The sequence below is a fragment of the Pelecanus crispus genome, chromosome W (assembly GCF_030463565.1).
Source record: "Pelecanus crispus isolate bPelCri1 chromosome W, bPelCri1.pri, whole genome shotgun sequence".
Lineage (NCBI taxonomy): Eukaryota > Metazoa > Chordata > Aves > Pelecaniformes > Pelecanidae > Pelecanus > Pelecanus crispus.
In genome coordinates this window covers 19,006,615-19,294,972 of record NC_134675.1, presented here as the reverse complement: position 1 = coordinate 19,294,972, position 288,358 = coordinate 19,006,615, and the positions used below count along the sequence as shown (strand labels likewise).

Sequence of the window (288,358 nt, the reverse complement as noted above, 5' to 3'; positions counted from 1 at the left end):
CTTTGTATAACGCCCGAGTCAAATGGAAGAGTTGCATGTCTTGCTCCTCTCTCTGAGGTGTGAGTCTATAGGTTTTATGTACTTTCCATTCCTTGCAGATCGATGTATGGTGCCTTCATTTAACAAGATTTTGGGGTGGGTTTGAGTCTCTTTTGAGCTCTGGCAGAGGAAGCTTGCTGATAGTGTTTGTCTCTCTGAGGGAAAAATATCAGCAATATTACAGAACTCATAAAATCTTGGTCGTGTTACTCAATTTTTCCTGTTACACTCAGGGCTTGTATTGTGTATAATTTCTCTTTGAAGAAGCCATGGATATTTCTATAGTAAGAAAACTGTAGTGGAACTTCAGTGGTGCCAGCCAGGAGCAGGTATCTAATATTCTTCTGGTGGCAAAGAGTGCAGCTAGCCAAAGTGACAGTTTTTGGGAGAAGGGACACAAGGCAACTGCGTGAAGAAAGAGGAACAGAAAGTGTCAGGAGGAACACGAATGAGAAAGAGAAAAATGGAGGAAGAGGAGAATTATGGAGTCAGGACCAGACAAATGTGGAAAACACATGGAAACCACATTAGGGCACACTGAAAAAAGTGCAAGGGCTCAGACATAGGATTCATGTCCCCATATTTTAGCCATTTTCAAGTTGGCTGTTTTCAATGATCTGTTTTTGGAGGTCTCTATCTGCTACAGAGGACACCTAAGCAGTTACAACAGATCAGATATCTAACCTCCAAATGGCTCATTTCATCTCAGAGGAGGGGAATGGCACTTGGGAGGAAATTTCAAAGCTGCTCAGCCAGTTGCTCAGCTTCTTCCATGTGAAACAGCTTTGCTTTATGGGCCTTGAGAAATTGAAATCACTGCCAGTCAGACTGGCAAATTGTGATGTGTAATTGCTACTGGCCTCTGAAAAATGCTCTGTTCTTAGGTACAGCAATAGAGGGTGCTAGGAACCCATTTGCAGTTGTCATAGCTCAGTCTCCATCAGGTAGGGAAGATAATCATGTCAGGCAAAGCACTATTTCTTCCTTGCTTCACTGGAAGACAGAGCAGGAATTCTTTTTACCTGGGATAGTTTCATCATTATGCATTACTTATTAATATTTATTATATATAATCTATCTATATATATTTGTATACTATGTTTTATGTTATATACATATATAATTTATATATAAATAATATATATATTTATATATATTATATATGACAAAGCTTAAGCTTTTAAGTTCACTGTGAATTCTGCTTACCCTTCTGTTAGTAGGGAACATGACATTGATGAAAACGGAAAGTAAAAATATGTGAAAGGTAACAACATGTTAAAACATTGGCCTTTTCAGCTCCTGGGGGTCCAAGAGATAACAGATCCTGTGCAACTGCAAAAACCTCTCCGAGGGGCCCTGAGCAATGTTGACAGCAGATGAGGTTTGCTTAAGAGAATATAAAATGAGGATGAGCATAGAAGGAAATTAGAATCATGGAATCATAGAATCATTTAGGTTGGAAAAGACCCTTAAGATCATTGCACCCAACCATTAACCTAACACTACCAAGTCCACCGCTAAATCATGTCCCTAAGCACCACATCTACACGTCTTTTAAATACCTCTTCCTTGGGCAGCCTGTTCCAATGCTTGACTACCCTTTCCGTGAAGAAATTTTTCCTAATATCTAATCTAAACCTCCCCTGGCGCAGCCAGAGGCTGTTTCCTCTCGTCCTATCGCTAGCTACTTCGGAGAAGAGACCAACACCCACCTCACTACAACCTCCTTTCAGGTAGTTGTAGAGGGCGATAAGGTCTCCCCTCAGCCTCCTCTTCTCCAGACTAAACCACCCCAGTTCTCTCAGCCGCTCCTCATAAGACTTGTTCTCAAGACCCTTCACCAGCTTCGTTGCCCTTCTCTGGACATGCTCCAGCACCTCAATGTCTTTCTTGTATTGAGGGGCCCAAAACTGGACACAGTATTCCAGGTGCGGCCTCACCAGTGCCGAGTACAAAGGGACAACCACTTCCCTGCTCCTGCTGGCCACACTATTCCTGATACAAGCCAGGATGCTGTTGGCCTTCTTGGCCACCTGGGCACACTGCTGGCTCATGTTCAGCCGGCTGTCCACCAACACCCCCAGGTCCTTTTCCGCCAGGCAGCTTTCCAGCCGCTCTTCCCCAAGCCTGTTGCCATGCCCGGCAACAAGATCCTTTCTGTGGATACATGAGACACCTTGGCTATGAGGTTTGGGTTTTATGCTGCTGTTTGGGGTAGATATACATCTATAATTACTTTCACACTAGCTAACATAAACTTAGGAGTAAAGAAGATTGGAATAAACAAGGATAAGAAGTCCAAAAACTAAGAGGCAAATCTGTTTGATATAAACCTCTTAGTATCATGCAGGTCCCTCAGAGTCATATTTTCTTCCTTAACCGTTTGTGGATCCCTAATTTAGAATACAATATACTTGTTGTGTTGAGCATGCTGGAAAACAAGTTCTGGTCTTTTCCTGTGGAAATATTCTCCTTCCAAATTGCTGCACTTCTATGCAAAAGCAACCCGTTCACACCTACTAACTGAAGTCAGCATCTGACCACAATTAATCCAGCTGTTTCACACACACACAGAAACCCCAGTTTATCTTGTTTTTCTTACTAAGTTTGATAGCAAAACATGCATGGATTAATAATACATTAATACATTCTCTTTTCACTGAAGTAAGGGACAAAACAGCAAATCTCTGACCTTAACATTTAACTCTGAATGCAGAAAGTGTGCTAAAAGCTTATTTAAATGATACAACTGCTGAAGAAGTGTAACAGGACTTGTTATTTTCAAAACTAAATCTTATTGATATTTTCACAACTAAGTCTTTGTAAAGCATTTTTGAGCATGGATCACTGAAAATTGTAGAGCTGCTTCTTGTTTCCTAAAGAAACCATCCAGACTTGCCACAAATGTAAACAAGTGCCAGGAATTCATATAGAAGCTGGAAGGACCCATCATCTAGTTTTGTTTCCTGAATACACAGGCTGTGTGAGAATCAGAATACAGTTTTAGGCATGGCAGCCATTCTCCGCTCCATGGGCCTGACAACACATTTTAATGAGAAAATGCAGTTCACTGGAACTGATTAATTACATGCATTTTCTTGTTTCCTGCTTGTCATGTTCACCTTCGAGGGTTCCCACCCAGCCTTCAGCTGGGAATGGAGAAGCAGCCTGGGCTCTTGTGGCATCCAAAGACTCACATTGGGCCACCACATTGGGTATCACAGCACCCAGCTGCCCCTCGAGGACCGCAGAGTCCAGCAGGCACGAGTTGTTCATCAGCTCCAGAGCTGCGCGGTGATGTCCCCTGCCCATTCCTGGCAGATACAGACATTTTGAAGACTGCCTGCTTTCCTCCTGCATCCCTTGATATGCTGTTCCAATAGGCAGATACTTCTGATTTTACAAACATCCGCTAGTTTCTAGTTTCTCGAGATTCACCTTTGAATCATTAGGTTCAATTTGCCTCTTTACTTAATTACAGATCCTGCTGGAATTAAATATTTTCTCCCACCACAGTCAATTATAGACCAGGATCAAGTTCCTTCTCTTTTTTCTCTCCAATATACAAAAGCTGTATAAGACTTTATAGGGTTAAATAGCTGGATCTCAGTCTGAGTGTGAAAAACATGCATTTAAATAACATTACTCTTGGGTACATGTCCTGGTTTTGGCTGGGATAGAGTTAATTTTCTTCCTAGTAGCTGGCATAGTGCTGTGTTTTGGATTTAGCATGAGAAGAATGCTGATAACACACTGATGTTTTAGTTGTAGCTAAGTCAAGGACTTTTCAGCTTCCCATGCTCTGCCAGGTGCACAAGAAACTGGGAGGGGGCACAGCCAGAATAGTTGATCCAAACTGACCAAAGGGCTATTCCATACCATATAACGTCATGCTCAGTATATAAACTGGGGGGAGTTGGCCAGGGGGCAGTGACTGCTGCTCGGGAACTGTCTGGGTATCGGTTGGCGGGTGGTGAGCAATTGCATTGTGCATCACTTGCTTTGTATATTATTATTATTATTATCATTATTATATTGTTATTATTATCATTACTATTTTACTGTATTTCAATTATTAAACTGTTCTTATCTCAACCCAGGAGTGTTTCTCACTCTTACTCCTCCGATTCTCTCCCCCATCCCATCGGGGTAGGGGGAGTGAGCGAGCGGCTGCGTGGTGCTTAGTTGCTGGCTGGGGTTAAACCACGACAGTTCATTAGGGATTTAAAATATGAAAAATGCAGAAAAATTAAGACACTACTTCTTCAGTGTATTCTATATCTATAGAATACCTAGGAAGAGGACACAGCTATTATAGGGTGCAATTTATATAATTTGAATATCTTTTTTTTATGATCTATTTTATGAATACATGTAAATGAGTACTTAGTAAAATAGCAACAGGGAAGGAAAATATTTTATTATTTGCCTAAGAATCAACACCAAAAAATGAGGAACAAACTTCTAACACTGAAAAAGCTATTTATATTAGATTGGCTAATTTAGACTTTAAAGCACAAAACTGGTCTAAAGTTAGAACAGAAATAGTTTAGCAATAACTTGAAATTTAACAGATTTTGGTATTGGAAGGAGTATCTTATAACATTAGGTGATTCAGTGCAAAGGTGTTCCTTTCATGTTGAAAACGGCTTCCTAGAATATTGTTGTAGTTGTATTTCTTTCAAATGAATATAACATTCATTGACTTTGGAATGATTGTGTCCTTCTGTTCTGTGCACTGCGTAACTCAATGAAGTGAAAAACTTTCCAACAAACAGCTCGCCAGTGTAAGGAAGGCAGCAACAAGAGAATATTCCTGAACTGTTGTTAGAGGATGGTGGGAAGGAGGAAGAGAGCAATAGGACTGGATTTTTGACAAATTTAAGTTTGAAGTAGAGGCTTCTCTACTTAAAATTAGTGAAGATTCTCAGTACCATCAGCCAAATTTAGCATTATTGGAGGATTAACCCTTAAGTTTTCCAATTCCCTCAGAAACACAAAGGAATAGGGTGATTTCCCGAAGGTGCTGTCAGAAGACGTGACATTCTTCTACTAACCTACTGGATGACACCAAGAAAGTAATTTCATCTTCCTCTTTCCCTTTTCCAGCAAGAGTTTTGGAGGCTCACCATGGCAGAGGTTGCCACTATTTGTATGAGCTCAGCTGAGGCCTGCAGGGACCCTTTGACACAAAATACAGCAATAATCCCTTCTCAGTCCCCATGAAGGACAGAACAGTTTCTGAGCAGGCTGTAGCCACATCCCCTCGTGCTGTGCTTTGACAGATTAAGTAGCTTTGGCTCTGAAATCCCCATCTTTCACCTGGGTGCTGCAGGAGGGTGGCTCCAAAGCCTCCCTCCAGCCAAGGTGCCAGGGCAGCTCCTGCACCATCTGGGAGCTCAGGAGGGAGGCTATGCTTGGAGGCTCCGACCTCTTGTGGTCAATAAAGATTTCATACCACTTTTCCAGGGGAAACAAAGGAGGAAAAGGGAAAGGGTGAATTAACCCTGGTGCAGTTCTGGCTAAATTCTGGCTGCCTGCCTAATTTCTTCCTCCTTTCCCAGGGGAATATCGTGTTGGGCATTAAAACAGCTGTGTGTGCTTCCATGGGCCTCCAGCAGCTTGTGTGGTTGCTTTTACATGGATGGTGTGGACCAGAGAATGTATTTGGTAAATTTTTATGAGACTGAAATATTCCAGGGTCAGAATTACTTCAGACATGTGAATTGGCAGAAGTCATCCTGTAACAGGTATCCCTTTTCTGTTGCAGAGAGTTCTGCCAAACTTTAAATGTTGGGTTGAAATTTTCCATGCTACTGACCTACCTCACCCTGGACCATTTTTAATCCTAGAAGTCTCACTCTGAGGAAAACTAATATTTTGAGCATATTTAAAAATAATTATGCTGTGACTGAAATGTTCTCTGGAGAGGTTTAACCTCCGGAAACTCTGGAAACTCTGGAAAGGTAAGAAGAGCAGGACTTGAAATTTTGCTGACATAAGGCACAGTGCTTTGCATGAAGGGTGTGACTTTTTGGCAAAGCTATAGACCTTTCAAATCTATGATTTGCACATGCTTTGTAGCTCCTCAAATGTCTCAGCACCTTTTCTACTGAAGATTTTTTGCCCACTACCATGCATGGTCTAGCCTGAAACTCTGCAGGCTTTTCCTTGTGGTCTTAACCCTGGCTTCCCTGGGTAATATCAGGTCTCTGTCTAAGTCCCATCTTGGATGCTGGGTCATAAAATTGAGGGCTGGAAATAGGAATTGGCTGGATGAGGGAAGAAGGTTGAAGACAAGTGAAGAGTGACAACACAAAGGGTCACACTGGGAAGGGAACGGTGTGTGCTCATGTCCCTTCCCCTCCAAGGCTGGAGGTGGAATCATGCCTACAATCCCACAGCTCATGGTCAGCAAACGTCTGTGACAGCCCTGGACAAGGCATCACTGGTCAATGCCCAGAGCCTGATCTATACCAATCAGCCAAGGATGAAAAATTGGCCCTGGAGATTTGGGCTGGCTTAGCTACAGTGAACTAAAATGCTCTATATGCCAAAAAAAGTTTTTGAGGCAGGGAGTGATAACCAGTACTGCTGCAGCTCATGTGGCAGAGACCTGGGCCACGAGTCTAATATCTAGACTACCTACCCTGGTAGTATGTGATAGTAATGCTATGCTGAGTGATGGCATTTCTACTTTTTTTTTTTTATTATTATTTTCAGTTTGTTTTCTGAGAACCCTAGGAAGTTTTATACACAAAGTTGCATTAGAAGAGCAGAAGGTTAAGTACCCAAAAACTGAGATCTCCAAACACCCTATGAGACCTTAACTCCTTTTCTTCCCAAATGCCACCTCAACATAGGATAGAGCCTTCAGTTACTGACCATGTACAGTTTCCCCACAGGACACTTGCCCAGTTGGGCTCAGTTCTGGGGTTACTCTGGAGAAATGGATTTTTCCTTGTCTCTACCATAGAGTCAAATCACTTTAGCTTAACATCTTCCAGATGGTCTGATTTTCAGAGTCTGGCTTGAGACTTTGGAATAACGGAGCTGTATTGACATCACTGCTGCTTTGAGCACTGTATAAAGCTGAGCATGACAAAAAAGCACATCCTTAGTGCCTTAAAACTGGGACTCCACAGTAGTGGTCAATCTTCATTCCAGCTTGTGAGTGCTACACCTGCAATCTTCTTCTTCTTTTGACATTCGGAAAAGATACTTAATTTCTGCAAGTTGAGAAGGGTTATGGAGCTGGAAAATGACAGTATCTTTGTACTTTATTTAAGAATGGAGATCCAGCAAATATATCAGCTTGGCTTTTAGTTCTGTTGCAATATATTACAGATTTGAGATTAATGAAAAATAATCCGTAGATTTCAGTTGAGATAAACAAAGGAAAGCACAGTTTGTCCTGACCTCTTTTGGCATAAAAGATTCCATATCTAGCTGAGCAGTCCTTTTTATGTGGTAGACGAAGTGAATAGCCCAAAATATACATGAGATATATGTACTGAGTTCATATTTAAGAAAAGTGTAGTGTAATGAGAACTGCCCATACATAGAGATCAAAGTTAATATATTGGACAAAAGGATAAAGGAAATGATCCTTATCTTTTGTTCAGCCAAGCCACTAGATTCAAGTGTGCTATTGTGTCAGCAGTGTTTGATTTGAAAGACTTCCTTATTAAGAAGTTAATGCTCAACAGCAGTAGATACTGGTACAATGAATCGTGCTACTTTCCAAAGTCTACATCCTACAAAGCTTCTGTAAGTTACTTGTATTCCTAAATTATCCTTTAGGGACTTAAACAAAGTCAATGAAACAAAACCAAACCGTAACCAAGCTCATAACAAGAAATTATTTTTAGCTTAAAATAAACACCTTCCTGTACAGTAGTGGTGTGTGATGTGCATGCATCAGTATGCATTGCAGTGTGCAATGCATGCTCAAGTAGTACCTCAAGAAAGACATATACTAAAACATTATAAAGGATTGACTGACCATATACACCCAAACTGACAATCTGGCTGAATTTTCTTTTTGGAAAGGCTCCTAGACTTAGAAAGGTGGATATGTTTTCATTGTGTAAAAGACATAAACCAACATCATGAGTAATATGTGCTTGCCTTGTGTTGATTACGGAACAGAAGAGCTAATTGTTCTATAAGGCCTATATGAAACTATGTAGTCAAGAACTTCTCTACTTGTGGAAGCCCAATTACCATATTTTCATATACAAATATGAAAATACAAATATGCACACTGTTTACCAAACACCTGCACGTCTCCCAAATTTAATTAGCAAATGTTCACACAAAGTCATAACCAATTCAAAGTTGTCATTGAGTAAGTTTGATATGTCCTGCATGAATCTCTGCCTTTCATGTTAAAAATGTAGCCAATAGTGTCCTTCAAATATGGTACATAAAATGCTAAATAAGGAAGCAGAATTAAGTCCTTGACATTATTTAGAACATAAGAGGGGTTGAACATAGGGAGAATTCTTTATAATATTTTACTGCATATGGATAACTATTAGACTCAGTTGAGGGCTATGTGTGACATGATTCCCAGCAATGAAATACCCCTGAGAGAAGGTTACAATTACTCATAACCTTTTGTGTTACCACCCAGCAAGATTTTTATTTTTTCATGCTGAGAGACTTAAGGGAGAGAAAACAGAGCTTGAAAAGACTATGTCCAGACATACTTGCTTAATTTGACTTTGAATTTGCTCATGCTTCAGAAATTATTTTGAACATCTGGTTTCTTTGTTAATCAGAGAGAGCATGTTTTATTCCCTTGACTTTTTGGTAATAAAAAATGAATGCATTGTAGTCCGCCATATGATGAGAATCCACTGCAACAGTAATAGTTTGCAGGAACTGAACATGACATCATGCTACTCATGATATTCATGAGTATGATATTCATGAGACTTCAACAAGGGCAAGTCCTGCCTGACCAACCTAGTGGCTTTCTATGAAGGAGTGACTGCATCAGTGGACAAGGGAAAAGCAATGGATGTCATCTATCTGGACTTCTGTAAAGCCTTCGACACAGTCCCCCACAACATCCTTCTCTCTAAATTGGGGAGATACGGATTTGATGGGAGGACTGTTCAGTGGATAAGGAATTGGCTGGATGGTCACATCCAGAGGGTCGTGGTCAATGGCTCGATATCCACATGGAGACCGGTGACAAGTGGTGTCCCTCAGGGGTCCGTACTGGGACCAGTGCTGTTTAACATCTTCATCAATGACATAGTGGGATTGAGTACACCCTCAGCAAGTTTGCAGATGACACCAAGCTGAGTGGTGTGGTTGACACGCCAGAAGGACGAGATGTCATCCAAAGGGACCTGGACAAGCTGGAGAGGTGGGCCTGTGTGAACCTCATGAGGTTCAACAAGGCCAAGTGCAAGGTCCTGCACCTGGGTTGGGGCAGCCCCCGATATCAATACAGGCTGGGGGATGAAGGGATTGAGAGCAGCCCTGCGGAGAAGGACTTGGGAGTACTGGTGGATGAAAGGCCAGACATGAGCCAACAATGTGCACTTGCAGCCCAGAAGGCCAACCGTATCCTGGGCTGCATTAAAAGAAGCGTGGCCAGCAGGTCGAGGGAGGTGATTCTGCCCCTCTACTCTGCTCTGGTGAGACCTCATCTGGAGTACTGCGTCCAGCTCTGGAGACCTCAGCACAAGAAGGACATGGACCTGCTGGAGCGGGTCCAGAGGAGGGCCACAAAAATGATCCGAGGGCTGGAGCACTTCTCCTATGAGAGAGTCGGGGTTGTTCAGCCTGGAGAAGAGAAGGCTGCGGGGAGACCTTATTGTGGCCTTTCAGTACTTAAAGGGGGCCTACAGGAAAGATGGGGACAATCTTTTTAGCAAGGCCTGTTGTGACAGAACAAGGAGCAATGGTTTTAAACTGAAGGAGGGTAGTTTTAGACTGGATATAAGGAAGAAATTTTTTACAGTGAGTGTGGTCAAGCACTGGAACAGGTTGCCCAGAGAGGTAGTGCAGGCCCCATCCCTAGAAACATTCAAGGTCAGGTTGGATGGGGCTCTGAGCAACCTGATCTAGTTAAAGATGTCCCTGCTCACTGCAGGGGGCGTTGGGCTAGATGATCTCTAAAGGTCCCTTCCAAACCAAAGCATTCTATGATTCTACGATATATCTGTGTGTATGTGATGCTCACAATAGCAATTATTTTCCCAAAGGTTTTGAAACCACACACAGGAACCCCACCGCCATGGGCAGCCAGGAGTGCAGCACCTGCTTAGCACCATGATGGCCAACTCAGTCCAGCCAGGGACTTACAGGTAGGCAGAGTGATTTACCCAGATGAGAAATAGGCCCACACACAATGCTAGTTCTTCTCTTTAGTGATGTTCAAAAGAGCTTAAAGATCAGAAGTGATCAACACTTTACTTCCTGAGACGTCAACCTCTGCTCCATTCCTATCCAAACAGTCATTCTCAGGTTTGGCTCCCTTGATTTCCTCCCCATGGTATATATAGCTATTTGTTACAGCGCAGGGACAAATTCAAAGCCCCATGGGGCCTTTAAGCCAGTTGTGGTGGTTTGACCCTGGCTGGATGCCAAGTGCCCACCAAAGCTGCTCCATCACTCCCCTTCTCAGCTGGAGAGGGGAGAGAACATATAATGAAAAAGCTCATGGGTCGAGATAAGGACAGGGAGATCATTCACCAATTACTGTCACGGGCAAAACAGACTCAACTTGGGGAAAATCAGTTTAATTTATTATCAGTCAAAACTGAGTAGGAGAGAGGAGTGAGAACATGTGTAGGGTAATGAGAAATAAAACCAAATCTTAAAACACCTTCCCCCCACCACTCCCTTCTTCCCGGGCTCAACTTCACTCACGATTTTCTCTACCTCCTTCCCCCAAGCAGCGCAGGGTGACAGGGAATGGGGGTTGCGGTCAGTTCATCACGTGTTGACTCTGCCGCTCCTTCCTCCTCAAGGGGAGGACTCCTCACACTCTTCCCCTGCTCCAGCGTGGGGTCCCTCCCACGGGAGACAGTCCTCCATGAACTTCTCCAACATGGATCCTTCCCATGGGCTGCAGTTCTTCAGGAACTGCTCCAGCGTGGGTCCCCCACAGGGTCACAAGTCCTGCCAGCAAACCTGCTCCAGCATGGGCTCCTCTCTCTTCACGGGTCCACAGGTCCTGCTAGGAGCCTGCTCCAGCGTGGGCTTCCCATGGGGTCACAGCCTCCTTTGGACACATCCACCTGCTCTGGCATGGGGTCCTCCACGGGCTGCAGGTGGATATCTGCTCCACCATGGACCTCCATGGGCTGCAGGGGAATCTCTGCTCTGGCCCCTGGAGCACCTCCTCCCCCTCCTTCTTCACTGACCTTGGTGTCTGCAGGGTCATTCCTCTCACATATTCTCACTCCTCACTCCAGCTGCAGTTTGACTCCCGGTGGTTTTTTCCCCCCCCTTCTTAAATATGTTATCAGAGAGGTGCTACCACCGTTGTTGATTGGCTTGGCCTTGGCCAGCAGCAGGCCCGTCTTGGAGCTGGCTGGCATTGGCTCTATCGGACATAGGGGAAGCTTACTCTTCAGAGATGTCTCCATCACCACCTCTTCAATCATGACCACAGGCAGGAAGAAGGAGAGCAAATGTAGCTGCATCTTGTGACATCCAGCTGGAGCAGTGGCTCCTGGTAAGTGATGGCAGACAACAAGAAATAGGCCAAAGTCAGGCCTTTTTGCTTCATATTACCAGCTCCAGTGTCAGAGCAGGGAGCTGCTACTTCTCCCTTTCAGATTAGGGTGGAGAACAGCTCCAGCAGACCACAGAGTCTAAATCATCAGCATCACTGCAGTGAGGAAAGCAAATCATGATAAAAGGACCCTCTGTGCATCAGACAGTCAATCTGCAGATAAGGGTTTGGGGCTTGTTTTTTAAGGAGTTTTATTAAATTCATATTAAAATGCAATAACGGGACATTAAACATTTGTTGTTTAATCAAAATGGTAGGAACTAGATTTCATTAAGAAACCCTCTCATTATTTTCTCACAGAATCTAAGTAAATTATAATAGTAGGTAAAGTAGCTAGTCTAAAATAGAGCATAAAATGGTTTGTGGAACATCACTTCAGAAATGTATCTATTTTATGATCAGTAAAACCTCCCAGCTCTATAGGAAAAGACTTTAAATAGGGATGTTTTGATTTTATGTTATATGCATAAAAGCAGTATTCCAGCAGACTCGCAGAATAACGAGAAACAGCCCTTGAGGAATAGGAGATGCTGGGGCCGCCATTCCTCACTTGTTAATGATGAATAAGAGATCTTTAATGATTACCCACATCAGATAGAATCTTTTACTGCAGAGGAGAACAAAAATACCAGACTCCTGTCAAAACACTGCTGGTTTCTTTTGATTTCCTCTATCATTTGAGATAAAAAATCAAGGTAGAAGTTTAAAGAGCTCTATTGTATTACAGGTCTAAATGTGTACATATGTGATCGGATGTATGGGCTTAGTGCAGGAAATGGCTGCGGTGTCTCAGCTACCACTAAACAACGCGGTACTCCTGTGAGCTGGCTTGGTAGTGCAGCCTGTTATTAGAGCTGCCTGACATTCCCCATTATAAAACGCTGTTTTCAGTTGCATCGCCATGTTTAACCATTTGGGCTGCGGCTGCCTATGCCAAATGCCTTCTGCTTTGTCCACGTCTAATAGACACGCCTTATAGACGTTCCCTAATTCCTCCAGCTCTTTAAAGCCGTGACTTGAAATTTGGCAGTGGTGGTCTCCAGGTTTGTCCCGGAAATGCCTTTAAACACTTTGTCCAGTTAGGTTCCTCCAAACAGCGGTGGCACGCATGTATGCAGCGAACAGGCGCTGGGGCTTCGTCCCTCAGCTCTTGGTTTCCATGAGCTGGAGCTGTCCTTGCTTGCAGGCAGCACTGATGGGACCCTGTGCAAACCGTGCAGCTGAGCGTAGCTCAGGGCCATGGGGACTGGGGAGGCATTTTCTGACAGTCACTCTTCCCTGCTGCTGAGGAAGTTGTGGCACCAGGCCTCAAAGCTGGACTCAGAGCATCTGCCCTGCTGGCACAGGAAGCATTACACCTGGGATAGCGAGAGGACAAGGAGAGAGAGTGGAGGGAGAAACCATAGAGCAGGGCTGGCACCATCTGCAAAAGGCTGCGAGATCATGCAACAAGCTCCCTGTCAGGCTGTCGTTGCAACACTCTCAGCTCTTCCACGCTGCTCCTTCTTGGTTTCGATTTTTTTTTTTACCTTTTAAATGCCTGATTTCACAGACTTTATGGTCTTTTCTGTGCAATTAGGGTTTCATATACACACACGGGCACACACAAACACATATGACCTGCCTCTCTGCTTCTCCTTAGATCATTCATGAGCAATGCTCAGGCAGTCTAAGATATCGCTTACCCAACACAAGGATCGTGAAGCCTGAAAATGACTGTGGGGAGGAAGGAATGTCTTCCACTGGGATACCTGAGTTTCCCTAACCAAAGTGACTCTCTTTCTGAAGCAAGTTGACTTTCCTAATGCACACTAACTAAAAAAGCCACTGATAAAAACAGAGGCTACACTGTCACTGTGTGCCAAATTTGTTAGTAAGGCTAGGGGACAAGTTGCATGAGATTATATCAGTTGAGGTTCAGTACTAAATTTTACTCTTCTGGGTTTTTCCAAATAATAAAATTAGATGAAGTCTTGAATACTGATAAGAATGACTGTGAGATCGGACAAGAAAGGACACCATCGGTTTTGTAGCCTTGTGAAAACTCTGAGTTGTCAGATTTTAGTCAAACAATGAGTTTTGAGTTATTCACAATGGCAACTCAGAGGCTGAATTTATTTTAAATGGTTGTATTTGAAACTTCACTCTGCTTTTAAATCAAAGAGGAGACCTAACCTATTTCCAGACATTTCTCTGATTAGTTTCTCAGCAACAACATCTAACTGTATTAACACAGCTCTCAGAAAGGGGCTTGCTTAATAAGACGTAGCCTTTGTCAAGGGGGGAGAAAAGAAAATTTTATTAGTTTGTTGACCAGGGCATTTCTACAGATTGAGTCTACTTCTCTGCTTTATATGGTTGCGCAGATCAGAGTCTTGTAACTCATATTTGTCTAGTTTAATTTCTCTAATATGAGTATCTGAAGTGATTATGGAGAGATATTAAACTGGAAGCATATATAAAAGATCTTATTAAACTGCCTTCCTGCATTATCTAAAACAGATGTAGTACTGTAAAACAAAAAAAGGCTTTATTAAGCCTCCAAAGCTGTCTTCGTCCATCTGTGTAAATTGGCAGGTTGCATGAAGACCTTTTCGTTATTTATAGAGTCGTGCCCTGTCCTGGTTTCGGTTGGGATAGAGTGAATTTTCCTCCTAGTAGCTGGCATAGTGCACTGTTTTGGATTTAGGATGAGAATAATGCTGATAACACAGTGATGTTTTAGTTGTTGCCATCAAGGAAGAGATGCAACATATAGATGGGCTCGTGATCGAGGGGTGGACTTGCCCATGGACGCTATTGCACAGGTTATCCATGAATGTGAAACGTGCTGCAATCAAGCAAGCCAAGGGGTTAAAGCCTGTGTGGTATGGAGGGCAATGGCTGAAATGCAAATATGGGGAGGCCTGGCAGATTGATTATATCACACTCCCGGAAACCCACCAAGGCAAGCGACATGTGCTTACAATGGTGGAAGCAACCACCGGATGGCTGGAAACACATTCCGTGCCCCCATGCCACCGCCTGGAACGCTATCCTGGGCCTTGAAAAGCAAGTCTTATGGAGACATGGCACCCCAGAAAGAATCGAGTCAGACAATGGGACTCATTTCCGAAACAACCTCATAGACACCTGGGCCAAAGAGCATGGCATTGAATGGGTATATCACATCCCCTCTCATGCACCAGCCTCCAGGAAAATCGAACAATACAATGGACTGTTAAAGAATACCCTGAGAACAATGGGTGGTGGGACATTCAAACATTGGGATATGCATTTAGCAAAAGCCACCTGGTTAGTCAACACTAGGGGATCTGCCAATCGAGCTGGCCCTGCCCAATCAAAACTCTTACGTACTGTAGAAGGAGATAAAGTCCCTGTAGTGCACATAAAAAATATGCTGGGGAAGACAGCCTGGGTTATTCCTGCCTCGGGCAAAGGCAAACCCATTTGTGGGATTGCTTTCGCTCGAGGACCTGGGTGCACTTGGTGGGTGATGCGGAAGGATGGGTAAGTCCGATGTGTACCTCAAGGGGATTTGATTTTGGGTGAAAATAGCCAATGAACTGAATGGTATGATGTTAATTGCTATGTAATACTGTATGTCATCTCTTTTATGGTTACTATATGCTACATCAATGGTATTACAGTAAGAACTGCCCAGCTTAATGATGAATGAACTTTGATGAAACCGTGTTGAAATGAGAACTGGCTTCAGCATGCAACAATCCAACACTGCACACCACCTCTCCTGCCCTGAAAGACTGTGATGACAGATGGAGCCCAAAGTCATGGACTAAATGAACCCAATGGACATTTTAGAGGGGTGGCCCATAGACTAAGGGAATGATATCTGTGTGTATATATCAAAAGACAGGAAAAGTGGTGGTGATTAATTGGAATGTGTTGGAAAGGGTAGGACCTGTGCATGATGTAGATGGTATAGAATAAGGGGTGGATACTGTCCTGGTTTTGGCTGGGATAGAGTTATTTTTCTTCCTAGTAGCTGGCATAGTGTGGTGTTTTGGATTTAGGATGAGAATAATGCTGATAACACACTGATGTTTTAGTTGTTGCCAAGTACTGCTTATGCTAGTCAAGGACTTTTGCAGCTTCTCATGCCCTGTCAGCGAGATGCTGGGAGGGGGCACAGACAGGATAGTTGACCCAAACTGGCCAAAGGGCTATTCCATACCATATGACGTCATGCTCGGTATATAAGCTGCGGGGAGTTGGCCCGGGGGGCAGCGATTGCTGCTCGGGGACTGGCTTGGCATCGTTCAGCGGGTGGTGAGCAATTGCATTGTGCATCACTTGCTTTGTATATTATTATTACTATTATTATTATATTGTTGTTATTATTACTACTACAACTATTTTACTTTATTTCAAATATTAAACTGTTCTTATCTCAGCCCAGGAGTTTTTCCTCACTCTTACTCTTCCGCTTCTCTCCCCCATCCCACTGGGGCAGGGGGAGTGAGCGAGCGGCTGCATGGTACTTAGTTGCTGGCTAGGGTTAAAATCTTATTAAACTGCCTTCCTGCATTATCTGAAACAGATGTAGTATTGTAAAACAAAAAAAAGCTTTATTAAGCCTCCAAAGCTCTCTTTGTCCATCTGCATGCAGGTTAAAATCCTAGGTCTTGATATCTATCTTGCAGCTAAAGCCTGTCATTATTATTAGAGGTTTTACTACTTGCTTCCTCTGATTCTTGTTGGGTTTTTTTTACGAAGCAGCCTCCAGTTAACCCTGAGTCTTTCATTCATGTCATCAGCATCTTGCACAGTTATTTCAGATAAATGTAGACATCCTCATCAGTCTATGAAATACATATGCTCAAATGCCTCTAAGGATATTCCATTAACCTTTATCTCCTCAGCACAAGATTGGCCCTACATTGTTTTTTGCTTATTAAATACAATGTACTGGTCATTATACCTTATTGGCTTCAGCAATTACCTTGTAAATCCAGAGCAAGAAGAAATCAAATGACCCTATGCTGTCTCCTGCTTGGGTGTCCAGTACCTCCAGAATACCACAAAGGTCCTCCCGGAAATCACTATTTGTGAGACAAAATCCCTCTGGGTAAATCCTCCACCTAGGTATTTTTGAATCAGGTGGATGCTCTGACCGTGGGTCTGTTACCTCTAGTAAGTCCAAAAGCAGCAGCTCTACACAGAAGGCGGCCACACAAAAGCATAAGCAAAACCACATCCAAAACCTGTGGGGTTCAGCAGGTCTGCAAGTGCTTGTCTGAGTTGAATGTCATTTGCATTGTACAGCACAGGCACTACAAGTCTGCACTCAGGTAACCACGCCGATGTGCTTCCAGCCTGCGAGGTTCCAGGCACCCACTGCACCAGCTCCGCTCACACCACTGCTCCAGGCCCCCAACACCAGAGAAAGTCGTGCCATTTTTATGCAGATGTCTCAAAACAGGGACTTAAGAGCCCAGTGTAGGGCCAAAGGTAAGAATTTTTTACAAGTTTTCAGAAGCTATAAAGTTACAAGGGATGTAGCCCAGTTCAGTCAAGATTTCCTATAGCTGCAGCTAAAACTTTTCTTGCAGGAGAATGAGAGCATGCACATGCACTGTCCCTGTTGAGAAGTGAAGAATCACAATCCTGTGGTAATTTCTTTGTGTGTTGAAGCCTGAAAGAATTTTTCTTTAAAAAGTACTTTCAGTTTGTAAAATATTGTGTGAGCCAGACACTATCCTGATTTTATTATGTGGAGTGTGACAGCATGTAGATCTGTAGGGAAAAAAATGTGAAAAAATAAAATTGTGGTGCTTCCAATTCCTGGTGCACTAGCATGGACATCCCTGGCTCCCTTAAGCTAGATAGCCTTGAAAGGAAGGTAAACAGTATCGTTCTCTTTCTGACCTGATTTCAGGGCATTATCATGATTTGGAGATTTAGTCTCCATTAATTTCTTAATTACTTAGGCATCTTTTAATTATAGAGCAGAGGCTCTACAGTTGTCACTGTATTCATCAAAAAAGCAGAGGAGATGGGTGCCTGCATGCAGCCCAGGGATGAATACTGCGTGGGAAGGGAAAGGCTTGAATAACAAAATGCCATGCTTATCAAAACCCCCTGATTTTCATCTTTAGATCTCCAGCTAAAGTCACTTGAGTTTCACCAGTCACAGAGCAGAGCATGTCATTTAAATACTGTTTACCTCTTTCCCATAGAAAAAAGGCTGCGGTGAAGTTTCTTCAACAACTGGCATTTAACAGCTGGCAGTGGGCAGGCAACATGACTGACGGTGGTGCCTGGAGATGCCTCTGCTTAACACAAAACAGCACAGGCAGTCCTTACCTCGAGGAATCACTGCTGTTAATGACCCAATTGATTAAACTGGTAAAGCTGTTCATACACATAAACAGTCCCTGCTGGTGGGAAGGGGATTGGCTCTGCCATTTTTTCTCAGAATGGATATAACACAGCCATCTCCAGGAAAGCAGGGCTCCATCATGCGTAATGGTTACTTGGGAAGACAAATGCCATCACTCCGAACGTCCCCCCATTCCTCCTTCTTCCCCCAGTTTTATATGCTGAGCATGATGTCATATGGTATGGAATATCCCTTTGGTCAGTTGGGGTCAACTGTCCCAGCTGTGTCTCCTCCCAACTTCTTGTGCACCCCCAGCCTACTTGCTGGTTGGGCGGTGTGAGAAGCAGAAAAGGCCTTGACTCTGTGTAAGCACTGCTCAGCAATAACTAAAACATCCCTGAATTATCAACACTGTTTCCAGCACAAATCCAAAACATAGCCTCATACTAGCTACTATGAAGAAAATTAGGAAGGATGTTACCATGAGTGCCCTCTCTTCCTCCCTAGTCTTCTCTTTGTTTTGAACTAAGCAAACACAACTCTACTCCTAGCAAGTTATGTTTTCCAAACCTGCTGTCATTTTGTTCTTTTTTCTCTGGTCTCCTGCAAATGTGTTTACATCTGAAAACACAAGGCATAAAAATCAAACTTCTTAAGAGTCTTCTCAGGACTGAGCAGAGTCATATTATTATCTAGCCTTATATATGGCTCTCCTGGTTTTGTTTCTCTTAGCTCCATTTTGTGCTACTAACCGTGCTACTACTATATCTCATCATCCTGGCACAAGTCATTTACTGACAAATCCAAAGCTACAAGAAAGATGAGATGGCTTCTTATTCTTATCTTTGTTGAGAAGATGAAAAAAATATCCCTAAAGGAAGTAACACGAGTCTTTCCACAAGCCATGGCTGCTGTGTGTTGTTAGGAACAGGTTGCTACCACATACCTGGTGTACTCCCTTGCTGCTCTGCTATCACAAGGTCAGGGAGGGAGATAATGACTGGAGAAAAATGTGACAAATAGTTTGTATCTGTTCCTCTCCCCATCCCTCTCTGAAGTTGGAGCTGCTGCATGCCAGAGTGGGAAGCCCAGAGTGATTCTTATTAACTTGCTGGTTTACCCTGGACTAAAAATAATACAACATAGTACACATCCTGACAAAGCCTTATGAATAACACAGCTGATCTAAAATTAACCCAGCTAAGCAGTTACCTATAAATAAAAATATATAAAAAAGCACTTATATAAATAGATCCTTTAATGCTTGCTATTTTTTTCAGTTATTTGATTTATGTGAATTCTTCACTTCTGTATTTCTAAAGGAATTTCAATGCACCAAAAAAAGCTAGAAGCTTTTCCCTCACGTTTTGCATATCTAAGAACAGTTTAGTTTGTTCCCTACAAGTCCATAAACAGCAAAGTTTGCATAATTTCTCCCTTTTCAAAAGGAATAGTTGAAATCCTAGCGCTCAGATCGCTATTAATGACTTATACTAAAAGACTAGCTCAGGGAACATGCAACAGCCAAGGCTGACCCTGTGTGTCCTGTTGTTCTCTACTGGCTGTTGTGTTTGATCTTCCTGTGTCATCTTTGGTAGCTTCAGATCTAGTTGAAGATGTCTTTTCTCATTGCAGGGGGGTTGGATTAGATGACCTTTAAAGGTCCCTTCCAACCCAAACTATTCTATGATTCAGCCTTGTGGTGGTACATCCCCCCCCTCTGTTTTTCTGTTCTGTTTTTCCCCTTCACTTCGGCCACTTTACAGTCTCAGGAATTCCAGGCCACAGCTTTTGTGTAGCGAGTTGGTCAGTTAAGCGCCCCTTAATTGTACCAGAAACTCCTACATGGCTGGAGCAGAGAGCGGCCCTGTTCTTATCAACATTCATATTATGGCTAATGAGGGGAATGAGAACAAACAGCTACCCCTGACAGCCTTGAAACAGGGTGGTATCATCGCTGCTGGAATTCCAGCAACAAGCCAACCCGAATTGTGGCTCGGATGGAAATTTACTGGTGATTAAAGTCAATCATCTCACAATCCTATAAACGGCAGTCCTAAGTGAGGCCCTTTGAGCTCTCCTGGACCGCCGCGGGCCGCACCAGCATCTCCCTCTGATCGAAATGTCTCTCAGAGTCAGCGAAAACTAGCAGACTCCGAAAGTCTGCTGCTACCAGAACTCCATTGCCGGAGATCGACAACGGAGCCTGGGCTGCGGATATTCTTCACTCCTCGAGACTCTACTCTCGCCCGTTGAGAAATGCCAAGGCATTAGACGTGAGTATTTCACTAAACTCGAGGGGAATTTTTAACAGGTATACTATTTTCATATATGCATTTATAGTTGTAAGTGTGCATGCATGAATCAATTCAAGTAGTTTGTAGATGTATGATTTAATTTTAAAAGGAGTTTTATATTGCTGTACTATTCTTATAGCATTACTCTCCTAAACCGTTGACCAAGTCTGAGACTGAGTGGGCCCAGCCGCACCTAGGCTCCTCTCTGAGAAGGAGTTTAGAAAGCAAGGGGGTCCATTCTGAACCTCGTGACTCAACGGGAGGGTTTCCGTATCCCCTACATACGATTTCTCTCTCTCTCATATAATCCAATTTCCTTTATATACTTTTCCTATGTACTAGATATACATATATGCATATATATACATTATCCTTATCCATATAAACTGTTGACCAAGTCTGAGACTAAGAGTGGGCCCAGCCGCACCTAGGCTCCTCTCTGAGAAGGAGTTTAGAAAGCAAGGGGGTCTAGTCTAAACCTCGTGACTCAACGGGAGGCCCCCCCCCCCTCCTTGCCTTTATTCCATATATACGCAATCCTTTTATGAATCGTTTTAACTCATTGTGATTTAATTCTCTTTTATGTGCTTCTATGTAGTAATAGTGAGCCTTGCCATCTTCGAATCTGTAACTAAGTCACTGTTTTGATCAATTTTGTCTAATCACTTTATTAATCATTGATGATTGAGTGCTATTGAAAATATTATAATCAAATTCTGCAATTCGCTACAAGTAAATTCTAACTGCTACTAAATCAAACTGTGTAAAGTCACTCATTCATAGTGAATTGACATAATCAGCAGGATTCACAGACCTGCATTCGTGACAATTTGGCGTAGTTGGCAGGATGGCAAGCAGTGTCACTGATTACTTAAAGGTGCATGGAATAAATCCAAGTCCTAAATTCTCAGACGAATGGGCTCTTGATAACTGGGATAATTGGGAAGCAGTGGAAAAACAGCTAAAGGTGGCCAGAGGGAATATTAAAAATGGTAAAGGAAAAGGAATCATCTGTAAAATGCTAGGCACTTGCCTAGAAGCTGCCTGCAAAGACAAAAAAAGATCTAAGAGAAGGGAGCAGGATCTAAAGGATGAAATAGAAGGCAGGAAGGCAGCTGAATTAATACTGTCCCAATGAATTGAAGAACTACAGAAACAGTTGCAGAAAGAAAAGGAGGAAAACCAAAAATTGGCAGAAAAGGTTGAGATGATGCTCAGGCAAGCTCCCAATTCCCTTGACATTGCACAAATTAGAAAACTAATTGTATCCCCTGAAGAATGGGATGGAAACATCTGGGGTGACCCTAATGATAACGAAACGGGGAAAGATGATTCCTTACCTCCTCCAAATCCCCCTACATATGTAGCTAGGCCCATTATAAAATCAGAAGAAACTACTGGGCCTCGGGGTGGAGTAGGAAATCGTACCCAAAAAATAACCCCATTTGATCCAATCCAAATGCCTGACCTACAAGAACGCTATGGCTTTAAGCCAGGCGAAACTGAAACTGAATATTTATGGAGAGTATGTTTAACTGGACAAGACAGAATTTTACTAAATGGCGATGAAGCCAGTGTATATTGGGGCCCTGGTGTCTTCTTAAATGCTGGCCCCATGCCTCCGAATGATCCTCATTCGATAACCAGCAGAGTGGCATACTGGGCCAGTGGAATTGATGCACGGGAAAGAGGAGAGCCTCTGGTAATACCCATTAAGTCCCATAACGAACTCTCCACAGCGATTACAAAAGCCGCCTGTATTCAGGCCATGTATGATCGTGGCGTTCTTGACAGTCCTACATCAGCAGTTGTGAATCATGAGATACTAAAGCCCCTAATAAAGGGACCCCTGCTATGCTCAAATCCTACCTTATCGCAAAGCGAGATGAAATAAGGGGGAATGCAGAGTTCAATGCCTTATTGGACATGAGGGAGGTTGCTGACGGACAAGAAGGGGCCTTAATGCGCAGAGATCTCCCCACCTGGGCAATATTAATGCATGACATTGTAAAACATGGGCGAGAGGTAGGATGGATAAATCAACCTATTGAAAAGGAAAATGCTGATCATAACATCAGACGAATTGAACATACACCCCCAAATAGTTTCTCAGGGTTGAAACCCATCAATTATTGGCCTAAAACTCAGAGATGGAGAGAACTATATAACCAAGCATTGACATTAGGCATCCCAAGAACTGTGATTCAGAGACAACCTGCCAGCATTATCCAAGATCTAATTCATGTTGTCCAAAGACATAGCAAGGGGGAGATTGCGTCCAACACTCAGTTACCACCACCCATTACGGGGGAGGACGATAACCCTTTCCTCTCCCAAAATCCAGAAGCAAAAAACGAGTAGCGCCCAGGCGACAATTGGGTCGGTCGGTCTGGCAAGTAAATTCCTATCAGTGGATAGATAATAATGGCCCATATATCCTAATCCCAGTTGGTCCTCGACAACAGTTAATAAAATTCTTAATAGACACAGGAGCACAAATTTCAATATTGACTCAACATGATGCCGAGAAGCTGGGTATACGACCCGGATGGCAAAGGGTTAAGATAACAGGAGTAACCGGAGCAAGTGCTATTTGTCAAACTGCAAAGGTTAATTTATGGCTCCCAGTCGAGAAACGCATGTTATCTACACACTTTGCAGTAAAAGATCACAATGAAAATATTTTAGGCTTTGATATTTTTAACGGCCGAATCTGGCGCCTTCCGGACGGCAGTACATGGTCTTTTGGTTCAAATATTAATCGTAACCCTGATAAAAATTGGGAAGTTACAGTGCACTTACTCCGCGCAGCCCCTATCCTCCCTGATTCAAAAATTACTAATGTAACACAATATCCGATCTCTGCTACAGCACGAGACGGAATTTCTAAAGTCATAGCTGACTTAGAAAACCGACAAATTATCTCCAGAACCCACTCCCCATATAATTCACCAGTCTGGCCAGTATGAAAATCAGACAGGAGATGGCGTCTGACAATTGATTATAGGCGTTTGAATGCCAATACGGCTCCACTAATGTCTGCAGTCCCTAATATTGCCACCTTAACAGCTGCATTACAAGCAGCTGCACACCCATGGATGGCAGCACTAGATGTAAAAGATATGTTCTTCATGGTTCCCTTACAGGAGGAAGATAAAGAGAAATTTGCCTTTACCTGGGAAGGCATACAATATACCTTTAACAGACTCCCTCAGGGGTACAAACACTCACCTACAATTGCTCATGCTGCACTTGCTGAACTGTTACAAACAGTCACACTTCCTCAGAATGTGAAACTATACCAATATATAGATGATATTCTAATTGGGGGGAATTCCCCTGAGGAGGTATGACAAGCAGCAGCTGCAGTATGGCAAGCACTACGTAAAGCAGAAGTTGAGATCCCACCTGAGAAATGTCAGAAACCAAGCAGAGAGGTAAAGTTTTTAGGTACTTGGTGGATTGCAGGTAGTGCCACAATCCCACCAGACACTCTAAATAAAATAGAGCAATCACAGATGCCCCAATCTAGGAAAGAATTGCAGCAACTTATGGGTACTTTAGGATACTGGAGGAAACATGTACCTGGATTTTCTATCATTGCTCGCCCACTCTATTCACTCTTACGAAAGGGAAAACCATGGAACTAGAATCCAGAACATGAAGAGGCAGTTAAAACTCTAATACAGGAATTAAAAACATACAAATCACTGGGACCTGTACATCCCCATGACCCTATTATAGCAGAATAGGGCTTTGCTGAGCATGGTACCTACTGTAATCTATTCCAAACTGGCCCAGACGGACCAAAAAGACCTTTATTATTCAGCTCAACTGCATTTAAAGAAACAGAACAGAGATATTCTGAGTGGGAGAAAGGACTTTTATCCTTAGTCCGAGCAGTAAAACAAGCTGAAAAAATACACCAAAACCAATCTATACAAACAAGAGGCCCATTTAATTTATTAGGAGCAATTCTAAAGGGAACTGCCCCCCCCGAAGGAGTAGCACAAAAACCTACAGTCAGGAAGTGGTATGCCTACTTGACGGGAATTGCAGAGGAAATGGAATTAACTGAAGGACATACTAAGATCTCCAAATTACAAATGCCAATAAATGCAGACCCATTGGCATTAAAACAACCTTTTAAGCCCTCACCAATTTCAGATGCACCTCCGCTCATCGAGGGAACACCAACAGAAAACATTTGGTTTATTGATGCCTCAGCAAAAAGAATAAATGATAAATGGCAGTATAGGGCTGTTGCATTAGAAATCGCCACCGGCAAACAAGTAATAGAAGAGGGTGAAGGTAGTGCACAAGTAGGGGAATTAAGGGCAGTTGTATTAGCAGCACAAAATGGAGCAAAGGTGATATATGTAGATTCTTATGCTGTGTGGGCTGGTGCCACCCAGTGGCTCTGTCAATGGGAATCCCTAAACTGGGAAGTAAACAGATCCCCGGTTTGGAGAACCCAAGACTGGCAATTATTATTAGATATAGCCAGAAAATCTCCATTTAAGATGGGTTTGGTAAAGGCCCACGCTAAAAATAAAAACCCAGCTACAAATTGGAACAAAAGAGTAGATGAATTGGCAAAGATTAGAGAGATAGAAATAGAAAGCTCCTCAAATTCTGAGTGGTACCGTCTAGGAGAGTGGCTACATCAAAAACTAGGCCACACAGATGCGGAGGCACTTTGCTGCACAAAGCAAAGGCTGGCCTCTAGACAGGAAAACCTGCAAAGCCATTCTCACGGAATGCCCCCAATGCAAATTAAAACTACGAGCAGATCACCCTGCCAAAGCACCCCCCTTACATATCAAACAAGGAAAACCTTTATGGTCTACCTGGCAGATTGATTATATTGGACCACTTAAACTTTCTGCAGGATATCGTTATATTCTCACAGGGGTAGAAGTAGTCTCTGGCTTGCTCATGGCAACTAAGTGTCGAACAGCTGATGGACGGAACACAGTACAAGGATTATCATCTCGGTTCTCAAGTCTACCTACTCCTGACACTATCCAAAGTGATAACGGTTCACACTTTTCATGCAAGGAAGTACAGGAATGGGCAAAACAGGAAGGAATTCAATGGGTATTTCACGCCCCATATTACCCCCAATCAAATGGTATAGTAGAAAGAATTAATGGCTTATTAAAAAGAAGCCTTGAACCTCCCAAGGCACGGTGGGATACTCGACTCTATAAAATAATTCACCAATTAAATAACCGATATGGACCCACCGGAAGCCCAGTGAGTGGAGCATTCTTTGCTGAGACTAAGCCTAATATTCCCTCTGCTGATGGAAGAAAATACTCAATAACATTTCAACCTGGTCAACCAGTTATGGCCAATTTACCACAAACTGGAAATGCGCCTATGACTCTGACTAAACCTCGTGGCACACTTGCTTGGAAAGCTATTGATAACAGTGGTACAAAACACAGAATTACTACTAGGTAGATTTATCCCGTATCATAAAAGGGGTAACCTGTTCGGACTCTCCCCGCCGAAACAGTTTTTCTTTCTCTTTTCTCTCTCTTTTGCAGCACCCTGCAGGATGGCGTATGGAAATGCCGTGTTCATCTTACTATTCCAAATCCTAACAACATTGCTCCTCTTAGCCTGTGATCAAAGATCTGTCACCTACCCCCACTGCAATTGTTGAAGGCTAACTCTGAAACTTAGCTAACGTTGTAGCAGGAGCTGGCAAGTAAAAGACACTGAATCATCCTTAATCAGAAGAACAAACATTCAGCATCCTTTAACCAAAGACATCCCAGAGCAACTAGACCTTGAAGAATTGCTGAGAAACTGATAAAAGGGAACATCCTACCCCAGCAGGTGCTGGAAAAACTGGATGATTGCTGAAGAACAGTAACGGGGAAAGGTAATTCCGGCCGGGGGGATCACGACCACCGACTCAATTTAGGACCAAAAAGATTTGTGTCCCCCCCCATAAGGATCATGCATGCTAATTTACGTAGCAAGCAAGGCTAATTAGAATATAGTTGACCAATAGCAGATAGCATGGTAATTACTAACCCTGCAAGTTTTGTGTATAAATAAGGCACAGAGAGAAAAAAATTTGATATCTCGACTGAGTGTGCGGATTGGATTGTTGCACACGGGGTAACGAACTCCTTTGTGAAACAGCAGAATGAATCTCACATTGGTGAGAAAACTGTTGCAACATAGTGACCTGAATCAACTGCTGAAAAGAATTCAGATCAACGGACAAAAACCCATCACTGGGAACATCTCTGGTGGGATACCTTATACGGATGGTCACCAACTGCAAAAGGAATTCTGAATCAACTATTGCATCCTATTGTAATCTTATTCATTTTTACTGTATTGTGTTTGCTATTGAATGTACTCTTATACGTTAAAGTGTGGAAAATAGATAGACAACTGACATTGTTACCAACACCTCCTCGCATATATGAAACTGTTTAATCAAATTTAATAATTTAGTAGACCAACCAAAAATTTCCCTCAAAAATCATAATTGGAACATGGCATTGATCTGTTTATAGGCACAGAGGCAAGAGCCGCACCTAGGCTCCTCTCTGAGAAGGAGTTTAGAAAGCAAGGGGGTCCATTCTGAACCTCGTGACTCAACGGGAGGGTTTCCGTATCCCCTACATACGATTTCTCTCTCTCTCATATAATCCAATTTCCTTTATATACTTTTCCTATGTACTAGATATACATATATGCATATATATACATTATCCTTATCCATATAAACTGTTGACCAAGTCTGAGACTAAGAGTGGGCCCAGCCGCACCTAGGCTCCTCTCTGAGAAGGAGTTTAGAAAGCAAGGGGGTCTAGTCTAAACCTCGTGACTCAACGGGAGGCCCCCCCTCCTTGCCTTTATTCCATATATACGCAATCCTTTTATGAATCGTTTTAACTCATTGTGATTTAATTCTCTTTTATGTGCTTCTATGTAGTAATAGAGTGAGCCTTGCCATCTTCGAATCTGTAACTAAGTCACTGTTTTGATCAATTTTGTCTAATCACTTTATTAATCATTGATGATTGAGTGCTATTGAAAATATTATAATCAAATTCTGCAATTCGCTACAAGTAAATTCTAACTGCTACTAAATCAAACTGTGTAAAGTCACTCATTCATAGTGAATTGACATAATCAGCAGGATTCACAGACCTGCATTCGTGACAAGCCCAGGAAAGGTCTTTTAGCTCAGCTAGGAAGGAAATGCCTTTTACCTTTCAACTTTCTGTTTTTTTTCCCCAGAACCGAAGCCTGAATGGCAAGGTGCTGGGATAGCTAGTTTGTTTTCAGAGCCAACCTGCTCTCCTTTTTGACAGCATCGATTGCTTTTATATGTTTAAATTATACAGCATCACCAAGTGGCAAGTCAGACTTCTCCATGTATGCAGTGAAGGCATAAAGGCATAAAGTCGGACGTTAAGCATGGGTTCACTCTGGCTCTGCACTGTACCTGACTACTTCCAAAGTACCTCCTCTTTATCCCTGAAGAGATGAGCCAATATAAAGCCAACAAAAAGATCAAGGTGGATAGTAGTATGACACATGTTCATAAATATATACATGGCTTTTATGTGAGTGCAAGTGCTTTTTTAACAGGCTCAGGGGAGGAAACCCAGTGGGTAGGGAGGATTTTCCAGGGCAGTCCCTCCTCCCCCCCCCCAGCATTTCCCAGTCTCCACTCTCCTTGTGAGGATCTAACCGTCTCCCTCCTCACATCTCAATTTCCTTTTACTAATGTCACCAAGCCAATTGCTCTCCTCAGACAGATTTTTTTTCCCCTCCAGGTCTTGCTTGATTGCTTAAAGTTTTGGCTTCACCACCACTCTAAGATATTAACTGTGCAAGGGCTGGATCAACTTCAGTGTTGTTGGCAGACCATCTAGGACTCCCTCTTTCTCCATTTCTTCCCAGCCTCTCAACATACTCACTTCCTTTGACAGTTTCCTATCCTAGGAAATATCTCCTTGATGAAAAATCAACCAACACAGAGAAAGGTGTTTTCCCATTAGCAGCTTCCTGTCTCCCATCAGGGAAGTCAGCTGCCAGCAGCTGTGACAAATTTATAATAGAAAAATCAAAGAGAAATTGGAAACTAAGTTGGAAAGCCAAAGACTGAGAGAGCATTACAAAGAGCTGTCGTTTGCCACTGTCTTTATGTGAAGTCTGTCTGTCCTTGGGCCACTGTAAGGAGGAAAGTACTTGAAATAAACTTGCATAGATGTTACTAGTTAATGAGATTGGATCCTTACCTGCCATCTCCCAGACTCTCCTATTGCAAGAGCCGGTCACAGATAGCTGTTAGTCCTAGAGTTCAACTTTTGCAGGTGATTAACAGGCATCTGTTTCCAAGCACTGGGCTTCCCTCTTCCAGTGTCATACCAAAAGGAATGAAAGCAGATAGACACACCAATCCCGTTCAGATTATAATGGCCGTTTCACTCATCCAGTTGTGAATTTATTTAAACCTAGACTTACTTCAAATCACCTCAGCCCTGTTCCTTTCAAAATATTAGGGGAAATGTGGATTTTATATGTGCCTAGATGATACCACAGTCTGTCTCATTATAAACCAAATCCCATGGGGAGGAGTTCCCAGCCAAAGGAAAACAAACGTATCCTTAAAAACCAGGTCTGGCTAGGTTAAGCACCTAGATTGTGGGTCACAAAATACATAGCATTCTAGCCCCCACACCTGAGGGCTAGAGAGAAAAATGTGCAGAAGAGCAGACAGCTAGGAACAAATGTCCCAGTCCAAATGGTCCCTTAGGAACATGGACAAAGGCAAAGCACTGATGTTTATAATAAGGAATCTGAAATCTTAATCTATTACTTCAGAAATGGCAAATATACCCTGAACTAAGATAAATCATATAGAACAACAGTGCTCTGGGAAGATCTTGAAAACCTTCATGAAGGACCCCATAATGTATGGTCGTGACATGCAGGACATCAATGTGTCAGATCCCTATGATTCATCAGAGCACTGTCCTGTTATGCAACTCAAAATACAGCAAGCAAGACATCTGTGATGATGTAGTTTGATTTTAGTATTTCAGAAAACAGACACTTTGCTTATATTTCTGAAACTATACCACTGAAGAGAGCTGATTTATGCATACTTTCATATTCACAAGTGATGGTGGAGTGCTGGCCAAAAGGAAATCAAGAGTCTGAAATAAGTAGAGATCTGGTATTTAGTATTACAGACAAACCAAATGTTGGACCACTGCAGACTGGGCAAGGGCTTGCCTTTGCAAGCAGAGTTGAGACAAGAAGATGAAGCAACAAACTGAACTGAGTTGCCTAGAGCATTTTTATCAGATGCATATTGAAGGGCAGCTAAAGAGATAGAAAACTCCACAGTCATGGGATTCCAAATAGCCATTGGACCCCCATTGTTTTTAATGTGTAGGAAATAGGGATTAAAATTAGAAGATGAGCTTCTTGAAGCAATATGGAGTCCTAGGAGGCTCTTAAATTTATTCTCTTTTTATTTAGGAACATGAGGATGGATTATAACTTTAATCTTAGGCACACATGTTCGAACATTGTGGCTATTAAGTAATTCATTTCACAGTTTAACTGCTGCTTACTTGTGTTTATAGCCTCAGTAACGTATCAGCTGCAATGCAGTTACACAGATCAACACATCCGAAAGCCCAGTCTCATCTTGACCCTTAAAAGCCTCTTAAAACTTTGTATGTAAGATACATAATAAACTAATATTATTGCCTAATGCCTAAATTGGTAGACTAGATTGGTAAAGTTTCTGAAGAAGAGACTATGCCTGTGTATCTGTTTGCACTGCATCCAAGGCAAAGAAAGCAACATCCTGAAGGGTTTGGCAGTGTGAATCCAAACACTGGTTCTCTCTAAAAAATAGCTTTCTATTAGCCTGGTGACAGGATGCCTCTGATCACAAATATTACGGAGACGCTGTTTTCAGTACTATTTCTACTCAGACTTTCTCACACAGAGTAAGTAAAGCAGGGAAACAACTTTCAATGAAAAGCAAGCAAACAACAAAACAAACCCCTCTGAGTAAGGGTAGATTAAGAGTCTGGGAATCTTTTGATCCCTTGGACTCAGCCATCTTCCAGCAGAACAGAGAAGAGCTGACTGAGGAAAAATAATGCCAAATAACTATTTCTGGAGGAGAAAAGCTAAAATGAGGCTAGGAGTGAATGGGAAAATGTGTTTGTCAGTGAAGTTGGCCAGGTGAAATCCTAGCATTGCTACAATCAAATAGGAACTTTGCTTTTGACTGCGGGGGAAACAGGCTTTAGCCACTGAGTTCAGTGAGGACATACACCTTTATAAACAGTTTTCACTCAGGAAGTTTAAAAATTTATCATGAAAGCATTTTGAAAATTCATCATTTGGATTAAAGTACTATAAAGAAATTAAGAAACTTTTTTTCCGAGGTAAGCAACTATAATGGGCATTACTGAGAGATATATTAAGATCATTACTGCTACAGTTCAGATACAGTTCAACTCTGTTACACAGCTGTTAAATTGTCAGTAAGGTACCCTTCAACTTTGAAAAAAATGCCCATGTGGGCTTCAAAAATAATAAAGTTTTGTATTTATCAATATCATAGTATCATATCATAGAATCATAGAATCATAGAATGCTTTGGGTTGGAAGGGACCTTGAGAGATCATCGAGCCCAACCCCCCCTGCAGTAAGCAGGGATTGAACCTGTGAACTTGGCGTTATTAGCACCGTGTTCTATGTATACAGACACAGCAAAACTAATTGAGTGAGATTATTTTTGTCTAGGGATCAAAATATCTGTGTTTGAAACATTGTGCTGGTTTACCAACCCCTGGATTATAAACACTGTATTACTAGCCTGTACCTAACTCAGCTCTCAAATCAAGATAGGTGGAAAATTTCTGACAAGGATTTTTTTTTATTTGAAACCACCAACTTGTACAAATGCAAAAGTTCCAACAACATGGCTTGATTTTTGTAGATGTTTCTCCTGATTTCTCCTCACCTGTCCACCTGGGCCAAAGAGTGACCAAGGACCCAGGAGTCCTGACTTCCCAGCTTCCGAGCTCTTAGCAGTTCCCAAGCTTTTTGAAGTCCTCAGGTCTTATATCAGCTGCCTTCAACTTAAGACAATGAGGCCTCTGTGACCTACAGCTCAGAAACAATATGCTATAAACTAGGATCTTCCCTCTTTTCACAGAGTATTTTTTAACTCTTTGTTTTGTCAGAAATCATAACATGGTTCATTTTTTAAATATTGATGTCCTCCACAAATTGGGGGTGCTTTTTCCACCCAGTTCTGATTGCTTTCTCAAGCATGAAATGTCTGTTTTTACAGCAGGGAGATGAAAATTATGGGGGCCTAATTTTTATCATCTCAGCTGGCACTATTCCTTAACATTAACCATGGACCAGTCTGTGCATTGCAAACTGGCAAGCGGGTTTCATTCAAACTCTAGACCTACTTCCCAGTGTTCAATATGAACATTTGTATCTTGGAAAAAACATTTGAAGAAGGGTCTTCTGAAATATCTTAACTGGGAATCAGCTAACACAAGGACATAAACATCTGTGAGATGTACAAGCACGTAGAAACTATAAGCACATAGAAAATCTCATTCCCCCCGGGGTCTATGATTGCCTGAAGGCTAAATGTTGACTGTGAAAGAGGCACTCGGGCATGGACAGAAACTGTGGGTACTCCCCTTTCCTGGAACCTGTTGAGTTCTACCTAAACACTGCTCCAGAAGAAATATATTGTCTTCCAAGGACAGCAGCTGTCCTTCAAATCACAGGAACCTTTCAAAGTCATTGCAATCCATTTATATATATATACATATACACATCCTGTGTATACACATACTGTCCTGGTTTGGGCCGGGATAGAGTTAATTTTCTTCCTAATAGCAGGCATAGTGCTGTGTTTTGGATTTAGTAGGAGAAGAATGTTGATAACACACTGATGTTTTAGTTGTTGCTAAGGACTGCTTATGCTGGTCAAGGACTTTTCAGCTTCCCATGCTCTGCCAGGTACACAAGAAACTGGGAGGGGGCATAGCCAGAATAGTTGATCCAAACTGACCAAAGGGCTATTCCATACCATATGACGTCATGCTCAGTATATAAACTGGGGGGGGTTGGCCGGGGAGCAGCGATGGGTATCGGTCGGTGGGTGGTGAGCAATTGCATTGTGCATCACTTGCTTTGTATATTATTATTATTATTATCATTATTATATTGTTATTATTATCATTACTATTTTACTTTATTTCAATTATTAAACTGTTCTTATCTCAACCCAGGAATGTTTCTCACTCTTACTCCTCCAATTCTCTCCCCCATCCCATCGGGGTAGGGGGAGTGAGTGAGCGGCTGCGTGGTGCTTAGTTGCTGGCTGGGGCTAAACCATGACAAGGATGCATCAGTAAACCACATGATTTTCAGGTGAGGTTCGAACGGAGGAGAGGATTTAATAAGGGAAGGGGGAGGTTCCTGATCTGGGTGATCAGAGGGCGGATCCTGTATTTGTCCCTTCCTCTATCTGGCGTGCATGTCAGTAGTGGTCTAACTGTGCATACCACTTTCTCACTGTCTCTCGCGCAACTCCCACGGGGGGGTGGGCCCTGCCAGTACTGGTTTCAGGACCTTAAAGGGCCCTCGTAAAATGATTGGTTGCTGAGGTATAATTTTCTCAGCCTCCTGCAAAGCCAAACTAATCACAAAGAGGTTTTTTCCCAAACTGAATACCATTTTTCTGCATCTTTAAAACTGCGTAAATAAAAACCAATAGGACGTGTCGGGCCTTCAGGTCCACGTTGCCACATGTGTATTGACAGCCCATGAACTGCAAAAGTCCATTCAATGTGGAGTGGATCAGTTGGGTGTATTGGCCCTAAAGCCTGATATACCCCAGCCTCAAAAATCAATAGCTTTAAGGCTTCCTCGTGGATGTGGGTCCAATCCCAAGAGGCCCTTTTGCGTGTCAGGTCGTAATGGGGTTGGGCTATGATGGAAAAGTCTGGAATGTGTTTTCTCCAGAATACCAACAGGCCTAAGGCATGTTGGAGTTCCCTCTTGTTTCTAGGCATTTTCACTTGTTCGAGGGTAGTCAAGGTTTCAGGGGGAATACACCCCTCCACCAGATACCCAGGAACCTTACCTCCGAGGATGGGAGCTTTATCTTCTCTGTCAGAATCCAGAGTTCTAGACTCTCCAGATGAGCAATTATTTTTGTTTGGGTCTGTCCCACTACATTGGTATCAGGGCCGCCAATCAATACATCATCAATACATTGATATACCTTAACTCCCTTCTCAGTGGTAACACGGGCAAGCTCCTGAACCAGGGTGTAGTGGGCGATGGTCGGTGAATGGCAGTATCCCTGAGTAAGGCGTGTAAAAGTAAATTGCACCCCTTCCCAGGTGAAAGCAAAATGATCTCTGTCTGCTTCCTGCAAGGGAACCATAAAAACCCCATGTCTTTTACATCAATAGTTGCTAAAATCGGGTGGGCTTGTTCCTGTATAGTAGCAATCAGCTCAGCCATGTTAGGCATGGCAGCGGTCAAGGGGCCTCTGTTAGCACTTAGGCACCGATAGTCAATTGTCATTCGCCACATTCCAGTGGGTTTACTGCCTGGCCACACTGGAGAGTTATAAGGTGAGTGAGTTGGGATAATTATCCCCTTTTCCCATAACTCGATTATTACAGGGGTGATTCCCTCTCTTGCCCCTAACGGCAAGGCATAGGGTTTCACATTAACTATTTTAGAAGGAGGAAGGGCAGGCGCCGACTGTAAAAGTCTTACCTAAGCCACAGGGAGTCCGAGTTTCCATTCCCTTCCCTTTGAGTCTACCCACGCTTTCCCCTTCAATACATCCAGTCCTAAAATCTTAGTGGGCAATGAGCCTAACATCATTGTGACTTCAACCGGGGATGTATCTCCCGGCAGCCAGCACTTAACTTGGGCGGTTGGCTATGACTTAGAATTCCCAAAAGCATCGGTAACCCAGATTTGTTTCTTGTCAGCAATGATTCCATTGTGGTTAGCAACATCCGTCTGAAGAGCTGACACCTGGGCTCCTGTGTCCACCAAAAATATGACTGGAATCTTAAAGGAGCCTAGGGGAAAGGTAATCAACAAGTCTCCTTTGTCACTTTCTGTGAGCCTTCTCAAGTAGGTCCACTGGCCATCCCCCTGCTCACTTATTGGGGATGGTGGAGGGGGTTTCCCGACTCAGGGATGCTTAAATCGATCAACCCAGTTTCCAGGGGAGCGGATGGGGTTACCGTTCCATATTCCCAGGACTGGAGGAAAAGGTCCTTGGAGTTTGGGGGGGACAGGTTTCCCTTTATCTTGTCCCATCCTCTCTTCAAATGTTCCAAGTTGGGAGTGGGTAACCCATCCATCACTTCCCGAGGAATTCCTTTTGAGATGCCCTCTGCCCATAATGTAGATCTTCTATTATCGGGGGGTCACGTCGGCCTCATCGGGGGGGTGTCAAAGCTTGCATGAGGGAGCTTTTGTTTCCCCATTCCCTTCCACCCTCCTAAGATCCATCTTGAATTTGGTCTCCCCCTGGCTGGTAAATCCCATTCGCCTCCCATAATTAATTAACTCCTGCACTACTTCCCCCCATGTCATCTCCGGAGGACCTCCCCTGTGCCGGGGTCAGGGTGTTCTCAACCGATCTTGTAGTTGTACTGTGTGCAATTTCAAGGCATCGGGTAGTCCCCTTATAAGGGGATGAAACCTTTCGGGGTCTGCTGCATATTGCATGGGGGAGGGCTGCTGCGGAACCAGTAATTGATCATGCATCAACTGGAGATACGCAGTATTGACAGTAAACACCAACCTAAACTTGGAAAGCACCACGATATGCAGGGGATAAGGGGGACCCTCCCGTTGAGTCACAAGGTTCACAATAGACCCCCTTTGCTTTCTAAACTCCTTTCCAGAGAGGAGTCTAGCTGCGGCTAGGTCCAATCTTAGTCTCAGACTTGGTCAACCGTTTATGTGAATAAGGAGGCAACCCGAACCAGGGAAGCACCATGATAAGCAACATGGGTTCTAATCCAAATACTTATAAAAGGAAAGGAAAAGGAAGAAAGAGGAGAGAGACAGATATCACCACCCTTGGATCCTGCGATGTTGACGGTAAACGCGGCAGTCCTCTGGTGGTGAGCATGCTGCTCTCGGAGCGCAGGGCCTCAAGCCGCACCGGCAGCGGATGGGGAAGGCCAGTCCGGAGCAGGGGCAGCAGCAGCGTGGGGTCCTCTGGTGGGGGTGCGCCACGTGGCTCCTTGAAGTTGTGTCTTTTATAGGCCAGTCCCCACCACTAGTCTCACCCCACCCTTGAGGCTTGTTCCAGAATGTTCTCCATCTTCTGTGCAGGCGCCACTGTGGGGGGGGTGGTCGCGAGGGGTCTTTCGGGGGTCTTTCGGGTGGTTGTGAGCCCCTTCCTCAAATGAACTCTGCATAACCTTTGGCTATCAGAGGGTGGAACTGTGAATGCTCCCACACTCTCCTGGCTCCGGAGCCAATCGGCTTCTCACCTGTGGTGCTATGCAGACCCCAATTTATTACTATGGAGACCTTAACTTGTCTCTTTGCAGACCTTAACTTGCCTCACCACAATGTTTGAGACATTAACTCTTTCAGTCCCTGACAAGTAGGACATATCTTCTTTGAATTGGGACAGTTTCTCTACAGCCGAGACAAGAGAAGAAGAGATACTTTCTTTGTATTCCCGGAGTCAGCCAGCCACTTCATCCACAGCTGGTGCCTCTTCATCTTTCCAGGTCAGTACTGCCAACGAGCTGGCATATGATGCTGGTGCGTTCTGTACCACCTTCCGCCACATGGGTTGTGTGCACCTGACTTCATCTGGATCGTTGGGTAACTGCTCATTGTTCAGGTCACTATAAGTCACCTCCAGCACACCTAATTCCCTCAGGTACAGGATACCTCTCTCTGCAGTGGTCCGTTTGCCTGGGTGATATATAACATCTTCCTTGAAGGGATACCTTTCCTTCATACCTGACAGTAGTCGCCTCCAGAGGCTGAGGGCTTGTGCCCCTTTTCCAATTGCTTTGTCAATGCCCCCTTCCCTAGAAAGGGATCCCAGCTTCTTGGCTTCCTTACCCTCTAAATCCAGGCTACTGGCCCCGTTATCCCAGCATTGGAGCAGCCAGGTGATGATGTGCTTGCCTGGACGATGACTGAAGTCTTTTCGCATATCTCACAGTTCACTCAGGGATAGGGATCGGGTGGTTACCATCTCATTTATGGGTTCTGCCTCTTCTTCCTCCTGTTCTCGTGATGGCCCTGGTTCGTCTTCTTGCCTTTCTAAATGAGCTGATCTTCTTGTGTATTTTTTCTTCTGTATAGGGGCAACTGATACCAGCACAGGTTGGTTCTCTGGTTCAGCCACAGTGCCTGTCACTGGGGTTGGAGTGGCTGCAGTGCCTGTGGTGGGGGTTGGAGTGGCCACAGTGCCTGTCGTTTTATCATCAGATCCAGAGACCTTCTCTTTCTTTTTAAGGTACTGTTGAACAGGTCTCGATAGGCATGGGCCATTCCCCAGCATGTTGCAATGATTTGTGTCTCTCTGGAGTTACCAGGGTGACAACATACTTTTTCCAAATACTTTACTAGTTCTTCAGGATTCTGCATATGTTCAGGAGTGAAGTTCCAAAACACGGGAGGTGCCCACTGTCCTAGGTACTTGCCCATACTATCCCACACACCCTGCCACTCATAACTCTCCAGCCTTGGGGCAGTTCTCTGGATGATATTCTTAAAGTGCTTACTAACCTTAGTAAAAAACAAAACAATATTCCCAAGAAACACCAATAAATGTATCTTAACTGTCCAAGGATGATCAAGATACTGAAAAGATATTGTAATGAAGGAGGAAACATCATAGAAGATGCCATTCTGTATTTCCTCCATAAAAAGCCTCTCAGAGGAAGATGTATAATTGCTACTTGTCTCCATGAGGTGGTACCCGAAGTACAGTAATGACTTGTGTATGAAACCCAAATACAAAAGAATGATCAAGGTCAGTGTTTTAATAACAAATCTCCCAGGCAAAACATCAGTAATCACTGCAGAGCACAGCAAACTGCAAAAAACACCACCAATCTTTAACATGTACAGCAAAAAAAGGAGCATGGTGCAGATCAGATGAACTAATATCGAGAACAGATGAATCAATGTTATGTCCCACCACTGCTAACACAGTCCTCGATAAGCTCTGGTTAATCTGTTATTATTGCAAACCCTTCGTGCCCCACATTGGGCGCCAAAAAGGACTGTCGTGGTTTAACCCTGGCCAGCAACTAAGCACCATGCAGCCGCTCGCTCACTCCCCCTGCCCCGGTGGGATGGGGGAGAGAATTGGAGGAGTAAGAGTGAGAAACACTCCTGGGTTGAGATAAGAACAGTGTAATATTTGAAATAAAGTAAAATAGTAGTAGTAGTAATAATAACAATAATATATAAAGCAAGTGATGGACGATGCAACTGCTCACTACCCGCCGACCAATACCCAGACAGTCCCCGAGCAGCGATTGCTGCCCCCCAGCCAACTCCCCCCAGTTTATATACTGAGCATGACGTCATATGGTATGGAATATCCCTTTCGTCAGTTTGGATCAACTATTCTGGCTGTGCCCCCTCCCAGTTTCTTGTGCACCTGGCAGAGCATGGGAAGCTGAAAAGTCCTTGACTAGCATAAGCAGTCCTTAGCAGCAACTAAAAACATCAGTGTGTTATCAGCATTATTCTCCTACTAAATCCAAAACACAGCACTATGCCTGCTATTAGGAAGAAAATTTACTCTATCCCAGCCGAAACCAGGACATATATTGAACAGAACTGGCCCTAGAATTGAGCCCTGAGGAACACCACTGGTGACCAGTTGCCAGCCATATGAAGCCCCATTCACTACAACTTTTGAGCCCCACCCTTCAGCCAGTTCTTCACCCAGCGCACTGTGCACCTGCTCATCCTACAGTTGGACAACTTGTCCAGAAGGATGCTGTGAGGGACAGTATCAAAAGCCTTACTAAAATGCAGAAAAACCACATCCGCTGCCTTCCCTTCATCCACTAGGCAGGTGACCTATAGAAGGATATCAAATCAGTTAAACAGGTGTTTCCCTTTGTGAACCCATGTGGACTGTGCCTGATGATTGCATTGTTCTTTAAATGCCTTTCAGTAGTACCCAGTATGATCTTCTCCATAATTTGTCCAGGGACTGAGGTTAGACTAACAGGTCTGTAGTTTCCTGGGTCTTCCCTCATGCCTGTCTTGTAAATTGGAATATTGGCTAGCTTCCAGTCAGCAGGGACCTCCCCAGACTCCCAAGACCTTTGGCAGATGATCTAGAGGGGTCCTGCCATAGCATCCCCTAGCTCCTTCAGTACTTTGGGATGAATCCCATCAGGCCCCATGGACTTGTGAACATTCAGCTGATACAGCAGGTCCCTTACAATTTCTGTGTCCACAAATGGAAAGTCACTGTTCCCACACTCGTGGTCCTCCAACTCAGGGGACCAGGCAGCCCAAGGTCTGTCAGTATTATTAAAGACTGAGGCAAAAAAAGCTTTGAATGCCTCTGCTTTTTCTTCATCCCTGTTAGTCAGGTGACCATCTTCAACAAATATCAGTCCAATGTATTCTTTAGACCTCCTCTTGCTATTAACATACTTAAAAAAGCCTTTCTTGTTGTCTGATACAACACTGACCAGTTTCAACTCTAATTGAGCTCTGGCCTTTCGTGTCTTCTCCCTGCATATACGAACCACATCTCTGTAATCTTCCTGCGAAGCCTGACCTCGCTTTCAGAGATCATGCAATTTCTTTTTCCTCTTGAGCTCCATCAAGGAGTTCCCTGTTCAGCCAAGCTGATCTTCTGCCCCACTTGCTTGACTTGCGACACCATGGGATTCCCTGCTCCTCTGCTTCTAAAAGGTGGTTCTTAAAAACTGACCAGCACTCGTGGACTCCTATGCCCTCAAAAGCAGATTCCCAGAGGTCACTGCTAACTAGCTCCCTGAATAGCTTAAGGTTTTCTTTCTTGAAGTCCAGGGTAGCAACTCTGCTGTCCTTTTTTCTCATTACACCAACAATTTTAAACTCAACCATTTCATGATCACTGTGGCGAAGACAGCCACCTCCCATCACATCTCCCACAAGTCCTCCTCTATTCACAAATAGCAAGTCTAGGAGGGCATCTTTCCTAGTTGGCTCACTGAGTGCTTGTGACAAGAAGTTATCTCCCACAAACTTCCAGAATTTCCAAGACCTGCTCGTCACAGCAGTGTGATATTCCCAATTCATGTCTAGGAAGTTGAAATCTCCCATAAGGACATGGGCTACTGATCCAGAGATTTCTCCTAATTGCCTATAGAATAACTCATCAGTGCTAACATCCTGGCTGGGTGATCGGTAGTAAACACCCATTACAACATCTCCTTTGTTTTCCATCCCCTTAATCCTCACCCAAAGGCTCTCTACCACATCACCACTAACTGTAAGGGCTGTACAAACCTCTCCCTTACATACAGTGCAACACCTCCACCTCCCCTGCCCTGCCTATCCCTCCTGAACAGCCTGTAGCCCTCCATCCCAGCATTCCAATCATGGTACTCATTCCACCAAGTCTCACTAATACCAATAATATCATAGTTCTGTGTGGTGGGTTGACCCGGGCTGGATGCCAGGTGCCCACCTAGCCACTCTGTCACTCCCCCTCCTCAACTGGACAGGGGAGAGAAAATATAATGAAAAGCTCATGGGTTGAGATAAGGACAGGGATATCACTCACCAATTACCATCACAGGAAAAATGGACTCGACTCGGGGAAATAAATTTAATTTGTTACCAATCAAAACTGAGTAGGGTATGAGAAATAAAACCAAATCTTAAAACACCTTCCCCCCACCCTTCTTCCCGGGCTCAACTTCACTCCTGATTTCTCTACCTCCTCCCCCCGAGTGGTGCAGAGGGATGGGGAATGGGAGTTGCAGTCAGTTCATCACACATTGTCTCTGCCACTCCTTCCTCCTCACACTCTTCCCCTGCTCCAGTGTGGGGTCCCTCCCACGGGAGACAGTCCTCCATGAACTTCTCCAACGTGAGTCCTTCCCATGGGCTGCAGTCCTTCTGGAGCTGACTGCTCCAGCATGGGTCCCCTATGGGATCACAAGTCCTACCAGCAAACCTGCTCCAGCATGGGCTCCTCTCTCCTCAGGTCCACAGGTCCTGCCAGGAGCCTGCTCCAGCCTGGGCTTCCTACAGGGTCACAGCCTCCTTTGGGCACATCCACCTACTCCGGTGTGGGGTCCTCCACAGGCTGCAGGTGGATATCTGCTCCACCGTTAACCTCCATGGGCTGCAGGGGGACAGCCTGCTTCACCATGGTCTTCATCACAGGCTGCAGGGGAATCTCTGCTCTGGCCCCTGGAGCACCTCCTCCCCCTCCTTCTTCACTGATCTTGGTGTCTGCATAGTTGTTCCTCTCACATATTCTCACTCCTCACTCCAGTTGCTGTTGCACAGCAGGGCTTTTCCCCCCTTCTTAAATATGTTATCACAGAGGCACTACCACCATCGCTGATTGGCTCAGCCTTGGCCAGGGGCTGGCATTGAATACATATGTATTATGAATACATATGTATGTGGCTGGCTATGCTGTGACACATTGACTAGGAAAACCACCTGTAAATCCCATTAATATATGAATGCATTTGATTCTGGAGCTACCCTTTTACTGGAAAAGTTAGAACAAATCAACAAATAATTTTTAAGGTATCTCACGTGTTCAAACTGAAATATAGTGAAGATGTAAAATCAGACTTTAAATAACTGGGAGGTGATGAGGCTCACCCTTTTCAGAGTTATTTTTAGCAATGTTGTGTAGTTTCTATTATTTAAATAAATGTGTGCAGACAGTGAAATGCTAACTAACCACTTTGCACTTGTAGCTCACAACATTTATAATAAAGTATTATCACCCCAAATGAAATACCCAGATAAAGATGAGAATGGTGAGCCTGTTTCAGAAAGTAACTTGTGACTCATGCCATTGAGTCATATGGCAGAGGATTTATCCAGAACAGATGATGGGTGCCATGACCCCCAGTGAATGCCATGCCTGGCAACAGTGCTGGTCATTCATACTGTTTCCTCAGGGGTCCAGAGCTGATATTTCAGAAAGAAAGAAAGATAAGCATTACCTGTGTGCTATGAGTGAGACTTTAAAAAACATACTGTATAACTGCCTCTTAAATAAATGTACAACTCATATCAAGTGGGAGAAGAGAGCTCCAAATTCAAATGGACAAAATTGCATCTAAGTTTCCCAGCTTTCTCTTTCATGTTGGGTATGTGTTTCTAAAGAGCTGAAGGCTACAAATAGGAAGCAAGGACTTGGGGAGACTTCGGGCTTACCCAGCTGGCTGAATCTGGGGTGAATGCTTTGGAAGACTCCACCCTGCCAGTGTATCATCTCCTTCTACTGTAAATACATAGCTTGGAAGTTTTCATTTCTTTGACTGTCTGAGATTATGTTTAATCACCAGTTCTTCTTTGTGCTCCCTCAAATAGATTTTACAGAATCAATTAGTTTTAGGTAAGACAAATGTACTTTAATTATGTTCTCCTTATACATGCTAGGTTTTATTTAATAAAAGAAAAAAATCAATGTAAAGAGTGTAAGAAAATTTTGTGTATAGTTTCCTGCAATACATATTACCCTTGATATTTGTAATTTCCATATTTGCAATGCTGAGAGGGAAATATTGCTGTAATATTATGAGCACAAAAGCTACAAGGCTATTATATATTCTCATTCTCATGTGTGGTGTTGTCCTGGTTTTGGCTGGGATAGAGTTAATTTTCTTCCTAGTAGCTGGCATAGTGCTGTGTTTTGGATTTAGTAGGAGAAGAATGTTGATAACACACTGATGTTTTAGTTGTTGCTGAGTACTGCTTATGCTAGTCAAGGACTTTTCAGCTTCCCATGCTCTGCCAGGTGCACAAGAAACTGTGAGGGGGCACAGCCAGAATAGTTGATCCAAACTGACCAAAGGGCTATTCCATACCATATGACGTCATGTGCACTATATAAACTGGGGGGAGTTGGCTGGGGGGTAGCGATCGCTGCTTGGGGACTGGCTGGGCATTGGTTGGCAGGCAGTGAGCAGTTGCATCACTTTTTTTTTCCCCTGGGTTTTGTTTCTCTGTCTCTCGTTGTTCTCTTTTTCATTACAATTTTTATTACTATTATCTTTATTATTATTATTTTATTTCAAATATTAAACTGTTCTTATCTCAACCCATGAGTTTTCTCACTTTTACCCTTCCGATTCTCTCCCCCATCCCACCAGGGGGGGAGGGTGAGCGAGTGGCTGTGTGGTGCTTGGTTGCTGACTGGGGCTATTGTATATTCTGGCCAGCAGCTAACAGTACAATTACATTGATCATGTGGTAGCCAGAGGCCATATCTTTCCTTGGCAGCTCTTGGTGTTAATTCTTAATGACACTAGAAAAAAAGGTGGATGTGCTGTCTTGTAACTGTGGAAAGGATAAAACTCCAGTGCTACAAAACTTTTTTTATATATATTCTGAAACCATACTGTCCACATGCAGATTTGATTGGAGGTTTTGGATTTAGTTATCAGTATCACAAAACCAATACCCTGTTATTTCTAATAATTATGATTTTTGTTATGATAATACATAGGAGCCAACTGCAAATGGAGCACTGTAAGACTAACTTCTATACAGACGTGGATTCCTGGGCAGCCCCTGCTTTTTTAAGCACGGTCTGTCTATTCAACACAGTAACTTCTCAGCTCCTCTTGCATCATGTCTTAGAGTTTTGGAAAGGTTCCCTGTGACTGATTACATATACTTCTTTAAACTAGATTCAAATGTCAGTGCCTAGGCTTATAAATATTGGCCCCTCTCCATAAAAGTATGTTTTATCACAGATTATAGACATTAGAAAATAAACGATGGAAAAGAGCTATGATATCATCTTGTCTCTTGTCTCTCCCCATGAGTGTAAGGTTGTTTTCTACAGTATATGTCAGGCAGCTTTGTTCTTTCTAGTTTAAATGACTCTCAGGCTTTCATCAGACTCTTTTACGGTCTTATTTATCTTACTACCATGACAACTATCCAGATATACAGCCTACATTTTACTATGCTGTGTTTCATCCCACTATTTTGAATTGTTGTCCTTCCTTCTAAGTAAAGAATCAGGATCTCTTTGTGTTCTTGGGAAGTGCAAAAAATTCTGGACTTAAGGTGATGAAAAATCCTAAGTAGACAGAAAATGTAAGTGGGTCTCAAGTGCATCCAATTGAAACTCTCTCAAACAACTATGGTGCCCAGCAGAATGCAAACGTGTCCAACTCAAAACAGAGCAAGAAAATAGTTAGATATTTTCCAATAGTTTCTTTAAAATGATCTTTCTCATTGTCATTTTCTATTTCTTTTTACTGCATTCTGTGCACATCATCTCTTCAGATTCAATAGATAAAATTGAATATCATTTGAATAGCAATTGAATGATTACTCTTATAAAAGTATGTCTGTTGTGGTTTTTTTTCTATTAGTGCCTTTTTAATCAACTGGTTTAAAAAACACTTCCATGTTAACACTCATGCTTGCACTCTCAGCATTCTACCTCTGACCTTGGTCTAACACAGTTACTTGTCCTCCAAAGCATTCTGCTTCATGCACCAACATGCCCTTCAGAAAAAGTCTAGTGGACAGGCCACTCTAATTAACAAGAAGTGTTATCTAACTAAGCTCATTAGACACCATAATCCTGACTAAAATATCCAGGCGACCAACATTTAATGGGATGAGTAAAAACATGGATCCAAAGAAAATCTGCATTTTTAATTGTTCTCAAATAATAAAATATTGCTTTTTACATCTGAAGACTTTTCACAAATAGCATTACCTACAAAGAAACAGGAGACTTCACAATAGATTTTTAGGCAACTGTACCATCTTATATGCCCTCAATAGCATTTCAAATAAGCGTATTATGTATTAGACAGATATCAATTGTACGTATATATTAGGTTGGCTGCTATATATGTGTGTGTAAATGTGTATGGGGAGGGTGATGTATACATACATATATATATGTAGGCTGTCTGTTGTGTTTATGGGATGCTTAGCATCCAGGAGAAAGAAATATTGACTAGAACACCAAATTAGTTGCAACACTGCCAACTTTTGTGGAACTAAAAGAATCAAAGCTTGAGGAGTGCTGTATCCCATAAAAAAAATGGTATACCCTGTCCTTTTCACCTCTTGCCACTTTGGCTCTACTTGTTCTGGCACTGTGAACATATACTTTCAACCACACAGTGTATGGCCCAGTGACTCCTGGGGGTATATTTGATCCACCTCTGATAACAGCTCTGTAAAAGCAAAACATGCCCAAAGCAAAACGTGACAGCAGATTGCACAGAAATGGCCTTACTGTAAGCTAGAGTTTGCCAGTGTTTGCTAAGCAATTTTAAGTATGCTAAGCTTTCTAGCCTCTTTAGAGTCTAAGAAAGAACTCTATCCATCTTCTCTCCTCTCTTGACTACCCTCCTACTAGAAGAAAAGCAAACCTGCTCTAAGATACTTCAGAAGCCTTTCTGGCATCATGACAGATACTAATGGCAGGTATTTCATACTATAACCTGTGGCTGCTCTTCTTCATTTCTTTTAGTAATTACTGGTCTAAATTAATCACTGCCAGAACTCCATTGATTCAGTAGCAGACGCTCCAAGATAAATCTATCCCCCATGTTTAAGCAGCTGCTGTACCTGCTCTGGCTCAGCTCTACATTGACAATGTGGTCCTGAGAAAATGCTCATAGAAATATCTGCATCCCATTCCCTCTGTTACAGAAGTATGTATTTCAGGAAGGTATTTTCAAAACATCCCTCAGTCTGTCTCATTTCATGGCCCTCAGCTGTAAAAATTTGACAGAGAAAATCCATTTGTTTCTACTGCAAACAATCACCATTTTCATAGAATCATAGAATCATTCAGGTTGGAAAAGACCTTTAAGATCATCAAGTCCAACCATTAACCTAACATTACCAAGTCCACCACAAAACCAATTAAGGGTAGAGTAATAATTAATTTCATGTTTCCTGGCTTGGTGGCTGGATTGTTTTTTAATGAAAGTAAAACTAGAATAGAATCATTAAGGTTGGAAAGGACCTCTAAGATCATCAGTAAAACCGTCAACCCAACACCGCCATGCCCACTAAACCATGTCCCAAATTGCCACGTCTACACGTTTTTTGAACACCTCCAGGGATGGTGACTCCACCACCTCTCTGGGCAGCCTGTTCCAATGCTTGACTACCCTTTTCATGAAGAAATTTTTCCTAATATCCAATCTAAACCTCCCCTGGCGCAGCCAGAGGCTGTTTCCTCTCGTCCTATCGCTAGCTACTTGGGAGAAGAGACCAACACCCACCTCACCACAACCTCCTTTCAGGTAGTTGTAGAGAGTGATAAGGTCTCCCCTCAGCCTCCTCTTCTCCAGACTAAACAGCCCCAGTTCCCTCAGCTGCTCCTCATAAGATTGGTTCTCTTGACCCTTCACCAGCTTTGTGGCCCTTCTCTGGACACACTCCAGCACCTCAATGTCCTTCTTGTATTGAGGGGCCCAAAACTGGACACAGTATTCCAAGTGCAGCCTCACCAGTGCCAAGTACAGGGGGATGATCACCTCCCTGCTCCTGCTGGCCACACTATTCCTGACACAATCCAGAATGCTGTTGGCCTTCTTGGCCACCTGGGCACACTGCTGGCTCATGTTCAGCTGGCTGTCCACCAACACCCCCAGGTCCTATTCCGCCAGGCAGCTTTCCAGCCACTCTTCCCCAAGCCTATAGCATTGCATGGGATTGCTGTGACCAAAGTGCAGGACCCGGCACTTGGCCTTGTTAAACCTCATACAGTTGGCCTCGGCCCATCGGTCCAGCCTGTCCAGGTCCCTCTGCAGGGCCATCCTACCCTCCAGCAGATCGACACTCCCACCCAGTTTGGTGTCATCTACAGACTTACTGAGGGCCCACTCAATCCCTTCATCCAGATCATTGATAAAGATATTGAACAAGACTGGCCCCAAAACAGAGCCCTGGGGAACACCGCTTGTGACCGGCCGCCAACTGGACTTAACTCCATTCTCCACTGCTCTCTGGGCTCTGCCACCCAGCCAGTTTATTACCCAGCGAAGGGTACGCCCATCCAAGCCATGAGCTGCCAGCTTCCCAAGGAGAATGCTATGGGAGACTGTGTCAAAGGCTTTGCTGAAGTCCAGGTAGATGACAGCCACAGCCTTTCCTTCATCCACCAGGTGGGTCACCAGGTCATAGAAGGAGATCAGGTTGGTCAAGCAGGACCTGCCTTTCATGAACCCATGCTGGCTGGGCCCAATCCCCCGGTTGACTTGCACATGCCTGTTGAGTTCACTTAATATGAACCGCTGCATAATCTTCCCCGGCACCAAGGTCAGGCTGACAGGCCTGTAGTTCCCCAGATCCTCCTTCCAGCCCTTCTTGTAGATGGGCGTCACATTGGCAAGCCTCCAGTCATCAGGGACCTCCCCTGTTAACCAGGACTGCTGATAGATGATGGAAAGTCGCTTGGTGGATCCCATCTGGCCCCATAGACTTGTGATTGTCCAGGTGGCATAGCAGGTCGTTAACTGCTTCCTCCTGGATTATGGGGGTTCCATTCTGCTCTCTGTCCCTGTCTTCCAGCTCAGGGGGCTGAAAACCCTGGAGATGACTGGTCTGGCTATTAAAGAGAGAGGCAAAGAAGGCGTTAAGTACCTCAGCCTTTTCCTCATCCTTGGTGGCAATGTTCCCCTCTGCATCCAACAAAGGATGGAGATTCTCCTTGGCTCTCTTTTTGTTGTTAATGTGTTTGTAGAAAGATTTTTTATTATCTCTTACAACAGTGGCCAGATTGAGTTCTAGCTGGGCTTTTGCCTTTCTAATTCTCTCTCTGCATGACTTGTTTTGCTGTTCTGCACTATGGCAGACCCACCAAACTGAAAACATCTACACTGGCTGCTGGCTTAAGCAATATCTGTGTAAAAGCTACCGGACCAGAACCTCAGAGGAATGTAGGTCCCTGAGCATCACTGACAGAGATTTATAAAATAAGGAATACTGCAGAGAATAACAATCACTGTTTCTGATAGTACAAGATTACTGGGCACAACAATTTTAACCATGTAATTTAGGATGATGTAGAAGCCAAAATCATATGCAAGTCCAATAACACAACAGACAAACTGATGAGGAATAGATCCACTGACTACAGTTATCTGTGATCTGGACACAACCTCTAGCACAGGCAGTCTCTAAAACACTGATTGCTGGAAACTAGGAGGGCATACCAGAGAAAGTTTTTTCTTTATCTGCTCAGTTCCTACACTTCTAAGCACCTGCTGCCCACTGTTGCTGGAGAAAGCACACTAGAGGAGATGGCTTACTGGTCTCACAAATACCATAGTTCATGTAGTCTCAATATCTTTGAAGATAAAGGCCCCCAGTGCCTTTGTCATCATGTAGTATGGATCAGACCTCATTAAGCCCCTGCTCAGACAAGTCATCCTTCCAGACAGGTACACAGTCTTAATTGACCCAAGGATGCATATCTGTGTTCTTGGTCTTAATTTTAGACAATTGTTCCTGGCTGTAGAGTTTTGATGGAGTGATTTCACATGGCCCCACCTGGACTGAGTTATAAATCTGCCATGGATTAAGCAGAGCTCACTGCAGCCATGGGATGGATTGGAGAGGCTGCACAGCTGCTCCCCTTGCATGTGACATGAAGCATGTGCCACATACGAGGAGCAGGGACTCCTGCCCTCTCCCCACCATCCACCAGCAAATCTCCTCCTGGATTAAGCAAGTTCAGTAAAAAGTTGTCTGTTATCTGGCTTTATTTCATACAGATCTCCTTCTTTCTGCATCTGAGCCCACTGCAATATCTTTTTTGGTGAACTTCTATAATCTGTCTTAGCTTCCAGTTAAAGATTGGTAAAGGCCCTACTGTGTGCCTGTGTGCAAATACAATGTGTGTTTGTGTGTGTGTATGTATGTATGATTTTTGCAAATCTCAGTAGGCAAATGACTGTAAACTGTTGTTCATCTTGTTTGAGTGGTCATCTAAGGGCATTATGTCTAACAAAATTTACTTGCTAAAATGCTTCCTGGGAATTGTTAAAGCTCCATCCCTGCTTGCATAAATTTAAATTCCTGCAGGGTCAGAGTTGTCCTAGAAGATTTATGTGTACTTGTCAATTTAGAAAAAAACATAGAAAACTCAGAAAAGTAGATGATGACTGATATTTTAGAAAGCAGATTAATAAAGGCCAGCCAAAATTTCTCATTTGTCCATAGAGACTCATGACATTTTCATGATTTGCAGACATGATAATTTCATATGCAGCTGTCAAGACAGTTGTGGATTACAACCATCCTCGCAAGTCACAGGAAACCAATTCTGAAATACAAAAAAATATTTGCAAAGGACTTTCTTTACTATTCAGCCAACTTTAATGTTAACACATACAAATCAAGCATGCCTTTTCCTATACTTAAAACTATCTTGGCCTATTCCATAGGACTCTCCTTTTCTAATAATGAAGGTAGTTGTTATATTTACTTCTACACAGCCCTATCCACTCCTGATAATGTTATAAATAATAGCTTAGGACTTACAGACTGCCAAAGTGACTCTAGTTAGGAAAGAAGAAGCTATACAACATGTAAAAGTGCTATAATTTCAAAATAATTCGAGAACAGAAACATGCTCAAAGAACTTTAAAACACTTCTGCCTTTAGTCAGTCACATAGCAAATCACAAAAACACTTTTACAGTCTTGCATGGTTTTTTCAAGGTTGTTAAAAAATTTCAAGTTGTTTTGCAAAGTCTTTGTGAGGGATGAAGGGATAGGTCTGTAGGGTGTTTATTTTTAGTGCCTGAGTTAAGTGAGAAAACAGCCATCACTGCCTTTGCACACTTCCCTCTAGCCATTGCCTTTCTGCTGCTGGATACCACAGCGCTGCCCCAAAACTGGATGAGTGAGACCGGGCTGCAAGAGTTTGGCATAACCCAGGGGTTGCAGGATGCATCTCTGTACTGTTTGGTGGAGACAAAGCCTCAGACAGAGCTGCATGCATGCCTGCTGGACACAACATAGGACCGTCACCCCACTAACACTAATTCTGCCAAAACACACATCCCACAAGCTGCAGAAAGCTGCGGTGCCTCCAGGGCTGCTCCCCAGCTGCCCTTTGGTACCTTGTTTCCAAAGGCATTAAACAATGGGTGTTATGTGTGCCTGCCATTTTGTTCTGCTTGGGAAACAGTACAGTTTGCACCCAGCAGGTGCTTTGAGGCAGTGAGGGCAGGGCGTGGCAGTGGAGCCTGTGGGCAGGCTGGAGATGTGCTCTTGCCCTCATATCCTACCCACCAGCCAGTGGTGAGCACAGCAGTCGATTGGAGGAGCATCCCAAACAAGAGGCACACAGTCTGTCAGGAAAAACAGAATTACTGGGGGTGTGGGGAATGCTCGCTTTTGTCTATATACTCCCCTGCTGTCCTGAACACGCTGTAGACACCTCAGCTAGGTAAAGGGTTTGTGCAAGCATACAAACATGTGTGATTCGATAGCCCAGGCTGATGCCCAGGATGGGGGCGAGCCCAGAGGGGAGGGAGCTTGCTGGGAGCCTGAACCAGGTGAGGGGTTGCTTTGCCTAGGAGCGGCTGCACAGCCACGCTGCTGCCTGCAGGCATAGACCATCCCTGACACCAGCTGGCTGCCGTTGCATCTGCAGCCACCAGCTTGCCCAGGCCAGGCTGGGCCAGCAAACATGGCATTGCCATTACTTACAGTTTCTGCCATGAAAGCTGTCTTCTCAGCCAGATACCTGTAGCAAAGACATTTCCCTACCAGCTATGTCTCCAAAGAAGCTGTGCACGTTTGCCTTTTACTTAGCTAATAGTTGTGTTCATTCTTTTCCAGGATTTTTTTTTTACTTTAAGTCTGCCTAACCACACTGAAAAACATTTCCCTCTCTCTGAAAAAAATCTGAAGCACATCAGTTTTGGCAGGAAGGTCTGTGCTTGTTTAACCTTTGGGGAGGCATGCCTAGAGTGCAAGATGGGAAGGAAGCCGTGGGGTTTCGTATGTCACCTGTTGTGCCACGGAAAACCCAACACAATGCACAGCGCTGGGCTGCATGCTGGGCTAAGCGGCATGGCCCACTGTGCAGGTGCTGCTGCATCCCCCACAGATGCCAAGCTAATTGCTGCCTGGGGTCAAACCGTACTACTGCAAAGTCTGGTTTCATGCCTTGGTCATGCCCTGGAGGCACGCTCCTATATTTGGAGCTGTACAAAACTGCGCTGGTTATGCAGTGGTAGCTTTCCATTGGTGTATTTTTACTGTCCCCCCAAAGACAAAAGGGGAAAGGCACAGTCCTGCATCTGACCTCCTTGTCTGCGGTGCCAGGTATCCCTGAGCAAGCCACAAAGGAGCAGCCCACACTGTTTTCTGAACAGTGGGACTGCAGTTCTTCCAGCTTTTAGTTAAAGTTGCAGCTGTTTGAGGTACCCTTGGCACCTCCTCTCATCTGCTCTCCTGTTCCCATTCCTGCACATCTATGTGGAGTCAAGAAGAAACTGGGCTTTTTCAGGATAAGAGGCCTAAAATTTCAGTGCTATACACAGAGATCACAGGACACTTCTTCAGTTCATATCATGCTGAACTCAGCCCACAACATAGGACTATTTAGGAAAAATATTTACAGTGCTTAATCTGAGAATTATCTTCTGACCAACATATCTGGAGGTTTCAATTACATTTGTAGAGGAAAATTTCCTCTTAGAACCATAGGATCATAGAATCATTTAGGTTGGAAAAGACCTTTAAGATCATCCAGTCCAACCATTAACCTAACATTACCAAGTCCACCACTAAACCAATTAAGGGCAGAGTAGCAATTTCATGTTTCCTGGCTTGGTGGCTGGATTATTTTTAATGAAAGTAAAAACTAGGAATCATTAAGGTTGGAAAGGACCTCTAAGATCATCAGTAAAATCGTCAACCCAACACCACCATGCCCACTAAACCATGTCCCCAAGTGCCACGTCTACACATTTTTTGAACACCTCCAGGGATGGTGACTCCACCAGCCTCACCAGCGCTGAGTACGGGGCACAATCACCTCCGTGCTCCTGCTGGCCACACTATTTCTGATACAAGCTAGGATGCTGTTGGCCTTCTTGGCCACCTGGGCACACTGCTGGCTCATGTTCAGCCAGTTGTCAACCAGCACCCCCAGGTCCTTTTCAGCCAGGGTGCTTTCCAGCCACTCTTCCCTAAGCCTGTAGCATTGCATGGGGTTGTTGTGACCCAAGTGCAGGACCTGGCACTTGGCCTTGTTGAACCTCATACAGTTGGCCTCGGCCCATCAGTCCAGCCTGTCCAGGTCCCGCTGCAGGGCCATCCTACCCTTAAGCTTCTTTTGCTACCCTTGTGCTTATTTTGCCCATGTATATATGTAGGATATAGTGGACAGACGCTCCAAGCTGAAAAATGTGTGACTGCATTAGTACAATGCTGGGCTTGAGCTAACAAATCAGGCTTGTCTTTGTGTCAGAGCACAAATCAAGCAAGTTTGTGCCTGTCCATCATATGCAGAATAAACACACACAGTTTTCAATTAGTCCCAATGAGCTTCCAGTTTCTCTTGCCAGTTAAAGAATTCACATAGTTTAAGGCCACACTTTGACCCATTTGGAATGGTTTTTAAACTCAGGAAAGGTCCTCTGAAGTTCAAAAATTACTTCATATAAATCCACTTGTCCGTAGCAAAATATGGTTTCTACATTTCTGTTGCACACTGATTCTAGCGATCACAGTAAGAAATGAGCAAACTTTACAACAGCCCTCCTGCAAACATCCACTCAATCATTTAAAACCACATCAGTTCCGTGTGCAAATCTTTTGCTTTCTATGAATAACTGATGAATATTATTAGAATATTATTGTTTCCAGTAAACTGGAACAGCAGAGCCTATGAGAGCAGACTGCGGCATAACACAGAAATCTCCCAATTTAGTATTTAACCTATAAGGCCACCCTTGCTCCCCTAGCCAGGATATCGAGTGACCCAGCACTGGCTTGCCATGGCCATTTGGAAGCCCTTTGCTAGTCCCAGGACTGCTAGCCGGGTATGTGACCCCACTCTGGCCTTCCAAGTGACCTCTACAATGCACTTCACCTCGGTGACTTTTCCTGACCTTTCTATGTCTTGTCTAGGTAGACTGGAAAATCTTGGGATCACAAAAGGGTTTCAGGATGGTTTTCAGCCCTGCATGACACCATGGGAGCCCAGCACTTGCTTGGCCCTCCCAGTACCACCATAATTTCACAATTACAGTATCTATTGTACAGGTAGAGAGGGGCTTCCATAAATAGGTCTTATAAGTCTGGGAACTATCCTGGCTACATCAAAGCAATAATAAATGCTACTGCAATCTGGAGTCCTGCTGGGTTGCAGATTTGATGTGCCTTCAGTACCGGTAATAGTGTAAGTCTTCAAAAGGATGATGTTGTTTTGTCCAGTGTGCTTGGCTTTCTTCTGAACTTACTTCTGATGCTGTGGCCTACTCAGCTGCTTAACTTCAAATTCTGACAGCGAGTACATACGTATATTGAGATACCATTTAAAAGTTTGCATTTTTGTTTGAGTTTCATTGGCACACAGTAAAATTGCCACTTCCATGTAATTATAATACCAAACCACAGACCTGTGTGCTCCATTGCTACTAATGCACTTGTCACCTTGCAAACCTGAAGTAAAGCTCATAATCTGGGATGAGATATCAACAGGAGTCCTAGGTATGAAAAGAATACAGGACTAAGCCCTTTGTGCCACAATTTGCAGTTTGTATGTTACAGACACCTATTTTTTTTCTCACATCTGGGGCTTTGACAAACCCTGGCAATAAATGTAAAATATTTCTAATCAAAGACTTTAATGGACACATACCTTCAATTATCCCAAACACATAAAAGACAGAGGTCATCAGCTCATTTACTCCACATTACACACCTCACTGTAATCACGCTGAAGAGAGTCAGAGGAACAGCTTCTGATGCAACATTGTGCAGCTGCGTTATTTACCTGTTTACATCTGGACTACCCCGGTCATTGCTAAAGCTGCACAAGTAATTATCTGGCATGTGTCATTGCATTGCACTTACTTTTGCTTGTACATGCTGGAGTTAATGTACAGTAGGAAAATGATCAGCAACTGAAAAGATAAACTGGTTCCAGGTTGTAGTTGTAAATAGAAAAATTGCATAGGACAATAAGAAGACATGAATGGAGGAAGCAAAAAGTTTTTCTCCTGGCATGGTGTAAAATCTGATGCTCAGCTTTTTAATGACATCTGTCATTGCAATGTGGCCCAGTCCAGACACTTTTCTTCATGTTACTATTTTGTCCAGCAACCACTTTACTTTTCCTATGTATAAATCTGATTTGTCACTGATTGTGGCCGTGCCTTGACAACTTCCCCACTATGCCAGCCAGCTTCCCTGAAGCATGCTACATCCCCAGCCAGGTGGTGAGATGTCTGGGTAAGGGCTGTAAGCAATTTCTGGGTTTTCACAGGTCAGACAGGAGGGGCCAGCATCCCAAAGACATGCACTTACTCTGGCACAGAAACACCCACCATTATATGAAACTGAAATCATTAGAAATAGCACTATGTGAAGATATGGGTGTGGGATTTAAACTTGTTATTGTCCTCTGATTTCTGCATTAAGAATCAGAGAAGCAGATTCAAAGAAACAGTACTAGAAAGAAGGTTTGTGCTTCTGTGGCTTGCTGCAGAAAAAAGAGGAAGCCTGGCTGGCTGGTATCAGTATATTGTAAGCATTAATGAGGAACAGAGGAGATTTGTATGATATAATAATCCTATGACACAATAAATAGATTCCTGTTGTTTCTACAAACAAAGCTAATTGGACTGGATGCTTTATATTTGCCTTTCACATAATAAAAAAGTGCCCAGAAGCAGGAGATGAACTAGTTTCCTTATTAACCAGTTCCTCTAAGAATTGAATCCTCACTCAAATTTCCTGTTTTCTGTTTAGTTGTGCCTGTTTGGACTTGTTACACTGCCAAGTAGTGTCATCCAAGCATCCCATTGCACAGTCTGGATACAACTGCTGTTATGGCAGGTAGTGCTCCCAGAGAGGCTGACACTCTCCTCACTGGCCCAGCTTTCTGTGTTTCATAGGAAAATTGGTACAGCAAACACACAAAAGCAGAATGGTGCAAATATCCTTGAAAAGACGTTCAAGCATCCATCAGGTACTATTACTCCAAATCCAGTACAAAGACGAGTTGACCTAACTGTCCCAGCAAGTCAGTGGCAAAGCAAGACTGGGATTCCTAATGTGTACATCCCCAACCACTGGGGAAGAGGCAGATGCCTTCTCCTGATTCAGTGCTGCAAGTGGTGACTTTCTCCCTTTTCCTTTTAACTATACTGAAATACACTAGTCAGTCTATTTTGTGGTTTTGATTCGCTCTTCCTGATACTGTTTTCAGCCCACCTGTAATTTGCTATCTACCTTTAAATGACTAACTTTTCTGGTTTAAGATAGAGCATTTTGGAGCCATAGATGTAAAAACATGTGTTAAGCTTTTCATGTATTTTACCAAGGAAAATTTACTATCACAAAGGTTTACAGCAAGGCTCTCAAAGCTTACCATTCATAGATGATGAGTCATGCTCTGTACTATCATTTGATATCTGGAATGGGACTTATTAATTTGCAGGCATTCTTAATGCACTGCATAATGTCAGAGATTACCAGCTTCCCACAGATGAATTTTTCTTCCTCCATTTAAAATGAAAACAATTTTCTTCTTTCTGCTTAAGAGCTGTTTCTGCTGGTTCAAAGAGGCAAGTGCTGATCCCACCCCACCATCTACTGGAACTCTGCAGAATCACAGGACTGCCTTAAAGACTCTTCCGTACTGAGTCAGCCACTATCTGAAAATTGCCGGAGACTGGGGGAGTGCTCAGAGGAAATGTCACTACACACTTGTCCTGCAGTTCACCAGACAGCTGCTGGCAAGTGCTATTTAGACACTGAGGTTACCGGGCTAGATGAACTTTTGATCTGACCTGGAATGGACATCTTTTTTTCCTTATGTTATCTTGTAGAGCAAACAATAACAGAATACAAAAACATTAAAATTTAAAAAAATAAAAAGCAAGGGTTTGAACATCAATTTCCCTCTACCCATGTAATACCACAAATGTGACACCCCAGCTCCAGCTCCCTGGTGTCATAGACATGGGTGTGTACCCAGGACAGACACACCTGTACCTTGACTCTCCTGCTTGGGTGGGTTTCTGCACCCACCCCTTCTGCTCCTCGACATGCACATCTGGCTGGCCCACACCACCAGGTTCTTCAAATTGGCCTTACACCATGCCAGAGGTACTGAATGCAGTTTTAGACCTGAAAATATTATGAGGAAGTCTTTGGAGGGTGAGAGAAAGCTACAGCACAGTAAGGGTAAGGTAAACTCAGTGGGAGACTCCTCACTCCTCCTGAAGTGGGCACAACAATCAGTCTGAGAAAAATTAAAAATTTGGTTTAGTTAATTACAGATTATCATTTGGGGAAACAATACACACAAAACCAGTTACTGTTTAACAGCCCTACTCTAATTACAGAGTGGACTCTCAGGTGTGTTTGGCTTGTTACTAAATTTGTCTCACGGGATGCTAGTGATATCCCAAACAATTGTACTGTGGGAGATGCCCTGATCCTATTGAAGTCAAGGGCAAAAATTCAATTTGACTTAGTAGAGGGTGCATTTGGCCTTATAAAGCAGGGAGCAGAGTAGAATGGATCCTCACTCTGCCTTACATTTTATGTGGGAACCTCTAAGATGTAGCTCTGTCTTTATTCTCCTTTCTCTAGTCACTGCTTATCTGCTGACATTTTAATGGAGATTGTCCTCATTTGGGCAGACCCCACCAGAGAGCACAGCTGAATCCTTCTGCCTGTGTAGGGGTCCCACTTCTCCACACACATCTGAGCTCAGTGCTAACACTCCCAACATTGAGGATGCAGCTCCAAATCCAATCAGGAGTTAGTTTATATATAGCATGGTACTTGAAATACTTTATGATTAAATTATTACTGGATTTTATTAGGAACTGAACGTGAAGGTATCCCTTTGTTCATTTTGACTTCCATTCACTAGATTACATGCTTACCAAGCAATACTGAGGGTGTAAACATTCAGGCTTGCGATACACCCGTGAAGAAAGCAGGGAAACACTTTACCCCTGGCACTGCTGTCTCTGAGGTGCTGGCTCCTGGCAGTGCTCCTTACAGAGGAGGGCGCTGCTGCTCCAAGAGCTTTGCAAAAGCAGATCATCCTTTCTCCAAAGCACTGACTGTGTTGGGGTGAAAAATGGATGCAGAGCCCTTGCCCACTTGCCAATGTCCTCTGCAGCAGCAGCAGAAGAGCAGATATGTAAGCTGAATCTATGCTCATGATGGCAATGTGGCACAGAGCAGGTGCTGTCAGCTGTTGGCACTGATGATCTCTCAGTCTCTGCAATGCCAGTCTTTAGCCCTGCTCTGTACCCCAGTAAATAACATTTACATAGCATTTGAATATATGTTTTGACCGTTCTCTGTGGTCTCACCACAAGGCTTGCACTCACCTAATGAACTGTTATTAGAAGGAGAGTTAACTACCCTACATACAGCCAAATGCTGATGCACAGGCGAACAAGCATGCAAAAAAAAACCTCTGTGCTATACCCTTTTCATCACTTTTCTGTACTCGGGCTTTCTTCCACTACAAAAAAACCCCAACCAACCAACCAAAAAACCCACCCAAACCCAACAATCTACCACTGACAGCATAAACGTCAGGAACACTTTGCTTAAATTAAAGAATAATGTAAATTAACAATATTAAATCTATGATCTTTATCTGCTGCCTAGACCAGGCTCAGTCTCTTTTGTGTCTTTGTTGTCCTTAGCCAGGGCTGCTTTCACAGCCACTGAGAACAGGAGGCCCTAAGGAATTTGGAGACATTTCCTTCAAGTCTTCTAAAGAAGCAATAAAAAGATACTTATAGAGAAGTCAGTGAGTCAAGCCTAACTCCTAAATCTCAGCTTTTCTGGCAGCCTCTGAGCTGTGAGATGTCTACCACAGCTGAGACACAGAATTGTGTTTACCTGGTGCTCGTGTCTACATGGGGAAAGGTGTTTTGCTAAAGCATAGGCCTTGCGTCTCTTCTGATGAATGTAGAGGGTGGGAGTTGCCAGCTCTCAAACACGCTCTGTCCCTGTGGGCTGTGGACACCTATCATCTCAGAGGAGGTGCCTGGCTTTCCCATAGCTGAAGGCAAGTTGAGCCCCTGGCAAATGTATACAGTGCCATAGGGAATATTATGCCTGTCCTGGTTTTGGCTGGAATAGAGTTAATTTTCTTCCTAGTAGCAGGCATAGTGCTGTGTTTTGGATTTAGTAGGAGAAGAATGTTGATAACATGCTGATGTTTTAGTTGTTGCTAAGGACTGCTTATGTTAGTCAAGGACTTTTCAGCTTCCCATGCTCTGCCAGGTACACAAGAAACTGGGAGGGGGAACAGCCAGAATAGTTGATCCAAACTGACCAAAGGGCTATTCCATACCATATGATGTCATACTCAGTATATAAACTGGGGGGGGTTGGCCGGGGAGCAGCGATTGCTGCTCGGGAACTGTCTGGGTATCAGTCGGTGGGTGGTGAGCAATTGCATTGTGCATCACTTGCTTTGTATATTATTGTTATTATTATCATTATTGTATTGTTATTATTATCATTATTATTTTACTTTATTTCAGTTATTAAACTGTTCTTATCTCAACCCAGGAGTGTTTCTCACTCTTACTCCTCCGATTCTCTCCCCCATCCCGTCGGGGTAGGGGGAGTGAGTGAGCGGCTGCATGGTGCTTAGTTGCTGGCTGGGGCTAAACCACAACAGTGCCCCATGTGGGACCCACAAGGAGTCAGCTGTCAGGTCTTTCTCTCCCAAATTCCCTGGCTGTGTACCTGCAATGAGCCTTGTTCCCAGGCTAATGAACGTCAAGAGTGAGACTGGCGCGGTAATCTCCGAAGCCCATTGCCTCCATCACAGGAGCAGAATGGAAGGACAGAGACCCAGTAATGGTAAACGGGCAGGTAAAACTGTGAGTTTTTAATTGATCAGATTAGGTAGAGGATGGTAGAGCGGCCAGCTAACTGTGTAACCTGCACTTGCAGGAGTGCCCAGGGTCAGAAACCCTGTGCACACAGAGGACAAAGGGCCTCTTGTCACACACAGGAAGCAAAGGCTGCTTTTAGAGTCTTTTGAAGATCACCAGGGGTGATAATTTGCAGTTCAAAATGCCTGACCACAGACTCCCTGAGAGACATGTCTCTAGCTCCAGTCCCTCCTCCACAAAGGCAGCAGCCATGGCAGCTGGACGTACTGTCCGTGAGGCAGGTGAAAGCTGGTGCCACCCCCTGAGCCACCCTCATGGTGAGGAGGTGCCAGTTAGGAGCTGACCGTCTGCATAATACTCTGTTCCCAGATCTGTGCATAGACAGCACTTGCCACATGGTGGATCCCTCCTCAATATAAAAAAGGCCTGAGATGACCCAAAGCACAAACAAGTCATCAGTAGAGAAAAGAAACAGAGCCAATCTCTGGCTCCACAGTCCCACCACATACCTCTCCAGAGTTAAGGACCCTTGAGCAGATCACACTGTTACACTTTGGAGAATTTCGGTTCTGGTCTTTGGTTTCAAGCTGTCAAGGATGTATTGCTTGCTGGACAATACTATCTTTTTCCAAACACATAGTTTGGATTTAGGTTCAGAAGCAGATACTTGGGATGCGAATCAGCTCCAGATACAACTCCTGCAGTGTCTACATTTAAGTTACATCTCTAGCATCTGTTGTAGTCACAGCAATCAGTCAATACAGCAGAATATCATCAATACAGTGAATAAAGTCTAGGGGCTTCTTAGGCTGACCAAACTTAGACATAGCTTTAGTGTAGGTCCTCTCTGCACTCTTGGGTCAAAAGTGCCTTGCCTTTCTTAATTTTCATATATTAGTTTGTCTTATTCAGCTGTAGTGATGTGTCTCTTCTTTGACTCCATGGTAACATGCTCTCAGTTACTATCCCTTCATTAAACCTTGTACTTTAACTAACTGTAATTAGGTATAAATACACTAAGATAGTAATGGCTTGCTTATTTATGTTCTCCATGCAGGAGTTAAATCAGGAAATAGGTAAGATATGCTCAAGTACATGGAGGACAGGGAGGTGATTCGAGACAGCCAGCATGGCTTCACCAAGGGCAAGTCCTGCCTGACCAACCTAGTGGCTTTTTATGAACGAGTGACTGCATCAGTGGACAAGGGAAAAGCAATGGATGTCATCTACTTGGATTTCTGTAAAGCGTTCGACACAGTCCCCCACAACATCCTTCTCTCTAAATTGGGGAGATATGGGTTTGATGGGTGGACTGTTCAGTGGATAAGGAATTGGCTGGATGGTCACATCCAGAGGGTCGTGGTCAATGGCTCGATGTCCACATGGAGACCGGTGACAAGTGGGGTCCCTCAGGGGTCTGTACTGGGACCAGTGCTGTTTAACATCTTCATCAATGACATAGTGGGATCGAGTACACCCTCAGCAAGTTTGCAGACGACACCAAGCCGAGTGGTGTGGTTGACACGCCAGAAGGACGAGATGTCATCCAAAGGGACCTGGACAAGCTGGAGAGGTGGGCCTGTGTGAACCTCATGAGGTTCAACAAGGCCAAGTGCAAGGTCCTGCACCTGGGTTGGGGCAGCCCCCAATATCAATACAGGCTGGGGGATGAAGGGATTGAGAGCAGCCCTGCGGAGAAGGACTTAGGGGTACTGGTGGATGAAAAGCTGGATATGAGCCGGCAATGTGCGCTTGCAGCCCAGAAGGCCAACCGTATCCTGGGCTGCATCAAAAGAAGCGTGGCCAGCAGGTCGAGGGAGGTGATTCTGCCTCTCTACTCTGCTCTGGTGAGACCTCATCTGGAGTACTGCGTCCAGCTCTGGGGCCCTCAGCACAAGAAGGACATGGACCTGTTGGAATGGGTCCAGAGGAGGGCCACAAAAATGATCCGAGGGCTGGAGCACCTCTCCTACGAGAACAGGCTGAGAGAGTTGGGGTTGTTCAGCCTGGAGAAGAGAAGGCTCTGGGGAGACCTTATTGCAGCCTTTCAGTACTTAAAGGGGGCCTACAGGAAAGATGGGGAGAATCTTTTTAGCAAGGCCTGTTGTGACAGAACAAGGAATAATGGATTTAAACTAAAGAAGAATAGATTTAGACTAGACATAAGAAAGAAATTTTTTACAATGAGGGTGGGTCAAGCACTGGAACAGGTTTCCCAGAGAGGTGGTGGAGGCCCCATCCCTAGAAACATTCAAGGTCAGGTTGGACGGGGCTCTGAGCAAGCTGATCTAGCTAAAGCAGTCCCTGCTCACTGCAGGGGGGTTGGTCTGGATGACCTCTAAAGGTCCCTTCCAACCCAAAGCATTCTATGATTCTATGATTCCATAACAGTTTATATAGAGTTAATAAATTATGAATAGATCTTTCAATAAATCTTTAATCAGTTGTTAAAAATCCTGGCAGGCTGTTAGGTCGCTTATCACTCTAGTTTATAACCTTGAAGTGGTGGGCTTATAGCTGCCTACAGCAAGTATTGTTCATGCCTGTAACTATTAATTACTAATTAACCCTTCGTTATGACCGTGCAGTTGTTACAAAGTGCTACTTGATTTTTTCCACACCATTCTCCATCTATTGAGTTCCTGGACTAATGAAGTGGGTCGAGTAGCAGAGGTTGCCTCCTGGCCCCAAGGAACACATATTTTTGCTATCGCCTGCAGCAGCCTTAGGATTTTTGCCACAAAGTTTTTCCTGTGAGTGCAAGTTTTGTGTATGATGATTGGGACATAGAAGGGCTCAGAGAAGGGGCAGGGAATGAAAGTAGTTCACAGCTTTGGTTTCTAGGGCTTTACTGACAGCCTATTGACATTTCTAAAATATTCCCCCAGTGTAACTTCTATGATTCTATGATTCTAATCTCTGAAAACATCATTTGACAAACCATCCTCAGGCATATGCTGACAGCACAGTGGTACAGGCAACCAGCCCGCAGGGCTGTCTGTGAGTGCAGCATGCATGCCACTTGGCCAGCACAGCAAGAATGTCTGCACCCGACCTGCGCTGGCAGCTCTGCACATGCTCCATCTGCCAGTGAATTGCCATTTGCCCTCTGAGGCTTGTTTGTCTACAGGCAGCGCTTGGCTGCTGAGGTTGGATGAGCTGCAGCATCTCTCAGAGCTACTCGTAGGTGATTTCACTCGCTGGAGCTAAGATGCTTTTCAAAAGCTCAGATAAGCTTCCAGGGATGTCATTTTAAGAGGGTCCATAACAAACAGAATATATCGTTCCCATCAGGATAGTGATAGTGTCCTTGCCTTGACAACAACCTGCAGCTGTAAAGTGAGTTTAATTATCTGACAAGAAGATTAGCAACAGCTATCATTGCATTGTTTACTGTAATATATGGGATTCTTCCCTGAAAACCCTGGAGATGGCATTTGTCTGGTCTGGATGTAAATAATGAGATAGACCACAATGGATTTCAGTTCCTCATCAGTGTTTGATCAGCACAAAGGTAAGTCACCTGCTACTAATTTCAAAATCCTCTGGTCCTCCCATGCCTCCCATACAAATGTACTAAGATTACTTGGCAGAAAGAATAACAAGAATTTTTGGAAAAGATCAGGTCTCATGGAGATTTATTTTGGTTAGCCATGAAGGAATTTCTTCCATCAATTTTAGACATTTCAGCCTATTTCTACAGTTATTTTTAAAAATAAAATATTTCAGCAGAATAGCAACAGCATTTGATTGCTCTTATGCTTAGCATTGAGAGATGTATGTATATATTTATTATTTATATTTTATGTTGGTGCTCTTATGGAGATATATATAAAAAATAATTGCAACATTAGCAAACAGCAGTTTAAAATGCAGTAAAAATTTAAGAAAAGCTGATTTTCATAAGTCTACTAGTTTGTCTACATTGAAAGGACTAGATGCTGACAAGTGATCAACTTTGCTTCAGCAAATCTTAGCTGCATAGGTAAGTATTGCAATACTGTGAATTTAAGATATCTTTAAAAGCCCCAATGTGAAGATTTTCTACATGGTAAGGTTGCTATGGAAATAGAAATGACTCTTTGTTGTCTCTTTTTAAGTTAAATGGTTGGATTTCATGTCTTTATTTGCCTATACAAGCTTTTATCTCTATGGCTTAAACCACTGTAAGGAATGTAGTGGCATCCCTTTCATGTTCCCAAAGCAGGGAACATATCCAAGCTGACATAGTTGTGCTGTCCCCACAATGAAGGTGCTAATTATAGAAAAAAGGTGAAGGGGAGGAGTTTTTAAAGAGCAAGACAGATGCTGCAGTGCCTTTTGGGCACCCGGGACACACAGGTTGTATGCTTGTCTATGTTTGTTTGGTGAACCCACAATAGGAATCATAGGATAGGATCATAGGATCATTTAGGTTGGAAAAGACCTTTAAGATCATCCAGTCCAACCATTAACCTAACATTACCAAGTCCATCACTAAACCAATTAAACCAATTAAGGGCAGAGTAGCAATTTCATGTTTCCTGGCTTGGTGGCTGGATTATTTTTAATGAAAGCAAAAACTAGGAATCATTAAGATTGGAAAGGACCTCTAAGATCGTCATGCCAACCATCAACCCAACACCACCATGCCCACTAAACCATGTCCCAAAGTGCCACGTCTACATATTTTTTGAACACTTCCAGGGATGGTGACTCCACCACCTCTCTGGGCAGCCTGTTCCAATGCTTGACTACCCTTTCCGTGAAGAAATTTTTCCTAATATCCAATCTAAACCTCCCCTGGCGCAGCTTGAAGGCCATTTCCTCTCATCCTATTGTTATCTACTTGGGAGAAGAGACCAACACCCACCTCACTACAACCTCCTTTCAGGTAGTTGTAGAGGGCGATAAGGTCTCCCCTCAGCCTCCTGATCTCCACACTAAACAACCCCAGTTCCCTCAGCCGTTCCTCATAAGGCCTGTGCTCCAGACCCTTCCCCAGCTTTGTTGCCCTTCTCTGGACACGCTCCAGCACCTCAATGTCTTTTTTGTATTGAGGGGCCCAAAACTGGACACAGTATTCCAGGTGCGGCCTCACCAGTGCTGAGTACAGGGGGATGATCACCTCCCTGCTCCTGCTGGCCACACTATTCCTGATACAATCCAGGATGCTGTTGGCCTTCTTGGCCACCTGGGCACACTGCTGGCTCATGTTCAGCCAGCTGTCGACCAGCACCCCCAGGTCCTTTTCCGCCAGGCAGCTTTCCAGCCACTCTTCCCCAAGCGTGTAGCGTTGCATGGGGTTGTTGTGACCAAAGTGCAGGACCCGGCACTTGGCCTTGTTAAACCTCATACAGTTGGCCTCGGCCCATCGGTCCAGCCTGTCCAGGTCCCTCTGCAGGGCCATCCTACCCTCCAGCAGATCGACACTCCCACCCAGTTTGGTGTCATCTACAGACTTACTGAGGGCACACTCAATCCCCTCATCCAGATCGTTGATAAAGATATTAAACAAGACTGGCCCCAAAACAGAGCCCTGGGGAACACCGCTTGTGACCGGCCGCCAACTGGACTTAACTCCATTCTCCACTGCTCTCTGGGCTCGGCTACCCAACCAGTTTTTTACCCAGCGAAGACTACACCCGTCCAAGCCATGAGCTGCCAGCTTCCCAAGGAGAATGCTATGGGAGACTGTGTCAAAGGCTTTGCTGAAGTCCAGGTAGATGACAGCCACAGCCTTTCCTTCATCCACCAGGTGGGTCACCAGGTCATAGAAGGAGATCAGGTTGGTCAAGCAGGACCTGCCTTTCATGAACCCATGCTGGCTGGGCCCAATCCCCCGGTTGACTTGCACATGCCTGTTGAGTTCACTTAATATGAACCGCTGCATAATCTTCCCCGGCACCAAGGTCAGGCTGACAGGCCTGTAGTTCCCCAGATCCTCCTTCCAGCCCTTCTTGTAGATGGGCGTCACATTGGCAAGCCTCCAGTCATCAGGGACCTCCCCTGTTAACCAGGACTGCTGATAGATGATGGAAAGTGGCTTGGCGAGCTCCTCTGCCAGCTCCCTCAATACTCTCGGGTGGATCCCATCTGGCCCCATAGACTTGTGATTGTCCAGGTGGCATAGCAGGTCATTAACTGCTTCCTCCTGGATTATGGGGGCTCCATTCTGCTCTCTGTCCCTGTCTTCCAGCTCAGGGGGCTGAATACCCTGGGGATGACTGGTCTGGCTATTAAAGAGAGAGGCAAAGAAGGCATTAAGTACCTCAGCCTTTTCCTTGTCCTTAGTGACAATGTTCCCGCCCACATCTAGCAAAGGATGGAGATTCTCCTTGGCTCTCCTTTTATTGCTGATGTACTTATAAAAACATTTTTTATTATCTTTTACAACAGTGGCCAGATTGAGTTCTAGCTGGGCTTTTGCTTTTCTAATTTCCTCTCTACATGACTTAACAAGATCCCTGTACTCCTCCTGAGTTGCCCGCCCCTTCTTCCAAAGGTGGTAGACTCTCCTTTTTTCCCTGAGTCCCAGCAAAAGCTCTCTGTTCAGCCAGGCCGGTTGTCTTCCCCGCCAGTTCGTCTTACGGCACATGGGGACAGCCCGCTCCTGCGCCCTTAAGACTTCCTTCTTGAAGAAGGCCCAGCCTTCCTGGACCCCTTTGCCTTTCAGGACTGCCTGCCATGGGACTTTCCCAACTAGCGTCCTGAACAGGCCAAAGTCTGCCCTCCGGAAGTCCATGGTAACAGTTTTGCTGCCCCTCCTCTTTACATCGCCCAGAATAGAGAACTCTATCATATAGTGGTTGCTAAGCCCAAGACGGCCTCTGACCATGACATCTCCCACGAGTCCTTCTCTGTTTGTAAACAGCAGGTCAAGCGAGGCACCACCCCTGGTAGGCTCACTTGTCAGCTGTTTCAGGAAGTTATCTTCCACACACTCTAGGAACTTTTGAGACTGTTGCCTCTCTGCTGTGTTGTATTTCCAGCAGATGTCCGTGAAGTTGAAGTCCCCCACGAGAACAAGGTCTAGCGATTGCGAGACTTCTGCCAGCCACTTCATCTATCTCTACATCCTGGTTGGGTGGTCTATAGCAGACTCCCAACAGGACATCTGCCTTGTTGGCCAGTAAATACACTCCATGTAAATCAGTGGACTTATGGCTGCCTTTCAGCCACAGTAGTGCTCAAAGCCTGAAGCAAGTCCTGAGAGTACTGGTCTGCACCAGCCTAGACGGGACCACACCCTGAGCAATTGGGGAAGAGTGAGTAGCCATCAAGCAAAACTGAGTGACAAGAGGCAAAAAATGCTACCAGAAAGGATAAAAGAGGAAGGGAAGTGCAAAGGGAGAAGGGGGAAGTGTACTGCAGAAATAGAGACAGATCCTCCTAGGTCATGTGCAAATTACGTAAGGAGCATTTTCCCCAACGGGACAGAGGTGTGGGGCTGACTGAGCTTCTGCAGCTCCAAACAACCTTTCTCAAGCTCTCCTTCTGCAGGCACTACGAGTATGCTCTGTGCCACATGCCAACCCAGCAGTGCTCAGACTGGGGAGGGAGAGGGGACACAGACTCAGTGCTGTGGGGATGGCTGCCAGGGAGCTGGTGAAAGTGTTGCCGAGAATGAGCAGTGAACTCTCCAGACAGATAAGGGGGCAGACAGTAATGCAGGAGACCACTGACCCAAGCCACCTTATCTGGATAGAAGTGAGAGAGTTGGGAGGCAACATCTGCCAGTACCTCCCCTTGCTGCACCCCCTGACCTGCCAGGACACTCTCCAAACTGACCCATTCTTATTCCTGTCCAGCATTGACTCCCTGCCCCAAGTCACACTCCACTCACAGCACCTCGCTGGCAAGAGGGTCCCCTCTGGATAAATAAATCATCCTCCCCTCCACCACCTGTGGTGGGTTTGACCTTGGCTGGATGCCAGGTGCCACCAAGCTGCTCTATCACTCCCCTCCTCAGCAGGACAGGCAGAGAGAAAATGAGATGGAAGAAAAACCTCAAAAACCTCGTGGGTTAAGATAAGGGCAGTTTAATTAAAAAAAAAAAAAAGCAAAGGCCGCATGTGGAAGCAAAAAAAGAAAAAAAAGATTTTATTCTCTATTTCCCATCAGCAGGCAATGTCCAGCCACTTCCTGGGAAGCAGGGCTTCGGTATGTGCAGCGGTTGCTCCAGAAGAGAAATGTAAATAACGAATGTCCCCCTTCCTCCTCCTTTCTCTTAGCTTTTATTGCTGAGACAACAACATATGGTATGGAATATCCCTTTGGTCAGTTTGGGTCAGCTGTCCTGGCCATGTCCCCTCCCAAGATCTTGCCCACCCCCAGCCTACTCGTGAGGGGGGGAAATGTTGGAGAGACAGCTTTGATGCTGTGGGAGCACTGCTCAGCAGTAGCCAAAACACTGGTGTGTTATCCACACCTTTCTAGCTACCAATACAAAGCACAGCACTATGAGGGCTGCTATGGGGAAGATTAACTCCATCTCAGCCAGACCCAATTGTGGTGGTGCATCCCCCGCCCTTATTCCTCTTTCTCTTCAACCACTTTACGACCTCAGGAATTCCAGGCCACGGCCTTTGTGTAGCGAGTTAGCAGCGAGTTAGTCAGTTAAGCACCCCTTAATTGTACCAGAAACTCCTACATGGCTGAAGCAGAGAGCGGTCCTGTCCTTATCAAAATCTTCGTATTATGGCTAACAAGGGGAGCGAGAACAAACAGCTACCCCTGACAGCCTTGAAACAGAGCGGTATCATTGTTACTAGAATTCCAGCAACTACCTACCCAAACTGTGGCTCAGATGGAAATTTACTGGTGATTGAAGTCAACCATCTCACAATCCTATAAACAGCAGTGCTAAGTGAGACCCTTTGAGCTCTCCTGTACTGCAGCAGGCTGCACCAGCATCTCCCTCTGAGCGAGACGCCTCTCAGAGCCAGTGAAGCTAGCAGACCCTGAAAGTTTGCTGCAACCAGAAATCCATTGCCGAAGACTGACAGTGGAGCCTGGGCTGAAACCCTTCACTCCTCGAGGCTCAACCCTTGCCCATTGAGAAATGCCAAGACATTCGACATGAGTATTTCACTGAACTCGAGGGGAATTTTTAACAGGTATACCATTTTTATATATGCATTCATGTTTGTGTGTATGCATGTGTGAATCAATTTAAGTAGTCTGTAGATGTACGATTTAATTTCAAAGTGAGTCTTATACTGCTGCCTTATCCTTATTCCTATTAAACCGTTGACCAAGTCTGAGACTAAGAGTAGGCCTAGCCGCACCTAGACTCCTCTCTGAGAAGGAGTTTAGAAAGCAAGGGGGTCCTTTCTGAACCTCGTGACTCAACAGGAGGGTCCTCCTTATCCCCTACATACGCAATCCCTTTGTGAATCATTCCAACTCAGTGTAACTTAATTTTCTTTATGCACTTCTTCCATGTAGTAATAGAGTGAACCTTGCCATCTTCGAATCTGTAACTAAGTCACTGTTTTGATCAATTTTGTCTAATCAATTTGTTAATCACTGATGATTGAGTGCTATTAAAAATATCACAATCAAATTCTGCGATTTGCTACAAGTAAATTCTAACTGCTACTAAATCAAACTGTGTAAAGTCACTCATTCATAGTAAATACATAATCAGCAGGATTCACAAACCTGCATTCATGACAGCATGGCAAAGTTTCAGTAGCAGGGGGGCTACACAAGTGGCTTATGTGAGAAGATACTAGAAGCTTCCCCTATGTCCGATAGAGCCAATGCCAGCCACCTCCAAGATGGCTGGCCAAGGCCAAGCCAATCAACAATGGTGGTAGCACCTCTGGGATAACATATTTAAGGGGGAAAAAAACCCCCAAAACGGGACACAAACGACTATGCAGACACCAAGGTCAGTGAAGAAGGAGGGGGAGGAGGTGCTCCAGGCGCCGGAGTAAAGATTCCTCTGCAGCCCGTGGTGAAGACCATGGTGAGGCAGGCTGTCTCCCTGCAGCCCATGGAGGTCCATGGTGGAGCAGATATCCACCTGCAGCCTGGGGAGGAACCCATCGCCAGAGCAGGTGGATGTGCCCGAAGGAGGCTATGACCCTATGGGAAGCTCACGCTGGAGCAGGCTCCTGGCAGGACCTGTGGACCCGTGGAGAGAGAGGAGCCCATGCTGGAGCAGATTTGCTGGCAGGACTTGTGACCCCGTGGGAGACCCATGCTGGAGCAGTTCCTGAGGGACTGCACCCCATGGAAAGGACCCACGCTGGAGCAGTTCCTGAAGAACTGTAGCCCGTGGGAGGGACCCCATGCTGGAGCAGGGGAAGACTGTGAGGATTCCTCCCATCAGGAGGAAGGAGTGGCAGAGAGGACACGTGATGAACTGACTGCAACCCCCATTCCCCATCCCCCTGCGCCGCTTGGGGGGAGGAGGAAGAGAAACTGGGAGTGAAGTTAAGCCTGGGAAGGAGGGAGTGGTGGGGGGGGAAGGTGTTTTAAGGTTTGGTTTTATTTCTCATTACCCTACTCAGTTTTAACTGACAATATATTAAACTGATTTTCCCCAAGTCGACTCTGTTTTGCCTGTGACAGTAATTGCTGAGTGATGTCCCTGTCCTTACCGCGACCCATGAGCTTTTTTTTATATTTTATCTCCCCTGTCCAGTTTGAGAAGGGGAGTGATAGAGCGGCTTTGGTGGGCACTTGGCATCCAGCCAGGCTCAACCCACCACACCAACGCTGAGTGCTGCTGTGCCAGACATGCTAAAACTTCAATACGAACAGGAGTCAAAGGCAGCCAAGTGGTATGCCACAACTGATATCACAAATGCATTCTTCTCAATCCCTTTGGCAGCAGAGTGCGGGCCACAGTTTCCTTTTGATAAAGGGAAGAAAATAGTCCAAATCCTTCTGAAGGCTGGTTTTGCCATAAAAAAAAGTAAGGTCAAGGGACCTGAACAGGAGATCCAGTTTTTAGGAATAAAATGGCAAGATGGACGCCGTCAGATCCCAATGGATGTGATCAACAAAATAACAGCCATGTCCCCACCAACTAGCAAAAAGGAAACACAAGCTTCCTTAGGCGTTGTGGGTTTTTGGAGAATGCATATTCCAAATTACAGTCAGATCATAAGTCCTCTCTATCAAGTGACCCGGAAGAAGAATGATTTCAATTGGGGCCCTGAGCAACAACAAGCCTTTGAACAAATTAAACGTGAGATAGTTCATGCAGTAGCCCTTGGGCCAGTCCGGGCAGGGCAGGATATTAAAAATGTGCTCTACACTGCAGCCGGGGAGAATGGCCCTACCTGGAGCCTCTGGCAGAAAGCACCAGGGGAGACTCGAGGTCGACCCCTAGGGTTTTGGAGTCGGGGATACAGAGGATCCGAAGCCCGCTATACTCCAACTGAGAAAGAGATATTGGCAGCATATGAAGGGGTTCGAGCTGCTTTGGAAGAGGTTGGTACTGAAGCACAGCTCCTGCTGGCACCCCGACTGCCGGTGCTGGGCTGGATGTTCAAAGGGAGGGTCCCCCCTACATATCATGCATCTCACACTATGTGGAGGAAGTGGGTCGAACTGATCACACAACAGGCTCGAATAGGAAACCCCAGTCGCCCAGGAATCTTGGAAGTGATCATGGACTTGCCCGAAGGCAAAAATTTCAGAACATCACCAGAGGAGGGGGTGACGTGCTGAGGAGACCCCACTGTATAATACATTGCCAGAAAATGAGAAGCAATATGCCCTGTTCACTGATGGGTCCTGTTGTCTTGTGGGAAAGCATCAGAGGTGGAAAGCTGCTGTATGGAGTCCTATATGACAAGTCGCAGAAACTGCTGAAGGAGAAGGGGAGTGGAGTCAGTTTGCAGAGGTGAAAGCCATCCAGCTGCCTTTAGACATTGCTGAACAAGAAAAATCTTGATACTGACTCATGGATGGTGGCAAATGCCCTGTGGGGGTGGTTACAGCAATGGAAGCAGAACAACTGGCAGCGCAGAGGCAAACCCATCTGGGCTGCTGCATTTTGGCAAGATATTGCTGCCCGGGTAGAGAACCTGGTTGTAAAAGTTCGTCATGTAGATGCTCACGTACCCAGGAGTAGGGCCACTGAAGAACATCAAAACAACCAGCAGGTGGATCAGGCTGCTAAGACTGAAGTGGCTCAGGTGGATCTGGAGTGGCAACATAAGGGTGGACTATTTATAGCTTGGTGGGCCCATGACACCTCAGGCCATCAAGGAAGAGGTGCAAGATATAGATGGGCTCGTGATCGAGGGGTGGACTTATCTATGGACAGTATGGCACAGGTTATTCATGAAATATGCGCTGAGATCAAACAGGCCAAGCAGTTCAAGCCTCTCTGGTCTGGAGGACAATGGCTGAAATATAAATATGGGGAGGCCTGGCTGATTGATTATATCACACTCCCACAAACCCGCCAAGGCAAGTGCTATGTGCTCACCATGGTGGGAGCAACCACCGGATGGCTGGAAAAATATCCCGTGCTCCATGCCACTGCCAAGAACACCATCCTGGGCCTTGAAAGTAAGTGCTATGGCAACATGGCACCCCAGAAAAATCATGTCAGACAACGGGACCCATTTCCGAAACAACGTCATGGAAACCTGGGCCAAAGAACATGGCATTGAGTGGGTATATCACATCCCCTATCATGCACCAGCCTCCGGGAAAACTGAGTGATACAATGGACTGTTAAAGACTACCCTGAGAGCAATGGGTGGTGGGACATTCAAACATTGGGATACACATTTAGCAAAAGCCACCTGATTAGTTAACACCAGGGGATCTGCCAGTCGAGCTGGCCCTGCCCAATCAGAAATTTACGTACTGTGGAGGAGGATAAATTCCCTGTAGTGCACATAAAAAATATGCTGGGGAAGACAGTCTGGGTTACTCCCCGCTCGGGCAAAGGCAAACCCATTCATGGGATTGTTTTTGCTCAAGGACCTGGGTGCACTTGGTGGGTGATGCGAAAGGATGGGGAAGTCCATTGTGTACCTCAAGGGGATTTGATTTTGGGTGAAAATAGCCAATGAACTGAACTGTATGATGTTAATTGCTATATAATACTGTATGTCATCTCTTTTATGGTTGCTACATGCCGTATCAGCAGTATTACAGTAAGTAGCACCCATAGTAATGAAGAATTAACTTTAACAAAACCATGCAAAGTGCAGCAGTGATGGAACCAGAACTGGCTTCAACATGCAACAGTCCAACAGCACACACCATCTCTCCTGCCCTGAAAGACTGTGATGACAGATGGAACCCAAAGTCATGGACTAAATGAACTCAATGGACATTTTAGAGGGATGGCCCATAGACTAAGCGAATGATATCTGTGTGTATATACCAAAACATGGAAAGTGGTGTTGATTAATTAGAATGCATTGGAAAGGGTAGGACCTGTGCATGACGTAGATGGTATAGAATAAGGGGTGGATACTGTCCTGGTTTCGGCTGGGATAGAGTTAATTTTCTTCCTCGCAGCAGGCATAGTGCTGGGTTTTGGATTTAGTAGGAGAAGAATGTTGATAACACACTGATGTTTTAGTTGTTGCTAAGTATTGCTTATGCTAGTCAAGGACTTTTCAACTTCCCATGCTCTGCCAGGCGCACAAGAAACTGGGAGGGGGCACAGCCAAGACAGTTGATCCAAACTGGCCAAAGGGGCCTTCTACACCACATGACATCATGGTCAGTATATAAACTGGGGGGAGTTGGCTGGGAGGCTGCGATCGCTGCTTGGGAACTGGCTTGGTATTGGTCAGCAGGTGGTGAGCGATTGCATTGTGCATCAGTTATTTTGGATATTTTTATTATTATTATTTTCCTTTTCTGTCCTATTAAACTGTCTTTATCTCAACCCGCAAATTTTACGGGTTTTTTTGATTGTCTCCCCCATCCCACTGGGGAGGGGGAGAGTGAGCGAACGGCTGTGTGGTGTTTACCTGCCTGCCAGGTTAAACCACAACAACAGGGTAAGCTGGAGGAAGATGAAGTGGGAGATGTTGTGTCACCTGGAGCCAATGCATCCAGTGTAAATGACATAGAATCATAGAATCATAGAATCATAGAATAGTTTGGGCTGGAAGGGACCTTTAAAGGCCATCTATCCAACCGCCCTGCAATGAGCAGGGACATCTTCCACTAGATCAGGTTGCTCAGAGCCCTGTCCAACCTGACCTTGAATGTTTCCAGGGATGGGGCATCCATCACTTCGCTGGGCAACCTGTTCCAGTGTTTCACCACCCTCATTGTAAAAGATTTCTTCCTTATATCTAGTCTAAATCTACCCTCTTTTAGTTTAAAACCATTAACCCTTGTCCTATTGCTACAGGCCCTGCTAAAAAGTTTGTCCCCATCTTTCTTATAAAGCCCCCTTTAAGTACTGAAAGGCTGCAATAAGGTCTCCCCAGAGCCTTCTCATCTCCAGGCTGAATAACTCCAACTCTCTCAGTCTTTCTTCATAGGAGAGATGTTCCATCCCTCTGAGCATTTTTGTGGCCCTCCTCTAGACCTGCTCCAACAGGTACGAGTCTTTCCTGTGCTGAGGGCTGAGAGAGACTGAAAGAGTTAATGTCTCAAACATTGTGGTGAGGCAAGTTAAGGTCTGCAAAGAGACAAGTTAACATCTCCATAGCAATAAACTGGGGTCTGCATAGCACCACAGGTGAGAAGCCAATTGGCAGGGAGCCGGGAGGCATGTCAGAGGATGCTCAGTTCTGCCTTCTGATGGCCGAAGGTCATGTGGAGTTCATTTGAGGAAGGGGCTCATGACCACCTGAAAGACCACTCGTGACCACCCCACCCCCCCCAGTGGCGCCTGCACAGAAGATGGAGAACATTCTGGAACAAGCCTCAAGGAGGGCGAGACTAGAGGCAGGGACTAGCCTAAAAAAGAAAAAAAAAAAAAAGGTATAAAGCTGAATCAGGGGAAGTTCAGATTGGACATTAGGAAAAGGTTCTTCACTGAGAGGGTGGTCGGTCACTGGAACAGACTCCCCAGGGAAGTGGTCATGGCACCAAGCCTGTCAGAGTTCAAGGAGCATCTGGACAATGATCTTAGTCATAAGGTTTAGTTTTAGGTAGTCCTGTGAGGAGCAGGGAGTTGGACTCGATGATCCTTATGGGTCGGTCCCTTCCAACTCGAGATATTCTATGATTCTATGAAATTAAATTTGCTTCAGTTGAGTAGTGATGGAGTGGGAATCTGTGCACTGGTGAAGGCAGATTTAACATCAGCTTTCTAGTTTTCCCAAGCCCATAACCAGAGCTCCAGATTTGACAGACTAACCTTTCCCAGGGCAAGAACCTGTTGTATTTCCATGGCAGCCAAGTTTTGAAGCAGAGAGTGATGATTGTGTCCTGGGGAGAGAAGGTCATGTGTATGGAATTACGCTGGGTTGTAAACCCCAGTGTGGAGCTAATGTGGGTTCAGCTGTGACAACATCTGATCAGAAACGTGAATAGTGTGGCTAATACTTTAAAATTATCTTTAAAGATCTTTTATCACTCAAAAATATATATGACAATGTTTAATATAATTTATATCAATGTGCTAAAAATAACATATTGTTTGTTTATGAAAAAGACTTTTTACTAACTCTCTTCAAATTCTCTTTAAACCATCTCCTCCTTTTCTGCACAGCTTACATAGTTATGCTATCTCCAGAAGACATGGCAAGAAGGAAAAGTCACCAGTCACTTAATCTGTCGTTCCTTTGATCAACTCTCTAGTGTTATTTAGGCATCAGTTTTACTTTCTCCTGCTAACAAGGTAGAGCAGTGGCTGGACAAATGTTATGCTCTGTAGCTCTGACCCTCAGCCACAGTGAACAGTACAGCGCACTGCAGCTGTACTTCTTTCTGAGTTAACAGAGATCAGAAACTCCTCTTTTTAAAATTAAAGATGAGACTGTGGCTGACCAACAATATATATCTAGAGCATTTTACCATTACATCAGATTTGACCCTGCACAAAAAAAATCAAATCTTTTGACTCCTGGAGTTAAGAGGTTAATAGTCCACTTGAAGCCAAAGGAGGTGTAGGCATGTGGAGCATGGGATGAGCAGTCTGGAAGGAAGTTACAAGCAAAGAAGCAAATCTGCGAACAAAGAAAATAATCTAATTAATTTCTCTAGAGACAAAAATCTGAGGAGTGTTCAGGAGCAGGTCCTGCAAGGCAAGCTCATGAAGATTTTCCTTCCATTGCAATGGCCTCAGATACTAACTTGTGTTTAAAATTCACTAGATAGAAAGTCATAAAAATAGTGCAGCTTCAATTGCAATGCACTGTATGATAAATGGTAATAAAGGAAGCATCCCGCTCCACATTGGTCATACCTCTGTGACTCACAGAGCAGAAAAAAGATTGAAAAGTACATTCAGAATCCAAATCCCAACCAAGAAAGTATTAACAAAAGTTGCAAGTTAATAATTTTGAATTCTAAGAAATGTTTCTAAATTATAAAATGTCAAATAAAAGCAAGAAATAGACATATAAACATAGTTTCTAACCAAAGAGCATAATGAGCAAAATTAGCACATGGAAATTGTCATTGATTGTTGAGTGCCCAGTAAAGCTTCTGAAACACCCAGAAATATCATTTCTCTATAAATTAATAATTTCAGTGAAAGATGTGTTTAGTTTTCAGTGCCCCTGAAACTGACTGTTTGGCTTAGATCAAGCTGTTGGGCCTGTTTGGCTAGATCAAGCTCCAGACCATTCCTCTTTGTCTGCCTCACAGCCAGGTTAGGGGCCTCCTTTGTCTTCCCTGTGAATCTGGCCCACAATAGCCATGTATGTGTTTGTGAATATTAGATTTTAATATATGATTTAAATACATATTAGTACCTGGCCCATGCCTATTTCTGAAGATGGAACTAATTTTTTAGAGATCAATTCATAATCTCACCTAATGTCAACGACAGATTTTCATGCACATGCACATATTTCTACACACAGCCATGCCTTTCTGTCATTTTATTCCTCCCTTGTGCAGATAGCTGTGCTTTTAACTAAGTCTAAGGGACCAAAGACAATACCACATAGGCACAGACTTACAGACTTGCCAGCAGTGTGCCCAAGTGGCCAAGGCGGCCAACAACATCCTGGATTGTATCAGGAATAGTGTGGCCAGCAGGAGCAGGGAAGTGATTGTCACCCTCTACTCAGCGCTGGTGAGGCCGCACCTGGAATACTGTGTCCAGTTTTGGGCCCCTCAGTACAAAAAAGACATTGAGGTGCTGGAGCGTGTCCAGAGAAGGGCAACGAAGCTGGTGAAGGGTCTGGAGCACAGGCCTTATGAGGAGCGGCTGAGGGAACTGGGGTTGTTTAGTCTGGAGAAGAGGAGGCTGAGGGGAGACCTTATCGCTCTCTACAACTACCTGAAAGGAGGTTGTAGTGAGGTGGGTGTTGGTCTCTTCTCCCAAGTAGTTAGCGATAGGATGAGAGGAAATGGGCTCAAGCTGCGCCAGGGGAGGCTTAGGTTGGATATTAGGAAAAATTTCTTCACGGAAAGGGTAGTCAAGCATTGGAACAGGCTGCCCAGAGAGGTGGTGGAGTCACCATCCCTGGAAGTGTTCAAAAAATGGGTAGACGTGGCACTCTGGGACATGGTTTAGTCTAGTCTACCCTTGATTGGTTTAGTGGTGGACTTGGTAGTGTTAGGTTAATGGTTGGACTGGATGATCTTAAAGGTCTTTTCCAACCTAAACGATTCTATGATTCTAAGGTGTTAGGGGATGGCATGTGGCTTTGCATGCCTCCCCATTTTAGACTGGGCCTGTGTCTCCCCTTGGTACAGATCTCATAATTTCAAACTGCTCTGCTTTTTGCTTCAGATTTTCCCTGAAATCTTCTCAGGAACTGAGGAATGAGGCAGTTTTATAATAGTGTTTGGGTCTAAGACATATTAAAAATGCTATTTTTTTTTTTTATTAGCCTTAGCTAATAAAATGTTATAGGTGTTATTTAGTTCTTAGGTTTATTTGGCCATAGGTTTTGCTCAGACATCACTACTATAAAATGTACAGAAGTGTGCCCTCCCAACCTACTGATGACAGTCCTGTTGATGATTACCGATGCTTTACTCGAAAACCATATTTGAAGAAAGTACGCCCTTTCTTTACCCAGCCCTTGGCTGGTTTTGTGACAGGAGTGTGGCTCACTTCTTAGGGCACAGAATTCAGGGGAAAGAACTTAAGGCTGAACTGAAATCCAGAGAAGGACTGAGAAACCCCTCCCAGCAGCCTGACTATCCAGGCCTGCAAAATCAGAGTCTAATATCGGCATTGTGGAAACAGAAGGAAAACATTCCAAACCAAAACTGAAATAGCATATTTTTGTGTTTGAAGCTCCTTACTGGTTACTATAATGGCCCAAATAAATTCTCTGGTTAGAGTAAAATAATTAATACAAAGTTAACAGGGATGAACTTCTAATACTGTTTTATATTATTATATTTTATTTTTATTTATATTTATATTATTAATTATACTCTTTACTATAAAATCACACAAGAAATATGCTTTAGTGCATATTTTTTCCTTCCATTTTAAGTTGATGTTAAATAGTGCAAAACGTTGCAATGCAGAGAAATAACACTTTGCCTTTGGGTAGCGCCTCCTAACCTGAAAGTGGATCAATACATATTTCAGTTGGCCAACCATCTTCACTGGACATAGGCTACTTCTGCTTTAAATAATACCTCATACTGTAATTGCCAAACAAAATAAACCTCTCCTGGGTTCCAAGCAATAGTCCACCTTTCCTTTTTACAGGAATTATTAACACAAACCATAGCTGCCAGAAGTTCACTCTCCTGAGAAGAGAGTTCCTCTGGACACTGCAGGGAAAGGAAGTGAAAACCTCAGGTTTTTGACTGGTGCAAGGATAACACTGAAACTCAAAACACCTCTGTCCTGATTTCATCCTATCTCATAAAAGTGTAGCCAGCAATATTATGAGCTAGTGCAGTTATTACTTCATTGTTTCTCAATTCATGTTACATTAATGTTAGCATGATTTCTTATAAGAGGTGGAAATTTTCCAGAAGTTTTCTTATGTCCTTTCAGTGTTTATGTCTAACAGTTTTTGGAAGAAGTTATGATGAAAAACAAGATTCAGATGACAAACAAAAACCAAAGTGCTGTTTGGATACACTTTGTTCCACCTCGAGTTATATAGTCAAACTCAGTAAAATAAGTGTCATTATTTTCACTGTTATTTGTACTTGCTCTCCACTTACAGACATACTCCTCCCTGTAGGTGACACAGCAGAAGAGATTGACTTGACTGTGGTTTACCAAGCAGCAGCTAATGGTGATGTGAACACACTAACTGCAGTGATTAGAGAAGATCCTTCCATCCTGGAGTGCTGTGACAGCGAGGGTAAATGAGGGCTGAGCTTGTTCTCAGGGGATTAGTTGCTTCAGATTGCAATTAAATTTTCCATTTTTTATCCTGATTTTTGTGTTCAGCAAATTATATTTAGTAGCAGAATAGGGAAATTTGAGTTATTCTTTGGAACATCCACTGGAAATGCACACTTTAGATACCTCTTTCCCCCTGTAACTGTAAGATCTTTTATATGAATACAAATAAGTTGTTTTGCTATAATCAGACAGTATTTTATCATTAATCTATTTTATCTTCTTTAGGGAGATGCTGATAAATTGCTGTCATTTCAGGGAAGGAAAAAGAATATTTTTTATCAAAGCCAAATTCTACACATTCCGCACATCTCTAGAGTAGAGTGTTCCAGTCATTTGCACTTTAAAAGTATGCACACAGACACAATTTGAAAGATATTGTCATGTAATTGTTTGCCAAAGGGTTGGTTGGTTGTACAATGTGCAATGATCTAAATAATCTGTTTTATTTGTGAGACTGCTCTCCTTTTCCTTTTGTGTTCAGGTTACTATATAATGCTATTACAAAGTGCTGTCCATTAGCTGGGTTTTATATGCATCTATTTCCCAAGTGGATTAGATCTCTGGAAGCTTGTCTCAAGGAAGACTTTGTTTATTCAAAAGTATTTTTTATTGCAGTTTCTTTTAAAGGATCCATATGAACACTGTCTATTCTAATCTTTACCAACTTTTACCAAGTTACCAATTTTTCCTACACTTTAAATCAGACATCCTAACTGTTATACTGTTATCTTTAAAACATGTATTGGTCAGTAAGGAAAATGCTTAATCAAGCTTTAAGCTCAAGCACTTAATCAAGCTAAAATGCTCTCAGTGCAGATCTTTAATGGGAGAGGGACTGTGTATGAAGGGCAGTGGGTGGAGATAGACTGATCAGCAAACAGAAGTATTTCAGCTGCAGAATAAGCTTGTTTACTAGCTTGTACATACAAATGTAACTAAAGATCAATCTTGCAAGACAAAACATATGGTTCATATCCTGCACATATGGCAGAGTCTGCATAACCTTAGCTTGAGTAGCATGCATTTGCTCAGCAGTCTCATTGAATCCAGTAAGAACAATTATTCTTCAGTTGTGTCTGAAGTTTCTTATAGTCTTATAGCTTATAATATTCAGGTTTATTCCCAGCTTAGTCATTTTAAATTGCTTTGTCAGAGTCTGCAGGAAAATCTCTTGCTGTTATTCAGCAGTTAACAGAATGGAAGGAAGAGGAAGCAATTAAAAGATATCATAATACTTCATGATGAAATTTGAGTATTAGGTTCGAATGTAGATTTCACTCTTTTTCCAGCACAGAAATTGTTTGCAGAATATAAAATAAGTTGTCAGAACAACAGAAAAGAAAATATTCTACAGCAAATCCAGTCTTTAAAATAAGTTGTTGTCTACATAAAGCATCATCTCACACTGTCCTGGTTTCGGCTGGGATAGAGTTAATTTTCTTCCTAGCAGCAGGCATAGTGCTGTGTTTTGGATTTAGCAGGAGAAGAATGTTGATAACATGCTGATGTTTTTAGTTGTTGCTGAGTACTGCTTATGCTAGTCAAGGACTTTTTCAGCTTCCCATGCTCTGCCAGGCGCACAAGAAACTGGGAGGGGGCACAGCCAGAATAGTTGATCCAAACTGGCCAAAGGGCTATTCCATACCATATGATGTCATGCTCAGTATATAAACTGGGGGGGGGTGGCCGGGGAGCAGCGATCGCTGCTCGGGAACTGTCTGGGTATCGGTCGGTGGGTGGTGAGCAATTGCATTGTGCATCACTTGCTTTGTGTATCATTATTATTATTATTATCATTATTATACTGTTACTATTAGCATTACTATTTTACTTTATTTCAATTATTAAACTGTTCTTATCTCACCCCAGGAGTGTTTCTCACTCTTACTCCTCCGATTCTCTCCCCCATCCCATCGGGGTAGGGGGAGTGAGCGAGCGGCTGCGTGGTACTGAGTTGCTGGCTGGGGCTAAACCACGACAGTCCTTTTTGGCGCCCAACGTGGGGCACAAAGGGTTTGAGATAACAACAGATTAACTAGAGTGTATTAAGGAGTCTGTTAACAGTTGCCGGTCACGATATTAGTTCTTCTGATCTGTACCATGTTCTTTTTTTTGCAGCACGCGTTAAAGCTTGCTGTCAGTTTGTGTAGTGTGCTATGCTCTGCAGTGATTCATGATCTTTTGCTTGGGAGGCTCCTTATCAAAACCCTGACCTTGAGCATTCTTTGGTATTTGGGTTTCATACAGAAGTCACTACTGTACTTCGGGTACTACCTCATAGAGAGAGTTAGCAATTATACTTCTTACTCTGAGAGGCTTGTTGTGGAGGAAATACAGAATGGCACCTTTGCTGCTTTCTTCTATGATGTTTCCTCCTTCATTACAACAACTTTCCTGTATCTTGAACACCCCTGGGCAGTTAAGATACTTCTATTGATAATTCTTGGGAATGTTGTTTCCGTTTTGATAAAGGTCAGTAAGCAGTTTAAAAATACCATCCAGAGATCTACCCCAAGGCTGGATAGTTATGAGTGGCAGGGTGTGTGGGAACGTATGCGCAAGTACCTAGGGCAGTGGGGACCTCCAGTGTTTTGGAACTTCACCCCTGAACAAGTGCAGAATCCTGAAGAATTAGTAAAGTATTTGGAAGAAGTATGTTGTCACCCTGGTAGCTCCAGAGAGACACAAATCATTGCAACATGCTGGGGACTGGCCCATGCCTATCGAGCCGTGGTCAACGCTAATCAGCACCCTCAAAAGAAAGAGAAGGTCTCTGGATCTGATGACAAAACAACAAGCACTGTGGCTACTCAAACCCCCACTACAGGCCCTGCGGCTACTCCAACCCCCACTACAGGCCTTGCAGCTACTCAAACCCCTGCCCCAGGCACTGTGGCTACTCCAGCCACAGCCATGAGCACTGCGGCTACTCAAACCCCAGTGACAGACACTGTGGCTAAACCAGAGAACCAACCTGCGCCGGTATCAGTTGCCCCTATACAGAAGAAAAAATACACGAGGAAATCAGTTCGTTTAGTAAGGGATGAAGATGAACCAGGGCCATCACGAGAACCAGAGGAGGAAGAACCCATAAATGAGATGGTGACCACTCGATCCCTATCCCTGAGTGAGCTGCGAGATATGCAAAAAGATTTCGGTCGTCATCCAGGCGAGCACATCATCACCTGGCTGCTCCGATGCTGGGATAACGGGGCCAGTAGCCTGGATTTAGAGGGTAGGGAAGCCAAGCAGCTGGGATCCCTTTCCAGGGAAGGGGGCATTGACAAAGCAATTGGAAAAGGGGCAAAACCGCTCAGCCTCTGGAGGCGACTTCTGTCAAGCGTGAAGGAAAGGTATCCCTTCAAGGAGGATGTTTTATACCGCCCAAGCAAATGGACCACCGTAGAGAAAGGTATCCAGTACCTGAGGGAATTAGGCGTGCTGGAGGTGATTTACAGTGACCTGAATGATGAGCGGTTAACCAAAGACCCAGATGAAGTCAGGTGCACACAATCCATGTGGCGGAAGGTGGTACGGAGCGCACCAGCATCGTATTCCAACTCGTTGGCAATACTAGCCTGGAAAGACGACGAGGCACCAACGGTGGATGAAGTGGCTAGACAACTCCGGGACTACGAAGAAAAGCTCTCTTCCTCCCTACAGGCCTGTGTCTCAGCTGTGGAAAAACTGTGCCAAGAGTTCCAACAACTCAGAGAGGATCTGTCCTACTCCCCACCTGCACGGACCAGTGTCTCAGCCATTAGGAGTCAACGTCCCTATGCTCAAGAGAGAGGATATAGAGGATACACACCACGGGGCACCCTGTGGTTTTACCTGCGTGATTATGGAGAGGACATGAGAAAGTGGGATGGAAAACCCACCTCAACCTTAGAGGCACGGGTGCGTGAGTTGCAAGGAAAAACTATTAGAAAAGGTGGTTCTCCCAGGAAAATTGCAGCTCCAGTTTCCAGTGAGCAGTTCCCGAGACAGAGTAAGAGGGCTAATTTTACTTCCGACCTTGATCAGGGGACTTTTGATTCACATTTACAGGAAGTGAACAGCGAATACTGTGACCAGTGTTAGAGGGGCCCTGCCTCCAGCCAGGTGGAGGAAAGGGACAACCGGGTTTACTGGCCTGTGTGGATTCGATGGCCTGGAACGTCAGACCCACAGGAGTATAAGGCTCTAGTGGACACTGGTGCACAGTGCACGCTAATGCCATCAAACTATAGAGGGGCAGAACCCATTTGTATTTCTGGAGTGACAGGGGGATCCCAACAGCTAACTGTACTGGAAGCTGAAGTGAGCCTAACTGGGAATGAGTGGCAAAAGCACCCCATTGTGACTGGCCCAGACGCTCCGTGCATCCTTGGCATAGACTACCTCAGGAGAGGGTATTTCAAGGACCCAAAAGGGTACCGGTGGGCTTTTGGTATAGCTGCTTTGGAGACAGAGGAAATTAAACAGTTGTCCACCTTGCCCGGTCTCTCAGAGGACCCTTCGATTGTAGGGTTGCTGAAGGTTGAGGAACAACAGGTGCCGATCGCTACCACAACTGTGCACAGGCGGCAATATCGCACCAACCGAGACTCCCTGATTCCCATCCATAACCTGATTCGTCGACTGGAGAGCCAGGGAGTGATCAGCAAGACTCGCTCACCCTTTAACAGTCCCATATGGCCAGTGCGAAAGTCTAATGGGGAGTGGAGACTAACAGTGGACTATCGTGGCCTGAACGAAGTTACACCGCCGCTGAGTGCTGCCGTGCCAGACATGCTAGAACTTCAATATGAACTGGAGTCAAAGGCAGCTAAGTGGTATGCCACAATTGATATTGCTAATGCATTTTTCTCCATCCCTTTGGCAGCAGAGTGCAGACCCCAGTTTGCTTTTACCTGGAGGGGTGTTCAGTACACCTGGAACCGACTGCCCCAGGGGTGGAAGCACAGCCCCACCATTTGCCATGGACTGATCCAGATGGCACTGGAACAGGGTGAAGCTCCAGAACATCTGCAGTACATTGATGACATCATTGTGTGGGGCAACACAGCAGAAGACGTTTTTGAGAAGGGAAAGAAAATAGTCCAAATCCTTCTGAAGGCTGGTTTTGCCATAAAACAGAGTAAGGTCAAGGGACCTGCACAAGAGATCCAGTTTTTAGGAATAAAATGGCAAGATGGACGTCGTCAGATCCCAATGGATGTGATCAACAAAATAACAGCTATGTCCCCACCAACTAGCAAAAAGGAAACACAAGCTTTCTTAGGCGTTGTGGGTTTTTGGAGAATGCATATTCCAAATTACAGCCAGATCGTAAGCCCTCTCTATCAAGTGACCCGGAAGAAGAATGAATTCAAATGGGGCCCTGAGCAACAACAAGCCTTTGAACAAATTAAACGTGAGATTGTTCATGCAGTAGCCCTTGGGCCAGTCCGGGCAGGGCAGGATATTAAAAATGTGCTCTACACTGCAGCCGGGAAGAATGGCCCTACCTGGAGCCTCTGGCAGAAAGCACCAGGGGAGACTCGAGGTCGACCCCTAGGGTTTTGGAGTCGGGGATACAGAGGATCCGAAGCCCGCTATACTCCAACTGAGAAGGAGATACTGGCAGCATATGAAGGGGTTCGAGCTGCTTCAGAAGTGGTTGGTACTGAAGCACAGCTCCTGCTGGCACCCCGACTGCCGGTGCTGGGCTGGATGTTCAAAGGGAGGGTCCCCTCTACACATCATGCAACTGATGCTACATGGAGTAAGTGGGTTGCATTGATCACACAACGGGCTCGAATAGGAAACCCCAGTCGCCCAGGAATCTTGGAAGTGATCATGGACTGGCCAGAAGGAAAAAACATTAGAATATCACCAGAGGAGGAGGTGACACGTGCTGAAGAGGCCCCACTGTATAATAAATTGCCAGAAAATGAAAAGCAATATGCCCTGTTCACTGATGGGTCCTGTCGTCTCGTGGGAAAGCATCGGAGGTGGAAAGCTGCTGTATGGAGTCCTATACGACAAGTCGCAGAAACTGCTGAAGGAGAAGGGGAGTCGAGTCAGTTTGCAGAGGTGAAAGCCATTCAGCTGGCTTTAGATATTGCTGAAAGAGAAAAGTGGCCAGTCCTTTATCTCTATACTGACTCATGGATGGTGGCAAATGCCCTGTGGGGGTGGCTGCAGCAATGGAAGCAGAGCAACTGGCAGCGCAGAGGCAAACCAATCTGGGCTGCCGCATTGTGGCAAGATATTGCTGCACGGGTAGAGAACCTGGTTGTAAAAGTTCGTCATGTAGATGCTCATGTACCTAAGAGTCGGGCCACTGAAGAACATCAAAACAACCAGCAAGTAGATCAGGCTGCTAAGATTGAAGTGGCTCAGGTGGATTTGGACTGGCAACATAAGGGTGAATTATTTATAGCTCGGTGGGCCCATAACGCCTCAGGCCATCAAGGAAGGGATGCAACGTATAAATGGGCTCGTGATCGAGGGGTGGACTTAACTATGGACAGTATTGCACAGGTTATTCATGAGTGTGAAACATGCGCTGCAATCAAGCAAGCCAAGCAGTTCAAGCCCCTTGGGTATAGTGAACGATGGCTGAAATATAAATATGGGGAGGCCTGGCAGATTGATTACATCACGCTCCCACAGACCCGCCAAGGCAAGCGCTATGTGCTCACCATGGTGGAAGCAACCACTGGATGGCTGGAAACATATCCCGTGCCCCATGCCACCGCCCGGAACACCATCCTGGGCCTTGAAAAGCAAGTCCTGTGGCGACATGGCACCCCAGAAAGAATTGAGTCAGACAACGGGACTCATTTCCGAAACAACCTCATAGACACCTGGGCCAAAGAGCACGGCATTGAGTGGGTGTATCACATCCCTTACCATGCACCAGCCTCCGGGAAAATTGAGCAATACAATGGATTGTTAAAGACTACCCTAAGAGCAATGGGTGGTGGGACATTTAAACATTGGGATACGCATTTAGCAAAAGCCACCTGGTTAGTCAACACCAGGGGATCTGCCAATCGAGCTGGCCCTGCCCAATCAAAACTTTTACGTACTGTAGAAGGAGATAAAGTTCCTGTAGTGCACATGAAAAATATGCTGGGGAAGACAGTCTGGGTTACTTCCCCCTCTGGCAAAGGCAAACCCATTTGTGGGATTGCTTTTGCTCAAGGACCTGGGTGCACTTGGTGGGTGATGCGAAAGGATGGGGAAGCCCAATGTGTACCTCAAGGGAATTTGATTTTGGGTGAAAATAGCCAATGAACTGAATTGTATAATATTAATTGCTTTATAATACTGTATGTTATCTCTTAACTATATGTTATCTCTTAACTGCATGTTAATATAATAATATAGTAGGTTAATATTAAGTATATAATACTATATATTATGATTGCTATATGCCGCATCAATGGTATTGCAGTAAGAATTGCCCAGCTTAATGAAAATGAACTTTGATGAAACCATGTTGGAATGAGAACTGGCTTCAGCATGCAACAGTCCAACACTGCACACCACCTCTCCTGCTCTAAAAGACTGTGATGACAGATGGAACCCAAAGTCATGGGCTAAATGAACTCAATGGACATTTTAGAGGGATGGGCCATAGACGAAGGGAATGATATCTGTGTGTATATCAAGATAGGGAAAGCGGTGGTGATTAATTGGAACACATTGGAAAGGGGAGGGCCTGTGCATGACGTAGATGGTATAGAATAAGGGGTGGATACTGTCCTGGTTTCGGCTGGGATAGAGTTAATTTTCTTCCTAGCAGCAGGCATAGTGCTGTGTTTTGGATTTAGTAGGAGAAGAATGTTGATAACATGCTGATGTTTTTAGTTGTTGCTGAGTACTGCTTATGCTAGTCAAGGACTTTTTCAGCTTCCCATGCTCTGCCAGGCGCACAAGAAACTGGGAGGGGGCACAGCCAGAATAGTTGATGCAAACTGGCCAAAGGGCTATTCCATACCATATGACGTCATGCTCAGTATATAAACTGGGGGGGGGTGGCCGGGGAGCAGTGATCGCTGCTCGGGAACTGTCTGGGTATCGGTCGGCGGGTGGTGAGCAATTGCATTGTGCATCACTTGCTTTGTGTATCATTATTATTATTATCATTATTATACTGTTACTATTAGCATTACTATTTTACTTTATTTCAATTATTAAACTGTTCTTATCTCACCCCAGGAGTGTTTCTCACTCTTACTCCTCCGATTCTCTCCCCCATCCCATCGGGGTAGGGGGAGTGAGCGAGCGGCTGCGTGGTACTGAGTTGCTGGCTGGGGCTAAACCACGACACACACACACACCCCTTTGCATGGGACAGGGCTTGATTTCATAAACCTTTTGAATACATAGAGACAGAATCAAGCTGGGGATTGAGAAAATTAGTCAAGCACCACCTGGCTACTAGTCACTTTGAAGAATATCAGCCTCCAAAATAGTGTATAAAGCTTCATATTGGGAGCTTGTCAACAGAAAAACACTTTTCCCTCCAGAAGTAGAGTTAATGAGGCAAAGCTTTTGCTAATGAAGTCATGCTCTTTTTAAAATCAGTGGTCATCTAGCTGGCATAGCAGTTACTTCCTGCCTGCAAAAAGCTGAGTACAACTGTTGGACAGTTGTCAGAGAAAGGTTTTGTTAATTTGCCAGTGCTAACATTAGCAAATAAGAAAATACCTCTGTCTTATGGCTTTGTTGAAATAAAAATTGTAAAAGAACGTTTTACTTTCTTCCCCAGGTTGCACACCTTTGATGCATGCTGTGTCAGGATGCCAGGTCGATACAGTGAAGCTTCTATTGAAGATGGGAGCCAATATTAATACTCAAGATGCTTGTGGACATATGAGTTTATCTCTGGCAACTTATCTGGTACTAAGACTTGGGGGAGGAGGATGGAAAGATAGTTGGAGTGAAGGGAGGAAATGTGCAGAGCAAATAAGATTTTTGTTCATACTACAGAAAGAAAAAAGTACAAAACATTGTTTCTAGACAACAGTGAAATTGTAAACTTTACTATAATGCAAAGCTGGAAGCAATGATTGTTACAAAAGGATCAGGACTCCTTTCAGAGTGTCCTTCCTCTTTTGGGTTGTAAACTCAGTGCATGATATGGGGATCTCACTAGATCCAGGGTTTCAGGAAAGCCACTTTTTTCTGTGCACTGGAAAGTCCCCTTTTGTTCTTAATACGCAGATTAATGTCTCCCCTCCTACTGTCAGCATCAGATTTTTATGCTCCAGGGAGGGCATTCTTATCTCAACTTTTGGTAGCCAACAGGCATGTTTTCCTGCACACCACATGAGCCAGGTCATTGCTTTTTCCTTCACTGTAGTGCTGGACCTTTGATAGCTAGGTCAAGAAGTTAAGTTCAAGGTGCTGCAGGTGCCAGTGCAGATACTCAGATCATAAGTAATCCAATCCCCCAGTCAACCCACATGCAAGTGATAGCAGGGGCAGACATCCCATCAAGAAGTTTGGGAAGGGAGATGTGGTGCTCTCTGTCTGAAGCACACAAGGATGGCCCTCTTCTCCTTAGTCTTCTACTCCTTGCTGGAAGGAATTCAGGACTCAGAGAGAGGATGGGGACCAGGTTAGTTGGGCAGAGGGGTTGACCATGGGCTTCCATTATTAGTTGGTCAGAAGGGAGGAAGGAATGTTTACCCATGCTGTGTGGTATGAGTTATGTCAGGATGACCTGCCAATTCATTTAAACAGATACAGTGGCAGCCTAATTAAATCACCTCCCTTGCATCTAGTTTCTTCCTGCAAATTCAGGACAAAAACAATGCTTCTGCTCAGCTATGCGATATTCAACCAGAAAATAAGTGTAGAAAATAGCAAAACAGGCAGTCTCATTCAAGTGCAAGGAGCATGCCCCACTTACTTGAGAATAAACATTTCATAGAATGCTTTGGGTTGGAAGGGACAATTCCTCTGCCAGATACTTAAAAAAAACCAAACCATAATTAGTGTCATGTTCCTTTTTTCCTTCCGCTTTTCCCAGAGGGGAAAAATATTCTTTGGAAAAAAAGAAATTACTGGAAAAGATTTAAGCCACCCAGGCTTTGAAGTTTCTATTTCTGTTTCTGTGATGGATATAATCAGAGTTCTTGAGAGCATTTGGCTGCGATGTCTGTCCAGAGAACTGAATTCAGCATAGCTCCACATTCACAATCGCATGCAGAATTCGGTGGTCTTGTACTTCCACCAGGAGCCACAACAGGGATGTTCTGATTCCATCGTTCCACACCTTTTCCCTATAAATGCTGGTAATGCCAATCCGACATAGCTCATACAGGAGGGAACAGTCTTTATCGATAGCCTGTGGAGGTTTGAACAAAACACTTAAACACATGCTTGATTTCCCTGGAACTTAAGTATATGCTGAAAGATTTATGCAGTCACAACCAGATTGTTTACTTGCTTTTTTGTTGAGGTGATCAATTGAAGGTTTTAATCCAAGAACTGATTCATCCCATCTGTTTTGGTGCTGTTTTCAGTCTAACATTGTCACTAATTCAAACTTCTGCAACAGTGTTTAAAAGACCACATTCTAAGGCTTTTTAGTATTGATTTGTCATCCCTGCTAAAATCTCATAAAGGAAATGAGATTAAGTGCTCATGTTCTTGGTTTAACCTAGCATAATTAAATCCACATGCAGGAATATGCGTAGCATTTGCTAGTGATACAGGAATTAGCAGGTTTTTAATCACTTTAATCAGTCATTCAGTACTTGCCATGGCTGCAGAAAAAACAAAATGCAGTGTAAATAAAACACCTTATCGTAGAAATGAATGGGCAAGCTAGTCTGAGACAGACTCCAAAGCAGAAGTGGTCTCAGTGCTGAGACACCTATATTGGGGAAACAAAAGACCAGTTCCTCTGCTGACAGAAATGGCTACAGTCACACACAAACAACAGAACCACCAAGCAAAGATCTGGCCTGATGCATTTCACTTTCCTTTTTGACATGTGTCATGGTTTAACCCCAGCCGGCAACTAAGCAGCACACAGCCACTCACTCACTCTCCCTGCCCCAGTGGGATGGGGGAGAGAATAGGAGGAGTAAGAGTGAGAAAACTCCTGGGTTGAGATAAGAACAGTTTAATAACTGAAATAAAATAAAGTAAAATAGTAGTAGTAGTAATAACAATATAATAATAACAGTAATAATAATATACAAAGCAAGTGATGCACAATGCTATTGCTTGCCACCTGCCGACTGATACCCAGTCCCCGAGCAGTGATCGCTGCCCCCCGGCCAACCCCCCCAGCTTATATACTGAGCATGATGTCATATGGTATGGAATAGCCTTTTGGTCAGTTTGGATCAACTGTCTTGGCTGTGCTCCCTCCCAGTTTCTTGTGCGCCTGGCAGAGCATGGAAAGCTGAAAAGTCCTTGACTAGCATAAGCAGTACTTAGCAACAACTAAAACATCAGTGTGTTATCAGCATTCTTCTCATCCTAAATCCAAAACACAGCACTACACCAGCTGCTAGGAAGAAAATTAACTCTATCCCAGCCGAAACCTGGACAACATGCTGTAATTTGGTTTTTAGGGCTAGCTGGAAGGCTGCGTCAGCCTGCTCAGAAACGGTGCTAAGCAGAACATACCCAACAAAAATGGGAGGTTGCCACTACATGCTGCTACTGCAGAGCCTGACGTGAGGTATGTCCCATGCTCCAACAGAATTTGCTAGTTGAATCTCAACAGATAGTCACCAACACAAGCTACCCAGCCCAAAGGGGAGCTCGGGTCAGGAAGGTTAGCTGTGACAGTTACACTTGTGACTTGCTCTTTTGTTTAGTGGTTATCATAAAGGGGGTAGAGAGAAGGAAAAGCATTGTACAACACTTGTGTAACAGAGATATATGGCCAAGCAAGGAGAGGAACCTGATTTAAGATCACAACAGCAGGAGGGGAAAAAAAATTATAATAGAGCTTGAAACTATGGGTTTCCCTTGACCAATTACCTTTCTGCCACCTCCCCACAAGAAATATTACAGGAAGCTCCTTCTCTAGACTTCTCCTCCGAGTAGTACGGCAAGTGTGAGAAAAGTTTTCCACACGACAGCCTCTTTGAGAGCCCCTACTGTAAAGGGGAAGCTGAGGTTTGGTGGACTGGCTCATTTTAAACTACTCTTATTGAAGGTGGAGTAACAACTTGTCCTGGTTTCGGCTGGGATAGAGTTAATTTTCTTCCTAGCAGCAGGCATAGTGCTGTGTTTTGGATTTAGTAGGAGAAGAATGTTGATAACATGCTGAAGTTTTTAGTTGTTGCTGAGTACTGCTTATGCTAGTCAAGGACTTTTCAGCTTCCCATGCTCTGCCAGGTGCACAAGAAACTGGGAGGGGGCACAGCCAGAATAGTTGATCCAAACTGACCAAAGGGCTATTCCATACCATATGACGTCATGCTCAGTATATAAACTGGGGGGGGGTGGCCAGGGAGCAGCGATCGCTGCTCGGGAACTGTCTGGGTATCGGTCGGCGGGTGGTGAGCAATTGCATTGTGCATCACTTGCTTCGTGTATCATTATTATTATTATCATTATTATACTGTTACTATTAGCATTACTCTTTTACTTTATTTCAATTATTAAACTGTTCTTATCTCACCCCAGGAGTGTTTCTCACTCTTACTCCTCCGATTCTCTCCCCCATCCCATCGGGGTAGGGGGAGTGAGCGAGAGGCTGCGTGGTGCTTAGTTGCTGGCTGGGGCTAAACCACGACACAACTAAAGAGTGTATTCATAAAAAGTCTTAAGGAAGATCCACTTTGTCTCATTCCAACCTGTTATAATAGGAAGGTTTAACAAATTTTGATTTGTACATCAAAATTCAATATTGTGTAAGTTCAATCAAAAAGCTCTCCCAAGTAAATCATGTCTGGAGGGATAGGAAGACATTAGAGACAGGTAAAACAGTCAGTACATGTCAAATGTTCATGTGACTTAATCATTGAGGCTATGGTTTTGCTGTTGTTGCCATATCAGACCACCCCAGACCTCTGTGCGTTTCTGCTGATCTTGCTCTCCAGCCTTTTTTAACAGCTTTATTAATTTTCCACCTTCATCATTGCTTTTCATGCATCGCTTGGAGGGAATAGTTTGAAGTTTCTACAAAAGTGCAAGTGCATTATCATTAAACAAAGCCTCCACAGAAAGAAGACAATATTTGTACAACACTGCACATGCTGCTACTTGAAAGTGAACAGTAATCTACTTTACACAGGGTTCCCTGAACAGTTTTCACATTCTCCATGGATATGGACAGACCTTTGCTCTACACAGGAGTTTACCAGCTGCTCAATTCCTTTTCCTCTGTCTTCTGGCTGGGGTTGCTCCATGCCCAGAAGATATGCCTGGATTACTTGAGGGGGGCTTTTCCATCATGGTCATTGTCACTGTCTTGAATCCCATGTCGTTGCCAAAAGGGTATATGCAGTGGCCAGCTATGAAATGCTTTTTCAGCCAAGTTTGAAAGCTGGCAGCCCACTGCTACAACCTCATGTGCTGGAGGCAGCACACGGACCGTGTAGAAAGACAGAGACAGCGATCAGACAATTTATGTATGGATTTGATAATTGATTTATGTGTTTCAGTGCATGTTCCACAGAGACTAAGAGAAAAGGTGGAAAGGGAATCTGTGTACTTCCTGATCTCTGCCTTTAAGAGTAGATGTCAGAGAGATCTCAGCTGGGGTGGCTGAATATCTACATATTTGAGTGGTAGCATCAATGTCATAATGATCTGAGGATATAAGTGAGGCAAGGTTTACTGACAGAGGTTTTATGCTCAAAGAATGACATTTCCTTCCCATACACTGGTTTCATTGATTATATCTGGGGTTAAACTATAGAACCATGTAACAGATTATATTTGAAAAAAAAAATTGGGGCTTCTGGCTCCTGAAGATGGCGTTACCAAACAGATAAGCTTTTCATCTGCAGAATTGCCCATATCATCCTTAAGCAATTGTAAATGTCTTTCTTTTGAACAATTTACACTATTTAGTTGTTTATTACTGGGGAAAAAATAACGAATAGCAACATTCTCAACTTCATCTGATCAACACACCTGAGCACAGTTCAATCCAGAAAATGTACTGGAAGTTGTTGAAGATTGCCCTGATGAAAAGCAGCAAAAGATTTTCATTCAGTCTCCTATGAGTGGGAATAAATGCACAGTTGTATACATTTATGTGTGCATTATCTGTACATTTATCAGAGTTCCCATCTTGACACTTCCTCATCTTTTAATCTCCTTGCAAAACAGCATGTCTTTTAAAAGACCATGTTTTTAAGGTTTCTAACAAGTTCACACCTTCAGATGAGTCAAAGGTTTGCATTATGATCTTATCTAGGGATCCACTAAGGATTTATCTTTCCTTTTGCTAGAATCATAAGAACTGTACATCCTTGTTAGGATCTATGCTATTTGGCTTTGTTACAGACTGCTACAGGATGGTCCTTGTTATTTCCATGGTCCACCCATCTACATGGTCCAAACACTTAGCATCCTACTATGAAACATAACCATCTTCAAACCTATAGTGACTTCAGAACATCTTCATAGGATGCCATAAGGAAAACAAAAGCAAAATCCACACAGTGTTAAAAATATTATTGCACTTGAATAATATTTCATGTAACTATTTTTTTGTAACTGTTCTCTCCACCAGAGGGGAGTGTTTGTAGTCTGATATTCTATAAAATGTGAACCAATGCATTGCTATATTGTATACTATAACAATGGCCCTATCCCAGCAGACACACTGTAAGGCCTTATAAAATACTATTGGTTTGTGTGTGTGTGTGTGTGTGTAAACATATTGTACATATGCACACAAACACATACACAGCATCACATTACTCCAAGAGTTAAGGAGCATGAAAAGTCATTTTAGAAACTGGTCATTAGCATTTCTGTCTGTTTAAAACTTTCTAAAATAGGAGGACGATGAATTGCTAAGCTACCAAAAACTGCACATGTGTATAGTATTACACACTCTGATTCTAGCCTGGTAATCAGCATAAGAATTCTACCTAGTAGATCTGCTTTTAATTCCCAGCACTAAACTTCTGTTGTTACAGTAAGCCATAAAGTCCTATTTGCTTTTCTAGTATGACATAGCTCAGACCTAAGATTCTGACCTGTGCCCATCACTAATACTGATTTTTCTTGAAATTACATGTTTTGTTTCTCAAAAAATGTCAATTTTTCAGTTTTATAAGGGGGGCAGCACAATGATTATGTCATTGCTTCTACAGGCTTCTGAACGTGCTTCTGCAGCAGTCAAATCTTGGTGAAATTAATCATCAGGACAATGAGGTGGGTGAGCTTGTGCTACAAGTCATAGTCCCAGGCTCTGGGATCATACAAGCCAGGCTGTTCAGAAAGACTCTACTGAACTATCAATTTTATCATGAGACTATGCACCAGTCAAAAATTTCTATAATGCTTTTGCTGAACTCTGCAAAGCATTATCTCATTTTTCCTACTATGTGTGATGCACCTTTAGACTAATAAACCTTCTCTATATACTGCCAACTATGAGGCACCTTGAATCAGTCTCTTAACTCACTTGCCAAGATATTAATTGCTTTTGATTCTTCTGAAGTTAGACATTGGACTAAATCTTTACCTTTTCCAAACATCCCATCATTAAAGTACTAAATGTTCTCAGGAAAAATATCAGAAACCTGGTATTACACAGCCATGGAGCTACAAAAAAATTATGCTATCCTCTGATCCTTAAAGAATTGTGTCCTGCATGTGTATATATAGTGTACACAGGAGAGTGTCAGCTTCCCAAATGTGTTCTTCTCCAAATAGAGAAGCCAAGACACAAGAGAGACTCTGGACCTCTTTTCATATGTTTCTCTTCACTCTAGCAATTGCTCAAGGATGTGTCTCTTCTCCACAGTGCCAGAATCACCACAGGGTTGTTAATTTTCCCTTTTCCCATGAACCTCCCTTATTCACTGGATGGTTTGCAGACCCTGCTTACAACAAACTAAACCAGACATATGCTTTGTCTTGGTGTAGAATTATGCTGTTAATGAATTGCGTGGAACCATGGATCACAATTTCAAGCCCTAATGTTTTGCTCTAATGCATTGCTACATGCAATTTGGAACTTATAGTCCAGCTCTGTCATTTGGCACTGGGAAGATATTTGTTCGAGTGTCAGCACTAAGTCCTGAATATTCATGTTTTCTGAAAAATGTGGATCCTCACAAATTATTTCAGCTAATAGAGCTGTTCTCTTGGCATAAGTAAAACACTTCAGTTTTCCCATCTTACACTTGAGAAAAACACCCTGATGAATGCATGAACACATAAACAGGAAGAAATACATCTGGAGGTTTCATAGTTTCCACAACTGTGGCTTTCTGTGGGTTTCTTATGAAGCCTGTGAGATGACGATGTGAAGAAACATTCCCTGAAAAAGCCTAGAATATGAGAAAAAACAGTGTCACACTATTTTTCCCCTATTGCTCCTTATTTTTTATAAATATGCAATTGTTTGGCTGTCTCACCTTTAATATTATATTCTTCTGGATCTTCAGCTTTGACCATTCTGATATCACTCTCATGCTTCCTCTCACGAACAGTAGACTATCCATAGATGCCATTCAAGGGTGCTGTCACGCACAAATCAGATGGGTGCGGGCTGGACAGCCATTGCCTGCTGCAGCAGGCCCACACATGTGAGCTGCCGCTATAACCAGCTCAATGATCTTTTCTCAGTTGGGTGCTTCAAAAGGACATGTGGAATGTACAAATTATTAGAAAAGAAATAGAGAACAAAACAGGAAGCAGCATTATGCTCTGTCTGAATCCTTGGTACACCTGCATCTTGAATGCTGGCTGCAAGAGTCATCTGAAAAAGGATATACAAGAAAAGGAACAGAAAAGGACTACAAAGATGGTAATAGTTAGAGAATAGCTTCCTTTCATAGGCAGGATAACAACTAGAACAAACTAACTACAATAGGACTTTCAGTTGGCAACTATGTCAGAGGCATGATATAATACAAGTCCATGATGTCGTAAATTGCATGGAGAAGATGAAAATAAAATTATTATTCACTGGGTTTTACATCTAAAATGATGGGGGCACTTACAGAAATTATCAGGCAGCAGTTTTAAAGAATATGAAAAGAAGTTCCTTTTCACAAAATGCATCGTTACCCTGTGGAGGTCTGGATGGCATAGGAAGTCTTTAACCTGATTACCAAATTTTAGGTGATTGTATATCACCAAGCCTTGTTTCTTATATTTTCTCCCTAAGCATCTGCTACTGAACTCTCTGAGCTGTGTCCCTGGACTAGAATCTTTGATCCCTACCCACAGTTCTCACACTCTTACACTGCAGCTGACTCTGCTGGTGACCACAGTAGAAACAGAAAGTTGATTTTTCAATTATTTTGCCCTTTTGTCCATATCAACAGACTGAGAGTGGATGATGGAAAGCTGGCCTGGTACACAGTAGCTTCCCCTCTTTCAGTGATTTTTCCCGCTCTCCAGGACTAGGTGTGAGGACCCATGTCCCAGCTGGAAATCATTTCACTGAAGCCTCACTTCACAGCACTCACAGATATTGAGTGTCCATCGACAGTACTAAGTCCCTGGTGTCAAAACCTTGGTCCACTCATATCAGTGGCAGAGTTCCCATTAATTTCAGTGAGGGCAGGATTTCACCCTCATTTTTGGTTTTACAAAACCAAAACCCCCATGATCAAGCTTTGCAAACCCTAACTAAAACCAAAACTGCCCTTGTTCAACTGCTCTGTTTTGTTATCACCCATACTTAAGCCATCCGGGGACTTGAAAAGCCTTATAATATACCTGATGAGTAGAGAGAAATTAGTGTTAGGGGATTCAAGCTTTTACTTAGAAAATCACTGCTAACAACTTCCACTATTAATGCACTGATAAGTTGTCTGCTTGTACTTTACCTGAGTTGTTGCCAATTGGCTTTATGGGGTTCTATGTCAAGTTTTAACTTCTTTTCCACTCTACATTTTTTGCTTTTTATCATTTTGGAAACCAGGCAAGACCTTTGAAATGCATTTTCCTTGGTAAGAGATAGTAAACACCACCTGCCCAAAGTAAAATGTTACTACATCTGAACAATACTAGCAATTCTTAAGAAACATGTTGAATGAATAACTTTATACAGAAAATCTTTAATATTATGGATGTAGAGTAAAATATAGGCGTGTATGAAAATGTTGATGAAGGTGCAAATACAGGCCATGAATTCTCTGATCTACCAAGACTGACTGAACACAGCTAAGATTGAATGAAAATGCAGGTCGATAGCTTACCATTTGCTTTGTTTTCTCCCTAAAAAGTAAATATGAGATGTTTATATTGTGACTTTTTGCTGACATCACTGGGCCAGTTCCTTAGCTTGCTGACTAGTGCCAGCTAAAATACTAGTTTATATTTATTTTGGATCAAAAATAAGACCTAAGATAAACATCACACTGTGTCATGTCAAAGCACCAGTCTAAAATAGGCCTTTCTCAACAGGATCCAAACTGAGCAGTGAGAAACCATCCCACAGCCGTTGTGGTCCTGACCACACATTATTTATAACAGGCTATAGTCAGGTACGAAAGAAGCATTTGTATCTGTATACATTTTCTGTAATAACACCAAAAAGCTAATTGCTTGGTTCCCCCTTATGACTCCACTAATTCAGAAGTTGTTACTAATTATTCCAAATAAAGAGGGAGAAGGAAGAGTCTGTCAGTCCCAAATGGTTTCAGAACTGTCTAGCTTATCTACAGAGACTTGAAGGGTGCTCCTGTGAGTGATGATTATTTGCTCTCTGGGTTTGTGGCTTTCAGGGAATGACTTCACTCCACTGGGCTGCTTTCCACAACAGGCCCCAGCACGCCCAGACTCTGCTGCATAAGGGAGCAGATCTGACTCTGGTGGACAAAGACTTCAAAACAGCTCTGCACTGGGCAGTACAGGTCAGCCACAGCTGCAGTTTCAGCAGGCAGTTGCTTGAACTGAGCCAGCTATTGCAGTGTCTTAAATGCTCCGAAAGCAAATATTTTGGCTGTGAAATGAGGAAAATGGATGCTAAGAATGCCCACTAACACCCCCACCATTTTGCCAGTAGGCATGGATCAAGGATCTAACATCTTTGGAGAGCAAGGCATACTTAATGTAGGCTCAGCACTGTTGCCCTAAACAAAGTTATCGTTTATCTCACTGGGACTATGTGTATGCTTCATGTTGAACTCATGCTTAAATTTTTTCACTGAATCAGGGTTGCAGAAATCAGCAGCTTAAATAGTCTTGCTAAAGACCTTTGGGAATAAAATAATGTAAATGCAATTTAAAACACTTTTAAACAGCTATAGTTGTGGAATAATTAGCTGAAGGGTTGAAGTCCTACTTCTCTGGAGATTAAGGAAGACAAGGAGCCAAACACATTTCCTGTTGAGCTGTATGTTCCTATCTCCTATGCAAAAAAAATGTGAAATTGCTAAAAATTACTTGGGTGATCTTTAGAGAAGAAAACCACACAGGTTTAATATGGCTTTAAACACTGTAATTGGTAACAGATTTATTAGTAAGTGGTCTAAAATATATCATAATTTAAGAAATTAGGTATAAAATTTACTGTGGAAGACATCCCAGATGAAAGGGGGCTAGCAATTATATAAATATGTTTTTACTTACTCACTTGCCATAGCAAATTCCAGTATCAATGTACAAAACATCTGCACACCAGAAAAGCAGAAAAAGAACTCCCACGAAAATCCAGTAACATTTCCCTACAATGACTAAATATTTGCGTCCTCACCTTTTGGTCTAAGTCCTCTCATCTTAAAATATGTGTCAACAAAGAAATTCAAAAGCTCTGAACTGCCACATACTATATTAGTAAATGAGTAAGGGCATCTAGAAAGAATAATCTTTGCTTCAACCACAGCCTCCCACAGATGGTGCACATACAATAGGCTCAACTTGTTTTTCTGAGGTAGAGTTATATTTTGGCCTTTTAAAATTTATTTTGTAAATTTTATGATCTTATTCCACCATTAATTCCCACCTCCAATTTTCACAAACATGCAGAATAACTCTTGAGAAAGGGGGAAATTAAAACTGCACAAAACCCACTTTTCCTCAGGTGGAGACAAATCACAAATCCCTCTTCTTTCTCCCTTTAAGCTGCTCCCAGAAATCAGAGGAAATATGTGCAGGATGACCCCCCTTTTTTTCTTCTTAAGAGACTCCTGCTATGAAGCCTTATAAATTGCTTCTTACATCCACATATTTCTCCGTATTCTAGGTCCAGAAGGGCTAGTTGAAATATCAGAGCATGGAATAGATCTGTTAATATTTCTCTTACTCAAGCTTGGCCAAGAAGAAATACTTGGGTGCGATTATTGTTATTTCTAATAACCTCTTCCATAGGTGCTGGAAAGGGGATATTTTTCCTTTAAGAATTGTATTAATATCTTCAGAGCACAAGAGACTTGCAGAGCTCAGGCAGTAACAGCTGCAGGGGTTGTTTTTGGCTGAATAGGGCTCTGTGTTTAATTTCATTTTTAAAAAATGCAGCGAGGGGAAGACCAGGCACTGCACAGAAACGTGTTTCAGAAGTTGCAGGAAAGAGGCAGTTTGTGCACACTGGGCTGAAACACGGAGCGGGACCACATAAAAACTACTGCCCGCCATTCGAAACCAAATTCTCAGGCATTTTTCGTATGAAATAATTGTTCCATGCTGGCTGTTTCAAAGACTGCGTGTTTGGCGCTTGGTCTCCCATCAGACAAATGGGGCCTGTGGAGTCCCAGCCATGTAACTAGACAGACCTTGCCCACACCAAGGTCTGCTCTATTGAAAAGCTCAAACCTCCTGCTGCTCAAGTTCACGCCTTCAGTGCAAATGTGTTACATTGGTGTCAAAAACAGATCATTCTGGTTTGAAGTGAGAATGTCTCATGTCAAATTTTTCATACGTGCAATATTTTTAAGAGCTGGTGCAGATAGGGTTATATTAGGAGTGTCTCAGGAGGTGTTTCTCTCCTTTCATTCCAGCCAGCAATAGTCGCTGTAATTAAAAGGAAACACAGCTTTATAACAAAAAACTGCTAACTGATACTGGAACAAGTTTAAAGCCTTTCTAAAAGTCCTAGATAACAGTGTCATTGAAATCCTAGTAAAATATAGTATACACTATACACTAGTATACTACATACTACTATATCATAATAGTATTAGTAGTACCTTGGAAATAGCTTGGGAAGATTTGGAGTCTTCCTGCATTGTCTTGCCAGTTGCCATGATTTTTACCAGAAGTTTCTTTGTGTCTTTCTTAAAACTCTGGCTCCCAAAGTCATATGATTATGTAGAAACATCATCTTTCATTTAAAGAATAAACAATCAAACAAAATTGTAATTGTTTTCTCCTTGTTTCATGCAGTTTTCTAGAGATAGCTAGAAAGGGAGAGTAGTGATGTCTTTTTTATGTCACTAAGCTTTAAAGACAATTTTGACTGTTAGCAAACAAATGAAAACCAGATTCAATTTGTATTTTTTAAGCATACCCTTAAGAAATCCCTTTCTTGTGTAAATATTGTCATCCCAGCAAAGGTACAGCTGTTGCTCATGGAGTCTGGACCGTTGCATAGCAGCAGGGTTCTACAGAGTGAGCTGTCAAGCTGCAAAACAAGGAGGAAGAGGGTTTGCAAATAGTTTTGAGTAAGAAATAAACTTGCTCCAACATCATCAGAAGCTTTTACCAAAAAGCGCACTAAACATTTGTGACAACGTCTGCAATAGCAAATTAAATGTGCCTGAGTCTTGGCTCTGGCACTGAGGCCAACTATCACAGGACAACCTGTGTCCCTACTGCTAAACTCTCTTATTCTCTAAAACAGGATGGCCATATGCATACTGCTTATTGGGAATGGTCTGTGGCCCATGCTAGCTCCTAAACTATGCCCAGGAACTGGTGGGGAAAGTGTTAATTGACCCAAGCCAAAACCATGCCAGGGAGGAATTTTTAAAAACTTTACAGTACAGACAACTGAGTTCCAGTGCTCAGGGATGTTTCCTAGTGCTACTTAGTTTTTCAGTATGGTTGTAACCTATTTGTCCATTTTCATTTATGTCAGTTTATAAGCTGAAACCCCCTTCATGACTTGTACATGGTACAGAAGTGCACGATATTGATATACAAACTCATCAGTACAACCAGATCATCAGAAAAATTGCCTTTACCTGAAATAATTGACTGTTTGTCATGGTTTAACCTCAGTTGGCAACTAAGCATCACACAGCTGCTTGCTCACCCTCCCCACCCCACCCTGGTGGGATGGGGGAGAGAATAAAAAAAAAAAAAAAAGTAAAATTCATGTGTTGAGATAAAGGCAGTTTAACAGGACAGCAGAGGAAGACAAAGTAATAATAATAATAATGATAAAAGAATATATAAAACAAGTGATGCAGAATGCAATTGCTCACCACCCACCGACAAATATCCAGCCAGTCCCCGAGCAGTGATTGCTGCCCCCCAGCCAACTCCCCCCAGCTTATATACTGAGCATGATGTCATATGGTATGGAATAGCCCTTTGGCCAGTTTGGATCAACTATTCTGGCTGTGCCCCCTCCCAGTTTCCTGTGCACCTGGCAGAGCATGGGAAGCTGAAAAGTCCTTGACTAGTGTAAGCACAACTAAACCATCAGTGTGTTATCAGCATTATTCTCATGCTAAATCCAAAACACAGCACTATACCAGCTACTAGGAAGAAAATTCACTCTATCCCAGCTGAAACCAGGACACTGTTAAACAGTAAATTATTTAAGTATGAACATGCTGTTGACAATTTCCAAGGAAATCAATTGCAGAACTCCCACTGAGCTTAGTAGGAATTTGTCTAGGGCAAAACCAGTAGGTAAGTACAGGGTAATTGCCAGACCTCTTCCCAGCATGCAGTCTATCTGTAACTCAGCAAGTGGATGCCAGAACATGAGTAATATACATGCACTACACCTTTTGCATATCTATAAATGTCCTAATCTCATATGCCTTACAAAAAGGCACTGGAAGACAAATGTTTCCATTTCTCTGATAGTAGTAAGGAATAAATCCTTATTCTACTGCAGAATGAAAGATGACCTGTTTCTCAAAGCACATAAAGAGCTCATCCAGAGAAATCAGTCCTCACAACAATGTACTATCAGGGGAAAGTTGTCAAGTAATTTTAGTCATCGCCATAGTCGTTTACACAGGAAATCATACACACTTATTGTAGAAGACTCCAAGTGAAAATAAATTCTCAGAGACACTTGTCCAGGGAATGTCGGACTGTGTTAATATCAAAATCTGCGTTACTGGAACGCCAAAAAGACATCAATAACTGGTGACCAGTTGTCATCAGGTCAACCATCTTGAGGTTATTCTCAAGGATTTTAACAGCATGGTTGACCAAGGCATGTCCCATTAATCCACGACAAAGGGGATTTATAAGATCATCTGGTTGTGTGGAAAATCTAAAATTATTCCAACTTTAATTCATAATGCAAAGAACGAATATCGACCCCTGGGGGTAGTCTTCATTGATTTAGTGAAAGCCTTTGACACCATGAGCCATTCTCACATCATTATGGCTCTTAAACAGAAGAGTGCTGACAAACATATTATTGCCCTGATTAAAAATCTCTATCATAATATTAACATCCCTATTGACCTGAAAAATGAGCAGTTGGATCCTATTGGGATTTGGATTGGATTAAAACAATTTTATTTAATTTATCTGTGGACTCTGCTGTGTAAGTTGGAGGAAGATGGGTTTGGGTTCCAACACTTGCTCGAAAAATATAACAACTTTGGCCTTTGCAGATGACTTGGTCCTATTAAGTGAATCCTGGGTAGGAATGCAGAAAAATATTGAAATTTTAGAGGTCTTTTGTAATATGACAGGCCTCAAAGGACAAGTGGAGAAGTGCCATGGCTTTTACATCCAGCCCATGAAAGATGCTTATATGATCAATGACTGTCTGGCATGGACAATAAACGGCACACCCCTCAATATGATTAATCCAGGTAGTTCGGAAAAATACCTGGGCCTATGTATAGACCCATGGATGGGAATATTTAAGCTGGAACTGATGTCTCAAAAAGGGAGTTCGTGACCCAGTGTGCAACAATCCAATCCACACACACACAAGATATTGTTTTTATTTCATTTCTGTGCAGAGATGGGTGCTAGGTGGCAATTCCACAAAGCTAGCACACCTGTGGTAATTAAACTGATTTAATTTATTACCAGTCAAATCAGAGTACGAAAATGAGAAATAAAAACTAAATCTTAAAACACCTTCCCACCACCCCTCCCTTCTTCCCGGGCTTCACTCCCAGTTTCTCTTCCTCCTCCCCACAAGTGGTACAGGGGGATGGGGAATAGGAGCTGTGGTCAGTTCGTCACACGTTGTCTCTGCTGCTCCTTCCTCCTCAAGGGGAGGACTCCTCACACTCTTCCCCTGCTCCAGTGTGGGGTCCCTCCCACGGGAGACAGTCCTCCATTAACTTCTCCAGCGTGGGTCCCTTCCACGGGGTGCAGTCCTTCAGGAGCAGACTGCTCCAGCATGGGTCCCCCATGGGGTCACAAGTCCTGCCAGCAAACCTGCTCCAGCGTGGGCTCCTCTCTCTCCACAGGTCCACGGGTCCTGCCAGGAGCCTGGTCCAGGGCAGGCTTCCCACAGTGTCACAGCCTCCTTCAGGCACATCCAACTACTCCGGTGTGGGGTCCTCCACGGGCTGCAGGTGGATATCTGCTCCACCGTTAACCTCCATGGGCTGCAGGGGGACAGCCTACTTCACCATGGTCTTCATCACAGGCTGCAGGGGAATCTCTGCTCCAGCCCCTGGAGCAGCTCCTGCCCCTCCTTCTTCACTGACCTTTGTTTCTGCAGAGTTGTTCCTCTCACATATTCTCACTCTCTCTTCTCCAGCTGCACTTCCTCAGGTTTTTATTCTCCCCCTTCTTAAGTATGTTATCCCAGAGGCGCTACCACCATCACTGATTGGCTTGGCCTTGGCCAGCAGCAGGTCCGTCTTGGAGCCAGCTGGCATTGGTTCTATCGGACATAGGGGAAGCTTCTAGCAGCTTCTCACAGAAGCTACCCCTGTATCCCCCCTGCTACCAAAACCTTGCCACACAAACCCAATACAACAACGAATGAGACATTCTGCGCCTTATTTATACACAAAACTTACAGAGTTAGTAATCATTCTTTTTAGCACGATTGGTTAGTAATTACCATCCTATCTGCTATTGGTCAACTATATTCTAATTAGCCTCGCTTGCTATGTAAATTAGCATGCATGCTCCTTACGGGTGTGGGGGGGCAAATCTTTTTGGTCCTAAATTGAGTTGGTGGTCACGATCCCCCCCCTGCCAGAATTACCTTTCCCCCAGTTACTGTTTTTCGGCAATCGTCCAGTTTTTCCTACCTGCTGGGGTAGGATGTTCCCTTTTATCAGTTTCTCAGTACTTCTTCAAGGTCTAGTTGCTCCGGGATGTCTTTGGTTAAAGGATACTGAATGTTTGTTCTTCTGATTAGGGATGATTAAGTGTCCTTTACTTGCCAGCTTACAAAAGCATCTTGGCCTGATACGATGTTAGCTAAGTTTCAGAGTTAGCCTTCAACAGAACTACTAGAAAAACTGAATGAATGGTTAAGACAGGTTGGGCAGGCTCCATTGAAGCCATTTTAGAAAGTGAAACACCCACCAAGGTTGCTGAGAGGATAAATATTTTAAAAACACCATGTCCCTTAGTTGTACCAGAGGCAGCAGTGCTCTGAGGACCACAGGACAAAGTATCCTGTACAACAACAACATGTTCTCTTTCCAAGAGTACCACAAAGTCATGACAAGCTGGCTTGCTCTCAGTCTGCAAGAGACACTGTCTCAGTAGGTGTCTGAGGCTGAAGCACTAAGGTTAGGAGAAGGCAAATGAGCTTCTCTCTGAGCTTGCTGAGTCTCACCAATGTAACTACAGTGGCGTCAGTAGAGTTGTTGTTAATTTATATTGGTTTTCCATCAGAAACACACCCTGTGAAGTGCCTGGGCTGCGTCCAGGCAACTTCTGGCAAAGTTTCCCTGGCAGGAGGAAAGCTGAAGATGGTATTACGGATCGTTCCTTTCCTCAGCACAGGGCCCAGTTGTCTCTGTTCCCTGAGTGTAGAGAAACCACAGGGTTCTCTGAATTTTTGCACTGGTTCTCCACTGCCAACACAGCCATTGGGCAGCCAGGGCATGGCAGCAGTGGAAGTAGAGTGAATGTGCTCCCATTACTTAGCTTTCCCTAGTCTGGGGTACAGAGGGTGGATGCTGGAAGTCCTTAACAATGAGAGATAGCTCCTGCATGTGCAAAACCCTTCAGCAACCCAAGTTGCCAGCTTTATGGAGGTTTCTCATTGCACTGTTTGCTGGAGACTAGAATGAGTCGCATTATGTCTCTGCTCTTGAGTTTGGCATTCTCCATGTTTAAAACAGAAGACGCTGCATCTGTTCAGCTGAAAGAAAATTCCTTCACAGTGATATGGTCCTCTACAACAAGACAGGGATGTGTTGGTCTGACATAGCCTTAATATTCCAACCAGAGATATCCTCACTGTTAATGCAACATCATGTTTGTCTTGCTCTGATTCTAGGATGAAATTCTGAACTTGTGTTACAGTAAAGGTAATGACATAATACACTGCCATGGTGTCACGATCCAAACTGGGCTGCCTAGGGAGGATCGTGGTGGTTCTGTGATTCCCTTGGGCTAAATTAAGGTGCAACGACACCAGATGATCGATTAAGCGCTTTATTGATGATAGAAACAACCTTAACTTGGCAAGCGTAACAGTAGGCAACCTGAACTAGGAAAGCATAGCAGCAGGCAATGTGGGTTCTAATTGAAATACTTATAAGAAGGAAGGAAAAAGAGGGAAAGGAGGGGAGGGGGGGAAAGAAAGAGTTATTACCACCCTTGGATCCCGCAATGATGATGATAGATGAGGTGATCCTCCGGTGGTGGGCACGCACCTGGCTTTCTCAGAGTCGTGTCTTTTATAAGCCAGTCTCTGCCTCTCAATTGCGTCAAATCCATCCCCTCGACAACTTATATGGTTCTTGTTGCAGAAAGTTCTCAATCTTCTGCGCAGGTGTCATTGGGGGGGGTGGTCGTGAGGGGTCTTTTGGGTGGTCGTGAGGCCCTTCCTCAAATGAACTCTGTATGACCTCTGGCCATATATGGTGAGTTGTGAGGCACATTAGAAATACGGAACTGCGCATCCTCTGACACGCCTCCCCATGCTCTGTGCCAACCGACTTCCCACTTGTGGTTTGGTGTCGCCATGCAGATCTTAACTTGTTTCACCACAATGTTTGAGTCATCAACCAACCACCACAATGTTTGAGACATCAACATACATTAACTCTTTCAGTCTCTCACACATGGTGCTCTGATCATGAACACAAGGAAAACTGCACTTCAGTGAAATCAATCCCATAAGGGAAAAAATTGTACTGGAGAAACAGTTTGGTTTTGCCAGTATAGCTATAACTGAACACAGGGCTTCTGCCAGCAAAGCCTTGAGTCAAAGATCAAGACTTTTCAAGCCCCAACCAACAGAGCCATGTGGGAAACGTCTGTGGAATGGCTTTTGCTTTCAGTAAATACTGAATTTTAGAATCAAAAAGTAAAATGGTGACTTTGAAAGGAAAGATGTATTTACCAATGCAATAACCTCAACTGGAGATAAAAAGGAAACAGTCTAGAGACAAGTTATTCAAATTTTGCTATGGGTTGCTCAACAAATACTTAAAATAGCTCATGTTTCTTTATTTCAGCAAAGGAGAAAAAGATCTTTGTTCTTTTCTTCAGTGGCCCTGTTGATGTTACAGTCAATTTAATATTAAAATCTGATATGTGTGCCTGTCTGTGAAGTATAAGAGGAAAGATAAAAGGGTTGGGAGACTAGCCAGCATTCTGTAACATACAACTTAAACAGCACCCAATGATGCACAAGGACAGTTTCCAGGAGGAAGCCAGAAATACTGATGCAAATTTTATTTAATCTATAGTCATTTATGGTACTTTATGAAAGTAAATTACCTCACAGAGTAGTGCAATGGGAATAGTATTTGCTTGCTGCTGCAGAGAGGAGTGAAATGATGGTTAAAATATCAAGCCATTCAGGGTCAGAGCAGAAGGATATCAAAGGGAAAGTCAAAGTTTTGGATTCACAGGTGTGGAATTGAAAAAGAAGGGAAGGTGGAAGAAAAGGAAACACAGACATCCCTAAAGTGCAATGCTAATTATAAGAAGCAACATCAAGAGCTGCTAGTGGGGAATTTCCATCCAGCAAAGCTGGCTATAGATATAGGAAGGCTTTAAACTGCACACTAATACAAAGAGACAGAAAATATAGGAGAATTAATACAACCTAACCACATATTCTCCAGAGGCATTCACTTGGAAGTAAAATACTTTGTCAGGGTTTCTTGAAAACAGTTAAGTGGTCTGTAGCTTGTCCCTCTCCTCCTCCCACCTCTAAATTACTGGTAGCCACAAGCCAGCTTAGCAGACTCCCTTCACATGATTCTTCTCTTTGGCATCGTAATATCTACTCCATCAGAGTATTCTGATGAGGGGAAAAATTAGCCCTCTATACAGTGCAGTGAACAAGGAAAACATTGTACTATATACTCCTGAAGACCTGGCAGAATAAAATGCAATGTTATGGTAGGATATTACATAAGTAACAATAAACTACTAAAATTATAGCTATATAATATATAGTTATATATATTATAGAGATTTTTCTGATGCTAGTGACCAAAAAATGTAACTGAGAATTATGCTAGTATGGAGGACATTGACATTTGGCATAGGGACTGGAGAAAAAAAATTACTATTATTCATAGGACCTCGGTATTCCTGAACATGAAGATCAACACTCTTTTTTCATTAGATATTCAGACAACTAAGAATTAAGAACAATTTTAACGTGGTTAATGAGAACTTTATAAAATGCCTGGTCATAGAAAATAAGCTTGAATAATATGATCATGAGTAGACTCTAAATTGAACAGGTGAGTAAACAAAGTACATACAAACAAAATTCCTCATTTCAGAGGGACACATTTTGGTAAATTAAGGGAATTCTCAGCTGGACTGAGAAGCTCTAGGGCCTGCAGATTCCAGGGACCTGGAATTTATCCTATCAATGCTGTGAAACTTAGCACAAATCTGCATCCCAAGAGAAAAGCAAAAAAGTATGTAGAAGAGGCTTGAGATATAACTGGATGACTATCCATCCTTAAAAGGTATATTTAGAATAAGTAGGCATCTTACAAAATAATGGGAAAAAGTACTGAAAAGCAAAAGAAGTTGTATCTCATAATCAAGAAGTGAAGACTAATAATTAAATGTTGAATAGAGGCTGGAAGGAAATTACCTTCAGGGATAAGGGTTGAAATCAAACTTGCTTAATATTTTCATGATAACTTGGCACAAAATACAGGGGCTTTCTGATGAAATCTGCCAATAACAAAAAAAAAATGGAAGGCATTAACAGAAGAGAATGGGGATATCATACAGGGAAAGCTGGATCACCTTGAAATCTAGAGTAATACAAATGGGACAAAACTGAATAGCATAAAACATTTAAGTCATGCACTTGGGTGCTAATAACAGAAGTCCCTCCTAGAAACTAGAAACTCTATGTTTGGAAACAACTATGGAAGAGAAATACCAAGGTGTAAAGGGTTACTCTAAAATGACTAGGAGCTTCTAATGGGACAAAGCTGTGAATATGGCAAATGATGTTCTGTGACATATCAAAAGAGGTATTTCTAACAGAAATAGGGAAGAGCTAGTGTCACTGTACAAAGATCTGGCAAAAATGACTGTGTATGACTAGGTACCATTTTAATCCCCCTTGTCAGGGATACACAACTAAAACACAAAAGGAGAAGGACTAGTAGGTTGATGAGTGAAAGAGAAAGCATATTTTACAAGGAAAACTGAAAAGACCTTGATTTATTAGAGTGGCAAGAGAACAGCTCAGAAGGGATTGTCTATAAACACACCTGAAGAATAAATGCCAGTTAGAGGAAAAGAGTATTTAATCTAAATAATAATCATAGAATCATAGAATCGTTTAGGTTGGAAACGATCTTTAAGATCATACAGTCCAACCATTAACCTAACATTACCAAGTCCACCACTAAACCAATTAAGAGTAGACTAGACTAAACCATGTCATGAATTGCCACATCTACCCATTTTTTGAACACCTCCAGGGATGGTGACTCCACCACCTCTCTGGGCAGCCTGTTCCAATGCTTGACTACCCTTTCTGTGAAGAAATTTTTCCTAATATCCAACCTAAACCTCCCCTGGCACAGCTTGAGGCCATTCCCTCTCATCCTATCGCTAACTACATGGGAGAAGAGACCAACACCCACCTCACTACAACCTCCTTTCAGGTAGTTGTAGAGAGCGATAAGGTCTCCCCTCAGCCTCCTCTTCTCCAGACTAAACAACCCCAGTTCCCTCAGCCGCTCCTCATAAGGCCTGTGCTCCAGACCCTTCACCAGCTTTGTTGCCCTTCTCTGGACACGCTCCAGCACCTCAATGTCTTTCTTGTACTGAGGGGCCCAAAACTGGACACAGTATTCCAGGTGCGGCCTCACCAGTGCCGAGTACAGGGGGATGATCACCTCCCTGCTCCTGCTGGCCACACTATTCCTGATACAGGCCAGGATGCTGTTGGCCTTCTTGGCCACCTGGGCACACTGCTGGCTCATGTTCAGCTGGCTGTCCACCTAGACCCCCAGGTCCTTTTCCGCCAGGCAGCTTCCCAGCCACTCTTCCCCAAGCCTTGTAGCATTGCATGGGGTTGTTGTGACCCAAGTGCAGGACCCGGCACTTGGCCTTGTTGAACCTCATACAGTTGGCCTCGGCCCATCGGTCCAGCCTGTCCAGATCCCTCTGTAGACCCTTTCTACTCTCAAGCAGATCAACACTCCTGCCCAATTTGGTGTCATGTGAAAACTTACTGACAGTGCATTCGATCCCCTCATCCAGATCATTGATAAAGATATTAAAGAGAACTGGCCCCAATACTGAGCCCTGGGGAACACCATTTGTGACCGGTCGCCAAGTGGATTTAACTCCATTCACCACAACGCTTTGGTCCCAGCCATCCAGCCAGATTTTCCCAGTGAAGATTACACCAGTTCAAGCCATGAGCAGCCAGTTTTTCCAGGAGAATGCTGTGGGAGATGGTGTCAAAGGCTTTACTAAAGTCTAGGTACACAACATCCACAGCCTTCCCTCATCCACTAAACAAAGGGACATAAATCAGCACTGACTATGAATAGAAATTAGAGATACTAAAAATTAAACAACTTCTTAACTGCCTTAATTTGGAAATAATGGGGACTAAAAACCTAATTGCTTTTAATGGGCACAATAAGTTTATGAAAGGGATGATATAACATAGCTGCAAGTGATTGCAGGGAGTCAATTTGATGATTGTCGTGGTTTAGCCCCAGCCAGCAACTAAGCACCACGCAGCCACTCGCTCACTCCCCCTACCCCGATGGGATGGGGGAGAGAATCGGAGGAGTAAGAGTGAGAAACACTCCTGGGTTGAGATAAGAACAGTTTAATAATTGAAATAAAGTAAAATAGTAATGATAATAATAACAATATAATAATAATAGTAATAATAATATACAAACCAAGTGATGCAGAATGCAATTGCTCACCACCCACCGACCGATACCCAGACAGTTCCCGAGCAGCGATCACTGCCCCCTGGGCAACTCCCCACGGCTTGTATACTGAGCATGACGTCATATGGTATGGAATAGCCCTTTGGCCAGTTTGCATCAACTATTCTGGCTGTGCCCCCTCCCAGTTTCTTGTGCACCTGGCAGAGCCTGGGAAGCTGAAAAGTCCTTGACTAGCATAAGCACTACTTAGCAACAACTAAACCATCAGTGTGTTATCAGCATTCTTCTCCTACTAAATCCAAAACACAGCACTATGCCTGCTGCTAGGAAGAAAATTAACTCTATCCCAGCCGAAACCAGGACACCCTTTCCCCTCATAGACATATTCTGACTCCAAGCTGTAGTGTCACCCCTTCCCACGCCTCCAACCCTGGGTGCCAGCTCTTTGGTTTAATGTGCTGTTCTTAAGTTTTGTTCAAAGCTCAATTCAGGTTGCTAAATTTACAGAGACAGAGTAAAAGCTTTTATATTGTGTTTTGGAAACTGTAATGTAACATTAATGAAGCACAGCATCAGAATTCTGAAGTAAACTCGAAAACAGGGTTTGGCAGGATTTGGGATCTAGTACTTTTTGTTTGACTCACATCCATCTTTAAATGAATCTGGCTGGCTGGCCTGCATGCTGGACTTTACTTCAACATATCAGTGTCTCCAACTTCATCTCCTTTTGGATTAGTCCCATGCCAAAATTAAACACATCTAGCATGACTTCCAACCACTGTAATATCCAGCTGAAAATGAAGCAAGAAAAAGCAAACCCCAAACCTACCAGTCCACCATTACAAGGAGTAAACATTACACAATAAGTTAATCTACCCTCACCCCAGCAGACATGAGCTGTTATCCTCCAGTGGAAAGAGGAGTGAACAGAAATCCTGTCTGAGAGGAACCCTCAGTTAGGTCAGGTCACTATCTGAGCTCTGCACGGTAGTGCAAACTGTACTGACTCCTAAGGAAAGGGATCTATAGAACAGCAAATCTTTGTTCACATCTCTAATAATGAGAGCAGAGATGGCAATTTCAGAATGACAGGTGATTCTACGTTGTACAAATAAAGGCTGGAAACAGTTTTTCAGGGTAAAAAGGAGCTATGCAAAAAGTTCCACTTCCTGAACATCAGGCCAAGTTCCTGAAAGCTTGATAGACCCGGTCTATAGTGCTACTACTTTTTTACTGTGCACTCTTCAGCTATTCACTCACCATACAAACCCAAACTCCATGTGGCTAGCAAGGACTGTTCCAGCACGACTCTTTCTACACTGAACTCTGCAAGGTTCAGCTCACATGTGGAAGACAAGAAAACCTGCAGGGCTTCTTTACAACCTAAATATAATAGGGCCCAGTGAGGCTGAGATATTTGAGATCATTGATGTGGACAGTAGGAGGAGGAATGAACTCAAACTGGATAAACCAAACCTGAGGATGACTGTGGGGAAACATTTCTTGGTGGAATTAGCTAGACTATGAATATATTTGATGTGGAAGTAACTACTATCTTATTTAAAATGTGTTTATAGATTTTTCTTAAGACTGTAGAATAGTATTTGGTTAAATCCTTGTTTGCTCTGGACAGAAGGACAGGTAGTTTTCTATGAACATCCTATGACAAAAAGCTGCAACCAGGCAAATGAATCAGGATGGACCCTGTGCATCCATTCAGTGCTCCATGATCTGCAGAGGGACTCAGTATAGGAGCAGCAGTCTACATGCATGAATGAGGGCAAAATCATATCAATTTTGGGAAATCTTCTAATTGTTACAATGGGAGCTGTCTTTTCATGTCCAAAGGAAGAGCAAGTCATTTTATCTCTGACAGTTTATCTACCTCAGAGAAAAAAAAGCCTGAGTCTGCTTTAAGCTCAGTTGTCTGTGTACCATCTCCCTTTAACAAAACTTTCCAACAATAAAACGATGTAGCTGGCATAAAGGACTTCCACTGAAGCATGTGAAATAAAAGCTTGTAAGGAGACAGTGTCTGACAGGAATACATTGAACAACCCAGATACCATCTAACATTTCTTCACAATAAAAAGATCTACTTATCCCTCTTCATGCCTATGTGTGTGGTTTAAATCTGTCTGCCCCTGTAATTAAAGCTAGCTGACTTGCTGTGAATTAGAACTGCATTTACTGTATGAGCTCCAGGGCTTCCAGGTCTCCAGTGCACTGTGCCTGCAGGACTTACAGGGATCAGAAGCAAAGTAAGCCTGGCTCCAGCCCAGCTGGCAGCACTGTGCAGGCAGCTCTCTCAGAAAGACATTTCCTTTCTGGGTTTGTTTTTTTTTTTTTTTCTGCAGGAGGCCTAGCTAAGGGAAAAAACAACATCTGGTCTTTGATGGACAATGAAGTGTTAATACACCCTTTCTTAAGTCATAACTGTGGGGGCTACATGTAATTTCCTAATCACTGAGTATCCAGGACAGGACAGGATTATCGGTATCAATAATCTAGGGGAACTCAATTTGAAAATTATTTTCTCGGCTGACACACAGTGTTGATTGTCTTGCATGACCATGCCTTTTATTAAAGTCAAAGCTATTTTTTGTGCTTACTGCTACTAAGGCAGTTGGCATATAGATGGGGGTTTTTGTTCTGTTTTCTATGCTCCTGGAAATGAAAGTTGAGTCAATTTACTAGCTGAACCTTAACACTTATACAAAGGGAAGAGCTTGCTGTGTGTAGCAATGAGACTTACCTTACTATCATGCCACTGGTTTCTCGCAGAATAACTACTTTGTCTTGCCCTCCGCTGGGGAGAGCAAAGACAGACTGTACCAAAAAGTACTGCCAGTATTCACAGCATCACAGAATGGTTGGGGTTGGAAGGGACCTCTGGAGATCATCTAGTCCAACCCCCCTGCTAAAGCAGGTTCACCTAGAGCAGGTTGCACAGGATTGCGTCCAGGTGGGTTTTGAATATCTCCAGAGAAGGAGACTCTACAACCTCTCTGGGAAGCCTGTTCCAGTGCTCTGTCACCCTCAAAGTAAAGAAGTTTTTCCTCATATTCAGGTGGAACTTCCTGTGTTTCAGTTTGTGCCCGTTGCCCCTTATCCTGTTGCTGGGCACCACTGAAAAGAGTCTGGCCCCATCCTCCTGACACCCGCCCTTAAGATATTTGTAAGCGTTGATAAGATCCCCTCTCAGTCTCCTCTTCTCCAGGTTAAACAGACCCAGCTCTCTCAGCCTTTCCTCATAAGAGAGATTCTCCAGTCCCCTAATCATCTTCATAGCCCTCTGCTGGACTCTCTCCAGTAGTTCCTTGTCTTTCTTGAACTGGGGAGCCCAGAACTGGACACAGTACTCCAGATGTAGCCTCACCAGGGCAGAGTAGAGGGGGAGGATAACCTCCCTCAACCTGCTGGCCACACTCTTCCTAATGCACCCTAGGGTACCATTGGCCTTCTTGGCTGCAAGGGCACATTGCTGGCTCATGGTTAACTTCTTGTCCACCAAGACTCCCAGGTCCTTCTCCGCAGAGCTGCTTTCCAACAGGTCAATCCCTAATCTGTACTGGTGCATGGGGTTATTCCTCCCTAGGTGCAGGACCCTACATTTGCCTTTGTTGAACTATACTGCAAGAGTCCTTGCCAGCCACAGTGCTGAGCTGGCATCCACAATCTGAAGCATTTTGTATTTATGAGCTTTGCAATCATCGCTTTTTGCAAAATGTACTGCCACCTACTTTCCACAGGGAAAATGGTCTAAGTAGAGAAATTCCAAGTGATATGGGTAAAAGGAGGCCTGTCTCAAATGGTAAGGCAGCTCTTAGCACCCTCTAACCAGCTGGAGCCTCTTTCTATCACCCACTCATCTTTTAGATTACTAACCTGCCAGGTCTAAGGCAATACTTTATTACAGGTTTGTACAGCAGCCCAGTACCTTCTAGTTGCTTGAATAGGTAATGTAAAAAATAGACTATTATTACTCTTATGTTGGCATAAGCAGTATGGTATAGTTCAACAGGAAGCACTTCTTGGCCAGGAAAGAGTAGAGCAAAGCTGATCAAGGTGGCTGTTTCTCGAACTGAAGGACTGGTTTACAGTGGGACATTCATCATAACATTTACAGCTTTTCCACAAAACACACCACAGTGTGGATCACCTACCCGAATGCAAAGGAAAATCAAAGAACAACCTGTAAAAAATGTCAATAAACAAAATGAAATGCAGAACAGTCCTGCATTTTATAATCACAAAATTGCCTCCTTTACATTTCATTCAAAACCAAATGCCGTCATAAATATGCTCTTGGGGATGACAAAGAAAGATGTCTTAAAGAAAGAAAATCTTTTTTCTCTGATGTTATGTGGACCAGATAGGAAGAGCAGAAGAATACTTCCACTTGATGACAGATCTTTTAGACAACAAGGATTCATTTCCAAGCATTCATATCAGCCTTGCAAACATGATTATGCTTTGTACTGTTGTTTTGCTGCCAGATATCCCCATTTATGAAATAAACATATCTCCTGATAGAAAAAACAACCTCCCATCGTCAAAGCTATAAAGGTACATACATAATAAGCCATTAGTTCTCAGCATAAGCATCACAATTAAACCAATATAACTCAAATTGCACTAGTAGAAGCAGCTGGCTTGATTCTCTGATATTTTGGAATTGATATATTTATTTATTTCTGCACAGTGGATGTGATGTGTATAGAAAACATTTGCCAACTTTTACACCCACCTTGTGATCACCTTGGAGAGGTGTTAAAGACTAAATAAAGAGTAAAACATGGGAAAAGGAAACCAAAGTCTGTTTCTATTAGACACAGCTCATCCATAATGGATTCTTCATGCTTTAGCCCAATACACATCAGCTTTACCCACGGGAGCTAATAGAGTGATCCAATGTCTATCAACTGATGTGGGCTTTAGAGCAGAATCTTGTTCCATGCTGAGCTGAAGACTGCACTATAACATGGGGGTTTGTCTGATGAACATCACTTTAGCTCCTTTCACACAGAATCCATTTAGCCAGTAACATAGTTACAGCAGTCTTGACAATTACTTCAGTGCACCTCTTGGAAACTGTTCTACAACTATTTTCCTATAGCTTTATCTTGCACAACCCAGCAATACATAGGTATTTTCAAGTATCAGCTACAAAGCTGCCAAGGCAATTTATATCATTCCATTTCCTCCTATTGCATAAGATGTCCTACTACATCCAGCCTGTGTCTCCCCTCATCTCTGCGTGCTGACAGAGCATATGCTTGCTCTGCAATGAGCTATGTTGCAATGCCATGCTGGATGAGCAGCTGTTTGGTAAGACAACTCAAGACTCCTTACAAGGCTCATCTCAGATTTGGGGATAACAAAAAAGAAAAATTTGAGGCACTGAAACGTCACAGAATAAGATCAACTCAGGGAAAGGACCTGGGGAAAATGCTGATTTGGAGCTTGAGTTTCTACTTTTTAAATAATGTTTGATGTATCATTTATGTAGTGAAATGCATTACATCATCTAACACATTGTCTTTTTTAATAGTACTAGACCAAAGTTAACTTTAATCTTAGCCAGTGAAATGCCACAGTTAGCCAATTAACTTTCATTTTCCAGTATCTTTTCTTCTTGGTAAAAATGAAATTGCCATAAACATAGTTTAATTAGAATCATTATCAGTTTATATCAGTTCTGCTATGTTTTCATCTGCAGCAAAACCCTCTCAAAGCCCATCTTTACTGTTGATAGACTTCCACCAGCCTGATTTTCCAACCAGCAGTTGAACTCCATTTGTGTTCTAGTACTTAGAAAGGCTGAGACCCTATTAGAAAAGTTTGCAAACTAAAGCTCCAGTTCTGAAATCAAATCCATCTAGTTGAACATTTCTACAGATTTAACATCCAAATATTCTTACATGGACCTAGCTACTGGACCGTGCCTGTTTTAAGAGTAATTACTATATTATATGAGAGGAAGTGATAAGGGTACACATGAAGGTTATATTAAATCAGTCACTCTTTTAAACAAATGTAAAGAGAACAAAGCAACAGCTTTTTTCAGTTGGTGGTTTCTTGTTATTACATGTTTCTGAGATTTTCTAAGTAAGTTTTCATTATTCTAGAAGCCAGAGATCTACAGTGCACCGTATTATTATTTTCATATAGTAACAGATTATCTTTTTCTTTCACAGGTAAATATTTTCAACAGATGTCTGTAGACCAACCCAAAATAAAAAATCTTACTCCTGTATGGAACAGCCTAGCTCCCATACCCAACCACTGTGCTCACAAAAGTAAGTACAGGCAAGTCCCAGTTACAGTATCATACTGTGTGCCTCTGTAACTGGCATCTGAGGGCTTGAGGGAGGTTTCATGTTCCTTTTTTATAGCATCATAGAACAGCTGAGGTCGGAAAGCACCTTTGGAGATTGTCTAGTCCAACACCCCCTGCCCATAGCAGGGTCACCTACAGCAGCTTGCTCAGGACCACATCCAGTTAGGTTTTGAATATCTCCAAGGATGAGGACTACAAAACTCTGGGCAACCTGTTCTAGTGTTTGACCACCCTCAGCGTAAAAATGTTTCTTCTTACTTATTTGTGCCCATTGACTCTTTTCCCTTCATAGGATACCACTGGGAAGAGTCTGGCTCCCTCTTCTTTACCTCCCCCAATCAGGCATTTATACATATTGACAAGATCCCCCTGAGCTGCCTTCTCTTCTCAGGGCTGAACAATCTCAGCTCTTACAGCCTCTCCTTTGAGGTTGGACACTCCAATCCCTTAATCATCTCCATCGCCCTTTGCTGGACTTGCTCCAGTATGTCCATGTCTCTCTTGTACTGGGGGCCCCAGAACTGGACACAGCACTCCAGATGTGTCTCACCAGTGCTGAGTAGAGGGGAAGGATCACCTCTCACAATCTGCTGGCAACACTTTTGCCCAGGATGCTGTTGGCTGGCTGCTGCAAAGGCACATTGCTGGCTCATGTTCAGCTTGTTGTCTATCAGGACCCCCAGGTCCCTTTCTGACAAACTGCTTTCCAGACAGTTGACCCCCAGCATGTATTGGTGCAGGGAGTTATTCCTCCCCAGGTGCAGGACTTTGCATTTCCCTTTGTTGAAAATCATAGGTCATCATAAGTCAGTCCATTTCTCTATCAAGTTCCCTCTGAATGGCAGCATTTCCCAGCCACTCCATCAGCCACTCCATCCATCTCCCATCAGCCACTCCTCCCAGTTTTGTATCGCTTGCAAACTTGCAGAAGGTGCGCTCTGCCCCGTCATCCAAGTCACTGATGAAGACATTAAATAGTATTGGCCCCAGTATCAACTCCTGGGGTATTCCACTAGTGACTGGCCCACCTCCAGCTGGATTTTGCTGCTGCTGACAACCCTTTTCTCCAATGAGTTTCATAAAGTTGGCCTAGCAGAAGCAATGTATGTCAATACAGAGGAGAGTTTGGTTCTACATTTGTTTTCCAGAGCAGAGGTGACTGGAATTCTCATAGACATGGGATTTTTTCACTCTCAGTTTCACTCTCGATTGTATATGCCTGTATGACTCTGGTAGTTTTTCATAGAGGGCAGGACATGATGTAACATGGTGACTTACAATGTGTAAAGAGATGGATGACAGCACCCTAACAACTGCATAGCAGAAAAAGGTTGGATGTGTGAGATGAAACCCAGGATAAGGACTGACTCTTCTTCAGACAGCATGAAAAATATCGCAACAGACACTGATTTTTGTGTCTTTTTGCTAGTGAAAATTAGAGGCAAGAGGATTAGATCAAGATCATCGGGTTTCCAAAAACTTTTGTTATTTTCTGAATGTTACATAAGTAAAAAGACGTTCTATCTCTCTGTGTCTTAAGCACAGCAGATAGACTAGCTCTTACATGAGAATGGGAATCATTCACTTCTCTCATTCTAACAGCAACTGTTTTGGGTAGCTTCTGTAACACAGGAGCTAAAATTAAAGGGACTGAGAAAGCAGCAGCCTTTTTTCCTCTGCACTGTCAGCCAGCTCCTCTTTCTCAAGGCAGAAAGAAGCAAGGTCCTAAAGGGCAGGGAAAGCCTCACCCCGCTCCCACATCCCAGGCAAAGTGTCAAGACTTAGTGAGTGTCCCAGGCTGTATCCAGCCAGTGACTGGGATGTTCTTCACATACAAACACCAGCCTTACTCCCAGCAACGTCCTGCCCTCACATTCTTGTGCTCCACTAAGCACAAATGCCCCAATGTATTTTGAATGAGGATTTGCAGTTTACTATTTGCCATCCTGTAGATCAGCCAGGTCCTAAAGCATTCACATTTCGGAGCTAAATTTAAGATTCATTGACTCTTATGATCTGAGCTCCAGAAGCAATTCTGCAGCTATGACAACATTACTAAAAACAAAACAGCAGAGGTAGCTTTATAGGGAACATCAGATTGGGTAGGGGAAATACAGAATCCTGTGCTGCTGCTGCACAGTAAATAAGAGAGGAAGAAGAAAAGTAGAGATATGTGGAATATTGAGGTGGTATTCTCTGCCTGCTCAGAGAAAAGAAAATCATCTAACTGCTTTCAAAACCCCAGCTCTTCTATTTTTAAGCTGTCTACTAATGTTACAATTAAAAAAAAAAATTATATTTCATAATCACTGGTGTTCTTGCAGTAATTCACACAAACAGCCAGGATTTTAGTTCTAGTCTCATGCCAAAAAATGTGTTCTACAAATAAGATACAATTATCACAGTTAATAATCATGGTGTAATTAACTAACAGCACATTTATCCAGGTGCCATTACTGCTTGAACATCAGTTCAAGCCAATAACACAAAAGCAAAGTTATTTGCAAAATAGATTACATTCCTTCTTTGTTAACGCAAATGACACATTTGATCCTAGAGCTTTCCAAATAACTGTTTCAGAGCCAAGATGTCAGTCACCCTCCATCCAGCCCCAAAAATATTACTGTTCTAGACACAGCCTTTATCCAGGCAAATGGCTCCAGCAAAGAAGCTTGAGTATAAATATTTGTGTTTTTCTAATATTTTTGTTACACAAGATGTGTGTTAAAAACATGCAACAAAACCAGTGGGAAAAAACCCCACAAAAACAAACAGAAAGCTAGAAGGATAAAATAAGCACAAATTAGAAAGAAAACTAAAACTAGTCAGAGATTAACAGAAAGAAGAAACATCTCCCAGAAAAGAAAGGGCAATGAAAAAAGGAAAAGATGCTTTAACCTCTAAGCAAAAACATTTAAAAATGCAAATTAGAAAGAGGATAATAGGAACAAAACAGTAGCTTTGGAAAAGAGTACTTGAGTGACTTTAAACCATAGTTTATAAACTCCCACCCTCCAGATGTTCCCAGGGCCAAAGCGGTCCCTCACATGGCTTCCTGAGTAGCCTCGGTACAGCCTGGCATCTCTGTTATTCTGTGTGCTGCTGCTATGCCCCCAGCACACCCTTCCTATCTCATCACGTGACTCTCCCAAGGACCCCTGGACAACAGGCTTATAACTATCACACACCACTCACACAATGCCAGAATCATTTTCCAAATAAATATGGGACTTCTAGAGAACTCTCTGCTGGTCTCACTTCTTCATGTGGCTTAGAAGGTATGAAGCCATAGTGAGCTTGAAGAAAAAAAAGATCTATTTCTGCAGGTCATTAAACACTATTTTCTGGGCATCAATGGTTGTTTTTGCTGTTATTCATCATGATTTGAAGTTTCTCCTTTCCCAAGTTAACAGCAAAGATTTCCACAAAGCACCCTCCTCTCTGCAGAGGGCCGCCATAGTCCACTGCTTGTAAAGGAAGAGAGTCTAAGAGCCATCCCTTCTGCTGGGTAGCACATATTCCTTGGACAATGCCTCCCTGACAGGCTTATTCTTGTCACTGCAGTTTGTAATAGCAGCCACTCAATAGTCACTGCTGAGTGAAAAATGGGTCCCTGAATTAGTAGCTCTTATAGTATCGCTCATTCTTGGGTAGCTGACTCTGCCCTCTGAATATGAATAATTACTGGTGGTTTTGCCGTATATAGCTTCTGAATGTACGGCAACCAGCCTTAAGGGTTCTGTCTCTCAGACCCCAGTGCTGGGTCCAGGCTTGTGTGTTTCAATACAAATACTAATACTTGTCATTAAATGTATTATTTCAAAGCCATCCATGTCCCAGTCCTGAAATCCTTATCAAATATCCTAAACTGAAGATCCTGAGTATAGTATGTAGGACTAGGTGGAAAGTATTGATGTTTGGATGCTGGTTTTTTCCTTCTTTGAAGGAGCATGGGTTTGTGATGGCTACCCAGTCATGGGGGTGAAGTTAAACTAAACTGCTTTTGCCCTACTTAAATCCATCATTAAGGGCTTATCTAGTACATAAAGTGTTTTGGAGATTTTTTACACAGGTGTAAATTTTGAATGCATGAACATATGCCTATACTGCAAAGAGGGAAATGAGTGAGCCTCTCAATATGCATTTGGTTTTCACACCAAAATTTTAATGAACCCAAAAGCATTCTACCATGTCCTACACATTCCTACATTCTGTCCTACACTTCGGTCACAACAACCCCATGCAGCGCTACACGCTTGGGGAAGAGTGGCTGGAAAGCTGCCTGGCCGAAAAGGACCTGGGGGTGCTGGTAGACAGCCGGCTGAACATGAGCCAGCAGTGTGCCCAGGCAGCCAAGAAGGCCAACAACATCCTGGCCTGTATCAGGAATAGTGTGGCCAGCAGGAGCAGGGAGGTGATTGTTCCCCTGTACTCGGCGCTGGTGAGGCCGCACCTGGAATACTGTGTCCAGTTTTGGGCCCCTCAATGCAAGAAGGACATTGAGGTGCTGGAGCATGTCCAGAGAAGGGTAATGAAGCTGGTGAAGGGTCTGGAGCACAGGCCTTATGAGGAGCGGCTGAGGGAACTGGGGTTGTTTAGTCTGAAGAGGAGGCTGAGGGGAGACCTTATCGCTCTCTACAACTACCTGAAAGGAGGTTGTAGTGAGGTGGGTGTTGGTCTCTTCTCCCATGTAGTTAGCGATAGGACAAGAGGAAATGGGCTTAAGCTGTGCCAGGGGAGGTTTAGGTTGGAAATTAGGAAAAATTTCTTCACAGAAAGTGTGGTCAAGCATTGGAACAGGCTGCCCAGAGAGGTGGTGGAGTCCCCATCCCTGGAAGTGTTTAAAAAACGGGTAGATGTGGCACTTCGGGACATGGTTTAGTGTAGTCTACCCTTGATTGGCTTAGAGTAGACTTGGTAGTGTGGGTTAATGGTTGGACTGGATGATCTTAAAGGTCTTTTCCAACCTAAACAATTCTATGATTCTATGATTCTATATGCTGGAAAACAAATGGGTTCATTTACTGTACTTAGCCCCAATTCACACAAATTCAATACAAACTAAAGCAAAGTATTAATGGTACTTTTTTTCTTGGAAAGGAGAACTAAGCCATTTCCTGAACTTCTGAACATGAATGAACCTTGAATATGACCTGTGAATTACACTACATTGCCAGAGGCCAGGCAGCTCTAGTACAACACTGCCTGCTCAAGCCATCGCAACTTGAATTGTACTGAAATTATCCTGAAAAGAAAAAAAAAGTCTACCAAAATTTTAAATCCTCTCTATAAAGATTCTGCTTTGCTCGAAATAGATACCTGGTGAGTCTTAGAGAATTACTGCTCCTGATAAATAAATAATGATGATGAAATGAGTATATGGCATATGGTACAGGGGAATATGGCAAGAACTTCAGCCTCTTTTGCACAATGTGTATATAGTAAAAAAATACATAGATGCAAAGCTCTTCCAGTGTCCACTGAAGACATTAGAGAGGTAACATTTGTTTTCAACAGGGCAAATTTCTGACTTCTTAATTATGTACTAGGTAAATCTACAGACACAGAAGGGCTTGCATGACAAGACTGGTGTGCTGCTGCTTTGCCAAGGCATGGAAGCTGCAAGGTTCTGTTTGAACTTCTTCAGTATATTTTTGACTCTAGCACAGTCTGTCCCCCCAGATACCTGCAGGACTCTTACTCCTCTAGCCAGTTATTCCCCATCTTGCATTTGGACTTTTGGTGGTTATCTGAATTTCTTACCATTTCTCCAATTTATCAAGGTCATTTTGCATTGTAAACGTGTTCTCCAGGAAATAATTACACCTTGAATGCCTTTTTTTTCATCAGGTGTGTGTCCACATTATAGTAATGGATCTACCTTATTTTTTTATGAAAATTTGTGACAAAGTTAATAATCCTTCCTTGTTAAAACTACATAATTTCTCAATTCTGCATCCACTGAGCCAGTATCCCAGTGATTCTTTTTGATGTTGCTTGATGAGCAATGAGAAGGCAGACTTTGTAGGTTCAAAGATTCACTTCTGAGCAACACCAAGTCCAGGCAGGATTTTAGGTATGAAAGTTAGGTTAACTGATCTGAAATTCCTTAAGTCCTCTTTTCTTGTCTTTTTCATTCTACAGCGCTCAAGACACTCTATCCACTATTCTACCTATGAGTTCCTCAAGTGTGTTGAATGTTTAGTTTGTTTGGGGGATTTTTTTAAGATTAAAATTGATTTGTAAGGTCCAGCTTATCACAGATGCATTGACTTTAGTAGTTAGTTCATACCAGTTGATTGTGTCCTGTTATTTCTAATAAAAATGAGTTCATTTATCAGTATATCTTCTATTAAAACAGTCTAAATGTAGATTAACTTCACATGTTTCTTTGGAATGACACAAGATTTTCATAGGATTAAGAGAGAATTGCAACTCTTCTCCATTCCTCATTTCTGTGGAATTTCCCTGAACCCGCACCAGGAAAATTTCTGTCAAAGATTATGAAAAGGGAATAATCAAAGGAGCTTCTGGGAAAAATGCAAACATGAAGACTCAGGTTTTCATTGGAGTTGACTAGGAAATGGAATGATAATGCCAGGCTGAGATGGTCACCTTCTGAGCAGAGTGCTTTATAGCAGGATTCTTCCTGCATGTAAAGAATCAGGACACAAACATGATACCAATCTGAGGACAAGTGGTTGGCTCAGAGAATGGTTTTTAATACCTGACCACTAGGAAGCATTTGTGGTTAGTTTCGAAGGATGAAGCCACCAAAATAGACAGAAAATCCAAATAACCTTCTGGAGGCTGCCATGACTGGTAGGATGAAACTGAAACTAGAAAATCTCAGAGGCAAACATTAATAGCCTCTCATATATTCATCACAACAGATGCAGATGGAAGGAAATTACAGATGGAATGAGAATGCAGCCAAGGAAAAATAAATGTGAAAAATAGCAAGGAAGATTCTGTAGCCAAAACAAGGATGTCATTAACTATAGTAGGGAACTCTTGATATGGCGAGACTGAAAAACCTGAACTGTTTGTATACAAAGAAATTAAATGAAAAGAAGCTGATGCAATTCATAATAAATTCCAAGGCAAATAAAAATAGGTCTACAATTAAGGTTTTGAATTCTCCTTTTAAAAACTCAAGAAATTAGTTGATGGGTTGCCTGAGTGAAGGAGCTTGAGGATTTGAATTTAGAGAAGACACCGAACTGCATTAACTCTAAAGCACAAACACTGTTACACTGCTGAGTGTGAGGTGGAGATTAAGGATGATCTAAAACCACAGTTTCTTACAAGACTGTTAACACACATGAGACATACAACAGCTGTGGCTCTTGTGTTTCAATGTGGGTCTTAATGTGCTACAGGGTATTGGGCTACTTTTGTGGCCTGTGACTTGCAGAGCACATGTGTGGACTTATCTTCATGATTGACTGTGCCTAGAGCAACCCAGTGTCCCAGGTTCTTCCATTTCAACTTTCTAAGACTTTGACCAGAATTTACCCTGGGTAATAGAGCATCCCCCCACAAAAGTTTTGTTAAAACTAATGTATTCCCATGGAACATTTGTTTCAGTCAACCTGTATTTTTTGATGAAAAAATGTCTTGTGGAAATGTCTCCAAACAGACCAAGTGTCCTTCAGAAACTATAGATTCATTGCTTATCAAAAGTAAACCTTTGAACTTAGCAACTCTTATTGATCACCAAACATGAAGCAAATAATTTAACACTGTAATTGTTTTCTTCAGCTGAAGATTAGCCCTGCCAGGCTTTAGGGATTTTTTTATTCATATTTTGATCATATTTTTCAAATGCAGGTTTGAGTACACACAACACAAGACAAACAAGCAACAGTTCAAATAAAGTAGCAAACTCATTTGTAAAAATGTTATGCTTCTCACTTTCTGTGAACTCTTTCTCTCTTTTCCTTTTTCCTCTAGTCCAGCTACCATCTCAGGGTGCTAAGAAGTTTAAGTTCCTGCCTTTAAATTCCCTAAGGACTGGTGCAGTTATTCTCCCACTGTTGTCCCAAATAGGGCTCGTTTACCCAGTGTGCAATAAGCCAATCTTCACACACTGTGACGAGATATTGTTTATTGCATTTTTGCTCAAAGATGGGTGCTAGGTGGTAAGCTCACAAAAGTAGCACACCCACAAAAGTTCCTTCTAACTTTTATACACTACGATCAAACAAACCACACCTATGTAATACATAATAATTTAGCTAGCTAAAAACCTATTTCTTATTGGTTTTTAATTTCCTCGCTTTGATTTAAAGATACAGCTTGATTTTAATTCACTACGCATGCCTAGACAGAGGGGGGGGATATTCTTCTCCACTTTCAATTGAGTCGGTGGTTGTGTTCTCCCTGCTGCTGGAATTACCTTTCTCCTACTTTATTCTCTGCCAAGGCAAATCTTTCTAGTAATAATACTCATTCATGGTTTACTGATCAGAACAGTAATATATCACTCTGTTCTTTGTTTTAAACAATTTGTTAACTATCCACAAAACTATATTTTACCTACTCGGCTAGGGTTGCTTTAGCAACTTATTAACTAAACGAAGAAAAGTTACGGCAGGGCTCTACAATGGACATCTATAGCAGCATCAATTTTTGGATAACACCACCAGCCCCAACCTCCAGATCTCAGAAAAGGGGACATTCTCAGAGTCATTTGCTATATTCTTTCTTGCCTGGTCTATCAGGAGAGCCTCTGAAACCAAGTCGTGTCCTACCTGCTGTCCCAAGCCATAAGAAATCTAACCCTGCAGAAGAGCTTGAGAAATGCCTCACCAAACCAGATGCTGCAAATTAACTCATTACACTGGCCTCAAACACATCAGTTGAAATATATCTAAGAGCTTCTTACAAGATAACTGTACAGTAAAATCTCATTAGTTTGCACTAATGATGCTCTTGTGAACTGGAGTGTAAATGAACAAAAACCAAGAAAGGGTAGCACATCACAAAAGCTGCACTGTGTATTTATATAGGCATTTTCATTAAAGTTTTAATTTATAATGTAATTACTAAATCAGTATTTAATGTGCTGTAAATCTATTTTGTGAATGGAATCCTCATAACAGCCTTTCATAGAAAACACGAACAAAGAGTAAGATTTTCTGTGTGATTTAAAAGTTGGAATTAGAGAAACACGAATTGACAGGGGTTCTCTGTAGTTTGTAAATGCAAAGGTGCTGATTCTGAAGCTGTGTGCCATTGAAAATACCTTTTTAAGATTAAAACGATAAGCTTGAAATAAAAGGCAGTTATAGCAAATGAATTTTTTTGGCTCTTTGTTTTTCACATATTTTCTACGCTGTAAGGTTGTGGGGTTTGTGACTTCAACAAGCCAAAAAAGTGCAATGAAACACTAATCCTTGTGGGACAGACAGGGCTATAGCCCATGCTATTCAAAACTCTTCATCGCACTGACAGATTTGCATCTCTTTTATTTAATACTTCATATTCCTCAGTGACAAAAATGCAGTTGCGTATTGCTATTTTCATAAAACAAGGATGGCACGGTCCTGAGTTATTAGGCATTATTTCATCACTTTGATCACCAAACTGAAGAAGGAAATCTAACTAGACTGCTGTTTAGTCAAGAGCCTTGGCAAGTGCTATAGCCTTTGACTAAACATTTCCAAGACTGTCCTTTCCTAGAGGCTGACAAAGAAGCCAACCTCCGCTTGCTTCAGGATTCTTATCTAAATCTGGCTGCTATTACCCTGGAGGCTTCCCCACTTCTGATTACAGAGGGGCTTGTTAGTACCAACCAAAGCACAATGGGGGAAAGCACACTGTGGGCAGCATGGGGCTGGTGGGAGGGGTAGTCCCCTCTTGTCACCCCTTCTGTATCACCATTGCTAGTAAATCTGTCTTACATTAGTTCTACATCAGCAGCTCATCCAACCAGGACATAGTGTTTCTGTTTATCTCTAAATAAATGTTTTATTAGCTGTACAAACATTTATTTTGCTGTGTCATAGTAAAAGACAAACATAACATGAAAGAAAAGATAATCATGTCGCAGTAGCTGCAGTTTCCAATTTCCTTGCGATAATGACTGTAAATAGAAGGACAGCTGGTGGTTGTCACAGTCCCAGAAAGAAAAAAGCACAGCACAACAGCTGTGTTGTCTCACAAAAGGAGTTTGTTACCCGGTGTGCAACAATCCAATTCACACACTGAGTTATCAATTTTATTTCATTTCTGTGCAGAGATGGGTGCTAGGTGGTAATTCCACAAAGCTAGCACACTGAATGAGACTTTATGCACCTTATTTATACACAGAAATTACAGAGTTAGTCATTATCCTTTTTAGGATGATTGGTTAGTAATTACCATCCTATCTGCTATTGGTCAACTATATTCTAATTAGCCTCGCTTGCTATGTAAATTAGCATGCATGCTCCTTACGGGTGTGCGGAGGCAAATCTTTTTGGTCCCAAATTGAGTCGGTGGTCACGATCCCCCCCTGCCGGAATTACCTTTCCCCCAGTTACTGTTTTTCGGCAATCGTCCAGTTTTTCCTACCTGCTGGGGTAGGATGTTCCCTTTTATCAGTTTCTCAGTACTTCTTCAAGGTCTAGTTGCTCCGGGATGTCTTTGGTTAAAGGATACTGAATGTTTGTTCTTCTGATTAGGGATGATTAAGTGTCCTTTACTTGCCAGCTTACAAAAGCATCTTGGCCTGATACGATGTTAGCTAAGTTTCAGAGTTAGCCTTCAACGGCTGTTCTGATCCAACACAGGGAAGAGGGAACTTTTACACACAAATAAAAGGATATTTTATTTATTTTTAAACATCTAATCCAAATGTCAGGGTATAAAGCTCAAATTCAATAAGTGATGTAAACCTTTAGCTTCTTGCTGAAATCCATGAGAGTAAAAAGCTCATGTGCTTGGGCCTGACAGGCAACCTAGTCCCTGAGGCTGGATGGAAAAAATACTGCATGACAAAAGCATGCTCCGTTAAAGGAAAAATCAATTCTGGCATGCTCTGTCTTTGCACCTGACTGAAAAGTCCTCACTGAAAAGTCCAGAGTCCCTCCTACAGTGAAGATGATTGGTATCTGCTCCATGGGGTCACTGCCTGAGCTGCTCTCTCCAGATCCCCTAAGCTTCTCTGCCCTGGAACTCCACCAGTTGCAACTCCCAAATTCTCTATTCTAACTCCAGCCCTTTTACACCTCTCCCTGTGGCCTCACACAAGAGGCAAATGGTTCATAAGTCACTTCCTAGAAACATTCAAGCTTCAGTGCAGACCTTAAGGCACTACTGAAGTTGAAAAATCAGCAGTACAAAGCAGATGTTCTTGGTGCAGACTGCAGAGAAGAGAAGGAAAAAGTGGTTCATACAGCTCTGGCTGGCAGGAAATAACCTCTATGTTAACCCTAAGTATCAGTGTAGACATTAGGAGAATGAGGTTTGTCTTTGCAGACTGAGAGCCCAAAGTAACCACTCGGGCAGAGATTAATTATCTTTAATTTAACACACTACTTGGAAATGGATACAGTGTGTGGAAGGAAGAGAAGACCAAATGGCACAGCAAGGAAATCCCAGTGAGGTCAAATGTTCATAGAATCATAGAATCGTTCAGGTTGGAAAAGACCTTTAAGATCATCTAGTCCAACCATTAACCTAACATTACCAACTCCACCACTAAACCAATTAAGGGTAGAGTCATAATTTCATGTTTCCTGGCCTGGTGGCTGGATTATTTTTAAAGAAAGTAAAAACTAGGAATCATTAAGATTGGAAAGGACCTCTAAGATCATCATTCCAACTATCAACCCAACACCACCATGCCCACTAAACCATTTCCCAAAGTGCCACAACTACAACGTTTTTGAACACCTCCAGGGATGGTGACTCCACCACCTCTCTGGGCAGCCTGTTCCAATGCTTGACTACCCTTTCCGTGAAGAAATTGTTCCTAATATCCAATCTAAACCTCCCCTGGCACAGCTTGAGGCCATTCCCTCTCATCCTATCGCTAACTACTTGGGAGAAGAGACCAACACCCACCTCACTACAACCTCCTTTCAGGTAGTTGTAGAGAGCGATAAGGTCTCCCCTCAGCCTCCTCTTCTCCAGACTAAGCAATCCCATTTCCCTCAGCTGCTCCTCATAAGACTTGTTCTCGAGACCCTTCACCAGCTTTGTTGCCCTTCTCTGGACACCCTCCAGCACCTCAATGTCCTTCTTGTATTGAGGGGCCCAAAACTGGACACAGTATTCCAGGTGCGGCCTCACCAGTGCTGAGTACAGGGGGATGATCACTTCCCTGCTCCTGCTGGCCACACTAGTCCTGATACAAGCCAGGATGCTGTTGGCCTTCTTGGCTGCCTGGGCACACTGCTGGCTCATGTTCAGCTGGCTGTCCACCTAGACCCCCAGGTCCTTTTCGGCTAGGCAGCTTTCCAGCCACTCTTCCCCAAGCCTGTAGCGTTGCATGGGGTTGTTGTGACCAAAGTGCAGGACCCGGCACTTGGCCTTGTTGAACCTCATACAGTTGGCTTCGGCCCATCGGTCCAGCCTGTCCAGGTCCCCTGCAGGGCCATCCTACCCTCCAGCAGATCGACACTCCCACCCAGTTTGGTGTCATCTGCAAACTTACTGAGGGTGCACTCAATCCCCTCATCCAGACTGTTGATAAAGATATTAAACAAGACTGGCCCCAAAACAGAGCCCTGGGGAACACCGCTCATGACCATTCACCAACTGGATTTAACTCCATTCACCACTACTCTCTGAGCTCGGCCACCCAGCCAGCTTTTATCCAGCGAAGAGTACGCCCATCCAAGCCAGCTTCCTTAGGAGAATGCTATGGGAGACTGTGTCAAAGGCTTTACTAAAGTCCAGGTAGATGACATCCACAGCCTTTCCTTCATCTAGCAGGCGGGTCACCAGGTCATAAAAGGAGATCAGGTTGGTCGAGCAGGACCTGCCTGTCATGAACCCATGCTGGCTGGGCCCGATCCCCTGGTTGACCTGCACTTGCCTGTTGAGCGCTCTCAAGATGAACCGCTCCATAATCTTCCCCGGCACCAAGGTCAGGCTGACAGGCCTGTAGTTCCCCAGATCCTCCTTCCGGCCCTTCTTGTAGATGGGCGTCACATTGGCAAGCATAGCCTACATCACCCGGTATTCCCGGGCGGTCTCCCATCCAAGTACTCAGCGGGCCCAACCCTGCTTAAGCTTCCGAGATTAGACGAGATCGGGTGTTCTTAGGGTGGTATCGCCATAGGCAATGTTTGTAACTCCTGTTGCCACTCTAGCCCTTTCACGTGGGTAAGAAAACCAAGATTTTTGCTATCAACTGGTATGCCTCAAAAGAGGCAGGTCACGTGCTGCAACTCCATTTTTTCCTGAGTAGAAGAGGATCCCCATTGCTATTATTGGCTTTGAGAGGGGAGTGAATGTCTCTTATCTCTTGAGCTACCCTGCCTGTCCAGGGACCAGGAGATTCCTGGGCTGCCTAATATAATCATGTACAAGCTGTGGTGGCACCCATTTTTTTGCCTGCTGTGGTTCCATGCTGGAGACAAGGATACAGGAGCAGTCTGTGTTGGCTTCCCAAAGAGGCTGGAACAAATTTCAAATGTTTCCAATATTATGGCAAGAGAGAAAGGGAGAGACATTCCCCCATGCCTTAGGCTAGACACTTGCATTCCCAGAAAGGAAGTAATCATCTTTCTGGTTTTCCTATTTAGCAGTGCTGTGTTAAGGCAGCATGGGTGGACAAAGCTGAATAATGAACCATTTTTGATGAAAGATAACACTGTCTTTCAAATGAAATTCCTTAAAAAAGCAGAATTTCAGGTGCAATCACTTGAAGCCAGAAACATATATAATCACTGTGTCCTCTCTATACAATCAATTTGCGTGACGGGAGACATCTGCTGGCTGATTTTTTCCTGTCATTTCCCCCTTTTTTTTCTCTTGCTTTTGTAGGAAAGAATGATTTTTTCCCTGGGTATTCAACCTAGTGACATTTTTTATTTGGCAGCCATCTGGATTTATTCAAAAGTCTGAATTCTGCTCAGGAGTATTCCTTTTTTCTGTTTACAGGTGTCCTGGTTTCGGCTGGGATAGAGTTAATTTTCTGCCTAGTAGCAGGCATAGTGCTGTGTTTTGGATTTAGTAGGAGAAGAATGTTGATAACACACTGATGTTTTATCAGGAGGGGGAGTGATAGAACAGCTTGGTGGGCACCTGGTGCCAGCCAAGGTCAACCCACCACAGATGTACCACCTCAGTGTAATGACATACATTTGTTCAGGCATTATTTTTTAGGACTAAAACTGTCAGTCTGTCATTTTTAAACTGATTACCCTATCTTCCTGGGCAGGTCTCCCAGAGTGTGTAGTTTTGTCTGTACAGTGAGTAAGAAAACATTGAATTGAATAAGAATATTTGGTGATGTGGGGTGGTTGGGCGGGTTGTTTTTTTTTTTTTTATGGTAAAGGAGTGTCAGCTGAATGTTGAAATCTAGGAAAACAAAAGCAGCTATCTCAGATGCACCAATTCCATTCTGCTGTGTGCTCTGAAAATGTCACTTCCTTTATAAAAATGGTATTTTACCTTCACTTATTTCAGTGGAGTTCTCAATAGATTATTAAGTAAGATAAATTATTTTTAAATCAGAACTTGCTTCCTGAGGCTTACACTTGCCACCCCAACCCTCTGCAAAGACGAAACGGTAGTGCCTAGTTCGGCACAACAGAGCAGCATAGCAACAAAATGGAAGGAAAGATGACCACATGTTGAGTTCTGAGTCCCATGTGCCCATACAGAGGCACTCTGGAAAGCTGTTGCCAAGGGGGAAGGAAGGAACTGAGGAACAACCACAAGATAACACGTTCCCAAGGTGAAGCTCACTATGTGTTTTGAGCTAAACCAAGAGCTTCAAGGAGGTTTTCACAGTAGTTGTGTAAGCAACTATTGCTACCGGATCCTAAGTGAATAGCAAATAAATCAAAATAAGATATTCATGAGAGGTAGCAGCATGGCCTTTGACTTGATCTGATTATTTTTCAAGAATATATGCAGGGTTATGTTTCCTGTATGCAAAGAAACAAACACCAGAATACAGTTCCAGTTTCTGCATTCAAAAATGGGAACCTGCTTTCCAGGCAGAGCCAGAGGAGCTTATTCCTTCTCTTCCCATTGTCATGCTAACAGTGACTCTCCATTTTCTTGTGGATTCCTGGCCACCTTCTGCTGTGAACATACAGTGATTTTCACACCCCTGGCTCCCTGGCTCTTGTTTTTCAGTAACTCTATAGGGAAGCTTTTCTTAGCCTTAGTGCTTAGTGCTTGTGGTTAAGCCTTTCAGGACATATTCTCTGTCGTTTCAGCTCTTTTACTCCATAAAGCAGCTGGTTTGCCTCTGTCATTTCCTATGAAGGAAAAGGTGAGGTCCATGTTTACAACTGTTCATACTGGCCAACACCAATATAGCTGGCTCAGGCACCACCTCAGGAATGTGTTCTATATGCATGTAAACTGCTTAGCATCATACAGCTGTGCCATATAGTGCCAGGACTGCGCTAACAGTTTTGACTTTCTGGGAATACTTATCCAATTTAAATTAAGATCTTACTGGCAAATACTTTTAATAGTCTCTAGCAAGAGTTTAAGAAAGTCACCAATAAATACGTTTATGATAGAGTGGAATGTCACTGAGCAGTAGGGCACATGACAGTAAGCTGTACTGGGATTTATAAAAGAGAAACCATTTAGGATGTGATTTGTGTGGTTGGCTTAAACAGAAAAAAAAATGCAAATCCATTATGCAAAATATTCTTTCACTTTGCAGTCAGCATAACTGGAAGTACAGCTTGTGGCAGAAGCCAGCATTGCATCAGACTGCATCCGTCCTCTCCCAAGCTGCAGGAAAATCTTTTGCTATTCATTCTTGTTACATTAGACTCTAATTGCACTAAGGCCCATCTGTTATATGTAAGATGTGACTACTTATTTAACTGTGTGCAGTTGATTTACTTATATCAAAGTAGCACCTGGAAATTCCAGTGAAGATTTAAATCTCATTGTGCTTCCTACTGTTCAAATACATTACAATAAATAGACCCTGTAACCCCAAAATTTAGAATTGAAATAAGCAGGCTACATAGAGTAGCAAGAGTAACAGCAGCAGTGAAATGAAACAGTTTGGTCAAGGTGATACAGCAGATGTCTTGGTTGGTTTCTTGATTCAGCTATATATATTGTAAGTAGCTTTCTGAAATTGAAAATATGATGCCCGTTTGTAGTTAATGTCTGAAAATGGTGGTATTCCCGTGTCATTATCCTTTAATATCAGTCGCTCTGGTTATCAAAATGGCTCAGCAGGAAATGAAGCTTACAGAGTAGCAGGGAATGGTTTTCCCTTTTATCTCCTTGCTTCAGATCCTCCAGCTGTAAAAGAAAGATATGTTAATTGGGCCTGACTCTGCCTAATATGGACTGTCTCACATTGTAGAAGGATAAAGGAAGGCTAAGCTATCCATTTATGATATCCATGATCAGAAAGAACATTTGCTGATAGCATGCTGTAAAATTCACCCATTTCTCCATACAACTATGGTATGAAAATCATAAAAGTCATGAACTTCATTCCCCATTGTGTTTTCTTTATGTGAGCTCTGTGAAACAACATTCAGGAATGAAATAAATGGTGCTTTAAATAACACTGATGAAACCATTCAAGTGTGAAAGGCCTGCTTTCTCTTTCTTACACCTCTGGTGGTGGTTTTCCCTGTAGAGCTACTCTCCTGGGGCCTTTTAATTCTCAAATAGACTGAAACCCTTCATATTGTCTTTGCAATGCAATAGGGTCTTCCAAATAAGACTAACGTTCTTGCTATTTGATTTTCATAAGCTTATATTGTCATATTCTCATTTTATTCTGAATGTAGGATTTTATCAGTATTTTACATACATTGCATATGCACTGCCTGTCCTTCCTACTTATGTACCATGCATACAACTTCACCTTTCTCATTGTGAAATGACAGGATGCATCTATTAACACACATACAACCCTTGTGCTGACAAGCCCTTTCTAACAGTTATTGTGTTCCACCCTAGAAGGGGACTGCATTTTAGCAGTGGATAAAAAATAATCATCACATCTGCATAATTCCTTAGGCTTTATCTAAGTATTAGCTTTATTTTTTTTAAATTAATGATTGTCCTGGTTTCAGCTGGGATAGAGTTAATTTTCTTCCTAGCAGCAGGCATAGTGCTGTGTTTTGGATTTAGTAGGAGAAGAATGTTGATAACACGCTGATGTTTTTAGTTGTTGCTGAGTACTGCTTATGCTAGTCAAGGACTTTTCAGCTTCCCATGCTCTGCCAGGTGCACAAGAAAGTGGGAGGGGGCACAGCCAGAATAGTTGATCCAAACTGACCAAAGGGCTATTCCATACCATATGACGTCATGCTCAGTATATAAACTGGGGGGGGGTGGCCAGGGAGCAGCGATCGCTGCTCGGGAACTGTCTGGGTATCGGTCGGTGGGTGGTGAGCAATTGCATTGTGCATCATTTGCTTTGTATATTATTATTACTGTTATTATATTGTTATTATTATCATTACTATTTTACTTTATTTCAATTATTAAACTGTTCTTATCTCACCCCAGGAGTGTTTCTCACTCTTACTCCTCCGATTCTCTCCCCCATCCCATCGGGGTAGGGGGAGTGAGCGAGCAGCTGCGTGGTGCTTAGTTGCTGGCTGGGGCTAAACCACGACAATGATAACAGCCTGTGCTCCTCCAAACATGTCAGCAATGGTATAAACTAAGAAATCAATGTCCTTCCTCATACGCTTTAGTTTCTTGACAACCATGTTCTTTAAACAGTTACATAGCTTCACTCTTTCAAAGGATCTTTTACAGAGTGCTCCTCCTGCAGAGCATCTCTTACCCCTTACCTCATTCCCATTACTATTTTTAGAAGTCAGAGATTTAAATATATTCTCTAAAATGAAAGATTGCTTTTGGTGTAGGTCAGATATAGTAAGGCCAGTTGAAAAATACAGCTGCTTGGATTCTTGCATATGATAGTGTGAAATCGCTGTAGATGCACATCGAGCCAGTCAGAACTAAGCGATTTAGCTTCAGATGTTCCAGTCAATTTAAAAAGAACATTTGTAGAGCTCTGGATGCTGTTGTGTATGGACAGCAAAACATACCAGCAGAGCAGGCCTTTCAGAACCCTTTTTGTCTCATGTCACAAGAGCCTCAAGATACATTTAGTATAAATTCTTGATGTTTTGTTAGTATTATAAAGCATTTTAAGCATTTTTCTAAATACTTTCTTCAGAGTTTTAGAATTTTAAAACTCTTTTTTTTTAGATCTCATCTACAATCCTGAGGTAAAAAGAAATACAGTAGACCCATCTATCTGCATGACAGATCCATTTGCAGCAATATTTACATGAATGTTTGCATTAGAGAAGAGCATTACAAGAAGTAAAGAGAAAATATGATAATCAGCACCCACAAGCTTTGAATGATTTAATGTAGAAAGTGAAAATAGAAAGACAAATATCTTTTTAACCAAATATTTCTCCTACTCTTTAGGACGAACTCTAATTTGTATCTGAACAATATTTCCAATGTAGTTCAAGTATTTATATAAAAAAAACCACAAAAAATATATATTTTATGTTCCCTGGTGCTTTCAGAAAAAAAGTTTCTCTGTCACAGAGTTTGAGGCTTAGGGCCAACTAGAAAGTGTGGCAGCTGCTCAACAACTATTTGAGGTGAACTGCAGACGGAGGTAATTTTATACATGGTAACTCATCCCTCCTTTTTCAAACCAGAAAAACAGGCAAGATGCCAGGAGCTACAGGCTATGAGCATGTTTGTGAAGGGGGAATTCACCTGCCAAATCATGAGCTCCCTGAGAACTGCATGACCTTCCATACCCTCTCTTCCAGAATACACTCTGAAACAGCTTCTGCCTGTGTTGCAGCCTCAAAAGATTAGAAACCATGACCTATTCCCATGGTCCTTCCCCGGAAGTTCCCCACTAATGTTATTTGAGCCTATTCTGTGACCTCCATAATAATTTTCTATGAAAATTAACTCTATCCCAGCCGAAACCAGGACACACACACAGAGAGGCCTAGCATGTAGCTACACTACCCATGGCCTCTCTTACCATAGATTTAAAAGGTTCAGAAAACCCTGTGAGAGCTTTCTAAACTACAGTGACTTCAGTCTATTCAGAACTGATATAATACCTGATCTGGATGAAACAGCTGATGAAAAAAATGGGAAGGCAGACTTCCTGCTACCATAATTATTTAACAACAAAGTTTAGATAAATGTTTCTATTTTATTTCTTATCTCTACTTCTCAGGCTTGGAACAGAATTGTTTCACTGCAAATGTAGTAATCTGGCTGCTGAGAACACTCCTTAAAATAATCTTACTTAGGTAAAACTTGAGAGTGGGCCACAAAACGTATAGTGCAAAGCTGAGTAAGAGTGAGAAACACTCCTGGGTTGAGATAAGAACAGTTTAAGAATTGAAATACAGTAAAATAGTAATGATAATAATAACAATATAATAATGATAATAATAATAACAATATACAAAGCAAGTGATGCACAATGCAATTGCTCACCACCCGACGACCGATACCCAGACAGTTCCCGAGCAGCGATCGCCGCTCCCCGGCCAACCCCCCCCAGTTTATATACTGAGCATGACGTCATATGGTATGGAATAGCCCTTTGGTCAGTTTGGATCAACTATTCTGGCTGTGCCCCCTCCCAGTTTCTTGTGCGCCTGGCAGAGCATGGGAAGCTGAAAAGTCCTTGACTAGCATAAGCAGTACTTAGCAACAACTAAAAACATCAGTGTGTTATCAGCATTCTTCTCCTACTAAATCCAAAACACAGCACTATGCCTGCTGCTAGGAAGAAAATTAACTCTATCCCAGCCGAAACCAGGACACCCAGAAAAAAAAATCAGCATTCTTTGGAAATGTGCTGAATGACAGGAAAACGGAACATTCTTCCCCATCTGCTGGAAATACTCTAAAGTAAATAAGGATGCTAAGTACTGGGCAGAAACACTGGAAGTCATTTTTTAAAATAACTAAAAAGGAGATGCCAATGGAGGCCCTTAGTCATCCTCCTAGGCTTAGCACTGGAAAGAAATTATGTTTTGGGAAACTAGATCTACAGATATCTGCCAGATGGTTAATCGTGGTTAGTGGAGAACACAAAGGGCTTTGCTTGATGATTTGATTTAGCAAAATAACAGATGTCCCAAAAACCTGAAAATTTTATGAATTCTGAAAGGTCTGGAGTCTGTAAATTCATAGTGTGACTCACAAATTGAAACCCTTCATTTAAATGCATGTCAGACCCCACTTAAATGTTGATTGTTGCCTGGTTGCTAGGAAAAGCCTTAACAGACTTTTATCTGAGGGGAACCGTGCAGGGTTTGACTCTACTAATAGTATACCACAACCAACATTAGACTAAGATGATAATACTATCAAATCTCATTTTTATGTTATTAGTTACTGGGATAGGAAGCATTTCCCATACCAACATTAGACAACACAATGTTTGCTGTACCTACTATTGTCACCTCAAGTCTTTAGATACTATACAAAAGTAGGCAAGTACTATCATTGGCAAGAATTCAAAGTAGTGACCTAGGAAATATAACACATTAATAATAATTAGAGAAATATGTTTGTTTTTCACAGGAGAGTGAGTTGTATGCCCATTTTACAAATGTAATCAAACCCTGACAGAAACCCCAGAAATTTTACTGCAAGAAATAGAGTGAAATGTTGAAATTTGGTGGGGTTTTTAATCAATTTATTGCTTAAAGCAACTTATTTTAAGCAATTTATAACACTCTTTGTGTAAGGTGAATAATAAAAGATATTTTTTTCTTTTTCTAGCAGAAGCTGAAATTTATAGACTACCCAAAATATGGTTGACAGAGCCATAATGTGCTCTGTATCTCTTCAATAATCTTGTTACTTGCCTTCTCCTCCTTTTTACCTTGAGAATTTGCGGCCCTTTTCAGACAACTTACTTTGCTGTTATTATCTTTAGTTCTTTTTTTTAGCACTATGGTGTTGTGGTTTAACCCGGCAGGCAGCTAAACACCACGCAGCCATTTGCTCACTCCCCCACCTCCCCAGTGGGATGGGGGAGAGAATTGGTAAAAAATAAGTAAAACCCGTGGGTTGAGATAAAGACAGTTTAATAGGACAGAAAAGGAAGGGAAAATAATAATAATAATAATAATAATAATAATAATAATAATAATAATAATAATAATAATAATATACAAAATAAGCGATGCACAATGCATTTGCTCACCACCTGCCAAATGATGCCCAGCCAGTCCCCGAGCAGCGATTGCTGTGCCCCAGCCAACTCCCCCCAGTTTATATACTGAGGATGATATCATATGGTATGGAATAGCCCTTTCGCCACTTTGGGTCAACTATCCTGGCTGTGCCCCCTCCCAGCTTCTCGCTGGCAGAGCATGGGAAGCTGAAAAGTCCTTGACTAGTGTAAGCACTACTTAGCAACAACTAAAACATCAGTGTGTTATGAGCATTATTCTCATAGTAAATCCAAAGCACAGCACTATGCCAGCTACTAGGAAGAAAATTAACTCTATCCCAGCAAAAACCAGGACATATCATTTGACTCAAATAGGAAGTGGATTTGCTGTTTTCTTTCCTTTCAAGCTGTGTGTATGTCAGTCAATTGAGCAGTAAGCATCCTGTCCTTGTTTTCTTGTTTTTCCATTTCATTTCACAATTATATTGGTGCTTCATTTCATAAAGGAATTGACACTAGTGCTGTCATTAATGTTTCAAAAATCAACGATAACTGAAAAGATACAGACTGTAAATAATTTACTGTTTTTAAAGGCTCAAAATGTAGACAACCTCTGTTACCATGATGTTTCTTTAAATTTTTTGTTAGATCTCACTTACTCACCTGGGTAGCCCATTTTTGGAAAACTGAAGATGAAAACTGACCTTGTAAAAGACAATGGAAAAAAATCACTTCAGTGAGATCAGAATTCCCATCTACTACTTCTTTTATACATTAAGCTTTTCCCAGGAAGTTTTTTTTTTCATTCTCCATTTGTACATGGGCAACTTTCAGAAAACATTATTTGAGCATTACATTTTTTGTGCACACAACAGATGAAATTCCCTTGCAGAAAATGAATTCTGTCTGCCAGAGGGATGTCATTTTTTGTCTGTATTTTAGACTCATCTGCAAAAAAATGAGTTCTATAAAACTAGCACATATAGATCAACCTCATTTAACACAGATACACTGCATTAACAGTATGAAGTGTCATATAGGATAAGAAGGTTGCTGCCGAAGTAAGGATTTCTCCTACCAGATATAGGCCTTATATATCCTAAAATACTTTTTCTCCTCAGTTAACTTTAACAGTGTGGGGAAGAAAAAAAAAGGATGCTACTGGATCTTGGGAATAACTTCACTTTCAAAGTATTTTATTAAGTTTCTGAATAGCTCAAGATACTTTCACAATGATCCCATATGTCTGCAGGTAACTCAAAATGTCTTACCTGTTATAATTTCAAATAAGTATTTACTTATTAATTTCCTAGCAGCAACCTTTCTTAAGAGCACAGTGACAGGTTTATTTCCACTCCTTCATGAGTCTGACTTTCATCCTCCCTAAAGTTACTTTAGAAGGGGATATCAACTTCACTTTAAGTATGGGCTATAACCTCTGAAATCTTTTAACTGGTGTGTTAAGTCAAGTTGTAAATTAAAAATGAAATAAGATAATTCTTCTGACAATTCATATTCTGAGTATTTTCCTGTAAATCATTACAAATCCATGGTACTGATCGTTTAGTTTCCATATAAACAAGAGGGGTTAGTAGAGGTCAGCAGAATCCTGCAGGATTTGACAATGGGTGCCCAGTCCAACTGTTATTGAACTCAACAGCAAATTCCTATTGGTTTAAATTAAATCAAAATTAGGATTAATACACATTCATACTCATGCTTAACTTTCTAATAGTGGCTGAAGATTTAATTCCTCAGAGAACATCCTAACCCTACAGGGTCAATAATAAAACACTCGTTAGCTTTGCTGATCTAGAATTTTATCAGTAAGTTTCACTTTACAGTTCAGGAACCAAATCAGCTAGCCCTTAATATGATGAAAATCTAGCTATGATTCTTCAATATATTCATACCATCAAGATGACTTTATGTTACTACCAATGAAAACACTGACAACATACTGGTCATGTTGACTGACTAGTTTTGAGATTAAAAAAACAGTCATAAGTTTATTACCAATAGAACTTTTTCATCTAAGAGCCAGCATCCATAATATGAAAAGGCATTCAAAAATCCTAAATCAGGACCTGAAAAGCTTCTACTTAGATTTTGTTTTTGCAGTAATTGTTGGAGTATTATGTTAGGTTACATTCCTTTTCTCAAGAAAAGCATAATTGATTAATGAGCAGGCAAAAAGTTGTTTCTTGAGCAGGCTGGAAAAGTACCTTCTTACAGCATAGCACATACTCACAAATGATGTAAAAAAAGTATGTCAGTTACCACTTTAGAGCTATCAAGCTTACAGTGTGTGAGCTAATAAGCCTAATCTTGATCTGGATGCAGCTTTGGATAATTAGCTTCTTCCTGCCTGCAAAATCCCCCTACAGAATCAGCTGGATATAATTTAAGGCTTCACATTATTAAACAATTGTTACATTCACCCCAGACATGTCTGAATTCAATAATTTGTAAAAGGGACTTCTTATACACAGAAATGAGACTGAACTTTCTATCCTCATCCCAAACTTTTTTTTTTTTTTTAAGGCTGTGGACAAAGAATTACTGCTTATAGAGAAAAGAACTGTGTGAACACTGAGAATAGCTTCCTCTCATCCTTCAGATGCAAGGGTCAGCAACTTGTCAAGGATTAGATGTCAGATAGTATTTTTCTTTTCTAAGTCAGTGGTTGAACTTGCTGGAAGGAACTCAGCAGGAGCCAGGAACTGCTGCTTCCCACAGGGCAAGATCCCATCACCATATAGTCAATAGTTCATCTGTATGTGAGGTACTAGTTTCTGGCTGCCACCAAGTCCTAACTCAGGCAGTGAGGGCAGTAGCTTGTTAATCATCTTTCTTTTCTTCCCTGTCCGTATCTGCTCCTAGTACTTCTCTGTGGCAATGGTTCCCAAAAATCACAGGCTGTGATACCAGCCCACCTTACCAAATTTGCCTCCTGACACTGAGACATGCCCTGGAGGACACCAAATAAAGCCAGATGCAAAAGTCAGGGGAAGGAAAAGCAAGTGAAAAAAAAAAAAAAGCTATAAAGGAAGACAAGGCAGGAAAAGGAGAGCCTGACACCTAAAACAAAGCAGGAGAGCAGAGGGACAGCAACTACCAGGTCATCCCTGAGAACACAGAAGGTTCTAAGAAACCTTGAGCTACAAATAAACTGCAAAGCAACTTTAAACCATAACTTACACAACATTTGAGGAGCTTTCCTGGGGGTGGGAGTGGTGCACAAAGGCACTATAGGCCAGATTTTTTCAAAATGAGATACGGAATACATCTTTACATTAAACATGGGTACTTATTGTGAATGTATTGCTGTATTTCCAGGCATTAATGGTCTCTATAAAATATGCATATTCTCAGTGATGCACAATTAAACTTGTAATAAGTTATGTATAAATGTAACATTAAAAAAACATCATGGATCTAAAAAGATATGTTGAATATATTCTAGTAATCCTATGTCCTGGTTTTGACTGGGATAGAGTTAATTTTCTTCCTAGTAGCAGGCATAGTGCTGTGTTTTGGATTTAGGATGAGAATAATGTTGATAACACACTGATGTTTTAGTTGTTGCTAAGTACTGCTTATGCTAGTCAAGGACTTTTCAGCTTCCCATGCTCTGCCAGGCGCACAAGAAACTGGGAGGGGGCACAGCCAGAATAGTTGATCCAAACTGACCAAAGGGCTATTCCATACCATATGATGTCATCCTCAGTATATAAACTGGGGGGAGTTGGCCAGGGGGCAGCAATTGCTGCTCAGGGACTGTCTGGACATCGGTCAGCAGGTGGTGAGCGGTTGCATCACTTGTTTTTTCCTGGGTTTTGTTTCTCTCTCTCTTGTTGTTCTCCTTTTCATTACAATTTTTATTACTATTATTATTATTTTATTTTATTTTTATTATTATTGTTATTATTTTATTTCAATTATTAAACTGTTCTTATCTCAACCCACGAGTTTTCTTACTTTTACCCTTCCGATACTCTCCCCCATCCCACCAGGGCAGGGGGAGTGAGTGAGTGGCTGTGTGGAGCTTGCTTGCTGACAGGGGCTAAACCACAACACCCTATAAATAGTATGCATTGGACAGTACATGGACTAATAGCCCAATCTTCAGTGATAAGCTAATGAGTACCATAGAGCTGTAAAATAATTTAGGAAATAATTTAGAAAGAAAGCTCTGAAGGCACTGCAGTCCAACCCTCCTCTCAAAGCTCAAATTATCCAGCATCAGCTCATGGGAGAACAGTGCACTCAACACATCCAAAGACGAGATTACCCAACTGCACACTAATGTTTTTCAAACATTTAATTTAAAAGAACCCGCATATACTGTTGCTGTTACATGTTGACATGCATGTAATATACAGTATGAAGCTGCCAACAGGGACCTACCAGGAGAATGTCAACATAATCTGAGAAATTTTCATCAAATCAAATGTATTAAAAGTAGTTTGTTAATGGCTCCTTTTGATTCAAGCTTATCAGGCAATTAATGAGTGACATAAGAATTTATAAGCATTTCTGAAATACATTTATTCACATTGCTAAGGATTGCATATAAAATATCAGGATAGTGAAAATGTTAATGCCTCGTTCAATAAACTATCATTGGTGAATGAATTGTTCTTTTAGTTCATACTGATTATCACAAACAGTCATATAATAAAATTCAAGTAATATGTTATGAATTATAACTTTGTAGTAAATACTAGCAAGCAGTTTCATACATTACATTATTCATTACGGAAGAAAGGAAGGGCAAAAGAAAAGGGACAAAAAAGCGACAAAGCAAGGAGTATTTTTCTCCCCCTGTCCAGTTGAGGAAGGGGAGTGATAGAGTGGATTGGTGGGTACCTGGTGTCCAGCCAAGGTCAAACCCACCACATATTTTATCTTCACTGCTATTTTGTATTTGCTTTCTTTGATTTAGAAGCCTTTTCATTTTTCTGGCCTCCCTTTTGGCCTTGTTTCTCCAGTGAAGGTCAGACCCCTTTTTTCTGATGGTCCTGCCACCATCTTTCAGGAAAAAACATAGCCTAGCAACATGTTCCATCAGTGAAAGCTTCCAGCCTAGGTCTAAAATGACATTAGCTTTACAGTTTCCACCCCAGAAAAACAAGCAGATTGCTAGGTTCAGCACCACTCTGTCAGATGTGCTGTTATTTTTCAGTGGGCCATAAGCAATCTTCTTTCTATTCCACATGCCCTGCTGCAACTTCATGGTGCTGCCATTCCTCTTCCTGAGAATCATAACAAAAATATTGGTTCATGTCCTCTTCAACAACCCAAAGCTTCCCTGTCAAGCTTATCACTTTTGGAGGAGACAGCTATCCCCATTTCTAACTTCTTCCAGTGATCACAAGATTTTTCCTGATCTGCTGAAGCCCAGTTACAGCTCTACAGATCCTGACTGAATTTTTGTACCGAGTCTCATATTTTAGCAACCTACTGGGCATAATGATGCTAAAGAACGGAGCCAACCCTTTCATCATGACAAGCCCTGTTGCCATATGCATCATTCATTGCTTGGTGCAACAAGTGCCATCAAGTATCAAGTGGACTTGCTTTTGCCTAGGTTGTACACATTTGGTTGATTGCAATGATGGTGGCTTGGCTCAGTGAACTTTTACCCCTTTGTTGCAAGGATTTTACCCCTTTGGCCCAGGAAAGCTGGTCATTCTTCAAGAAGGAAGTCTTAAAGGCACAGGAGCAGGCTGTCCCCATGTGCCATAAGATGAACCAGTGAGGACGACAACTGGCCTGGTTGAATAGGGAGCTTGTTCTGGGACTCAGGGAAAAAAGGAGAGTCTACCACCTTTGGAATAAGGGGCAGGCAACTCAAAAAGAGTACAGGGATCTTGTTAGGTCATGCAGGGAGGAAACTAGAAAGGCAAAAGCCCAGCTAGAACTCAATCTGGCCACTGTTGTGAAAGATAATAAAAAATGTTTTTACAAATACACTAACAACAAAAAGAGAGCCAAGGAGAATCTCCATCCTTTGGTGGATGTGGGGGGCAACATTACCACCAAGGATGAGGAAAAGGCTGAGGTACTTAACGCCACCTTTGCCTCAGTCTTTAATAGTCAGACCAGTCATCCCCAGGGTTTTCAGCCCCCTGAGCTAGACACAGGGATGGGGACCAGAATGGAGCCCTCATAGTCCAGGAGGAAGCAGTTAATGACCTGCTATGCCACCTGGACACTCACAAGTCTATGGGGCCAGATGGGATCCACCCGAGGGTACTGAGGGAGCTGGCAGAGGAGCTCGCCAAGCCACTCTCCATCATCTATCAGCAGTCCTGGTTAACAGGGGAGGTCCCAGACGACTGGAGGCTTGCCAATGTGATTCCCATCTACAAGAAGGGCTGGAAGGAGGACCCGGGGAGCTACAGGCCTGTCAGCCTGACCTCGGTGCCGGGAAAGATTATGGAGCAGTTCATCTTGAGTACGCTCAACATGTAAGTGCAGGTCAAAGAGGGGATCAGGACCAGCCAGCATGGGCTCATGAAAGGCAGGTCCTGCTTGACCAACCTGATCTCCTTCTATGACCTGGTGACCTGCCTGGTGGATGAAGGAAGGGCTGTGGCTGTCATCTACCTGGACTTCAGCAAAGCCTTTGACACTGTCTCCCACAGCATTCTCCTAGGGAAGCTGGCGGCTCATGGACTAGGCAGGTGTACTCTTCACTGGGTAAAAAACTGGTTGGGTGGCCGAGCCCAGAGAGTAGTGGTGAATGGAGTTAAGTCCAGTTGGCGACCGGTCACGAGCGGTGTTTCCCAGGGCTCTGTCTTGGGGCCAGTCTTATTCAATATCTTTATCAGTGATCCGGATGAGGGGATTGAGTGCACCCTCAGTAAGTTTGCAGATGACACCAAACTGGGTGGGAGTGTCGATCTGCTGGAGGGTAGGATGGCCCTGCAGGGGACCTGGACAGGCCGGACCGATGGGCCGAAGCCAACTGTATGAGTTTCAACAAGGCCAAGTGCCGGGTCCTGCACTTGGGTCACAACAACCCCATGCAACGCTACAGGCTTGGGGGAGAGTGGCTAGAGAGCTACCCGGCAGAAAAGGACCTGGGGGTATGGTTGACAGCTGGCTGAACATGATGCAGCAGTGTGCCCAGGTGGCCAAGAAGGCCAACAGCATCCTGGCTTGTATCAGGAATAGTGTGGCCAGCAGGAGCAGGGAAGCGATCACCCCCCTGTACTCGGTGCTGGTGAGGCCGCACTTGGAATACTGTGTCCAGTTTTGGGCCTCTCAATACAAGAAGGACACTGAGTTGCTGGAGCGTGTCCAGAGAAGGGTAATGAAGCTGGTGAAGGGTCAAGAGAACAAGTCTTATGAGGAGCGGATGAGGGAACTGGGGCTGTTTAGTCTGGAGAAGAGGAGGCTGAGGGGAGACCTTATCGCTCTCTACAACTACCTGAAAGGAGGTTGTAGCGAGGTGGGTGTTGGTCTCTTCTCCCAAGTAGATAACAATAGGACAAGAGGAAATGGCCTTCAAGCTGCGCCAGGGGAGGTTTAGATTGGATATTAGGAAAAATTTCTTCACAGAAAGTGTGGTCAAGCATTGGAACAGGCTGCCCAGAGAGGTGGTGGAGTCACCATCCCTGGAAGTGTTCAAAAAACGTGTAGACGTGGCACTTGGGGACATGGTGTAGTGGGCATGGTGGTGTTGGGTTGATGGTTGGACTGATGATCTTAGATGTCCCTTCCAACCTTAATGTTTCCTAGTTTTACTTTCATTAAAAAATAATCCAGCCACCAAGCCAGGAAACATGAAATTAATTATTACTCTACCCTTAATTGGTTTAGTGGTAGACTTGATGATCTTAAAGGTCTTTTCCAATCTAAATGATTGTATGATTGCAAACACTTAATTATTCTAGTGAAAAAGCAGTAGCCTCCTATCTCCCTCAAAAGGAAGTAATGAATTCCCAAGCCTGTTTTTTGCTGCCACTGGGCAGCTCATGTTTGGTAAGTTATAAAGCTGGGAAATGCTGTGACCCTCACTAAATCATTTCCAACAGTTACATCATCTATTTTTCCTTGCTGCTGCCTCCCAGTCTCCTCCCTTCTTCTTCAGGGGACTTTACCATGACTTCATGACGTACAAGACTATGGCTTCAGCACAAGAGTCTGGTACTATTCTGGCCACCCAGGCCAAAGGACTGGTCCTCTCCACTGTCAGGGGAAAAAGTGACTTTTCTTACTGTCAAGAAGTGTCAGAATATGGACATCCATCTTCAGTGTAAGAACACTGAACACCCATATTCATAAGTTCAAGTTCAGGAGAGTGATACAAGCTGAGATAACATCATCACTTCATCAAGAGGTTTGGATGTATCACTGAACCTCCCAAATAGTTCCATATAGTAATTCAGCTACCTCCCAGAAAATGTCTTTGACTTGTCATGGGTCAGAACATTGCCATTAAAGGGTTATATTGTTCAGCTTCTCCATGACTCTGAAAATTTTTCCTAAAATCCCTGTTCTGACAGCAGCCCATCTCCAACAAAACCACATGTATCCAGGACTGAGAAATCTTTTCACACCCTAATGTATCTATGGCATGTTTCATGTCCTTATACCAAGATAACAGTACACTTCAGGAAGATCTTTTCCTCTCTGTGGCACACTGATTGTAGGATTCAGTATGTTTTGCATTGACTGCAGACTTTGTCACAACCTGCTGCAAAACTGCTGAAATGATCCAAAGAGTGGTACAAGTTTGTTCCTAGGCAATCTCTACAGCATCTCTAAAAATATCTCTGCTCTCACAGCCAAGCAGCTACCCAGAAACCTTTTCCAATCACTGAATGTTTTTCAGGTGTTATTGTCCATCTCCATATTCCCAAGCTATCCCCTTCTTCCTGGGGCTGAAAAAACAATGTGTGAAGGCATGCTCCACCTACTTATATCCTAGCTGTGGAGCATGGAAGCTTGGAAATGTCCTATATAGCCCTGGTCTGAGCACTGTGTTGGAACACAAATTGCAGTGTAAATGAATAGATGGATAATTCATCTCAAAGACCTTCCAATTCCTGACAATTAACTTCCTTTTATTCTTGCCTCATATATTTAATGAATTCAATAGACTAACTTATTTCATATACTGTTTAATTCAATATGCAAATTAAAATGCTGGTTTGCGGAAACATTTTTAAAATGTGGCAAGAATTTTTAATTTCTCTGAATATTTGAAACTTGAAATTACTGGTGTTTATATTACCTATATATCAGTACTACAGTGCATATACAGTGCAGTATACTGTGTATCACTACGGATGAATACAATGCAGTATATCAAACTTAAGATTTTTTCAGGAAATCATCCATGTGCAGAAAAGGCACTTCACAATATGCTTGAAGGGCTTAACTGCTTTCTTTACCCAGGATCCTGAATGACCTGATTCTATCAAATGGCAGTCATAATGCTATTAACCTGTTTTTACTTCCTTGCACCAGAAAATGTCTAATGATGTTGTAAGAACAGTCAGATTTTTGGTGTGTTATTGAAAGTACAGTCTGTATATTTTAAAAGGCCACAGTCCAGAAAATTTATTTTATATTCCAGACTACAAGACCCCATGCCAGAATGTAAGCAATTACAGCTCCCATGGACCATGTTGTTTATGCCAGCAGAGGTTTTGGCCCAGTGTTTATGACCACAGCTGAGAGTTTCACCTTCACCAACAAGATTCAAAATTAAGCAGTTATTACTAGAGAAGGTGCTGACACAGAACTAGAAATCACTGCAACATGAACAATCCTCCTGTCAGATTAAAACCCTAGGTTTCATAAGAATAAAAAGAAAACTCAGCCCACTGGGTGATGTAATATAATTGCCCAAAACATTCAGTCCTGCCTGTGAAAGAAGGAAAAGGTTAATACAAACCACATTTGGGGTAGATGGTAATCATTTAAGAAAAATATATCTTACCGCATTTAAGTCCATTTACTTCCATTTGCAACATGGATGTCAAGTTATTTCCTCTAAGTAGCATAAGGCAAGCCAAACAGCAACCCTGGCTGAGAATTACTGGATTAACAAGACAAAAAAGTGATCAACAGAGGCTGTTACGACTGTCTTCAGGTCACCCACAAGGACAGTGGCTACCCTACCATCCATGTCACCATTGCAGTTAGGGCTGGTGGAAAATACAGGACTGACGTGCCCGCTGACTGATACCATAGAGAAATGGGACTCAGTCTGTCCATGAGACTGTTTCTTTATACTTTTGAGGTATTGTCCTGGTTTCGGCTGGAATAGAGTTAATTTTCTTCCTAGTAGCAGGCATAGTGCTGTGTTTTGGATTTAGTAGGAGAAGAATGTTGATAACACACTGATGTTTTCAGTTGTTGCTAAGTACTGTTTATGCTAGTCAGACTTTTCAGCTTCCCATGCTCTGCCAGGTACACAAGAAACTGGGAGGGGGAACAGCCAGGATAGTTCACCCAAACTGGCCAAAGGGCTATTCCATACCATATGATGACATGCTCAGTATATAAACTGGGAGGAGTTGGCCGGGGAGCAGCGATCGCTGCTCGGGAACTGTCTGGGTATCGGTCAGTGGGTGGTGAGCAATTGCATTGTGCATCACTTGCTTTGTATATTGTTATTATTATTATCATTATTATATTGTCATTATTATCATTACTATTTTACTTATTTCAATTATTAAACTGTTCTTATGGCAACCCAGGAGTTTTACTCACTCTTACTCCTTTGATTCTCTCCCCCATCCCACCAGGGCAGGTGGAGTGAGCAAGCGGCTGTGTGGTGCTTAGTTGCTGGCTGGGGCTAAACCACGACAGGTATCTTTCCATCCATCTAGAGTTTGCAGAAGGTTCTGAAGAACAGATAAGGTATACAGACAAGCATGCTATCATCACTTTCAAAACCTATAGAAAATCTTTGGGGAAGCTAATCATCTTAGAAGAAGAGCTCAGACAAAACCGAATATAGCAACTAAATTGTTACTCTATTAATGATATTTTGTGCCAATACAGAAAACTTAAGTACAGTTGCAAACAAATTGTTTTGTTCTTCTGTGCAACTTCAGCTATGTGGAAATAGTTTTACATTGAGTCTATAAATAGGCTGTGAAATACAAGAGCTCTTGCTTATTTGAGGAGTTATAAAACATGTGAGGGAGGCCTGATGCTGGACTGGATTTGGTGTGGGGGGTGTTGTTCTACAAGTTCTGGCAATAAACCAGGAATCGCTTCAGGCTATCAGATTTCCATCCTATCTGCTATTGGTCAACTATATTCTAATTAGCCTCGCTTGCTATGTAAATTAGCATGCATGCTCCTTACGGGTGTGGGGGGGCAAATCTTTTTGGTCCTAAATTGAGTTGGTGGTCACGATCCCCCCCCTGCCAGAATTACCTTTCCCCCAGTTACTGTTTTTCGGCAATCGTCCAGTTTTTCCTACCTGCTGGGGTAGGATGTTCCCTTTTATCAGTTTCTCAGTACTTCTTCAAGGTCTAGTTGCTCCGGGATGTCTTTGGTTAAAGGATACTGAATGCTTGTTCTTCTGATTAGGGATGATTAAGTGTCCTTTACTTGCCAGCTTACAAAAGCATCTTGGCCTGATACGAGTTAGCCTTCAACAGGACACCACCGCCGCGCCAGCAGCGCAGGGCCGGGAGAAGCTTCCAGAGGCCCCGCCGGCGTCGGCCCAGGCTGGGGCTGGGGCTGTCGCTGTCTCGCTTCAGCTAGGGGCCCTGCAGCTGCTGCCTACCGCGCAGGTAAGAGCCTCAGGGGGCGATGGAAGTGGCTGTGCTCCCACCCTCCCCGGGAAACGGGGTTCTCTAGCCCCTTGTCTGTTCTTACATGCCCTGAAACACACCTTGAGGGAATAACCCTGCGGGGAACGTTTCTCCGAGGTGAGGGGGGGCCCAGGCACGGCCCTCGCCTTCTCCCCGACACTGAGGGGGACGAGGAGCACCGGGCAGATAGCGGCGGTTGGGGAGGAGAAGCACCCGCCTCCCCTCACACAATGCCGCTACTCTTCCCGCCCCCAGCTGGCTGCGCGCACCTATCGCCAATGGCGACGCGAGTCAGGGAGGGAAGGGTGCAGGCGGGAGAGAGCGTGATGGGTTGTGGGGCCGCGCGTGAGGGACAGCGGCGTGATGGCGCGGCGAAGCTGTTATTTAGGGACTTGCGCTGGGAGGTGGGGTGTTGTGAGGTGGTAACGGCAGCAGGTAAGGGTCGGGGAGGCTTGTGGTCGTAGGCGGTTTTCCCCTTCTGTTCAGCCCTCTCCTCCAGCTTCTCTGCTATCTCTGTGCACCTCACCCTGAGGGGCGCCCGTCCATTGGGGGCCGCATTGGCCCATTCTTCCTCTGGGCCGTAGCTGGGCTCGGCGGGCCGCGGGCGGACGCTCGGCCAGGGCTGGCTGGGAGAGAGGGGGGGAGGGTGGCAGCCCTTCGCCACTCGTTTCCCTAGTCGGTCCCTTGCGGCGGAGGTGCCTGGCTGCAGCCTTCTCTGGCCGCTCCCTGCGGCCGTGAGCGGCCCTCCCCAAGTGGGGCCTGGCCTAGCGGGGTGGGCTGTGAGGGGGTGCGGGTGTCGCCGCACGCTCCCCGTCGCGGCTTCTTGCCTCCCCTCGGTGGGCACTGATGGAGCTCGCCCAGCGGTGGCGCTTAAATCACAACATGGCCTTGCCCGCTGCCGGGCCGCCTGGGGCTTCCTTGGTATGGGGGCCGGGGGGGGGCTGTCGAGTCTATTTTCTTGCCGCTGTGCGTAGTACCAGCTGCTGGGGGTACCCCATCCGTAACCCTTCCCCTGTCTTGATGCCATTTTATTGACCTACTAGCATGGCATGGAGGTTAAGACTGAAGATTATCTGGGTTTTTCTGTAGTGCAGTGGCTGTTAATGCCGACAGTTTTAATTAATAAAGATGCTGTGTCCCTCACTGGACTCGTATTTTTTGGGCTTTTTCAACTCTGATAAGCTTGGCCATATTATCGGCACGCATTTTCTTGTTGAAAAGTGTTGCGGTTTGTTACCTTCACTAGAAGTGGTCTGTTCTTGTGGCCTGTAGACCAGAAGGTAGAAAACCACTGGCCTTGAAAAAAAGGCATGCTTTGTTTTACATCTGGTCTAACTACCGGAGGATTCCCTGAAGAATTGGGGAGGAGTGGGTGCAGTGAGCAGCCTGGGTTGTCTGCTAACTTCTGATGTGTTCCTGAGCTCCAGTCATCCTTGCAGTGAGTCTTCCTAAAGAAAAACTGGTGTCATTATTTTCATCTTGCAGGTGATGAAACTGAGGCACAAAGGAAAGTAGTCTGCAAAGTGTGCTGGCAGTGAAGAGGAAAATAAATCCCAGTCTCAGTTTTCAACGTTGTTTTAGGCTGACTAGGTGATTGCCAGCTGATGGCTGCTTGTTACTTCTGAGGCATTTCTGAAAGAGAAACTGGTAATAGAATTGTGGGGTTATTGTTTGGTCATTAGTGGTCTGCCTTCTCACTGAGAAGGGGGGGGAAATAGGGGTCCACAAACTGAAGAGGACAGGTACTTTGGGGACTTATGGGCTTTTTTTCTTTCATCTTTTCCCTTACAGAACATGAAATTAATTACACTTCCTAAATGCTGTTACTTTCAGAAGAATAATGATATGTAAAAGGTATCTGTTGAAAGTGCATAACTTCTGAATTTAACAGACTTTTATTCTGTATGTTGATGCATCACAATAGGAGAGGATGATGAAAAACTGAGATTGCTTCCTAGAAGTAAAGCATTAAAAATAAGTATTTTGATCTTGTTTATGTGTCTAGAAGTGTGATCTCTTCAAGTAAAGCCCATATATAAATATTTTTGGGGAGGGGAAAAAAAAAAATGCACATCTGTAAATCACTACACAAAATGGAGACCCACTGTCTCTCTCCCATGCTGCTTCTCTAGAGGATTAGTACTAACACAGCTGTAGGAAAAGAGATAAACCTCTTGGGCAATTTTTTTTTTTTTTTTTAGGATGATTCTTATATTAGCAAGAACTGTCCACATTAGAGAACTGGCATTGGTGGTTGTCAGTCTTGAAGGTTTGACTTCAAGATGAGAATGTGGAATGTTAAGATATTATTTTGTATAGATTAATTTGCTTTTTAGACTAAAGCTACTTGGCAGCTGCAAAACAACTGAAGTATTTCAGAGACAGTGATCTGCAGTTTAAGAAGGTAACAGGAAGAACAACTTAATTATTGTAAGCAAATATTTGGTGCCTTGTCCTGGTTTCGGCTGGGATAGAGTTAATTTTCTTCCTAGTAGCAGGCATAGTGCTGTGTTTTGGATTTAGTAGGAGAAGAATGTTGATAACACGCTGATGTTTTTAGTTGTTGCTGAGTACTGCTTATGCTAGTCAAGGACTTTTCAGCTTCCCATGCTCTGCCAGGTGCACAAGAAAGTGGGAGGGGGCACAGCCAGAATAGTTGATCCAAACTGACCAAAGGGCTATTCCATACCACATGACGTCATGTTCAGTATATAAACTGGGGGGGGTTGGCCAGGGAGCAGCGATCGCTGCTCGGGAACTGTCTGGGTATCGGTCGGCGGGTGGTGAGCAATTGCATTGTGCATCACTTGCTTGTATATTGTTATTACTATTATCATTATTATACTGTTACTATTATCATTACTATTTTACTTTATTTCAATTATTAAACTGTTCTTATCTCACCCCAGGAGTGTTTCTCACTCTTACTCCTCCGATTCTCTCCCCCATCCCATCGGGGTAGGGGGAGTGAGCGAGCGGCTGCGTGGTGCTTAGTTGCTGGCTGGGGCTAAACCACGACAGTCCTTTTTGGCGCCCAACGTGGGGCACAAAGGGTTTGAGATAATAACAGATTAACCAGAGTGTATTAAGGAGTCTGTTAACAGTTGCCGGTCACGATATTAGTTCATCTGATCTGCGCCATGTTCTTTTTTTTGCGGCATGCGTTAAAGCTTGCTGTCAGTTTGTGTAGTGTGCTATGCTCCGCAGTGATTCATGATCTTTTGCTTGGGAGGCTCCTTATCAAAACCCTGACCTTCAGCATACTTTGGTATTTGGGTTTCATACAGAAGTCACTACTGTACTTCGGGTACTACCTCATGGAGAGAGTTAGCAATTATACCTCTTCCTCTGAGAGGCTTGTTGTGGAGGAAATACAGAATGGCACCTTCACTACATTCTTCTATGATGTTTCCTCCTTCATTACAACAACTTTCCAGTATCTTGAACACCCCTGGGCAGTTAAGATACTTCTATTGATACTTCTTGGGAATGTTGTTTCGTTTTTGATAAAGGTCAGTAAGCAATTTAAGAATATCATCCAGAGATCTACCCCAAGGCTGGATAGTTATGAATGGCAGGGTGTATGGGATCGTATGGGCAAGTACCTAGGGCAGTGGGGACCTCCAGTGTTTTGGAACTTCACCCCTGAACAAGTGCAGAATCCTGAAGAATTAGTAAAGTATTTGGAAGAAGTATGTTGTCACCCTGGTAGCTCCAGAGAGACACAAATCATTGCAACATGCTGGGGACTGGCCCATGCCTATCGAGCCGTGGTCAACACTAATCAGTACCCTCAAAAGAAAGAGAAGGTCTCTGGGTCTGATGACAAAACAACAAGCACTGTGGCTACTCAAACCCCCACTACAGGCCCTGCAGCTACTCCAACCCCCACTACAGGCCTTGCAGCTACACAAACCCCTGCCCCAGGCACTGTGGCTACTCCAGCCACAGCCATGAGCACTACGGCTACTCAAACCACAGCCATGGGCACTGCGGCTACTCAAACCCCAGTGACAGACACTGCGGCTAAACCAGAGAACCAACCCGAACCAGTATCAGTTGCCCCTATACAGAAGAAAAAATACACGAGGAAATCAGTTCGTTTAGTAAGGGATGAAGATGAACCAGGGCCATCACGAGAACCAGAGGAGGAAGAACCCATAAATGAGATGGTGACCACCCGATCCCTATCCCTGAGTGAGCTGCGAGATATGCGAAAAGACTTCAGTCATCATCCAGGTGAGCACATCATCACCTGGCTGCTCTGATGCTGGGATAACGGGGCCAGTAGCCTGGATTTAGAGGGTAGGGAAGCCAAGCAGCTGGGATCCCTTTCTAGGGAAGGGGGCATTGACAAAGCAATTGGAAAAGGGGCAAAAACGCTCAGCCTCTGGAGGCGACTTCTGTCAAGTGTGAAGGAAAGGTATCCCTTCAAGGAGGATGTTTTATACTACCCAGGCAAATGGACCACCGTAGAGAAGGGTATCCAGTACCTGAGGGAATTAGGCGTGTTGGAGGTGATTTATAGGGGCCTGAATGATGAGCAGTTACCCAAAGATCCAGATGAAGTCAGGTGCACACAACCCATGTGGCGGAAGGTGGTACGGAGCGCACCAGCATCGTATTCCAACTCGTTGGCAATACTGGCCTGGAAAGATGACGAGGCACCAACAGTGGATGAAGTGGCTAGACGACTCCGGGAATATGAAGAAAGTATCTCTTCCTCTCTACGGGCCTGTATCCCGGCTGTGGAAAAACTGTCTGAAAAAATATGCCAAGAGTTCCAACAACTCAGAGAGGATCTGTCCTACTCCCCACCTGCACGGACCAGTGTCTCAGCCATTAGGAGTCAACGTCCCTATGCTCAAGAGAGAGGATATAGAGGATACACACCACAGGGCACCCTGTGGTTTTACCTGCGTGATCACAGAGAGGACATGAGAAAGTGGGATGGAAAATCCACCTCAACCTTAGAGGCACGGGTGCGTGAGTTGCAAGGAAAAACTATTAGAAAAGGCAGTTCTCCCAGGAAAATTGCAGCTCCAGTTTCCAGTGAGCAGTTCCCCAGACAGAGGAGGAGGGCTAATTCTACTCCAGATCTTAATCAAGGGACTTTTGATTCACATTTACAAGGCGTGAACAGCGAATACTGTGACCAGTGTTAGAGGGGCCTTACATCCAGCCAGGTGGAGGAAAGGGACAACCGGGTTTACTGGACTGTGTGGATTCGATGGCCTGGAACGTCAGACCCACAGGAGTATAAGGCTCTAGTGGACACTGGTGCACAGTGCACGCTAATGCCATCAAACTATAGAGGGGCAGAACCCATTTGTATTTCTGGAGTGACAGGGGGATCCCAACAGCTAACTGTACTGGAGGCCAAAGTGAGCCTAACCGGGAATGAGTGGCAGAAGCACCCCATTGTGACTGGCCCAGAGGCTCCGTGCATCCTTGGCATAGACTACCTCAGGAGAGGGTATTTCAAGGACCCAAAAGGGTACCGGTGGGCTTTTGGTATAGCTGCTTTGGAGACAGAGGAAATGAAACAGTTGTCAACCTTGCCCGGTCTCTCAGAGGACCCTTCGATTGAGGGTTGCTGAAGGTTGAGGAACAACAGGTGCTGATTGCTACCACAACAGTGCACAGGCGGCAATATCGCACCAACCAAGACTCCCTGATTCCCATCCATAACCTGATTCGTCGACTGGAGAGCCAGGGAGTGATCAGCAAGTCTCGCTCACCCTTTAACAGTCCCATATGGCCAGTGCGAAAGTCTAATGGGGAGTGGAGACTAACAGTGGACTATCGTGGCCTGAACGAAGTTACACCACCACTGAGTGCTGCCGTGCCAGACATGCTAGAACTTCAATATGAACTGGAGTCAAAGGCAGCTAAATGGTATGCCACAATTGATATTGCTAATGCATTTTTCTCCATCCCTTTGGCAGCAGAGTGCAGGCCCCAGTTTGCTTTTACCTGGAGGGGTGTTCAGTACACCTGGAACCGACTGCCCCAGGGGTGGAAGCACAGCCCCACCATTTGCCATGGACTGATCCAGACGGCACTGGAACAGGGTGAAGCTCCAGAACATCTGCAGTACATTGATGACATCATTGTGTGGGGCAACACAGCAGAAGAAGTTTTTGAGAAGGGAAAGAAAATAGTCCAAATCCTTCTGAAGGCTGGTTTTGCCATAAAACAAAGTAAGGTCAAGGGACCTGCACAGGAGATCCAATTTTTAGGAATAAAATGGCAAGATGGACGTCGTCAGATCCCAATGCATGTGATCAACAAAATAACAGCTATGTCCCCACCAACTAGCAAAAAGGAAACACAAGCTTTCTTAGGCGTTGTGGGGTTTTGGAGAATGCATATTCCAAATTACAGTCAGATCGTAAGCCCTCTCTATCAAGTGACCTGGAAGAAGAACGAATTCAAATGGGGCCCTGAGCAGCAACAAGCCTTTGAGCAAATGAAACGGGAGATAGTTCATGCAGTAGCCCTTGGGCCAGTCCGGGCAGGGCAGGATATTATAAATGTGCTCTACACCGCAGCCAGGGAGAATGGCCCTACCTGGAGCCTCTGGCAGAAAGCACCAGGGGAGACTCGAGGTCAACCCCTAGGGTTTTGGAGTCGGGGATACAGAGGATCCGAAGCCCGCTATACTCCAACTGAGAAAGAGATATTGGCAGCATATGAAGGGGTTCGAGCTGCTTCAGAAGTGGTTGGTACTGAAGCACAGCTCCTGCTGGCACCCCGACTGCCGGTGTTGGGCTGGATGTTCAAAGGGAGGGTCCCCTCTACACATCATGCAACTGATGCTACATGGAGTAAGTGGGTTGCATTGATCACACAACCGGCTCGAACAGTAAACCCCAGTCGCCCAGGAATCTTGGAAGTGATCATGGACTGGCCAGAAGGAAAAAACCTTAGAATATCACTAGAGGAGGAGGTGACACGTGCTGAAGAGGCCCCACTGTATAATAAATTGCCAGAAAATGAGAAGCAATATGCCCTGTTCACTGATGGGTCCTGTCGTCTTGTGGGAAAGCATCGGAGGTGGAAAGCTGCTGTATGGAGTCCTATACAGCAAGTCGCAGAAACTGCTGAAGGAGAAGGGGAGTCGAGTCAGTTTGCAGAGGTGAAAGCCATTCAGCTGGCTTTAGATATTGCTGAACGAGAAAAGTGGCCAGTCCTTTATCTCTATACTGACTCATGGATGGTGGCAAATGCCCTGTGGGGGTGGCTGCAGCAATGGAAGCAGAGCAACTGGCAGCGCAGAGGCAAACCAATCTGGGCTGCCGCATTGTGGCAAGATATTGCTGCCCGGGTAGAGAACCTGGTTGTAAAAGTTCGTCATGTAGATGCTCATGTACCTAAGAGTCGGGCCACTGAAGAACATCAAAACAACCAGCAAGTAGATCAGGCTGCTAAGATTGAAGTGGCTCAGGTGGATTTGGACTGGCAACATAAGGGTGAATTATTTATAGCTTGGTGGGCCTATGACACCTCAGGCCATCAAGGAAGGGATGCAACATATAGATGGGCTCGTGATCGAGGGGTGGACTTAACTATGGACAGTATTGCACAGGTTATTCATGAGTGTGAAACATGCGCTGCAATCAAGCAAGCCAAGCGGTTCAAGCCCCTTGGGTATAGTGAACGATGGCTGAAATATAAATATGGGGAGGCCTGGCAGATTGATTATATCACACTCCCACAAACGCGCCAAGGCAAGCGCTATGTGCTCACCATGGTGGAAGCAACCACTGGATGGCTGGAAACATATCCCGTGCCCCATGCCACCGCCCGGAACACCATCCTGGGCCTTGAAAAGCAAGTCCTGTGGCGACATGGCACCCCAGAAAGAATTGAGTCAGACAACGGGACTCATTTCCGAAACAACCTCATAGACACCCGGGCCAAAGAGCACGGCATTGAGTGGGTATATCACATCCCTTACCATGCACCAGCCTCCGGGAAAATTGAGCGATACAATGGATTGTTAAAGACTACCCTGAGAGCAATGGGTGGTGGGACATTCAAACATTGGGATACACATTTAGCTAAAGCCACCTGGTTAGTCAACACTAGGGGATCTGCCAATCGAGCTGGCCCTGCCCAATTAAAACTTTTACGTACTGTAGAAGGGGATAAAGTCCCTGTAGTGCACATAAAAAATATGCTGGGGAAGACAGTCTGGGTTACTTCCCCCTCTGGCAAAGGCAAACCCATTCATGGGATTGCTTTTGCTCAAGGACCTGGGTACACTTGGTGGGTGATGCGAAAGGATGGGGAAGTCCAATGTGTACCTCAAGGGAATTTGATTTTGGGTGAAAATAGCCAATGAACTGAATTGTATGATATGAATTGCTTTATAATACTGTATTTCATCTCTTAACTGTATGTTATCTCTTAACTGCATGTTAATATAATAATAGAGTTAATGTTAATATAATAATATAGTAGGTTAATATTAATTATATAATACTGTATATTATGATTGCTATATGCCACATCAATGGTATTGCAATAAGAATTGCCCAGCTTAATGAAAATGAACTTTGATGAAACCATGTTGGAATGAGAACTGTCTTCAGCATGCAACAGTGCAACACTACACACCACCTCTCCTGCTCTGAAAGAGTGTGATGACAGATGGAACTCAAAGTCATGGGCTAAATGAACTCAATGGACATTTTAGAGGGATGGACCATAGACGAAGGGAATGATATCTGTGTGTATATCAAGATAGGGAAAGCGGTGGTGATTAAACACATTGGAAAGGGGAGGGCCTGTGCATGACGTAGATGGTATAGAATAAGGGGTGGATACTGTCCTGGTTTCGGCTGGGATCGAGTTAATTTTCTTCCTAGTAGCAGGCATAGTGCTGTGTTTTGGATTTAGTAGGAGAAGAATGTTGATAACACACTGATGTTATTAGTTGTTGCTAAGTACTGCTTATGCTAGTCAAGGACTTTTCAGCTTCCCATGCTCTGCCAGGCGCACAAGAAACTGGGAGGGGGCACAGCCAGAATAGTTGATCCAAACTGACCAAAGGGCTATTCCATACCACATGACGTCATGCTCAGTATATAAACTGGGGGGGGGGGTGGGCCGGGGAGCAGCGATCGCTGCTCGGGAACTGTCTGAGTATCGGTCGGCGGGTGGTGAGCAATTGCATTGTGCATCAGTTGCTTCGTGTATCATTATTATTATTATCATTATTATACTGTTACTATTAGCATTACTATTTTACTTTATTTCAATTATTAAACTGTTCTTATCTCACCCCAGGAGTGTTTCTCACTCTTACTCCTCCGATTCTCTCCCCCATCCCATCGGGGTAGGGGGAGTGAGCGAGCGGCTGCGTGGTGCTTAGTTGCTGGCTGGGGCTAAACCACGACATGCCTCCAGTGAGGTATTTCAATAATTTTAATTTGTGCCTCTTTGGGTTTTTTTACTTTGAGTGCTATACTAAAACTGCAAATGTAGGGAGATGCTTCATTCTAGAGGCAAAAGAATGAGTAATGTGGAAAACTGACTTTCCCTATTTGGTGAAAGGGATAGAGAAGAGGTTACTTTATCATTTGTGTATAGGTGTTTTCAATATGAAAATGAATTTCAGATTATTCTGTGCATATAACATTATGTAAAGTTTTTCAAGTTATTATCTTAGATGTGTTTGAGTTTTTTGAGTCTCGTAAATATTTCCAAGAAGGAAGTAAGCTTGGAGGAAGGAAGCGATACAAAAATTCGCGGATACTATTCCTCAACGTCCGAACCTCTCCACAGGAGGAAACGGAGTATTCAGAAAGTTCCCGAAATACAACTCAATAGCAACAAAGTTACTATTAAGCAGGCATCCTTTATTGCAGCGCTGGGCAGCACTGGGGATCGTTCCACCATGAGTGCTCCAATGATTTGGCAAACTTCCAAAGATTATATACTATAAAGTCCTACATATTCACAGGATTTCCGAGAATTCATATAAACAAACATGAGATTTCCTGGAACTCATTAACATATGCAAATGTCCAATCCGCAGGCGCAGTCGTCCTCTTTGGTGGTCTTCGGGGGTCCTCCGGTGGTCTCCGATAGTCCTCCTCACTTGTCCACTGGTTGAACTTTGGGCCTCCTTTGTCCATACATGGTCATTGAATTAGCTCATCAGTCCTTTGGCCTTGGAATGTTATGAAACCAGTTCCTTGAGTGCTAATCTTGGCACAGGTGTCCTGAGTCTATGTTATCAGTGCTTTAGTAAGCCTAACGAGCTTAAGATCTGTTTTAATTGTGCCAGACAAGGAGTCACATTCTTCGAAATATCTGTCCTATTTATCTACTCTGCTTCAGCAAGTAACTAAAACTATCTGGGTCAGGTATTGTCAGAGGTTTGGCCCTTTCATTCCCCCCTTTTCTTTAAACTTTGTAAATTCTTTTACCAAGTTTCTAAATTTTCATATTTCATTACCTTAGGCAACGCCCAAACTCTTATGGCCAGTTTCTTTAGCTTATACCACAAAAGGCAATTGACGACTGTTAGTACGATAACAAACACTAACAATATCAAAAGCGGGTGAACTACAATATTCAAAGTTTTCTCTGCAGAGGGTGAGTATCCTGAAAAGATATCCCACCGGTGATGGGTGGTATCAGATTCAATTTGACTAGACAGTCCGACAAGCTTGTCTGGTTATTACCGTTTTCTCAGAGATAAACTTGCATGACTTAATTTTAAGCTCTCATAATGCCAAAACATTGCTACTTGTTCTTCTGTATATGCAAAAATGAATATGTTTCATAGTTTGTCCATGCCAAGTTAAATGGGTTATATTCTTAAAGCATCCTATGAATGGGGTGGTCACGTTGTATTCTTCAACTACTGATCGATTGTTAGTCACTAAGCACACATATCTAGCATTAACTACTTCAAACATTTCAAACACATTAGGAGACAGGATCATCCATTTACAATTGTTAACAGAATGTTCTAACAAGCAGGGTTCATATAATTCAGATTGTTGTCCACACAAGATGCCGTCAGAGGTGGTTTCACAGAGATCCAAATCATATGTTTTGTTATCATTCCCAATATATTTCTCTCGGAATTCTGGTAACCAATATTCTAGGTTCTCTTGACTCGAGAAGAGTGTTGGCAGAATTAAAAATTTACACATTGTTTCAGGGTCGGTTACATTATAGTATATTAATTTTCCTGCACACCATCTATCATAGCACTGCACAAATTGCGAATAAGCTTTTACCCAGTGTCTGGGGTGGACCCATTGTCCAAACAATTTTCTCCACATAAACTCATTATTACTCATCAAGTAGGACTGTACCTTATTCTTTTGTTCCAATTGCCACATAACTTGTAGGGTACAAACAGTCCAATCCATAAATTTTGTCAAATTTTTAAGTGATTGTATCTGGGCAATTATACTTTCATTAAAGAGATTTAAGGACTCCTTCTTATCACATCTACTGAATTTAGGAGTCCTATTCCAGTTCCTGCACCTCCAAGCTCTACAGGGAGGTGTGGCTGGAAAGGATATATTAAAGAACAACATATGTTTTTGCCTTGTCTTTGCCACCTTCTTACAAGTGGATGGTAATCTAATCAGTTGGTCCTGATTCGCAGTGGGTCTAAAAGTCTACTAACTTGTTCAACTACTTGTGACACAAAGTGTGGTCCCCTGTCAGAGGAGATCACTTCTGGCACTCCAAATCTGGGAATAATTTCTTTCAATAGAATTTTTGTTACACGATTCTCTACCTTTGGATTATTCTTTAAGCATATTTCACATCTATCAACCATAGTTTTTACAGTTTGAAACAGATTTCTGGCTACTATTTGCTTGGTGAGGGAATTATACAAAGCTTCAGTTCCCCAATGAGTTTTGTCATGTTCTGTTCTTACCAATTTCCATAATATTCTAAAGGGAACTATTATTCTGTTATCTTTTAACATTGCCCACCCTGATGGGCAAATTTCAGCCTTTAAATCAGTAATTAACTTCTGATCCTTTTCATCATATTCAGCTATCTCAGGTAGTGGCAAAGATTTTTCAGGAATTAGACTTAGTATCTCACCTTGTTCCGCAGCTTGCCTTGCCTTATGATCAGCCAATTTATTTCCCACTTCCCTGTCAGTGTTACCTCTCTGATGTCCTTTGCAGTGCATAATCGCTACCGCTGACAGAAGTTGTACAGCATCTAAAAGTCGCAAAATTATATCAGCGTGTTTTATGACTTTCCCTTGAGCGGTTAAAAGTCCTTGCTCCTTCCAAATTGCCCCATGGGCATGAACTACACCAAAGGCATATTTTGAATCTGTCCAGATATTCACTCGCAATCCTTCAGCAAGCTCTAATGCTCTTACTAAAGCAATTATTTCAGCTCGTTGTGCAGATGTGCCCTTAGGGAGTGACTTCGCTTCCACCACTTGGTCTGTGGTGGTCACAGCATATCCTGCCATTCGAACTCCATTCTTTACAAAACTGCTCCCGTCGGTATACCAAGTGTGGTCAGCTTCTTCTAGCGGCTCCTCCTTCAAGTCAGGCCTACTCACATACACAGTCTCAATAGTTTCTATGCAATCATGCACGACAGCCTCCATTTCCTGTTTATCGGTTAAAAAGGAAGCAGGGTTGATAATAGTAGATGTGACAATTTCTACATCATCCTGTTCCATCAGAACTGCTTGATATTTCAAGAATCTTGATGGCGAGAGCCAGTGTCCCCCTTTTTGTTCTAAAACAGAGGTTACAGTGTGGGAAGTGTGCACAATCATCTTCTGCCCCAATGCGAATTTTCGGGCTTCCTGGATGATCAAAACAACGGCAGCCACTGCCTGAAGGCATCCTGGCCATCCTTTACTTACTTCATCCAATTGTTTGGAGAAGTACGCTACAGCTCGTTTATAAGGACCCACTCTCTGGGCCAAAATTCCCAAAGCCACTCCTTGCCTTTCATACGAGAACAGCCAGAAGGGCTTCATTACATTGGGCAGGCCCAAAGCTGGAGCCCTCATTAATTCCAATTTCAGTTCTTTGAATGCCCTCTTGGCTTCATCAGTCCATATTAATTGTATCTGGCTATTTTTCAGCAGTTCATATAGAGGTTTAACCAAAAGTCCATAGTTATATATCTATAATCTGCACCAACCTGTCATTCCCAGAAAGGTTCGAAGTTCTTTTACCGTGGTTGGTTCTGGAGTCCTGCAAATGGCTTCTTTTTGGTCATTCCTGAGCTGTCTCTGTCCCTTAGAAATTACGAATCCCAGGTATATTACTTCCTTCTTCAAGATCTGGGCTTTCTGTAATGAGACTTGATAACCCCTTAGTCCAAGAAAATTTAACAAACTCACAGTCCATTCTTTACATTCTTCATCCTTTTCTGTGGCTATCAAAATATCATCCACATACTGTAAAAGGATACCTTTTCCTGGAGGTCTTTTCCAGGCCTCCAATTCTTTAGCTAATTGATTTCCAATGATCGTGGGGCTATTTTTAAATCCTTGAGGTAACACTGTCCAGGTTAGTTGGGTTTTTCATCCTGAATCAGGGTTTTCCCATTCAAAGGCAAATAAATTGCGGCTTTCAGGGGCCAAGGTGAGGCAAAAGAATGCATCTTTCAGATCTAGTACTGTGAACCATTCATAGGTTTCTTTTAAACTAGTTAATAAGGTGTATGGGTTTGCCACTACCGGGTGTAAAACTTTGCCCGCAGGTCTTGTACCAATTAATATGTTTTGCCATCAGGCTTTTTGATAGGCAAAATAGGAGTGTTATACTCTGAAGAGCATTCAATCAATAATCTGAATCTTATAAATTCTTCTATAATGCTTTTCACTCCTTGCCTGTCTTCTGATTTCAAGGGATATTGTTTTACCTTAATAGGTCGTGCTCCCTCTTTGAATTTAACAACAATCAATTCTGCATTTTTAGCTTTTCCTGTTATTCCCGAGGCCCATACTCCTGGGTATACCTGGCCTTTTATTTCTTGTATAATTTCTTCTTCTTTAACTCGGGGTTCAGTGAGAGCCAGACTTAGAATTTCAATGTGTTTTTCTTCTGGTATTTTAAAAACAATTTCTCCATTGTTAAATTTTATTTTGGCTAATAAGTCTCTTCCCAAAAGTGGTCTAGGAGCTTCAGGCAGATAGAGAAATTTGTGAATCTCTACACTCTTCCCAATTCTGAATTTTAAGGGTTTCAAAAAGAAAGCCTTCTCGACCTGTCCAGTTGCTCACACAATATTAACATTTTGTCTACTTACGGGCAATAAATTCTGATTTAATACTGAAAACGTGACACCTGTATCTACTAGAAATTCTACAGGTTTTTCCTCTTTCCCTAGCTGTACTCTTACCAAGGGCTCCGCTAGGGAAGATTCCCCTGGTCCCCGTCAATTTTCTTCCATGTTGGCAACTTTCACCAATTTGCCCAATCTCGGGCAATCCTTTTTCCAATGCCCCATTTGTTTACAATAAGCACACTGGTTTCTCAAGAGGGGCTGATTTCCTCTGGGTGAGGCACTTACACCACTTCTCATGGCTCCTCTCCCTTCATTAGCGTTGTTTCCCGAGGAGTTCCGAGAGGGTATCTGACCCCCTGTGGTGCGCAAGGCAGCCACTGTAGCATCAGCAATTGTTTTGCCCATTATTCTCTCTTTCTGACTATCTCTGTTCCAATACACTTGCCAAGCAGTCTCCAGCAATTTTTCTAAATCTCTCGCATCTGTTCCTTGCACCTTCTGTAACTTTCTCCTGATATCATAAGCAATCCATTCCCTGTACCAAAACCAGAGTCTGTACTTCACTAAACACCGCATCCAACATTGCATCCACATCCTCCCAATCAGGGTCCTGAGTTTTCACAATTAATTCAAATCCTTTAGCAACCTTTTCGGGATCATCCCGATAATTCTTTGCAGTAATTCGCCAGCAGTCCAAGTCTGCTAAAGTAAAAGGCACTTTAATTCTAACAGGTCCTCCCACTCCCATCGCCTGCCTTAGTGGAGCCTGTATAATAGGTCCCACTTCACTCCGAGTTCTGGCAGTGATGGGAGAAAATCCGATATTAGTTTCTTCCCTGACTCGTGCCTCTGATTCTTCACCCCCAACAGCACCAGCATCTCCTTCCCTATCACCTTCTCTCTCTGGCGGAGGCAAATAATCCTCCAGCCTTTCATTCTGCGAGCCAACTTTTAAACATCTCTGTCCAATGCTACACGCCGAGCAACACCTCTTTAATTTTCTCTTTTGCTTATTTTCCTCTCCTTCTATCGCCAGAACCATAGGGTTCTGGGGTGCTAGATTAATTCCACATTCTTTCTGCCATTCAGGGTGATTTTGCAAAGTGAAAAACATATCTGCATAAACCACTTCATCCCATTTTCTCTCTCGTCGTAGAAATAACATAAGTTGCAACAAAGTATTATACTTTAAAGTTCCGTTAAAAGGCCATTTTTCTCCATCATCAAACTTATATAAAGGCCACCACTGATTACAATATTTTATCAAGGTTTTATGATTCACATTCCCTCCAGGTGGTCCCCCAATATCTTTCCAGTGAGCTAAAATGCAGCCCAAAGGGCTCTTTTTCAGAACTCCGCCTTGTTGGTTCCCCATTCTAAAATTTATACAACACAAGGACAAGGACAGAGACTGGGGCACGAACACCACACACAACTAACAATTACTGTCACAGATACAATAACAACTACTACCCCCTGATAATAAATGTCGACATAGGATGATCAGAGATTTTCAAATATGTGTATACCAAACATATATCACACACGCGTATGTAAACCAGAATCAAATAGAAATGCACAAATAAACGACTGTACTAATCAAATGATCAATACAACCATGCAACGTAGTAACCAGGTGATTAATACAAATTGTACATGGAATTGTATGCCACCCTGTGGGGTTCTCATGGACCTCGACTTATGAGTAGCTTCAAATGACCGGTCAAAACAGAGAAAAAAAAAAAGAATGCCTTATTCTTACCAGAGGTCCTTGTCTGCCCCTGCATGGATCTGCCAAATCGGGGAGTCCCTCCAGAGAAGTCTCCGGGGCCGGCCAAGGGAGTCTCCGACTCAGGGGGTCCTGCAGCCGGACAGAGATGGTCCCATCTGGGACGCCAAAATTGATACAAAAATTCGCGGATACTATTCCTCAACGTCCGAACCTCTCCACAGGAGGAAACGGAGTATTCAGAAAGTTCCCGAAATACAACTCAATAGCAACAAAGTTACTATTAAGCAGGCATCCTTTATTGCAGCGCTGGGCAGCACTGGGGATCGTTCCACCATGAGTGCTCCAATGATTTGGCAAACTTCCAAAGATTATATACTATAAAGTCCTACATATTCACAGGATTTCCGAGAATTCATATAAACAAACATGAGATTTCCTGGAACTCATTAACATATGCAAATGTCCAATCCGCAGGCGCAGTCGTCCTCTTTGGTGGTCTTCGGGGGTCCTCCTCACTTGTCCACTGGTTGAACTTTGGGCCTCCTTTGTCCATACATGGTCATTGAATTAGCTCATCAGTCCTTTGGCCTTGGAATGTTATGAAACCAGTTCCTTGAGTGCTAATCTTGGCACAGGTGTCCTGAGTCTATGTTATCAGTGCTTTAGTAAGCCTAACGAGCTTAAGATCTGTTTTAATTGTGCCAGACAAGGAGTCACATTCTTCGAAATATCTGTCCTATTTATCTACTCTGCTTCAGCAAGTAACTAAAACTATCTGGGTCAGGTATTGTCAGAGGTTTAGCCCTTTCAGAAGGAAGTTTGCAGATGGAATATTCCTAATTAGAAAGCAGTTACAGCTTGAGTAATCAGAATTCCTTGAGCGTAGTTATAGCTTTTAGATGGGTTTGTACTACCTGGCTTGTTATGAAACCTCAAGCAGTAGCTGCTATGTGCAGTATCACTCACATACTGTTTCCTTGTTCTGTCTGCCTGTGCTATGTGGATTCTTGGTGAGAGATTACCACTTGAAGCTGTAAGCTTAGCTGTTGGGTGGGGTTTTTTTTTTGAGGAGTTTCTGTTCACCAACAACCTTTGGGCTTTTGTGATTGATATAATGAGCCTTAATAGACCTAACACCTTCCTGTGGTGGTTGTGGTGTGATCTGTACTTCCCGACTTGCAAGCTGGCTTTGCTGGCAAGAAAACGTCATTTTGGCTATACTTTCTTAAACTGTAATTGTCATTTGTAGGTCACTTGGGCAGTAATTGTCACCTCCATGGAATATATAGGTGATAACTCATATGACATATACCTGTATTCATTTTGAGGTTGTTTTCATTATTTATGAAATAAGATTAAAATAATTTGTAAGAGTTCTCTTTGCTCAGAATAAGTAATGATTTCCATTTTTCATGAATGCCTGATGTTTCTTCAAAAACTGTTATTCACAGGTTAATCATAAAACACAATGCTGGTTGACTTTAGGGGAGTTATTAGGTTTTTGTAGGACACTGCCTGAAGCATCAGTTTAAGATTTGGGCATAAAGGCTTAGTGCTTTCCTTTCAAAATGGTAGCAGGATGTGAAGAAGAAGAATAGAAGTCCCATATGATTTAGGGATTGAATGGGGTGATCTCATGGTATATGAGTTTTGCATGTCTGTCTTTACTGAAGTAATCTCAGCATTTTAACAGGGTTTTTCCTCTTTAAGATAACTTATGTTCTGTGAGTTAAGGACTGTCACCACCAGTAGTTATGAAATGATCATGTTGGTTTTACTGTGTAGTATTTCAATGGACTTTGATCCCTTGCCTCTTTGGCAGACTTAACTGTGAAAGTAACCTGACAAACTTCTATCTCCCTTTCCTCTTCACTTAACATTGTACCTAACTAGACTTGGCAAGGAAAAACTGTTTCACTTTGTGGTCCACAACTACATAGTAGAGATAAAATGTTGACTTGGCTTTTTTTAAAAAAAGAAAAAGCTTCTTCAATATTTATTCAGCATCAGGTTGAACTTTCACCTTAGATTCCTAATACACTGCATCGGTCTGTAAAACAGAAGACTGTGCTGTGTAATTGCTGAAACTATTGAGTTTTCTGTTGTTCAGACTTGCAACTTAGTCTGACTCAAAGCAGTTAATGGTGGACAATTGGTGTTTAGCAGCATTTCTCTTGAATGATGGCACTGTGTTTAAAGTTTTGGTATAGCTTATATGCAGGGTTTCTGCACCTGAGCATATTTATATGCTCACATTAAAAAACACTAGTTTCCATAGAAATCTGTTCCTTACTCTGATCTGAAGTATGGCTGCTTGTTTTGTTAGTTATCAGCCCCACCATATTTTTTCTTTTTTCTACGGCTTTCATCTAGGCAGGATGGATGGAAGGAAGTTTAGTGTAACTCTGGTTGTTTCCCCTAGAACTAAATTTCAATTAAGAATCAAGCTTGTAAAAGTCAGAGACTAGCGGTTTAAAAAAAAAATAGCACACACTAGAAGGGATTGTGATAGCCACTTTGTGGGTTCAGAGGTGTGTAGCTTCAATCTTGCAACTGCATTGATCAGCAGGGGAAAAAGTAAAATACATCAGAACAGCCTAAAAGCAGATATATGCTGCACTGTAGTGTGATTTTGACACTATAGTCACAACTGCTTGTTTCCTGTACTGTAGGTGACTGGATTTTCCACTTAATTTTCTATTGCAGGTAATGGAGCATGAGTTTCAGTTCTCTTGCCTTTTGGGAGCTGAGTACAGTGGAATAGTACTATAAACTGGAGGTTTTCTTTGCTCTCTTGAAACAGATACTAAACTTCCCAAAGTGCAAAATAGTAGAGATGTGGACTTCAGTTTCCCATGTGTAAATCAATCTGCTCAGAACAACTAAAATGTATTCCAAGTCTGGAAAACAGTTGAATATAGAAATGGCATTTTTTTAAAAAGATGAAGTAATCTCATTTTGACTTCTCATGAAAAACATTCTACTTTAGAGCAAAATATGTGATAATTCTATATTATTGTTTATTTCTGTTGAGTTGGTTATTGCTTTTTAAGTGTTGGCTTTTATGTTCCTTCAGGTGTTTCACAGTATACTTTTATTAACCTGAGCCATAATTAATATAACTTAATATGATTTTAACACTAGCAGTTTTTTAATAGTTTTGTGGAAATATTGTTTAACCTGAAATAAGTAATTACCAAAAAGAAAACCAATAACTTTGTAATGATGCAGTAATTAGCTGACATTGCTGCTGTTCTAATGTGGCGCTGATTGTGATACCAAATGCTTTTTCTGAGAGAGAAATCCTATATTGAACATTCTTTAAAAAAAACTTCCTTTTTGCCTTTTACACCTGCTTCACTCTTTCCTCTTTCTTCAGTGTAGAACCTGCATTTGCTGCTGTTCAGCAGCTTTTGGCAATTAGCAGGAAAGTGGAGCTGCTTCTTTCTACCTAGCTTGTAGCTGGCATCAGGGTTCTCAGGAGCTTCAGATCCTTCTGCAACTCAAATTGTTCAACTTAAATAGCTTTTAATAATTATTAATAAGTAAGGTCTATCCTTAATAGAGCACAACAAGCTACTATGAATAAAATTAACTCTATCCCAACCAAAACCAGCACAACTACATGCAATCAAAACCAAGGAGTATTTCCAGTCATAAACTGCAATTTCTTTTCCCTCTGATAATAGTAAATGCAGCTTTTAAACTTTCCTTTCTAAGGAAAAATGTGGATTTCCTTTAAACTTATTAGTGAGTTGCCTTTTATGGGGTAAAGCTCAGAATACCAGTTTCCGAAGGAGCTTTGTCAGATCAGTGAAAATAAAACTTAAGAAGCAGGGATGCTACAGGAAATCTCATCTCAAATCTTAGTAAACCTAGAAATTATATGTTTAGCTTCTAGCTATAAGAACAAGATGAAGTCTGCTTGTAGAAATAAGCTTGTGGACTAGATGCCCTATTTGACTAAGCCAATCTACCTATTCCTTTCAAGATGCATAAATATAACTAAACATGATATAGCTCATATGCCTAGTATCTAGTGAATGGTCACTTGCTTTTAGTAATTTAGGGCTGCTTTATAACTGCAAGTTGAGAAATCCAGATGAGACTTTGTGACTTCAAAACGACTGAAGTGGAAGCTGCCTTGTGAATGCTTCAGTTTCTCTAAACTGTTTTGTAGAGTTGTCAAAAGGGAAAACAAGTGAGCTCTGCTGCAATACAGAAATAAAGAACATAAGATGTTGAAAACCCCAAAGTTTTCCAACTTTTGAGGAATTACGAACTCCTTTGTAAGGTTTTTGAATTATGTAATGCTTTTTCCTGCAGTAGTCAACAGTTCTTGACATGGAAGTGTTGTGCTTTGTAATTCTTAAATGTACTTTAAGTCACTCTTGTGAATGAGACACTTGGTTTTGTGGTGAGTTGTTCTGAACCTTGTATAAGGTGTTTATATCAGTGTCTCTGAAAGGTAGATAAGTATGGTAACCGTAATTCATAGGGTTCTGCTTTAAAACCTGAGCCACAGTGTTAAGCTCTCTATTCTAACTGAACCTCCCACAGAAGTACAAGTGAAGTTTGTTTCCATATATGACAGGAAAACCTTAAGCTGATGCATTTCTTAAATTTGTAACTAAAGAGGCTTTAAACTATATCAGTTATCTTAAATAGACATTAGATTTTGTTATAGCAGTGAGTAAAATGGAAAGAATATGCCCCATTCTTTCTCTAGAGTGGGAAGATACTAACTCTTTCAGGAAAGTAAACGTGCATACCTGAGAAATTGTCATAGATCAAATACAGATCTGAATTTGACAGTGATCTAAAGTGAAGAATAGTAGCTTAAATAATAAAAAAAAAATTATCTTTCTCTGTTATAGGAATTCTGTGCAGCATGTTTTCTGGGTGGAACTGGGTGGCCTATGGCTTATATCTGTTCTTGAATATTTGTTCTCTTGAAGGTAAGACTTCTGTCTTTCAAATATAAGAGACTTGTAGAACTTCTTTAATTGGATGCTTGAAGCACATATTTGCTTTTTCTGTAGATACTTGTGGGGTGGGGGCAGAAAGTGAGATGTATTAGGATAGAGACACCTAGGCTGTGCTCTTAATCTGGTAAAATAATGCAGTGTTTAAACCAATACTAACTTCTGCTTCCATTCATTACTGGTCTGTGTACAGAGATAATGAATCAACTTTGGTCAGTGGAAGATTGCTTTGGTTCTGCTGACATCACTGGAGTTGGTAACTGTAGCAGACTGTAGTTTAATTGCACATATGCCAAATGGTATCTAAATGAAAGCATGTCTTAGACTAAACAGCTGTTAAAGCAATAAGCTACCAGTGAACTGGTGTTGTAGGCTCTATGATCAGGTTAGAGCCACAGGCCATTTCTATTGTATAGCAAATTATCATCTTGAAGATGTTTAGTATGGCTGTTGATTCAAGCAATATTTCAGTCAGCTGACCTTTCATCTTTAAAACTTGACACTTTTCTATTTATGTGCCAGTGTAGCAATAGTCACAACGTTATTGTGTTGAAGTTCCTTTGTAAGAGTACTATCAAATGTGCAGAGTTCACTATAATTTGCAGATACTCTTATAGGATACATATTGAAGCTTTTGAAATAGACAACTCAATTATTTAACTGCATGTAACGCTTCTAAAACTAGTCCATCACAACAAAGGTGCACACTTATCCCAATTTTTTCTTAACTTTCTCAACAGAAAAATACCTTTTTAACTGCAAGAGTAACCTCAAGTATATTATCCTCCTCCTTCAAAGCATACTAAACATTCAATCCTTGACTCTCCTCTCTCTCTAAAGGCCCTTGTTTATTAATTGAGCTTTTCTTGCTTGGTAAAATGTTTTTACAAAGCCTAGGGAACACTACACTGGTTTTGCCCCTTAAATCTGTGCTTAGTGGTCCACTAATGCATTTCAGTTTTATAACTGTCAAGTAACTAATTAATTTCCTGCTTAGGCACATGTTGTAATATTTTTAACATTACAGTAGTGTTGTATTGGCAATATTGATTATGGAATGCTCTTTAGGTGTTTGTTTTTTTTTTTTTTTTAATTGATGCCTTTCTTTTTAGTTTCAGGTGGACTTGTACGGCCGTGTGGTCATATCATCGCAGAGTCTCCTGTATTGGCCCTTGGTTCCAATTTCACAGCATTATGTATTTTGAATGAGAGCTGTGTTGACTTTGGCAATATATATGCTAATCAAATTATCTGGAAAGTTAAAAATAGAGTGATACCTAAAGAACAATATCATGAAATAAACAGAACAGTTTCCAGTGTCACATTTAATGACACTTCTTCACTAGCTACTCCTCTGACCTGCACCATTTTAACAGATGGACAGACTGAGCGGAACATTTATGGAATTACAGTTACATTAGGCTGTAAGTACTGTTTTTCTTGCCTTTTATTCTGGTCTTAAGAAAATTGCTTCTGAGAAACAGGGAAGAGAATGCGAACAATGAGAAGTGTGCACGAGACACTTATTTCCATTTCCTCAGCTCCTAGATAACTGTATAAAACCACTATCAAATTATGTGCCATCAAAGCTGGTAAATATCCACAGAATAAAGTTTTCTGAAAAATAAACTACTCGAGTATTTAATGAACAGAAAAACGTTAAAGCAGGAAGATTTAAATTTCAGAAAGATGATGTGAATTTAACTGAAATAGATCCTAGGAAACAAATTACTTGCTGCCGTTTAATGTTCAAGGAAATACAATAAGGTCATATGTCCTACTAAATGTTTTCTTCATTAACGGACTGAGAAATAATTAGTCCATCTGCACCACTAAATCAAGCCTGAACTGTCTTACGGATGGAACATACTATTTGGACTACTCTACTGTTATATGTAAGAAAATACTTTTACCTAATTATAAACTTTCCTTGTTTAAGCACAATAGCACTTGCATAGTTCTGAGCAAGTGCTCTTTGAGACAAGACTGAGGTCCTCAAAGTAATACAAATCACTTCATATACTACTTTTTAATTAGTTGGTGGACAGTTTATAAAATAATGGATAAGTGTTCATGTGTCCTTAATTCCCGAGTATGAATGGCTAATGAATTATGTTGCCTCCTAGTGTTGTCAAAAGGTATTGCAGTTCATAGAATCATAGAATCGTTTAGGTTGGAAAAGACCTTTAAGATCATCCAGTCCAACCATTAATCTCACATTACCAAGTCCACCACTAAACCAATTAAGGGTAGAGTAGCAGCGCCACGCCTCCTGGCTTGGTGGCTGGATTGTTTTTTTAATGAAAGTAAAAATTAGGAATAATTAAGCTTGGAAAAGACCTCTAAGATCATCATTCCAATCATCAACCCAACACCCCCATGCCCACTAAACCATGTCCCAAAGTGCCATGTCTACACGTTTTTTGAACACTTCTAGGGATGGTGACTCCACCACCTATCTGGGCAGCCTGTTCCAATGCTTGACTACCCTTTCTGTGAAGAAATTTTTCCTAATATCCAATCTAAACCTCCCCTGGCACAGCTTGAGCCCATTTCCTCTTGTCCTATCGCTAACTACTTGGGAGAAGAGACCAACACCCACCTCACTACAACCTCCTTTCAGGTAGTTGTAGAGAGCGATAAGGTCTCCCCTCAGCCTCCTCTTCTCCAGACTAAACAATCCCAGTTCCCTCAGCTGCTCCTCATAAGACTTGTTCTCTTGACCCTTCACCAGCTTTGTTGCCCTTCTCTGGACACGCTCCAGCACCTCAATGTCCTTCTTGTATTGAGGGGCCCAAAACTGGACACAGTATTCCAAGTGCGGCCTCACCAGCACCAAGTACAGGGGGACAATCACCTCCCTGCTCCTGCTGGCCACACTATTCCTGATACAAGCCAGGATGCTGTTGGCCTTCTTGACCGCCTGGGCACAGCTGGCTCATGTTCAGCCGGCTGTCTACCAACACCCCAGGTCCTTTTCGGCCAGGCAGCTTTCCAGCCACTCTTCCCCAAGCCTGTAGCGCTGCATGGGGTTGTTGTGCCCAAAGTGTAGGACCCAGCACTTGGCTTTGTTGAACCTCATACAGTTGGCGTCAGCCCATCGGTCCAGCCTGTCCAGGTCCCTCTGCAGGGCCATCCTACCCTCCAGCAGATCGACACTCCCACCCAGTTTGGTGTCGTCTGCAAACTTGCTGAGGGTGCACTCAATCCCCTCATCCAGATCATCGATAAAGATATTAAACAAGGCTGGCCCCAAAACAGAGCCCTGGGGAACACCACTTGTGACTGGCTGCCAACTGGACTTAACTCCATTCACCACTACTCTCTGGGCTCGGCCACCCAACCAGTTTTTTACCCAGCGAAGACTACTCCCGTCCAAGCCATGAGCTGCCAGCTTCCCAAGGAGAATATTGTGGGAGATGGTGTCAAAAGCTTTGCTGAAGTCCAGGTAAATGACATCCACAGCCTTTCCATCATCTACCAGGCGGGTCACCAGGTCATAAAAGGAGATCAGGTTGGTCAAGCAGGACCTGCCTTTCATGAACCCATGCTGGCTGGGCCTGATCCCCTGGTTGACCTGCACTTGCCTGTTGAGTTCGCTCAAGATGAACCTCTCCATAATCTTCCCCAGCACCGAGGTCAGGCTGACAGGCCTGTAGTTCCCCGGGTCCTCCTTCTGGCCCTTCTTGTAGATGGGCGTCACATTGGCAAGCCTCCAGTCATCAGGGACCTCCCCTGTTAACCAGGACTGCTGATAGATGATGGAAAGTGGCTTGGCGAGCTCCTCTGCCAGCTCCCTCAGTACTCTCGGGTGGATCCCATCTGGCCCCATAGACTTGTGATTGTCCAGGTGGCATAGCAGGTCATTAAGTGCTTCCTCCTGGACTATGAGGGCTCCATTCTGCTCCCCATCCCTATCCTCTAGCTCAGGGGCCTGAGTACCCTGGGGATGACCGGTCTGGCTGTTAAACACAGAGGCAAAGAAGGCTTTAAGTACCTCAGCCTTTTCCTTGTCCTCGGTGACAATGTTCCTCCCCCCCCCGCATCCAGCAAAGGATGGAGATCCTCCTTGGCTCTCCTTTTATTGCTAATGTACTTGTAAAAGCATTTTTTATTATCTTTTACAACAGTGGCCAGATTGAGTTCTAGCTGGGCTTTTGCCTAATTTCCTCCCTGCAGGACCTGACAAGATCCCTGTACTCCTCCTGAGTTGCCCGCCCCTTCTTCCAAAGGCGGTAGACTCTCCTTTTTTCCCTGAGTCCCCGCAAAAGCTCCCTATTCAGCCAGGCCGGTCGTTTTCCCCACCGGTTGGTCTTATGGCACGCGGTGACAGCCCGCTCCTGCGCCCTTAAGACTTCCTTCTTGAAGAAGGCCCAGCCTTCCTGGACCCCTTTGCTTTTCAGGACTGCCTCCCAAGGGACTTTCCCAACTAGCGTCCTGAAGAGGCCAAAGTCTGCCCTCCGGAAGTCCATCGTAACAGTTTTGCTGCCCCTCTGCTTGGCATCACCCAGAATCGAGAACTTAAAAAGATTCTCTGAAGGAAACCAAACTTAATGCTTTCTATCTTGTTTTTCCTTTTTTATTTAGGCCACGAGATATCTTTCCTGACTGCATACCAAAAGATGTAAATAATTCTTGTACCATTACTGATGTTCAGTTCTTTGTTAACCTGGAAGTCTGGGTAGAAGCAGCAAATGTTCTTGGAAAGGCTGAATCTGATCATCTCGGTTTTGATCCCATTGAGATTGGTAACTATATGCCTCTTAAGCTTTCGTAGTACATACAACTGCAGCTTTTGTGCAAATTGCTGAATTGGCATATTAATGTTTCTTCAGTATAAAAATAAACACTGCCAAAATATTGTTGACTAGAACTTGAACTGTGCTGGACAAAGGTAGGGAAGGTGAGAGATTTGATCACCATTCAGATAGCAAGTTCTTGTTAAATAATCTGCTTTAGAAACTGGTGTGAAGTAGCAGCCATTTGAGATTGTGAGAGGCCTTAATGGTAGTGTTACAGCATAGTGTACCAACTGCTAGAGGCATGATAAAATAATACAGCTGTAGAGTTGACTCTAACTTCTTTTCTAGTTAAACCTCTGTCTCCCCACAACTTATTAGTCAACTCGGGAATACTGCCTACTGTTCTGAAGCTTTCCTGGGAGAACCGTATTTCAGCAGCTGTGATGAAACTGAAATCCAATAATCGCTATAGGATCATTGGTGAAACAAATTGGATGAAGGTAATTCAAGTAATGTCCCTTGTCACTCTTCTGCTGTAACCCAGCCATTTGTCAAACTGCAGCAGAAGTTCCCTTACTGCTGCAGTTCAGAGTGTTCGCTTTATTATCTTTAGGACTTATGTGGCCTCCCAAGGTAGTTTATCTGGCCTACTCATGAAGGCTGTGAGCTAGGGTTTTTGGCAATCTAGAATACAGTGACTTGGTCTCTTATTTATGGACTTCTCTGCTCTCCTCCCCCTCATGTTTCAGTATGTTTATTTTGAATTTTCATTTTGTACATGCAATACCTAGAACATTCATAAACTTTGGTCTTCCCATGTGCATGCAAAACTACTGATCTAAATGTCATTTAAAGCTTGGGCAAATGCTGTACAGTGTTGGGATGCTTTTTTGAACTTGCTGTACCTTATACAGTATGGTTGTCCTGCATACATGCAGTGGCCGCAGTGCCCATCATGGGGGTTGATCTCTGGATGATATTCTTAAATAGTTGTTTAACCTTAAACAAGACCTGAACTGCATTCAGGGGACATAGCAATAGGAACATGCTGGTTTGAACATCCCAAGGACATTCAGAACTCTCAAGAGCTGTTGTGACTAGCCTGAAGGAGAAAGGGATGGTGAAGGAGCAGGGGAAAGTGTACCCCTCTGTCTCCCCCACGGATTGGTTTTCCAAGGAGAAGAGGTAAAATGTGTAATTATTAATAGTTTCTGAGAAATGGCTCCTGAAGTATGGGAATGACGGCAGTGCTGAGTACAATCTCATGACCAATAATTTTATTATACCATAAGCCAGTGTGTCCTGGTTTCAGCTGGGCTAGAGTTAATTTTCTTCCTAGTAGCAGGCATAGTGCTGTGTTTTGGATTTAGTAGGAGAAGAATGTTGATAACATGCTGATGTTTTTAGTTGTTGTTAAGTAGTACTTATGTTAGTCAAGGACTTTTCAGCTTCCCGTGCTCTGCCAGGCACACAAGGAACTGGGAGGGGGCACAGCTTCCCGAGCAGCGATCCCTGGCCAACTCCCCCCAGTTTATATACTGAGCATGACGTCATGTGGTATGGAATAGCCCTTTGGCCAGTTTGGATCAACTATTCTGGCTGTGCCCCCTCCCAGTTTCTTGTGCACCTAGCAGGGCATGAGAAGCTGAAAAGTCCTTGACTACTGTAAGCACTACTTAGCAACAATTAAAACATCAGCATGTTATCAACATTCTTCTCCTACTAAATCCAAAACACAGCACTATGCTAGCTACTAGGAAGAAAATTAACTCTATGCCAGCCGAAACCAGTACACTAGCAAAGCTCTGGGGCAGGGTATTACAGATCAGTAAGTAGAGGAATTATATGGGAAGGAAGAAACTTTGTATGCCTTATGCTTAGGAGAGGTAGACATAAACTGATTAAAAAAGAAAATGGAATATGAGAAATTGTGCTGAGATAGCTGTTTACCTATTCTAGTGTATGTATTGTGTTACACCTGGTAAATACACACACTATGACTGATTCCTTACCAAACAGTGGTTGAGAATTGAAGCTTTTGAAAACAGAGGGAAGAAACAATGTTATATTGGGTGTGTAATACATGGTTTAAGCTGTTTGCAGTGGGGAGCCCTCTTGGATGGGAGCTGTAGTAGCACAGAACTCAGCTTTACACTTTTTGATCAGTGCCTCTAAAATCCTCCTGCCATTTACAGGTTCCTCCTGAAGATACAGCTTCACCAAGAACTTCATTCAGTGTTCAAGGGCTCAGACCCTACACAGAATATGTCTTTTCAATTTGTTGCATGAAGGAAGATGGAGTGGGCTACTGGAGTGACTGGAGTGAAGAGAAAACTGGGGTCACCACTGAAGATAGTAATATATGAAAGTAGGTCGCTGACTTTCAAAATGTGAGTGCTCAGCAGTTTGGTAATAACCAACTGAAATTGTGTATCCTCACTCGAGCTATTTGATTATACATGTAACAAGGCTCTCCTGAGTTACTTTCAATACTGACTGACTTGATCCATGCCTTCCAAGGAGCATGAGAATAGCTTCCCATAAAGTTAAATAGGCCAGAGGTGCTCCCTGAAAATAGCTAAAACAGGAGGTAGGGAAGAAAAGCTTTTTTCACAGAAAGTCATGTTCTCAAAGTCTTTAGGGGAGATGTAGGCTTTATGTTTGTACCTCCTTTCAAGGGCTTGGCTTGTTCTGAATTTATCCTCTGTAACAGAAGCTATTCTGCCTGTGAGAAAGGCAGTCTGTCTACCAAAAACTTAGTTTAACAACTTGGGGTTTAGGAAGCCATTAGAAAGTTGAACAGGTGAAAGTTGATCAGGCATCAATAAGTACGAAATAGAAGATTCTAGTCATATAAGGTATGTAGACTTCTTCACAAATTTGGTAAAGCAATGATAGGAAACAATATGCATATGGGAAGTGTAACCTTGTTCACCAAAGCATTTAAGTTAAACGCTCTGGCTTACTGGTTTTCCCAAGTCTTTCTGCATATACAACACTTTCTTGCTTGTCACAGTGTCACTTACAGCTGTCTTCTGTACTGTCTTGCACTCACTTGTTCACAATATTCTACCCACAGTAATTGGATTCTTGGTGCTCATCACTGATGTGGGAGGCATAAGAAAGAGAATGCCATGTATAAACTGCTGACTTGTAAGCAAGATTGAATCTGTGTGGAAAATAGTTTTACTTCAGCTGTATTCAGTCACAAAAATCACTGTTTCATTACAATTTCCCTTCTTGATGACACAATCATTGGGGTTGTCATCTTGTAGATCTGGACTTAAGGTATCCTGTCCCTTTGCAGTAAGGGTGAACACTGAATTGCTGCTCTCATGATTTAATGAGGAAAACTTTTTACCAGCAGCAGCTCTTTGGGGGCAGTGTTTGGATCATGTTCAGTCTTGCACAAAAGGACTTTGCAAGCAGGATATATACAACTTCAAAGTATAAACCAATTCTTAAGATACACTAAAGATAGCTAGGACTCGGCAAACCACTAGGTTAAGCTTTAAGTTCACAGCCCTGGAAGAAAACTGCTGAAGAGCCTTGGTCAAGTGTCAACCTTCACTGCTTTGTGGAATAAATCCTCAGCATTGTGAAGCTGCTGCTGTGCACCAAATCTGTTCACACTACAACCAGCTCATCAACTTGGCTGACCTTTCAACTCCTTGTGACACTCCAGTCAGCTGTAATGACATCCTGTTTCCACTGAACTGTATGTTCTGCAGGTGTGCTGTTTCTTCTTGGATTCATTCATATTTCTTCAGGGACAATGGCACTGAGACTGTTATTGCACTTAATGTCTTCTGCTAAGATCATAGAATCATAGAATCATAGAATGCTTTGGGTTGGAAGGGACCTTTAGAGGTCATCTAGCCCAACCCCCCTGCAGTGAGCAGGGACTGCTTTAGCTAGATCAGGTTGCTCAGAGCCCCATCCAACCTGACCTTGAATGTTGCCAGGGATGGGGCCTCTACCACCTCTCTGGGAAACCTGTTCCAGTGCTTCACCACCCTCATTGTAAAAAATTTCTTTCTTATGTCTAGTCTAAATCTATTCTTCTTTAGTTTAAATCCATTATTCCTTGTTCTGTCACAACAGGCCTTGCTAAAAATATTCTCCCCATCTTTCCTGTAGGCCCCCTTTAAGTACTGGAAGGTCGCAATAAGATCTGTATGACTGCATTCAACAGCATGTTTTTTAACTTCATTGGTTGCTTCCTCTTGATCATGAACACATGCATTGCTTGATATGTACTGTGGCATTAAAGTAACTACAACTCTGTGTTATGAATTTAATATACTTTACAGCTCATGGAAGTCATTACAGTATCTCCCACCAGTGAGGCTCTCCTGCAAGTTTGTCTTTACAGAAGACTGTGCCTTCTGCCACTGAGTTGTGCCAAAATCATTAGTTGAGTATGTTTAGCATTTTCTGTTACTGATATTTTCTTGTTTGGCTGTTTTGTTTTGCAGCATTTCATGACTTAGCAATTGTTGCAGCAACTGTAAACTCATACAAAGAAAATTTGTACAACTTGAGCAGTAATTATTGGAACACTGACATTAAAATCACACCCATGCATTTGTTACAGGATGAAAACTCCTATTCTCAAATAGTGAATTTCTTACATTTTCCATTAACAGCAACAAAACTACATGCAGTATGTATACAAACACAACATAGACCTATGCATTTGGCCCTTTAATTAGACAAACTGGGTTTTTAACAAGTCACATACTGCAGTATGCTCATCTGTAGGATCCAAACCATGATCTCCAAATAAAAGCACCATGCTTCGATGTATAACTTATCTTTCTGTAGTCTATTTTCCTTTTGTCATTCATCTGAGTAGTTCACTTAAACTGAACTAGAACTAATTTAAGATCTTTAATAGATGCCTTGAGAGGTGCTAACTGGTATCATCTTGAATCTGAACCTCTATTGGTGTCAGAATACCATGTATTAGTGTCTTGCTTCTTGCTAAAAGTAAAATGAACTAATTTCAGTGTGCAGTAAGCTATTGGGGAATACTTGTGCCATTAGCTGTGACAGACTGTTTTTTCTGCTGGTAGAACAGCATTATAACAAATTGTTGTAGCTACAATTCCTAATAACAGAATAGTCACTCTTTTTCTGCATTGCTTGCTGATCAGTTAGCATTTTTTTTGCTATTGTAGCAATAAATTGACAGTAAAATAATTTCCTGTTCTGAGTTTGAGGTGTGGTCACCTTGCAAAGTTATAGGCTAGTGGGATAATTTAAGCTGGAAAGGACCTCCAGAGGTTTCTAGTTCCCTGATCCTTTTTTTACCAACTGTTGGGCTTGGACAGGGACTTCAGGTTGCAATATTGGCAAAACCCATACCAAAATTTTATTCTATCTATTTTTTACTGTGCAGTTGCCTATTGCAAAGATTAAATGAAACAAGCAGACACTGGACGCTTAAGTTACTTATACCATTGTTATTACCCTCATAATCAAATTACAAAACTCACTTTTGGATGCTGCGCTTTGTCTAAGACTATATTAAATCCATATCCCAGAAGATTCCACACCTACTTCGAATGAATAATCAGGCAGATACCTAGCAAAGCCTTATCCATTCAAAATATTTGGTGTTTTTCTCAATAGCAAGCTATTGAGATACAGGTGTATTTACCGCTACTATATTCAGGAAGGTGTACTTTATATTTTCGTATGGTTTTGTCCAAGTGTTATGTATATGTACTTCACTATCAAGTGAAGTTTCAACAGGATTCTTAAATGCAAAGGTGCGAATGTACAATCATGGTGCTGAACAGTAATGCAAGTTCTGGCAATGTTTAAATCTTTTGTCATTTGTTTCCTGATAAGGATTAGGTAGTAAAATATCTACTTTGTACCTCCAAATAATGACTGTAGCTGAGGATCTTTATATATAGCAGAGCAGGCTTGCTGCATAGCTGTGTATATCGCAATGATATACATTGTGATTTCTGGGGTTTGTAAAATTAGTATGTTGCCCTTAAAGGGATTTGATTTTTAAAAAGCTTGTTTGGTTTCTTCCTAAATCAGTAGCAGCAGCATTGGGAATCACTTGCTGACTTCTGACTTTAAAAAGTTAAATGATATTGGGAATTTGTCTTGCTCTTCCAGCAAAGAGTGAAACTGCTTTAGCTTGGCCCTGTTTCTATTTCATTTCTATTTGGTGGACTGTAAGACTGACTTTGTTTCTAGTCTATATTGATCCTATCCAATATGGAGCCAATGGACCTTCTGGTTGTATGCTTGATACCCAGTAGGGAACCTGTTCTTCTACAAATACTTTGTGATATCTGTTTACCTTCCAAGTCAGCCTGATTGTTCTTGGGGTTTTTTTGTGTGTGGTTGGGGGGGTGGTGGTGTTTGTTTGTTTTGGGTTTTTCTTTTTGTGTGTGTGTGTTTTGTTTTTTGTATATGTGCTTTAGCCTTTCCTCCTTGCACTCTTCCTGGTCTCCTTTCTGTAATATCCTATATGTTCCTTGGTGCCTTCCAAGGCACCCTCTTATAGACTTAAACAGTCTATATAGTTCAGCATTTCAGTGCATCTGTCTCCTAAACAGAGTTAAACCAATACAGGTTTCATTGTCAAAACACCACTTTGTGCTTGGAGCTCAACTGCACTGGTTAAGAAATCCTTCCTTGTTTATCTTGAGTTACCAGTAATGAGTTTTGATTGAATTTACATAGAATCATAGAATGCTTTGGGTTGGAAGGGACCTTCAGAGGTCATCTAGCCCAACCCCCCTGCAGTGAGCAGGGACAGCTTTAGCTAGATCAGGTTGCTCAGAGATTGTTACTAGATAATTGATTGTGAACTGTGTATTGGTGATTTTGACATACACCAACAGAATTAACATTAGATGAAATGAAATGACATATAAGTTTCTCTAAGGTGCACCAAATTTCTAATATAAGTTACAAAGTATGTCTATCACCTGTATTTGTTTCATTTAATGCTCATTTATAGTAGGATTTTTATTCCATTTAGTAATTGTGTATTTACAGAGGGTCAATTCCAATAGACTTGATCAAGGCATATAATTTACATTCACATTTAAATTCCTAATGACCTAACATTCATGTCATTTATATTGGATAAGTAAGAAAAAGACTGTAGTATATACCCCACTTGTTTAAACAAAATAGAATTTGTGTACAAAATGGCATTGTTTCAGCTCTACTCAAAATTTATTTTCTCTGGGGGAGATACTGTAAAAACATTTTTTTTTTTTTCCCCCTCCTTTCCCCTGTGCTTACTATCTCAACCTGAACAACGAGGATTTCAGGGCTGCCTACTTATTAGACTGCACTGCTGTTCTGCTGTGGTGGATGGCTCTGCAAAAATACTGCTATTAGTGATTAAGTATCCATGTCTTATTTTAGCCTCAGAACAAAGGTGTTATGGTAGGAAATGAACATGAGGCAGGTCATGTTGCATTCATGGTCTTATATTAGGCAAGATGTACAATTGTTTCTGTTTCATGTGAATCAAAGTGGTGTACTCCGATGAGAATGTTAAGAAAGAGCTCCCTTTGCCTCAATTCCCAGTTCTCTTTCCCTCCTGATATAAAGCATAAGAGACAAGATGCACCCTCTAGACTTGATAGTGCTTTTTGGAGGTAAAACAGCCAAAAACTCGTAATGATTAATATTAAAAATGCAATAAAAGAGCTCCTAGAGAAAATAGTCTAGCAAGATTATAAATGTAAATGTGTTTTAAGATAATCTTTCGTTCAATTATGGCTAAGGCCCTGACAAAGGGTTGGCCACTCTTTTGCTTTATGCACTGTAATAGATTGATTCATTCTACTTTTAAATGAAATTTGTAGTAGGAATACCACTTGAATTTTACAGTACTGACACCATAAAGTATTGTAGTATCGTACAAAAGTACTGCAATTCTGTTACCCTTTTTAGAATAAAGGATATAGGAAGCTTGGGGAATTCTGACAGGAGGAACCTGTCTCCTCGTTTACTTTTCTGCACTTTCCCTTTTTAGGTGACTTGATATTGAAGGGTTGTAGCTACAGGCCATAGCAAAGTTTGCAGTATACAGAAGTGCAGGGCTGTGCCTCTGGACACACACTACCCAGTGTAGGTTTGGTTGTGTCTCAGCACTGTTGTGTTCAGCCCATTATCGCAGATGCTCAGCATGGTGACACTCAGTTATTTTGATATTGTGCACTTAGAGCAGAACTGGTGTTTTTCTCATCCCTTCACCTTTCTATGGAGGTGTTCCACTTAATGTACTTCTGAGGAACTAAGGAAACTTTTTTTTTTTTAAAGCACATACAAAAAAAGCAAGCAGCTAATGATAGTCAAATGATAAATTCAGACAGATTGAAGAAAAATACTTCTACTCTTGAGCATTGTTTCTTTCATTAGAACCGTCTAAAGGACCACCCATATGGAGGATCATTGATGCATCTCTCTCGCCAGCTTACTGGACTGTGCATCTGATGTGGAAGGTAAAGCAACATGATAAACTGCCGGGAATTGAACATTCTTTTAAAAACATGAGTTTTTAAGTGACAAAATTTATCTCGATGAACTTGAGTAGACAGCTGGGATAGTACAGGTTTTACTGATACAAGGAGTGACTTTAATTTTTCATTACTAATTATTATAATAAGAATACTTAAAGTACAGATGTAAAGGCCATCAGTTAACTGACACACATCTGTGATCCAGACTATACAGAATCCACTTTCAGATTCCCAACCTGCTGTCCTTAAGCAGTCTGTGGAATTGGAAACTTTCACTTGAACAAAGTAAACCTTCACATTATGCCTTCTGCTGTATCCCAAAACTTTTGTAACACTGACTGGACAGGGGTGCTTCAGCTGCAAAATCCATTAAGCCTAGAGACATTCCAGAGGCCAAACTTATTAAATATAGCACTGCGTGTTTGCATGCGGTAGGTCGTTGTGTCTAGTTGACTGATTAGTCCAAAGCTGAGAAAGTGAATGCAATTATGGTCAGTCTACATCTGCTTTCTTCTGGTCTGTGAACTTTGTGTCACATTCGATCTAGCTGTCTTTTTATTATTTTTTTTCCCTATTACTAGATGGTTTGGGTAAAGTTACATGTATATTGATATGGCATCATTTTCTTATGTAATTCATATGCCACATGCCACTTCTGACATTATTAATTAGCTTACATTTAGAAAACTGGTGCTACTTTACAGCTTACCCTTTTCAACAATTTTCTGTAAGTTACCTGAAAACTAATACTGTTACAGATAATATAGAAACAAGTATTTTTCCAGGCTGTTTTGCATTCAGGTTCAACCCAGGTTATGACATGAGATTCCTCTTATGTCATTTTGTTGTAAAGTCACACAAAGCACAGGTTCCATCCACATATGTTCTGTAATCTTGACAGAAGAGCTTTTATTAGACTACTAGATAGGATTGTAAGCCAAGAGAAAGAGGATTTAAACCAGAAATAGTTCTGGAAGTTACTGCTTTAAAGAAATGAACTCTGAAGTTGTTTGTGCTTCCCTTATGTAGGTCAAATAGCTGCATATTTAACTTGTCTTGCTCTCAGATTTTTAAATTATGCCTCAAAGACAATAAAGGTTGTCACACTTGTTCAGTATCAGTCTAATCAAAGATGTGTTTTTAATGGGCATTGGAGTCATTTGAAGCCAATGGAGTAATCTTGCAGTATGAAGTCACTGTCAGAGCTAAATCATCTCTCTCCAGTTCACCAGAGAAATACAATGTTAATACCACCAACCTTACACTAAAGCTGCCAAATGGAACTTATGAAATGACTGTGATTGCCCATAACAGAGTCGGGGCATCCCCTCCATCGATTTTACTTATCCCAACAAGTAATTCAAAAGGTTAGTATCCTAGTAATGTCTCTTTCAAATGCATCTGTGTGGCTTTTGCTATGAGAAATCTTCAGTGTTGTAAAATTGTACCTTTTTACATGGACGCATAATTGCAGTACTGCTGAAGGTATCTCCACTCTTACTCCTTGTAATTATGCTACCACTTGTATATTGGGGAATGTGCAGAGCTATGTACTCAGGTTTATTTGAAGCTATGCATGCTATTTTGCTGTTCTTTTTGATCCTTAGAGCTACTATGCACTATATTCCCCATTGGCTTTTTTCTTAGCATAGCAGGCACTTTTGTTTTCGTGGGTTTTGGGGTTTTTTTTTTGGTTTGGTGGTGGTGGGTTTTTTGTGTGGGTTTTTTTGTTTTTTTTTTTTTTTAATCAAAGGGTTGGGGAAGCAAACATCCTTTACTTCATATATATACCATTTCACCATTGTTCTTATTCCTTCTGCTTTCTGATCCTCACCCCCCCCTTTCTTCTCTTGTCCCAGTCTCACCCTTCCACACTTACAGTATCTTGCCTGGTTGCCTTGCCCTCTGCTTCCACTGTTTTCCTACTGTTTGTGTTCCTTTTTATTGTGTTCCTTTCATTGTGCAATAGTAGTAACTACAGGAGGGTTCCTCCTTATTTCCAGCCTCCTCTTAGACAATCCGAACACTACCAGATCTGCTGCTTTTAGTGTAAACACCAAGGGAGAGCCACAGGTTCTAAAACTATTAGATGAGCTAATTAAGGGTATGTTTCAAACAGAGTAGCATTTCAGCCAGAAGTACTTGGTAAGGTACGCAAGTGTGTTCAGGATTAGAATGGGAATTTAGAAGTGTCTCAAGGTTTGATTTCCCTCTGAAATAGACCCATTCTTTTGGAAGAAACTTAGTATCTCTTTACTGTGCAATAAGACAACTTATTGTGTTTGAGAACAGAGAAGCTGAGTCTAATTTCCAGTTTTTAAATTGCCTAATACTGCTTAATTTGGATCTCTGATACAAAGATTCAGATGTAAGCTTCCAAATTTCAGAAAATGGCTTTTATGTTTACCTAGGCTCTGTCAAATCGTCACCATTACAATAACCAAAAGTATCCACACTTAGCAAAGTAATTGTTATGATGAATATCTAGTGGAAGAACTGTCAATATTTATCACTTTTCTATTTTCTTTCATTACAGCTCCTGTGAAGAATATTAGAACAATACCTAAAGATGGCAAGTTGTGGGTAGGGTGGACTGCTCCTAACAATTATGTTCTTAAATATGTGATTGAATGGTGTCTGGTGTCCAACAGCTCAGACTGCATCACAGAATGGCAGAATGAACCAGGGAATGCTCAAGGAACGTACTTAAAAGGTATTTAGCTTGTAAGTCTACAAATATTTTGTAGAACACTCTAAAAACCTAACAAACATTCACATTTTAAATTCCTTTTATTAGGTGATATCAAGCCGTTCAAGTGTTACTTGATAACTGTGTACCCTCTATATGCTGATGGTCAGGGAAGTGGACAGTCTGTGAAAGCTTATCTTCAGCAGGATCGTAAATACAAAATAGTAATCTTGGAGCACATAATCTGACTTTCTTGGCTAAAGTGAGACCTTTGCTTTAATGTGGACTGCATAATGAAAAATGGTCCTACACTTTGAGGGTCATCTGACATAATTGGTCTTGTCCCCTCTGTTAATATCTATTCTGCTAATTCACAATATTTAGGAATTAAACAGATGTCTCTAGCTGACTGCCCCCTTTTCCAACTTTTATCAGATAATTTGGCACAAGTTTATTTTATCGGTACAGTAATATTTCTATGCTGGTTTATTTTAGATTTCAAGTATGAATCCAAGACTAATTAAATTCAGTTGAAGATTTCATGTGATCTGCTGATTACTGTTTTTCATATCTTTTTTCCTAGAGGTTTCTCTTTTAAAACATCTTTGGAGTTGCTATATTGTTTGCAAATAATGCTTTGCAGATGAGTTAGTCCAGCTATTCCATTGAAGTTTTTATGCAGTAACAATTCAGTGCTCAGTAATACACTGCTGCTGTGGATGGGCAGGATCCCCAACAGAAACTAATCTTCATCTCCCATTACAGGTCCTTCAAAAGGACCAACTGTTCAGACAAAAAAAGTAGGAAAAGCTGAAGCTGTTTTGACATGGAACCATCTCACAGTGGATGAGCAAAATGGATTTATCAGAAGTTACACAATATTTTACAAAACTGTCAATGGAAATGAAAGAGGTAACAGAAAGCAGAGAAGTGCTTTATGGCATTGAAGTATTCCATCTGTTTCCTTCCTAATACACGTTCCTGAAAACAAGATAGACTCAAGTGTGGTTGACAGTCTGTTCTGATGACACAAAGCTGGTGTCTGAGGTATAGCTCTCCTACATACCAAACAGAAAAGTCCCTAATAAAGAATTCAAAACATTCAGTCTGTGTATAACAGGATATTGAGTTTAACTCAAAGTATCATCAAGAAAGAGACTAAATTCAAACGCTTGAACAGAAACAAATCAATCTGCATTTCTTGTACAAGTTTGTAGTCTTTCTGTGTCTGTTGTAGTTTCCATGCAGCTATGCATTCTACTAACTGTCTTGTACATCTGAAGACACAATGTCCTAATGCTGCTGTTTGTAGAGATCTAATAAATTGTACAGAAAACTAGTATAATTTTTTCCTCTCTAGCTGTGACAGTGGATTCTTCCAAGACAGAATATACCCTTTCTTCTCTAAACAGTGACACACTGTATACTGTGTGGATGATGGCATACACAGATGAAGGAGGCAGGAGTGGTCCTGACTTTATGTTTACTACACAAAAATTTGGTAAGGAAGAGTGACAAAATTTAATAGAAGTAGGAAGTAATGTTGCAACAGTATAGCAAAGCTCTGTGAAATATTTGATGGGAGGGGAAGGTGATTTTATTTGAAAGAAAAAAGAAAAAAAGTCACACTCATATTTGCAAGCAGCAAGGCATGTGATATCCAGGTAGTCTGTCTAGTACTCAATCACCAAGAGGTATTTGTCCAGGTAGTGTAGTCAGGTTTTCTTCTGATTGTACAGAGGACAAGGGACACTAGCTATCCTCTGCAGGTCTCCTGTATCACTGTTATGTTGGCAAACATGCTGGTTTTGGATGTGTGTTTTGTGTATGCTTTAGGGTATAGTGACTATTCTTTTGCCCCACCTTCATGTGAGTCATTAGAATTTACTCAGTGCATTTGTCTTGTCAGTTGGTGTCTGATGGCTCCTACCTGGTCTTAGAGTCCAGAGTATGTTTTAATCTGAGGGTATGTTTGCCTTTATTATCCTGATCTGGGTGTCCTGAGAAGCTGCAGAGATGTGTTGGGATCTTGTTCTGCTAATCTAGGTGCCAGTCAGCACATGCCATTCTTACAACCTCAGCTTCCACATGCCCATTCATATAACTTATTAAAGTTTGTTACAGTTCTCTACAGAGACTCATTTTGAAGAGTTAAATTTATTGTGTGTGCAGCTTTAGAGTGCTTCCTATTTGTAATAGTAAGAGCAACGATGTTAACTGAACTGTGTTGTGGAAAGCACTTTTTTAGGTTTAGAAGGTTTTTTTAATATATTTTTTTCTGTATAGTGTTGCTCTTCCCTAAGGATTCTGTAAGGTATACTTGAAAATGTGTATAATGTTGGAAAGAATACATAACAGTAATGCAACCTTAAGCGTTTGCAGGCAGAGGATATTTTCATGTACAGAATAAACCGATGGATGACTAGTGATTTTGTTTACATTAGTCATTTGACCATGATGTTGATAGGGCAGTTAGTATGCCACTAAAACACATGGACCACAGCTGCATTCGCACAGATGTTGCTGTCATATCTGCCTAAACTGTAAAATTACTTGCTCTGTCAGTATTCAGTATTACAGCTTCTAGAGCAACCTGCATGTTTTGTTGATGCAAGGAATTAGATTGTTGGGATGGAGCTTTTCATGTTTTTACCAACAGACACTTTTCATAGGGTGAAAAGGTTCTGAAGGTGAATCTTAAGACCAAGTGCTGTGGGTATATTCAGTTTCAGATTCTCCTTGTCCCTTTGGGAATGTGTGCTGCTGCCAAGTTCCTTAAATGTCAAAGGTGGCTATAACTGCTTCTTTTCACTTTCTTCAGGGAAAGGAGAAATTGAAGCCATAGTTGTACCTGTGCATCTAGTGTTCCTGTTGATTGTACTCCTTGGAGTTTTGTTTTGCTTCAACAAATGTGACTTGTAAGTATAAATGAAGTCTTTCTCTTATGCTTCTGATATTTCTGGACATAACAGATGGCAATAATTCAATATAAACAAGTAAATGTTCTGCAGTTAGGTTGGTGATAAAGTTCTGTGTTTTCCTTGAGAAATCAGGGCCTCTTCTGATACTAATTTCTTACTGTTAATGATTAGAACTCAAACCAAATGTTCCATGACTCGGTCCTGCAAGGAAATTCCTGCTTTTCTTGCTAGACTTAGTCAGGATTAGGTTTATTAGGTTTTGATCAGGATATACTGTCTGTGCTGTTTTCATAGCCATCATATGAGAGTGGAATGATGGTCCTCATTTTGTGAAGCACAGAAGAATCTGTTTGCTGGCTATGTTTGAGCTATTTAATTACAGTGTCAGTAAACTTTAAGCTTTGCAGCCAAAAAAATTAGGCAGACGTCTTATCTACCTTGCATAACCTCAGTCAAACCCTGTTTCTATTTACTGTCTGCTGGGAAACATCCTGCTCCCTCTACCCCAGAGCTCTTGTCTGTGGCTTTAGCTGAGAGCTTATTGCTGAAGTCTTTTCCCTGGCAAAGAGTAGCACCTCTCACATGTCCCCAGTCAACTATCTTTCTAATTAAAGACAGCAGTTTGTGCCCTTCTGACCTCCCTGCTGTTTATAAAATCAGTTTTTAATGGACTTCAGTTGAAAACCTCATCTTGCAACATGTTCAAAGTTCTCCTATAGAGGATCTGTTGTTGGAGCCTGTTTCTAAAGAGCGGGATAGATGCATCAATTTCTAAGTTAGTTTGGTTGGGGGTGATTTATATACAGAAACTTCTAAACTTCTGTTGTTAAGTAACAGTTATTACATTCTTAAACTTAAGAGTTCAGAGTTACAAAAGACCAAACAAATTTTTCTTCAAATGTTTTCACTTTTTTAGTTGTGAAGTTGGCTTAGATTGACAGCTGTGATATTCATAGTTATCTTAAAGAAGCAACAGTGAATTTTTATACTGACGTGCATGATAGACCCTACCTAAATAATTGTTCTGTAGCTTCTAGAGTACTATAAATTTGAAAATCCCTCACTAACCATTACCATTTGTTGCTTTGCCTTATGTTATATGGCTACAGCTAATGTGTGGAGGAGTTATAAGCACAGTGCTGTGTTTTGCTATGTAGTACAGCTGCTTAAAAAGATGTAAGGAAGTGCAGGAAGTATTTCTATTTGGAAATAAATACTCTGGCAAAACTGCTGTGTAAGGGACTGGTGTCCTGGATTATGCAATACTTGCTATCAACATAGGAATTTGGGGAATGCATCTTGTAATTTTATTCTGTTTTTAATCCTTTACAGAATTAAAAAGCATATCTGGCCTAATGTCCCTGATCCATCCAAGAGTAACATTGCTAAATGGTCTCCTCAAGTTCCAGCTAAGGTAATACTCATCTTTCTGCATCCTGTATATTCCTAGTCTACAAGGTTTCAAATAAACTAACCAGTGGGAGTCTTCTCTCTTCTAACACATGCAGACTTCAGGGAAAAAAAAATATCCCTGGATGTTAAGTTTCAGGACATTGTGATATGATATGATTAGAAGACTTTATTGCATCAGTAGATTTAGCTTTAGAAATACATGGCCCTTAGCACAAGCTCACAGCATAGAGCAGGCTTTAACATTGTGAATTATATTCAGTTTAGTAGTTTGAAGGGTCAAGCCCTAATTATTACTCATTCACAGGAAATCAGGATTAAGTAAACAGAATTCATGATTCCCATTCTTAAAACCCTGAAGTGACTTGTTGCACAGTTAAGTCATAAATGAAAGAGAGAGAGAGCTCTAAGAGTTCCTCATGGATGAGGAGATGGCAGCAAAATTTATGCCCCATGTGCGGTGGATGACACAGCAAATTCTGTTCATTAAACTGTGGCAACTTCTATGAAGAAGTGCTCTGATGTTGAATATGTTAATGGAAGTATTGTTTGTGTGGCCTCAATACAGAATGTTCCTGTGCTGCATAGTAAATGGTTCTATGTTTATGGCTCTTCAGAATAATTAAAACTAGAGCAAAGCTTGCACACCCATTATGGTTTTAGAATATCTGTGTAATTAAAATTTTGTATTGGAAACAAAGCTATGCCCTTCATTTTGTAACGGATACCTTGGAGATACTGTCAAATTCAGTAAGGAGAAAACTTATGTGAAGAATCTCAAAGCAATTAGACTAAAAATTCAGATATTTAATGAGGGTTTTTTGTTTTTTTTTAACCTAAATAAACTTCCTCTTGGGCATCATCCATCTCTTTTTTTCAGCATAACTTTAGTTCCAAAGGTCAGATGTACCTAGAAGGCGGCTTTACAGATGTGTCGTAGAAATAGAAGCTGATGACAAGAAGTCTTTTTCAGAACAAAATCTAAAACCCTTTGACTTGCTTAAAAAGGAAAAAAGTACTTCAGAAGGGCATAGCAGTGGTATTGGAGGATCCTCGTGCATGTCTTCCCCTAGGCAAAGCGTCTCTGACAGCGACGAAGGTGAAACTACACAAAACACTTCAAGCACTGTACAGTATTCAACTGTAGTACTTAATGGCTATAGAGACCACACACCTGTACAAGTCTTTTCAAGGTCTGAGTCAACTCAGCCACTGCTAGATTCAGAAGAGAGATCAGAGGATCATGCTGGAGAGAGTGACAGTACAACACAGAGGCAGCAGTATTTCAAACAAAATTGTCGTCAAGATGAAACCAACACAGACAGGCTGTGCTTTGAAAGAGCAAAGCAAATTACTCCTGCTAATGGGGGGGATCTTGTTGGATTTGCACAACTGCAGATCTCAGGTCTGAGTTCACAGCCATTGGGCCTTGGGCTGGAAAAAAATACCCAGGAAGCTGCTCTATCAGATGTTTTACAGACAAGTATTGAAGGACAAACTGTGAGACCTGAAACAGAGGAAGGAAATTCACTGTGAGTTGATGAAATGCCAAAAAGTTACCTCCCACAGACTGTGAGACAAGGGGGCTATATGCCTCAATGAGAGAAGAGGCTGGCTCTATTTAGGCCTTCATTAATGCCTGTTCACACTTTCTCCTGTGTTTCTGATAAATTAAGCTAGGTATTTTTATCTGAATGCACATAGAAATATTGAAATTAAGTGAAGAATAATTTGACAAAGTACAATAAGGACTGTGTTTCTGTGGAAAATTTGCAGTTCAGACCTACTGGAGACTTACTTTTATGCTCTACATAAAATCTTATTTGTCTGAATAGCTGAACAAGCCTTTGTGCTACCTTGCTTTTTTGTCTTGTCATATCAGATTTACACATGATTGAAAATGGCAAGCTTCAATTAATCACATCAGCCAATAGACCTCCTAAAAGAAATACTTGGATTTGTGATGGTATACAAGCCTAAAAAGCCAGCTTTAGTTGCTTGGAGCATCTTTGTGCAAAAGTAAGACTGAAGTTTAATATTCTAACATGGAAGAATACTTGCATCATATACTTTTCAGTAGCTTGATTGACTTTCTGAATTTTGACTTGGCACAGTTTCCAACTTACCAGACATGCAAATCATGTTCATCCCCATTTAAAAATCATAAAACTTAAATAGAACTTGCTATGGTATGCAAATAAGAAAATGCCATGATTGCTTGATTCTGAATGCTACTATAGTAATGGATATTCTGCCTACATTTAGATATGTGTGCACATGAATTATATAATAATTTGGCCTAAAAATATGCCTTGCAACTTGACACAGTGATTCAGTCTTCATGTTTAAAAGTTAAAAATCCAGATGAAAACACAGATAAACAGATTTAAAGGTTTCATACCCAAATCACTGTCTGATTATACCATACCTCTTTGGTCATATAAATTGCCTTTAATATGTGCACCTTTGCTGTAAACAGCTTGAGAGGTAAGTAACGAGCTGTAAGTTTTTACCGTTTTTCTAACTACTCGGGAGAAAGGGAATATGATCTTTCTGATTGATTACAACGATTAGTGTGCTGCAACTTCACTGCTAATGCTGCAGGACCTCCTTAAAACTGAAAGCAGCAAAAACCAAAGCATTGAAGTCATTGAAGCTCTTGGAAGAAAAAAAAAAAAAAAAAACAACCAACCTCTGAATTTGAGTGTCACTGGTACTATGTATCTATTATCCATCGTGAGCCACAAATAAGACTTATGTGGTTGCTAAAATTCCTTACTTTTTTCTTATGTCTCAATTCTTCTCTATTCATACAGTTTGCATTTTATTGAAGAAGATACATTTCTTGGAGACTGTCTCTACCAGGGTTTAAAGAAAATGAAATTACATTAAAATAAACCCCTTCCCCAGTGATAACTAGAAATTTTATGGCATTCCTGTAGATTTTTTTTTTTAAACCTTAGTCTAGTCAGCTTTCTAATCTGACACTAATAAAACCTTAATTCAAAACACTAAATGCTGTGTTGTGAGAATAAAACAAGGGTTTTCTTTCTCCTTCAGCAAAAGAACTATGTATTTAAGACCACCTGAAACTTTCTGTGCTGTGACCTCTGGTGCTGCTGTTCTGCAAAGCAGTTGCTAAAGGCCCTGGAAAGACAGGTGTCAGTATAATTTCAACTTTCCTTGTCTGCCAGCTTGCATGGAATGACAAGTATACATATAAATGTTCACATGTGTCTTCTGCTTTTGTTACAAAGAAATTCAATGCTACAGTAAATTCATAAGATTATCTCTTGAAGTCTGGACTATTTAAAACAGATAAAGAATGCTGAATCTTTAATAAAATTAGAGTATTCCACAGTTCCTTTCTCCCAACAGTATTTTTTTGTATCTGGGCACTTTTTTAAACTAAAAGGCTATGTTGCAGCTTACTATACACCTTTCTTCAAACCAGTCCCCTTCCTTTTCTCCCCACTCCACCTCAGCACCTTCAAACTCTCCCCCAGGGGGCAAAGGCATAATGAAAATTATGCTGTCACTAGACAGCAGAGAACATCTTTTATATTTTCAGAGGTTGAAGGAACATTCCTTTGTCAGAACACATTCCTCTTGGAAAATAATAGCAGTTAGTTTACTGGGGGATGGGTAGTCTTCTCTATGCAAACTTCATAGTGACTGTAGAAACCACAAGTAAAAGGAAAAGTCTCTGTTGAGCAGTGTGCATGCTTATTAGAACTGCCCTGCAGCCACATGCATCTAATCCACCTTCTGCTCATCTCTGAAATACCATGGGCCACAACCTGGCTACTTAGTCTGAACATTGCTGCAAAGGCCTGGATGTTTTAAACATACTGATGGTTTTTTGTGTGTGTTTTGTGGGGGTTTTTTTGTTGGGTTTTTTTTTTTTTTTGTGATCCACTGATACTAACTTTTGATAGCATACGTCATATTTGAGGGACAACTTCAATTATTCCTGAAGTTGCTATTCTTTTTTGCTTTTCTGTTGTGTAAAGGGAAGGCATTTTGATCTCAGTTGCTGTTAATCATGGACCATTTTCCAAAGTTAAACAGTTTAAAAAGAGTCTCATTTTCAAGTGTCTGTGCTAACAAGAGTTCTGGCCTGTCACTTCTGGCATCTTTCTTTCTTTGTTGTTTAGGGGTCAGGGGTAATAAACTTATATTATTGTACAAGAGTGTATCCTGGAGAGAATTCTGTCTGTCTGGCAGAGTTATAATCTGTCTTTCGGTCTTGTGTGCTTATCTAGGGCTAAAATACTAAAGACTAAACAGGAGATACTTGTGGGTGAACAACTTATAGAAGCCACAATACATATGAATAACGGGTTTACAGCTTGTTCATAAATCTGAGCCAAAATATTATATCATGCAGTGTTCAGTGCTTAACTTGATTTTGTACTTTGGATGGTAACAATCTAATTGTACCAAAGAGTTGCACACAGGTTTTTAGAGTATCTGTAATGTAATGCATTATAGCAGTCCACTGAAATTATCTGAACTTGGCCCTAACATCATAATTAAGGGAAAAGCTTCCCCCCCCTCCCAATAACTATGGTGCACTTTACAAAATACAGGCATCATTAAAATAAAATCACACTTCAGTATTGATACTTTCATGTCCATCTTGATTACCTGGACTGGAATTTTTCAAGTAGGGGTGGGAGAACAGTTGTGAAGACCTTGTTACTTTGGTAGCAGGGAAGGGGGGGGGGGGGGGCTAGTAAAAATAAAATATTTTTCCTGTATTAGCATGTTTGAAACTTTTAAGTGCAGGCTGGCTAATTGTGCCTCTGTTTACAAGAAAAGTTAATATATTTATCTCTGTAGTAGCTTGTGGTTATTCTGTTAGAACAGGAGGTTGTTACTGGGGTGTGTTGGCTCTTTTTCAGGGCAGTTAGCCTGGGAATATCCTCTCCCACTGTAGTGAAAATCTTGGGGTTGTTTCATATGCCTACTGTAGTAAACTAAACTACCTTTTAAGCCTTAACCTGGCAATGCAATGCAAAGCACAGCAGAGCAAAACGTTTTTAAACTTAGTTCTGGATTGTTTGTGACAAGCATGTGCCTATCCATGCTACAGCAGCCTAGCAGAATGCTAATTATCTAGACTTGCAAAAACTTTGGCTCCATCACAGGGCCAAAAGGCCAGGTGCTCCCTTGGCTTCATTTATAGCTCCCCTGGGAGGAGGGGGGAGTTTACATGCAAGGGCTGAGTCTAGTTCTTGGGCACTGGAGATTGCCTCATAGCCTGGGATGGGTTTTGCAGCTTCAACTTTGACTGTAAATCATGAGCACCACCAGATGGTTAAAACTTACATTAGTGTGCCCAATATGTGGGAATCATCATGCTGATTTAACTTCATTAATTTAACTTACTTAATGCCAGGTCTTGAATATCCAAGACCCACATCAATATATGCTGCTATGGTATTGACTTCATTGTGGGATCTGAATCTGACCTGCTCCAGGACATACACGTTTTAAATTGTGATTTATATGCATTAAATGGGACTAAATATACAAGTTTATTTTCCCTGTAAGACAGTTGTCATTGAAATTAACTGTCATCTGGATACATTCCTTTCAATATGTTAAAAAGTTCTCCTGATTGATGGATTGTAAAACTTCATTAATCCCCTGTAACCTCTTGTCTGTTTGCCAGGATGGATACATATAGCCATTTTAAATTCCAAGAGTTGCTTTTAATGTTATTTGGAAGCAGTTTATAACAAAAATGATGAGTCTCTTGTCATGAAACAGCCAGTTGGGAATTACAGCCAAAGCCATAGTCTTCAGTTTATCTCTTTGTATTGGGTTTGCATGGCAAGGTTTTGGTAGCGGGGGGGGCTACAGGGGTGGCTTCTGTGAGAAGCTGCCAGAAGCTTCCCCTATGTCCCATAGAGCCAATGCCAGCTGGCTCCAAGACAGACCCGCCGCTGGCCAAGGCCAAGCCAATCAGCAACAGTGGTAGCGCCTCTCTGATAACATATTTAAGAAGGGGGGGGGGAAATGCGCAACTGCAGCTGGAGTGAGGAGTGGGAATATGTGAGAGGAACAACTCTGCAGACACCAAGGTCAGCGAAGAAGGAGGGGGAGGAGGTGCTCCAGGCGCCGGAGCAGAGATTCCTCTGCAGCCCGTGGTGAAGACATGGTGAAGCAGGCTGTCTCCCTGCAGCCCATGGAGGTTAATGGTGGAGCAGATATCCACCTGCAGCCCATGGAGGACCCCATGCCAGAGCAGGTGGATGCACCCAGAGGAGGCTGTGACCCTGTGGGAAGCCCATGCTGGAGCAGGCTCCTGGCAGGACCTGTGACCCTGTGTGGGACCCATGCTGGAGCAGTTCCTGAAGAACTGTAGCCCACGGGAAGGACCCATATTGGAGAAGTTTGTGGAGGACTGTAGCCCGTGGGAGGGACTCCATGCTGGAGCAGGGGAAGAGTGTGAGGAGTCCTCCCCTGAGGAGGAAGTAGCAGCAGAGACGACGTGTGATGAACTGACTGCAACCCTCATTCCCCATCCCAATGCGCTGCTCAGGGGGAGGAGGAGGTAGAGAAAATCGGGAGTGAGGTTGAGCCCGGGAAGAAGGGAGGGGTGGGGGGGAAGGTGTTTTAAGATTTGGTTTTATTTCTCATTATTCTTCTCTGATTTGATTCGTAATAAATTAAGCTAATTTCCCTGAGTTGAGTCTGTTTTGCCTGTGTTGGTAACTGGTGAATGATCTCTCCCTGTTCTTATCTCGCCCCATGAGCTTTTCATTATATTTTCTCTCCCCTGTCCAGTTGAGGAAGGGGAGTGATAGAGTGGCTTTGGTGGGCACTTGGCATCCAGCCAGGGTCAACCCACCACACTCTTGATCCAGAAAACTGCAGTAAGGTGGAGGTATAAGTGCAGAAGTATGGAGAAGGGTAAATTTTGGTGGACTTGGCAGTGCTAGGTTAACAGTTGGACTCAATAATCTTAAAGGTCTTGTCTTTTCCAACCTAAATGATTCTATGATTCTAAAATGAAATATCCTGCATTTGATTCACAAATCCCCATTTCTCTTCCTTAAAAGTAAAAGGATCAGTAAAAAAAAACAGCTAAAATGCATATGTGTGTGTGCTTTCTTTGTTGTTTCCTTTGTAGTACTTGTGCAATCTGAGCCATTCCTTAAAATGAAAGAAGCAGTGCTGACTTAAATAGACAAGGATGCATTTTAAGGCCATACGATTTGATACAGACAAATTTTAAATTAATGACTAAGGGCCAGATCTCAATGATCATCCATTCCCCCCCTTAATTTTAGTGCAGAGAGTGTAGGCAATAAATACCTCACACAAGGCAGCCTTAGCCACTACTTGTGTTTATTTGCAAAGACAACCTTGGAAGTGGATACATGCAATAAAGTCATTGATACTTTGCCAAAGCACACTTAAGTAATAATAGATGAAAAACAAGCATATGGCACAACTGTCAACAGACAGCTAGAAAGCTAGACTTCCTCCTGCTTAGACTGAAGTCTCTTCTGCATCCAGCACCAACTGTTCTTCACTGGCGATTGCAGACATGTTAGATGAGCATTCTCTGCAGCATTTGAAACTGGTAACACCTATTGCTTTTCTTCATATCAAAGCCCATTTGTTAATGAATACAGTCAACTTGCCATGTTTGGTTTCATTTTGTTTTTTTAATATACCAGACTTCTTCAGTGTCACATATAGCCTGACATTTTGATACAGCAATGGATTGTCTAATAACCAAGTGCTTTTGTTTTGTGGGGGGGAGAGTGGTTAAGGAGCCTACAGTCAAGGTTACTGGTCACCAAACATTACTGTGCTGATATGTGCATCTAGGTAAGCAGTCATGGGACAGAGGACATGCTAACAAGGAAAGCACCTTGATGCTGGATTGGATGGTTAGTGAATGTAAACATTAAATGAAATTTTACTATGTACTTAAAGTAACTATGGCTGATTAAGCTACTGGTAATTTGTATGCCAGCTCTAAAAGGCTTGCATACTCTGGCCAAAGGTTAAACTTGTAAATTGCAGCATAAGCTGTCTCTATATGGAAATGTGTTTTAATACTGGTGCACTATCTTAATTATTTTGCAAGCTGCGTGTTTATTGTCATGTAAACTTTCTACAATTTACTTTTTACTGTCAATTTTGAATGTCTTCCTCTTTGTTACCCAACTGAGCCTGAATGTTGCATTTGTCTACTACATAATATGTGGAAAAGAAAAGAAAACAAAATTCCATGCTTACTTTGTGTACTAGAGTTGGTGTTTTTGTAAGGCTGACTTAAGTGACAACCACAGAAGGAGAAGAGTCCAGGAACTACCTAATAGGCAAGAAATGGAGAGACATTCCCATAGAGAGATGTGACTGTGGTATACCAGGACACAAGGCTACCTAGTTGGGTATATTGGGGAATTTCAACAGAAGGTGAAAGCTGTTCAGTCCTCCCTTTTTAATTTGCTCTTGTAAATAGGTGTCAGCTGTGACTGGCTGAAGCTATGGTGGTCAGACAGGGACCCACCTCCATTCCCACTGCTGGCCATTTGTGTGTATGTTCTTCGTTCTGGGGTCTTGCAAGGGAAGGGGTGGCTGTGTCTGCCTGTGGCTCTGCACTCTGAAGATGTAAGAGTGGCATTCCAGGCAGGCTTGTTTAGGTCTGATGAAACTGGGAAGAGTGTCCAAAAATCCAATTCTAAGGAACAGTATGGGAGTGAGGAGTATAATGCTGTCTACTTGCACAGACTTACTTCTGAGAAAGAAGTTAGAATCACAGACCTGGCTACATCTGACTGCCCTTAGCCTCACCTGGGTTTGGTTCTTTTGTTTCTAAAGGGTGGAGAATCCTCACAGGCATTTAGTGAACTTATGTCTTGGTACTGAAAAAACAGTTGGATGTTCAAAGGATGGTCACAGCAAAAGGCTTCAAGGGTGGCACCTGAGAAAAGACAGCTTCCCCTTCCTGGCTAAAGTTTTGAATTTTGTAGATTGTAAAATGTTTAATAAGGGCAGACTCAGACCCACATAAAGCTGGGGGGGTGGGTGTTTGCATGTGTTACACTGTGTAACATCCAACACCAAAAATCATTTCTGTCACTTCCACAGAACAGTAATCCTAGACATGTCAAGCCAGTTAACACTTTGGTGTTAAATTAGGTGCAAATCTAATACTAGACTCCTTTTCCACAGGTAATTCTAGCACTCCAAATTGTTAGTTCACTGTGCAGTTTTACTTACCACTGTTTCACATAAGGCCCCTTAAGTTTCTACAGGAGCGTGCAGGTTTTTTGTGCACCCTCCTCACCTGAGCTTGTAGCTGCTGAGCAGTTGGTGTACTTCTGCTTTACAACTGCAGGGTGAAGCTCATGCAGAAAGAGGAGGCAGTGGCTTTATCTTTATTGAATGCCTCACTTCTGACAAAGCAAGATTGCTTCCTCTAACTGTTAAAATAAACAAAGGAAATAAGGTTGGATAGTGAATGACAGGAATGCCCTGCTTTCCACAGGAAACATTTGTGCAGATTACACATCAGAACACCAGAAGCTACCAGGTTTCTGGGAACAGCTTTTCATCCCCATGGCTGGGGGCCAGCAGAGCCTGCAGAGGAGCTAGGGATGCACCTAACCATGTGCTAGCTGTGGTGCAGCCCAGGTTTGTCCAGCGAGTATGGGCACTGGGCAGCAACATAGCACAACAGCCATGGAGCAACAAAGATTCACAGGAGCCCTTCCAGCCCTATGCACCTCAGGGTGCTGTGTTTGGAGGGCTCCTGGGGGGTTTATAGCTTCAGTTTGACCACTGATAATCAGAGTAGCAGTGAACCTGTCTGCAAAAGCATCTTATGTGTATTTTCCAGACATTGTGCTGTTTATGGCACAGTAACACATCACCTTCTTGTCTTCCCAGCAGTCTCTAACTACCATGAAATAACTAGCAGAGCCAAAATAACCCTCCCACCCCCTACAAATAGCTAGGCTGCACAAATGCTAGGAAATTCCTGGCTCAGCCAGGGAGGCTCTGAGCAAGAATGACCCAGTAGAGAGGTACAAGATGAAATTCAAAGTAAGTAATTTGACTCCAGGCTCACCTGCAAAATGGAAACATATTGTGTACTGGTGTGCTAGGCATCACACTGGCTTTCCTTTTATGATAATACATAGGTCACACTGTGGGCTCGGGCACTGAGCTGAGCCAGGGGCCAGTGACAGGTTTCAGTGAGAGAACAGCTCTGCAGGAGCCATTGGCCCATATCCACCTCAGCCAGTCCTCTGCAACTTCTGTCATGGCCCATTATCCTGAGTGCACAACATAGTGCAGCAGGTTCTGGGCACCAAAACCCCAAATAAAGCTACTCAGAAAATGCTCCTCAGGGCTGTGAGTGCCTGGGGCACTCAGTACCTCCAGGCTGCAGCTGAACAGTAGACATGTGCCAGCACAGCTAACTGAGACCAGTAAGGGAGTGCCTTGGTGCTGGGGCTAGGCATCATCTGGGGACCCAGAGCACTGCAGAGCTGCTGCTCTCAGTATCAGGCCTGAAAGCAGCACAGCATGGCCCCACTCCTGGCCTTCCAGATACAATTCTCAGAGGTCCTGGGCAGCCCAGCTGGGCCCCAGCCCTGGGGCGTCCCCCAGCCTCAGCATCACAGGGCCCATTCAGCCCACCAAGGCCATGCCAGGAAATGGCAGCAGCATATCACCTTTAACAGTTGGACAGGCTGACTGCTCCAGCCACAGCCCTTACCTACAGCCAAATTATTAATGTATTTTTTTGATATTTCTTTTCTGACAGTTTAGCAAGTCCCCTTGGCTTCTCTCCTGCCTCTCCCTTTGTCAGCAAAAGCTCTGGCCCTTATCTTGCGCTTCCATCACCTGTGATCCTGAGTGGGACATTAAATCCAGACCCATGGACAGGCTCAGTGCCTGCGTGCTCCCAGGCAGGTCAGTGTCTCAGTGCCTTCTGGTACACATTCCTGTCTGTAGGGGGCGCAAAATAGCCAGTCCACATGCAACAGGCCTAGATTACTAGTTCCTTGTCCCTGTGGGCTAACATGCTGGGATTTGCTAATAGGAAGCCTGTTCTCATGCATTGCTACAGCCTGAATCACTGCACTGCACCATCCAGATAAGTAATCACTACCGACCCTCATTTGTTACCAATAGACCAGACTGTAGCAGCAACTCTTCCTGCTTGAACAGATGCAGCTTTTCTCCCTGTTTTGAGGAGTTTTAGCACAGGAGAAAGAACCATGTGCAGCTGTATGTGCACCAAAGAGCCACGGGGCCCACCCCACTGTGCACACAGCCTCTCTCCATCACCATAGCAGGACTGGGTTATGGATGAGGCGAGGGTGCTATTTTGGTACTAAGACAAATTTTCCTAGATGGGGGTACTGTAATAAGCTTTAAAACATACTCCAACTGCCATTTATCGTGGATTATGTGAGGCTTACAGAGCCCCACTGTGTTGAGTCAAAGACACCTGAAGACGCTTCCTCTCCTTCCCTCCCCATCTTCCTCTCCCAGACATTTGTCATAGACAAGCACTTGCTGTCAGCCTCAGGACAAAAGCAGGTGCCTCCAGAGCCTTCTATGAGCAGGGTTCTTTCAGCAAGTCCCTATTATGCTGCATTGGCTGCATGCATGCACGGGGGCATAAATGTACATATTACACACATACCTCCATATGACACTGGGATTTTGCAATAAACACCAGCCCAGGCAACCACTTGCCAGCTAGAAGCTCCTTATCTCGCAGTTTCTCATCCAGCCATTTATTAATCTCACTTAAACAGGAGTAGTGGGATGAGAAACTGTCATGGTTTAACCCCAGCCAGCAACTAAGCACCACGCAGCCGCTTGCTCATTCCCCCTGCCCTGGTGGGATGGGGGAGAGAATCAGAGGAGTAACAGTGAGAAACACTCCTGGGTTGAGATAAGAACAGTTTAATAATTGAAATAAAGTAAAATAGTAATGATAATAATAACAATATAATAATAATAGTAATAATAATATACAATGCAAGTGATGCACAATGCAATTGCTCACCACCCGCCAACCGATACCCAGACAGTTCCCGAGCAGCGATCGCTGCCCCCGGCCAACTCCCAGCAGCTTATATACTGAGCATGATGTCATATGGTATGGAATAGCCCTTTGGTCAGTTTGGATCAACTTTTCTGGCTGTGCCCCCTCCCAGTTTCTTGTGCACCTGGCAGAGCATGGGAAGCTGAAAAGTCCTTGACTAGCATAAGCAGTACTCAGCAACAACTGAAACATCAGTGTGTTATCAACATTATTCTCATACTAAATCCAAAACCCAGCACTATGCCAGCTACTAGGAAGAAAATTAACTCTAGCCCAGCTGAAACCATTATTGGTCATGAGACTGTACTCAGCACTGCCGTGATCCCCGTACTTCGGGAACTTCGGGAGCCATTTTTCAGAAACTGTTAATAATTACACTTATTACCTCTTCTCCTTGGAGAGCCAATCTATGGGGGAGACAGAGGGGGACACTTTCCCCTGCTCCTTCACCATCCCTTTCTCCTTCAGGGTAGTTACAACAGCTCTTGAGAATTTTGAATATCCTTGGGATGTTCAAACCAGCATCCTCCTACTGCTATGTCTCCTGAATGTGCTTCAGGTCTTGTTTAGGTTTAGAAAACTATTTAAGAATATCATCCAGAGATCAACCCCCGTGACGGGCACTGCGGACACTCCAACCCCCGCGATATGCAATGCAGATACTCAAACCTTGTCAACAGGCACTGCAGTGACACTAACCCTAGTGGATGAAAGGCTGGACATGAGCCAACAATGTGCACTTGCAGCCCAGAAAGCCAACCGTATCCTAGGCTGCATCAAAAGAAGCGTGGCCAGCAGGTCGAGGGAGGTGATTCTGCCCCTCTACTTTCCTCTGGTGAGACCTCACCTGGAGTACTGCATTCAGCTCTGGAGCCCTCAGCACAAGAAAGACATGGACCTGTTGGAGAGGGTCCAGAAGAGGGCCACCAAAATGATCCGAGGGCTGGAGCACCTCTCCTATGAGGCCAGGCTGAGAGAGTTGGGGTTGTTCAGCCTGGAGAAGAGAAGGCTGTGGGGAGACCTTATTGCGGCCTTTCAGTACTTAAAGGGGGCCTATAGGAAGGATGGGGACAATCTTTTTAGCAAGGCCTGTTGTGACAGGACAAGGAGTAGTGGTTTTAAACTAAAGGAGGGTAGATTTAGACTAGACATAAGAAAGAAATTTTTTACAATGAGGGTGGTGAAACACTGGAACGGGTTTCCCAGAGAGGTGGTGGAGGCCCCATCCCTAGAAACATTCAAGGTCAGGTTGGACGGGGCTCTGAGCAAGCTGATCTAGCTAAAGCAGTCCCTGCTCACTGCAGGGGGGTTGGGCTAGATGACCTCTAAAGGTCCCTTGCAACCCAAAGCATTCTATGATTCTATGATTCTATGACAAACACTGCAGCTACTCAAACTCCAGCGACAGGCACTGCAGCTGTACTAGAGAACCAACCTGTACCAGTATCAGTCGCCCCTATACACAAGAAAAAATACACAAGAAAATATAAACAAGACGACTGACTCATTTAGTAAGGGATGAAGATGAACCAGGGCCATCACGAGGAGGAGGAAGAGGCAGAACCCATAAATGAGATGGTAACCACCCAATCCCTATCCCCGAGTGAGCTGCGAGATATGCGAAAAGATTTCAGTTGTTGTCCAGGCGAGCACGTTGTCACCTGACTGCTCTGATGCTAGGATAACAGGGCCAGTAGCCTGGAATTAGAGGGCAGGGAAGCCAAGCAGCTGGGATCCCTTTCTAGGGAAGGGGGCATTGACAAAGCAATTGGAAAAGCGGCACAAGCCCTCAGCCTCTTGACGCAACTCCCGTCAGGCGTGAAGGAAAGGTATCCCTTCAAGGAAGATGTTATATATCGCCCAGGCAAGCGGACCACCATGGAAAGAGGTATCGAGTACCTGAGGGAATTAGCCATGCTGGAGGTGATTTATGATGTCCTGAACAACGAGCAATTATCCAAAGATCCAGATGAAGTCTGAATTGGTGGAGCCACACCCTACCATCCCTGAGGCCAAGGCAGCAGATGGAGGCTCCACAAGGAGCAGAGGATCCCCTACCCTCTTGCCAGCAAGCAGAAGGAGGGGACCTAAGAGACGGGGGGGAATGGAAACAGGTCCCTGCCCAAGGCAGCGGGTGAATCCCCTCCTGGCCTCCCTAAGCTTCCCAGTTGCCCTTATGCAACAGATATGGGGCTCTGGAACTTGAGGGCCAGGCAAATGAGGATGTAGGTGAAGGGCCATGCAGGGGGTTGCCTAGGGTGAGTCAGTCAGCCCCATGCATTACTACTGCTTCTGTTAAGAAAAAAAGGAGGGTAATTGTGGTAGGCGATTCCCTCCTGTGGGGAACAGAGGGACCAATCTGCCATCCAGACCCATCCCACAGGGAAGTCTCCTGCCTCCCTGGGGTCTGGGTTAGGGATATTACTAAGGAACTCCCCGATCTGGTACGGCCCTCTGATTATTGCCCACTGCTGGTTATGCAGGTTGGGAGTGATGAGGTTGCAGAGAGAAGTCCCAAAGTGATCAAAAGGGACTTCAGGGCACTGGGATGTTTGGTTGAAGGATCAGGAGCACAGGTAGTATTTTCCTCTATCCCGTCAGTGGCAGGGAAGAATACTGAAAGGACGAGGAAAGCCCAGCTGATTAACAAGTGGCTCAGAGGCTGGTGCCATCGGTGGAATTTTGTTATTTTGATCATGGGGAGGTTTACACGGTACCAGGCCTGCTGGCGACAGATGGAGATCAGCTGTCCCAATGGGGGAAAAGGATTCTCACTCATGAGTTGGCGGGACTCATTGAGAGGGCTTTAAACTAGGTTCAAAGGGGGAAGGTGACAAAACCAGGCTCGCTAGTGAGGAGCCCAGAGGCGGCATGGCAACGTTGGGGGTGAAATCGATAGCCCGGCTCAAGTGCATCTACACCAATGCACGCAGCATGGGCAACAAACAGGAGGAGCTGGAAGCCCTTGTGCAGCAGGATGGCTATGACATAGCCGCCATCACAGAAACATGGTGGGATGACTCTCATGACTGGAGTGCTGCACTGGAGGGCTTGTCGTGGTTTAGCCCCAGCCAGCACTAAGCACCACGCAGCCGCTTGCTCACTCCCCCTACCCCGATGGGATGGGGGAGAGAATCGGAGGAGTAAGAGTGAGAAACACTCCTGGGTTGAGATAAGAACAGTTTAATAATTGAAATAAAGTAAAATAGTAATGATAATAGAAACAATATAATAATAATATACAGAGCAAGTGATGCACAATGCAATTGCTCACCACCCGCCGACCGATACCCAGACAGTTCCCCAGCAGCGATCGCTGCTCCCCGGCCAACCCCCCCCTGTTTATATACTGAGCATGATGTCACATGGTATGGAATAGCCCTTTGGTCAGTTTGGATCAACTATTCTGGCTGTGCCCCCTCCCAGTTTCTTGTGCACCTGGCAGAGCATGGGAAGCTGAAAAGTCCTTGACTAGCATAAGCAGTACTTAGCAACAACTAAAACATCAGTGTGTTATCAACATTCTTCTCCTACTAAATCCAAAACACAGCACTGTGCCTGCTACTAGGAAGAAAATTAACTCTATCCCAGCCGAAACCAGGACAGTTGTCAAGGCTGGTAACTTTGGAGATCTGCTGATGAAACAAATTAATGTTTATGCAACACATGAACACTTAAAATACAGATAATGTCTGCTGTTTTCGGATGTTTTAAGTCAATTAGTACCTGTTCAGAGCTTCATGCAATGACTACCAATGTTCTCATATTATTCCTAACTTTAAAAGTCACCTAACAATTTTAATGCAGTAGTTTCACAGTCAGTTTAAGCTGGCACAAGTAACTGCTGAAGATGGAAAAGCAGGTAGTTCTGCACTCCCTCTACCTCTGGATCTCCCTTTCTTTCCATTGGAGTAAATGTTTGTGTGGCCAGTTGTGAGGTGGTGAGGAACCTGATCTGGATGGAAAATTACATGTTTTGTCAAGCTTTTATCTTTCATCTATATCAGTTTCCTTTTAGTTCACTACACAGACACGCGAAAGGATTAACACCAGAGTGAATGAGTGGTTGAGGATTAAAAATGCTTCTCGTGACAACAGTGCCACTTTAAAATTATTAAGTTGACTAGTGTAGGTTAGAATAGGAAATCACAAGGACATGTTGAAATAATTACTTTGTGACAATAATTGGTAGTTCACATGCAATTTATCACATACAACTTAACACACAACAGTAGTATATTATTGTCATGGTTTAACCCCAGCCGGCAACTGAGCACCACACAGCCGCTTCACTCACTCCCCCCTGGTGGGACTGGGGACAGAATCAGAAGGGTAAAAATGAGAAAACTGGTGGGTTGAGATAAAGACAGTTTAATAGGTAAAGCAAGTATGGCCAGCAGGAGCAGGGAAGTGATGGCCCCCTGTACTCGGCAGTGGTGAGGCTGCACCTCAAATACTGTGTCCAGTTTTGGGCCCCTCAGTACAAGAAAGACATTGAGGTGCTGGAGCGTGTCCAGAGAAGGGCAACAAAGCTGGGGAAAGGTCTAGAGAACAAGTCTTATGAGGAGCCACTGAGGGAACTGGGATTGTTTAGTCTGGAGAAGAGGAGGCTGAGGGGAGACCTTATCGCTCTCTACAACTATCTGAAAGGAGGTTGTAGCAAGGTGGGTGTTGGTCTCTTCTCCCAAGTAGATAACAATAGGACAAGAGGAAATGGGCTCAAGCTGCGCCAGGGGAGGTTTAGATTGGATATTAGGAAAAATTTCTTCACGGAAAGGGTAGTCAAGCATTGGAACAGGCTGCCCAGAGAGGTGGTGGAGTCCCCATCCCTGGAAGTGTTCAAAAAACGGGTAGACGTGGCACTTTGGGACATGGTTTAGTGGGCATGGTGGTGTTGGCTTGATGGTTGGACTGATGATCTTAGAGGTCCTTTCCAATCTTAATGATTCCTAGTTTTTACTTTCATTAAAAAACAATCCAGCCACCAGCCAGGAAACATGAAATTGCTACTCTGCCCTTAATTGGTTTAGTGGTGGACTTGGTAGTGTTAGGTTAATGGTTGGACTGGATGATCTTAAAGGTCTTTTCCAACCTAAACAATTCTATGATTCTATGATTCTATTTGATCCCCTTTCATTCCTACATTTCAGCAAAGAAATTCTATCTGTAAAACTTGGGGGGGGGGTATTTAAGATTTATTTATGAAATTTGTTTGCAAGAAATACGTAGCAGCAAAAAAAAAAAATCCCAACTAGCTCCTTGCAGGACTCTAATGGGCGATTCTTGCACTGTTTGATAACTTTGTTGCTGAATTCATTCATTCAGCCTGCTTCTGTGTTTTCCTTTTATGTGTATGTGTGAGTCAGCACAGGCAGGGCGCAGGAACAACCACAAAACCACAGATGAAAAGTAGAGAATAAATTTATTTTTGTTACCTCCCCAACTGGGGGATCCCTGAAGCAGCACCTGGGCAGAGGCACACAAGCGGGGATGCAGGCACTGCTGAGCTCGGTCCATGCTGGAGGATTGCCGACCCTACTGTTTTCGCCTGTTTATCAGGGATTCACGCAGGCATAGTTTACCACTGTGCTTTGATCTTCTCCATAGCAGGGCGGGAATTTCAAGCATGTCTGATAGGGCACCTCTAAGTCTATCACAGGCCTATGTTATCTAAACACACATGTTCTACTTGTCAAGCACACAAGGATAAACAACAATTAGTATGATATATGTGTTTTTCTACACCTCAGCTGCAGGTCACTTGAGCGTGTTTATAATTCTTCTCGGCAATTGTTGTGGTTTAGCCCCAGCCAGCAACTAAGCACTACGCAGCCGCTCGCTCACTCCCCCTACCCCGATGGGATGGGGGAGAGAATTGGAGGAGTAAGAGTGAGAAACACTCCTGGGTTGAGATATGAACAGTTTAATAATTGAAATAAAGTAAAATAGTAATGATAATAATAACAAAATAATAACAAAATAATGATAATGATAATGATAATGATAATGATGATAATAATAATAATAATAATAACAATAATAATAATAATAATAATAATAATATACAAAGCAAGTGATGCACAATGCAATTGCTCACCACCCACCGACCGATACCCAGACAGTTCCCGAGCAGCAATCGCTGCTCCCCGGCCAACCCCCCCCCAGTTTCTATACTGAGCATGACGTCATATGGTATGGAATAGCCCTTTGGTCAGTTTGGATCAACTATTCTGGCTGTGCCCCCTCCCAGTTTCTTGTGCACCTGGCAGAGCATGGGAAACTGAAAAGTCCTTGACTAGTGTAAGCACTACTTAGCAACAACTAAAAACATCAGTGTGTTATCAACATTCTTCTCCTACTAAATCCAAAACAAAGCACTATGCCTGCTACTAGGAAGAAAATTAACTCTATCCCAGCCGAAACCGGGACACCAATCTTCCGTTATTATCCCACAGTGCATTTTATATACAATTCCTGCACTATATTTGAGAATATAAATTCCAGGAGGAGTAAAAATACTACTGAGATATTGAAATATATTGCAGCTTAGTTATAAATTTTGAACTTACCAGTTTGATGTATTTTCTGACATAGTCATTAGTAATCATAGAATCATAGAATCATAGAATTCATAGAATCATAGAATTCATAGAATTCTATGAATTCATAGAATATAATATGAATTCATAGAATTCATAGAATCATAGAATTGGAAAATACCTTTAAGATCATCCAGTCCAACCATTAACCTAACATTTCCAAGTCCACCACTAAACCAATTATGGGTAGAGTACCAATTGTATGCATACTTTTTACATATCAAATGTTTTTTAAAAACAGATTTAAAAGACAAGAGTCTCTTTTCTTCATTTTCAGCTATTAAAAACATTTGAGTTGAAATTTCTCCATTATTTCTGGGAAGGTGTAGAAACATCATTGTTATACAATACCTACAGTAATATAGTAATTAATGTGAACTGAGTTTATGAACAACAATATCTGATTCGAGTGAGTAGCTGAGCATTTCATTTGAACTCCATTTGAAAAAAAAAATGGTTAAATGATCTGTAGACAACAAAATAAGTTATCATTTTTCCACAGGTATTTTAAAAGGAATTAAGTTTTGTGATATCTTTTGATTTTGTTTTTAGATGAAAACTCTATCAGAGATGCTGACATTTTTCCTTCATCTCCCAAAATTGAAAGAGGATCCACCCTGAAACTATTTTGTATACTTGGAAAGTGCTACACACCTCACAGAAATGCAAGCCACATAATCTGGAAATTGAATCATTAATTGATCGCTCAGGAAAATTATAACATTGTGAACGAGGCTGTATCTAGTATAACCATCCATAATTTCACTTACAACACAGTGCATGTGAAATGTTTCATTAAGTACTTAGGCAAGGAACAACATCTGGTTCACAATGAATTTAAATATGGCTGTAAGTAGAAATATGGGACAATGAATTTTAACATTCTTGAATAACTTATTGTAAAAATTTTATTTTTAAAACTACTACTTTTTTTTTAGCTTGTGGTATTGTAAGACATCTGTATTCAAGTATCTTGTTTTTTTCCTGAAATAAAGCATGAAATTGCAGGCATTCCTTATTGACGCTAGTCTATAACCTCTCTGACCCTGACTTTTGACCAGCTGAAGTGAGTGGAGGTTTTCTGTTGAGTTCAGAGGGTAATGGGTCCGTCCCTTTGGTTGTCTTTTGTCTTAGCCTAGCCAACGTCAGCTTTCTCCAGGGAGGATTTTCCCTCTAATCCTCTGTTCCAAAGAAATTATAATTACAGTCTCATCTGGAGAGGGTTACAGGATAGATATGCATACAAATTCTGTAATTTATTGAACAGATTAAGTCCAGATTATACTAACATATGCCTGGGGGTCCCATTCTAGTAAAGAAGCAATAAACACAGAGAAATACATCTCCGGAATAAAAAACAGCAGAAGGTATTGCCTGTCTGCTAGTGTTCCATAAGATGTCAATAAAAGGAAGATATTTTGAGTGTTATATTAGGTGGGAGAGAAAAGTATTATTTTGGAGAGAGGGCTTTTTCAACCAGTTTATTTCAGTGGGAGCCGTGCTCTTCCTTTCAACTCCAATTTCTTCTAGCAAGTAAAGAAGTCTGGCTCTAACACAGATGTCTTTGAGGGTGTTAAATTTTTATGGATGACTTCAGACTATAAAGATTGGAGAGGATTGTTTCCTTTGTGCTATCTTGCTTATAAGATAAAGAGCTGGAGCTGAACTCCAGATAAAGTGGCTGGAGCTGAACTTGGCAAGGGATGCCAAGAATAATAAGAAGGACTTCTATAGGTATGTCAGCCAGAAAAAGAAGGTCAAAGAAAGTGTATCCCCCCGATGAGCACAACTGTTAAACTGGTAACAACAGACGAGGAGAAGGCTGAGGTACTCAACAACTTCTTTGCCTCGGTCTTCACTAGCAATCTCCCTTCCCACACCTCGCAAGTGGATGGACATCAAAGCAAGGACTGGGGGAGCAAAGTCCCTCCCACTATAAGAGAAGATCAGGTTCAAGACCACCTGAGGAACCTGCACATACATAAGTCTATGGGACCTGATGAGATGCATCCCAGAGTCCTGAGGGAATTGGCTGATGTAGTTCCCAAGCCACTCTCCATGATATCTGAAGTCATGGCAGTCAGGTGAAGTCCCTGGTGACTGGAAAAAGGGAAACATTTCACCCATTTTTAAAAAAGGTAGAAAAGAGGACCCCAGGAACTACCGACCTGTCAGCCTCACCTCCATGCCTGGGAAGATCATGGAACAGATCCTCCTAGGCACATGGAGGACAGGGAGGTGATTCAAGACAGCCAGCACAGATTCACCAAGGGCAAGTCCTGCCTGACCAACCTAGTGGCCTTCTATGATGTATTGACTATATCAGTGGACAAGGGAAAAGCAATGGATGTCATCTACTTGGATTTCTGTAAAGCATTCGACACAGTCCCCCACAACATCCTTCTCTCTAAATTGGAGAGAGATGGGTTTGATGGGTGGACTGTTCGATGGATAAGGAATTGGCTGGATGGTCGCATCCAGAGGGTCGTGGTCAATGGCTCGATGTCCACATGGAGACCGGTGACAAGTGGGGTCCCTCAGGGGTCCATATTGGGACCAGTACTGTTTAATATCTTCATCAATGACATAGACAGTAGGATCGAGTGCACCCTCAGCAAATTTGCAGATGACACCAAGCTGAGTTGTGTGGTTGACACGCCTGAGGGATGGGATGTCATCCAGAGGGACCTGGACAAGCTGGAGAGGTGGGCCTGTGTGAACCTCATGAGGTTCAACAAGGCCAAGTGCAAGGTCCTGCACCTGGGACGGGACAACCCCCGATATCAGTACAGGTTGGGGGATGAAGGGATTGAGAGCAGCCCTGCGGAGAAGGACTTGGGGGTACTGGTAGATGAAAAGCTGGACATGAGCCAACAATGTGCGCTTGCAGCCCAGAAGGCCAGTGGTAACCTGGGCTGCATCAAAAGAAGCGTGGCCAGCAGGTCGAGGGAGGTGATTCTGCCCCTCTACTCTGCTCTGGTGAGACCCCACCTGGAGTACTGCATTCAGCTCTGGAGCCCTCAGCACAAGAAGGACATGGACCTGTTGGAGCGGGTCCAGAGGAGGGCCACCAAAATGATCCGAGGGCTGGAGCACCTCTCCTATGAGGCCAGGCTGAGAGAGTTGGGGTTGTTCAGCCTGGAGAAGAGAAAACTGCGAGGAGACCTTACTGCAGCCTTTCAATACTTAAAGGGGGCTTATAAGAAAGATGGGGACAGACTTTTTAGCAGGGCCTGTAGCAATAGGACAAGGGTTAACAGTTTTAAACTGAAGGAGGGTAGATTCAAACTAGAAATAAGTAAGAATTTTTTTACAATAGGGTGGTGAGACACTGGAACAGGTTGCCCAGAGAGGTAGTGGAGGCCCCATCCCTAGAAACATTCAAGGTCAGGTTGGATGGGGCTCTGAGCAACCTGATCTAGCTAAAGCTGTCCTTGCTCACTGCAGGGGGGTTGGGCTAGATGACCTCTAAAGGTCCCTTCCAACCCAAACTATTCTATGATTCTGTGATAAAGAGAGTCCAGAATTGGTGATCTCTTCTAGGTCATATAGATATGTTTCCCAGGAAGTTGTGTTCTGCACTCTGAGGTCATGGAGGCTCCTCAGATTAGCAATTTTAATAGGGTATGTGGTTAGACATTCTGGGAAGGAACCAAGAGGAGTTTTATCTTTCAGAGAATGCCCTTTCCTGAACTTTCATGCTGTTGCCTTGTTTTCTTCTTACTGTCTGGACTGGCCTTTTGGCTACAGGCTGCAGGGTGTATACTTAGAGATTCAGGCCAATGTATATAGTGGTTTGATATAAAATAGTTAATGAGTTACTGCAAAAATACCTTCAGGCCCACTTAGTTAAGTATTACTGAGAAGTAGTTGGAGAAGATCTCCCTGTCTCCCCAGGGGAAGAAAGAGTGGCTTTGATATTGGTTCAAAATAAAAATTCAATTAGTAAATTCAATTAATTTAGAATTGGTAACAGTTGAAAAAAGTTACAATCTTTTACCTTTTTAGTACTCTCTATAAAGGAAATGAGCATTTTCAACCCAATATTCAGTAGACAAATGTTTACATCAGAATTGATATTCACTTGTTTCCTTGAAGCAACATTACTAATTAGATCAAAAGCTGAGTGAGCCTAAGTACAAATGTAATCTTTTAGGATATTTTACTGCCAAGTCAGAATGAATGCACTTTGTGGGAGTGTTACCCAAAAACTTTCTGTGTTACTAACTATCCTCATTTTGAAGGGGGAAAAAAAGATTATTTCCTCCTCTACTTTAAACAATTCACATTTAAAGCCATTAAAGCCCCTGTTATTCTGTATGACACCAGTAGGGTTTAACCTAGTGACCTTTGGAGTCATAATGTTTCAGTGAAAGAGTCAAGAGTTAGTTGTCCTTTTTGGATTTCTCACATCTGGGGATTTGTATTTACAAATACAAATTATGTAGTCTCATGCTTTTTAGTGTTTTTGTGACCCCATTATAGGAGCATAAATATTTGATTCTTTCAATTTCCATTAAATTTTAAATATTGTTTAGGAGCTTACTTTTTCATAAGTTACAGTGAAAATGGTGAAATCAGTGTTGTTCCAAGGCAGATCTCAGATACAATATTGAAGGTGATAGCACAGATTTTGTCCCAAATATACTTGTCAATCTATTCTTCATAATAGTGCTGCTTGTAATGCTCTTTTTCTGCCTAATCAAGATTCTAGGTAATATGTTTTCTAAAATGTCTAAAATATTCTTGAGAACTGGAAGGAATTCAGATTCCAAAGGAGACATTTTCTTATTGTAAGTTATGTTAGTGTATTGTATCTTTTTTATTTAAATGGTAGGTCAGGAAAACATCTTTAGTTTTATCTCCATTTTAGGCTTGACATTTTAGGCTTCCACCTTCATTAGGTGGAACTTTCTTAATCCTTCTGGTGTTTCTACATTTTATAACTTAGCTGAGTTTGTGAAACCATAAACCATCACAGCTATTGAAAATAAGTTTTGATATTTGTACCAGTACAAATTCTTCTTTAACCACATAGTGAATTGGATTGCAGAACTATTTCCAGTAAAATTTAACCATTAATTTTAATCCAGATCAACTTCCCAGCTGAGTTTACCATACGACTACAAAAGCCCTGGTACAAGGGGGCAGAGAGATGTGGATGGAAACAAACAGCTATGCATGTTAGGGAAGGTAGGACTGCTTCTTTTCGCAGCAGTGCAGGCTTATGCTGGCTTAAAAATGTTCATGAAATACCAGCCTCAAACTGTTTTTTGTTACACGAATGATCTGCTTGCTTACTGCATGATATGAAATATATGAGTTTTTATTTGTTGAAGAATTTCTGTGTGAGTAGGTAAAATGAAACAAATGTTGTTAGTTTTGCATCCCACATTACTTATGAAAGTATATGCTGTAAAGATAGCATATTATCAGTGTGTTCTTTCAGGAAAATTTGTCAAATTTCTATTACCTTGTAATAGCTGGGCAATGGTGCAATTTGGCTTTTCTTTTTTTCTATATTTAAAAGGTGCATAAAAGCTTGTTATCACATAGTTCCATGTGGCCTGTGTTACTAGCTATATCTATCTATCAATTTTTAAAGGACGTCTTGTGTGGAGTTACATGATTTCACTACTCTTTGAGATTTTAATCTAAAATAATAATAATCTGTGGATCCCCCCTTAAGGCATTTTTACTCTTCATTACTGCCCCTGGAAAGTTGTCTTACTAATTGCAATTAAAACTAATTGAGTCTGTGCAGGCTATTTATATGCATTTGCAGGAGCAGTGCAATTAGGAACCAGTATTTGTTTGCACAGAAGTATCTTCTAAGGAGATGTTCACTGGTAGAAATATCCTGCAACCTCAGAAACATATAACTAATAATTAAATCCTAACCCAACAATCAGTTTGAGTTACTCTAAGAAAATCCTCTAATTTCTAACTCCTTTTATTTTTGTCTTGTTTTTTAGGATGAGAGAACAAAGTGTGATGATTCCAAATACAGTAGGCTCCACCTGCCAAAGCAAAACTGAGTCATGTTCATTTTATTACCCAAATACTCCATATAGTGGTTCTTTTTGTTTTCAGGTGAAAGCTGAAAATGTTTTGAGTGAAACCTCATCAGATTGTGTTCCTATAGCTATGGAAAAAATAGGTAATTAAAACAAAGAGTTAAAGAAAGATAAATCAGTATATGTTGAGCTGACTGCACCCTCCCCAATTCTTTTTCCCTCCCTATAGCATACAGTTTAGAGAACTCTGAAACAAATTGTGTAATCAAAGTTAGTTTACATAGAAAAAAATAATGAAAAATAATCTTTTCAATATAATAGTTTTGAAATTGTTATGTGAGTTTCATTTGGTTTTAAATTGGTTTTAGTTTTGAAGTGATATATAATTTTAATTGTTAGTTAAAATTATGAAGTCTCTGAAATTAAATTCATTTAGGGTTTAATAAAGTGTTTCATCCTTCCCAATTTTTTTTTTCATCAAAATTTAGATGCTTCCAATTTAGTTGAAGCAAGTTTCTTGTTATATTTTAATTGATTGCCTTTCCATGTAAAATTCTTTGAAGTGGTTGGTGGTACAGGCAGCGATTTTCAGTAATTTCTTAGTCTTACCTAGATGTAGTGAAAAATGATAGTGTGTTGTATTCATAATATGGAACATCTAAGTACAACAATTTTTTTGTATTTTTGCTGCAGCACTCTTGTCAGCTCTCTAGCTGTATGCTCCTTTATTCCCTGTGTTCAAGCCTGCTGTGGCTCCTCATTACTTTCCACATCCTCTATACCAGCCACCTCTTTTCTCAGTCTTTTCTCTTTTTCTACTCCATTCTTTTCCCAGCATCTCCTTCACACTCCTCTCACCCTCATCCTTTTCAACTGAATTCTTTCCTCATCTGCAGTTAGGACTTGACTTTAGCCTTCCAGCTCTACTTTTCTTTTCCCTGCTGTTGTCTCTGAGAAGAGACTCTGGTAGAATTCTTCAGCACTGATACAGATGAAAGAAATATGCACATCTGTTTGAGAGCAGGTTTGTCAGCATTAAATTAGTTATGTGTGCAGTCTCTCTTATAGAAAACTTTCCATATGTAGAGTTATGTCTGTAAAATACTCTTCATGTGAATACTCTGATAGGACATACGTTATTGGGATAATAATTAAACTTCTTGGAACGCATGTAGATGGAGAAATTCTGAACTTTCATAGAAGCCTTTTCCCCTGTTAATACTTTTGTTTCTCCATTCTAGAGAAATTTGAAGCTCCTGAAATACTTTCAGTAAAAAAAATTGCTGGTATAAAGTAGTTGCTTACAGTAACCTGGAAAATGTCTGAGAAGATTATCCCTTCACAAGATTTCATTTGCCAGGTTCAATACAGAAACTTGTATTCAAACTCTTTGGTAAGCTACATAAGTTTTCTTCTGAATGTTAGTTTGTGACTAATTTAGCATTTAGTCTTTTCTTTCTTTCAGATGGCCTATTCCAATGCTCCTTGGTATGGAAGTGATTCTATTTGCAGTCTTACTGTTTCCTTGTCCAAATTTAAGAATGAGTCAGGTTTCAGGTTGCTTGGCTTTTTTTTTTTTTTTTTTTAAGTTCATTAAACTGGGATGTCTGCCTTGACCTTACTATTTTATACATTAAATGTTTAATTCTGGGAGACAAGAAGAATTCTTCAGGGTAACTAATAGTAGTCCTCAGAGCTTTAAAGAAGTTCCTGATACTAAAGCTGTTTCTAATTATCATCCTCCTTACATTCTCATGGCAAGCATCTTTACTGTAGATATGACATATTAGTTGTTGGATTCAGGATATACTATCCTGGATGATCTGATGGGCAGGATGGTTCAGGTACACCCTGGATATTAGAAACTGAACTAATATTTATTTAAAAGATCCATTCAAGATGTTCATCCCTTTGAAGTCAAGACACTGGTGTCCTTGTGATGATTACATGCATATGGGATACTTCCCAAATGTTGAAAACGTTCATGTTTTTGCCAAGTTACAGCATTATTGTGTCTATTTGTCAGCCCCTGCATAAGAAATCACCTGTTTACTTTTTCACTATCAAATACAGTCTACATCCATTTTCCTCCTCAGGACTTCTATCTGCATTTTTCTACAGACATTCTAGAGAAAAAATAGTAGCCATGATCAGTAAAAACAAAAATCCAGTGTGTTTAGTTCTGTAGGATCTTAGGCAGGCATGATTCATAGTTTTGTCTGTAGCCAGTGCAACGGCAATGGCCAACAAAGACAGCCTCAAATAATCAGTTAGATATAGGAGCTGTTTTTCTGTCTGTCAGCACAAATATGTAAAAAAAAAAAAAAAGTGTTTGAGCAAATGACAGATATTTTCTTGACCTTTTAAGCCTTCCTACCAAAACAATCTAAATAGTTTGCTGTGGACTGTTTTTACTGAGTGTAAAACAGATGACCTATTTTTCTACTTGCATGTACTAAGTTTCTAATTATAATTAAATATTGTTCACAGCCTTTTGGCAAGTAACTAGAAGCTAGTCTGGGGTGTCTGCAATTCTATGTCAGGTTCTGCAGAAGACTGATAATAGTTTTGAAGCCCTTTTTATTGCAGGTTGGCTAAGGTGTCTATCACCTAGCAGTGTTTTGTAGATCCCTGAATTCATTCTCATAGAAGCAGTTTTCTATTTTTGAAAATGAGTTTCTTCAGATCAGAATGGACTAAAATTTTCAGAGGTTAGAGGTTGTTTCATTAGGCAGTGCACTTCCCATCCTGGTGTTTAAAGGAGAGGGTGTCTGCATTTTGCATTGTTATAGTTTGATTCACTTCTCATTGGAAGGTTCAACTGGTAGAAGACAAGAATTTCTTCACAGGTTTTTGGCCCTGTTGTTGTAAACTTACATGACATTACTACTTCAGTTTGGCTCCCAAGAGGGAATCTCCCTTATTCTAAAACTTACCTTTGCTGACCTTGTTAGAATTTAGCTAGCTCGAACATTTATTTTAGCATCTTTCTGTTTTAGTCATCTGAAATTTGAGAGGAAGAAGAGTTGTTAATTATTCATTAATTTTTGCAATTTGAAGAAGACATTAATGTTGGTGTAGTGATTACATCAATCCTTCTCTACACAAACACTTAAATCTTTCTATAGTTCCTGTTGTTTGCTTCTACTTCTTGTTGTCAATCCAGTTGAGTTGATGCATCAACTCCAATTGCTGCTTTTCATATTTCTTTTCACCTTTTGTTTTGGAACAACAATCTAGTTTCTGACTTCCAGCAGTGAGATTTGAGTGGGCTCCTTTTAAGATGAGGAAATTACTCACCTTGTCATTACTTTTCCAAGAAGATATTGCATCAGTTATTTCTCATACACTTGTCTTCCTTCACTGCTTAAATGCTCCATCTTTTTTTCTTTTTTCTTCTTGGTACCAGAATTTTCTGTGTTTTCATTTGAATCATATGCTGATGATTTTTGGGATAGCCTACAGCTGCATTGTTACATGGCTAAGAGCTAGAAAACCCTGTATCTCAAAAAATAAAAACAAGTACCCAGCTGGCTCACAGGCTGCAGGTGATCACTGCTTCCCCAGGGATGCTTCTGCTGTGAAGTGGAGCTGTATCCAGGGCATTATGGTGATATTTGCTTTAGCAATACTCAGTTGCTTCCCACCACTGGGACCTGCAATCATCCAGCACCTCCTGAGCTGCACACAGTTCAAGTCACAGGTCAGTAAGTACAGACCTAGTTTAGGCTTGAGTTTTTCAAACCCTGGAGTTTTACAGGAAGAATGAAGATACTACACAGAAAAATGAAATACAAAACAAGTAATTTTGAGTTTCAGAGAAGTGAAGTGAGAAACATGAAAACTGCATCCGCTTTTTTTTTTTAAAAACTGAGTCATGTATCTGCATGCAATTTTATAGCAAATAATTTTTGTTCATGTATCTACTTTCAGGAAGTTGTCACTGTCCTGCTGACTTCTGCAGAAAAAATAGCATCATGTAATCTCATGGATCTGTGGAACTCCACAGAATATTCATTTGCCATTCGGTATACCAGTGTTGTATCAAAATTCTGGAGTGAACAGAGTAGAGAGAAAACAACAAGCATGGAAGAGAAAGGTAGGCTAACTATTTAGTATGTTTTTCTTTGGGTATACTTTGGGGCATTAGGATCTAATAATGGAAAACTGTATTTTCAGCATATTATTAATCTATTGGATTTAGAATTCTGTTGTTTAAACAGAGCAAATGTGTATTTTTTTTCAATATAGAAGAGGGGAAACTAAAAGACAAGAGCAAGGAGTGGAGGAGATTTGAAAGGGGATACAAACAACATAGGGCTAAGGAAGAAAATGGGTGAATAGACAGACAGGAAGAGAGAAAAAATTAAGAGAGTGAATGGAGAATGAACTAAGTAGGACAGTAGCAGAAATGTAGTGTAGCAAGTATGTCCAATAAAATGAATTATAAGTAGAGAAATTAAATTGCCAGTTATAAAACAAGACTAGAAAATCTCCTCTAGAACTTAACAAAAGAAAGCAGAGGGAAACATATGGAAAGAACAGGAAAAAATGGCTTGAGAAGGTACATAGGTTTAGAGGAAACTATTTAATGACTAGAATACAAAAAATAATTGAGGAGTAAATGACTAGAACATTGATAAATTTGAAAATATTATAAAGTATTCATACACACACATTTATATGTGGAAACTGTTTCTCAGCTCCTCTTTCTAGTACTCTTTAACCCAAAATGAGTCAAGATATTAGTCTATTGTATATTCTTAAAACAAATTTTAAAAAAAAATTGGTATTTTATACAATGTTGTCAATGTACATAGCACATTCATGTAAGAAGATAGTATCTTGCCTCTTAGAATTCCATAAACTAAATAAAATGCCTTTGGTAAAATACAGCAGTTAACAAAAAGATTAATGAATGCTTCTTGAGTATTATGCAGTGCCTGAAATCTGAACAAAAGAGAATTATTTTGAGGAGAGGGAAGTCGCTAGCTGCATAAAAAGAGAGAAGCTGTACTAATTAGGGAAAAAAGGCACAACATTACACAAGGGAAAACTTTTTAATAAGTTGCTCTCAGACTGTATTTTTGAAACCTTTTGATTGTTTTTACCATACTACACTATCTTTTTAATATAACAACAAATTTCAAGATATTTTTGTGTCTTTAAATAGCTCCTTCAGAAAAAGTGGATTTGTGGAGGGTAGTTGAATCTTCACACTCAGCTGGAAGTAGATCTGTACATCTTATGTGGAAGGTATATACTCTTTATGTGAATTGATAATCATATTGGTATCCTGCAGCTGATATTGCATAGGAGCATTTTAGTGTTGTAGGACATATAACTGCTAGGGGGTTTTGCTGTCATCAGAAAAATCCTCACTGAACTAAAGCAGAATTGAAAAGGCTTTTGTTTACTGAATGGTAGATGAATAGAGCTTTGTAATCAGTGCAGAAGGGAAGGGTTTAATTGTGCTCAGATCACTGGAAAATCTGACTGAAAATCCTTACAACTGCTTTTAAATAATACAGCTTACCAAAGCTGTATTTAAATTCACTATAATCTTCTAGTAGAGTAACCAGAGGATTTTTGTGTTTCAAATCTCAGTATTTGACTTTTGAACCTTTCCTTCAATTAAATTATTGCAGCTGACTGTCTTGAAGATGGGACTGAAAAAAGTACCTTGCTTTTCTAAATATAGTATGATCATTTTGTAATTTGAGCTGGACTCTTTAATACAGTATATACTTTTGATTATACAAATACCACTGTGAAACACTACTGCATATTTTTTTAATAGCTATTAAACAACTTTGCACCTTCTGGGAGAATTCTAGGCTACAAAATACAGTATTTTCCAGAAAACAATGCTGCACTTAAAATGAAAAACATCACTACCAATAAGAAAATTATTTTACTTTTCAATGAAGAGGCGTATATAATATCTATTGCTGCCTATAACTCTGCTGAAAATTCTCCTGAAGCTATTTTGAGGATTCCATCCACTGATGGAAAAAGTAAGATTTCTCAATATTATGATAGATTTTTCTCATTACAAACAAATGATCTTCCTGATATCTGTTTAAGTTCTGTTATAGTGGAAACAAAATTGTGCTATGGACTTTTGTCGTAGAACTATATATTTAGAACTGTATTATGTACAAAGCTGTGTAGTCCATTACTTTTTACTAGAACAATATTATCTCCCTGGTTGTATTTTGCCATCATGTTTTTGTTATAGAAGATTATTGTTGGGGGTTTTGTTTTAACATATCATTGTTAAAATATCAGCATTTTCTGATGTCTTATTAGAATTTCTAATTTATTACTTTCTGAGGGCTTTTTGGTTTTGTTTTTTTAACCCTGGACCTCCCAAATAAATTTACAGAGTCCCACCCAATTCTGTCTCATCCCTCTACTAGGTCATAAAATTGAATGCCACAGGGCATTATTGCAGTGCATTTAATAACATCATTCAAAGAAAGATGTGTTTAATAGAAGTCCCTAAGATGTGTCAATGGAAGCAGAGAGAGAGAGAGAAAAACACTGTGTTTATTTTCGTTTCATATGCATTCTCAAAGTACCCCATTCTGCCCACTGCCAGGGACAGGAAGCTGGTCTGCTCTAGCACAGTAGTTATGTTCTTTGGCTCTTATGTTTACTTCTGATATCTCTCTCAGCCTTGTATTGCAACATCCTGCTGCCTACCCATGGTACAGAAGAGTGATTGCATTTGACACACTTGAATAATTTCTCTTGCATCAGTTGTTCATGAACTAAGTACAAGTGGCCCTCTGGAATTGCTCAATTAAATTCCAGTCTAATCAGAAAATTGGATATGTAGACATGATGTCATCTTGTCCTGGAGGTTGCTGACTACCTCTCTATCCACTTCTGTATCCCACAATAAATCTTTTTTCTGATTTTTTTCCATGCTGTGACATGCTTTTTTTTTTCCCCTCTACTTCACTAGGTGTTTTTTCTCTCTGTTTTACCAGGTTGGGTTTTCACTCAGGCTTCCATTACCTCTGTTCTGCAGGTTGATGGTTCGCTTTTGCTTCACTGTCATTCATGGACTTGCTGACTTGATATACTGTTTTCCTAGTATCTTTGATGTCCCAATCAAAACTTGCTTATCTGCACTACCTGTAAAATTGGTAGTAAATTGGTTTGTAAAATTTTGCAAACTGTAAAATTTGGATCCTAAAAGAGAGACTGGTCTTTGCTTCTGTGTGTGTAAATCTCAAGTATCTTCTTTTCAATTTTTTTTTGTCCCCCTCCCTGCTTTTTATTGTTACAATTCTTATAAGCTTAATTTTAAGGTATTTTGAGTACATGCATGTTAATGTAGGTATAAAGTAACCTTTTTTTATAACCTCAACTAAGTGTCATACTCTTCTAAAGATGTCATCCCACCTTGCTCCAATTTAATTGTTTTCTTGCTACAGTTTTCATGAAGATAGAATTGCTGAAATTTTTTGTTAAATTTTTAGCTTCTCAGATTATTGAAACAGTGAGGGCCTTCACAAACCTCCTCCCCCTCCTTCTTCACTGACCTTGGTGTCTGCATAGTTGTTTCTCTCACATATTCTCACTCCTCTCTTCCGGCTGCTGTTCCGCAGCAGTTTTCCCCCCTTCTTAAATATGTTATCACAGATGTGCTACCACTGTCACTGATTGGCTCAGCCTTGGCCAGTGGCGGATCCATCTTGGAGCCGCCTGGCATTGGCTCTGTCAGGCATGGGGGAAGCTTCTGGCATCTTCTCACAGAAGCCACCCCTGTAGCCCCCCCCCACTACCAAAACCTTGCCACGCAAACCTAATACAGCTTGGTATAGCTTTCCTGCTCTGGAGGCTGGTAGCATAACTTTTTGAGCATATTCTTAATCTCCTACCTCAGGAGCAGTATCCATACAAAGTGTCAGTATGGTCCTATTTATTCAGAACTTCTCTAGCCTAAATATCAGCAGAATCTGTGTTTCAGTGTCCTAAGTTTGTTCTTCCTGTATAGTTTATAAAGAATGCTGTTGGATCATTCAATGCTTCAGAAATGATTCTTTTTCCTCCTTTGTTTTAGACATCACTGTTAGCAGACACCTAACATCATCTTTTTTTTAAAAAGATCTCAAACTTACAAATCTTGTTGTGTCTTCAGTTGCTTCTGGATATCCAGTTCAGAGCCAGGGCAAGAGTATTCTTGGTAATTTTTAAAGTAGAAAGAGGAAGGTGATGATTTCTGTCAGATTCAGTCCTGTACATGCAAAGTTTCCTGACATGTTGGTTTCTGAGTAATTTAATGCCGACTGCTTTGTGCGGGGTCATCCTCATGTTATGGAGCCATATGTTCTCCATATTACGTAGTAAAGCTTCTAATGTAAAGCAGACTGTGTCCATTTTAGGGCTTCAGATTAGTTTCTTTAGGAAATTAGTTTTAAATAGCAACTCAAGGGAGTTAATTTTAAACGGAAAAACCCTACTGTACTGATGTTTTTTGAGGCTTCTCTGACGTCACATCTTTTTGATAAGAATCGAACTTTGAGTTTGTGCCAAGGTGACTTCACTGATGGTCTTTTAACTCTAGAAATTCACTTTTCCCACCTTGATTTAAGAGAAACTCGATTTGTTTAATCTCAAGGCATATTGCAGCATATCTGTTTCCTGAGTGTTTCTTGACTGAACTGAATGATGACATGAGTTGGCTTTGACTTTATGCATTTAATTTCATAATATGAAAATATTTAAATACAGGTTTTTACAGTTTCAAATACTGTTTGTAGACATAGAATGTTATGATATATGCCCTGCTTAAAATAATTAAAAAGTAAAACATATTATACTAATTCCAGTAATGGAGAAGGTATTGCAAATGTTGAGTTCTATTCAGAAAAGCATTTTGAAACTTGGAAAAAAATTTCTGTTGATTTTTGCTTTCCTATGACTTTATTGGGGTGATATCCCAGTGCTGATAGGTTGCATCCTTTTGGATGATCAGTGTTTAACTGCATGTACTAGAAATATAGTTAAATTTCATGAGCTGCAGAAACTATTTTAAGTTCTTAAAATAGTTGGCTCAGAAATTAAGTTCTTAATTTCTGAGCCTAGGTTCCACAGCTTGTGGAAATAAAGTTCTCAAAATATACTATAGGAGATCATAATTTGCCTATCTTAAATATTAGCAAAAAATGTGTATTTATTTTTAAAAGTAAATACATAATGGTCGGGTTTTTTATTTGTTTTTTTTTCCCCCTAAACTGCTAAGTAGATAGAACTTAGTAGAACTTAGTAGAACTTAGTAGATAGAACACTTAAATTGCCAATGTTTATCTCAAAGGACTGATAGGGTCACTTTGTATTTCAAGTTGTCTTTAAAATACTCTGTGATTTATCATTGTAAAAGATGCTAAATGAGTGTACCATTCCCTGATATAACACTATTTTGTGTGTGTATTGACATAAATCTTCTCCTAAAAAGATGAAATGGTGAACTCTGATGTTCTGCAATACAGACTGAAGTCCTTACAGGCTAATATGCAATATGCTATCTATATCATGGCAAGCAATGAAGCTGGTGGAACCAGTGGAGAGCCAAAAACCTTCAAGACTTTGAAACTCAGTAAGTAATATTCCAGGTTAGTTATTACTATTTTAAAAACAGGCTTGGGAGTAAGAAATACAGGACATTTATGTTTAGGCATTTGTTAATTTTTTTTTTTTAAATGAGTGTTAAACAATACAAGGAAAACGTACCAACACTAGCTGAATTTAACTCAATATCACTGATCATCTCTACAGACTAAAACCTCAGGATTAGAAGTCAAAACCCAAAATTTTATTTTGCTATCAATAAAGCTGTGGAATACTATGGATGTTTGTGGGAGCAACACTTTGTATGCTGTCAGTTATGGGATGGGGTGCCTAACATTTTATTAAAAAGCAGACATTTCCATCTGAGATACCAGATTTAGAATAGCCGTGCATTGTGTTGCATCCCTTCTGCTATATAAGCTTAACTAATAAATGGGTACACAAGTTGTGGCCAGTGGGGGGGAAATAACTTTTCCTATTTCTTACTATTTATTTTAGTCAGATTTTACCAAGGAGGTTGGTATGAAGGTTACAGGCCAGAAGTTCAGACACTTCCTCATTTCTACTTCTGGAAGAATGTTTTCAATAGATATATAAATTGTCAGAGTGGTGGCCAAACTGAAATATAAAAAAAGTATATGAGCTATCCTTAAACTTGTCATGGCAGTTGAAGCTAATTTATTTTTTTGCCTGTAAATTCATCTGCTAGTTTGCTACTCAAATGCAAGGTAAGTGAGGTCTGGTCTCTATTGCTGTCAGTACCTACCTCTGGTAGGTACTTAGAAGGTAGTTCAGAAATCTGTGCACTATGTTTCAGTCAGAGTAACTGTATTTACAGTTACCAAACAAAAACCCCGACCATTATGTATTTACTTTTAAAAATAAATACACATTTTTTGCTAATATTTAAGATAGTCAAATTATGATCTCCTATATTTACAGCAGTCACCGAGGCGAAGGGCTCCGGAGCGGACGTTCGTGCTGGGGCACCCTTGCTAAGGCGGCAAAAAGCAGGGCGAGAGCGAGCAGCCCAGCCCCCCGCCTAGAGCGGGGAAGAGCGAGCTGCTGACGTGCAGCAGCTCTGACGCAGCGTGAGCGGGGCCAGAAGTGACAGTGGCCAAACCCCCCACCTCTAAAAGCAGCCCCCAGGGAGCGCGAGCGACCAGGACGGGCAAACAGGGCGTGGCGCGTCAGAAGGGTGTGGCAGTTCGTGTGGGCAGGGCGTGCAGGGAAGGCCGAGTGCCCCCGCTCCTAGTTCCAAAGGGAAACTTAGGCAGTGGTCATCGTCCTCCCAGGAAAATACCTGGCAGCTATGGTTACCACCCGCCCGAAAGCCTCTGCCAGAAGGAATGCGGCGACCCAGACAGAGGTCCCGCACAAACATGCAGCTGTCCAGGTCGCCAGCTGCAGGGAGTGCCTGAGCCTGTCGCTTGTACCGCAGGACAGTGGAGACGGCAAATGTCTTTGCTGTGACCAGGTAGATGATCTCCTCAGCCTGGTGGCAGAGCTGAAGGAGGAGGTGGAAAGGCTGAGGAGTATCAGGGAGTGTGAGAGGGAAATAGACTGGTGGAGCCACACCCTACTATCCCTGGGGCAAAGGCAGCAGATGGGGGCCCCACAAGGAGTGGAGGATCCCCTACCCTCTTGCCGGCAAGCAGAAGGAGGGGATCCAAGAGATGGGGGGGAATGGAAACAGGTCCCTGCCCGGGGAGGCAGGCGAATCCCCTCCCGGCCTCCCTCACCTTCCCAGTTGCCCTTACATAACAGATACGGGGCTCTGGAAGTTGAGGGCCAGGCAAGCAGGGAGGGAGGTGAAGGCGAAGGTCCAGCCAGGGGGTGCCAAGGGCCAGTCAGTCAACCCCACAGATTACGACTGCCCCTGTTAAGAAAAAAAGCAGGGTAATTGTGGTGGGGGATTCCCTCCTGCGGGGAACTGAGGGCCCAATCTGCCGTCCGGACCCATCCCACAGGGAAGTCTGCTGCCTCCCTGGGGCCCGGGTTAGGGACATTACTAGGAAACTCCCCGACCTCGTGAGGCCCTCCGATTATTACCCGTTGCTGGTTGTACAGGATGGCAGTGATGAGATTACAGAGAGAAGTCCTAAAGCAATGAAGAGGGACTTCAGGGCACTGGGGCGATTAGTCGCAGGATCGGGAGCACAGGTAGTGTTTTCCTCAATTCCGGTCAGTGGCAGTTAAGAGTGCTGAAAGGAATGGGAAAACTCACCTGATTAACAGGTGGCTCAGAGGCTGGTGCCATCAGTGGAATTTTGGGTTTTTCGATCATGGGGAGGTTTACACGGCACCGGGCCTGCTGGTGGCTGATGGAGATCAGCTGTCTCCAAAGGGGAAAAGGATTCTCGCCCATGAGTTGGCAGGACTCATTGGGAGGGCTTTAAACTAGGTTTGAAGGGGGGAGGGGATATAAATGGGCCCGCTAGTGAGGAGCCCAGGGGCGGCATGGCAACGCTGGGGGCAAAATCGATAGCCCGGCTCAAGTGCATCTACACCAATGCACATAGCATGGGCAACAAACAGGAGGAGCTGGAAGCCCTTGTGCAGCAGGATGGCTATGACATAGTCGCCATCACAGAAACGTGGTGGGATGACTCTCATGACTGGAGTGCTGCATTGGATGGCTATAAGCTCTTCAGAAGGGATAGGCAGGGAAGGAGAGGCGGTGGGGTGGCTCTGTATGTTAGGGAGTGTTTTGACTGTATAGAGCTCGACAGTGGTGATGTTAAGGTCGAGTGCTTATGGGTAAGGATGAGGGGGAAGGCCAGCAAGGCGGATGTCCTGTTGGGAGTCTGCTATAGACCACCCAACCAGGATGCAGAGATAGATGAAGCGTTCTACAAGCGGCTGGCAGAACTCTCGCAATCGCCAGCCCTTGTTCTCGTGAGGGGCTTCAACTTGCCGGACATCTGCTGGAAATACAACACAGCAGAGAGGCAACAGTCTCGGAAGTTCCTAGAGTGTGTGGAAGATAACTTCCTGATGCAGCTGGTAAGCGAGCCTACCAGGGGAGGTGCCTCGCTTGACCTGCTGTTTACTAACAGAGAAGGGATTGTGGGAGATGTCGTGGTCGGAGGCTGTTTTGGGCTTAGCAACCACGATATGATAGAGTTCTCTATTCTGGGCGATGTAAAGAGGAGGGGCAGCAAAACTGTTACCATGGACTTCCGGAGGGCAGACTTTGGCCTGTTCAGGACCCTGGTTGGGAAAGTCCCATGGCAGGCAGTCCTGAAAGGCAAAGGGGTCCAGGAAGGCTGGGCCTTCTTCAAGAAGGAAGTCTTAAGGGCGCAGGAGCAGGCTGTCCCCGTGTGCCGTAAGACCAACCGGTGGGGAAAACGACCGGCCTGGCTGAATAGGGAGCTTTTGCGGGGACTCAGGGAAAAAAGGAGAGTCTACCGCCTTTGGCAGAAGGGGCGGGCAACTCAGGAAGAGTACAGGGATCTTGTTAGGTCCTGCAGGGAGGAAATTAGAAAAGCAAAAGCCCAGCAAGAACTCAATCTGGCCACTGTTGTAAAAGATAATAAAAAATGTTTTTATAAGTACATCAGCAATAAAAGGAGAGCCAAGGAGGATCTTCATCCTTTGCTGGATGTGGCGGGGAACATTGTCACTAAGGACAAGGAAAAGGCTGAGGTACTTAACGCCTTCTTTGCCTCTGTGTTTAACAGCCAGACCGGTCATCCCCAGGGTACTCAGCCCCCTGAGCTAGAGGATAGGGATGGGGACCAGAATGGAGCCCTCATAGTCCAGGAGGAAGCACTTAATGACCTGCTATGCCACCTGGACACTCACAAGTCTATGGGGCCAGATGGGATCCACCCGAGAGTACTGAGGGAGCTGGCAGAGGAGCTTGCCAAGCCACTCTCCATCATCTCTCAGCAGTCCTGGTTAACAGGGGAGGTCCCTGATGACTGGAGGCTTGCCAATGTGACGCCCATCTATAAGAAGGGCCGGAAGGAGGACCCGGGGAACTACAGGCCTGTCAGCCTGACCTCGGTGCTGGGGAAGACTATGGAGAGGTTCATATTGAGTGAACTCAACAGGCAAGTGCAGGTCAACCAGGGGATCAGGCCCAGCCAGCATGGGTTCATGAAAGGCAGGTCCTGCTTGACCAACCTGATCTCCTTTTATGACCTGGTGATCCGCCTGGTGGATAAGGGAAAGGCTGTGGACGTCATCTACCTGGACTTCAGTAAAGCCTTTGACACCATCTCCCATAATATTCTCCTTGGGAAGCTGGCAGCTCATGGCTTGGATGGGCATAGTCTTCTCTGGGTAAAAAACTGGTTGGGTGGCCGAGCCCAGAGAGTAGTGGTGAATGGAGTGAAGTCCAGTTGGCGGCTGGTCACGAGCGGTGTTCCCCAGGGCTCTGTTTTGGGGCCAGTCTTGTTTAATATCTTTATCAACGATCTGGATGAGGGGATTGAGTGCACCCTCAGTAAGTTTACAGATGACACCAAGTTGGGTGGGAGTGTCGATATGCTCGAGGGTAGGATGGCCCTGCAGAGGGACCTGGACAGGCTGGACCGATGGGCCGAGGCCAACTGTATGAGGTTTAACAAGGCCAAGTGCCGGGTCCTGCACTTGGGTCACAACAACCCCATGCAACGCTACAGGCTTGGGGAAGAGTGGCTGGAAAGCTGCCTGGCCGAAAAGGACCTGGGGGTGTTGGTTGACAGCCGGCTGAACATGAGCCAGCAGTGTGCCCAGGTGGCCAAGAAGGCCAACAGCATCCTGGCTTGTATCAGGAATAGTGTGGCCAGCAGGAGCAGGGAGGTGATTGTCCCCTTGTACTTGGTGCTGGTGAGGCCGCACTTGGAATACTGTGTCCAGTTTTGGGCCCCTCAATACAAGAAAGACATTGAGGTGCTGGAGCATGTCCAGAGAAGGGCAACGAAGCTGGTGAAGGGTCTGGAGCACAGGCATTATGAGGAGCCACTGAGGGAACTGGGGTTGTTTAGTCTGGAGAAGAGGAGGCTGAGGGGAGACCTTATCACCCTCTACAACTACCTGAAAGGAGGTTGTAGTGAGGTGGGTGTTGGTCTCTTCTCCCATGTAGTTAGCGATAGACCGAGAGGAAATGGGCTCAAGCTGCGCCAGGGGAGGTTTAGGTTGGAAATTAGGAAAAATTTCTTCACGGAAAGGGTAGTCAAGCATTGGAACAGGCTGCCCAGAGAGGTGGTGGAGTCACCATCCCTGGAGGTATTTAAAAGATGTGTAGATGTGGCACTTCGGGACATGGTTTAGTCTCGTCTGCTCTTGATTGGTTTAGTGTGGACTTGGTAGTGTAGGTTAATGGTTGGACTGGATGATCTTAAGGGTCTTTTCCAACCTAAACGATTCTATGATTCTATTTTTTGTATATTTTAAACCTGTCTCCTGCATTGAATTTAATATTTATTTTGTAGTAACAGGTAGAAGTAGCACTACACAGCAGTTTTAGGTGACTCTAAAACAACAGCTGCCCAGAGAGGTGGTAGACTCTTCATCCTTGGTGACATTCAACAGTTGTTTTGGTATAACCCTAAACAACCTGATTCTAAATTATTGTGTGTTTCTATTAAATAAAGTAAAATTTTAAATGCAATACATCTGTTCCTGGGATATCCTGAGAAGTCTCATCATGAGCTGCTTTTCTGGCTCAGTAATTGTGACTACTTGGATGCAAAATTCTCATCTTTTGATGCGTCATACAATGAATACCATACAGTATTCTGAGTAATTTTGAGTCGTTTTGACAGAGCTCTTTAGAATTGTGCTAATTAGGTGACTTGGATGTTGAAAATTACCTGTCTTAAGGGAACACATGAAGAAATTATAAACATCTGTGGTGGTTTTTTGTTTGGGGTTTTTTTTCCCCTTTCTAAAGATAAAGAAGATGTTATTTTCATTGCTATACTGTCACGGAGTGAGAGAGAAGCAAAAATATACTTTATTGATATAAACCAGTGAGTTAACAAAGTTCAATGGTAAATGTGACAGTGGTGTAACAAGATTTGATGGCAAGGTACACTTGATTATTTACTGCATAGAGGACAGAGTCAGACAAAACTGTCAGGGAGACCCTCCTGTTGAGTCATGAGGTTCAGAAAGGACCCCCTTTCTTTCTAAACTCCTTCCTCAGAGAGGAATCTAGGTGCGGCTGGATCCAATCCTAGTCCCAGACTGGGTCAAAGGTTTATGTCTAAAAGATTGTATATGCGCAATCAATCCTTTATATCAGTTAGCTAAGATTTCAAAGTTTAGTATGCTATTAGTCACTTATCAAGGATCTATTGCAGCAAGGAATCTCTCAACTTCAAGGAGTAACCTTGAGAGGTGTCCCTACCCAAGGGGAGATCCTGGCGTGCAGCCCATTGCCGTGCAGGAGACCTCAAAGGGCTTTTGGGCTGCTCACTATTTAGGGGGGTAAGATGATTGACTCATAGTCATATTTGCATACCGACTGCAGATGTTAGTTTCTTCCAAATTTGGCTTGAGTTGGACACTGACCAACACTGTGGTTAGGTGGATACATTGCCATAAATTAGCCCTTGGCTATTCCTTGGCTATTGTGGTGTTATCTGTCTCCCCCAAATCCACTTTGAGCTGACCAGACACATCGATCACGACTGCCACTGGTGGTTATTGCCTGAGCAGGGTTACAGGAAAAGGTCAGGAGCGGGGGAGCACACCACCATATATACCCATTGGTTTAATCATGTTGTTTCTATTAGGCTTTGGATAACATGCATTTTCAAAAAACACGTGTGAGTACATTTTCTACCTTCTAAAGCTGAATGCAATCAGGTCATTTTAACTTGTAAAAGACAAATATTTATTTATCTTCTAAATACTTCTGTTTGGTTACAAACCACTGTCAAGTTAAGAAACAAAGCATTTGGAGTAACAAATAACTAAGCATATGGATTATATTCTAACTGCAGTGTCCTGGTTTCGGCTGGGATAGACATAGATATATGTTCCTCCCTACGGGCCTGTGTTTCGGCTGTGGAAAAACTGTCTGAAAAACTGTCCTGAGAGTTCCAGCAACTCACAGAGGATATGTCCTACTCCCCACCTGTACGGACCAGTATCTCAGCCATTAAGAGTCAATGTACTTCTGCCCAAGAGAGAGAATATAGGGGATACACACCATGGGGTACCCTGTGGTTTTACCTGTGTGACCACGGAGAGGACATGAGGAAGTGGGATGGAAAATCCACCTCGACCCTAGAGGAACGGATGTGTGAGTTGCAAGGAAAAACTATTACAAAAAGGTGGTTCTCCCAGGAAAACTGCAGCTCCAGTTTCCAGTGAGCAGTTCCCCAGACAGAGGAAGAGGGCTAATTCTACTCCAGATCTTAATCAAGGGACTCTTCATTCACATTTACAAGGAGTGAACAACGAATACTATGACCAGGACTAGAGGGGCCCTGCCTCCAGCCAGGTGGAGGAAAGGGACAACCGGGTTTCCTGGACTGTGTGGATTCGATGGCCTGGAACATCAGACCCACAGGAGTAGAAGGCTCTAGTGGACACCGGTGCTCAGTGTACCCTAATGCCATCAATTTATAGAGGGGCAGAACCCATCTGTATTTCTGGAGTGACAGGGGGATCCCAACAGCTAACGTTATTGGGGGACAAAGTGAGCCTAGCTGGGAATGAGTGGGAGAAGCACCCCATTGTGACTGGCCCAGAGGCCCCGTGCATCCTTGGCATAGCCTACCTCAGGAGAGGGTATTTCAAGGACCCAAAAGGGTACTGGTGGGCTTTTGGTATAGCTGGCTTGGAGACAGAGGAAATTAAACAGCTGTCCACCTTGCCCGGTCTCTCGGAGGACCCTTCTGTTGTGGGGTTGCTGAGGGTCGAAGAACAACAGGTGCCGATCGCTACCACAACAGTGCACCGGCGGCAATATCGCACCGAGACTCCCTGCTTCCCATCCATAACCTGATTCGTCGACTGGAGAGCCAGGGAGTGATGAGCAAGACTCGCTCACCCTTTAACAGTCCCATATGGCCAGTGCAAAAGTCTAACGGGGAGTGGAGACTAACAGTGGACTATCGTGGCATGAACGAAGTTACCACCGCCACTGAGTGCTGCCGTGCCAGACATGCTAGGAATTCAATACGAACTGCAGTCAAAGGCAGCCAAGTGCTATGCCACAATTGATATCGCTAATGCATTCTTCTCAATCCCTTTGGCAGCAGAGTGCAGGCCCCAGTTTGCTTTTACCTGGAGGGGTGTTCAGTACACCTGGAATCGACTGCCCCAGGGGTGGAAACACAGCCCTACCATTTGCCATGGACTGATCCAGACGGCACTGGAACAGGGTGAAGCTCCAGAACATCTGCAATACATTGATGACATCATCGTATGGGGCAACACAGCAGAAGAAGTTTTTGAGAAGGTAAAGAAAATAGTCCAAATCCTTCTGAAGGCTGGTTTTGCCATAAACCAAAGTGAGGTCAAGGGACCTGTACAGGAGATCCAGTTTTTAGGAATAAAATGGCAAGATGGACATCGTCAGATCCCAATGGATGTGATCAACAAAATAACAGTCATGTCTCCACCAACTAGCAAAAGGTAAGGCAGGGACAGGGGAAGATTAACTGAGTGATGTGTGGCATGTTGGGTGTTCCACAGCCTAGTTCTTTTATAAAAGAAGCACAAATAAAGTTAGGAGGAGAATCACTCTGCAGCTTGCTTTGAAGTAAATATCTAGTAGCTCAGTGCCTTAACAAGGTCTTGTGTTATCACAAGTCATGATTGACTTCCTGTACAGTGCCCAGAGGCATGATGGGGACGCTGCAGCACAGTTGAAGTCTTGCAGAGATGAGCCGGGGGCTCCTGAGATAGAGCTCACAAGGAAACCTCCGTGAAACACCCCAAGGGAAACAAGGGATGTTCCACTAAGGCGGCGACACGGCCAACAGCCCAGATGAAATGCCTCTACACGAACACACACAGCATGGGGAACAAACAGGAGGAGTTGGAAGCTACTGTGGTACTAGAAAGCTACGACCTGATTGCCATAACCAAAACCTGGTGGGACGAATCCCATGACTGGAATGTGGCTACAGGCTGTTCAGAAGGGACAGGCGAGGAAGGAGGGGCGGAGGCGTTGCCCTCTACATAAAGAAATCAATACTGTGTGAAGAGCTGTCCCTGAAGAATAGCCACGAGCAGGTCGAAAGCTTATGGGTAAGAGTCAGAGACAGAGGCAACAAAGGGAACCTTGTGGTTGGTGTCTACTACAGGCCACCTGATCAAGGGGAGCCTGCTGACAAAGCCTTCTTCCTCCAGCTCCGGGAGGCTTCGCGCTTGCAGACACTTGTCCTGCTGGGGGACTTCAACCACCCTGACATTTGCTGGAAAACCAACACGGCGCGCTGTAGGCAATCCAGGAGATTCCTGGAATGCATAGATGACAACTTCCTAAGCCAGGTAATAGACATCCCTACCTGAGGGGATGCAATACTGGACCTGATGGTCACCAATGCAAGTGAGCTCATTGGTGATGTCAAGACTGGAGGCAGCCTGGGCTGCAGTGATCATGCGTTGGTGGAGTTCACGCTCCTGAGGGACATGGGAAAAGCGAGGAGTACAGTCAGGTCCCTAAATTTTAGAAAAGCAAACTTCCAGCTCTTCAAGGAGTTAGTCAGAAGGACCCCCTGGGAAATGGTCCTCAGGGACAGGGGAACGGAACAGAGCTGGCAGATCTTTAAGGACACCTTCCATAGAGCACAAGAGCTATCAGTCCCTAAGTGTAAAAAATCAGGCAAGGAAGGGAAGAGACCAGCATGGCTGAGTCGAGACATGCTGGTCAAACTAAAGAGTAAGAGGGAACTGCACAGGCAGTGGAAGCAGGGACAGGTGTCCTGGGGGGAATACAGGGAAACTGCCCGGTTGTGTAGGGAGGAGGTCAGGAAGGCCAAGGCGAGGATGGAGCTGAATTTGGCAAGGGACGTAAAGAATAACAAGAAGGGCTTCTACAGGTATGTCAGCCAGAAAAGGAAGGTTACAGAAAGGGTACCCCCCTTGATGAACAAGAAAGGCGAACTTGTATCAACAGATGAGGAGAAAGCAGAGGTACTCAACAACTTCTTTGCCTCGGTCTTCACCGGCAACCTCTCTCCTCACCCCTCCCAAATCGATCCCAAAAGATGGGGACCAGGGGGGTAAAGCCCCTCCCACTGTAAGGGAAGATCAGGTTTGAGACCACCTGAGGAACCTGGATGTACACAAGTCTATGGGACCTGATGAGATGCACCCCAGAATCCTGAGGGAATTGGTTTATGTTGTTGCCAAGCTACTCGCCATGATATTTGAAAAGTCTTGGCAGTCCGGTGAAGTCCCTGCTGACTGGAAAAAGGGGAATGTTGTGCCCATTTTTAAAAAGGGAAGAAAGGAGGACCCTGGGAACTACCGACCTGTCAGCCTCACCTCCGTGCCTGGGAAGATCATGGAACAGATCCTCCTAGAAGCTATGCTCAAGCACATGGAGGACAGGGAGGTGATTCAAGACAGCCAGCACGGATTCACCAAGGGCAAGTCTTGCCTGACCAACCTAGTGATTTTTTATGAAGGAGTGACTGCATCAGTGGACAAGGGAAAAGCAATGGATGTCATCTACTTGGATTTCTGTAAAGCGTTCGACACAGTCCCCCACAACATCCTTCTCTCTAAATTGGAGAGAGATGGGTTTGATGGGTGGACTGTTCTATGGATAAGGAATTGGCTGGATGGTCGCATCCAGAGGGTCGTGGTCAATGGCTCGAAGTCCACATGGAGACTGGTGACAAGTGGTGTCCCTCAGGGGTCTGTACTGGGACCGGTTCTATCTTCATCAGTGACATAGACAGTGGGATCGAGTGCACCCTCAGCAAGTTTGCAGACGACACCAAGCTGAGTGGTGCGGTTGACACGCCAGGAGGACGAGATGTTATCCAGAGGGACCTGGACAAGCTGGAGAGGTGGGCCTGTGTGAACATCATGAGGTTCAACAAGGCCAAGTGCAAGGTCCTGCACCTGGGACGGGGCAACCCCCAATATCAATACAGGCTGGGGGATGAAGGGATTGAGAGCAGCCCTGCGGAGAAGGACTTGGGGGTACTGGTAGATGAAAAGCTGGACATGAGCCAGCAATGTGCGCTTGCAGCCCAGAAAGCCAACCGTATCCTGGGCTGCATCAAAAGGAGCGTGGCCAGCAGGTCGAGGGAGGTGATTCTGCCCCTCTGCTCTGTTCTGGTGAGACCTCACCTGGAGTACTGTGTCCAGCTCTGGAGCCCTCAGCACAAGAAGGACATGGACCTGTTGGAGCGGGTCCAGAGGAGGGCCACCAAAATGATCCGAGGGCTGGAGCACCTCTCCTATGAGGCCAGGCTGAGAGAGTTGGGATTTTTCAGCCTGGAGAAGAGAAGGCTGTGAGGAGACCTTATTGCGGCCTTTCAGTACTTAAAGAGGGCCTACAGGAAGGATGGGGAGAATCTTTTTAACAAGGCCTGTTGTGACAGAACAAGGAGTAATGGATTTAAACTAAAGAAGAATAGATTTAGACTAGACATAAGAAAGAAATTTTTTACGATGAGGGTGGTGAGACACTGGAACAGGTTGCCCAGAGAGATGGTAGAGGCCCCATCCCTGGCAACATTCAAGGTCAGGTTGGATGGGGCTCTGAGCAACCTGATCTAGTTAAAGCTGTCCCTGCTCACTGCAGGGGGGTTGGGCTAGATGACCTCTAAAGGTCCCTTGCAACCCAAAGCATTCTATGATTCTATGATTCTACTATATGTTAGACCTGACCTGCAAATAAAAGCTGTTCCTTTGAATGTCCTTCCTTTTGGAGTCTGGATTCCCTTAATATATTATTAATATATTATCCTTCAGTTCCTTGGGACTTAAGTATTATAAACAAACCCAAACTCTTAGCGAGCAAGGTTTCTCATGTTCACTTACTAAGTGTTTGGAGACTTACAGAGTGTCGTAGTTTAGCCCCAGAATGCAACCAAGCACCACGCAGCCGCTCGCTCACTCCCCCTACCCCAATGGGATGGGGGAGAGAATCGGAGGAGTAAGAGTGAGAAAAACTCCTGGGTTGAGATAAGAACAGTTTAATAACTGAAATAAAGTAAAAGAGTAATTATAATAATAACAATATAATAACAATAATAATAATGATATACGAAGCAAGTGATGCACAATGCAATTGCTCACCACCCGCCGACCGATACCCAGACAGTTCCCAAGCAGCGATCGCTGCCCCCAGGCCAGCTCCCCCCAGTTTTTATACTGAGCATGATGTCATATGGCATGGAATGTCCCTTTGGTCAGTTTGGATCAACTATCTCGGCTGTGCCCCCTCCCAGTGTCTTGTGTACCTGGCAGAGCATGGGAAGCTGAAAAGTCCTTGACTAGCATAAGCAATACTTAGCAACAACTAAAACATCAGTGTGTTATCAACATTCTTCTCCTACTAAATCGAAAACACAGCACTATGCCTGCTACTAGGAAGAAAATTAACTCTGTCCCGGCCAAAACCAGGACAAAGAGCTAGAGGCTTCCCTCCTTCTCCATAAGCGCTGTCCGGTTCTCTACATGTATTTCTGATCATGTTCTGCAGTAGAACAGCTTGGGCTGTAGCTGCATCCACTTGTGTTGTATGTCTGTATTACCCTAGTATTTGTATATAAAAAAGAAATTGTCCAAGTCCCTTTCTGCCTATAAAGCAACAAGATTCTTATAATCATTTAGCTGCCTGAAAGCTGCAATACTGCTGTCTCTAAAATATGTACAACTGTTTACTCTGCATTCTGCATTGGAAGCAATTTATGGACGATTGCCTCACTGACAGTGGTTCTACTTTGAATGTACTTTTATTGCTCAAAACCAATCTTGCAGCTGTTGTAGTTGGTGCTTTTATGCATAAACTACCCCTGACTTGCTCAAAAAATGGCAGTTAAGACCTGCAGCTTTTCACAAAGCATTTGAGGGCATTGTTGAGGACTAGTTCATGGTCTGGCCTACTTTGCTATAACTCCTGCAAAAGGCTTTAGCTGCAAATGCATGGCTGCATTTTTGCCACCATGTCTTATTCCAGTGCTTCCGGAAGTACTCAAAGTGGTATTGTGGCCACAATAAAAGCCTCTACTTCTTCAGGCTCCTTCAGTCAAACACCCAACATTAATGTAGTAGCCTGTTTGAAATAGAACAGTGTTTCCTAATGAATGTTATACTTTAAAGTTAACAGCAATCTTGGAAGCGCTGCAAATTTGTGTCAGAATATTCTGAAACATGAACACATCCTGTTATGAAGAGTTCTACTGGCTCTAATATAACCTTTTGTTTAGATATGTTTCTGTTTTTTGTATCTTCTTCAGCTTTAATAGATACCTCAAACTGGGAATTCCCAGATGTTTGCAAGTATTATTTTGGATCCTTTGGTCAGTGGTCAAGCCTCTTATTTTCTATGGTATCACTGTTTGGAGCCATGGTTGTTTATTGGGTGCTTATGTCCAATTTTCTGTTCAACACAGGAAAGTTTATATACAGTAAGTATTAATGCTTGGTTAATGTTTACAGCTATCTTGTTGAAAGATCAAGACTTTATACTGAAAAAGGATTGTCCAGTTTACTTAATCTTGATTTTTTCTGTTACATTGCGTGAAAAGTCAAGTGAGAATAAGTAATTGTGTATGGAGTTATGGGCACAGACTCATGTATGTTTTCAAAGCAAATTTCTCAATCTCTCTGTTAAAGTTTGTTTTTAATGAAAGACAAAGTACCAATTATCTGATTTGCATGTGAGTAATAGGGCTCCTTGGTGTAATTTAAACAACCCAAACCTGGTTGCTTGTTTCCACTTTGTACTTTTACTCCCTCCTTGTTTGCATGGGTGTAACAATTTGAACAGCCATATGACAGACTAGGCTGTTAAAATGATCCAGGTTAATGAAAAAAAAAAAAAATCTAGTTTCATTCTAGATTTCAGCAAACATAGTTACAGTGCTACCATATAGACAGTTTCTGCAAGCATCCCTGAAGGAATAATGAACTGTAGCACAGTGAAGGAACAATTTTTAGTCTGGCATTGCTACAAAAGAAAACATATTGGTTAGTTACACCCTTGTACATGCATAGACACACAAGCTTTTGTGGATGCAATCAATTAGGTATGTAGAGTTGTGGGAATAAATGATGAAATTGAGAGCTTTGAAAATCTGACTTATAGCGTTGAATAGCACAACTAAGATTTAAGAGTTTCTGTTTTGAAGGTAATTAACAAATCTCTGAGGCAAATAACAGCACAGACACTTGGCGTTATTAGAATCATAGAATGCTTTGGGTTGGAAGGGACCTTGAGAGGTCATCTAGCCCAACCCCCCTGCAGTGAGCAGGGATTGAACCCGTGACCTTGGCGTTATTAGCACCACGCTCTAACCAACTGAGCTAACCAACCTTGCCACTTATACCTCTTAAAGTTTAATTAGTTCCCACCATCCCTGAAGGACACGCATTACTTTATTGGTTAATGACTGGTGTATTTTACAGCTGACCTAATTCATATGTTCTTAAGGCCATTTCATTTTAGACTTTGTTTTGGGTCTTTTTTTAATAAGATTAGCACTTCAATCCTAAATTATTCTAAACCAAATAACTCTGATTCTTATAAGAAAACTTCAGAATGATCAAAACAGTTCCTTTTCTAGGAAAAAGTCCTGCTTTTCCATGAGATTGGCATGTTGTTTTATCTCTTAACTGTTTCCAGTTGTTTGCTCTGTGATAACTTTAATCATTGGATTCTTGTCCTAACTTTCATTGTGGCTACTTAATTACTAAGTTATAAAATGGGTAATAGGATGTAGGTTTGACACAATAGCGTCTTCCAGCCATGTGTTTCTAAGTTATCCTAAGCAGGCTACGGTATTTAATTCTAGTACATTCAGATGACTTCTTAAAAACTTTATACAATTTAGGTGGGAACAAATTGATTTCCTAAGGTCTAGACAGTCTAGAAATTAGTACGTACAGAATGCAAGGACTGTAAGCCAATTATATCCTGTCTTTTTTCTTTTTTTAACACAGTGTCCCATGCTTTTGTTCTGGTTTTGTTTTATGAAACAGAAATAAAACACTTTTATGTACAGAGGAAACATATTTATAATAACTAATAATAACTAATTTTGAAGTGCTCTAATTCTGTAAGAGCTATCAGTTCTTTTGATGGCTTCACACTAGGTACTTTTTTTAAGTAGCAACACAGAACAGTGGTGAAGCGAGGAGGTGATGAGTGATTTTTTAAAAGCATCTTCTGTTTGTTGTATACAATAAATATGAGAAACTCAATAGTGATTCAGGGTGTCATAAATCAAAATGAAGAAGCAAAAAATAGTTTTCTTCCCACAAGAATTTTGCTTTCTTTATGAGAAACAAGCTGCTGTTAATCGCATTTAAAAAGTCTGAGGCCTATTGCCCTAGTTGATTCTCTGTATGCATAATACACCCACATGCAGCAGAAGCAAATTTTAACCAGAGACACACTAATTAAATTTCCAGGCTGATGGGCATTTTCTGTGTGCATGTGTATATACATAAATATAAGGAAACTGCTATCTAATACTCTTGTACCGGTGAAGTGGCAGAAACTAGAGAATATCTGGTGTGGCAGAGCAGTAAAGTAGCACAGAAGTGTACTGGAAAGAAAATACTACTAGAGATGACTGTAGACAGTGAGAATTAAACCGTTTTCCAGAGATTCCCTTATTTAAAATAAAACATGGAAAAAGCATCCCACAGAGCCTCTTCTGAAAAAAAACGATTAGAAAAATGAGTAGGGGAAGCTCTTTCCATATAATACCATCTGGACTAAGGGTATGGTTGCATGCACCTTTTTTTCTGTCTGTCCTGGTTTCGGCTGGGATAGAGTTAATTTTCTTCCTAGTAGCTGGCATAGTGCTGTGTTTTGGATTTAGTAGGAGAAGAATGCTGATAACATGCTGATGTTTTAGTTTTTGCTAAGTAGCCCTTACGCTAGTCAGGGACTTTTCAGCTTCCCATGCTCTGCCAGGTGCACAAGAAACTGGGAGGGGGCACAGACGAGATAGTTGATCCAAACGGACCAAAGGGGTATTCCATACCATATGACGTCATGTTCAGTATATAAACTGGGGGGGGGTTGGCCGGGGAGCAGCGATAGCTGCTCGGGAACTGCCTGGGTATCGGTCGTCGGGTGGTGAGCAATTGCATTGTGCATCACTTGCTTTGTATATTGTTATTATTATTATCATCATTATTATGTTGTTATTATTATCATTATTTTTTACATTATTTCAATTATTAAACTGTTCTTATCTCAACCCAGGAGTGGTTGTTTTCACTCTTACTCCTCCGATTCTCTCCCCCATCTGATCGGGGCAGGGGAAGTGAGCGAGCGGCTGTGTGGTGCTTAGTTGCTGGCTGGGGCTAAACCACGTCAGTCCTTTTTGGTGCCCAACGTGGGGCACAAAGGGTTTGAGATAATAACAGATTAACCAGAGTGTATTAAGGATTCTGTTAACAGTTACCGGTCATGATATTAGTTCATCTGATCTGCGCCATGTTCTTTTCTTGGCTGTGCATGTTAAAGCTTGTTGTCAGTTTGTGCGTTGCACTATGCTCTGCAGTGATTAAGGATGTTTTGCTTGTGAGGTTCCTTATCAAAACCCTGACCTTGAGCATTCTTTGGTATTTGGGTTTCATACACAAGTCATTACTGTACTTCGGGTACTACCTCATGGAGAGAGTTAGCAATTATACCTTTTCCTCGGAGAGGTTTCTTGTGGAGGAAATACAGAATGGCACCTTCACTACCTTCTTCTATAACGCTTCCTCCTTCATTACAGAAACTTTTCAGTATCTTGAACATCCCTGGGCAGTTAAGATAGTTCTATTGATACTTCTTGGGAATATTGTTTTGGTTTTGACAAAGGTTAGTAAGCAATTTAAGAATATCATCCAGAGATCCGCCCCAAGGCTGGAGAGTTATGAGCGGAAGGATGTGTGGGATCGTATGGGCAAGTACCTAGGGCAGTGGGGACCTCCCGTGTTTTGGAACTTCACCCCTGAACAAGTGCAGAATCCTGAAGAACTAGTAAAGTATTTGGGAAAAGTATGTTGTCACCCTGGTGACTCCAAAGAGACACAACTCATTGCAACATGCTGGGGACTGGACCATGCTTATAGAGCCCTGTTCAACACTATTCAGTACCCTCAAGGAAAAGAGAGGGTCTCTGGATCAGATGACAAAACAACAGGCACTGTGGCTACTCCAAGCCCAGTGACAGGCACTGCGGCTACTCCAACTACAGCCACAGGCACTACAGCTACTACAACCCCCACCACAGGTACTGCAGCCACTCCAACCCCAGTGGCAGGCACCGTGGCTAAACCAGAGAACCAACCCGAACCAGTATCAGTTGCCCCTATAAAAAAGAAGAAACACACAAGAAAATCAGTTCGTTTAGTAAGGGATGAAGATGAACCAGGGCCATCATGAGAACAGGAGGAGGAAGAACCCATAAATGAGATGGTAAATACTCGATCCCTATCCCTGAGTGAGCTGCGAGATATGCGAAAAGATTTCAGTCGTCATCCAGGCAAGCACATCATCACCTGGCTGCTCTGATGCTGGGATAACAGGGCCGGTAGCCTGGATTTAGAGGGTAAGGAAGCTAAGCAGCTGGGATCCCTTTCTAGGGAAGGGGGCATTGACAAAGCAATTGGAAAAGGGGCAAAAACGCTCAGCCTCTGGAGGAGACTTCTGTCAAGCGTGAAGGAAAGGTATCTGTTCAAGGAGGATGTTTTATACTGCCCAAGCAAATGGACCACCATAGAGAAGGGTATCCAGTACTTGAGGGAATTAGGCGTGCTGGAGGTGATTTATAGTGACCTGAATGATGAGCAGTTACCCAACGATCCAGATGAAGTCAGGTGCACACAACCCATGTGGCGGAAGGTGGTACGGAGCGCACCAGCATCGTATTCCAACTTGTTGGCAATACTGGCCTGGAAAGATGACAAGGCACCAACAGTGGATGAAGTGGCTAGACGACTCCGGGAATATGAAGAAAGTATCTCTTCCTCCCTACGGGCCTGTGTCTCGGCTGTGGAAAAACTGTCTGAAAAAATAGGCCGAGACTTCCAACAACTCAGAGAGAATCTGTCCTACTCCCCACCTGTACGGGCCAGTATCTCAGCCCTTAGGAGTCAATGTCCTTATGCTCAAGAAAGAGGATGGAGAGGATACACACCACGGGGCACCCTGTGATTTTATCTGCGTGACCACGGAGAGGACATGAGGAAGTGGGATGGAAAACCCACCTCGACCCTAGAGGAACGGATGCGTGAGTTGCAAGGAAAAACAATTACAAAAGGCAGTTCTCCCAGGAAAATTGCAGTTCCAGTTTCCAGTGAGCAGTTCCCCAGACAGAGGAAGAGGGCTAATTCTACTCCAGATCTTAATCAAGGGACTTTTGATTCACATTTACAAGGAGTGAACAAGGAATACTGTGACCAGTGTTAGAGGGGCCCTGCCTCCAGCCAGGTGGAGGAAAGGGACAACTGGTTTTCCTGGACTGTGTGGATTTGATGGCCTGGAACGTCAGACCCACAGGAGTATAAGGCTCTAGTGGACACCGGTGCACAGTGTACCCTAATGCCATCAAACTATAGAGGGGTAGAACCCATTTGTATTTCTGGAGTGACAGGGGGATCCCAACAGCTAACTGTACTGGAAGCTGAAGTGAGCCTAACTGGGAATGAGTGGGAGAAGCACCCCATTGTGACTGGCCCAGAGGCTCCGTGCATCCTTGGCATAGACTACCTCAGGAGAGGGTATTTCAAGGACCCTACCAACTAGCAAAAAGGAAACTCAAGCTTTCTTAGGCGTTGTGGGTTTTTGGAGAATGCATATTCCAAATTACAGTCAGATCATAAGTCCTCTCTATCAAGTGACCCGGAAGAAGAACGATTTCAAATGGGGTCCTGAGCAACAACAAGCCTTTGAACAAATTAAACGGGAGATAGTTCATGCAGTAGCTCTTGGGCCAGTCCGGGCAGGGCAGGATATTACAAATGTGCTCTACACTGCAGCCGGGGAGAATGGCCCTACCTGGAGCCTCTGGCAGAAAGCACCAGGGGAGACTCGAGGTCGACCCCTAGGGTTTTGGAGTCGGGGATACAGAGGATCCGAAGCCCGCTATACTCCAACTGAGAAAGAGATATTGGCAGCATATGAAGGGGTTCGAGCTGCTTCAGAAGTGGTTGGTACTGAAGCACAGCTCCTGCTGGCACCCCGACTGCCGGTGTTGGGCTGGATGTTCAAAGGGAGGGTCCCCTCTACACATCATGCAACTGATGCTACATGGAGTAAGTGGGTTGCATTGATCACACAACGGGCTCAAATAGGAAACCCCAGTCGCCCAGGAATCTTGGAAGTGATCATGGACTGGCCAGAAGGCAAAAACTTCAGAATATCACCAGAGGAGGAGGTGACACGTGCTGAAGAGGCCCCACTGTATAATAAATTGCCAGAAAATGAGAAGCAATATGCCCTGTTCACTGATGGGTCCTGTCATCTTGTGGGAAAGCATCGGAGGTGGAAAGCTGCTGTATGGAGTCCTATACGGCAAGTCGCAGAAACTGCTGAAGGAGAAGGGGAGTCGAGTCAGTTTGCAGAGGTGAAAGCCATCCAGCTGGCTTTAGATATTGCTGAATGAGAAAAGTGGCCAGTCCTTTATCTCTATACTGACTCATGGATTTTCTCTACTTAATTCCTTGACTGTGCTCCGTGTAATCAAATGATAACTTCCTCAATTTATTTTGTAACCTTGGTGATGTTGCTAGAATGAAATTATGTCTTCTCTCACTCTGTATTCTAAACTGTAATAATGCTGTTTCTTTTTCTTTACTTATTTATCGGCTGTTCTCTTCTGGTGAGTAGTAGTATTATTGGCCAGGAGGTTGCATCGCAGTAGCCTTAATTACTGTTGCACAGTTTCCTTCATTTTTTGGGTAGTTATTATCCTGCCTTTTTTCTGCCCCTATCCTCTTTTAAATGTCAGGAACAAGATCATATGCTCTCCATCCCACATGCAGACACAGCAAGGCATTTATACTCATCTTATAATTTTACTGATCTTATATTTATGCTCATCTTATACAGATCTTATCTGTAGTCCTCTAGCTGTGTATTGTTGGATGACTGAACCAATGAGATGGAATGCAAGTCCTGTGTTATGATCAAGGTTATGATCAAGACAAGGTTTAAATCAGTAGTGATCAAATGTTATTATCAGCTTCTAGCTCCCAGTGTAAAGTTCACAATTGAGTAAACATTGATTCATATTTCACTGGACCATTTGGTTCAAAAAGTCAATGACTGAATGGATGTTGTAATAGCTGCAGTACTGTGGCCAACTGTGTCTCATGTTAGATTAAAATCCTGACAGCTGAAGCTAGAACCCATCTGTTACTGCCTAGAGACCCCCCGCACCTGCCCACCACCAGGGATTACCAGGTACTACTTCTGCTGTCACTAGTGCAGCATCTGGAGAACATTAAACATGCTGAAAGCTTGCATTGGGTGCAAGCGCATTACTCTTTCTCTCTGGCCTATAAATTAAATAAAGAAAAGAAAATTTAGATCTAGCCTGTATTTTTAAGAATGAAAACCAGCCCTAAGTGTTTGGGCTACTGGTAACTAGTTGGGTGGAACAAGAATTAAATACAGCACAAATACTTTCTACTGCGTCATGGTGTTTATTTGGCTCTTGCCTTTTCTAGGTACAGTTTCAGTTGTCTACTTAGTTTTTCTGGTTACTGTAAAGGCTGCTCATTTGGGAATCCACTTAGAATACAAGTGGTTTACAGAGAATGATTTTTTTTGTACCAGGTAAGATAGTTAAAATGCAGTAAAGAAACATATATATGATGGGTTTAAGATTTTTTTTTTAAAGCAATTCATGAAGGACTGTCTCATTCACCTTTTAACACCTTTGTGATGTAAATAAAGTGAGAAAATGCTGTCTGATGTTGCATGTGGAGGCTCAGGAAGGATCCCTTGTGACAAAGTGACAAGGAATCCCTTTCCCGGTGATGTACCTTAATTAGGAGACAGTATCAGCACTGTGGATAAGAGGAGGAGTGCCCATCAGAAGGATCTCCAGCGTATATCATGTGACAGAGAGCTTGCCATAGTCCTGTTTCACCTATATTATAATAAGTTCTAGCTGCACCATTTTCAGATCATGCCTATTTCAGTAGCAGTTACAAATGACAAACTGTAGACAGGCTGACTGGTAAAGGTGCTGTAAGTTCTCCACACATTGTCTTGCTTAAATGAAATAGCTCATTCACCCTAATTTATGAGTATGCTTTTCCCATACTTCCAGTCTCTCAGGATTTAGTCCATAATCTTAGCTCTTCACTTTTAAACACCCATTAGCTCTCTAGTATGTCTCTCTTTCTTTCTCGAATGTTGTTTTGGTGGCTGTTTGTTCCTCCCCTGCCAGTGATGTTACAAATCACTGTGTGAGATGTCACAATCATATAAACAGTGGCACTGCATGAACATATAGTGTGAAGTTTCTTGTTTTAGGAGACCTGGAAAGAGAGACCAGGGGCTAGGTCTTTAGCTGGGTCGTCGTGTCGTCCCCCCCCCCCTTTACAACAGGCAAAATTGCATGACCAGTTAGCTCCAAGGAGTTGTGTCCTGTACTATTGAATTGGATCACTCCTTCTGTTCTTAGAAATAAGAGTATTTTATCCTTCTTTAAAAATTACTTATTTACTTAAGGCAAAGTTCAGACATATGCACCTTCTTAGGACTTCTTTAGTGGGTTTGTGCATTTTTAGTTTCCTAGTCACATCAGGCACTGTACTAACAGTTTTACACATGGGATGCAAACTATTGATAGGATGAAGAGTGTAGAATTGGAGAAGAAAACAACGATAACTTGAAACATTAGGATGAGTTTTGAATTACTGTAGCAAGATGGGGATCAAAAGAGTTGTTCCAGAGTTGTTCCATGTTTCTAGTATGATCTGACCTAATCTGTGAAATCATGGTAAGGCACTGTAGCAACAGGAATAACAACTCAATAAGTAAACAACAGATAATAGTTAATTGAGTGAAGTTACTGATGCGAAATTCAACTGATTTAAGTGTGCTCACATGACAGTTGCAGTAGTCTTGCAGCTACTTATTCTTTTTCTTCTTCTATCACCCCCCTTGTGTTGATTCAGCTCTCTAGTTGAACTGAAATTGATCTGGCACAATAATAAGCAGAATAAACTGCTTAGCTAGTGTATTCCGTGTACGTTTGGTGAAGAGGCCTGCTCAAAACCTGGCATTCCCCTTCTTCCCCCCCCCCCCCCCCCCCCGCCCAGGTCCCTAGCTAGCATTAAATCTGCTTGTTCATTCTTCCATAACTGCTGAAGGTCATTCCTTCCTTGTCTTAGCCAGGCATTCAGAACCCTATTTCAAGATATGAATGCCAAGAAACAAGTGAAAGGCTGTGTAAAACAGTTTCTTCAGCTTGGTCATGTCACTAAGAAGAAAAATGATTGTCTGTGCTGGTTTTGGCTGGGATAGTTATTTTCTTCATAGTAGCTAGTATGGGGCTATGTTTTGGATTTGTGCTGAAAACAGTGTTGATAATACAGAGATGTTTTAGTTATTGCTGAGAAGTGCTTATACAGAGTCAAGGCCTTTTCTGCTTCTCACACCACAAGAAGTTGGGAGGGGACATAGCCTCTCTCTCCCATCCTGTTGTGGGTGGAGTGAGCAAGTGGCTGTGTGGAGCTTAGTTGCCAGCTGGGGTTAAAGCACGACATTTTCCTTTCTGGCTGAGTCTTCAAAGCCAGGCAATTTTTGCTGAGTATGCCTGTGTGCAAGACCAAAGCAGATTCTTTGAGGATGAACTGGACTATCTCCATAATTCCCTAAGAATCCTCCTGACTCCTGCAGCATAAGTGCAAACTTATAGATAGATGTAGATAGTTCTGAAACAGTGTTATCTATGCTGTCTATTTTCCTCCATCACTGCATTTACTTTTAGGCAGTGTTTCTGGACTAACAAATGGCTTTTGTCTCCAGTGTAACAATTTGGATTTCAAAGCACTGGATAATTAGCATCTGTGTTAATGACCTAATTTATTTTGTATGGCATTATTCTTAATTGTCACAAATGCAGGTTTGTGAATCCTGCTAATTATGTCAATTTATTGTGAATGAGTGGCTTTACACAGTTTGATTTGGTAGCAGTTTAGAAGTTACTTGTAGCAAATAGCAGGATTTGCTTGTGATATTTTAATAGCACTCAGTCATCAGTGATTAACAAAGTGATTAGACAAAATTGATCAAAACAGTGACTTAGTTACAGATTCGAAGATGGCAAGGTTCACTCTATTACTACATGGAGGAAGTGCATGAAGGAAAATTGTTACACTGAGTTGGAATGATTCATAGAGAGACTGTGTATGCAGGGGATAAGGAGGACCTTCCCATTGAGTCACGAGGTTCAGAATAGACTCCCTTGCTTTCTAAACTCCTTTTCAGAGAAGAGTCTAGGTGGGGCTGGGTCCAATCTTAGTCTCAGACTTGGTCAATGGTTTATAGGACTAAGGGTAATGCAGTAGTATAAGACTCACTTTGTAATTAAATCATACATCTATAGACTACTTAAACTGATTCACACTTGCATACCCACAGACATGAATACATATAAAAAAAAGGGTATACCTGTTAAAAATTCCCCTTGAGTTCAGTGAAATATTCACGTCGAATGCCTTGGCATTTCTCAATGGGTGAGGGTTGAGCCTTGAGGAGTGAAGGGTTTCAGCCCAGGCTCCACTGTCAGTCTTCAGCAATGGACCTCTGACTGTAGCAAACTTTGTGAGTTTGCTAACTTTGCTAGCTCTGAGAGGCATCCCACTCAGAGGGAGGTGCTGGTGCAGCCCGTGGCAGTCCAGGAGAGCTCAAAGGGCCTCACTTAGCACTGCTGTTTTATAGGATCGTGAGATGATTGGCTTTAGTCGTTAGTAAATTTCCATCCGAGCCACAATCCGGGTCAGTAGTTGCTGGAATTCCAGTAACGATGATACTGCTCTGTTTCAAGGCTGTCAGGGGTAGCTGTTTGTTCTCGCTCCCCCTCGTTAGCCATAATACAGAGATTTTGATAAGGACAGGACCGCTCTGCTTCAGCCATGTAGGAGTTTCTGGTACAATGAAGGGGCGCTTAACTGACCAACTCACTACACAAAGGCAGTGGTCTGGAATTCCTGAGGTCGTAAAGCAGTTGAAGAGAGAGAAAAGGCGGGGGTGGGGTGGGGGTGTGAGGGGGTGCACCACTGTAAGTATGGTATCTGTAAGTAGAAATGATAATCTAGCATGTGCTGCTCAGTCAGTAGATAGACCAAAATGTTTGGTCTTGCTCCATTGCGAGCATGGAAACATGCGTTTAACCTGAACTGCCCCATCAGACAGTCTTTGAATCACGTGGCCTCATATCTACAGACTGTGAGAGAGCAGGATAAAATTCTCCTGAACTATGGTTCACTAACAAAACCACATTAACTGGAAACCAGCCTAAGTCTAAGAAGCCATATTTTAAGTGTCTTGAAGTTCAAGTCCAAGATCTATTAAGCAGTCCTAGTGTAAAATGAGTTAAAGCATTACATGTGTGCCGCAGGTCACTAAGAAATGGAGCACCCAGTAGTTTGATTATTTTGGCAACGTGACTAGTACTGCTAGGAGATAGACAAAGCATGTAGCTAATGCATACAAATCTAGCTACTACTGGTTGTTGTAGTGATGGGGAAAATGCAGTGCTGAGAGAGATTCTGAATGTCAGTTTGATTTTTATTATTGAGATTAAAGTAGTGGGTGGAAAACAAGCCCAAAAGTTGCTTGCATTCTCAGTTCTATCAGTAACACATCATGCTAGTTAGGTATTGAAGATACAATGAATCCAGCCCTAGGGAAGGCATGTTCTGTCAGCCTGGGGTGTGTTTACCTTGCTGACTACATAGCACTTTAGAGAAATGTGGTTTAAATATGTTTGCATGGAGCTCTGTGTGGTTTGATCTGTAAGGGTTTGTGAGCCTCTGATGAGTGTTTTGCTATGTTGCTGGATGCTTTCTAGAAGCTGAACTAGCTCAGGGATCTCTAATTGCTATTAACACTGTAAATTGTACATATATCCTTATAAAATGCCAACAAAGATGGTGCTTTAATGATGTTACACATTGGTAAATTCCTAGACCAGTTGCAGCGCTTCCAGAAACACAATCTTGTGGACGTAATCCTTCAAGTATTAAAAGAAGCAGAGCAATGCTATTCCCATGGAGACAAAAGAAAAAAAAAATCATAGATGCTGTAAGGTGGATGATAAGACAAGAAGTTGCTCTGCCTTTGTGCCTTAGTTTGGAAGCGGCATCTCTTAAACATCTACAGATGTCAGTTTTCCTCTGGTAGCATAAGTGACTTGTTGATCTTGATTATTCTAAACAACAAAAGATGCTCATAGAGTGAATGATTCCTTCCCCCCATTTCCCTGTTCAGGGACCAATACATATACAGTCTCACCAGAAACAATTCCTGCCTCAAAAATGCTTTCCAGTTACACTGTTGAGAAGCAGAAAAGCTTGTATGTGTAAACTCTAGATTAACCTGATAATCTTTCATCATTGGGGTCTTGTGAGAAATTTTTCTGGGGAATGTTTTATATAGTAACCACTGTCTTCATGCATTTTGTACTTCCTGATTAAGCATTGGGGTCGGCTATGGTCAAAGACAAGATAGATTGTCTGTCGTGGAAGTTCATGTTTCTGCCAGGAGACTCCACAACACTGTATGTTCTCTGCGTTTTGGCATTGTTTGTTTCAAAGCAGCAAGTTGTTAACACTCTTTTTTTCCTCCCTTAGAGTTTAGAATTCTGTTCCCTCAGCTCACAGGGGTTCTGACACTTGCCACCTTCATAGAATCATAGAATCGTTTAGGTAGGATCATCCAGTCCAACCATTAACCTAACATTACCAAGTCCTAACTTAACATTACCAAGTCCACCACTAAACCAATTAAGGGCAGAGTAGCAACCCCACGCCTCCTGGCTTGGTGGCTGGATCATTTATAATGAAAGTAAAAACTAGGGATCATTAAGATTGGAAAGGACCTCTAAGATCATCATGCCAACCATCAACCCAACACCACCATGCCCACTAAACCATGTCCCAGAGTGCCACGTCTACCCGTTTTTTGAAGTCTTCCAGGGATCCACAATTGTGTCATCACTCTTCTTCAAAATAACAGGAATCAAGAAAACAATGTAAGTAATTTCACAATACTTTGCTGATTTGTATCTAGATTGCCAGGTGACACTAATTTTTTTCCTGTCTGCTTCTCTTGAAATCGATCCAGGGACTGTAAAAGCTTAAGAAAATGTAAATTGCTCTTGTGATCTGATAAGAAACCTGTTATATGTACTTTTCACTGGCTACCAATGAGTAACAGATGCGTTACAAATTTATTCAAATGAAAGGTTCATTAGGGAAACCTGACACTATTTAGGAAAACCTCAAAGTTGAAGACTGGATTGGGAACCTTTGTGATACATAGCCTTTGGATTGGTCCTTTACCTTTGAACATGTTATGCACTGCTCATCCAGATGAAATTGTGTTCTTTCTTGATATCTTCCCATCTTAAAACACAAAATGGACTAAACATGATACAGTGTTAGAGTCTTAGAATACATCTTTATTGTAATTCTGTATTTTTTTTTTTTCCTCCCCTACTTTCCAGGATTCTTGTCCAGTTTCATTATAATCTTAGCTGGAAAGGTAACTACAATAACATACAAAGATTTTTTTGTACAATCAACGATAAAAAGAGAACCAAGGAGAATCTCCATTCTTTGCTGGATGCAGGGGGGAACATTGTCACCAATGATGAGGAAAAGGCTGAGGTACTTAATGCCTTCTTTGCCTCTCTCTTTAATAGCCAGACCAGGCATCCCCAGGGTACTCAGCCCCCTGAGCTGGAAGACAGGGATGGGGAGCAGAATGGAGTCCTCATAGTCCAGGAGGAAGCAGTTAATGACCTGACACAAGTCTATGGGGCTGGATGGAATCCACCTGAGAGTACTGAGGGAGATGGCAGAGGAGCTCACCAAGCCACTTTCCATCATCTATCAGCAGTCCTGGTTAACAGGGGAGGTCCCTGATGACTGGAGGCTTGCCAATGTGACACCCATCTACAAGAACGGGCCGGAAGGAGGACCCGGGGAACTAGAGGCCTGTCAGCCTGACCTCGGTGCTGGGAAAGATTATGGAGCAGTTCATATTGAGTGCGCTCAACTGGCATGTGCAGGCCAACCGGGGGATTGGACCCAGCCAGCATGGGTTCATGAAAGGCAGGTCCTGCTTGACCAACCTGATCTCCTTTTATGACCTGGTGACCCACCTGGTGGATGAAGGATGAAGGAAAGGCTGTGGATTTCATCTACCTGGACTTTAGTAAAGCCTTTGACACTGTCTCCCATAGCATTCTCCTTAGGAAGCTGGCATCTCATGGCTTGGATGGGCATAGTCTTCGCTGGGTAAAAAACCGGTTGGGTGGCCGAGCCCAGAGAGTAGTGGTGAATGGAGTTAAGTCCAGTTGGTGGCCCATCACGAGTGGTGTTCCCAAGGGCTCTGTTTTGGGGCCAGTCTTGTTTAATATCTTTATCAACGATCTGGATGAGGGGATTGAGTGCACCCTCAGCAAGTTTGCAGATGACACCAAGTTGGGTGGGAGTGTCGATCTGCTGGAGGGTAGGATGGCCCTGCAGAGGGACCTGGACAGGCTGGACCGATGGGCCGAGGCCAACTGTATGAGGTTCAACAAGGCCAAGTGTTGGGTCCTACACTTGGGTCACAACAACCCCATGCAACGCTACAGGCTTGGGGAAGAGTGGCTGGAAAGCTGCCTGGCCGAAAAGGACCTGGGGGTGTTGGTCGACAGCTGGCTGAACATGAGCCAGCAGTGTGCCCAGGTGGCCAAGAAGGCCAACAGCATCCTGGCTTGTATCAGGAATAGTGTGGCCAGCAGGAGCAGGGAGGTGATTGTCCCCCTGTACTTGGTGCTGGTGAGGCCTCACCTGGAATACTGTGTCCAGTTTTGGGCCCCTCAATACAAGAAAGACATTGAGGTGCTGGAGCGTGTCCAGAGAAGGGCAACGAAGCTGGTGAAGGGTCTGGAGCACAAGTCTTATGAGGAGCGGCTGAGGGAACTGGGGTTGTTTAGGCTGGAGAAGAGGAGGCTGAGGGGAGACCTTATCGCTCTCTACAACTACCTGAAAGGAGGTTGTAGTGAGGTGGGTGTTGGTCTCTCCTCCCAAGTAACTAGCGATAGGACGAGAGGAAATGGGCTCAAGCTGCGCCAGGGGAGGTTTAGATTGGGTATTAGGAACAATTTCTTCACGGAAAGGGTAGTCAAGCATTGGAACAGGCTGCCCAGAGAGGTGGTGGAGTCCCCATCCCTGGAAGTGTTCAAAAAACGGGTAGATGTGGCACTTTGGGACATGGTTTAGTAGGCATGGTGTTGTTGGGTTGATGGTTGGACTCATGGTCTTAGAGGTCCTTTCCAATCTTAATGATTCCTAGTTTTTACTTTCATTAAAAATAATCCAGCCACCAAGCCAGGAAACATGAAATTAATTGCTACTCTGCCCTTAATTGGTTTAGTGGTGGATTTGGTAATGTTAGTTTAATGGTTGGACTGGATGATCTTAAAGGTCTTTTCCAACCTAAATGATTCTGTGATTCTGTGATTATTGGCATCTTGCCGGCTGATGGGGAAAAGGCATCAATCTACCACAAATGCATGGGCAAAGTGAGCAGGAGATTCCAGTTCCCTCACTAAAAACTTGCTTTGTTCTGAACTTTTCTTGAAACTTGTAATCTAGCATTTAATGCTTTCCTTAGGCACCATTTGCCCTCAGAAGACCCCAGAAAAAGTATAGGATGCGTTTCTTTTGTCAAGGAGATAGTGTGAAAAAACACTTAGGGAAACATTTCCATGCACAGATGTGAGCAAGCTTTGCCCATGCTCAGTGAGCTGGATGGATGCCATAAAATCCTGTTCTGGAAGCCATATAGTCCTAATAATTTGGTTCTGTGCCTGAGTTAATAAGGCTTGCTTCCCAGTCATAGGAAAATAGGGTTGCGTATTGAAGCATTACTAATAATGCTTCAAGAAGCTGATTATTAGCAGCAGCTGAACAAATGGTTTGCTATAAGGTACGAGTGTCTTGTAGCATAGCATAAGCTTATACAGAATATAGTTAGTTAATAACTAGAAACAAATGGTCTTTCTATTTCCAAAAAAAGGAATTGATGTAGAAGAATAACCCACTAAATACATTGCTATTAGGTCACTGACATATATGTGGATTTTGCAATTTTATAAAGTACTTGAGTAGATTTGCTGCTTACTTTCCAATACTAAATGTTGCTAACAAACTTTTAATAATTTTTGTGTAGTTGACAATCTTTCTATGTATTAGGTATAAATATAGTCAAAATTTTCAGAAGTGAACACTGAAGTTAAGGTTTAAATCCATATTTAGGTATATGTAATACAGTTAAATATGGATTTATGACCCTAACTTCAGCACTCTCTCCTAAAAATCTTTGGCTACTATTTACTATTTAGTGCAATTATCTGGAGTGTTTATAGAAATTCAGTAATGAAGCAGATAGGCAAATTTAAAATATTCTATATATTATATATTTTAAAATATTATATTATAAAATACAATGCTAAAGCTAAAAGGCATATATACCTCTGCCTACCCATGCCTTTCTGTTTTATTTGGGTTTTATTTGTAATTATTTTTTTACTTAATGATGTATTAGCTGTGTCTTCCGCTATCACAGCATTTATACAGATGCCTGACATTAGTTTCTGTTTTGGAGACTCTGTGTACGTGTGTATGTGTATCATGCTCTTAGGTTTCAAAGCAGCTTGTTAAAAATGTCCTTTATATTATATCTGCAGTTGGGTATGCTGATGTCTTTAATTGCAAGATTTTAGTCCTGACGAGATTTAACATATGGCATTGATGGGCTTTCTGTCTTTGACAGCTGTCTCTGTGTCCCAAGGCTCTTAGTAGGAATAGGTGATTGTAACAAAGTAGAGGGGGGTTCTTGTTTGTTTTAATAACTTGTGTATGTTTGTGCGTCCAGCAATGACACGCTACATCTGTTGGCATATCTGTTTCTTGGTGCCTTTCCTGTATCTACATAGATACATACTACTTGTCTAGCTCCACTTTCGGATATCTCCTTGCAGATTTCTGGTCTGATCCAGGACCAGATTTGAAGTCCCTATTGAAGTAATAGAAAGAAAAGGTAAAAATGTACAAGTAATAGTAATAAATATAAAACAGTAATGAATATAAAAGTAACAGTAATAAAGGCAATAGAAATCTTTGCATGAAGGTTTTGTTTTGCCTGTTTTGGTGTATCAGTGATGGCCAAAATAAAATTTTATTTTTCCTCAGGTGAGAGACCTCTCTATTGCTTACTTTCTGATGGGATTAACATATCTTTATGTCGGAGTGATAATTTTTGCATCTTTTCCTTCACCACCGCTATTCAAAGAATGTATTGAACAGGTGAGATGTTTTACTGCGGTATATATACATCCTTGACCTTTTAATAAATATGAATTAAAAAAAGAATTGCTACTGCTGCTTGCTTCGTGACTCACCCTGGCAGACACGTCTGTCCTGGACTCTGGTCAGTTGGGTAATACCTCATGGGCATTACCACAACTGGGAATATCATACTTCTGTGACAAGCAGGTCTTGGAAATTCTTGAAGTTTGTGGGAGATAACTTCTTGTCACAAGCACTCAGTGAGCCAACTAGGAAAGATGCCCTCCTAGACTTGCTATTTGTGAATAGAGAAGGACTCATGGGAGATGTGATGGTAGGTGGCGGTCTTGCCCACAGTGATTGTGAAATGGTTGAGTTTAAAATTGTTGGTGTAATGAGAAAAAAGGATGAAAGAGTTGCTACCCTGGATTTCAAGAGAGCAAACATTAAGCTATTCAGGGAGCTAGTTAGCGGTGACCTCTGGGAATCTGCTTTTGAGGGCATAGGAGTCCACGAGTGCTGGTCAGTTTTCAAGAACCACCTTTTAGAAGCAGAGGAGCAGGGAATCCCATGGTGTCGCAAGTCAAGCGAGTGGGGAAGAAGACCAGCTTGGCTGAACAAGGAACTCCTCGTGGAGCTCAAGAGGAAAAAGAAATTGCATCTGGAAATTGCTCTGGAAGCAAGGTCAGGCTTCGCAGGAAGATTACAGAGATGTGGTTCATATATGCATGGAGAAGACATGAAAGGCCAAAGCTCAATTCGAGTTGAAACTGGCCAGGGTTGTGTCAGACAACAAGAAAGGTTTTTTTAAGTATGTTAATAGCAAGAGGAGGTCTAAAGAATACATTGGACTGATATTTGTTGAAGATGGTCACCTGACTAACAGGGATGAAGAAAAAGCAGAGGCATTCAATGCTTTTTTTGCCTCAGTCTTTAATAATACTGACAGACCTTGGGCTGCCTGGTCCCCTGAGTTGGAGGACCACGAGTGCAGGAACAGTGACTTTCCATTTGTGGACACAGAAACTGTAAGGGGCAGTTGTATCAGCTGAATGTTCACAAGTCCATGGGGCCTGATGGGATTCATCCCAGAGTACTGAAGGAGCTAGGGGATGCTATGGCAGGACCCCTCTAGATCATCTGCCAAAGGTCTTGGGAGTCTGAGGAGGTCCTTGCTGACTGGAAGCTAGCCAATGTTATTCCAATTTACAAGACGGGCATGAGGGAAGACCCAGGAAACTACAGACCTGTTAGTCTAACCTCAGTCCCTGGACAAATTATGGAGAAGATCATACTGGGTACTACTGTCCTTTAAAGGACAATGCAATCATCAGGCACAGTCCACATGGGTTCACAAAAGGAAACACCTGTTTAACTAATTTGATATCCTTCTATGATAAGGTCACCTGCCTAGTGGATGAAGTGATGTAGTTTTTCTGGATTTTAGTAACACTTTTGATACTGTCTCTCACAGCATCCTTCTGGACAAGTTGTCCAACTGTGCTGTGCTCTGAGATGAACAGGTTCATGGTGTGCTGGGTGAAGAACTGGCTGAAGGGCAGGGCTCAAAAGTTGTAGTGAATGGGGCTACATCTGGCTGGCGACCAGTCACTAGTGGTGTTCCTCAGGGCTCAATTCTAGGGCCAGTTCTGTTCAATATTTTTGTCAGTGTTCTGGATGCAGGAGTTGAATGCACCATTAGTAAGTTGGCTGATGATACCAAACTGGGAGGTGCTGTTGACTCTCTCAAGGGACAAGAGGCCTTGCAGAGGGATCTAGATAAATTAGAGCATCCGGCCATCATCAGTGGCATGAAATTTAACAAGTCCAAATGCTGGATTCTGCACCTGGGATGGAGTAACACTGAATACAAGGATAGATTGGGAGAGGAGTGGCTGGAGAGCAGCCCTGCAGAAGGGGAACTGGGGGTGCTGGTTGACAGTAGGCTCAATATGTCAGCAGTGTGCCCTGGCAGCCAAGAGGGTAAACCGCATCCTGGGGTGCATTAAACACAGTATAACCAGCCAGTCAAGAGAGATGATTCAGTGTTGGTGTGGCCTCACCTTAGGTATTGTGTAGAGTTCTGGGCCCCACAATTTAAGAAGGATGTGAAGGTTCTTGAATGCATCCAGCAGAGGGCAACAAAGCTGGTGAAAGGGCTGGAAGGCATGTCCTATGAGGAGTGGCTGAGGACTTTGGACTTGGCTAGTTTGGAGAAAAGGAGGCTTAAGGGTGACCTCATTGCTCTCTGCAGCTTCCTGAGGAGGGGGAGAGGGAGGTGCTGATCTCTTCTGCCTGGTATCCAGTGACAGGATGCATGGGAATGGTTCAAAGCTGCGCCAGGGGAGGTTCAGACTTGACATTAGGAAACATTTCTTTACAAAGAGGGTGGTCAAACACTGGAACAAGCTTCCTAGAGAGGTGGTCAATGCCCCAAGCCTGTCAGTGTTTAAAAGGCATTTGGACAATGCCCTTACTAACATGCTTTAACTTTTGGTCAGCCCAGAAGTGGTCAGACAGTTGGACTAGATGATCGTTGTATATCCCTTCCAACTGAAATATTCTATTTTATTCACAAGCAGATAAGTAGTGCTTGTGTTAGCTTATTTGCATTCATGTCTGGTTGCCAGTAGTTCTGTAAAAACAGACATTAAATAAATACTCTGAAAGTGATGAAGAAAGGACCAAACTGAACAAATGAACAGTTCAGGCTTTAATTTCTTTAGCTTCTTTAATTCTGAAAAGTATTATGTTTATATTTAGTTGTGTGTGCAGTGACCAATCCCACTCATTGGGACCAGTTTCAGGTACTCCAGAAAAAGAAATATAATGTGAATGCAACCTCATTTAGATAGGAGTCCTTGCTTATGGGTAGGTTTGGAGTCTAACACTGTGGTGGGCCTTGCCAGCAGAGTTCTTCAGATAATAGCACTACATGAAACACCCTATGAAGGCTATTAAACTCTTATCTGCTTATAGGCAAGGCTGATTCCCACACCCTAAATTACTTTAAAGATAGGAGTTATCAGTTGGTGATCCATTTTATGCCAGGTGTTCCATGTCTCTTGCATAATATTTAGCAATAAAGCAGCATTTAAAGGATTCCTCTGACTGTAGGTTAGTTAGAACTGGTACCACTCTTTAACCATGAAATAATTTTTTGAACCATTTGAAATAACTTCATGGGGTGAAATCCACAGTTAAATAATAGATGACAAGTGGTTTTCTTCCTGTTTATTTTCTATAGTTATCCTAAGTACTTATGAAGTCATTTATATATTTTCATGATACTTAAGTATTGTACTACTCTTTTAGGTGTTCCCACTTGTAGTATATGATCCCTTCCTCATTTGTATATGATCCAATTTTACTGATTAAATAACTGTTTTTAATATCTAGATATGATATGACAGGTAATAGGAGCATATGAAACCATTTGCCTAAGAAATCAGGTGGCCCTTCCACAGCCTTGATTATTTAAGGATGTTCAGAAGATTAGAAAATAATTCCATCTTTAATGCTAACATGAAAGCTGACATCAGCCCTACTAATTCAAAAATTAGTTGGTATTTGGTGGCAAAAGAGGGAGACAGTATTTCGTGTTATGGAGTTGATCTAGCAATTGTAGTTGCATGGCCTTTATCCTTTTCTTTCTTGCACACAGCTATTAAAAATCATGTAATTAAGCCACCATTGATAAATATAATATTATTCCTATGTTTAGAATTTTCTAGATAACTTTCCCAGAGATTAAATAATGTCATTTGTTGCAAGAATATTCCTGCTGTTCCAGATGATGACTGTACCCACTGTTGGGCTATCTGGTACAAGTTCAGCTATTAAGACAGTTTTTTGGAAATGCTTACCCAAGGTAAGAAGTCTACCCTTTGACAAGAGCTTGGCACGCTTTGCTTAACTGGCCTTCTGTTTGTTGTCAGAAATTTGGCTGAGCTTTTGGGGATTTCCATTGCTGCATTAGGTACTTTCAAAAGCTAATTTCACAATGTTTGTAGAGTCAGGGGGTGAATAGGCATGCAAAATAAACTCTTGCCTGCAGATCAGGACTGCTACAGCTTGGCAGAGCAGAAGGGGATGTTCTTTTGTTTTAGCTCTTCATTTTGTCAATAAACAGAGGAATTTTGTCAACACAGTTCCTTTGTGTCATGCATTTATATGGCAAAATAAAAGTTGTACAGGAAAATAATTTTGTTCAGTTCAGAAACATTTCATCAAGTAGTCTTTAAGCTGTGAAGGATGTGCACTCTGGATATTAACCTTTCAGGGTGCAATACGCGTTTTGATTGTGCCTAATTAGTAATCATCCATCTGCTTTTAAACAGAGCTAAGCGAGTTGTTAGCCGTGTTATCTAAGCTGCTGCTATGCTTATAAAAATAGCTTTTCACATGCTAATTTCAGAGATGAGCCACACCCCTGCATTTGTACACTGTCTGAACTCCAGGGAAGAGCTGATCCAGATCTCAATTTTAGTTCAGTTTTTGTTTGTTTGGGTTTTTTTAAAATAAAGTTTAGGACATTTATATTTGGAGTATTGTCTGAATTTGTCACAGCTGAGAAGTTGGCATTTATCTTAGAGTTTCTTATTTTAAATTGTGAATTACTGTTCATGGAGGAAAGGAAATAAATATCCTAGGAAGAAATGTGTATTTCCTCTGTGGCATCAGCAGTAGCATACAGGTCTGGGAAGACATCGTTACAAGTTTCAGGTTTCTTCTGGGTCCTAAAATAGTTATGAAAAGGTCTAGAAATTGGATGCCTAAAAATAGGCAGTGAAAAAAGCCTGCCTTTTTTGATGCTAAATTGTAAGCAATTCAATGTTGAGGAGATATTTAGGAACTGCTGCAAGTTACCGTTGGAAACAAGGCCATTGATTTAAGTGCTAAACATGGATTTCATGGCCACTGGGAAATAGCCATGTCCTTTATATTATGTGGATGTGCCTCTTCCTATCTCCTTCCTCCAGTTACTCTCTGACCAGAATGGTTTTCATTTCTCTCATACCCTCTCCTAGAATCTACAGTTTCATACCAATCTCTGCTCGGATAAATTAAATCTTGCTGTTTTAAGCCTTCATGGTATGATGAATGTCATGATGCAAATACTTGGTTCTTGTCTCCAGGATGCCCTGTGGGTAGCTTCACTCACTATTTAATTTTACATTATTTTATTTTATTTAAAGACTCCTTATAGGGAGGTATTTAGAGTTTCTGAGAAGTCAGAATGGTTTCTAGGAAGCCACTTAAATCACTCTAAACCTATGGTGATGAGATAGTATATTCTGGCTGGCTGTCTATGTCAGCCCTTAGTTTTTCTATGCAATGGGCACTAACTGAAGACTAGTAGCAAGCACAGGACCTGTCTCTGGGAGGACAGTAAAGACTTATTGCCTGCTTATAAAATATCTCCTTTGGTGACTGCTTCTCACCAGCAGCCAAAGCTGATGAAGGTCTGCCGTGGTTTAGCCCCAGCCAGCAACTAAGCACCATGCAGCCGCTCACTCACTCCCCCTACCCCGATGGGATGGGGGAGAGAATCGGAGGAGTAAGAGTGAGAAACACTCCTGGGTTGAGACAAGAACAGTTTAATAATTGAAATAAAGTAAAATAGTAATGATGATAATAACAATATAATAATGATAATAATATACAGAGCAAGTGATGCACAATGCAATTGCTCATCACCTGCTGAGACCATACCCAGACAGTTCCCGAGCAGCAATCGCTGCTCCCCAGCCAACCCCCCACAGTTTATATACTGAGCATGATGTCATATGGTATGGAATGTCCCTTTGGTCAGTTTGGATCAACTCTTCTGGCTGTGCCCCCTCCCAGTTCCTTGTGCACCTGGCAGAGCATGGGAAGCTGAAAAGTCCTTGACTAGCATAAGCAGTACTCAGCAACAACTAAAACACCAGTGTGTTATCAACATTCTTCTCCTACTAAATCCAAACCACAGCACTATGCCTGCTACTAGGAAGAAAAATAACTCTATCCCAGCCAAAACCAGGACAGTATCCACCCCTTATTCTATACCATCTACGTCATGCACAGGTACTACCCCTTTCCAATGCATTCTAATTAATCACCACCACTTTCCCTATCTTGATATATACACACAGATATCATTCCCTTCGTCTATGGCCCATCCCTCTAAAATGTCCATTGAGTTCATTTAGCCCATGACTTTGGGTTCCATCTGTCATCACAGTCTTTCAGAGCAGAAGAGGTGGTGTGTGGTGTTGGACTGTTGCATGCTGAAGCCACTTCTCATTCCAACACAGTTTCATCAAAGTTTATTTTCATTAAGCTGGGCAATTCTCACTGTAATACCATTGATGTGGCATACAGCAACCATAACATACAGTATTATATACTTAACATTAACATACTATATTATTATATTAAAATTATAATATATGATGATATTAACATACAGTTAAGAGATAACATATAGTATTATAGAGCAATTAACATCATACAGTTCAGTTCATTGACTATTTTCACCCAAAATCAAATCCCCTTGAGGTAAACATTGGACTTCTCCATCTTTTCGCATCGCCCACCAAGTGCACCCAGGTCCTTGAGCAAAAGCAATCCCACAAATGGGTTTGCCTTTGCCTGAGGCAGGAATAACCCAGGCTGTCTTCCCCAGCATATTTTTTATGTGCACTACAGGGACTTTGTCTCCTTCTACAGTACATAAAAGTTTTGATTGGGCAGGGCCAGCTCGATTGGCAGATCCCCTGGTGTTGACTAACCAGGTGGCTTTTGCCAAATGTGTATCCCAATGTTTGAATGTCCCACCACCCATTGCTCTCAAGGTAGTCTTTAACAGTCCACTGTATTGCTCGATTTTCCCCGAGGCTGGTGCATGGTAAGGGAGGTGATATACCCATTCAATGCCATGCTCTTTGGCCCAGGTATCTATGAGGTTTTTTCGGAAATGAGTCCCATTGTCTGACTCGATTCTTTCTGGGGTGCCATGTCGCCACAGGACTTGCTATTCAAGGCCCAGGATGGTGTTCCAGGCAGCGGCATTGGGCACGGGATATGTTTCCAACCACCCAGTGGTTGCTTCCACCATGGTGAGCACATAGCGCTTGCCGTGATGGGTTTCTGGGAGTGTGATATAATCAATCTGCCAGGCCTCCCCATATTTATATTACAGCCATCGTCCTCCATACCAGAGGGGCTTGAACCACTTGGGTTGCTTGAATGCAGCGCATGTTTCACATTCATGAATAACTTGTGCAATACTCTCCATAATTAAGTCAACCCCTCGATCAGGAGCCCATCTATATGTTGCATCCCTTCCTTGATGGCCTGAGGCGTCATGGGCCCACCGAGCTATAAATAGTTCACCCTTAGGTTGCCAGTCCAGATCCACCTGAGCCACTTCAATCTTAGCAGCCTGATCCACCTGCTGGTTGTTTTGATGTTCTTCAGTGGCCCGACTCCTGGGTACGTAAGCATCTATGTGATGTACTTTTACAACCAGGTTCTCTACCCGGGCAGCAATATCTTGCCACAATGCAGCAGGCCAGATGGGTCTGCCTCTGCGCTGCCAGTTGCTCTGCTTCCATTGCTGTAACCACCCCCACAGGGCATTTGCCACCATCCATGAGTCAGTATAGAGATAAAGGACTGGCCACTTTTCTCTTTCAGCAATATCTAAAGCCAGCTGAATGGCTTTCACCTCTGCAAACTGACTCGACTCCCCTTCTCCTTCAGCAGTTTCTGCGACTTGCCGTATAGGACTCCATACAGGAGCCTTCCACCTCCGATGCTTTCCTACAAGACGACAGGACCCATCAGTGAACAGGGCATATTGCTTCTCATTTTCTGGCAATGTATTATACAGCGGGGCCTCTTCAGCACGTGTCACCTCCTCCTCTGGTGATATTCTAAGTTTTTGCCTTCTGGCCAGTCCATGATCACTTCCAAGATTCCTGGGCGACTGGGGTTTCCTATTTGAGCCCATTGTGTCATCAATGCAACCCACTTACTCCATGTAGCATCAGTTGCATGATGTGTAGAGGGGACCCTCCCTTTGAACATCCAGCCCAGCACCGGCAGTCGGGGTGCCAGCAGGAGCTGTGCTTCAGTACCAACCACTTCCGAAGCAGCTCGAACCCCTTCATATGCTGCCAATATCTCTTTCTCAGTTGGAGTATAGCGGGCCTCGGATCCTCCGTATCCCCGACTCCAAAACCCTAGGGGTCGACCTCAAGTCTCCCCTGGTGCTTTCTGCCAGAGGCTCCAGGTAGGGCCATTCTCCCCGGCTGCGGTGTAGAGCACATTCTTTACATCGTGCCCTGCCCGGACTGGCCCAAGGGCTACTGCGTGAACTATCTCCCGTTTAATTTGTTCAAAGGCTTGTTGTTGCTCAGGACCCCATTTGAAATTGTTCTTCTTCCGGGTCACTTGATAGAGAGGGCTTACGATCTGACTGTAATTTGGAATATGCATTCTCCAAAAACCCACAACGCCTAAGAAAGCTTGTGTTTCCTTTTTGCTAGTTGGTGGGGACATAGCTGTTATTTTGTTGATCACATCCATTGGGATCTGACGACGTCCATCTTGCCATTTTATTCCTAAAAACTGGATCTCCTGTGCAGGCCCCTTGACCTTACTTTGTTTTATGGCAAAACCAGCCTTCAGAAGGATTTGGACTATTTTCTTTCCCTTCTCAAAAACTTCTTCTGCTGTGTTGCCCCACACAATGATGTCATCAATGTACTGCAGATGTTCTGGAGCTTCACCCTGTTCCAGTGCCGTCTGGATCAGTCCATGGCAAATGGTGGGGCTGTGCTTCCACCCCTGGGGCAGTCGGTTCCAGGTGTACTGAACACCCCTCCAGGTAAAAGCAAACTGGGGCCTGCACTCTGCTGCCAAAGCAATGGAGAAAAACACATTAGTGATATCAGTTGTGGCATACCACTTAGCTGCCTTTGACTGCAGTTCATATTGAAGTTCTAGCATGTCTGGCACGGCAGCACTCAGTGGCGGTGTAACTTCGTTCATGCCATGATAGTCCACTGTTAGTCTCCACTCCCCATTAGACTTTCACACTGGCCATATGGGACTGTTAAAAGGTGAGCGAGTCTTTCTGATCACTCCCTGGCTCTCCAGTCGACGAATCAGGTTATGGATGGGAAGCAGGGAGTCTCTGTTGGTGCGATATTGCCACCGGTGCACTGTTGTGGTAGCGATCAGCACCTGTTGTTCTTCGACCCTCAGCAACCCCACAACAGAAGGGTCCTCCGAGAGACCAGGCAAGGTGGACAACTGTTTCATTTCCTCTGTCTCCAAGCCAGCTATACCAAAAGCCCACCAGTACCCTTTTGGGTCCTTGAAATACCCTCTCCTGAGGTAGGCTATGCCAAGGATGCATGGGGCCTCTGGGCCAGTCACAATGGGGTGCTTCTGCCACTCATTCCCAGCTAGGCTCACTTTGTCCCCCAATAACGTTAGCTGTTGGGATCCCCCTGTCACTCCAGAAATACAGATGGGTTCTGCCCCTGTATAGCTTGATGGCATTTGGGTTCAATGTGCACCGGTGTCCACTAGAGCCTTCTACTCCTGTGGGTCTGATGTGCCAGGCCATCGAATCCACACAGTCCAGGAAACCCGGTTGTCCCTTTCCTCCACCTGGCTGGAGGCAGGGCCCCTCTAGTCCTGGTCACAGTATTCCTTGTTCACTCCTTGTAAATGTGAATGAAGAGTCCCTTGATTAAGATTGGAAGTAAAATTAGCCCTCTTCCTCTGTCTGGGGAACTGCTCACTGGAAACTGGAGCTGCAGTTTTCCTGGGAGAACACCCTTTTGTAATAGTTTTTACTTCTAACTCACGCACCTGTGTCTCTAGGTTCGAGGTGGATTTCCCATTCCGCTTCCTCATGTCCTCTCCGTGATCATGCAGGTAAAACCACAGGGTGCCCCTTGGTGTGTATCCTCTCCATCCTCTCTCTTGAGCATAAGGACGTTGACTCCTAATGGCTGAGATACTGGTCCGTACAGGTGGGGAGTAGGACATATCCTCTCTGAGTTTTTCAGACAGTTTTTCCACATCCGAGACACAGGCCCTTAGGGAGGAAGAGATACTTTCTTCATATTCCTGGAGTCGTCTAGCCACTTCATCCACTGTTGGTACCTCGTCATCTTTCCAGGCCAGTATTGCCAATGAGTTGGCATACAGTGCTGGTGCTTTCTGTACCACCTTCCGCCACATGGGTCGTGTGCACCTGACTTCATCTGGGTCTTTGGGTAACTGCTCATCATTCAGGTCACTATAAATCACCTCCAGCACGCCTAATTCCCTCAAGTACTGGATACCCTTCTCTATGGTCGTCGATTTGCCTGGGTGAGATATAACATCCTCCTTGAAGGGATACCTTTCCTTCACGCTTGACAGAAGTCTCCTCCAGAGGCTGAACGTTTTTGCCCCTTTTCCAATTGCTTTGTCAATGCCCCCTTCCCTAGAAAGGGATCCCAGCTGCTTAGCTTCCTTACCCTCTAAATCCAGGCTACTGGCCCCGTTATCCCAGCATCGGAGCAGCCAGGTGATGATGTGCTCGCCTGGATGACGACTGAAATCTTTTCGCATATCTCGCAGCTCACTCAGGGATAGGGATTGGGTGGTCACCATCTCATTTATGGGTTCTTCCTCCTCCTGTTCTCATGATGGCCCTGGTTCATCTTCATCCCTTACTAAACGAGCTGATTTTCTTGTGTGTTTCTTCTTTTTTATAGGGGCAACTGATACTGGTGCAGGTTGATTCTCTGGTTTAGCCACGGTGCCTGTCACTGGGGTTGGAGTGGCTGCAGTACCTGTGGTGGGGGTTGTAGTAGCTGTAGTGCCTGTGGCTGTAGTTGGAGTAGCTGCAGTGCCTGTCACTGGGCTTGGAGTAGCCACAGTGCCTGTTGTTTTGTCATCAGATCCAGAGACCCTCTCTTTCCCTTGAGGGTACTGAATAGTGTTGAACAGGGCTCTATAAGCATGGGCCAGTCCCCAGCATGTTGCAATGATTTGTGTCTCTTTGGAGTCACCAGGGTGACAACATACTTTTCCCAAATACTTTACTAGTTCTTCAGGATTCTGCACTTGTTCAGGGGTGAAGTTCCAAAACACTGGAGTTGCCTACCATCCTATGTACTTGCCCATACTGTCCCGCACACCCTGCCAGTCATAACTCTCCAGCCTTGGGGCAGATCTCTGGATGATATTCTTAAATTGCTTACTAACCTTTGTCAAAACCAAAACAATATTCCCAAGAAGTATCAATAGAACTATCTTAACTGCCCAGGGATGTTCAAGATACTGAAAAGTTACTGTAATGAGGGAGGAAGCGTTATAGAAGAAGGTAGTGAAGGTGCCATTCTGTATTTCCTCTACAACAAACCTCTCCGAGGAAAAGGTATAATTGCTAACTCTCTCCATGAGGTAGTACCCGAAGTACAGTAATGACTTGTGTATGAAACCCAAATACCAAAGAATGCTCAAGGTCAGGGTTTTGATAAGGAACCTCCCAAGCAAAACATCCTTAATCACTGCAGAGCATAGCGCAATGCACAAACTGACAACAAGCTTTAATATGCACAGCCAAGAAAAGAACATGGCGCAGATCAGATGAACTAATATCATGACCGGTAACTGTTAACAGAATCCTTAATACACTCTGGTTAATCTGTTATTATCTCAAACCCTTTGTGCCCCACGTTGGGCGCCAAAAAGGACTGACGTGGTTTAGCCCCAGCCAGCAACTAAGCACCACGCAGCCGCTCGCTCACTTCCCCTGCCCCGATCGGATGGGGGAGAGAATCGGAGGAGTAAGAGTGAAAAAAACCACTCCTGGGTTGAGATAAGAACAGTTCAATAATTGAAATAAGGTAAAAAATAATGATAATAATAACAATATAATAATGATAATAATAATAACAATACACAAAGCAAGTGATGCACAATGCAATTGCTCACCACCCGCCAACCGATACCCAGACAGTTCCTGAGCAGCGATCGCTGCTCCCCGGCCAACTCCCCCCCAGTTCATGTACTGAGCATGATGTCATATGGTATGGAATGTCCCTTTGGTCAGTTTGCATCAACTATTCTGGCTGTGCCCCCTCCCAGTTCCTTGTGCACCTGGCAGAGCATGGGAAGCTGAAAAGTCCTTGACTAGCATAAGCAGTACTTAGCAACAACTAAGAACATCAGTGTGCTATCGACATTCTTCTCCTACTAAATCGAAAACACAGCACTATGCCTGCTACTAGGAAGAAAATTAACTCTATCCCAGCCGAAACCAGGACAAGGTCCTTTAGTAGCACTGTGCCTGTATCACATTTCTAGGAAGAATTTCAGTATTCTGGGTTTTTCCCACAGCTGGTTTTGTGCAGGAACGTTTTGCAAATATAAAGAAGTAGCTCTTACTGACATAAACTGATGTCTCACTGTGGAGCCTGTTGATCCACCCTGAAGAACCTACCTGGAAGTATTAAGTTCCATGGCTTTTGTGTAGGAAAAATGAGCACTCCAGTAGTAATTGTATATACTTGTTTTCTTTTATTGAAATCTTCAGTGTCAAGGGCTAACAGTTCTCGGGCAATAAGAAGACTGACCTGCGGAGACTCAAGCTTTAGCTCTTAGGTCTGTGCATAAGGTGTGTATATGGAGGGAGATATTCTTGACTGGGGAAAATTTCTGTGTAATAAGGAACCGAATGGATGAAGCAGGAGAAAACGAGCAGAGCAGAAAGTGAGGTTCTGTGCCATTCTTCTAGAAGGATTTGAAAAAAACAAAAACCACATTTTAAAATCTTGTCTTTTTGTGATTGATTCTGTATGTTTACATTATATTTCTACCTTTTCCTATTTTTATTTTCAGGTTGTGGAAGTAGGGTTTAGGGTTGTGCACTGATGTTATATCCGTCCATCTGTATATACAGCACATTGGGTAGTCTGCTGAATTAATATTGATTATGCATTTGAGTATCTCTGTTGGCAACCTAGCCTCGTTTAACCCCACTGTCATTCAACATTCTAAATCACATGTATTTCCATAGGTGCATCCTTCCTATATTAAATTTTCTTTGCAGCTGAGAGAATGTTATAAATTTACCTTCTGGCTATAACTGCCCATTTTTTTTTTAATTTTTTACAAAAAAAAAAAAGCCCCTCCTTTAGTCCCAGTCCCCATTGTAAATTTTCCTATCTTCATTTTTAAGCTCTGGGTTGCTCCATATTGATGTGCTGCAGTTTTCACATGAACTGGAAGCTCCCCGATATTAAAAGCCAGGCTTCTTCATATGAGTGATTGTTTGCAGATGTGGATACCAGCTGCTGCTATGGATGGAGTTAAGGGATAGCCATTAAGTTATTAGCTGGAGCACTTGAGCTCTGGATGGATGCATCTTAAAGCTGGCTGTTGATTGAATAGCTTGATCACACACATGCTTACAGGACTGCCAGATAATTTTTATTTCCTAGTGGTGATTTTATTGCTCAGATCAATTTGATTCTTTGCTTTAACTCCTTTTTCTTTACTATTTATCTGTCACTGGATATGATGAAGAACCAAGGTATTAGTTTGCTGCTTTGTAGTTCTTAGTTTTAACAATTGATCTAATCTAAGGCAATTCTACCAAAAGCAACATTCTGTTTCATATCCTGGCTTTTCCTAATCCATGGATTATGACTTAATCAAGAACCATTTACTCAATTTCAGGGGAGCTTTTCTTGTCTGAAGACTGATCCCCATGTCTTCTGTCCCATGCTTTTTAGATATTTTGTAGTGCTATTTTTCTACTAACAATGCTTTGCTGTGCTTAGCAATGGTGTATCCTACTAATCTGTAGTCTTGCGTGACAAAGCAGCTCATCATCTCCAAACTTCAAAGCTTAAGCAGATGATACATACTTTTTCTTCTCCCAGGTTTCACATTAGGGACCAGCTGAACAGTGGCAGCTTGCTTGTCTGAAGCATAGGGGTAATGAATAGCATCCTATGTCCTCCAGCAGTAAGGAGAAGAGCAAAAGCCCCCCTGCTTTTAAGAAGGGGGATTCTCCTTCCTCTTACGTACCAGTGTCAGACACCTGTGTCTGTGTCTCTGCCTGTCTTAAAAACAAATATGTGTGTAGACATGCTGGGCACAGTAGTCTTCTGACAGGCATCATCACAAAGCCTTCAACCTTTCTGTGCTTCCTATGAAAGATTGAGAGACAAAAGAAGGCATCCTAATTCCTTCTTTCATTTTGCAAAATATATGCTAGTGTACAGACCACAACATAGAAAGTGACATACTGGAACAAAACCCAAGGAACTGTTTATTCTCCTCTTCTCTCCTTGATGCTGTAAAGGAAGGCCAAAATGTTGTATATTGGGAAATTACTTTCTTTTCTAAAGTGAGATATGTTTGCAATGGTGTCATTTAACAGGTGACTTAGGGCCAGAGGCATGCAGCTTATCTGCTGTCTCTTACGTGATTCTGGATCTTCTTGGATGTATAGAAAGCTTTTTTTTATTATTATTTTTGTTGGCTCTTGGCTACAGTGATATTTGTGACAGAGAATTCCCTTGATTAATTATATGCTATGTATAAAATGCTTTGTACAGTCATCTGATCAGTTTTTAAAACTTTTTTAAACATCTTTCCTGTTCTGAGAGGTTAAATAAGCTGATGGAAAGAAATCACTTGGCTTTCATAAAAGATTATCCTCCCTTTACTCCATGGTAGCCCAGCAGACCTGCCAGTTCTCCCACAGATGTGTGTCTTCTGATGCAATGAAATAAATTTCTGCTGTTTGCATGCATGTCTAGCTATCTGTTCTTGACCTAGCTTCTGTCTTGCTTCTTAACTGCTGTGATTCATAGTCTTTTGACCAATGTCACTTGAGTGAGATTTCCAGAAAGAAAATGCAGTTTTAGATACAGTAACCTTTCAAAAATTCTTACTTAAATGATCCTGGTTTGCTTTTTTCCTTGCTTTCCTGTTTCCCTTATTGTGTGTGTGTGTGTTCACCCTATGACTTCATGCCGAGTCCAGCACTTTTAATTTCCTTGCATCAGACCTGAGGGGGTTTAAAATCAGTTTCTTTCCTTAGATATCCTCTGCCCTAGGGTTTGGTTTCACAGTTTTTGCATTGACTCTTACTTTGAGGATGCTGAAGTTAATTATATATATATGGTTACTGTCATTCAGTGGCTTAACTGTAGCTACTACTTCCCCAGGAGAGAACTTGATAGAGCAAGCCCTCTAATGATCTTCTGGCATGCAAGGTTGTTTCTGGACTCTGTCAGTCTGAAAGTTTAACCTTGCAATGGGGAAAACCAGCAAGACTTAAGGGAGAGTGTATTGGGTTTACGTGGCAAGGTTTTGGTAGCGGAGGGGTGTCGTGTTATTAGTATGAGTCTAATATGTGGCTGGGGGAACCCTCCCATCGAGTCACAGGATTCAGAAAGGACCCCCTTGCTTTCTAAACCCCTTCTCAGAGAGGAGTCTAGGTGTGGCTAGGTCCAGTCCTAGTCCCAGACTTGGTCAACAGTTTATGTCTAAAGGATTGTGTGTATAGCCACTTCTCAGAGTTGATGTTTGCCTGTCAGAGCCCTCTCAAGGACTTTCACTGAAACAGCTTTGCAAATTTGAAAACACAGGTAATTTATTAAGGCAACCGATATAACAAATTGGGAATTGCTGTTGATAAATACACTAACTGCAGAAAATCGAGCTCGAGTCAATAGTTCAGCGCTTTTGTTAATGATACTTTCCCAGGTAACATCTGATGTAGTTGGAGGCGCAAATCTTACCAAGGAGGTGTCCCTGCTTGGGGAGGTGAGAGGTCCAGGCCCGTTGACCCATCTGCTAGTTGGGGTTCTCATCCTCAAAATGGAGGATGCTAAATGCCAGATTTATACTCTTGGTGAGGTGGGACTAAGTCAATTATCATGTGCCAATTGGTCCTTAGCAAGGGTTGTAAATTCTGGAAGGTTGGTGGGGTCCAATGGGCCAGTATGGGGTGGGGAATTCAGTACAGCAATATGAGGGGTCTTTGTGGCTTTGTTTAAGCAACATCAGGCTGCGAGGCCTTCACCTCACCCCAGGCGTCACTCAGTCTGCTTTGCAAGATAAGCATCTCAAGTCAAAACCCCCACCACCTCCTGCTGACCTCCACATGACCCTACATTCGGCACCAACAAGTCCGGACAAGTCCGATGTCCCACATTATCCACCCCCGTGACTTTAGTCACAACTCGCTAAGAGGAACATCGTATAATTTGGATCTAGGTGGGTTGAGGGATTGATCTCAACTGTATTGGTTGGTAATTTTCAATAGGGGGTGGTATTAAAGGGATTTATTCAGGATCATAGACCTGAAGCATCTTAACATGCATAGTTATGGCTCTAGTTATCATAGATTTCACACATGACAAACCAATACTAACAATAATAATCATTATGATAAACATTAATGCATACTGGATTAAACTTTGAATCCATCCACTAATTTCTAATCCAAACCAACTGAAAACTTTTGAAATCCACCCAGTCCTTTGCCAGTCTCTTGGTTTCATCCGTTTGTGGAGCTTGTGGGTCTGGTCCACAATTTTTCACATTTCGCTTATAGTGTGACACAAGGTAGTGGATACATTTGGAACTGACATACAACAGGTTTCGTTGGGATAGGTGGTATTCAGCCATCCACAAAGGCCATTCTCCTTCAGTAGCATCATGTCCAATGCTAATCGATTTTGTAAGGTCATCTGTGAGGTTGCTTGTAGTTGGGTGTTGCTAGCCTCAATGGCTGTCCGCGTCCAATTGGCTAGAGCCTCCACTTGCCATGTTAGATTTTCTATATATAATCGATTTTTAACTATCGCCGTCCAAAACCCCCAAAATACTCGCATTCCTAAATCTGTCTTCGTTCCCGTTGTATAATAACTTGGAAAACTTATAGGGGGTAATTCGCTTCTGTTGGTTCTGTACCCTCTTGGTAGTATTAATGACTGAGTATAATTAAAAGCTATTATGGGACATAAACTTGGAAGTCCTACAGTGCATTCTAACCCATCCCAATAGGGTTGAATGTAATCTGATACCTGTCCATCAGAACATACCCATACGGTTTCAGGTGGTACAGGTAACATTAGAGTGGCGCATGTACTGTTTTCTATTTCACTACACAAAGAGTGTCCATTCTCATAATGTCTTGTAGGAATTCTACATTTACTAGCATTATCGACTGACCAGATGGTAATGCGGTCAGGATCCACCTCCTTTTTACAACCTAGTGCTGGCTCAGGGATCGGAGCACTATAATTATGACACAGACATATACTCCTTAAGGCATGATAGAGGTCTGAGGCAAACCATACCCATAGATAATCATCAATATTGGAGCAATTTATCTTGTTGGCACAATTCCACAGTCTGACTGGTCTCAGTGGTGTGGTACATTGAGGTCTCCTCACCCATTTTTTAAAAAGTTTTTGATGATCAGAAGTGGTCCATATGCAAGTTATTTAGATTGTGGGCCACATTCAGATCCATACTTAGAGAGTAACTCAATACACCATTCAGCGTTTATTGGGACACAATATTTGAATGTAATGGGTAGGCCCCAGAGTGGTCGAGGAGGCTGGTTAAGCCAAGGCACCTCAGTGCAACTGATATTTGCAGGTGAATTGTATGAATTTATCCAGGGGTTTTGTGGCCAGTATTGCATAGTGCAATTGGTATTCCATATGTTGCTAAGGTTAAGGTCCAAAGGATATATAGAATTAAAAGAAGTAGTATTCTCTACACCCATCCATGTTAAGTCTTGTGTTAATGTGTCATTTCTTTTCCATAAATCAGATAGTGCTCCGCTCAGGTCAAGTGGAATTACCGAAAAAGGGAGTCCCTCCACAGGGGTTATTGGCATCATGAGGCAAGTAGTACCCTCGGTCCAATTCATCATCCTAAGAAATCCTTGTAACAGCATAAAAGCTGTATTTTCTTGCAGCATTTCTGACGTTCTCTTACTTCTTCGATCATAATCTCTAGGGATCACACACGCAGTTACCATACCTAACGCATATATACATGTTAAACTTATACACACCTTCCTAAAACTATTCACACATAATAATAGGCTCATATTGATGCACTTAACAATCAATAGTACAAACAGAACATTAATAGTGATAAATGCAACTATGCTTAGAATACATTCCAAATTAACATCTCAATAAACACACACAAGTGATTTCAACTATGGAAAAACAGTGGTATTGCTTCCGATTCTCATGCTTATCTGGAAACCAAAACACCACATTTGGGGATTAAAATCTTGGCTTCCAGACAAGTACGAGGGCTAGAAACAGAAATGCCCAACAAATAAAAATTACTAATCCTTGAGGGCACTCTAGATCAGTATAGGGGAGTCCTTGATTCCAGGTGCAATATTCTGGCAGTTGGAGTACCTGTGAACACAAAAGAAGAGGTGCTCGGTTGTTACTTAACCGGCAGAGGTTAGGTTAAAAGGTGGGTACTATCCATCTAGTACTGATTTGATGGAGTTTTCTGGAGCTATCTTTTGCTTCCCAAGCATAAAGGTTCTTCAGGGTTGTTAATACCATTGCCACTGTCCCAGTCTGAGTCATTTTAACGAGCACAGGCTGGCCTGCATAAAAGCCAGTAGGGTATTCCCCTGGTTTTATGTCTGCTTTTGGCATCAAAGTTGTGGCAGAAGCGCAGAAAGCTTTCATCTTTGGACAACTGTCTCCACTCCATCTATTGTTTAATTGATAGATGGTGTTGGACAATCACAGATGCCACCCAGATTCATGGGTTTTAGCAAATCACTTGACCAATCCATTTGTTCATTCAACAATACCGTTGGCTTGGGGTTAGTATGAAGTATGGAATACCCACCAGAGCCCTTCTTCCTTTGTCCAGTCTTGTACTACTGTAGCTGAAAAATGCAACCCGTTATCGCTTTGAATCTCTTCAAGAAGGGGGAGCGTACTAAACCATTCCTTCAGACTATGGACTGTATTTTCCCCAGTGGCAGCCATAACGGCTGTAGCCATGGTAACTCCTGAAATGACTTCCACTCCTACCAGTATGTATTTTTTACCTCCTGAGGGTCGTAGTGGGCCTATGTAGTCGATCTAGTGCCAAGCCACTTTCCATCATCTATCAGCAGTCCTGGTTAACAGGGGAGGTCCCTGATGACTGGAGGCTTGCCAATGTGACGCCCATCTACAAGAAGGGCCGGAAGGAAGACCTGGGGAACTACAGGCCTGTCAGCCTGACCTCGGTGCCGGGAAAGATTATGGAGAGGTTCATATTGAGTGAACTCAACAGGCAAGTGCAGGTCAACATGGGGATCAGGACCAGCCAGCATGGGTTCATGAAAGGCAGGTCCTGCTTGACCAACCTGATCTCCTTTTATGACCTGGTGACCCGCCTGGTAGATGATGGAAAGGCTGTGGATGTCATCTACCTCGACTTTAGCAAAGCCTTTGACACCATCTCCCATAATATTCTCCTTGGGAAGCTGGCAGCTCATGGCTTGGACGGGCGTAGTCTTCGCTGGGTAAAAAAACTGGTTGGGTGGCCGAGCCCAGAGAGTAGTGGTGAATGGAGTTAAGTCCAGTTGGCAGCCAGTCACAAGCGGTGTTCCCCAGGGCTCTGTTTTGGGGCCAGCCTTGTTTAATATCTTTATCGATGATCTGAATGAGGGGATTGAGTGCACCCTCAGTAAGTTTGCAGATGACACCAAGTTGGGTGGGAGTGTCGATCTGCTGGAGGGTAGGATGGCCCTGCAGAGGGACCTGGACAGGCTGGACCGATGGGCTGACGCCAACTATATGAGGTTTAACAAGGCCAAGTGCCGGGTCCTGCACTTCGGGCACAACAACCCCATGCAACGCTATAGTCTTGGGGACGAGTGGCTGGAAAGCTGCCTGGCCGAAAAGGACCTGGGGGTGCTGGTAGACAGCCGGCTGAACATGAGCCAGCAGTGTGCCCAGGTGGCCAAGAAGGCCAACAGCATCCTGGCTTGTATCAGGAATAGTGTGGCCAGCAGGAGCAGGGAGGTGATTGTGCCCCTGTACTCGGCGCTGGTGAGGCCGCACCTGGAATACTGTGTCCAGTTTTGGGCCCCTCAATACAAGAAAGACATTGAGGTGCTGGAGGGTGTTCAGAGAAGGGCAACGAAGCTGGTGAAGGGTCTGGAGCACTGGTCTTATGAGGAGCCACTGAGGGAACTGGGGTTGTTTAGCCTAGAGAAGAGGAGGCTGAGGGGAGACCTTATCGCTCTCTACAACTACCTGAAAGGAGGTTGTAGTGAGGTGGGTGTTGGTCTCTTCTCCCAAGTAGTTAGCAATAGGATGAGAGGAAATGGGCTCAAGCTGCGCCAGGGGAGGTTTAGATTGGAAATTAGGAAAAATTTCTTTACGGAAAGGGTGGTCAAGAATTGGAACAGGCTGCCCAGAGAGGTGGTGGAGTCACCATCGCTGGAGGTGTTCAAAAAACGGGTAGATGTGTCACTTCGGGACATGGTTTAGTCTAGTCTACCCTTGATTGGTATAGTGTGGACTTGGTAGTGTAGGTTAATGGTTGGACTGGATGATCTTAAAGGTCTTTTCCAACCTAAACAATTCTATGATTCTACGATTCTATGATCTGCCAGGTATGCCACAATGTTTTCCTGTTCCGGATATGCAGGGGAGGTGCCTTACTCGGCTGGACTTTGTTAAGTAGCAACTGACATTGTGAACAGGCAGTTACCACTTGTTCACACAGTTTTCCGATACAGGCCATCCTCGGGCTATATCTTCTCGATACAAGTCGTCTCATCTGATGTGACCTCGTTTTATGTGCAACCATTCAAGTAAGCATTCCCTTTCATGGTCATCACTTACAACATCAATTTTTTGTAGTCGTGTGAGGCTATCGACTTGTTGATTAAACTGGGCAGTGATAGAAACTGACCTGTCATGCCCTTATACCCAACCAATATGCAGCACCCTTTGTTCTCCTATTTTTAGCAATTGTTTCCAACTGTTGTTTTGCCAGACTGAGACTCTATTTACCTGCCAATCGTTGGCTGTCCAGTGGCCTACCCACTCTGTGGCTCCCTTAAAAACAGCATATGAGTTGGTATAGATATGGCTGGCACCCTGTTGTGCAGCTAGTAGGACTGCCCTAAGTTCCCCTACTTGTGTGATTCCCTTGCCTGTTTCGCTTAACTTTTCCCCCGTGGCCACTTCCAGTGCCATGGTCTTATAATTCCACTCATGGTTTTGCCTATAAGATGATGCATCAGTGAACCATACCCCCTTAAGGTCCCTGTCTTTCCTCAGAGGAGGTGCCTCCTGAATCAGAGATGGTTTGCTTGGCGGGGTTTGGAATAGCACGGTGCTGTCTATATCTTTCTGCAGTTTAGATATTTTAATGTTGCCTTCTGTAATGGTCATAATTTCATTGACACCTTCCAGATTGGCATACCACTTACGGACTGTAGGTTTCTGGGCAATACCTGCGGGTGGCGCCATACCCTTGTGAACTATATCTAGGAGATGGAAAGGCCCCCGAATGATCACACTCTGTCCTTTCCTTATCTGTTCCACTTGCTTCACTGCTCACACTAGGGACAGCAAGCCTTTTTCAAGATCTGAATATTTCGGTGTCATTGAAAGAGTGGGAGCTAAACTCTAGCAGTCTCTTCAGCCCTTCTGGTCCCTTTTGCCATAGATTACAATGGGAACTGTGTTCACTGAATCCCCATTCTACATGGATAGGGTCAGTCGGGTGTATGGGGCCTAGCTGTTGGAATAGCTTCAGTTCTCTTATTAATAATTCTAACACGTTCTCATGCTGTCTAGTCCATTCCCATGATTTTCCTTTTCTGAGCAAATTGTATAAGGGATGGGCAATAATAGGAAAACCAGGGATATGTTTGCACCTAAAGTTCCCAGAACTTGCTGCAACTCCTTCATGCTAGATGGGCCCTGCCCATGCTCTGCGTTTTCCAGGGTGTCTGGGGGAATAGAAACGGCTCCTTTGATCCACCAGACCCCCAGGAACTTAACTTCCTGTGTGGGTCCCTGGCATTTGGATGGAGGAATGTCTAGTCCCAAGGTCATCAATTTTTCTCGTACACCTTTCATGGTATGCTTGACTACTTCTGAGTTTTCTCCTCCTATCAGTATGTCATCGATATATTGATATATCATGACGCCCGGTGGGCTGGAAATTTCTGTTAAAACCTTTGCCAAGGCGTTGTGGGCAATGGTGGGGGAGAGTTTATATCCCTGTGGCAGCCTGTTAAAGATATACTGTATCCCTTTCCAAGTAAACGCAAATTGGGCCTTATCATGTTCCTGGAGTGGGATCATGAAAAACATATCCTTTACATCTAGGGATGCCATCCACAAGTGAGATGCTCCCTGAATTTGAGTTACCAGTTCCACAATGTTTGGCACAGCAGCAGTTAAAGGTGCAGTATTGGCATTCAATCACCTGTAATCAATTGTAAGTCTCCATTTCTCCATTGTCCATTTGTTTTTTTTCACCGGCCAGACAGGAGAGTTATATGGGGAGTGTGCACAGGTAATGATGTTTTGGTTTTCTAAATCTTTCACCACCTTGTCAATACCTGATTGCATGGCCGCTGGCAAGGGGTATTGTTTTATATTTGTAATTTTTGACGGGGGTAAAGGTGTAGACACCTCTAACAAATTTATAGTTTTAGGCTCATCCCCCTCAGGCCATGCTATTTTTCCATCACTTTGTCCAGCAAAACTCCAGACTGACCCATCGGGGATTTTCCATGTTCTACCGTACAACAAATCAAACCCTAAAATATTGGTATTAGCAGCACCAACCAACACTTCGGTGCGGGTTAATTTCTGCTCAGTGGGGAGCCATAAGGTGATTTTTGCTGTGGGGCATTCTCTTATAATTCCATCGATCCCTGTAAATTTCATTTTACGGTGACCAGGTTTTATATTTAGGTCCTTGGTCATTTGTTTAGTAATTACTGACATCTGTGCCCCAGTGTCAACAAGGAACTCTACAAAAATTCTCTTTGGTCCTATTGGGATGGCAATGATGGGTTCATGGTGTTTATCAAAGAGCCATTGTATAGCTAACACCCGCCGGGCAGGGTGGCTCACCGTCCTGTCCTCCCTGGGGATGTAAGTTTTTTGTTGGGGTGTCTGCTAAATCAATTAAATCTCGTTGCGGGGCTGAGGGCATGGGTCTGACAGGAACCGATTTATTTCCTGCTGTTTTACTTTTCCCTGATGAATCGATTCTTTGGTTTAGCGATTGTACTAGAGCTTGGAGGTCAGATAGTGCCATATAGTAACTGTTGTAGTACTCCCATCACCAAGGCTCTACGCCAAAGATCGTTACGTTCCTTGTCAAACTTTGGTTTCAACTCTGGTTTATGCTTAGCGGTGCGGACCTGGTGAACCCATCGGGGGGGGTTCTGGTGGTTTCCCAGTAGTCGATCTGATCCAACCCATGCAGCGCCCATAATTCACTATCTCTTGCACAAACTCGCTCCAGGTAGTCACATGGACCTGCTCCCATGGGGGCTGCGTGGCAGCCATGGCAGCATTCATAGCACAGGTAGTTTGTATGCGGTCCTGGGCATTAGCTACATATGTCTTTAGGCTACCTGGGAGGCCACTGATGAGGGGAGTTAGCCTTGCTGAATCAATGGGGGGCTAGCATTGGGGATTTCCTTAGCATCTCATACATTACTTGTATGCAGGCTGCCTTTTTTACAGATGCAGCCAAATTGGAGAACCCTGAAGTCTTAATAGCAAGGGGATCTCCTCTTTCTTGCGGGTCTATGTCGCTGGCCCAATAGGCAGCCTGTGTAGTCAATGAGTAATTATGATCACCCAGTGTAGTGGTTAAAAACACTCCAGGGCCCCAGTAGCCTCCTGCTTCTTCCTTGCTTAATAAGATTCGATCCCCCCCATAAGGGAGACTTGCCACGCATATGCTGTCTCGGACTCCTCTGGATGTCTGGAATACTTTTCCTGTAACTTTGCTAATTCAGCAGGAGAACATGGGACAGTCTGTACAGTAATATAAACATCATTGTCTCCCTCATTTCTGGTATTGGTTTTGATCAATGGTCGTATAGGTACAGGTTCTGGGGTAAGATCAGGATCTTCCACCAGTTCATCATTGTCATTATCATACCAGATGTCTCCATCCCATGTCTCAGGATCTGCATAATGAATTAATATGCGTATTTGTTTAGCCGAGACTGAGGACAGCATTTGATTTAGTAAGATATTTAACTTTTCCTGCAGTTGTTTTTCTTGCCTTTCAGCTGAGGCTAATAGAATTTTAAGTTCCCTATTTTCGGTTTTTAAGTTTTGTTTTCCAATCATGAGGGTATCTACTCGTGTCCCAAATTTCTCACAGTTCTCCTTTTCAAAGGTCAGTGATGTCTTTAATATTTCATTTTCTGACTTCAAAGCAGCATATTCTACATCTGCAATTTGTTCGGGGGGAGGGGACTTTTAACCATCACGGGCAAAACAGACTTGACTTGGGAAAATCAGTTTAATTTATTACCAATCAAAACAGAGTAGGATCATAAGAAATAAAAACAAATCTTAAAACACCTTCCCCCCACCCCTCCCTTTTTCCCAGGCTCAACTCCCAATTTTCTCTATGGGAAATGGGGGTTGAGGTCAGTTCATGACATGTTGTCTCTGCTGCTCCTTCCTCCACAGGGGAGGACTCCTCCCACTCTTCCCCTGCTCCAGCGTGGGGTCCCTCCCACGGGAGACAGTCCTTCACGAACTTCTCCAACGTGGGTCCTTCCCATGGGCTGCAGTTCTTCAGTGTTGGTCCCCCAAAGGGTCACAATTCCTGCCAGGAGCCTGCTCCAGCGTGGGCTTCCCATGGGGTCACAGCCTCCTTTGAGCATCCACCTGCTCCACCGTGGGGTTCTCCATGGGCTGCAGTGGGACAGCCTGCCTCACCATGGTCTTCACCACGGGCTGCAGGGGAATCTCTGCTCCGGTGCCTGGAGCACCTCCTCCCCCTCCTTCTTCACTGAACTTGGTGTCTACATAGTTGTTCCTCTCACATATTCTCACGCCTCACTGCAGCTGCAGTTGTGCCTGGTTGGTTTCTTTTCCACCTTCTTAAATATGCTATCACAGAGGTGCTACCACCATCGCTGATTGGCTTGGCCTTGGCCAGCAGTGGGTCTGTCTTGGAGCCAGCTGGTATTGGTGCTGTTGGACACAGGGGAAGCTTCTAGCAGCTTCTCACAGAAGCCACCCCTGTAGCCCTTCCGCTCCCAAAACCTTGCCACACAAACCCAGTACAATGTCATGGGCTCTGAGAAATGCTTGTCCCTTCTGGAGCACACCTGCATAAAACTTAGAATCTTTTGAAAAATACTATCTCAGATAATACAGCTACTGGTAGCCCTAGATACCAGATTCTTCTTTATTTAGAAGGATATTTTTTTTCTAAATGCCAGTGCCTTTCTCTCCATTAAGAATAAGGCTTTTTCCTGTCTTGGAGCTGAGATGAAGTATGAATATCTGCATAGGTAAAAAAAATAGTTTGCAGGTTAAACATCTGTTGTCCAATAACACGGTTACAACTCGGGCTGTTTCAAAAAGGCAGAAAAAGGCACAAGGATGTTCCAGGGAGAAATACAGTGTAACCTTTTGCCATGAAACAGATGGATTTTAATCCTTTTCAGGCTTTTTGATTTTGGTATTGTTCTTGAGGATCCTGCTTAATTCTAACAATTCCCAGGGAACTACAGGCCTGTCAGCCTGACCTCGGTGCTGGGAAAGATTATGGAGCAGTTCATATTGAGTGAACTCAACAGGCAAGTGCAGATCAACCAGGGGATCAGGCCCAGCCAGCATGGGTTCATGAAAGGCAGGTCCTGCTTGACCAACCTGATCTCCTTTTATGACCTGGTGACCCGCCTGGTGGATGAAGGATGAAGGAAAGGCTGTGGATGTCATCTACCTGGACTTCAGCAAAGCCTTTGACACCATCTCCCATAATATTCTCCTTGGGAAGCTGGCAGCTCATGGCTTGGACGGGCGTACTCTTCTCTGGGTAAAAAAACTGGTTGGGTGGCCGAGCCCAGAGAGTAGTGGTGAATGGAGTTAAGTCCAGTTGGTGACCGGTCACGAGCGGTGTTCCCCAGGGCTCTGTTTTGGGGCCAGCCTTGTTTAATATCTTTATCAATGATCTGGATGAGGGGATTGAGTGCACCCTCAGCAAGTTTGCAGATGACACCAAGTTGGGTGGGAGTGTCGATCTGCTGGAGGGTAGGATGGCCCTGCAGAGGGACCTGGACAGGCTGGATCAATGTGCCGAGGCCAACTGTATGAGGTTAAACAAGGCCAAGTGCCGGGTCCTGCACTTCGGGCACAACAACCCCATGCAACGCTACAGGCTTGGGGAAGAGTGGCTGGAAAGCTGCCTGGCCGAAAAGGACTTGGGGGTGTTGGTAGACAGCCGGCTGAACATGAGCCAGCAGTGTGCCCAGGTGGCCAAGAAGGCCAACAGCATCATGGCTTGTATCAGGAAAAGCGTGGCCAGCAGGAGCAGGGAGGTGGTTGTCCCCTTGTACTTGGTGCTGGTGAGGCCGCACCTGGAATACTGTGTCCAGTTTTGGGCCCCTCAATACAAGAAAGACATTAAGGTGCTGGAGCATGTTCAGAGAAGGGCAACGAAGCTGGGGAAGGGTCTGGAGCACAAGTCTTATGAGGAGCGGGTGAGGGAACTGGGGTTGTTTAGGCTGGAGAAGAGGAGGCTGAGGGGAGACCTTATTGCTCTCTACAACTACCTGAAAGGAGGTTGTAGTGAGGTGGGTGTTGGTCTCTTCTCCCAAGTAGTTAGCAATAGGATGAGAGGAAATGGGCTCAAGCTGCGCCAGGGGAGGTTTAGATTGGAAATTAGGAAAAATTTCTTTACGGAAAGGGTAGTCAAGCATTGGAACCGGCTGCCCAGAGAGGTGGTGGAGTCACCATCCCTGGAAGCGTTCAAAAAATGGTTAGATGTGGCACTTTCGGACATGGTTTAGTCTAGTCTACCCTTGATTGGTATAGTGTGGACTTGGTAATGTTAGGTTAATGGTTGGACTGGATGATCTTAAAGGTCTTTTCCAACCTAAACGATTCTTTTATTCTATGATTCTATGATTCTATAAAACTGCAAAGCAGTGCTGTGTTATTACTGAATTGTTTTGGAGGCTCCAGCATTTTGAGACAATTGTTTTCAATTAAGCCAAAACACATCCCCCCCAAGACAGGGTTTTTTCCCAGATCAAGAAGTTGAAAAATACTTCATTTCACACTACACACACACATACCCCACTTTGCTTTTGAAGTTATAAGAAGCTAGAATTATTTTTTTAAAAAGCAATAACTTTGCTCTACAAAATCACTTCTGTTTTTAAGCCTGTCAGAATGAAATACTTTTTTCAGTTTTTCTGCTAAAATAATCTGAACTTACCCAAATTTGTAAAGCGTTTCTGAACTAAGCCTGCAGTCTTTTTAATCTATCATGCTAAAAAAGATTAAGCTCAGAAAAAAAAAAAAAAACAAGAATTGTGGTCATTTTCTGTGTTCAGAAACATTTGGCTTCAATTGTGTTATCTGACAGTAAGATTTGCAATCTCCCGTATGCATGTGGAGAGAGGAAGTAAATTTTAATGGCAAACACTTTTTTTTGTGAACAGTTTAGTTAATTGGCTTCCCTTAGCAATATGAGAGAAGCAGTAAATGTTTGATCATCTTTCCCTAATAAGTCTAATTCTTGGGATTTTATTTTTTATTCTTGGGGTTTTATGAGGTTTATATCTGATGATGTTTTTGTTAAAGTTTCAGCTGCTGTATTCCCACTGCTATCTTCAGTCTCTGAGGTGTACCTCTTCTTGTACCACTTAAAATGCCATGTACAAAATTAAAGATGTTATTTATGTCTTTTTAAAATCAAATTTTAAGAGCAAATGTTAGAAATAGTCCATATCTTAAATTATTTCTTTGTATTTAAATTACCTCCATTCCCTTAAACTTTAATGAGACTACTCTACATCTCTAATCTTTCTTCCTAACTTGTAAGCTGGCAGCCAGCCTTTCAGCCATGGAAGTGGTCACTTTTAAAAAGCTTGTTAGTTAGTGACATCCTCCATAATACAGATACTTTGTATAGTTAAGAAAACAGTAGCATCAGCTTACAAATTTTGTTTATTTTAAGAAATGAAATATTCAGAAGAATAAACAAAAACTGTAAGTGTATGTATGTTTCCTCTGTGTGAATTCTTTTTTCCCTTCATAGAAACAGCTGTGTGACCAAATTATCACAGTGTTTTTTATATTTCCTGACTTTACCTTATGTTAAAATATGCTGACATTTCATATTCTCCAATGAAAAGTTATACTCTCCTGAGTCTGAGCTCTGTGCATAATACCTATACTGAGTTTGTCTCATGCATTAAAAGATGATTTTGGAGAACAGAAAATCTCCATTTTTTTCATCCTTAATGCAAAAAGGAAAGCAACAGGAAATTATTTGTAAAACCAAATTCAACAAAAAAAATCCAACATAAATAGTATGCATTTCATGTATTAAATTACATCCAACATCCTAAATGTTTATCCTCTATCAAAATGCATTAGAGGTCAAATATTAAGGTGTGGTTTTTTCCCCCTAGTAATCTATGTAATGTTTTCCACTCAATGATGCGTCTTTTCCTTTCTTCTGGTTTCCATTAGTTCACTTTGAGCAATTCAGATCATTCTCTGAAAAAGCTAATTCTTTCTTGTGGGAATTAAGTTATACAGTATTGTTTCTTTGGTATTTGAATATCCATCTGAAATACTTGAGTGCTGAGTACCACATATGGTGTTTTTTCAGAAGAAGTGCCAAATTACACATACTTACTCCTTAAGAATATTTTGAGTCAAAACACTAGATATTTAGAGTTTGGCACACTGAATATTCAGTAGATGTTATGTTTGCTTTGAAATTAATTAGCTTTAATAGAATGAGTTGTGCAAATAGAAACACCATCCATGTACCAGTAAAATGTTAGTGTAAATGAAGGATAATGGTATTATTTTGTAATAAATACAGCATAGATTTTAACACTCTTTCCTCACTTCCGTGTAGTGTTTTCCATGTGCTCGTCCTGAATGTAGCAATTCTAGGAGCTGGAGTAGCAATGGCAAGATTTTATCCAAACATAGGAGGTATCATAAAGTAAGCGTTGCTTGCACATTGAACTTGCTCGTGGTGTTACTGCATGTTTACCTCTTGATGTTGAAGAAGAACTGTATGAATGCAGGTAATTGTATCTTTATATATGCTATTTTAAGTTGTAAATAATGATTTAAAAGTATAAACAAACAGCTCTTAAAGTTCTGACAAGCAGCTATCTGTAATTGTGCCTCTGTATCTGAGGTGATTGGGATGATTCCCCAAGTTTCATTGGAGCCATATTTGAGGACCTCGTAACTATACACATCAAAGAATATGGTGTCAGTAGAAAAGTTGCTTGGTTATTGTGTGGTTTCTCTCAAGTTTTATATTAAGACCATTTGAAGCTGATTTGAAAGTCTGTGATAAAACCCAAGAAAGCAAGTAACTTCAAAGGGAAAAGTGACTAAAAGTACTTCTGAATGATGTCTTAAATTTACCATGTTAATAAACACCTAGGATGTATGTAATTGAGAAGGATTAGAGGAATTTATCTAATCAGTTTTATTTTCTATATTTGACACCATCATATTTGTAATCATTGTCATTCATTCCTGGTTTGCATCTTTCCTACAGCAACCAGGAGAAGGAGGTTTTTAAAAATATATAAATCTGCAATTATAAAAAAAGAATGACAGGCTTGGGTCTGACCAGTGCAGCAAAATAACTTGCTTTTGCTCAGTAGCTGATCTTTGAGGTTTTTTCCGTTTCCTTTTTTTTTTTTTACCTCTCCTTTTAGTGAAAATTTTCTTATTCCAGCAATAGAGATGGTCTAGTTATTAATTTCAAATAAATATAATGCAATACATTTCTCTGCAAACTGATCCTGACCTCTGCAAATGTGTTCACTGTGCATAGTAACCAAACATTTTGAACAGTGAATTTCCAGCTGATAAATTGTCTATATAGTCTTATTTTGTTGTGCAGGTAGTCACTCTGTATTATGATGTTTCTACTGTCTAAAGGAATGTTTAAATATTTGAAATAAAATATGTTGTTAGTTAATAATGCACATTTGGTTGCAGTATAGCTTAGTAGGTGGAAACTCACAGTAGGGGAAAATAATCAGAAGGTTTTGGTAACCAAGGGAGTGGTTAGAAAAAGAACAGTTAAATGTTTCACTTGCTGTGGTTGATCGTGTTACCAGGAGGGCATGTTGATATTTTCAGATCTGGAGAATGGTTTGTTAGGAGCTCATTAAATAATTTAAAATTAAAGTTGCAGATTCAAGAGAATTTTCATGCTCTCATGCTTTAACATGTGTCCTCAGATGGCTGGGGTGCAATGAGACTTGCAGTTCTGACAGTAAAGGATGCACTGTCCGGTATTTTTCTGTTGTGTGTTGATAAATTTCCCCAAAGAAAGTAAAAACATCAAGTCAAAGATAGGGGGTCAGTCCCCAGAAGCAGCTGGGGATGTGACTGAAACAACAGAGGCATGTTAGAGTGCAGGTATGGGGTGGCAGGGGGCTGAGTGGCACAGGGGGGGATAATTCAGTGCCAGTAAAGGACAGCAAGGAACAGAAATTGATGGTTAGTGACTGCAAATAGTTATTGTTCAGTCAGACTGTTCATTGGTTTGAGGGGGAAAAAATGGCAACAAGAAATAAGAGTTAACACAAACATTCTTTTTTTGCTTTTATTTCTTCTTCTCCCCCCTTAAGATACTCTGGAACGACATGTGCATCTGGCCTTTGTATTCGTGTATCCATCCCTCATCTACGTGATCTCCCTGCATCATGCTGGGCACCTGACATGGCCAGCATTGATCATTCACATCTTTATAATCCTCCTTGGACTGGCTAATCTGATTGCACAATTCCTATTGTGAAAACTTCCCTTTCTCCCCGTGGCAGTCACAAGTGGTACCGTGACATTTGGCAACAGCCTTGAGCAACACTATCATGCATGAGAATGGAACAGTCCTCAATATGATCTTGAGAAAAGCTGCACCTTTGAAATAAATTCAAAACACATCTTTTAGGCACTTGAAAGGAAACCTGTCTTGCTCCTCTAAAAACACAATTTTGTGAGGAGTGAAATGGTTCAAATTTGAGTGGGGTAGTTCTGTTTTTGTTGAACGTACATCAAGGATTAATGAAGCTCAAATATTTAAATTTTTTACAGCACACTTCTCAAAACACACAGCTTTCAGCCTTAGGCTGTAGAACTCCTCTTTCCTCTAAAGGAACTGTCTTTACCTTTATTGACAAACATGCTTTCACAGTATTGTTCAGTGACTGTTTGAAATGCTCTTTTGTTGCAGTTATTTTCCTGGTTTGTTTGGAAAATGAAGAAATTACTGTCTTTCCTTTTTTTTAGGTTAATTTATAGTCATTTGGGTCAAAATGCACTCAATTTTGTATATGCTATTAAATTGTTTTGGCAACATTTTTCCTCTAAGAAATTCCAACTGAGAGAAACAATAAACTCATGTCAGTGTTTTATTCGGAACCAATATGTACACAAGTTATTTGTGATCTTACAATGAAAAAAGTCAGGAGGATAAAAAAAAATTAGAACAAAACTCAAATAAAATTAGAATTCCATGCTTGACCTCACTTCAACTCTGTTAACTGGGCTATTATGTGCTACGAAGTTGTCTTGTCAGGAGACTATGTGCTTTTATGGGTGTATGTTGGACACAATGTTCATCACAGGCTTGCTTCCTCCACTGTAGGGTTTTAATCTAGTGGTCTCTCACTATGCTGGTCAACTACATTACTCTAGACATTTTGGACCTCAGCAGAGAGGCAAAGCTAACACTCTTCAGAACTGTGAACTAAATCAAGTAATTTAAGTTTTAGATAATTCTTAACAGAAGCTGGAAGAATCTGGAAAGCGTTTTGTTGTTGTTGTTTTTAACTTCTTGTTTACTAAGAGGGTGTACATGTGTATGCACACATACACCTTCCTTCACCTGCTGTCTGTGAGTCTGAGTCTTAACCCAAAACATGCATTAATTAGGTTGCCAGACACTAGTGGAATGTCATCTTTTGTGGTGGGAGAGAGAGTAAAAGCTCCTCTTTGTACAGAATTTCAGTGTTATAAATTAATCAACAAATATAGAATAATTGAAAGAGGGCTCTGAGCAATGCTAAACTCCAAAGTAAGTAAAAGAGGAAAAAAGTTGTAGTGATGCAATATTTGTGAAGTAGGAGCTGAGTTGGGAAAGAGAATTACATTGCAGGGTAAGAGTTCGTATTTTCATCAGAAAGACAATGAAAAGCGTAACCTAAATAATTTACCATGCTTCTCTGGGAAATTATGTG

The 288,358-nt window shown here is 42.7% G+C and overlaps 3 protein-coding genes and 2 pseudogenes across 3 annotated transcripts; 4 read left to right on the top strand and 1 right to left on the bottom strand.

The window, feature by feature from the left end:
- Positions 1-62,324: 62,324 nt before the first annotated feature.
- Positions 62,325-159,715, top strand: LOC142596475 (ankyrin repeat domain-containing protein 55-like). The gene is given in 7 exon segments (XM_075725595.1): positions 62,325-62,364; positions 78,119-78,241; positions 87,035-87,165; positions 89,859-89,968; positions 93,573-93,633; positions 97,167-97,295; positions 159,638-159,715. Coding segments are annotated over 7 exon segments (672 nt in total).
- Positions 129,589-129,708, bottom strand: LOC142596588 (5S ribosomal RNA; annotated as a pseudogene).
- A 15,444-nt stretch (positions 159,716-175,159) lies between the features above and the next one.
- LOC142596489 (interleukin-6 receptor subunit beta-like) lies at positions 175,160-192,442 on the top strand. The gene is given in 13 exon segments (XM_075725612.1): positions 175,160-175,313; positions 175,656-175,807; positions 177,503-177,662; positions 183,720-183,802; positions 184,953-185,187; positions 186,357-186,533; positions 186,618-186,719; positions 187,275-187,421; positions 187,870-188,010; positions 189,331-189,427; positions 190,763-190,844; positions 191,721-191,769; positions 191,772-192,442. Coding segments are annotated over 12 exon segments (2,001 nt in total). The 5' UTR covers positions 175,160-175,313; positions 175,656-175,750.
- Positions 192,443-214,270: 21,828 nt separating this feature from the next.
- Positions 214,271-223,111, top strand: LOC142596474 (interleukin-31 receptor subunit alpha-like). The gene is given in 7 exon segments (XM_075725594.1): positions 214,271-214,332; positions 215,515-215,699; positions 216,798-216,949; positions 219,490-219,655; positions 220,730-220,812; positions 221,357-221,573; positions 223,050-223,111. Coding segments are annotated over 7 exon segments (927 nt in total).
- A 1,922-nt stretch (positions 223,112-225,033) lies between these two features.
- LOC142596473 (neutral amino acid transporter 9-like) lies at positions 225,034-286,917 on the top strand (annotated as a pseudogene).
- The last annotated feature ends 1,441 nt before the right edge of the window (positions 286,918-288,358 follow it).